General features: G+C 33.2%; 2 protein-coding genes across 3 annotated transcripts; both read right to left on the reverse strand.

Moving 5' to 3' along the window:
- Positions 1-22771: 22771 nt before the first annotated feature.
- LOC140446683 (uncharacterized) lies at positions 22772-40762 on the reverse strand. The gene is made up of 5 exons (XM_072539278.1): positions 40410-40762; positions 35497-40004; positions 32251-32469; positions 24394-24460; positions 22772-23093 (listed from the first exon to the last, which is right to left on the reverse strand). Exons 1-5 carry the CDS (start codon positions 40760-40762, stop codon positions 22772-22774), a joined length of 5469 nt encoding a protein of 1822 aa, XP_072395379.1.
- Positions 40763-57853: 17091 nt separating this feature from the next.
- LOC140446041 (uncharacterized) lies at positions 57854-209459 on the reverse strand. Of its 2 annotated transcripts, XM_072538545.1 has the most exons (4): positions 209245-209459; positions 97602-97836; positions 75420-75465; positions 57854-61890 (listed from the first exon to the last, which is right to left on the reverse strand). In XM_072538545.1, the coding sequence occupies exons 1-3, from the start codon at positions 209251-209253 to the stop codon at positions 75449-75451; spliced, it is 261 nt and encodes an 86-aa protein (XP_072394646.1). In that variant the 5' UTR covers positions 209254-209459; the 3' UTR covers positions 57854-61890; positions 75420-75448. The 2 variants fall into 2 exon arrangements, with proteins under 2 accessions (XP_072394646.1, XP_072394645.1); XM_072538544.1 differs by lacking the exon at positions 75420-75465.
- Positions 209460-245836: the final 36377 nt, after the last annotated feature.

A 245836-nucleotide genomic window follows, 5' to 3' on the forward strand; every position in this document is an offset into this window, starting at 1 on the left:
CAGTGGTTAAGATTTGAATTCGGTTTCGCTAGGCAGAAATCGTTTGATTTCTCTTTTTATCCTACATATCTGTAGGACATTTCCATATTAGCCATTGGACGTGCCGTGTCGGGGTTGAGCACTCCCCGCCCCACCGTCTTCCGAGCAGCACAGAAGAGGCCGTACTTACTCCAGAACTCCTCCTCCGTGCAAGCTGGTACGGCTGGTACGGTTAAATGACTTATTTTTTTACTTTAATTAAATAGGTTTAAAAAAAATTTATAAAAATTACCGGTAAAGTATTTCATTTGCGAATTTGATATGCTGTACTTGTGAGCCGCAGCAACAAATATCCCATGAGACGCCTACGTTAACCCTTTACCTCCTGAATTTTTGTTTTTTGTCAAAAATAAATTCCCAAATAAGGATTTTAGTTCTATTTTCACGTAAGAATATTGAAAAAAATAACTAGCTACGAGGAACACTTTATTGACAAAAAAAATTTCTGGTGCCAAATATGGAACATCATGCAACAATGTAATATTAAAGTCAAACTATTTTGAAGCTGCAGTATACACTATACAGTATGAAACTGCAAGTAACAGTTTCCTTCTTTATCAATACACAACGGTATTGTGCATTTTGTTCACGCTATATATGTTTTCCCTGTACAGCCTGGAAATTTGCATCTTGACCTAGTGTTCTCATCCCAATAGGGAAAATGATCAAGCCCATCTTTACAGATGTCTTCTTGGAGTATTTCTTTAGTAAGTCTCTTTTTTCGTTTGTTCTTGTACATCTGCTGAATGCTACTACTTGACAATCTTCCTACTCTGTTCTGTTTAATTGGTTTTCCGGCCTTGCATAGAGCATCGGCTATTGCTAGTTTGGTATCCAAAGGGGTAAATAAAATTTCTTCGCTCTTTTGGCTAATAACCAACAGTTCACGGCTGTCATGTCAATTAAATTAAAAAATATTCGTAAATAATATTTCTTTGACCTGATTTTTACACGATAAAATCCCAACATCGAATCAGGGAGATCTACACCTCCCATGTAGTTGTTGTAGATTAGGACACTGTTAGGACAAGGTATCATTTTATGTATACTTTCTTGTTTGAAAAATCTTCTTTTTTCTCCCTTTGGTTAACTTCCATCATATTTTGACATTGTAGTAACGATTTTATTATCAAACCAAGACACTACACTGACATCCACATTGTCTATATTGCCTATTTTTTCTACCATATGACCTCTACCGCGCTTCTTCATTTCTTTCTCAGCTGCATCACAACTCCAGGAATACCATTAAGTCTTACTGTTCCCAAAGGTAAAATGCCCTCTTTGGTCAGATATATTATACATAAGAGGTATGCTATTCAGAACCAGTAAATTATGTATCATTTTCTGATCTTCTTAGATTTCCTTTCACCCAATTATGAGATTTCTTCCTTTTATATCGTGGTCTTTCAGACAAGGGGGTATCATTATCTGAGGAATCTGAGGATGTGGCAGAAAAGACAGTTTCCTTGACATTGCTTGGTAAATTCTTCACTATTACTAACTGCACTATTTAGAATTCTAACTGCATTTATTGTACCATAAAAGAGTTTTGGATCCATATTTACAAAAACAATCAATGAGTCCATAACTTCATAGTGTGCCATATATAGCACGAACCCTTTTGGGGTTTTCGAGAGACTTTCAACATTCTTAATTTTTAGTACTTACCTAAGCAGATATTTAATATCACAATACAATAAATTTCAATTTTTTCTCGCCTTTACTATGAAAAATAACCTCTAACTTCGAGCACTGTTTCACGTGGTTCAGAATTTCAACAAGAATGAACTTGAAACTGCGCACAGCTGCCTATCTCGCCGTCACGGCTATGCCGCATATCTCGCGTACACTATTAGTACGTGTCAGATATGGGCTGTCATGCAGCTACGACAAAAATTGAGTTAAAACATTACAAAAATTATTTTTTTTTGGTTTGTGCCATTTATGGCACATGATGCGGTAAAGGGTTAACGGTGCACAAATCGTTGAACGTTGAACGTTACCAATGATACTATAACAACTAGTATACGTGTATTCACTGTGTATGTGTGATATAAACTGTGTACATATCACATATACAAAGCGCTTAATGTGTTAACTTAAATTTGACTAATAATATGATCAAAAATTCTTTATAATAGACTACGTGCTAAATTAACCAATAATTAGCAACAGGCGTGTAGGCGACTGATCTTGACATAATTATTGATTGCCACGAACACTTGTTAGATAAATTCAATAAATGAACGATTACTAATCAAATACCATGAAATCGATTCTATTTGTACAAAAAAATATTCTGCATATTAGGAACAGGTAATTTATTAATAGATAACAGGCGTTTACAATCAAGGTGTCCATTCTCCATGCTCGGTCAAACTCTTGGAATATTAGGATTTATAATGTGGATATTATAAAATCAACAATATTTTCTGTTTTTCTTCGATTTCTAGTGAGTTCATTAATGGTATCACTCAATTTCTCCAAGGGATGTTCAATACTTCTTTATCTTGTTTGGAAATTTTTCTCTTGCTACCTTGATTAACCGGCTACTAACAACATTGCCTTTATGTCGTACATTCTGAGGATGTGCTTATTCTAATTGTTTTGTTTTGTTTTTTTAATATTATTCTAAAGCTATTTTCTTGTGGTACCTTAACGCAATTACTATTTTCGTTGGGAATATGCCACAATATAAGTTTAAAATAAGTTTATTCGACTCTTCAATTTCCACTTCGGAAATCGTTCTGAATGACGATTTCAGAAGTAAACATCGAAATGTTAAAGTAAACTTATTTAAACGTACAATTATAGCCTATTCCCAGTAAAAATAGGAATTTTTTATTGTTTAATACCCATTTATTTATATTTTAAATTCACGTATTCTTCTGTCTTCTACATAGTAATCTCATTTATGTTGAGTCAATTATTGTTGATTAAGATTCTAAAACTATTTTTTTGGAGAGGTTAGGAAATCCCGAAAGGTCTTAATCTCAATAAAAGAAAAATCCAAATCTGCAACCTTCACGTGGTAGAAGATAGGCAACATCTATCTATAGATGGCCAATGCAGATAGGGACCGAGTGATTGCCGGTATAAGCAATCTCTCACCACGGCTACGGGCAGATGAGTTGGTAAGTGATAGGGCACTCTTTTGTCCTGGAGTTGAGAAATCGACTCCAAAGGCGGACGAACCAAAGAAGTGGTCAACGACAGAAGGATGTAGAAGGCAACGAGAAACCACTACATTAAAGATCTTTAAATAGATATCTCTTGTCAATTATCATGGCTATTATAAATGACAATTTCACAACTACTGATCATGGACATCGGATACCAAGATCCGGCAGGGAAATCAATTCTCAGTTAGACCGCGGGGCCTCCCAGATCGCCAACATGCGAAAACCCCGAATCAGGCACAAAAATATAAATGAACTGCAGATCGGTACCTGGAATGTGAAGTTTATATATGAAGCAGGGAAGATCCACAATGTAATACATGAGATGAGGTGACTTAAAGTCAATATAATGGGACTAAGCGAGACCAGATGGCCTAGATCTGGTGAAATCCAAGTCGACGGTGCCAAAATATACTACTCAGGAAATGAAGATATTCACCACTATAATGGCGTCGCGATAGTGGTTGATCGCAGTTTTTGCCAAGCTGTAAATTGTTTTGTTCCTATATCGGATAGAGTGTTAATGATCACAGTCCAAACAGCGCATAGAACTCTTAATATCTTACAGGTGTACGCCCCCACTGCAGATAAAGATGAAAATGAAAGAAAAGAGTTCTACAATGACATTAAAAAAGCACTAGATATCACCAATAATAGAGATATAACAATAACAATGGGAGATTTTAATTCCAAATTTAAAAAAGGTAAATTGCAAGACATTATTGGTGAATTCGGACTAGGAATAAGGAACGAAAGAGGGAAAAAACTGACGGAATTCTGTCAGGAGTTTGAAATGATGGCGACAAATACATTTTTTCAGTTACCACCACGTAGATTATATACATGGAAATCACCTATGGATAGCAAAGAAAAAATTATCAGAAACCAGATAGATTATATCCTTATCAGTAAGAGATACCGTAACTCCATCAAATCGGCAAAGACATATCCAGGAACAGATGTGTCATCAGACCACAATCCAGTAATCGTAAAATTCGAAATCCACTTAAAGAAAATAAAAAATCAACAAAAGACACAACAAATAAGCACTCTGCTAAAACACCCGAATATAAAAGGAGAACTAACGTTGAAAATTAACGAGGAGTTAAACAAAACAATAATCAATGATAATAAAGATTCCAACGAAAAATGGGAAACATTTAAGAACACATTAATGATGCCAATTGAAGATACGCTGAGTAGTCACAAAATCGATGAAGCTAAGACTCCATGGATGACAGATGAGATCTGGCAACTAATGGACAAAACAAGATCATACAAAAATGTAAGCGAATACAAAGCCACATACAAGGAGATCAGGATAAAAATACGGGCAGCTAAAGAGAAGTGGTACAACGACAAATGTTTAGAGATAGAAGAACTCCAGAGTAATCATGACAGTTTTGAATTGCACAAAAAAATTAAAGAATTAGCAGGTATAAGACGGTCCAACAATAGTAACACCCTGGTTGATACGAATGGTAAAATAATATCTGATATCAAAGGCAAACTAAACAGATGGAGAGAATACGTACAAGAATTGTTTGAGGATGACAGGACACAACAAGATAGCATGAACGATTGCGAGGAACATGATATAGGTCCAAATATAACTAAGGAAGAAATAATACATGCAACAAATCTGTCAAAATCTAATAAAACTGCGGGGCCTGACAAAATTCCAACTGAAATAATTAAATTAATATCAGAAGATCAGATCAATGTATTAGTAGACTTACTTATATAACACGGGTATTATTCCGAGAGTTTGGCTCAAATCAACATTTATTACATTACCAAAAAAACCTAATGCAAAGGAATGTAATGACCACTATATAATTAGTCTAATGAGTCACACACTAAAAATATTCTTAAAAATTATCCATTTAAAAATTTTCAGAAAAGTGGAACAAGACATCACTAAAACTCAATTTGGATTTAGGAATGCCATGGGTACATGCAAAATATCCTGGCTAAGAAATTTGAGAGAGTGGTTCGGTTGCAGCTCATTAGAATTATTCAGAAGTACGGTCAATAAAATTAAAATAGCGATGATGATTTGCAACCTCCGATAGGAGAAGGAACCTGAAGAAGAAGAATATAATTTTACATTCTAGTAAATATGCCTGTTGCATTAGCGTAATTTAAGTAATAAAATTCTACCAACACTAAGTCACTAACAAGGTGTTTCCCAATTTTGTATAAACCATTTATTGTCGACAGATTTAAGTTAGATATTAAAATAGTTGCAGGAACTTATATATTTAATGACTGTGGGCGGATAAATTACTGATATTATGACGATAAGTTTCGCTCTAGGAAATATTTATGATCGGTTCAGTATTTCAAGATTAGGATCAATGGCATATTTATAATAAACTGTTTATTCATAAACTCCTATGAAATTACAAAATATGAATAAGTTATTATTAGAAATTGATCTATGTCTACTTGTCTTAAACCATAAGTATTTATGTCACTTCAAATGAAATATGCATATCAGTTATAGATACAAATACAGACCAAAAGTGTACTTCTCAAGGTTGACAATTACAATAATTTAACTAATACAAAATATGACAATATAAAATATTTTGGCTTATAAAACAATAAAAACAATAATTTTTGATGTAATTTGTACTAGTTTTACATTTACTAGACATTATAAATCTGCATCAATTTTCTAATGAGTTATTAGTGTCGTTTGTGGACCATTAACATTCCAGAAGAATGTGTAGGTGTGGCCTATTTGTATTCGTACTTGATTAATAATTATGAATTGCTGATGTTTTGCATCTAGTAGCGGAAATTGAGTTGCATGAAATTTTTGAATTACGCAAAAGAGGAACCAAATTTTGTTTTAATTTTTTTTAAAATAAGTAGACTCTGAAATTCATGTTTATGAGCATTCCATGTATACTTTATACTTCTTTGAGTCATCCATAGCTTTAAGGAATGTTTTCAAGAGTTTGAAATTCTTTTCCTATTAAAAAAAATAAAAAAATGTTTTTTTAAAGCCCTTCTCTCTATTCGGATTGCCGAATATAGACCTCTTCTAATTCTAGTCATTCATCTCTGTTGTTTGTAAGACGTTTCCACATTGATCCTGCAGTTCTTTTAATATCGTCGCTCCAGCGCATTTACGGTCTACCTCGTGGTCTTTTGGCTTCATATGGCAGCCAATTCCCGATTTCTTTATTCCATCAGCCATCCTTAAGACGTTCGTTATGTCCAGCCCATTTCCATTTCAGTTTAGCTGCCGACAGCATCTTTTACTTTTGTTCTATTACGAATATCTTCATTGGTTTTATGCTCTTTGAGTGAGATACCCAGCATATGTCGTTCCATAGCTCTCTGAGTTTTTCTGATCATCTCGATGTTTATTTTAGTGAATGTCCAGGTTTGAGCTCCATATGTAAGTAGAGGTAGGATACAGGACTTAAAAACTTTGGTTCGCAGTCTTTAAGTATAAAGTATATTTCGCAGTCTTAAGGTATATTTTTATTTTTAAATACGTATGAGAGTCTTGCTACACATCCCATTTTTACACGTCTGCTTACTTCGGTAGTCTGATTCTCTTTGTTTACCTTGACATTTTGACCCAGATATGTATATTCCTCTACGTGTTCTATATCTGTCTCTTGGATGTTTATCATAGGTTTGTCATCTTTGTTTGATATTAGTTTAGTTTTGCTGAAATTCATTTTCGGTCCTTTTTTCAGGGATTCTGTGTGTAGCTCCTCAATCATCGTATTCAGTGCATTCCACGTGTCGGCTATTAGTACTACATCATCTGCGTATCTAAGATGGTTCAAGTATCTTTCGTTAATAGAGATTCCCTTATTTTCCCAGTCTATTGACTTAAAGATATCTTCTAGGCCAGCTGTAAATAATTTTGGAGTTATTGTGTCTCCTTGTCTTACGCCTCGGTTAATTTTTACTGGTCTTGTTTCGATTCCATTACCCAACGTTACTATCATTTCAGCTTGTTCGTAAATATTATGTATTATTAATCTGTACCTGGAGTCGATCCGGTTGTTGACTAATGTTTCTTCTATTGCCCACAGTTTTACGCTATAAAAAGCTTTTTCATAATCTATAAAAGCCAGACATAAGGGGAGATTGTATTCGTTAGTCTTTTCTATTAGGATTTTCAAAGTATATAGATGGTCACAGGTGCTGTACCCTTTTCTAAATCCGGCTTGTTCTACTGGTTGATATCCGTCAAATTTAATGGTTAACCTGTTTGTAATAATCTTTGTAAAGGTTTTGTAAATTTGTGAAAGAAGTGAAATTGGTCGATAATTTTTTAGGTCTGTGGTGTCTCCCTTTTTGTGTATTAGTATTGTTTTAGCAGTATTCCATTGTTCGGGTATGTTGCCTTCGAATAGACGTTTATTAAATAATATTTTTAGATATGTGATGGCTTCTTCTCCGCCTTCCTTCAGTATTTCTGCTAGGATTCCATCGCTTCCAGGAGCTTTATTCCTTTTTATTTCTTTTACTGCTCTTTCTATTTCTTCGTGGCTTATTTTGGGCATTACTTAAAGTCCAGTATATCGTCTTTAGAACATGTTAATTTTGCCTCAGCTACAGCCTGACTTCTACGCTATAGTAGGTGTTCGAAAGACTTAAAGGCTGCAATTTGTGTAAACAATGAGGAGGTAGTGACACTATGGTAACATGGTTTGTTCTAGCTAGATCAATGACGTCAATGTTCTGAGAATGTTCATTCAAAATGATTAATTCTGTTCAGTCAGTTCAGTTCAGTCTATGAAATGTTAAAACCATCAATGCTTGATGACGTTTTAAAAAAAGTCATACAAATATTATGTATGAGCATTCTGTATCGGGAGTCTATCATGCAGTTGTTTATAGCTCTCTCTATTGCCCAAAGTTCTATAGAGTCGAATGCCTTTTCATAATCAACGAAACCAATGTATAAGTTCAAGTGATATTAATTGGCTTTCTCTATTAGCGTTCTGACTATAAGAAGATGATCCGCTGTACTGTAACCCTTTCGGAATCCTGCCTGCTCTACAGGTTGATAGCTATCGAGCTTCGACGTTAACCTGTTAGTTATTACTCTCATAAACAGTTTATACATTTGTGACAGCATTGAGATTGGCCTATAGTTCTTTAGATATGCACTGTCTCCCTTTTTGAAGAGAAGCTTCGACATGCTAAAACAAAAAACCAAAAGAATAGGTTATATGCGATGGAAACTGACATATCTACATTAAAATGCGGGGTTTGATTTAAGAGCAAACATGGGGTCCGATTTGAGCAACCATATTATCAGATTTATAATTAAAATAACTTTTTCGATAAACGTCGAAAAACATGCTCCCCAATCCTTCTTATTGTTACGATAAATATTATGGGGCACAAAACTGTAAATATATGATTTCTAATTCTTTTCTATTCTAGTATTTTCTCCGAGCCGCTATAAAAACCAGTCTGGGTTCCCGTTTATTCGAGGCAATTCAGGTCAACACCGCTGTGAGCTACGATGAGACCGGTCTTCCCCCATGTTGGAGCCAATTCATGTCTGCTTCGAGGGAATTCCAAAACTAACGGCATTTTATATTTAAAGAGGGAACTTTGCTGAGAACAGTTAGTCGAAAATAAATTGTTGTATCGAATAAGTTGTAAAATAAATTAATATAAATTATTGTGTTTTTAGTGAATTAGAATAAGTGTAGAAGACTGTAATAAATTAGAATAAGTGGAAATAAAGATTAAATAAACTAAGTGTTAGAACATTTTAATAATAAATAAAGACAATAACTTAGATTAATAAAAAAAATATAATACTATTGAAGAATGTATATAGAGATTATCACTTACCTTCCAGTATCCTGTCACAATCTAACAATAAAAAAGTAGGTTAGTCTTAACTGTTTAGTTCAAAACATTTGTTGTCATCTCATTGTGCGACAGTTTGACAGAGTGACGCAAGCGCTCCAGTATATAGCGGCTAAAGCATAAACTAATATTTAGTGGCATTCCCAACAGAGTGGAGAATTTGAGAATTGGAGACATTGGAGAATAGGGAACGCAGATGTTCCGTTTTGGGGCAAAGGTCCAAATTTAGGTACTTTCCTCCATGTTTATCGATGAAATTCTTATGATCATCTCTGAATATTCTTTTGAACATAAGCATACTCTCACTATATGACTCCGTCAGTTTCTTCATTTTCTTTTATTCCTGGGTATGATGGTACACAAAAGAAATTTATATTTGTTTTCTATAGACAATGTAATTAAAGTGCTAAAAGACTCGGAAATTATTATGAAATTAGATCCTGCATTGAAGATCGCCTTTGAAATGTGGACATATAGAAGAATCATGAGGGTTTCCTGGGTAGATAGAGTTACGAACAATGAAGTACTGAGAAGAATAGGTAAAGAGAAGGAAGTTGAACTTACAATTAAAGAAAGAAAGCTACAGTATCTCGGACATGTGATGTGGGGCGAGAAGTATGGCATTCTGCGACTCATAATGCAAGGAAAGATAGATGGCAGAAGAAGCATCGAAAGAAGACGAATTTCATGGCTCAAGAACCTGAGAGAATGGTTTGGATGCAGCTCAAAACAACTATTTAGAGCTAATACCTCAAATATTAAAATGGTTATGATGATTGCCAACCTCCGTAGCGGAGATGGCACCTGAAGAAGAAGATTGAAGGTCACTTGACAGAATTTGTTTGGGTTTTCCTTCTTCATTCTTGTCTTTGCTGTTATATCATAACATAAATGTAATAATTATTCAATCTCGATTATTCAGCTAGTTAATATTCAATATTTATGTATTTATGTACGTATAATGTACTACAGATTCGGTGCATCGTTGTCCGCGGCTCATGTCAAGCACGATTATAAAAACCGCAAACTTTCTAGCGATATCTGTTAATATTGTTCGTGTCCATTTACTAACTAGGGCATTTTACTTTAAGACAAACGAAAGGTGATAAGCATATACTAAAACTGATTCATTATTCACACCACAAAGTGGTCGTTTAGTAACGATGCAGTGTAAACTCAATCTCAAGCAGCATCTATTCCGGGGTTTCGCAGCACCAGCGATAGCCATTTGTTACGTTAATGCGCACACATTCCCATTGTTGAGACCAAATAAATGATGTTTGAATATCAAGATTCAGATAGACGTATAGGTTTACCAAATAAGCCATTTAGAATTTCTACTTACATGGTAATGATATGCCCGTGTTATACACTATTTCACACATACTTGTTTTAATTACAAGTAAATAAATATATTAATATAAATTCTTTAAATCACGAGGTTGCAGTCATTAATAGGTCAGGATAAGTGAAACTCTTTGTTATTATCTAGCTTTTGTAAAATTTATTTGCTTCTTAAGGATATGCTAAAATATGGTTATAATTATTTTTTCTTCAAACGTCAAATAATGATGACATTACTTATCTAACTTGATCCTGTCAAAGTTTGATGTCTCCGCCGGCAGCACTTTTTTTTCCCATTTCTTTACGACTGAGGGAAAAATGTTGTCATGGCAACAATATGAAACATGTCACAAAGCAACAATACAGATGTCATTAACAACAATTAAACATCATTTTTATTTATAGTAATATTAAAAGTACAATTAGTTAATGAGGCATTTTCAAAATTGAAACCGTGCAAAAATGTTTCCGACTCTTGATACGCATTGGTAATTGTTGATGATACTGATGGTCGAGAACAACTTTCAGCAATCATTCCCGATGTTGGCGAATCATGAGGGTTTAAAATTTTTTGAGCATTATCGTTCTTATTTCTTATTGAATCCTCTATATATCCTTCGGCAACCGTGCTTGATTTCCAGCCCCCATGTCGTTTGAGGCATTCTAGATTTCCGCCTCCATCAATTTAAAGTGTTGCTGAAGCTCGTCGTAAAGAGTGACCCGTGTATGCGCTTGCATCGTTTAAATTTAAATAACCAGCTACTTTTTGGGCTACTGCGCTGATCGAATGTATTCCCATGACGCTTCGGTAACACTTTCCATTTTGGTACTTGATAAAAAATCGGTTTTCTGTGAAATTTTCAGGTCGCAGTGATGCATACTTTTTATACAGTTTAATGTAGTTTTGACCAATTATCGTAAAAGATCTAATTTGTCATGTTTTACTGTCTGGGATTTTGATAATTATTACATTTTCTTTATCCTCAATGCCCACAGTCTTCATTTTTACCATTTCGTCGCATCGACAGGCGCCGGTAACCCCAATTAACAAAACAATCTGAAATATTTTTATAATTTAGTAGAGTATACTACATGCTTTGCAATATAATTTTTTTTACCTTTAATCCTAAATACAACTTATCTGGCGCTTCAAACAGAAATTTATCAAACTCGTCTTTAGTGAAAACTTTAGACTTCTTTGCAGTATATCCTTCGCTTGTTTTTTTTTCAGAAAGGCACGTAACTTTAAAAATTTGCTTATATCCACATTTTTTCTAATAACTAACTCGGATTTTATCATAGAGTATCGTGACCACATTGTAGAAGATTTCCCTTTATTTTCATTTTCCATTATATTAAAATATGCCAGTAAAACGTCTTCGGTAACTTGCCGTACTCCTCGTGTATCGCACCACTTTTGGAAGTGCTTGTACGCTAACCGATACTTTATTCCGGACTTGGAGGGCCCCAAACTTGCTACTGCATCATTAGCCGCGGACTCAATTTGGTTTAGGTTTTCCATTTTTGCACTAAATTTGCGCTTGCGGTTGCAACAACAATAAGCTGTCTTTAATAATGGCAAACAACTGTCAAACAACTGTAACCAGGGAGACGCAAATCCCACCGACGACTTAATTATTTTAATTTCTAACATCTAGACGACTTTGATAGGTGTCACAGTTAATTTCGAGTAAAAATAACGTATGAATTGTACTATTTATGGTTGAAAATTGCTACGTTTGAAGAAAACATAGTATACTTTATTCGGCAAAGAAGCGACTTTTCTTGTCTTGCCCTCTATTACGCGCCTCACTTCGTTCGGCGCGTAATATCGGGCGCGTCAAGAAAAGTCATGCTTCTCCGCCTCATAAAGTAATATACTATTATTAGTAAATACAGAAAATTAAAATGAAAAAACATTATATAAAACAAGCACAAACAATAATTTTCTTCCAATTAAATAAAATTAAAACATTGTAATTGCTAATAGACTAAGAATTTAATTTGGCAAGTAACCTTCGGGAAAGCGTCAGGTGAAAGATTGGCTAAAGATGGTATAAGCCGGTTTGGTGAAGAACTTTATTCTAAATGTGAAATTTTCGGTGATAGGCTGTCACCTTCATCAGCACGTTAACTTATTAGTACAAAAACTTATTTAGTACAAGTGGTGAAAGTTAACATCTAAAACTTACATTGAAAATGTTCAGTTAGTCCTTGTAGTGAACATTGTCATAAAATATGTTAAAAAACATTTAAAATTTTTAAATAAAAACATTACAACATAAAAGGGTATTTTTACAAATACAACACAAAAACATCTAAAAAACATCAAAAAATACCTTCATGTAGAGAACTTCATGTCAAAGGCACTTCAAATGGAAGAAGTAGAATAGAAGAATTCTTCTCTTTTGTTGAAAATCTTGCCATCTTCTGTCAACATCTCAACATACAACAAACATTGAACCACCAGCCGGAACAAAACTTTTAAAGAAATACAATCAGGAGATGAAGTTTGTTATCAAGTGCAGGTACGACATCTGTGGATGTTATGATAAGTTACCTCCATATTCCAGTCTGTTACGTCTTGTCAAGTCGTGTTGAAGCAAAAATGAGTAAATACAACTCAAGTTTTCCACATCTTTCTTACAGTTCATAAAAAAAGCTACAGTTATGGATGTAGCACATTTCTACGAAATTTCTTTTGAATTTGTTGTCCACCTTTTTTATTACTTCCACATTGTCATAGTTGGCAATGTGTCCAGTATTCTTAATATATTGGCTAAAAGCTGTACTTGTAGGTTTCCTCACAACATCACTTTTGTGCAAAGCTATGCTTTTTGATAGTTTCTGACTGGTTTGACCGACATACACTTTCGAATAGGAACCACATGGAATAAAATACACTACATTGAAGTTATCTAGTTTTTTACCTATTTCTGTGAGGTGAGTGAAGTATGTCCCTAATCTTTTGTACCCTGAATTTGCTATCACTATGTTAAACTGTCTGAAAAGGTTTGTGATCTGTGGTGATAGATCCCTGATGTAAGGCAATCTACCATAGAAAAGTTCTACTGATCATCCTTCTAATGTTTGTCTTTGTTGTGTTTAATGTTCTTGCCGTTGGCATATCTTCGAAGAGCAGTTTGTTCAGCAGCATCTTAGGATAGTGATTTTTTCTGAGAATCTCATAAAGTAACTTGATGTTCTTATTGATGATTGTAGTTAGAAAAGGTGACAAATTATTTTTATTCTTTTTTTCAGACCTTTGATGATGTTAATCTCCTGTTCATCCGGATGATAAGAGTGAAAAGGCACATATCTACCTGAGAACGTCTTCTTTCTGGTGGAGAACGTCTGGTTGTCATATTATTTTCCTCTGTTTCGACAGTAAATTGTAGGTGAGTGTTATAGGAGTTAAATATGTTAAGAGTGTGGTTAATTTTGTCAGCTGGAACTGCACATATTGTAACGAATATTTTGCCTACCAGACAGGGTATTATTATAGGGGATTGAAAATTGGGGACAGAAGTTACTGGGGGTGGAGATAGGGCAAGCAAAATAAACGAAACTTATGCGAACGGCACTCAGGGTTTATTTGGTGTAGCTGGGTCGTGGATAAGTTGAATGGCAAAGGGGTTGCAAACTCTCTGGGGTTAAACTCTCTGTCACGCGAACAAAGGGACTGCTTCTATGGTCTGGAACGACGACCAGGGACAAACAAAACGAGGATAGATACAACGATTCTTCCAAACCTCATATAAAACTTTAAACTGTAACTATTAACTTCACACTGCTACACATTTTCCCATGAAAAAGGGACGAAGGACGAAGATATTACAAATTTGAAGAAAAAATTGACTAAACGCTGGAAGCAGTTGTCTCTGACAACGTCTCAGCCCGATTATCTTTCCGGCAAAGCCTTTTCAGCGATCTAAATGGATGTTTGTTTAAAACGCAGTATCGAGCGGCTTAAATCAAAAAAAAAAAATATTAAAGCTAAAAAAAAACCTAAAATGTTTTCATATCAACTCGCGACGCAAAAAGGAATTGAAAATACTTTTTGGTATTTTAACACATACGAGGGGATTTCAATATATTCCAAGGAATTTGCAAATGGTACAATATGAGATCGTCTACATATTGGTAGATGAAGGGGAACTGGAAATCAACTTCTCGAGTACAGTAGTGAAGTAGAGAGTACATGTCAATTTCTGCCAAAGATTATGGCTCCATCCATGGGTACTCCTTTTATTTGGACGTAGAAATCATTTTGGAAAGTGAAATATGTATTGTTGTATAAAAAGTTAATCAGTTTCAGGAGCAGTACTTTGGGAATTGTACAGTTCTGTTCAATCAGATGGTAATTAGTTGTCAGAATAGAAACTACCAATTCAAGAGGAATGTTTATAAACAAGGAGGTACCATCAAAACTAGCTAAGACATATCCTGAAGGTAGTAAAAACTCATTGATCTTATTTGCAAATTTAAAGGAATCTTTAATTTTGTAGGTATTGTAAGAAGAAAAAGAAGTGTCAATAATACCTGCTATATACTTAGCCAAGGGTTGAGTGGTGGCATTCTTACATGCAATTATAGGACGTAATGGGCACCCTTCTTTTTGAATTTTTGGTCCATAGTATGTTTGGATGGTACCAGTATAGTTAGTTAATTCCTTTTTTTTTTTTTTTGGTGTTGATATGTCCCTCGTCATGTAGTTGTTTTATGTTAGTGTTCCTTTCTATTTATGGAGTCAGATCTTTGGGGATTTTTTTATAGGAATGTGGGTCGTTGAGAAACTCAAATGATTTGGTGATATGTCAGGATTGTCTTTCAGAAATTTTCTCGTTTTTGTTTCAATAGTCATGGATGGACTGATGTAATAACGGTTATTTTTGAAGTGGTTTGTAATTATGTTTTTGATTTTTGAACGTTGCACTATTTGTGATTCTGTAGGAAGTTTTTTAATACAATACTCAATGTCTGCTAGGTATGTGTACATATCAATATCTTTCACTGCGATTGATCTGATGCAACAGGTGACTGACGGTGGCATATATATACATATATATATATATATATATATATATATATATATATATATATATATATATATATATATATATATATATATACATATATATATATATATATATATATATATATATATATATATATATATATATATATATATAGCGTAGAAACTTGACACACTACTACAACTTTATTCTCAACTACAGCACATTGACGGATGCTGCGCTCATCTACCCAGTATTAGTACTTTTAGAAATAAAAACTATTGGCCTTATTAGGGCCATGGCCTTATTTGGATCACCTTCCTTATAGTCTTTCAAAAGTTTGAATCATATCCCATCTGTTTTCAAGCATATTTTATTTATACATTCCTTTACAGGTTGTGATATAGTTTCTGACAGCGAACAGGATTAAAGGGAAATTAAATTTTTTAAAACGCGCTCCAATGCTCCAGGCCATCCCTTTCCCCCCTATAGCACTCTGATGCGCGATAGGGGCACAACTATCAGCCAAACGCTTTTCGTGTCGAGCACATTTTAAAGAAGTTGGTCTGTCTATTGAAAAAATAGTTGAGCATGGCTCACAATTACTTTTAGCCATGTATGGTGCTTCACTCAATTTCAGAAAGCTTAATATACCGGATGAATATAGACCATAAATCATAAAATATTCAGTTTACTGAAACATAATATTGGTATAGAATGTATAGAATTGTAAAAATATGTATAATTGCTGTCTTTCAACCTATCATTACGCTACTTAATCTTCTACTATCCTGTTAAGAGGTAGGTGAAAATCAACCTTATAGAAATAAGCAGCATTGTTCATCATCAATAAACAAACACACACCATTTTTAAGGATTATGAGATACAAAGTTAAGGAAAACACTAAAATGTTGAACAATAAGTAAAATGAAAGTATTGAAATTATTTAAAAATCTATTTGCATTTTACTATGTGAAATTCGTGTCTTAATAAATAAATAATTTATTTTTGTATACATATTTAATAAAGATTCAATAAACTAGATGTATGGTTACATTTACTTTGTTCTAGAATCCTAATAAATTAGGATCCATGTAAAGTTGTCGGGTTGTATTCATGTAAACCAACAATGTTGTCTAATGTGCTTATTCTTTATACTTTCCTAATAGTGAGAAGGAAGTTTTCGACATTCCTGTCGTAACACTGTCGCGTCATAGCAATAAAATTTGTTGTTGAGCATTCCTGACAATAATGTTTTCCGTTACTACTCCGCTTTTATGGTATCCTAATGATTGTGAGGATCGTTTTGACTAAACCTTATGACATTTTGTTCCAACTTGCCGAGAAACCGTACAATGTACGGTAACGCTTCTGCGCAATAGATAAAAGGCGCTTCAACTAAAAATTGAGCTTCTAAATATTATGATTATGATTTATCCATACGATTTCGAAATTGTCACTTCAGTACACCCGCAATATCAATTATTTTGGGCACCGTTTTGGGCCAAAAATTCTCATTTTAATTCATGTGGCGTTTATTTTGATTTCCAGATGAGGTTAATTAAGTGTTTCAGAAGTATTTTATATGAAAGGTACAGGGGACAAAGGAGGAATGTCACTTTTGTTTAATTTTTCAGGAGAGCATTTTCAATAATGATATATTTTGTTATATATGGTAATTTTTTTTAAAACCATACGTGCATAGCAGTAGAACATCACATTGTTAAAAATATCTAAGAAATACACTTTCGCTGATTTAATGCATAGTGACTTTAATTTAAGAAAAGCAACAAAAATAAAACGATAATACAATTTTGCTTAGTCCGCATTGCGTATAGTCCTCACTTGTCCTCACTCAACATGTGGTAGTGTGCTTTGAATAATAAAAAATAAAAATAAAAACATTTATTGCCTAATAAAAAGTAACTGAGATTCAATTAGCCTTCTTTTTTCAGCGTCCCGCACTTGCACCGCCAGCTTCTTGGTTATTTGTCCTCTCGGCATCCTGGACCTCTTTGTGTGGTTTTATCCTCGTCTTCTTCTGTAGGTACTAATTTACGGCACCGTACCTACTTCCTCTTCCGCAGTAATGTTTCGCGTTCGCGGTGGTCGGAAACCGTCGAATTTTGCCTACAATTCATTAGGAGAACATGAACCATGGGATACTCCAGAATAAGCTCCGTTTTCAAGTGCAAATGAACATAATTTTGTACATTCATTAATAGTTTTTTTTGTCTTATGGTTATGGTTATGGTTATGATGGTAGATCGGAACAGAGTCCATTTAAAAGTTTTGTCTTACATACACTATTTTAATGGTGACAAAAGCAATTATTTTTAGTGTCCTCGGAAAATACAAAATAGACAATTTTCAAAATACACTATTTTATTTTTTATACACGCAACACCCCATACGCATACATCATAAAAGGTATTCAGGTATATTAAAAATATTCCAATATAAATAGGGATATTGTTATAAGTACATCATCTTACTTAATTTATGTAATGGTAATACGGCAATGTAATGGTTTACAGTTGGTCAGTATTCATATTTATTCCAACGAGCCGGGGACCGTTGGTCGATTACTGTATAGCTCCGCGTACAAGGAACAAGGCTGATTGATATTCAATGGGATTTTGGGCAGTGTCTTAAGAGCATCGTTAGCAACCGCGTGACGTGGGACCATTCAGTTTTTAGCACGATAGCTTCCACCTTAGTTTATGAATTTTTTGCATCTGGTTCTCTCAATATTAAATAGATATTATGATTCTATAAATATTACAATATTACATTGGCATAGCGATTAGTTTCAGTCACCTAAAAGTAGAAAAATAATTAAAAAATTCAAAAAAATTATTTTTGCCTATTACCATTATGGTTTACCAACTTTATGATATCCTCATTTACAAACAATTTGTAACAATCGTATGGAGTAGTATTGTACATAGTTTATATACAATTCCGCTCGAAATCCAGTACCATTTTCGTTTGTCACAAAATCAAATTTCTTCAGGTAATTGCCACTGACTGGCTACCACACATATGTAGCATTAGTAACTTGTTGGTCCACTTCTTCGTCAGTTGATGAGAAAACCTGCAATTTTTATAACCTGCAATAACTTTTCTGTAGATATTACGAAAACCGAATAGAAGTCATCTAAATGCACCCTAGTGCAAAGGGACAAATTCACTTCTTTTTCTAAAACGCACCCCTTTATATGGTAGCACTCCGCGTTTTTTTTTTCGTATTTGGGGGTACATTAAAACCCTTAAAACCCCTTTAACTTTGTAGTTTCTTTCTAAAGTACATAATTAATAGCAATAGCCTACTAGATCTTTCAATTAAATAAACTTAAGTTATATATATCACCACACACACACACACACATTTCAGTAGCTCTGGGATGTTGGCACCTCATTGATCGAATTTCGTAAAAATAATTATACCGTCTGAATGGTCACGTTTTGGTCACAAATGGTCAGTTGGTTTCAGCTTTTGGTCAGTTCTGGTTAATTTTTTATTAAGGGTTGAAAATTTTCAAGGACAAAAAAAGATGTTGGCACCTCATTGAACGAAATCTATAAAACAAATTATTGTATTTGATAGAGATTAAAATGCTGACAAATGGTCAGATATATTGAGCGTTTGGTCAGTTTGCTTTTGGGGTGAAAATAATTAATAAAGTTGCAATAACCTTAGCACGCAAGCGCAGTCCATTAAAAATTTTAAAAATACCAGGATTGCAGTGCCTTGCCGCAATAAACATTTTAAAAATACTAGGAGAACAGTAGGTTCCCGGGTTTTCCTAAATCACTATGTTACAGCTAGTATTTCTGAAATATAATTATACCATTCGAAAGATCACAAATTAATCTCCAATGGTCAGATATTTCCAGAAATTGGTCAGTTCTAGGTAATTTTTTATTAATTATTGAAAATTTTTCAAGGACAGTCTGATATTGGCTTCTTGTTAAAATATTAAAATTTTTACAAGACACCAATTCGTACAGTGTTGCGCGATTTAGAATAAGAGATGAATTGTAAATTTTCACCCAGAAACATTCTTTAGATTCTAATCACAGGAAGCGGTTATAGTACAATTTGTTGATATCTAGACAGTGTAACAGTTGTTAGTGATAATACGAATTCTAATATATTTCTTTGTTTTGGATATTGGACCCAATTAATAGTAATATATTCCAACGGGATTAACTTGGCTGATAGGTTTGGCAAATACGCATCCTAAGACACATGTTCTCAAATATACACCGTTGTCACGTCTAAAAATTAGTTTTTCTCGTCTAATATCATTGTTATATTTTTGTAGAATATCCAATTTGTAATTTTTAAATCTGATCTGATTTTTATACCATCATTTTATTTATTCTTTTATTATAAAAATGTAAAAAAAATATAACTTAGACGCATAAATTCACAACAGTTGTAATTGAGAAAATTGGAAAGAGTTATTAAAGATCCTTGAAATCAAGTGTCCTGCGACATACTGTATTCTGATTCAAGTGTTCTGCTACTGTTTTCTACTTGGATTTTCAATTAAAAATTCACATCAGCTAAGGTCTCCCTAGATTCTCTTACGTTAGGTTGCGCAGTTGTAATTATTTTTATCATAACAGGAGTGTCTTAAGCAGGAATCAGATAGCTCGTGGAATGATACTCTTCGCTTCTGCAAAGAGAAACGATATTAAAACGAGAAACGATATCGATATTAGCGATCCGAAAAGAGATAACAGTTGGCACCCCACGTTATTGTGAAATTAGTAAATATTTGCTTTTTGGTAAATCCATTCGACCCATCCCAAAATGTAGTCGGGCCATTCCAATGGTCAGTATCTAGGGTTAAGTCTGTTGTACGCCATCCATCAGTATTGGTGGTAAAAATTTAATTAAGTTGGGTAATTTATACAATAATAAAAATTCCAACACAAGTTTGTTGTTATAATTGGATATGCAGTGCCTTAGCTTCTGATTTTTTTGAACTGGATCGATTTGCCGACAAACAACAGAATAGCACCCGCCAGCTATAAATAGACAGTTTTGTCCTATCACAGGGATCGTAAACCACAAATGTTGAGAAGAAATACGGTATTCCACGTTGTGTTTGTTCTCGTCTTTATATTATTTCTTTTTCTATTCCATATTTTCTATTTCTCTTCGCCGATGAAGAACGCCACTTCACGTTCTGTGAGACCGCTCCTTTACAGGAGTATGCTTGTAACTTTTAAATTTGTAACACTTCAATAGAGACGGGAATACAAGTAATGTTGTTTTGTATATGTTGTTGTAAATAATGTAAAATTAAAGCTTTATTCTTCATTAACCGTATAAAGTTCTTGATACCTAAGATTAGCTTAAAGTTCAGTCATAGAGGACTGTTTTGTATTTGTGAGACAGATTACTCGCCCATAAACAGCATGATGAAGCAGTGCAATATAATTATAAAAAGTAGTAACATAAATATCTTCATCACCAACACCAAAGCCATTAAATCTAGCTATCTACCGGCTTCGACCTCTATATCATAGTGTGTATGTCTAGCATAGATACATGGAAGTCTTTATGTACGTGTATGTGTATATATTCACATATATGTGTGTATATGTATTTATTTTTTTCTACATGTGTGTATCTGAAATTTCTACTTGTTTTTATTCTGTAAAATGTGTTTGTTGTAAAGTATAAATAAATAATTTACTATTTTTGTTGGCAATAAGCCACAATTTTACTTAAAAATAAGTTTATTTTATGTTTTGATTTTCACTTCGTTCGAAAATTTCGAAAATCGTTCTCAAAATACGGTTTCCGAAGTGGAAATAAACTTATTTTAAAGTAAAATTGTGGCTTATTCCCAAAAAAAATAGTAAATTACATTAAGATGCCACAAGAAAATAGCTTCAGAACAATATTCTTATTCATATTTAATACTAGTATGTATACTAGATACATGAGATCAAGGTCACGTGTTTGATAGCATGTACGTAAATATATTTAACAAACATTAAAATCATTAATAAATGTTAAAGTTGTATGTACAATGAATAAAACAATAATGGAAGCCATCTAGCTATACTATTATATAATATTTACTTAAAAATTAAAGTTTAGTTTTAGTTTAGTCTTTAATCTTTAAGTTTAAAGAAATATTGAAAGACAACCAACACTGTACGCGTCAGCTGTTCTAATTTCATCATTCTCAATCTCAATGCGGAACACTACCCTAATATCATCTGTGTCGTGTTCCGTAATGAAAATTGGTTCATTTTTACTTGTATAGAAGCATGCGCATACTCTTTGATACTAAAATAGGAACAGCTGATTTGTACAGTGTTGTTAGTCTCTCAATATTTCTTTAAACCAATATAAAATTGCTTTACATAAATTACATTTTTAAGTACTTAAATATTTAAATATTATATAATAGCATATCTCGTGGCTTTGATTAATGTTTTATTCATTTTACATACAACTTCAACATTTATTAATGATTTTAATATTCGTTAGATATATTTGCGTAGATAAAAATAAAAATACAAAACGATCTAAGTAACCTTGATCTCAAAAAACTGGATCAAGACTTAAAAAAATACAACTAAAATGAGGAAAGATGAGCTGATCATGTAACTGTGTATCTACTAATATCCAGTTAATGCAATACATTATTTTTGTTGGGAATAATTTGACTTTTGAGAACAATTTTCGAAGTGGAAATCGAAACATTAAATAAACTTATTTTAAAGTGAAATTGTGACTTATTCCCAACAAAAATAGTAAATTATTTATTTATGTTTTAGAACAAACATATTTTAGAGAATAAAAACAAGTAGGAATTATACATACACATAAAACAATATATATACAGACACACACACATACACGTAGGTACATAAAAACATCCATGTATCTATCCTAGACATACACACTATGATATAGAGGTCGAAGCAGGTAGAAAGCTAGATTTAACGGCTTTGGTGTTGGTGTTAAAGATATCTATGTTGCTATCTTTTAGAATTATATTTCATTACCTTATAATGCTGTTTATGGGCGAGCAATCCGTCTCACAAATGTGAATGGAAATTTTTAACTGAAAATTAAAGTAGAAAATTTTAAAACTTGTTAAAACGGTTGAGAAACCAGTTCAGTATAAAGTTAAGACTAAGTTTATTTTGTTCTAAAAGTGAATATAATTACAGTTTACATTGTACTAATCTCAAGTTCCTGTAAATGACAGATGGTGCTAATATTTAAATTTGTTTAGTTGATATCAATATTTTAACAACCCCACTTATGAATTAAACAAAATTTATAGGTTACCTATACCAAACAGTCTCAATAATATATGCAGCTTTTTAGCAACTAAACCTTTAACAGTCAACACATTAGCTGGAATAACATCAGTAGGCATATATTTTACATTAATTATTGTGTCAGATATTAGGTCTTTCAAACAATGACATCTTACATCAATACGCTTACTTCTTTTATGATACATTGGATTTGCTGATAGGTTTAATGCACTTTGATTATTATTAAATAAGGTAATACATTCAGTTTTTTCAATTAAATCACTTAGCAAACCTCTAAGAAAAACAGCCTCTGACAAGGCCGTATATTCTGCCTCGTAGCTAGATAAAGCTAATGATTTTTAAAAAGAAAAAGACAGTTAAGATTTGATTTCACCGCTTATACGTATTTCGGCCTAATAGGCCTCATCAGAACGGCTTTCGCAGACGCTCTTTCGTTAGCGGATGCGCAGGCGCCCTGTACGTGAAATCAAATCTTAACTGTCTTTTTCTTTTTATTCCGATATACTCTGTACGAGTACTAGAAACCAATTCGCTAAGGATTTTGCTTAGTTGAGGAGATATGTTGTGGAATGCAATTTTTAGATTCCCCATGTCTCTAATAACATCTTTATCAACGTCTGTTTTGCCTTGCAATTCTTAGAAGGCACAGATTAAAGCAGAATTCTGAATTTGGTTTCGAAAATTAGTTTAGGGATTCTAATGATTTTTGTTTTGCACTTTGCCAAGATATTGTAAAGCCACAAAGCTTAAATACATATCCAGTAAAGGATCTTACAATCTAATGTATTGCTTGCCCAATGAGAGAATGTCAATCAGAGAATAATTAATAGTATCTTTTAAATACCTCAATACTCTTTTTGTACATTTCGAATAAGACTCAGTATATACATTGTTAAATTGGCTCAAGAAACTGACTGTAAATGATATATCTGTTCTGGCCAAAACAGATAAATACATCAAACTACCAATTACCATCTGATAAGGAAACTTACTATCATCAATTGTTAAAGATAATTTTGTTAAAAATGCGAATTATCAAAAAGAAAGTAAAATAGAGTAAAGTCGCAATGGCACTGGTTTGACAAGTGCTAATGTGTATATTATTTTATCTATCGATGCATGCTTTAAAATCTCACACAACTGACACTTTAAACTAGTAGCGTTGAGCGCTTGCTGTTTTTTATTTCATCTTTGATGCCACGTCTTTTTAACAACTGAAACCCTCATTTGTGAATTCAGTTTTTTTAAAGTATCCGTTGAGAACAGCGGCACTAAACGCATGTTTTTCGGATGTTTTAACCTTCCGACATTTATTTTCATAGTAACCGGTTTGTTTACAACAATAACATCTAATTTTCGACAGATCTCTGTCTCTCTTGTTATTCATCTGTCATCACTTCTGTGATTTTCAAACTGTCTATTGTGATTGGTTCTGTTACTAGTACCACTTGCAAACGGACTTACCAACATCACTTTCCATGTCCAATACTTTTGTTTTGATTGAATCGATAGAAATAACAATCCCAACAACTTTTTTTAAAGCGTCCCAAATTTCTTTAGCGGTTTTTGCTTGTTTAATATATATATATATAACGATGGATCAAGCAAAAGAACTAACTTGGCTTTAGCTTTTTCTTGTTTGTCTACTTCGGTTTCAGTTCCGTCCAAACACGTGGACAATCCTTCTAGAACAAGATAATTTTGCACTGCGAAACCCAATCATTGTAATTTTCGCGGCCTAATAGCTTTGGCACCGTAGACATGTAATTCACTGCTATTGTGAACCTCAAAACTTACTAGTATACAACGTTTATCTTATTTACCGACGGAAAAAATAGTCTGAGTCACTATAATCTGTTAAAACTTATAAATGAAACGAACCAGTTGAGTATACGGTTAAGACTACTTTATTTTGTTCCAAAAGTGAATACAATTGACAGTTTATATTGTATCAATCTTAACTTCCTGTATATTTAATATTTAAGTTTTGTTTACTTCATATCAATATTTTAACAGAAAACAGTCGCAGAATACTTGAGTCAGAACACAGTATGTCTCAGAACACTTCAGAATTTTCAGAATCTTTAATGACTCTTAGCAATTTTCTTAATTTCAACTGCTATGACTTTGTGCGTCTAAGTAATAGTTTTTTACATTTATTCTAATAAAAGAATAAGTAAAATGACTGCATAAAAATCAGATCAGATTTAAAAATTATAAATTGGATATTCTACAAAAATATAGGAATGATATTAGACGAGAAAAACTAATTTTTAGACGCGACAACGGTGTATATTTGAGAGCATGTGTATTAAGATGCATATTTGCCAAACCTATCAACGAGGTTAATCCCGTTGGAATATATTTGTATTAATCGTGTCGCAATATCCAAAACAAAGAAATGTATTACAATTCGTATTATCATTAACAACTGTTACACGGTCTAGATATCAAAAAGTTTTACTATAACCGCTTCCTATGATTAGAATCTAAACAATGTGTCTGGGTGAAAACTTACAATTCATCACATATTCAAAATCGCGCAACACTGTAAGACTTGGTGTCCTGTAAAAATGTTAAGATTTAGTTGAGAAACTAACATCAACTGTCCTTGAAAAATTTTCAATAATTAATAAAAAATTACTTAGAACTGACCAATTTCTGGAAATATCTGACCATTGGAGATTAATTTGTGATCTTTCGAATGGTATAATTATATTTCAAAAATACTAGCTGTAACATAGTGATTTAGGAAAACCCGGGAACCTACTGTTCTCCTAGTATTTTTAAAATGTTTATTGCAGTAAGGCAGTGCAATCCTGGTATTTTTAAAATTTTTAATGGACTGCGCTTGCGTGCTAAGGTTATTGTAACTTTATTAATTATTTTCACCCCAAAAGCAAACTGACCAAACGCTCAATATATCTGACCATTTGTCAGCATTTTAATCTCTATCGAATACAATAATTTGTTTTATAGATTTCGTTCAATGAGGTGCCAACATCTTTTTTTGTCCTTGAAAATTTTCAACCCTTAATAAAAAATTAACCAGAACTGACCAAAAGCTGAAACCAACTGACCATTTGTGACCAAAACGTGACCATTCAGACGGTATAATTATTTTTACGAAATTCGATCAATGAGGTGCCAACATCCCAGAGCTCATTTCAGTTATCTCCTACGTCTTAGGTTTGTTTCGAAATCGGACTTCTTGTATTAGGAAACCAAAATATGTGAGAGCTCTGGAAAGAAAAATCCTCAAACCATTCCGTTAGCGTTCGCAGTGGTCGGGAAAGCTCTGGGATGTTGGCACCTCATTGATCGAATTTCGTAAAAATAATTATACCGTCTGAATGGTCACGTTTTGGTCACAAATGGTCAGCTGGTTTCAGCTTTTGGTCAGGTCTGGTTAATTTTTTATTAAGGGTTGAAAATTTTCAAGGACAAAAAAAGATGTTGGCACCTCATTGAACGAAATCTATAAAACAAATGATTGTATTCGATAGAGATTAAAATGCTGACAAATGGTCAGATATATTGAGCGTTTGGTCAGTTTGCTTTTGGGGTGAAAATAATTAATAAAGTTGCAATAACCTTAGCACGCAAGCGCAGTCCATTAAAAATTTTAAAAATACCAGGATTTCAGTGCCTTGCCGCAATAAACATTTTAAAAATACTAGGAGAACAGTAGGTTCCCGGGTTTTCCTAAATCACTATGTTACAGCTAGTATTTCTGAAATCTAATTATACCATTCGAAAGATCACAAATTAATCTCCAATGGTCAGATATTTCCAGAAATTGGTCAGTTCTAAGTAATTTTTTATTAATTATTGAAAATTTTTCAAGGACAGTCTGATATTGGCTTCTTATTAAAATATTAAAATTTTTACAAGACACCAAGTCGTACAGTGTTGCGCGATTTAGAATAAGAGATGAATTGTAAGTTTTCACCCAGAAACATTCTTTAGATTCTAATCACAGGAAGCGGTTATAATACAATTTGTTGATATCTAGACAGTGTAACAGTTGTTAGTGACAATACGAATTCTAATATATTTCTTTGTTTTGGATATTGGACGCAATTAATAGTAATATATTCCAACGGGATTAACTTGGCCGATAGGTTTGGCAAATACGCATCCTAAGACACATGTTCTCAAATATACACCGTTGTCACGTCTAAAAATTAGTTTTTCTCGTTTAATATCATTGTTATATTGTTGTAGAATATCCAATTTGTAATTCTTAAATCTGATCTGATTTTTATACCATCATTTTATTTATTCTTTTATTATAGAAATGTAAAAAAATATAACTTAGACGCACAAATTCACAACAGCTGTAATTGATAAAATTGGGAAGAGTTGTTAAAGATCCCTGAAATCAAGTGTCCTGCGACATACTGTATTCTGATTCAAGTGTTCTGCTACTGTTTTCTACTTGGATTTTCAGTTAAAAATTCACATTAGCTAAGGTCTCCCTAGATTCTCTTACGTTAGGTTGTGCAGTTGTAATTATTTTTATCATAACAGGAGTGTCTTAAGCAGGAATCAGATAGCTCGTGGAATGATACTCTTCGCTTCTGCAAAGAGAAACGATATTAAAACGAGAAACGATATCGATATTGGCGATCAGAAAAGAGACAACAGTTGGCACCCCACGTTATTGTGAAATTAGTAAATATTTGCTTTTTGGTAAATGCATTCGACCTATCTCAAAATGTAGTCGGACCATTCCAATGGTCAGTATCTAGGGTTAAGTCTGTTGGACGCCATCAGTATTGGTGGTAAAAATTTTATTAAGTTAGGTAATTTATACAATAATAAAAAATCCAACACAAGTTTGTTATAATTGGATATGCAGTGCCTTAGCTTCTGATTTTTTTGAACTGGATCGATTTGCCGACAAACAACGGAATAGCACCCGCCGGCTATAAATAGACAGTTTTATCCTATCACAGGGATCGTAAACCACAAATATTGAGAGAAATACGGTATTCCACGTTGTGTTTGTTCTCATCTTTATATTCTTTCTTTTTCTATTCCGTATTATCTATTTCTCTTCGCCGATGAAGAATGCCACTTCACGTTCTGTGAGACCGCTCCTTTACAGGAGTATGCTTGTAACTTTTAAATTTGTAACACTTTAATAGAGACGGGGAATACAAGTAATGTTGTTTTGTATATATTGTTGTAAATAATGTAAAATTAAAGCTTTATTCTTCATTAACCGTATAAAGTTCTTGATACCTAAGATTAGCTTAAAGTTCAGTCATAGAGGGCTGTTTTGTATTTGTGAGACAGATTGCTCGCCCATAAACAGCATGATGAAGCAGTGCAATATAATTATAAAAAGTAGTAACATAAATATCTTCAACACCAACACCAACTGGTGACCAGAATAGCAGAGTATGGAAAAGAGTATGGTCTAACAATGAATGTCAAGAAGACGAAATTTATGAGAATATCGAAAACTCAAAGAAATAACGAGAATCTTCTAATAAACGAAACCAACGTTGAACAAGTGGACAAATATTCATACCTGGGAACAATGATTAACTCCACAAATGATTACAATCAGGAGATAAAAATAAAAATAGAAAAGGCTAGAGCAAATTTCAACAAAATGAGAAGAGTTCTATGTACCAGGGATTTAAAACTGGAACTAAGAGTTAGGTTGGCGAGGTGCTATGTTTTTTCGACCTTATTTTATGGAATGGAATCTTGGACCTTGAATGCTACATCAATGAAAAAACTGGAATCATTTGAGCTGTGGGTGTACAGAAGAATTCTGAAAATATCAAGGACAGAACACGTCACAAACAAAGAGGTTCTGAGAAGGATGAACAAAGAAATGGAAATTTTAAATTCAATAAAAACAAAAAAATTGGAATATCTCGGACATATTACACGTGGAGAGAAATACACCTTACTCCAACTGATCATGCAGGGAAAGATCCAAGGAAAGAGAAGCATAGGGAGGCGTAGAATGTCATGGCTGCGCAACCTGAGAGAGTGGTACGGATGTACATCAAATGAACTTTTCAGAGCAGCCGTCTCAAAAGTTCGAATAGCTATGATGATTGCCGACCTCCGCCGCGGAGATGGCACTTGAAGAAGAGAAGATCTACCGGCTTCGACCTCTATATCATAGTGTGTATGTCTAGCATAGATACATGGAAGTCTTTATGTACGTGTATGTGTATATATTCACATATATGTGTGTATATGTATTTATTTTTTTCTACATGTGTGTATCTGAAATTTATACTTGTTTTATTCTGTAAAATGTGTTTGTTATAAAGTATAAATAAATAATTTACTATTTTTGTTGGCAATAAGTCACAATTTTACTTAAAAATAAGTTTATTTGATGTTTTGATTTTCACTTCGTTCGAAAATCGTTCTCAAAATACGGTTTCCGAAGTGGAAATAAACTTATTTTAAAGTAAAATTATGGCTTATTCCCAACAAAAATAGTAAATTACATTAAGATACCACAAGAAAATAGCTTCAGAATAATATTCTTATTCATATTTAATACTAGTATGTATACTAGGTACATGAGATCAAGGTCACGTGTTTAATAGCATGTACGTAAATATATTTAACAAACATTAAAATCATTAATAAATGTTAAAGTTGTATGTACAATGAATAAAACAATAATGGAAGCCATCTAGCTATACTATTATATAATATTTACTTAAAAATTAAATTTTAGTTTTAGTTTAGTCTTTAATCTTTAAGTTTAAAGAAATATTGAAAGACACGCAACACTGTACGCGTCAGCTGTTCTAATCTCATCATTCTCAATCTCATTTCGGAACACGACCCTAATATCATCTGTGTAGTGTTCCGTAATGAAAATTGATTCATTTTTACTTGTATAGACGCATGCGTATACTTTTTGATACTAAAATAGGAACAGCTGATGTGTACAGTGTTGTTTGTCTCTCAATATTTCTTTAAACCAATATAAAATTGCTTTATATAAATTACATTTTTAAGTAAATATTTAAATATTATATAATAGCTAATCTAGTGGCTTCGATTAATGTTTTATTCATTTTACATACGACTTCAACATTTATTAATGATTTTAATATTCGTTAGATATATTTACGTAGATAAAAATAAAAATACAAAACGATCTAAGTAACCTTGATCTCAAAAAACTGGACCAAGACTTAAAAAAATACAACTAAAATTATGAAAGATGAGTTGATCATGTAACTGTGTATCTACTAATATCCAGTTAATGCAATATATTATTTTTGTTGGGAATAATTTGACTTTTGAGAACGATTTTCGAAGTGGAAATCGAAACATTAAATAAACTTATTTTAAAGTGAAATTGTGACTTATTCCCAACAAAAATAGTAAATTATTTATTTATATTTTAGAACAAACATATTTTAGAGAATAAAAACAAGTAGGAATTATACATACACATAAAACAATATGTTTTTATGTACCTACGTGTATGTGTGTGTATCTGTATATATATACAGATACACACACATACACGTAGGTACATAAAAACATCCATGTATCTATCCTAGACATACACACTATGATATAGAGGTCGAAGCAGATAGAAAGCTAGATTTAACGGCTTTGGTGTTCGTGTTAAAGATATCTATGTTGTTATCTTTTAGAATTATATTTCATTACCTTATAATGCTGTTTATGGGCGAGCAATCCGTCTTACAAATGTGAATGGAAATTTTTAACTAAAAATTGAATTAGAAAATGTTAAAAACTTGTTAAAACGGTTGAGAAACCAGTTCAGTATAAAGTTAAGACTAAGTTTATTTTGTTCTAAAAGTGAATATAATTACAGTTTACGTTGTACTAATCTCAAGTTCCTATAAATGACATATGGTGCTAATATTTAAATTTGTTTAGTTGATATCAATATTTTAACAACCCCACTTATGAATTAAACAAAATTTATAGGTTACCTATACCAAACAGTCTCAATAATCTATGCAGCTTCTTAGCAACTAGACCTTTAACAGTCAACACATTAGCTGGAATAACATCAGTAGGCATATATTTTACATTAATTATTGTGTCAGATATTAGGTCTTTCAAACAATGACATCTTACATCAATATGCTTACTTCTTTTATGATACATTGGATTTGCTGATAGGTTTAATGCACTTTGATTATTATTAAATAAAGTAATACATTCAGTTTTTTCAATTAAATCACTTACTAACCCTAACCCTAAACCCCTAAGAAAAACAGCCTCTGACAAGGCCGTATATTCTGCCTCGTAGCTAGATAAAGCTAATGATTTTTAAAAAGAAAAAGACAGTTAAGATTTGATTTCACGTACAGGGCGCCTGCGCATCCGCTTATACGTATTTCGGCCAAATAGGTCTCATCAGAACAGCTTTCGCAGTCGCTCTTTCGTTAGCGGATGCGCAGGCGCCCTGTACGTGAAATCAAATCTTAACTGTCTTTTTCTTTTTATTCCGATATACTCTGTGCGAGTACTACAAACCAATTCGCTAAGAATTTTGCTTAGTTGAGGAGATATGTTGTGGAATGCAATTTTTAGATTCCCCATGTCTCTAATAACATCTTTATCAACGTCTGTTTTGCCTTGCAATTCTTAGAAGGCACAGATTAAAGCAGAATTCTGAATTTGGTTTCGAAAATTAGTTTACGGATTCTAATGATTTTTGTTTTGCACTTTGCCAAGATATTGTAGAGCCACAAAGCTTATAAATATATCCAGTAAAGGATCTTACAATCTAATGTATTGCTTGCCCAATGAGAGAATGTGTCAATCAGAGAATAATTAATAGTATCTTTTACATACCTCAATACTCTTTTTGCACATATTAAATAAAACTCAGTATATACATTGTTAAATTGGCTCAAGAAACTAACTGTAAATGATATATCTGTTCTGGCCAAAACAGATAAATACATCAAACTACCAATTACCATCTGATAAGGAAACTTATCTCTAATACAATTTTACTATCATCAATTGTTAAAGATAATTTTGTTAAAAATGCGAATTATCAAAAAGAAAGTAAAATAGAGTAAAGTCGCAATGGCACTGGTTTGACAAGTGATAATGTGTATATTTTTTTATTTATCGATGCATGCTTTAAAATCTCACACAACTGACACTTTAAACTAGTAGCGTTGAGCGCTTGCTGTTTTTTATTTCATCTTTGATGCCACGCGTTTTTAACAACTGAAACCCTCATTTGTCAATTCAGTTTTTTTAAAGTATCCGTTGAGAAGAGCTGCACTAAACGCATGTTTTTCGGATGTTTTAACCTTCCGACATTTATTTTCATAATAACCGGTTTGTTTACAACAATAACATCTAATTTTCGACAGATCTCTGTCTCTCTTGTTATTTATCTGTCATCACTTCTGTGATTTTCAAACTGTCTGTTGTGATTGATTCGGTTACTAGTACCACTTGCAAACGCACTTACCAACATCACTTTCCATGTCCAATCCTTTTGTTTTGATTGAATCGATAGAAATAACAATCCCAACAACTTTTTTTAAAGCGTCCCAAATTTCTTTAGCGGTTTTTGCTTGTTTTATATGTATATATAACGATGGATCAAGCAAAAGAACTAACTTGGCTTTAGCTTTTTCTTGTTTGTCTACTTCGGTTTCAGTTCCGTCCAAACACGTGGACAAACCTTCTAGAACAAGATAATTTTGCACTGCGAAACCTAATCATTGTAATTTTCGCGGCCTAATAGCTTTGGCACCGTAGACATGTAATTCACTGCTATTGTGAACCTTAACACTTACTAGTATACAACGTTTATCTATTTACCGGGGGAAAAAATGGCCTGAGTCACTATAACCTGTTAAAACTTATAAATGAAACGAACCAGTTGAGTATACGGTTAAGACTACTTTATTTTGTTCCAAAAGTGAACTTTTGATACTTCCTGTAAATGACATATGGTGCTAATATTTAAATTTTGTTTACTTTATATCAATATTTTAACAGAAAACAGTCGCAGAATACTTGAGTCAGAACACAGTATGTTTCAGAACACTTCAGAATTTTCAGAATCTTTAATGACTCTTAGCAATTTTCTTAATTTCAACTGCTATGACTTTGTGCGTCTAAGTAATAGTTTTTTTACATTTATTCTAATAAAAGAATAAGTAAAATGACTGCATAAAAATCAGATCAGATTTAAGAATTATAAATTGGATATTCTACAAAAATATAGCAATGATATTAGACGAGAAAAACTAATTTTTAGACGCGACAACGGTGTATATTTGAGAGCATGTGTATTAAGATGCATATTTGCCAAACCTATCAACGAAGTTATTCCCGTTGGAATATATTTGTATTAATCGTGTCGCAATATCCAAAACAAAGAAATGTATTACAATTCGTATTATCATTAACAACTGTTACACTGTCTAGATATCAACAAGTTTTACTATAACCGCTTCCTATGATTAGAATCTAAACAATGTGTCTGGGTGAAAACTTACAATTCCTCACATATTCAAAATCGCGCAACACTGTAAGACTTGGTGTCCTGTAAAAATGTTAAGATTTAGATGAGAAACTAACATCAACTGTCCTTGAAAATTTTTCAATAATTAATAAAAAATTACTTAGAACTGACCAATTTCTGGAAATATCTGACCATTGGAGATTAATTTGTGATCTTTCGAATGGTATAATTATATTTCAGAAATACTAGCTGTAACATAGTGATTTAGGAAAACCCGGGAACCTACTGTTCTCCTAGTATTTTTAAAATGTTTATTGCGGCAAGGCACTGCAATCCTGGTATTTTTAAAATTTTTAATGGACTGCGCTTGCGTGCTAAGGTTATTGCAACTTTATTAATTATTTTCACCCCAAAAGCAAACTGACCAAACGCTCAATATATCTGACCATTTGTCAGCATTTTAATCTCTATCGAATACAATCATTTGTTTTATAGATTTCGTTCAATGAGGTGCCAACATCTTTTTTTGTCCTTGAAAATTTTCAACCCTTAATAAAAAATTAACCAGACCTGACCAAAAGCTGAAACCAGCTGACCATTTGTGACCAAAACGTGACCATTCAGACGGTATAATTATTTTTACGAAATTCGATCAATGAGGTGCCAACATCCCAGAGCTGGTCGGGAATTGTCGACTTTTGCCTACAATTCATTAGGAGAACATAAACGACGAGAGCCTCGTAACAAACTGGTTCTAAAGTGCGAGTGAATAATAGATTTGTTAGTATAATACACTTACTTCATTATTTACTCTATTGGCGATGTCAAACGAAAGAGGCGGCACGGTGCGGTAAAAATTTGAACTAGTGCACGTAGGATAACAAAACATTTTGTATTTATTTATACACACATGACATAGTTATAAACATTTTAAATATTATTAAATAAAGCACAATAAGGTAACAAAATATTAAAAAGAATTGTTCTGCACCGCAATGCAGTAATTATCGATCGGAAAGAATAAGTATGCACTTTTTTTCCTCGTGACAAAAATCTACAAGATCGTACATGACATTCCTTCGTTTTTTTTTTTTCATAAGTACATTCTTTTATTTTATTTTGAAGTGTCACAATTTTAGTTTCTTAATTTGTTGTAATTAATGTAACTAGTCTTAAATGTATTAATATTTGTTTTACCAATGTTCATATTAAAGTTAAGTTCTCCTATTGTACAGAAGTGATCAGTAGTAAAATGTGTAGGGGAAAGGATGAGGTAGCTGGTTCGATGATTTAAAAATAAATATTTGAAAAATTATAGTCCCACCTTCCTACATTTGGTAGATAAAAAATAAATAAATAAAACCTCGAAGGACCAGCGACCATTAGGTCGCAAAATTGCGGATTAGTAATAATATAGTGGATAATAAAGTTAAAAGTAGAATAATTAAAATAAGAATTAAGCTAGAAGTATTTTTATTGTATTATTTACATGCATAAATAGTAGAATCGGGATTGCCAACAAATCACCCTTTTTAATAATAATAAAAACATAAATGTTCATATAAAATGTTCTTAAACCGCACAACTGTTTATATTAATAATTGTTCTTAAAGCTAAATACAATACATGCGATTTATAGAACAAGAAAGTTTATAGTTTGTTGAATATCCGGCAACCCTGTAATTTGTCGGACCGGCATTTATGAAATGTTGGCACATAAACTGTCGATTTTCTTCTTTATGAAAGAATAATTTCAGGTACTTACATATTAGATGCACAGACACTGAATTTACTATAGTTAACTATTTAATAAAATAAGTTACACTTGAAAACTGCTTCTATTTAAGAAGCGTGAGAAGAACTATTACTTGCTTCTATTTGAGAAGCTGAAAAAGTAAGTTTGACTTGCGTGCTTCTATTTGAGAAGGCAAAGACGAAGTGATTTTAAGGGTAGTTGGGTTTGAATATTTTGAATCTTAAGAACTGACAGGCGCAGAAGATACAATGCAGCAGAAAGAAGGCGTGTCATGCTGATTGAATGTATTTAAATTAGTGAGAATAACAATTATTATTAGAATTATTATAGACGGACAAACTATTGTAGAAAATATAATTAATTTTCTACATACTGGGGGGCGGGGAAAATTTAAAATATATACAATGATCGAAACGACCGTTAAGAAAAGGTTTAATCAGAAATTGGAAGAGGTGCTAATTTTATTATGGGGCGAACATATTCACCTTCTGCTGTTTTTACACGTGCAGCGCGAACTTTACCATCCCTTCCAGTCAATAATTCTAATATTCTACCTAGCGGCCAATTTAAAGGAGGGCGATCTTCAGATCGTATGAGAACTAGTTGATTGATCGCCAAGTTTTGTTGGGGTAGTTGCCATTTCGGTCTATGCTGTAGACGGTGCAAATAATCCACAGACCATTTTCTCCAAAACTCTTGTTGGAGTTTGGAACACACTTTCCAATAAGAAAGTCGATTAGTAGGGGTCCTAGAAAGATCCCTTTCTGGGTAAGAAGTAAGGGGAGCTCCAATCAGAAAATGACCAGGAGTAAGAGGCAAGAGATCATTAGGATCGTTAGAAAGGGGATACAAGGGACGGCTATTTAATATGGCTTCAATTTGCACTAATAAAGTTGAAAGTTCTTCAAAAGTTAGGCAAGTATTGCCGAGCAATTTTGTCAAATGAAATTTAGCACTCTTTACAGCTGCTTCCCAGAGTCCGCCCCAATGTGGAGACCTGGGAGGGATTAATTTCCAGGTAATTTCAGTGGAAGAAAGAAAATTCTGAATTTCGTGATTATTTTCTTTGGATTTCAGAAATAAAGATAAGTCTCGTAATTGATTACGAGCTCCAATAAAATTGGTGCCATTATCAGAGTAAATTATTTGAGGATTTCCTCGACGACTAATAAATCGTTTTAATGAAGCAATAAAAGCTTCCGTGGATAAATTGGAAACAAGTTCTATATGGATAGCCTTAGTTACCATACATATAAAAATGGCTATATAAGCCTTAATGGTAGGGGCCTTCCTTAATCTAGAGGAGCGAATCATAATAGGACCTGCAAAATCTATTCCGGTCTTAGAAAATGGACGAGCCTGTTGAACTCGATCCAAAGGCAAAGGGGACATTATCTGTGATGCAAATTGAGCATTAAATCTATGGCAAATAACACACTTTTTAATAATAGTTTTAATTCTTCGTATACCATTTAACGGCCAATATCGAAGACGAAAATTTCCAAGGACATTTTGAGCTCCACTGTGTCCTAAACGCATATGTTCCCGATAAATTAGTAGATCGACAACATGGTCATTTTCAGGGAGTAAAATGGGAAATTTCTGAGAAAAACTTAATTCGGTATATTCAAGTCGACCTCCTACACGGAGTATGCTATTTTCATCAAGGAAGATATTAAGAGGAAGTAATTTGGGAGTTGAAATAGATTTTCCCTCCTGTAATAGTTTGATTTCATTGGAAAAAGAATAAGCTTGAACCTGTTTTATAATAAAATCATGGGCATTCTGAAGCTCTTCTACTGTTAAAGGACTGCCAGAAATGTTTATCTTTTTAAATTTGAGAATCACTTTAAAACTAAAAGCGATTCCTTTTTGCATGCTAGAAAATTTCGAAAATTTTAAAAATATAGATTTCCAGAATTCTTCTGGCGATTCAGTAATGGGAAATGATACTTGCATACATTCAGGTACTTCATTTAGAAGTTCAAAAGAATCAATGGAATCAAAATCATTGGTTTGAGATAAAAAGGGAGGACCATGAAACCAGAATTGACGAACATCAGATGAAAAATTTCCACGCGACAAATGATCAGCGGGATTTAACGGAGATCTGATATGTCGCCATGTGGTATTCCTACTATTATCACGAACAGTAAGGACTCGTTTTTTAACAAAAGGAGATATCTCTAATTCAGACCTTTTAACCCATGTTAAGGCAACTAATGAATCGGACCATAAATTAATGGACTCAATTTTGATAGTATTATGCAAAATTTGTATAATTCGAGAAGATAGGATGGCAAGTAACTCCATGGAGCACAGCTCTAATTTAGGAATTGTAAGTTTGTTTTTTAATGGATTGACTCGGGACTTTGCGGCAATTAATCTTGAAGAGAAAGTATTATCATTATAGCTAACCACAAGGTACACACAGGCTCCATAGGCTAGTTGACTAGCATCACAGGAGCCATGTAAGGAAATGGAACATATGGTTTTGTTGTCAATTAAATATCTAGGTATAGACATATTGGAAATGTCAGATAACAAAGAACGAAACTTTTTCCAACTTTGCAAAATAGAATCATCAAAAATGGGCGTGTCCCAGGATATTTGGGATTGCCATAGTTTTTGCATAATAAGTTTTCCCTGCACGATTAGCGGATTGATCACACCCAGGGGGTCAAACACAGAAGAAATGAAAGATAAAATACTGCGTTTAGTTAAAACAGCAGTTTCTTGTATATTAGTAGTACGAATAAGTAAGAGGTCAGACAGAGGGTTCCATTTTAATCCTAGTATATTACTAGGGGAGCCATTAATATTAAAATCAATTTCGTAGGACGAAGTTTGTGATATTGTAGATAAAAATTCAGAAGAGTTGGATTGCCATTTATGAAGCTTAAATCCGTGTTTACCCAAAATAGTATTAAGCTCCGAATATATTGTTTCTAGAGATGAAAAATCGTTAGTACCTGACAAAATATCGTCCATATAGGTTTGTCTAAGTAGAGCATACCGAGCATTAGGGAAGTTAGGATATCTCTCAGCGATATCCTTTAAGACACGCGTAGCCAAATACGGTGCACAATTTTGCCCAAAACTAAGACTTGAGAGTTGAATACAGGTGAAGGGATCAGAAGAATTTTCTCTCCATAAAAAATTTTGGAAATGACGTTGTGATGGATTTATATCTATAAATCTATACATCATTTGAATATCAGCACAAAGGACAAATTTGAAACAACGGAACCTACATAATATGTCAAAGAGATTGTCCTGTACTTGGTAACCTTTTGAAGTTAGGTCATTTAAGGACACTCCGGTATCAGTACGGGCACTAAAGTCAAAAACTACTCTCACAGGCGTTGAACTGTGTTTCCGTATTACAGCTCTGTGGGGGATAAAATATTTAAATTCATTAGTAGGATGATTGTAAAAAGATAAAGGGATTACTTGAGCGTGATTTAAAGTAAGATATTCATATATAACATTCTTATAGTTTTGAAATAAAACTGAATCACAATTGAATTTTTTCTCAAGAGAGATAAATCTTTGGCGTGCCATGCAAAAAGACTGCCCCAATTTTGTGGGCATATTTTCAAGGAAGGGCATATCGACCTGGTAACGACCTGACGGTAAAATAGTAGTGGTGTTTTTAAATATTTGTTCTGCAAGTTCTTCGCTAGAACAATGATTTTTTGATAATGGAATAGTTTCTAATTCCCAGAAACTTTCCATACGACGGGTCAACTCATCTTCTCTTTCGAATTGAACATCATTAGTTGTAATAAAAGAATGAGAAACATTATTTTGGTTTGAGGAAAAATTTAAGCGGCTCCTAGGTATAGGACCGGCGATAATGTAACCCAGATAAGTTTCAACTAAAGAGGGGGATCTAGGTCCCATATTAATAATATTAGATTTAAGTAAATTAAAATAAATATCAGCACCAAGAAGTAAATTTATAGGCCCAGTTTTAAAGAAAAATGGGTCGGCAAGTTCGGGTATTATATGTTCATGTAATTTTAGAACCTCAGGAGATATAGAAAATTGGGGGAGATTATTTGTTATTTTGTTTATAACAGAACAAGAAACGTTAAAACTAATTGATGGGTTAACAAGAGAACTAAATTGTATATCTAGCACTTCTCTACTTTTAGCACAATTGGTACTACCTAACCCAGAAATATTTACAAATTGTGTTCGAGAGGACAGCTGCAAATTTTTTGCAAAGGAGCTTTCAATGAGACTCATTTGACTAGCAGAATCTAATAGTGCTCTTGCCACCTTTTGTTGACCATTAGAGCATCTGATATTTACAAGAGCTGTAGGTAAAAGAACTATGTTATCAGAAATAGATACAGTATGGAGTGAAGCTTGATGAGATGAGGGATGAGCATATTCAATATATTCATTATTTACAGGGTTCATATTTGGAGACAAAGATTTATTAACAATATGTACATTAGATGGTTCTGTTCCATGATTGTTTCCTCTAAAACGAGAGGTCGTATTTATATTTGGAACGTGATTATGAGTCTGCGTACTAGGGCATGGGTTTGATTGATTATCAAAATGTAAATAAGTGTGGTGAGGTTTCCCACAAGTGGAGCATCTTTTTAAGGATTTACATTGCGGTATTGCATGAGTGTTACTGAGGCAATTTATGCAATATTTCTTAGATTTGACAAATTGATATCTTTCTAGGGGTTTTAAAGTTAAAAATTTCGAACATCCATAAATAAGATGATTAGACTCTTTACAATAAAAACAATTAGCACGGAAGTTGTAAGATTGACGTTGAAGGTTATTTACATTAGAAACTAATGAAACCTTATTTTTTCGGCTGTCAGTCTGTCTGGAATAAGATTTGGAAGAATTGGGTTCAAAAAGATTTAAATTTTCTAAAACGGATTGTCTTTTATTCAAAAATTCAAAAAATTCTTCCGCAGTAGGAATGATTCCTGTATCTCGCTCGCTCTCAAACGCTTTCCTAGAATTGAAGTCAAGTTTTTGTTCTAGCAAAAATATAATTAAACATTCAAATTTTATTTGAGGAGTATGACCTGTATTATTTATTAAATCGAAAGTTTTACGAGAGGTAATATAGAATTCCTTCAAATCGTTTGCTGTGCTTTTTGATAAACTTTTTTGTTCTACCAAAGTTTGGTACAAAGAAATTAATAACTTAAAATTATCGTCATATGTCTTTTTTAAAATATCTAAAGCAACGTTTAAATTCTGATTAGTTAGGCTCAGACTGGAAATCAAATCTAAAGGGGGACCGCGCAGTAAGCTTTTTAGATAATAAAATTTTTCCCCGTCAGTTTTTAATTTAGAGTTATTCAGCACTACCGCTGAAAAAAGATCGAAAAATGAGGGCCATTCTTGAGCCAACCCCGTAAAAGGTTTAATGTTTATTTTTGGCAAAACAACATTAGAGGATTCAATAATATCACTATTGGATAATTTTTTCTGATTTTCAATATTGGATCCAAGTTGAGCAATAGCAATCTCGAAACGATCTGATACTATATTTTCTGCATTTACTTCTACATCGCTAAAATCTTCAAGTGCAATTATATCACTTTGAAGATTTTTGTAACTTTCGTAGGTACTTAAAATATTTTGAAGTTTTACATTTAATATGCAGATTTCCTCCGATCCATCAAGATTTTTAATATAGGATTCGATCCTAGACAATTGAATTTTACAACCTTTACGTTTATTTTTTATAGCGGTTAGATCCATTTTAAAATACGAAAGAATTAAAAGCCACTAATCAGAAAATAAGGAATGCGCTACGCAACAAATATATGTAAATAGAATATAAGCAAACTGGTAAAATTCAAATTAATTATTAATAATCATTAAAAACCTAGAAAATAATAGACAGAAAATAAAATATTACCAGTTAAAATGATAATATCAATAATAATATCACAAAAATCACAATGCAGATATCGATTATAAAAATAAAACAATAACAAACAGTTCAAAATATATAAAACGAAATATAAATACTCAATATATTATGTAGATAAATACTCAAATGCAGGTATGATCGTAAAAATGAATTCTTAAAACTACAATAAATGTTCACGAAAACGTTTTAAAATAAACTTGCAAACATCCAGGTAGTGTTTATTTACCAAACACCCCAAAAGGTTCGTAAGTAGGCAGGTATAATCTTTCGGCAAGACTTATAAAATCAGTCACTAAATGCCGATAAAGCTAATGTTTTTAACACAAACACAACAGATGGTGTAGAGATAAAGGAACTGGACCGTTAGTTCTGTTACTATCGCGTACTTAGGGTTGATGCAGTTTCAACAGGGTTGCCGGTTCGCAAAAATTTCTGGAAACCGAACACTCCCGATAAAGTTTTAAAATTATTTTGTCCGTTATAAAATCACTGTCACTGTTTTGAGTTTTTAATAAAAGATTGTTCAGGTGTACTCGAAGGTGATTAGCGGCGTAAGTTTAGAAATTGATTGAACAATTGTGAGCAAAAAGTAATAGAATAATTATGATAAAAATGTCATTTTGACAAATAACGTGCAAGCTATTGAAAAGTAATAGAATTATTATTAGACGAATGTCATTCTGACAAGAAATCCGGCTCGAAGGACCAAAACAAATGTAGGGGAAAGGATGAGGTAGCTGGTTCGATGATTTAAAAATAAATATTTGAAAATATTATAGTCCCACCTTCCTACATTTGGTAGATAAAAAATAAATAAATAAAACCTCGAAGGACCAGCGACCATTAGGTCGCAAAATTGCGGATTAGTAATAATATAGTGGATAATAAAGTTAAAAGTAGAATAATTAAAATAAGAATTAAGCTAGAAGTATTTTTATTGTATTATTTACATGCATAAATAGTAGAATCGGGATTGCCAACAAATCACCCTTTTTAATAATAATAAAAACATAAATGTTCATATAAAATGTTCTTAAACCGCACAACTGTTTATATTAATAATTGTTCTTAAAGCTAAATACAATACATGCGATTTATAGAACAAGAAAGTTTATAGTTTGTTGAATATCCGGCAACCCTGTAATTTGTCGGACCGGCATTTATGAAATGTTGGCACATAAACTGTCGATTTTCTTCTTTATGAAAGAATAATTTCAGGTACTTACATATTAGATGCACAGACACTGAATTTACTATAGTTAACTATTTAATAAAATAAGTTACACTTGAAAACTGCTTCTATTTAAGAAGCGTGAGAAGAACTATTACTTGCTTCTATTTGAGAAGCTGAAAAAGTAAGTTTGACTTGCGTGCTTCTATTTGAGAAGGCAAAGACGAAGTGATTTTAAGGGTAGTTGGGTTTGAATATTTTGAATCTTAAGAACTGACAGGCGCAGAAGATACAATGCAGCAGAAAGAAGGCGTGTCATGCTGATTGAATGTATTTAAATTAGTGAGAATAACAATTATTATTAGAATTATTATAGACGGACAAACTATTGTAGAAAATATAATTAATTTTCTACAAAATGTAAATATAATATTGTATAATTTAGTTACTATTAGGACATTTACAATATGTAAATATATTAAATGTCATAATAGTAACTAAAGACAAACTGCTAAGTAAGACTTTAGATTAGAAAAAGTTAGTTTAGGTTAGAAATAAATTACTTATTATTCGATCAGTAAACAAATCGTAATATTGCTTGTTTTTTATGCTAATCAAACATAAAAAAATTGTACCATTTTGGAATAATAGTGATATAAAAACAACCAAGTGTTTTATTTATATATATTTAGGAAATAATATATCATATTATATTTGCCACACAACAAAACGTAGCCAGCCTTTAACAAGGCCTCGCCTTTTTTTAAAGGTCTTTTTGTGTCTCCTATATATTTCAAAGTATCGAGCAGACTAACTTCAATTTCTTTATTTGCCATTGCATTAACAAAAAATAATAAATACAGATAATTTTTACACACAACAATGATTCACCTACAAAGATTATGGAAGCTCTGTTTTGTTTTCCTACGTGCGTGATCAGCTGATCATCTGTCAAAGCGCCCCCTATAGTTCGGTGACATCGCCAATATACCTAACGAAACTGCATATACAAATTATACTAATAGATAAAATATAATATAGAAAATGTAATAAGTAAATAATTAAAGTAAATGAGCAATTAGGTAATAAAAGTAAAATGTCGTAACAAGGAGACATGCCATTGTATATTATAGAGAAAAAGGAGACAAACAATTTGTAAAATTATGTTATATATACCTAGTTGTATTTTAGATATACGGTCTTAATTTTATAGTGTTGGTGAAGTGCTAAAATAGAGACTTTGTCAATTTTAGATTTATGTTTGAACTGGGACTTTCTAAATTATGGAAATCAATAGATTTAAGATTAATTTATAAATAATAAGTTGCTAAGTTATTTGGAAATTATATTTTGAATTTATTGCACCAATTGATTTCTACCATTTATTTCCTTTCTACTCCTCTTTTTTCTCAAGCACTATTAAAAGAAAAGGTAATGTCTTTGAACTCAATTAAGAACCCTGAGATGAGAAAAACATACAGTGAGTCCGTAAAGTATGGAATAAATTCGATATGTCCTAAATGAAAAAACACATCGATTTTTAAATTTAATGTTCTACATTCTACAATAAAATTTTATTATACAAGGTGACACACATTACAGTAATGACGTCATCGGCTCTTTTTTAAATGTAACACCCTGTGTTTTAGGACATTTTTAGATCGATAAAAATGAGCTGATTTCAAAAAAGTATAGTACTGGGGGTCTAACGGATATAATTTGAAGCGGAATAATCTTGGTAAATCGAATTTTTTGCGTTTTTACCCCCTGCGAGGGGGTTTTTAGGGGGAAGCCCGGGGGTAAAAGAAGTAAACTTTTTTGGGGTCTCAAAATTAATATTCTCTGCAAAATTCAGCTTGTTCGTATGATTTTTAGAGGTCAACTCTTTGACGACTGGACTAATAGAAAAACGAACAAGGCGACTAACATCTATAGCGACATACGAGATATCAGAGGAGGCTATGGATAAAAAAAGTTTACTTTAAGACAAATTTTTATTTATTGACTTAAAGAAGGCTTCTGGCTGAGTATAAAATAAACAACTGATCGAATCCTAACATGCGACATAGCAAACAAAAGAGGAGGATTTAACGCATATTTTAAGATATGAGTAGCTGAGATGTAAAACTCACTCGTTACTAAAAATGAAAAATTTGAGATAGTTGAGATAGAGGGTAGAGAATAGAGATCAGGTAAAATTCTGAAAAAGTAGATGAGGCACCCAGATCTTATTTAGTGCAGAAAGAAAATGGGGAAGTGGTCAGGCGAAACAGTTATCACTTGAGGCTTTCCCTAGTTAAAGCGGAAATTAAGAAGAATACTGATTTTGCGCATAATGATAGATCATTAAACTCCTCATCTGGGAATCAGAGCTGTGGAGTAGAGGAACCTTCAACTTCCCAGATGAATGCTGAAAATAGAACTAGCGCTAGACTCAAATGGGCTCCAGTGCGTTTTAAGGACTATCAAATGTAAGGGGAAATATGTCATATCAGCAGGTTATAATTACGGTCACGGGGCTCTAGGCACAATGTATGGAGACTCTTTGTCAGTTGTCACTACTTGTCAAGATCATTGTTAGAACCACAGACCACTAATAACTAGACATTTCACGCAGGTAGCTCAAGGTCAAACTAAACTAAATGTCATTTGTAGTACCGATACAAATCTTAAGATGTCGCTATACTCTGTCAATAGTCTATACTCTGCAGTTTAGGTTTAGAGCCAAACTAAAAATTATAATTGTCAATCGCAAATTGTCAGTAATTGATTAGCGTCAATATAATCAGATTTCAGATGGTTATTATTCATCTAAATTGTTTGATTTAATGGTTATTATCGCAAAAAAATCAAACTAAACTTGATTTAATATCTCTGGGTTATTGTTAGCATCAACCTAAAATTAGTTTGTGTTTTAAATGTTCCTGGACTTCAAATAGTATTTTGCAGATTAATAATAATTAGTTAAATATAGTTTTTCACAATAAATGTATCCTACAATGTACCAATTCGTCAACAATTAGACATGCCTTTCCAAATTCTGATAAAGAGATTATACGATTTAGGAAGTGGCAGTGTTTTAAAAAATCCTAATTTTGATATGATGAATTCCACAATTCCACTACAGTTTTTAAAACAAAACGAATATGCCACAGCTACTTTGAAGATAAGTTTGCTTGTTCATGGAGTCATAGCTTCTACCAAAATGCAATTCCCGAGAACAAATAGCTGATTGATTTTAGATTCCTGCTCTAATCTACATCCCAGAAGTATTTCAATGTTGTATGCGGAAGCAAATGTAACAGAAAGTAAGTAACCCTGATATGTAATTAATAAAAATTATTTTATTTAAAGTGAATCATGCTATAAATTATTATATTAACTTTTTGTTTTAGTTAAAAGTTCTTCAACAAGTAGAGATGTACAATCTACACACATGTTTCAATCATTTGAGATACCTCATTGTAGTAACTATTGGGAAGATAACAAATTAATGATTTTCCAATTGGTTACTATTTCATGAAACTTTTTAGTTGCAGAACACAATTATGCACAGTTACCAAACGAAGAGATTTTAATTGTAAAAACTGGTGAGAGTAAGGATTTAAAAGGTAATCGTAGTTAAACAGTACATTTTAAATTTTTTTGTTATTTTTCTGACGTTTTGTAAGCTTTGTCCATAAAATTGTACAATTCTCAGTAGTAATAAAGCATATTTCTATTGTATTCTAAATTTATGTATGTACAAAGTTGTTTTATATGTATTAAATAAATAAATAAATTATATTTTGCCTTATTTTTTCGTAAATGGTATCGTGTATATTTAAATTTAAAAATAATTTGACATTTTAAAATTTCAAATGCAATTTTTTTTTAAATACCAAAATATATTTAAATATTTTAAGCTTTATATAAATTTTCCCACCAAAATTAAATTTTGAAATTCCCTCGTAATTTCCCGCTTGAATTAGTTCCGATACAAATCTCTTGGAGCGCTGGATTTCATATCTAACTAAAGTATTGTCGTGAAGCATCTAGAGGTAGGTGATCTGTGGTTAGAACATGGGTTTTGGGGATGTTGTTGATTCTTGGAGACTTTGTTAAAAAGTATGTTTAAATAAATGTATCAAACTCAATGAAATATTATTACGTCACATTGCGTTGCGGTGGCTTCCAACGCTATCTTGAAAACTATATAGCTATCATTGTACATGGTACAGTTTTCTATGGCGTCATTCGCCGCAATATTGCAATCGCAATTTGCCGATACCGCATTCGACGAAACCAGAGCTACACATCTTCCTGATGACATCAAATGTCCGGCCTATTTGACATGACAGTGCCAAGTAACAGTGAAAGTGATACACATTCTTACCGAATGTCATCAATTCAGTGTAGTAAGACGACAGCTAAATCTTAAACTGCAGCTATAAATGTAAATAAAAAAAAATTGTTTATTTATGACATATTTATCAGTTAGTTAGTTATAATTAAAGAAAATACCAGTTAATGATTGATGATAGAAATGTTAAAATTCAAATTTTTAATCAGGATCATATGAAATGAGGGAGATATAACAATAAATAAAACCTTTATGATTTCATTCACAAATTTAAATAAAACAACGGCATCCTAAAAAAGTAGTAAAAATTTTTAGTAGTTAAATCACAATTTTACAATTCTATCAGGAAAGTATAAGATAAAGAAATTATATAAACATTAAAAATTTTAAAGTTTATCAAAGTGATGTTATTATAATTTATTAAATAAAATATATTATTTGTAGTGATATAATATATACATTAGAATTTCAGAAAACTTTGAAAGCATAATTATAGGTTATTTTTTATTTTTATATTTTTATACATATACTTTATATACTTAAGTGATAAAATTTTTGAATTTGTCCTATACATTTTTATGTTATTTTCTTCGTTGATATTTCTATTACGTAATACTCATTTTACTAATGAACTTTTTCAAATTTCGATCCAATGAAAAACGTAACAATTGGTGCCAGAAGAAACTGGAATTAAGTGAAAGAAGGTATTGTTGAGAATTTATATGGTACAAAAAAAAAAGAAACGAGACCAGATGGAGAAAATTTGAGATATGATTCAAGAAGAAAAAGGTTCGTCAAGAAGAAAAAGAGACTGACGAGAAACGACAATAAGAAAAGGAAAAACGTCATCAGGAAGAAAAAGAAGCTAAAGAGAAATGTCCTCAGAGAAAAAGAAGCTGAAGAGAGACGTCATCAAGAAGAAAAAGAGGCTCAAGAGAAAGAAACGTCGTCAGGAAGACAGAAAGTTGTTCATTAGTCTTTTATCAAAAACAGAGGCCTCAAAAGTGAGTAAAGAAGATATGAAAAGAGAAATCATTGAGACATATGAAGACAAAAAAGAGAAATCGACGTGATAAAAGAAGACATGATTAAGGTAGTTGAAGTAACAATAGGTCCAGTAGAGAAAAGACATGACGAACATCCTTGAAAATATTCGCCTAAAAATTAAAAATACCAAGTAACTGAGAGTTGAAGGTAAAGCAGAAATGATTTGTTCCCCTGTCAACAGAATAATTAACCCTCCTACATTTGAAGGCGTTACCTCCTGGCCAGTATATAAAAGACAATTTGAAGCCACTGCACAAAATAATGGATGGACATATGAACAGAAGGCAACAGATCTCATATTAGCACTTCGAGGTAAGGCTGTCGAAATCCTCCAGATTATCCCAGACGACGCACAAAAGAACTATGAGATCATCTTATCGACTCTAAAACTAAGATAAGGCTGCCAATATTTAAAGCAAGTATACCAGAGTCAATTAAAAGTGCGTATCCAAGGCTCCAATGAATCTGTGCAAGAATACGGAGCGGAAGTAGAAAATATGGCACGACTCGCTTGGCACGAAGCTCCGGAAGAGTATCTACACCAAATAACTATCCAATGTTTCCTTGATGGCCTGCGCGATGTAAATTTCCATCAGATATTACGAATAGGACGAGGACGCTATCAAATATTGAAGGACGCTATTGTTGCAGCATTCGAGTATGAAGCCGTGAAGAATGTGTCCCGCTATCAAGTAAGAGGTGTCGCCGAAGTGAAAGAAGGCGATCTAAATACGCTGCTCTAGGTGTTGGCCACCCAATTCTATATAAATATCTCGGCCCAATAGCTGATTCTTTTAAACAAAATTGCCGAGGGGCCAAAGTGTTACAATTGTGGATTGGTAGGCCACCTTTAATGTGATTGCAAATAAAGTACAAGGAAAGAGAATAGAAAATAGACGGACAGGCTATTCTCACTATAGCAACGCAGTCACAGGTTCTCAATATCCACAATACAGTTTAGATACAATGGACTTCTCAATAGTCATCGAGCAGAAAGAAGTCAAGCACATGTCTACGGACTCTGCAACTATGGACTATGCGAAGACTGCAACTGCCGATTCTGCGAACACCAAGAAGAGCGAGGTGGTCAGATTCGACAGTAGAAAACCATAGAGGGGTAACGAAGAAGCTCTAACCAAGGAAAACCTCCAGGCTGAGCAGAAGAAAGATTCAGATCCAAATCTGGTCCATGAGCAGAAGAAAGATCCAGATGTAAAGCTAGTCCTTAAGCTGACGAAAGATCCAGATCTAACGCTAGACCGTGAGCAGAAAAAAGATTCAGATCTAAAGATAATTCGTAAGTGGCTGGACAGTGGAGCTAGGTTACAGTGGCAGCAGATTGCCAAATAAGGGCAAGCAGTGAATGGATACTGGCTTCAGTGAGACCCCTTGTGTCTATGAGATGACGCCATTACTCGTAAATGGGAGAGTCTAGATGTAACGAAAATAGTACCCCAAATTGTTCTTCCAACGTCATGTGTTAAGGAAGTGCTTGTAAAACTCCATAATAGCCGATCCGGGGGTCATTTTGGGATCAATAGGACCTTGGTCAGAGTCCGTGAGAGGTATTATTGGGTTAATTGTCGGCAATACGGAGGAAAATGGTGCAAACGATGTGTGTAATCAAAAACGGATTTAAAACAAGACTTAGGGGAAAACTATAAAAATACATCTCCAGGGCTTTATGAAAACGAGTTGCTGTTGACATTCTTAGACTATTTTTCCTAACAACATCAGAAAACAAGTATTTGATGGTAGCTATGGACTATTTTTCCAAATGGCCAGAAGTAGTTGCACTACCCAAACAAGAAGTAATCACACTTTGTGGGGCCCTGCTTGAGAATGCCGTTTCCCGACATGCGGTTCGATTTCTACTTCATTCTGACCAGGGGCGGAAATTCGAATCGAAAGCTTAGAGGACCTTGATGGTTTTGCTGGGAATTAAGAAGACCAGAACGACACCGCTTTATCCCTAGTCTCACGGCATGGTAGAAACACATAAGCGGACCATCAATAACTAGCTATCCCTAGTTGTACGTGAAAATCAGAGAGTTTCTGTTAGCCTATCAAAGCTCCCAACATGAAGCAACTGGTTACACTCTAGTAATGTTAATGACTGGTTGAAAGATGCAGCTTTTCATTGATATCCTATACGGCAATCTACCAGACAGAGAAGCGTAGCCAGAGACATTCCCCGAGTATGTCAGCAGCCTAAAATATCGACTGGTTAAGGTCCACAATTTCGCCAGGAATTAGTTACAACTCATCAGTAACCGGATGAGGGTTAGATGGCTCTACCAACCAACCAAGGAAAGGAAAGGTCGAAGTTCTAGGTTTCAGCGGCAATGGGAGGGGCCGTACCTCCAACTAGGGGGACTGCGTTCTTATGAAGGGAAGAACGCACCGATCTGGATCATATAGATACTGTTTGGGGCGAACAGCCTGAAAAAAGGGGCGATATTATGTCTAAGTCCCCGGTTGCAACGGCCCTCCGAGGGACCTTACCTGATTACTAAGAAGATAAATGACCTTGTATATTTTGTGCAACTAACGCCACGAAGTAAGCTGTTGCAACTTGGGACTTCCAACTAGAAAGACTGTGTCCTTATGAAGGGAAGAATGCACCGATCTGGACCATTTAGGTACTGTTTGAGGCGAACAGCCTGAAAGAAGGGAGTGATGTTATGTGACTGTAATTACGGTCCTGTACTAATCTCGAAAATTCTACCTGGCGTTTTATCAATGCTTTATTCAAGATATTTTCCTGGAATTTCGTGTTGAAAGCACTGACTCGGCATTCATGACTTCGCTGGCGATCTCAAGAACATATATTCGTGTATAAAAACAGCTGCTGCGTCACTTTGAAGAGGCAGTTTTATGTGATTAGCAAAGTGTTTATGTTGTAAGGCGATATACGATAATTTAATATTAATGAGATATTTGTTATTTAGTTATTATTAGTAAGTTTTTTGTAGTGACTTAAAATAAAATTAGTTTAACTATATAAGGGTACTTCACTTAATCCCTGAACTCACAGAACAACGTAACGATATATTATTATAAGTTGTAACATTACATTATATTTTATGTCGCAACCTTGTGGTTGTAGTGAACAAATATAAATAAATAAATAAATATACTTCTTTTGTTTATTGTCTCTCTTTTTTTATCTCCTGTATATTAAGAGAGATAATCCTTATTTTTGCTATTATTTCTTTGAATACTCCACTAACCAAGAAAGAAATGAAAATTTTTTGTGACACATTTTTGATTTGCTATTAAAAGCCAATATTTTTGTTTTATGTAAGACATATTAAACAAACTCTATATATTTTTATCTTGTTTCTGTCTCTTTGCTGAATTATGGATATTATTTATTGTAATTTTATACGATATTGATAAACAACATTTATCTCTCTTAAGTAAATATGCAAATCGCAAGTTATTTCAAATCATATTAAATACTCCAAATAGAGATTGGTGTGTGTGTGTGCCCAAGCATGCATGTCACCCTATCTATTAGTTCAGGGCTTGGATAAATAACATTTTTATGGTTCTGCTCTAGAAGTGCAGCAATTCATTGGGACTGATTTACGTATAATTATATAATGGATGCAATTTAATCATGCATATTGACAATAACAAACACGCGAAAGCATTCATTTATTAAGGCATTTATGTTTTGGAAAATACGTGAAATTGTTTTCGTTTTTTATTTAGAACCAGATGTTTAACTTCGGAATACTTTAGGTGGGGCTTATTTAGTCCTTGATGATATCTGGTCTCTATGAATTTGAGCTCTATAACATAATTTTTCTAAAATTCTTGTATCTTGATATTGCTCTTTCCTATATAGTTACACTCTATGTATCGGTCTTTCTGAGGGTTTTTTCAGCATCCCTTATCACCGGTTTCCTACTAGGTACACATATTTTTATTTGATATTTAGTGTTCCAAGCAGTGGTGGCTGCTCTCCCTAAAAAAATTATGTACAAACAATTAATTATATTTCAAATTTTATATTCACTTTTCTGTTAAAATTCATTCACTTTCTTAATAAAATTTGATTTTATTAAACTATGTTTACCTAACCCAACTAAATTTTACAATAATTACATTTGTTTTTTTTTAAGTGTCCTCATTATATTCGGGGTTGATTTCTCGTAAAACTAAAACGGCCTACACACCTAACGATTTATCAAACTGCATGCAGTACTGCATCGGTTAAAACTGCCGCAGTAACGATAAATCGTCACGTGCGTAGGCAAATTGGATGCTGCGCAGTACGTAGTAGTCGTGTTATTTAAGAAATTTCAGGAACTGTTTCCAGAAGGGACAAAAGATGTAATGAAAAAGAAAATAAATAATATAAGAACATATTTTAGGCGTGAACTGAAGAAGGTAAGATCCATTAACAATTATTATTATATCATAAAATTGCGTCTTTTGATTTTTAAAAGCTTTTATTTAACTACAGTCCATCTAATTTACAAACCGTTGCACGTCATTATCTACGTCAGATATCGAAGTTGACATAGTTGCCAAAATATAAAAAAATCCTGAATCCATTTTAAATCAAATAGGTCACATAATTATTATTATACTCTTTACAACGACTATTTAAATTCTTAAGTGACATTTTTGAAATAAAACACACTAATTTTGTTCTAAAAAGAACAGATTTTATTAAATAGGTAAAAATATAAAACAAGAGGTATTCACTTTAAAATTTAAAATAATGAAGTACAAAAATTGTCAACACCGCAACTGTCAAATAAGTGTTACCAATTTATACCAAAATTTCACCTTCGTTCGATTACAGTTACAGTGTGTTCCGAACAAATGTTCTTCATAAAAACGCTTTATAATGCATTTATACAAATTAAATGAAACATATTGTTACCTATTTCTTCAAGTTAACATTAATAGAAATCTTTAAATATTAGTTCTACGCGTATATAATAAAATATGTCTAGTGGCTGTAATGCCAGTGTACTCGGCAAAGTGATTCTAAAAAAGAACACACCTACCGCCTAAATATTTCTTGTTGGTATCATGTGACGTCACGGGCTATGACGCTGATGACGTGCAACGGTTGGTAAATTAGATGGACTGTAGTAGTGTATGTATCTATGCATGTAACATGTAAAGGTGGAAAATTGTTACGCTAATTTGGCGCACTTTCCGTTGAGCTATTGAGTTGAAATTTGGACCACATATGTACTGTCGGCGACAATACATGTTTTTATTTTTAAAAATTAAAAATCCGCCATTTTGGATGCGCCATTTTGAATTTTTTGATTTATGAAGCGACTTGCCTCAAACTCGGGATATATGGGTTTACATTGACGCTGATTAAAATTTTTTTTAGCGTTAGCGACGCTAAGTCTATTAGCAGTTATAAGGGCCGCAACTTTTCTTTTTGAAAATCTTGATGACATAATCCTCACTCTTTTAATAACAACACCACAAAAGCGATAAATGTGAACTACTGTAGTACGATATGTGTTGCATCGTATGTACAGAAAATGACAGTACTGCAAACCTTACGATTTTCTCTACGACCTGCAGTATAAACACGCAGTACAATAAATCATTACGTGTGTAGGGCGTTTAACAGATGGTACATCTGTTACTGCCTCCATTATTGAAAAATATATGTCATCTATTTCATGGTTACCTTGTCCAAATTGCTTTGTTTATATGTACTATATTGTGTCTCATGTTTTTCGTTCATTATGGGTTAAATGGGAAAATAAAACAGTGTTGTCAATAGTTGCTTGATGTAAATAATACTAATCACTTCTGTTATATATATTTTTTTTACAAAAGCACTTTGCTTATTAAATTAAAGTCTTTTAAAAACAAAAGTAGATTATCTATAGTGTTTTCTGAATTTAAAATGTCTTAACGATTGTTTGGTAAATGGTACTTAGCTCTGTGACGATTTAACTTTTCGCACTTTTCCACTAGCACATGTTTTACCGTAAAGGGTGAACCGCACTCATTAAAAATTTCGCGTTCTTCTTTTTTAAACACATGAAAACTATTTTCAGTTTTAGACGCGTCTGTATAGTATACTATGTAATCGGAATATGAGTTGATTAGATCTCTGAAGAGTTGTATGATAGGATTAGGGTTGGTGCTATATTTTTAGAATTGTAATAGACTGCAATAACGGAGACGAACAATAACGAAGAAAGGTTAATAGATATATGCGATCAGAATAAACTCAGAATCATGAATGGATATTTCCAACATAGAAACATTCATAAATTACGTGGACTTAGGAAACCCGAAACCTAAAATCAGTTATAGACTATGTCATCCTCAAACAAAAAAGTCGACTGAAAACAAAAGACGTAAGAGCATGTAGAGGACCCACTTGCGGTAGTGACCACTACCTCCTACGTTCAGATATTTCATTTCCACATAAAAGAGAACAGAAAACGCCGCAAGATAACCATATAAAGGAGCAAGTACAAGAAGTACGATACAAATTGGATAGTTTACACCAAGATAGTATTAGAAACCTATATAAACGTAGACTAGAACAAAAACTAATTGAAACGGAAGATAATATCAGGAATGTTAATCAGTTATACACAACCATCAAAGAATGTATACACGCCACTGCCCTAGAAGCATTAGGGGATTTAAATAGATCGGACAACAAAATCCATATTGGTGGGATCAAGATAGTTCGCAGGAAATAATACAGAAAAGAAAATTATATCAAAAATATCCGAACACAAGATATGTGGAAGACAGAATCGAATACAAAAGAATGCAAGCGATGGTTAGAAGAAAAATATGCCAAAAGAAAAATGAATCCTGAGAAAAAAAGTGCACCATGCTAAATACATACATTAGTGAAAGTCAAAGTTCAGAAAGCTGGAAACTGTCAAAGAGATATTATCCAGTCTATATCACCGCAAACTTGGGAAGAATACTTTGAAGATTTACTAACAGAGACAAAGCCCTTCAAACAGATAGAGAACTATGGTCTACAAGGCGTCAGGCTGATAGGATCACCAATCAAAATAAATGAGAGAGAAGCCGAAACCGTATGCAGACATCTAAAGAATGGCAAATCACCTGGCCCAGGAAATGTAGCTCCGGAACTCATCAAACATGGACCCAAAATACTAATTCAACGGCTACGACAACTTTTCCAGGAATGCATAAATAAACATGAAATACCTGAGGAATGGAAAGAATCGCATATGAGCACCATCCATAAATAGGGAGATAAATCGAAACCTGAAAACTACAGAGGAATTGCAGTTACTAGCAGTATTAGCAGAATATATGGGAAAATAATAAAAAATCAAATAGAAGAAGAATACCAAGATATGGAAGCCGAAGAACAGGCTGGTTTTCGTGCAGGTCGATCTACAATAGAACATGTCTTCTCTATTACTCAGATAATTGAAAAGAAAGTTGCTCGTGGCCAAGAAGTCCACCTGACGTTCGTAGACCTTAGGAAAGCATATGATAGAGTCCCACTTGATAAATTATGGGAGGCACTGGGGAAAACAAATATAAATATAGAATTGATTGAAGCGGTAAAAACGTTGTACTACCAACAAACAACAATAATTAAAACAGGAAATCTGATAACACCGGGATTCAAAGTGACTAAAGGACTAAGACAAGAATGCTGTATATCCCCAAAATTATTCAAAATATACCTCGAAGCAGCACTCAACAAATGGAAGAAAAAATGTACGAATATGGGCATACCACTAATGGACTTAACTTTGTACACTCTGTGCTTTGCGGATGACCAGGTTATCATCGCACAGGACTCTGAAGACCTTAGTTATATGATGCGAAAACTATTAGAAGAGTTTACAGAGTGGGGTTTTAAGTGAAAATGGAAAAAACTGATTATATGAGTATCGGAGGAGATCAACATAACCTTCTCGTAGAGGAAAATCAAGAGATCAAACTATGTGATGACTACAAATACCTAGGAGTAAAGATCACTCAGGACGGAAAATTAGATGCAGCCATTAAGGAACGAAATACACAGGGAAGGAAAGGCATAGCCTTACTGAACAGCGTACTGTGGGTTAAAAACATCTCTAAGGAAAATTAAGAAGAATATACAACACCATAATCAAAAAGTATCACAAAATATGGATGCGAAGTGTGGCCCCTAAAAGACAGAACAGAGAAAATGCTTAGACGGCAGGAATCTCCAGACGCGACAGAGTAACAAACGAGAGTCCGAGAAATCATGTCGGTTACACATAATATTGTTGATGCCATCAAAACGACACACCTCAGATGGTACGGACACGTAAGGAGAATGCCGGAGAATAGAATACCAAGACAAACTATTGAATGGCAACCAAGAGGTAGGCGGAGACCAGGAAGGCCTAGAAGAAGTTGGAGAGAAGGAGTTGATAAAGAAATCAGGGAAAGAGAATTGGAGGACGATCTATGGAACGATAGAATGAGATGGAGATTGGAAATCGGAAGACGTCGAAGAATGTTGTAAACCGATATTATATATATATATATATATATATATATATATATATATATATATATATATATATATATAATAAACTGCAATTGACTGTTCGAATTTTTATAATAGAAGGTGAAGATAAAGATATGTTTTGTATTGATATAAGGGTGGAAATTGCTTTCAGTTAAGTAGGTTTATTGCATGATAGATTCTGCGGGAATATGGGAGATCTTTGAAGAGTCGTTAGCCATGGATATGTCTAAAATGTTATTTATTGGAATTCTTTTATTTAGAGTTATGCTAGAAGTGTAATGAAGGGTTAATAACTGCCTACGAAGCTCTAGGTTCGGTTTATCCTCGATATGTCTTTTTGAAAATATTATACATTTTGTTCTATTAGAGCAAAACCTGCAATCGGTGTACTTAGGGAACAATTTACTAGTTTATTTAAGTGTTTTTGTAATATTGGCACCATACGATTAACATTTTTGCCTTTGATGTAAATAATTAGGTCATTAGCATATAGTCTTGCTCGAACAGGTTTCGCAATGATTTTGATTATATCTTTTATTGCTAATAAAAATAGAGTAGGACTGATAATCGATCCTTGTGAGATTCAGTTTTGTTGTTTTCTAAGATAGTGTATAGATCCATTCGTTTGGACTTGAAATGTTCTTTGAGTTAAAAAATTGTTTATGTAGGCCAAAATATTTCCTTGATATCCCAGTTTCCATACTGTATCAAATGCTTTAGTTAAGTCAAAGTAAATTGCCATACATTTTTAATTATTTTTAAATGCTTCGTGAATAGCGTTTTTTAGATCTATAATGTTGTTTGTAGATCCGTCTGGTCTAAAGTTAGCTTGTTCGATTGTAAGTTGATCCATAAGTTTACATAATGATATAGGACTAAATGATTCTAATTGTAATTTATCTTTGTTTGGGATAATAATAGAATAACAATGGCATTTTTCCAGATTTTTGTAAATGCTTTTTGTACCAAATAATATTAAAAGTTTGGAGTAGAAACTCTTTTGCTTCTATGGGAAGTTTCTTTTTGTGAAATTGTATTGGTATGTCGTCTGGACCTGGTGAAGTATCTTTCATGCTATTAAGTGCTTCTTGAAACTCCCCTAACTAAGAGGTGTATTGATAACGTCAAATTCGTAGGAAATTATAATAGGTACTGCCTGCTCCTGTTGTTTGTAAGTCAAGAACTCGTGTAATTTTGGCTGGATGAGAATTTTTGATAGGTATTAGCTAATTCATTTAGTATATCCTGTGGATCAGTTAGTAACGTCCCTTCTTTTTCTAGACTTACGATTTATTGGTGAGTATGCTGTCCTCTTATTTTTTAAACTTTTTTCTAAATCGATGATATTGCTAGGTATGTATTTCTGTTAGGATTCTTGTTTGCTTTTTTTATGATTCTCCTAAATGTAGGGCTGAAGCTCTACACTTTTGGTGCTCTGGTAATAGGTCAATATTTTTGTACTTTTTGTATCGGTTCCAAATTGTTTTACTTAATTGAATAGTGACCTCACATTATGAATTCCACCAGGGAACTGGTTTGTGTTTCTTTATAAGTTGAGATTTTCCTATGGCTATATTAGCAGCATCCAGTACAGGCTAATTAAAGCTCGTGAGTGTGTGGTCAATCGACTCTGAAATTTTAATCTGATTTATTCTCTTTGATATAATTTTTTCCAATTTAATCTAATGTGCCTTTTTTAGTTTCCATTTTTGACTTGGTATTGTATTTGTATTTAAATTACCTGTTTGGGAAGTGGCCGCTACTACATAAATACAATATTGGTTGTTTTGCAAGTAGAGGTCTCCAATAAAAATCAAGAATTTTTATAACAAAATTTAATAAATAAAAATGCATAGGTTGACAAATGCAATAAATATTAACTATTTTATACTATGGACTATTTTTAAATATTATACTTCACTGCACTGCCTTACAGTAAATCAATATAAATTAACATTTCTACGGTGTTAGTTACTGGGATTATACGTCAATAAAAGTATGAGTCAATAAAATAATTATATCAACATATTTTTTTCCGATCACTTTCAAATGGTATAACTTAATCTTAAAACTCTACATTATGTCACAGCATAATAAAGAATCAGAATGCCCAGTATGCTTCTGAAAATAAGCACGCGCATCTCGTTCGCGCAGACGGAATCAGCCATGTTTTAAACGGAACCAGTGCTGTTCAGTGAACTTTTATCTGTTGTGTATAGAAAAATTAACCCGGTTTAATTTATTTACGGCAACTACAGACATAATATGCACTATTTAATTCGTACTCTTAGTTGCAGAATAGATTAAAAATTATTTTAAATGTACTAAATTATTAATCTCTAAAAATTTAAATTACAGTTCTGTCGTAGCAACAAATTTCTCAATTCGAGTCTATGTTTCCGTTTAAAATATGGCGATCGCGTGCTGAGACACTTTAAAGGCGGCATGTGAGAGTGGGCATTCTGATTGTTTTATTCTTTGATTATGTATTAGTTAAGAGTATAAATCAATTATTTATACTACTACTAGGAGTAGTTAGTTTGCCAAGTTTCCACTTGACTTTACTGTTGGCAACACTAATTTAAATAGGGAAAGTGACAACCTAACCTAACACCTACTTTCGAATAAACGTCAAGTTGTATTCCTATAATTTAGGTACTTAAAATTACATTTTAAATTGATTATTATTGTCCATAAAAATATATTTGGTGTATAAATGACAAACTTTTAATTATTAGTTTCAGAAAGCACTAAAGTGGTGGCAAGTAGCAAACGATAATAAAGTTCGATAATGATCTTATTAAAGAACAAGTGCCTAACAACAAAATCAGTAAAGGTAAATATTCTAGCGTCTTTTAACTCAATGTACATTGTGCACTTTGTTAGTATTACATTGATTGATTTATTTATTGTAGACACTAATTACCACGGAACTTTTTATTTTTAAAATACCGACTCCGGAGTTTTTGACTTAAGTTCACTTAACGTTGGTGATGAATTAGAAATATTGAACATACTGAATTAGAAATATTTTTAAATATAGTATATATAGATATAGATATAAATAATTTACCAGAAACTGATAGAAATACACAACATTTTACTGATAACGTTAATGTTATTCACCAGATTGCTTTAACTTATAGTATTTTAAAAATACTAGGAAAATGAGAAAGGAGAAGTAGGAAAGAAGTAACAGTAAGAAAGGTTAGAAAACCTTGAGTCATTATCTCAGTGTCGAAATCTATGTGCTAAGAAGTTAATTGACTCAGTTAGGCAAAATATATTATATAATAATAATAGTCCACTCAATTGAGAATTTCTTGATATTCTTGATATTGAGAGAATTTTTTTTTAATGGTAATAGAACGAAAATAAAGGTGTGCAGAGAATGTTTTATGTAAACGCTTGATAAAACACAAATGTTTGTGACACTATCAATTCAAAACGGTTTGCGATGGGATTACAGCACATGACCAAAGAGGAAAAGATCTTACTACTATTAGAACTCTAGATAGCATGTTAAGTAAGGTTCGGGAAAATATTATATCTTTTTCTTCGTATAAGGTGCACTACTGCCACAGGACTACGGACAACAATTTTTTTTTTTCGATTTTCAGGTCAGTCAGCCAAAAGCGAGTCCCTCACGGGCTCTCCTAGAGCTTAGTGCTCTAGGGGCTCTGCTCCCTGTTATTTTTCATACTCTCTGGTTAAGAAGAATTTCAATTGCAAATTTGGTGTTATTATTTCGACGAAGAATTGTCATGTAAGAAATATCTTGCCTTTATCAAGGCAAGACACTGAAGAGAAATATTTACAAGTCCATACGTCATACGTCCATACAAGTCCAGTAAATTGACTTGGGTAGAGGAGTACTCGACTGCATTATTCAAAGTCCTCTATAAAGCGTTCGAGGATTTCAGAAGGTAATTAGACCCTTATTTGTCATCCTGAGATGACACTATCTAAGTCGCTGTGTTTTTATGAACGTTTTGAGATCTGGTTCAGTAAAGATCGAGTATAATTAAAAATTATAATTTTTGCGCCACTCCCCTTGGTCGTTTATGGCTCTAAATATTTTGCGGAGTATTTTACGCTCTAATATTCTTAAAATTCTTTTACGCTTTTTGCGGTAGAATCCATGTTTATACCCCATATATGAGGACCAGCCTCAGCAATAGTTTGTATACAATAATTTAAGTTTCTCTTTGGATATTTCCTAAGTAGAATTGTTTTTTGAGTCTGTAGTATGTTTTTTAAGGTTTATTTGTCTTTTAATAATACAGACAATTGTCGACACTCTATATGCTATCCCGACGTGAGAAGAGCAGTGTCATCAGCATACAGTAGAAGGGTCTCCGATCTATGCCGTGGGCGAGGGATGTCACTATTGTAGACTGTGCTTGAGAGCCCTGGGGCACTCCAGCTTGTGGATTGAAGGGTGTGGATAAGGTTTCGCCTACTTTGATCCTGATTGTCCGATGAGAGAGATAGAAATTTATTTTTTTAACGAAAGGTGTGGGCAATCCAGCAAGGTGGAGTTTTTCAACCAGGCCTGTATGTCAGACCTGATCGAATGCCTTCTGAAAGTCAAGGAATATGCCTATGACGTAGTTCCTTTCGTTAAGTGATTGTGAAATGAAAGTTGTTGCTTCAACTAATGAATTTTACGTCGGGTGTTTAGTCCTGAATCAGAATTGGTAGTCTATAATGGCAAGGTGAGGGTCTAGAAATTCTACAAGTCTGTCCTTAAGGATCCTCTCGTAGACTTTACTTAGGGTGCTCAATAATGAAATGGGTCTGTACGATTTAGGGTTGGTGAGGGTTTTTTTCTTGTTTGGGAATCATAACTGTGCTGGCCACTTTCCATGGAATTGGAAAATAGCTCAGCGTAAGAGATGCATTGATTATGTTGGTGAACAACGGGATAATATTCTCTGGAAGATTTTTGAGGCATCTTCCGTGGATGCCATCAGGGACAGAAGCTGTGTTTTTTCCAATATTACACATCTGCCTGAGGGTGTCCTCAGTCACAGGGGCCATCATCGGGTGAAGATGTGGTCCCAAGTGTGCCTGAGGGTAATAGAATATATCTTCCACTCTTCTTTCGGCGTCTATTTTGGATCTTTCGCTGAAGTTTGGGTTATTAGGAGAAACGAGAAACGTATCTTTGAAGGCTTCGTCCTTTTCTTGTGGATTGTTGAGAATAACGTTGTTAATTAAGAGATGTGTTAGTGGCTGACTTTTTTGTTTCGTTAGGACAATTTATTGTTATAAATACAAAAAATATAAAATTTTGTATAAAAACCATTTTGTAAGAAAATTTGAAATGGGATCATATGACAAGTAATACATAATTTCAAAACCGATTTAGTTTTTTCTTCAACAGCACCTACATAATTATTTGACACTATAGAAATATTCACGTATTTCAAAACAAGTATATTGAATATTACATATAATTATATATTTTATTACATACTTAATCCCAAATATTACTGACAGCACATATAGAAATGTTTTTCTAGATCCTATTACTTACAATATATATTTAAGATGTCGCAATAAATAAATAGCAAATGAGGTATTTCTTGGCAGTGCTTACATTAAAATTAGCAGTGCAAGGTTTACCAATTTTAACATAAATGAAGTACTTAAGTCTCTATTTACAAAATATACACTCAAGTATTAACCTAACGAAAATTTGACTTTTTGCACCTTTAATAAATTACTTAACTTTAGTTTGATTTTTCCTGTATAAAATAAGAAAAAATCAGACCAATAGTATTTTGAGAAAACACTTGAGTCCATGTCGTTGCCGCAAATGGTCCATGTTGGCATTATTAGAAGTATGAGAAGAATGAGTGGTAGGGTGACCCTGAAACAAAAAAAAAGTTTTTAATGGAGAATTTTGAAGATAAATTTGTGAAAATAAACTTACGAATAAAAACGAAAAGAAGTCTTGTAAGTTTCTTACATTATTTGTAAACATTACTACTTGACTCGATATTATATCAATAAAAGCATAGTTAATGTTAATCTCAGATAATAATTAGAATAATTACAGAAATTTACTAATATCTAAAACAAATCATCTAAGAGGAACTCTTTCAGTTACTACCATAACACTAATTATTGCAGGGTGGAGTGAGTAGTTCTGCGGTTACCACATCTGGAGTGTAGAGGGTGATGAAAGAAACAATGTGAAACCTTGGAACCGGATTGATAATATGAAGACGACCACGGCAAGAATAAAGGACAAGAGAGAGATATATACAAATGACAGATGAAAACATTAGATCGCTCAACACAGGAGACAAACAAATAACCCAAGTGCTGAATGGGAAACAAATAGATATATGCGCTCTACAGGAAACAAAAAAAGAAAGAAAAGAGACAATCAAAATTAGGTAAATATATACTAATCTACAGTGGAATAGCAATAGAGCTGCACACGGAGATATTGGGAGAACTAAGTAAAGTAATGGCGTTTTGGTCTTTTAAAGAATCCCGATGAAAAACGCAGTTAACGACGAGATTTAGTTAAATATAGAAGACAAACGTACTCGTATCATACTAGTATTGGTTAAAAGCTATTATTAATGGCAGTTGGTTTTATTAGATTATAGATATCCAATTTGATATACCTAGAATAACTAGAAAAGAGATCCACTCAAAGAACTTGCTAATACATATTCTCAAGTATCGTGGAAATCTGTAACAAACTTGTAATAAATTGTCATAAATTCCTATCCATAATTACAGTATACAGTATTGTGAAATACCACATCTTTCCTCATAAAAAATAATTTGTTTATTTATTTTATAAACTTATCTAGAAAATCTGACGCCGTTCAAAGATACAAACTATCCTTTATGAAATGCGACGAGAAAAGTAAGAGGTCCACAAGACACTATACCTCCTTAAAAAAATGCCAAAGGTAAATGGGCAAAAACAGATATAGAAATCTGAGACATTCGCAGAACATCTTTCGAAAGTATTTTGTCCATTTATCAAAGTAGTGATTCTAGAATAAGAAAAACCACTTTATTTTTTTCTTAACTCTCCATATCAAATGGAACTATCGAACTTCCAATTTAACATTAAAGAAGTAAAACAGATAATAAGGAATGAGATATAACCACATGAGGCGCCAGGATACGAACCTACTACGGGTAACGTCCTTCAAGAACTAATCCATGATTGCTACAGAATAATCACTATGATCGTCAATTCTATGTTAAGTCATACTCATTCAAAAACCTGGAAAAGATCGCAAATATCAACTCATACCGACCGATTAGTCTGCTCCCAGTCATTTCTAAGGGTTTTAAAAAACTTTTGTTCAGAAAGATCAAACCTATTGGACAAAAAGGGTCTCATACCTGGCCATAAATTCGGATTTTTTTTTAAACTGTTGGTATATCAAGAATGACGCCTTACACAGAGATATGCAGGTACTAACAGTCTCTGATGTGTGCAAAATAACTTCTAAACAATATCAAAACAGATTGCGCGTGTATTCTAACACTCTGGCATACAATCTCAACAACCAACAAGTAAAGAATAATTGAACTGATATGATCCCTTGGACCTACCAAACCAATCCTGACCTTGCCTACAGTAGGTGAAGCTACGTCTTCAATAACGCCAACCATTGTGATCTATGCCACTCTATGCCGCTTAGTATTCGTGTTCACGTATCTGTATACGTGCACATCCCACCGATAAACAAGACAATATTTGTGTTGTGATGCTTTGGTCACTGGACCTTACATCTCTCTCACATTGTAAAGGAAAACAATTTTACTAATTATTTTTATTGTGACACAAATGTAAAAAATCTTGGATGTTAATAAAAAAATTGTTTTCTTCTCATCCAAAACATTACTTCCAATTAGAAACCAAGCAATTAACCTATTATTTTCTATTAATAAACTTAATTTGTAAAGTTCCATGGATAATGAATTACAATCAAACTCAAAAAATTACTACAGAGGTTTATTATGGAATTTCTATTCAGTGTATGGGTGATAGTGAGGAATAGGAAAAAGATTATTTTTAAGGATATTCTGATTTTTCAGTGGTACCTTTATCGTCTGAATCCCTCAAACTGGACTAAAGTTATTTCTTATATATCATTAACCAAATACAACCGCAAAAATAAATTAGTCTTCGTATTTTATAAAAATCGAATACCTTACATTAAAACATGATTATTATCTGGTAATATAAAATATACATTTTATATTGAATTATGTAATATCTATTGTTAGTTAGTTTTATCGCGTGAACAATACACTTTCTCAAAACGGTACCACTATGGTTTGTTTTTGTTTAGGCTGTTGTTCGCTTGTCGATCTTATTTGGAGGCCGTTCAAACGGAAAGCAAGGTTATGGTCGTACCAAGCGGAGTTGGAGTTGACAGGAAATAGGTGAATAATGTGAGAGCTTTCGGAAAACTTGGTGCATTTACGAAATATTATGTAAAACATTGTAATAATAATCTTTTAATTAATATGTTATAAATAATAAATGAAATATAAGTTCTAAAATAACCAAAAAAGGAGTGTTGATGAACAAAAAATTCTAGCAATAAAAAGAACTCAATAGAAAATACTAATATCTTCTGCTGTAGTGTTTTTATTTCTATATAAATCGCTATAATAGTTTCGCTACGTTTCCAATATTTCGTCAGTATCGGGCTTTAGATTCACAGGCTGACAAGCCTGAGACCCAGAAAACATAGTATAGTTTTCCGAAGGACTTTGTTATGCTGAATACGAATCTGAGCTCCAAATTGCTGAATTGGCTATGGTTTCTGCATAGACATATAATACAAGGTAGACTGACTGCTGCAATACAGTGGCGTTCCACCAATGCCACAGAGAAAACTGACGCAAAGCAGTACCTGCATCTCTGTCTAATGGGCCTAGTGTATCGACCACGAGATCTTCTAATTGGTCATTTACGTCACGTTGGCAAATTAGACAGAGATGCAGGGACTGCTTTGCGTCAGTTTTCTCTGTCGGAGTAAAGGAACGGGCTGGTATTGCAACGATCAGTCTATCTTGTATTATATGTATATGAGGAATTCTACAAAAATTCGCACCTTAAGGTGATATTGCAATTTGCTGCCCGTACCCCGCAGTAACAATTTTTTTCTGTAGGTTGATACCAAAAAACATGTTTTCAGGTGCGAGCCTCAAAAAAAAGGCAAATTCAAGTTTTTTCCAACAAAAAACTGATTTGTTCGCTAAAGCTATTTCATTCTTCTAGCGATCTGCCTCGAAAAACGAGTGAAAGAGACTTCTATACTTGGAGCACACGTACATACCAGGTACCAATCGCTTCGGCTTGGTCTCCAGAATTAACTCTGGAACTCTGGCCACTAAAATCGAAGTTTTTTTTCATTTTTTCGCGATTTTACCCGAAAATAGAATAAAAGATACCTCTATAGTTGGAGCACACATACATATTAGGTACCAATCGCTTCGTCTTGGTCCCCAGAATGAACTCTGGCCCTTTGAAGAACCAAAAAAAAAGCTCAAAGCGTAGCAAACGGTTGTTCAGTCCCTAACATCGACGTTTTTTTTCATTTTTTCGCGATTTTATCCGAAAATAGATTAAAAGATACCTCTATAGTTGGAGCACACGTACATATTAGGTACCAATCGCTTCATCTTGATCCCCAGAATGAATTCGGATCCTTTGAAGAACGAAGAAACACCTGCTCAAAGCGTGGCAAACGGTTATTCAGTCCCTAAAATCGACGTTTTTTTCATTTTTTCGCGATTTTACCGGAAAATCAAGTTAAAAGGTATGTAGCCTGATCCGTCATCAAATTATAGATAGTAAATTGTAATATAGCTGAAAACCTTCACATATTAATTTATCGTGTTTTAAGTAAGAAAATACGATTCAATTTTTTTTCTTCTTTTTTTTATAACAAACTTTTTTTTTGTTAGTATGAGTATTAGAACGAGATAAAAGTTAGTCAAGTAAAAAAAAGAAATACATAGAATACAAACATCAAAAATATTCTAAATTTTTTATTATTGATAGATACTATTTAACAATGGTATAAATTTATAAAACAAAAGTTTGTTATAAAAAAAAAGAAGAAAAAAAATTGAATCGTATTTTCTTACTTAAAACACGATAAATTAATATGTGAAGGTTTTCAGCTATATTACAATTTACTATCTATAATTTGATGACGGATCAGGCTACATACTGAGGATCAAGTCACCAGCTTCCGATAGGTAGATGAACCTCACTTACGGAAGTCATTTTAATTTGATTTTCCGGTAAAATCCCAAAAAAATGAAAAAAAACGTCGATTTTAGGGACTGAATAACCGTTTGCCACGCTTTGAGCTTTTTTTTGGTTCTTCAAAGGGTCAGAGTTCATTCTGGGGACCAAGACGAAGCGATTGGTACCTAATATGTATGTGTGCTCTAACTATAGAGGTATCTTTTAATCTATTTTCGGGCAAAATCGCGAAAAAATGAAAAAAAAAACGTCGATTTTAGTGACTGAATAACCGCTTGCCACCTTGCCTTTTTTTGCCCCTTTTGCCCCCTTTTTTGAGGCTCGCTCCTCAAAACCTGTTTTTTTGTATCAACCTACAGAAAAAAATTGTTACTGCGGAGTACGAGCAGCAAATTGCAATATCACCATATTTGGCTCCAGTTAAGGTGAGAATTTTTGTAGAATTCCTCATATGGGTGTCTGAGATATCTTATCCTAAAAGTGCAACAATAGCGGTTTTTGGCCATTTTTGAGGTTATGTAGAAACATTAATTTTTTCTGTCATAAAATAGTAGGCATAAAACTTAAAAATATTAGACTATTTCTTAAAAATGGGCATGGGTAAATAATAAGAATGGGTATAAATTTAGATTTACTTTTTTTATATAGAATCTCGCTTTAATTCAAACGATCGTTTAAATTTCTTACGTCTATATTCAACTGAAATATCATTTCTCTTGTCCAGCAGTGATCAGCAGTAATCTGCCATCATTGGTACATCCCAACGACTTTGAAAATAATGAGCTTTCTGCTTGAAGTCTTGGTAAAATAGCTCTCTTATCTCTTGTATGTGAATGTACCAGATTTTCTGGGAAATAATTTAAATGAGAAAACCGAAAGTGTAATTTCAACCTCATCAAACAGCCTAGTTCTTGATTTTTTTTGCATTTGAGCTTTATACTCTCTGGTAAGAAATTTGACCTTTTAAAATAAATCTCTTGGTTTATTTAAACACAAGTTAACTGGTGAGACTCATCTTCTGCATACTGATATCAGGATCTTGTATTCCCGTTAAAATGTTTAAAATTTATTGCGCTGTTACAGTAGCTATAAAGAAACACTCATCTACTAAATAAATGGCTAACTAATGTTAATAATTTTTTGCACTTTCTATCTGATTTTATCTTTATTAAATAGTATTTACAAGTCAACGTTGACGGTCGATCTGTTTTAGAGCCTTTTCCTGATAAAATCTATTTCACACAAAAACATTAATTAGAAAAATAAACAAATTAAACCAACAAGCGTGAATCTTTATAGATTAACTTTCTAATGTCAGTAACAAAGAACTACAGTAAGAAATATTGGCAGAATGTAGTTAAAAAATTCTACAGGAATGTATTAGGATAATAAGAAATTGAATGCAACTAATCAGTAAATAAACCGATCGGTAATATTTTAGATGCCTGCCTTCTTATTATGAAAATAATAAAATTTAAAGTACACATATAATATTCCCAATATTACAAATACTCTAAAAAAAATTATGACTAAACATTAGATAATAAAAGAGACAAAAAAAAAAGAGTGAAGAGTGAACCAAAAAACAGAAGGAAACAATATAAAAGAAAAAAGGCAAAGAATACCTATCGCTATTTTTTAAAGCAATCTTGGAAAGAATATTAAATTCTGGAAAAAAGGAAATATAATTTGATAGTATTAGTGCCCAAGTACAGGAATCCTTAAGAAGAAACATTGGAAACTTGAGTGAACCCGCACAAGACGCAGTTGCTAAATGGGAAGAAATAAAAAGAGCTGTTGAAATGACAAACAAGACACTTCTGTTACCTTATATCAGACGACTTGAAGCTCATTGACACATGGAAAGATTACGTAGAACGACTTTTTAACGATAAACGCAGAGCGACAGTGGACCAAGATGACGACATGACTGGACCCGAAATACTAAGGTCTGAAGTGGAAAAAGCCATTTCATCGCTAAAAAACGACAAAACACCAGGTCTCGACAACATACAGAGCGAGATCATAAAACTCCTATGCGAAACGGATGACCACTTCCTCGATTTTCTGACAGGCCTTTTTAACACCTTTTACGACAAAGGGGAGGGGAGGAATGGCTTCGATCGACCTTTGTAGCCATACCTAAAACACCAAGTGCAAAACACTGTGATCAACACCGCTTAATAAGCTTGATAAATCACATTACCAAAGTTTTCACCAAAATCATACACAATAGAATATAATAACAAATGCGAAGCAAATATATCGGAGTCACAGTTCGGATTCCGAAGCGTATTGGGCACAAGAGAGGCGATCTTCAGTCTGCAAGTTTTAATTCAAAGATGCAGAGACATGCACAAGGACGTCCATTTGTGCTTCATCGACTTCTCCAAGGCGTTTGACAAGGTCAAACATGATAAACTCATGGAAATGCTCAGGAAGATGCATATTGATGGCAAGGATCTGCGCATAATAACCAGTCTCTATTGGAACCAAAGTGCTAAGATAAAGATGGGCAACTTACACAGTGGGAAGATAGATATTAAAATGGGTGTACGACAGTGATGCGTCCTCCCGCCGCTCCTGTTCAATATATACTCTGAACAAATCTTCAGAGAAGCACTGGGAGAAGTTTCAGAGGGTATCAAAGTAAACGGAGAGGTAATTAATATTATTAGATATGCTGACGATACAGTTATTATCGCAAATGACTGCAACGAGCTTCAAAGACTCATGCAAAGCATACACACAGCAAGTCAAGAATATGGTTTAGAACTCAATACAACCAAAACTAAATGCATGCTCATCAGCAGAACACAACATGCAATTGACATTAAACAACCGAAAAATAGAACAAGTGGAGACATACACATACCTTGGAACCACAGTCAACACAAAATGGGACCAGCCAACAGAAATAAGATCACGAATTGAAAAAGCGCGAAACGCGTTCAGCAATATGAAAAAGTGGTTCACAAGCAAAATCTCAATGGAACTAAAATTAAGACTGGTCAAGTGTTATGTCTTCCCGGTCTTGTTCTATGGAGCAGAAGCATGGACCACAACGGAAGCCACCCTGAAGAAACTAGAATCATTTGAGCTGTGGATATATCGCCGTATTCTTCGAATATCCTGGACAGACCACATCACTAACGTGGAAGTAATGCAGAGAATAGGCAAAAGCAAAGAAATAATCTTCACCGTAAAGAAACGGAAGCTTGAGTACTTCGGACACGTCATGAGGCATACTAAGTACCGGCTGCTACAGTTAATAGTCCAAGGAAGAATCGACAGTAGGAAGGGACCGGGAAGAAGACGACACTCATGGATGCATAACCTGCGACAATGGTTCGGACTAACATCGACCGAACTGTTCAGAGGTGCCGTAAACAAAGTCAAAATAGCCTTGTTAATAGCCAACGTCCGAAACGGATAGGGCAAAGGAAGAAGTGCCTAAAGGGAAGATCAATGTGTAAAACTGAAAGCGGAAGAGGTAATGGTCATTAATCACGAAAAGTATTTTGGAAATAGGAAAATTAGGAAAGAAAAACAACTTTTTAATAGACTTAAAAACCGACTACAGGATTCCACCGGAAAGGACCAAACTTATTGTTGGCATTTGCAGACGATATCGATTTAATAGAAAACACGAGATTAGGGATGAAAAAGACTTTCCTCAGATTTGAGAAGGAAGCAGAGAAGATGGGGCTCCTAATTAATGAAAACAAAACTAAATATATTTATGCATATGAGCCGCAACAACCGAAACAGTGATGTCTTTAGCTTCGAGCGCGTCAGAGAATTTAAGCATCTTAGAACAACAACGTTTCGAGAGAAAAATTCTAAGGAAAATATAAGGAGGTGTCCAAGAACAGGGTTTGTGGCGTAGGCGCTACAAATTTGAGTTAGACAGAAGTTTTGGGGAACCTGACGTTGTAAAATGTATTAAATTAGCACGCCTTCGATGGGTAGGACATGTAATTAGGCGAGATGAAGATGCAACGATCAGAAAAATTCTCGACCGAAGAGGACCAGTGGGAAGACGAGCCAGAGGAAGACCAAAACTTAGGTATCAAGATAACATAGAGGATGATCTAAAATCCATCGGAGTTAAAGCATGGAGAAGAGTTGCCAGAGACAGGGGCGAATGGAAGATTGTTCTGAAGAAGGCTTTGGCTCACAACGAGCTGTAATGTCACTGATGATGATGTTGAAAACAACAATAACTGAAGACACTAACCGATCACAAAAAATAAACAATGGGATACAAGCCAGCAACAGATGTCTGTATGTCTTTTAAACCTTTATAAAATCGAAACAAATAACAAGATATACAAAGATACAACTATATAAATCAGTCATGCGACCCATACTGGTCGCGATGTATGGTAGCGAAACGTGAACGATAATAACAAAGGCAAACGAGGAGTGATTACGTGTTTGGAAAGGAAAAATCCTAAAGAACATCTTTGGGCATGTACTTGATAAAGCAGCAGGACAATATAGGACAAGAACTAACAAAAAACTATATCCAGACGTTAGGATAATAAAAAAACTAAGGTCCAGAACACTCCAGTGGACATTCTGACGAAAAAATAACAGGTTTGCAGATGACATAGTCCGTATTGCAGACCGGGTAGATCATACTGTCAACGTCTTCAAGACTTTCGGAGCTCTTATATACGAGTTGGCCTTAAAATTACCTTTTCCAAAACACAATACATGACGAACCTTGTACTGGCCAAAAATATTTCAACGAATGGCACGCAAATTTATACCTACCTACCAAAGTATTTGGGCGACGACATTAGATTAGGAAGAGACAATCAAACAACAGAGTTAAACTGGAGAATAGGACTAACATGGGCAGCTTACGGAAAACTGAGGGAAGTCTTTAGCTCAGATATTCTCATGTGCTTGAAAAGAAGGGTCTTTGATCAATGTGTACTTCCAGTTCTAACGTGTATAAAGCAGAAACATTGACGGTTACCAGACAAGTGGCACAGAGAGCAATGCAGAGGTTAATGTTGAATATATTCCTCAGAGACAGAGGTTCTAATCAAATAGTTGAAAAAAAATCTGGTGTTACGGACGCAGTTAAAAGAACTACAACGCTAAAATGAAACTGCGTTATGGAAGATGGACCAAGAAAATTTTAGAATGGAGAGCTAGACACGATGCTTATCGTAATCGAGGACGTCCTCCAACAAGGTGTTCAGTCGATATTAAGTGCAGCCATCATAACTTTATTCATAGTGCTCAGGATGGAATGAAATTATTTACGGGGGGCCAATGTTTAGCGGTGGGAAGCAAAACGGTTAATGATAATGGGAAGAAGCCCCAACTGAAAGACGACAACTTGGACGACCTCGACTCCGTATAAGATGAATGAGATCAAAACGATTTCCGAAATAACGGATAATAACCAGGGTTCAGAACCCTTCTGTGGACTATCGAAAAGCCACATTAGAGAGGAACTCCGGACCTGGGAACTCAATTAACTAAGATTACATTGGTTGGGCACAGCAGGACAAAGACAAACAAAAAAGCTCATAAAAGTGTCGCCTATTGCAACAAACCGCCTTCTTGAAACGAGTAAAAAAGATATCAAAATGATCGCTGGCCTTTTCACTGGTTACTGCTTTCTGAGATATCATCTCAAAAAAATGAGTAAATTGGATAGTGAGAACTTTCGTGACAACGAAAAAGAAACGGCAGAACATATACTATGTAACTGTTCTGTAAACGACTAAAATTTCTAGAAGAGGTTAGACTAGCGCCCTCTGACATAGGAAACAAGTCACATAAAAAGTTAATCAACTTCATTAGAAGTATTGGCATCCTAGAGTTCATCTATATAAAGGTATACACTAAAGATCTCTATAAGGTCGAAGTGCGCTGAGGCTGCATGACATTAACGACCTCACATAATCTAATCCAATCTAGTTACAATACGGGAAGTCTATGTGTGGCATCGATCGACGTTGAAATATAAGAGTTTGTAGCTTAGTATCTAGTAACAAGTATAGAGCCTACGTACTGTGCTAAATATCTGGGCATCCAACTAGACGCAGGTCTAAGATTCACAAAGCACCTGATGAAAGTAGTCCAAAGAGCAGAAGAGAGAACCGCGGCATTAATAAAAATTATGCCAAATATCGGCGGTCCAAGTGCCCTCAAAAGAAGAATGTACCTTCAGATTGTGCATTCTACCCTCTTATACGGCGCTCCCGTATGGTACGAAGCCTTGAGAATGGCTAAGTATAAAGAACTGCTTGCAAAGGCACAAAGGAAGCCTCTACTAAAGGTAGCAAGCGCATACCGGACTACTTCTACGATTGCCCTACAGGTCATAACAGGTACGCTCCCCATTCACCTCCTAGCTAAAGAAAGAGACACTTTATATAACAGAGAAAACGGTCATTTACCGGAAATAAAATCCGAAGTAAGATCACATATGCTCCAAATATGGCAAAATGAATGGGAGGCACAAACGGAGAAGGCACAATGGACCAAAATGTTAATCCCTGATGTGGTAACTTGGTCTAAATGTAGGTTCAGAAGGTTAAATTATTTTTTTACACAATTTCTCACCGGCCATGGCTCCTTTAGGTCGTACACGTATAGAATAAAGAAGACAACAAATGATTTGTGCATAGATTGTGGTGTCATAGACGACGCAGAACACTGCATTTTTGCTTGCACTACTTTCCAAAGAGAACGGAATAATCTAATATCAAGGCTAGGAGCGATAACGCCCAACAATCTGATACAGAAAGCGACGCAAAACAAAGAATCCTACGATGTTACTGTGGACATAATTACGCAAATTATAAAGAAAAAGGAGACGCTAGAAAGAGCGAGACAGGAACAGGGTGGTTGAGGTAACAAATTGCATAATACGCTGTCATGAGTTCTTTACAGCTCGGCTGCTCGACGGAATAGACGGCACCTATACAGCCAGATCTGTAATTATATTACGTACGTAGTTTTCACGACCTCATGCCTCTTTTAATTCACATTCCTTCCTTGTCAGGCTGAACACACCTGCACTTTTATGAACCCATATTTTGTTTCCCCACAATACCGTCTCTGCATATCATTTTAAGTGGTTCTTATCGTTTTTAGGTAAGAACCCTTTTACAATTTTCTCCCAAATTTTCAGACTGCACAAGGCATCTCAATGTTTCGTTCACCGATTGAACTCGTCCGGGGGTGCCTTGTCCGAAGAAGGGGTGGTTTTTAGTTGGTAGGCGACTGGTCAGGGGTGCATGTGGCGCATATAATCCATACTTTGGATGCTATGTCCTAGCATGTGCTCCTTTCCGGATCGAATCCAACAGTACTAGGGACATCTTCCCTAGTCGGTTTAGAACCTTTCCACCTCAGTCAAAAAAAAAAAAAAATTTGTATCTGATAATAGTCAGACAATAACAAAATTGTAATCCTAGGTTTATTGTTGGAGAACGGTCGAATAAATAAATTTGCTTAAATTATCAAAAATAATAAATTACCTGAATCCGCTACATTTTTATTATCATTTTAGCCTAATGTTATAAGATTTAATAAAGACTTTACGTAAATATGTCAATGGAACAATAGCTGACCTATACCTCATTCTACGTAGATATTGCAAAATCTCTAATGTCAATAACAAATTCAAGTTTCGTTTCTTTTACAAAATTATTTAAACTAATTACTGCTTATTGCATTACCATGTGAACAAGTAGAAAAATATCACTTTCAGTATAAAATAAAAGTTAGTCAACAAAGGCCACATATTTCTTAAGTATATCGCACATACATTTACATGAATGATTGTGAACTTGCAGGGTAGTCATCTATTAAATTGGTACCTGCTTGATGTAGTTACCTTGTCGATTTCATGGTAAAATATTTTCATAATCACTGCAATATTATTGCGTGTGCAATTAAACTGATAGAATAATATCTTGGTGTTGAATATTGATAAGGGTAATGGAAAGTTCATTTAAAGCTTGTAATTGTTACTGATAATAATGTATGGCAAATTAATGTAAAAACCACATTTTTATTCACTAGTAACTAGTTATCTAGTTAATATATCTAGAAATTGGCCATAAAAACTAGGGTGGCGAGAAGCCAGGTAAATTAAATCCATGATCGTAATTGTTTTGAAGTAAAAATATTAGAAACATAGTATGCACTGCATATAAGATTAAGTTTGTGTTTAGTAATATTTCAACTGTATGAAGCCACTGGGTTGGTGACCCAGTCGGTTGGTAGTCACCTCCTATGGTGACTACCAACCGACTCATTGTGTGATACGTTCTAAAAAAACAAGAACGACGTCGTGAAATAACATTATTAAAATAAGAGAACCAACGGTATGACCAATGATACTCTGTCTTATGGAGAATATAAGGATTGCAAAAGTCCAACAGTAACTTTCTTCTTCATATGCCATCTCCTCTAAGAAGGTTGGCAACCATCATGGCAATTCGCACTTTACCGCTGCTCTAAAGAGGTCAGCAGAAGTGCAGTTAAACCAAGCTCTCAAATTGTTTAACCAGGACATGCGTCTTCTTCCGCGACTCCTTCTACCCTAAGTGGACTTCCCTACTTCTAAGTGGAAATTGAAACGTCAATAAACGTACTTTAACCTTTAATTGTGGCTTATTCCCATTTAAATAGTAATTACTTTAAAATCTCACAAGAAAATAGCTTCAGAACAATATTAACACATTGGAGACCTTACAAAGGTAGATGACTAAGAGAAAGACCACATATGAGAGAGGTGGACGACATCAAAAGAATAGCCGGAACAAATTTGAAGTATGTTGCTCAGGCTAGAGATGGATGAAAGGAGTTGGGAGAGGCCTATGAGAGAGAACATCTTACAATCAATCATAATCTAAAAATCATAAAGTTTTTAACAGCTGTAGGCATAAAAGGCATGTAAAATAAATCTAATTTATAATACAAATAATATAAGCCTTATGTTAGTATGAAGTTAACATTGTAGCCTTTGTTTATTTGTTCTTCATTGTTCTCGTCTATAACTCCAGTGGTTTGATAGACAATAAAATAAATATAATAGTAGTATAGTATTAAATTAAATGATTTAATTTAGATTGTTTAGGAATACTTACATCTGCTGGCTTCATTTTACAAACTAAATCTATCCGTGTCGAGGTCCTAAAAAAATATCTTACATTTTGAATTTTGTGAATTTGTTTTGATAATTTAGTAGCAGCGCCAATAATGTATTAACGAATTAATCTGAAAAAGCAGCAATAGCATGTATATTTATGATCGTATTATATCAAATGATTGGTATGTTTTCGAAACATTTTGAACAGAAAACGATGTTAAAAAAAGCACGAATAAATGTAGTGATGAACTAACAAGGTTTAATATGGTGTTTTTAAAGACCAGCCCCCCACATAATTTGGAAATGATATTATGATGGGATTTTTTTCACTAATTATTGAATTTTAAAAATATTTTTTAATTTTAACCTTTTTGTATTTTTTTATTCTTAATTACATTTTTACTTTAGACAATATTTAAATTCCAATGTTAAATATAACACAGACTTTAAAATATCTTAAAATAATGTATATATATATATATATATATATATATATATATATATATATATATATATATGGTTCTTGAACTCCTAAGTGGAGCATAGAGCTTCAGTGAAAACGCGCCATCGGGTTCTATTTTGCGCTAAGGCTTTCACCTCATTCCAAGACTTTCCTTGTCCTCTTATCTCGTCCATGATGGATCTTCTCCAAGTTTGTACTGGACGACCTCTTTTTCTTTTCCCTTGGGGATTCCACTCTAGGGCAGTCTTTGCGATACTGGAACTATTTTTTCGGAGTGTGTGACCGATCCAACCCCACTTTCTGGACTTAATTTCGTTTTGTACCCTCTTTTGTTCGGTCAGGTGTAGCAGATCTTCATTTCTGATAGTGTTAGGCCAGAATATACGAACAATTCTACGTAGACATTTGTTAACAAAGACCTGCAGTTTGTCTGTGAGGGTGTTTGTCACTTTCCAGGTTTCACATCCGTAGAATAGAACAGACATGACATTTGATCGGATTAGTCGGATCTTTGTCCTTGTAGTATACTCGCCAGATCTCCAAACAGGGTTGAGCGTGCTGAAAGCTCAAGCTCAACAGCTCATGCTGTTGGGCTTTTCGTATCCTCATACGAATATCGTCTTTTGTACCTTCGTTTTCTGTTATGACACTTCCAAGATACGTAAAGTTTTCCACATTTTAAATCTGCATATTGTCGATAGTAAATAGCGTGTTGTTCCTTGCATTTATTCTCATGGACTTGGTTTTACTAATATTGATTTTCAAACCTAATTTATTGGCTTCAGTGGAAAGTGTTTCCAATTGATAAGCCAGATGTTGGAACCTTTGACCTAATAGGCAGATATCGTCCGCGTATTCTAGATCGCTTAGGCGTGTGGTTAAGGTCCATTATATCCCTCTTGTGTCGGAGTCTAGTTTGGAGAGAACATAGTCTATAGCTATGTTAAAAAGAAACGGAGAAAGCGCGCATCCCTGTCTAACTCCAGTAAGTACGTCGAATTCGTCACTGTTGATCACATTGTGTGTCACCCTGCATTTCACATCAGTATATAGTGACTTTATAATAGAAATTATTTTTTGCGGGATGTTTCTTAGCTCTAAAATTTTCCATACAGCAACGTGAGACAAGCTATCAAAGGCACGTTCAAAATCAACAAAAACCATGTATAGGGGTGTGTTTCATTCAACCGATTGTTTCATTATTACCCTCACAGTATTACCCTCACAGTATTAAAATTATGTAAAGTTGTAAAAATTCTTTTTTTTTCAAGATTTTTCGTAATATCGAAAATGTAGCTCGCTGATAATTAAAATTATATAAAGTTGTTTACGTCAGCGAATTAATTCTAAAGTGTATAAAATAACCAAGTCTGCATTATCTCTTTAGGGAAAATAAAACTAAACGGATATTGTTATTACAATTAAACAGTAACCATTTAGTGTTTTACATAATATAGATAGTAGATTTAGGAATTAAGCGCAAACGTGCTTGTCGATTTTGCATCCGGTATATTATTAAATATTTTAATTAAATTCTATCTCTTAAATGTGTTATGTAAAACACAGAAAATACAGTATAATAAAACATAAATCTCATATGCTTGTTTTATGTAATAATGGCATTCATAGCATTTTTTATACTAAGGTAATTTTTAGTGAATACCATAAGTTATTTTATATTTGATATTTCTAGACTGTATTTTTATTTAACCCTGCATTACTACCCTGCATTTTAACAGGAACTTTACCCTTAAAACCATCAACGCACCCACATCAATCACACAAGACACCCTAAAAAGTTCCTGCTCTTTTCACGGTCACATATCCACCCGGAAGCCAAAAAATAAACACCTTCACCCACCGTCAATTCTAATGCAGGCCTGCATTGACGAACTTCCGGAGGAGTACGCTGACATCCTTGAGGCCACTCCACTAGCCTATCGCTCCCACACCTAGCCCTATCAAATCCTCATTCCCTACCCCGGACAGGGGGAGATTGGTTTTTTGCGGTTTCCCAATCTCATTACTCAACGATACCTGTCCGTCCCTGAGAAAGTAGCCGCAACTATTTTCTCAACCGAATTGACAGCTACCTGAACCGTCTATCGAACTCCGACGAGGCCTACAGGTATACAGCCAGGTATACAGCCTAATTATAGTGCAATACACTAGTTCTGAAATCGATTGCAAACGCAAAAACGGCTACAGGAACAATGGTTACTAGAGACCCGGCCTTGTCGTATCTAGCTCTAAAAACAGAAAACAAACATAAACACAAACACAGTCAAAACTGGAAAGAACACCAATCCAGTCAAACTTCGCCCCTGACTCTCCGGCTCGATAGTGACACACAACCCCCAGGAGGAAGAAGAAAGAAGAACAAAAGCTACACACACCGGTGGTTTTTGGGTCTGTTTGCTATGTGTGCTACAATACAACATTCAACTCAAGCCTGAGGAGGGTCCAACGACCCTAAACGGGTACAAAATGTCTATCTCATCCTCATATAATAAAGCTCCTAACCTATCCCTAGAGAAAGAACATTTACTACTACTACCCTGCAGGCACTCGTGTAATTAATTCTTTTATAGTAAGTTAGTTGTTATGTTGCAGTCGCTGAGTCATTGTGCTGTAAGTGCTGTTGTTTAACACGTGCGTTGTTTTGGGGTACAGTACCCCGAGTAGTATTACTATTATATTTTTACATCGGTCCGAAATCGTATTTCGATAAGTAATTTCTTTTATTGATGTAGTTAGCGTATTAAACGCGCTTTTACTTACAGTTTAAACATGGATAATACGACTCATAGACCATTAACCTAAAAAGAACTGGAGGCAATAATTAAGAATCTCTCAGATTTTGAGCCCGGCGAACCGATGATGATTATAGTCCGGAGCATGACGAAAATTTTAACAATGATTGTAAACCGGAGAATACCAAAGATTCTAATGATGATTATGTACCGGAGAATGACGAAGATTTCAACGATGATTGTAATTTCCAGCAGCAAAGAAGTCAGACTGGCTCCAAAGTTTTAACAAGCGCTGAAATTCCATGCGAATCTCTATCAGCTATAAATAACGAAAACGACATTAAACATGTGCAAATTGAAGAAATGCCTACCCAACTACGTAGAAAAAATAGCTTCAATGTTTAAAAGTGCTCTTGCTGACACAATCTCCCCTACACCGGGAACACTGTTCAATTAGCAAACACCCTAAGTGATCTACAGACCATACTAGACCGCGTGAGAACTGCGAGCATAAAGTACTAGAATCTAGACCACAACATTGGGAAAACCAAATTCATTGTTATCGGCCATACAAATTTAGATCTCGAGGAGCAAATGACAACGAATGAAGAGAACGAGTTAGTCGATAGATCTTCTTTGGCACTATCATTTACTCACAATGAGACCAAGCTGAAGAAATTAAGTCTAGAATCAGTTACCAAGATTAGATCCTTATTGAACTGCAGTGATCTGAGTTTAGAGACCAACAAGTGGATAGTGAGATGTTCATTTCTTCCAGTGCTACTAAAATCAAAGCCTGGACTGACGCAAGCCACTGAAAATAAGATCGAAGCCTTCGAGAAGTGGATCTACAAGAGGATATTAAAGATATGTTTTGTCACTATGTCACTAACTTCGAAGTCCTACAAGAAAAGAACAAGAGGTGTTTAACTTAGTAAAAGAACGTCAGCTTGAGCACTTCGGCCGCGTAATGCACAACAAAGAAAGATATCGAATTCTTCAACTCGTCATTCAGGGAAAAATATTTGAAAAAAGAGAACCGGGACGCCGTCGTATCTCGTGACTAAAAAACCTCCGACAATGATTTGAAATGACCTAGAAGAAGAAGGTAAGTCACATGAGGCTATAGTAAGGTTAAATTAACGTAATAACATACTGAAGTCAGTAATTTTATAACCGAAATGAGAGTTAAACAAAGTTTTGTCCTGTCATCCGGCCATTTTAATCAATATTATATTGAATTTATTTTGAGAAAGTCCCTAAAGGGGTAAACTGGTGAAAGTGGCTGGAAGAGTGCCGAATAATTACCGGGTAAATGAAAACCTACACCATTTTCTTGCCTCTATAGAACCGCAGGATTCCCTTCACAAGTACGACGAAAGACTTCAGAGCGCATCGAAAGGTTCAAACAAGAGTTCGACGATAGACAACTACTATATAAAGCACCACTACATGAATGGACACTAACCGGTGGACAAAGTCGTCCTCCTTTCGAGCAGGAAAGATATGTGTTCCCTTTATTTGAAATCCTATAACATCGACCACGTGTCACTAGTTTATCACATTATAACCTTGTCATTTAATTCAAAGATTTTTACACCTATTTTCGTAGCTAGTTTCAACTACTCTTAAAATGTTTCACTGATGATGACTAGATTTCTGACTAAAATGAAAACGTTTTAAAAAATTGTAATACTTTTGGATAAATTTTAAATATCTTTCTTCTTCTTCTTCCTATGCCGTCCCCATTAACGGAGGTTGGCGACCACATTTTTAAAAGCTTCTCTGTCTTTTGCAACGTGGAATAATTCGTCTACAGTCATGTTTGTCCAGTCTCGAATATTTCGCAGCCATGACTTCCTCTTTCTACCTATTCCCTTTTTGCTATCGACTCTACCCTGCATGATGACCCGCAGAAGACTATATTTATTATTTCTTAGTATGTGTCCAAGGTATGCAGTCTTGCGTACTTTTATCGTTCTCAACAATTTTTTGTCTCGACCCATCCTTCTCAGCACTTCCTCATTGGTGACCCTGGCAGTCCATGGAATTCTTAACATTCTCCGGTATATCCAAAGTTCAAAGGCTTCAATCTTTTTAACTATTTGCGCTTTTAGTGTCCATGTTTCTACCCCGTACAATAGTTGCGACCAGATGTAACATTCAACAAACCTCAGTCTCAGCGCAGTATTCAGATTTTTGTCACAGAACAATTGTTTGAATTTTAAGAACGCTGCCCTTGCCATTTCTATTCGTACCCGGATCTCTTGGTCTGGATCTAATTCTGTGTTGATGTAAGCTCCCAGATATTTATATTTTGTCACTCTCTCTATTTGCTGTCCACCAAGAGTTAGTTGTTCATTATTTATTGGACTCCTTGATACTATCATAAATTTGGTCTTATCTGTGTTGATGTCAAGTCCCATTTGAATGCATTCACTATTTATTGCATCTAGTAAAGTTTGTAGTTCTTCTATACTCTCAGCCATAATTACCGTGTCATCTGCAAATCTCATGGTGTTTATGATTTCTCCACCAATTCTTATTCCCTCTTTTCTTTCCCATAAGGCTTTTCTGAATATGACCTGTTAAATATCTTTAATAAAATATATTATCATTCAGTAGTCTGATACTTCTCTTACTTCTCTTACTTCTCTGTATGTTTTTTTAAACTATATTGTACAATCAACTACTTTAATTGTCCCTTTTTCTTTTTAAAATTATTTTTTTTTAAATTCTTATAGTCTATTCCAGCGGTTCTCAACATTTTTTACTCAGCGACGCACTAACGTACTCCTTACAGATTCGCGACACCCCTATATGTACAATTTTTTTCTAGTGGTAGGTAAGTACAGATGAATATATTAAACATATTATTTTTTATTTCGTAAGAACATAACAAGCAAAAAACAAAACAGAAATAATACATAAAATTAGTGTGAAATTTGACCCTGATGTATATTTTGCAAAGTATATCTATCCGAGGACGAATTGTAGACAGACATACTCTCATCTCGTTGTCCACATCAAGTAGTCGAGACCGGGAGCTAGATTTTATATTTTTCATCACAGAAAATGCAGATTCACATAAGTACGAGGTCGAAAACAGCAGTAAAAGAGATACTGCTTTCTTTGCTAATTCTGGGTATTCATTCTTAACTGAAATATAAAAAACATCCGGAGCTACTTCTCTAAATTTTGATTTTAAAACTGTATCAGAATACACTTCAATAAGTTGTTCCTTTTCAGAACAGGTTAATTCTACCTTGCTTACGTTGTTCTCGTCAAATGCAATCAACCATTCACAGTTAGCACTCAAGACAGAGGGAAAGTTCTTATTTATCCCTTCTTGCAACTTACATAAGTGCTCTTTCATGCTCTCCTTTAGTAGAGTTCTGTTCTTCAGGTTTCAAATTAAAAAAAGTTATAGAGGTTTCGGGAAAAGCAGTCAAATCGTTTTTTCTATAACCGAGTTCCAGAATGTAAGTTTTTTGGAGAACGCACTTATTTTATCAGTTGATTGATAATATTATGGTTTCCTTTCGTCCTTGCATAGTTGGATTCAAAGAATTTAGCTTATTAAAAATGTCAGAAAGGCAAGCCAACTTAGCACACCAAAAAAGGTTTTTAAGATTTTTACAAAAACCACTTTGGCCATCTTCTGTTTTAAAAAATTCTAGTAGTTCGTCTTTAAGTTCTAAAACTCTGTTTAGTATTTTTTCTTCTGAAAGCCAATGAATTTTACTATGAAATAACAAGACTTTATGATCTGCGCCCATGTATTTACAAAGTTTTTCAAACACCCTTGATTTCACCGGACGAGTTTTGATATAGTTGATCATAGAAACAACAGTATGAATAACTTCACCCAGTTGGCTTTCATCCGTAGTTTTTACTACCAGAGCTTCTCGATGTAAAAAGCAATGAGTAATTATTATCAACTGGTTTTTCTTTAGTGCGAAACTTAAAAATCCTTTGACATTTCCCGTCACTGCAGCAGCACCATCTGTACATATCGCAATACAATCCGCCAACGGTCAACAGTAGAAAATATATCAGCTCCAGTAGTTGTTGTTTCCCATTCACGACAGAATAGGAATTGTTCAATAAATTCTGGTCCGTACACAAATCTTACAAAAGATATCAATTGGGCCTTTCCCGAAATGTCCGTGCTTTCGTCCAGTTGTAAAGCAAATTGCGTATTTACCAATACCTCCCTAACGTTACTTTAAATATCGATTGACATATCTAATATACGTCGATGGACTGTGTCATTTGATAAAGGTACCTTTGATTTTTGTTCAACAGCTTCCCGGCCTAACATTGTAGCAACTAATTCTTTACATGCCGGTAAAATAAGCTCTTCACCAATAGTATGGGCTTTCTGTTTTTTGGCAATTAATTCAGAAACTTTATATGATTCTAAAAGTGCCTTATCTGGGAGTTTTATTCGTTTTTCCATTGGTGGTTTTTGCGAAACGCTTTGATGATTTTGTCCCAAATGTCTTTTCATCTTGGGAACCATCGATTCGTTTGAAAGATTCTTACAATATATCAAATATCAAATATCAAATATACACATATCAAACACCGCGGATTAGGTTTATCTTCGTCACCTGTCCAGGTAAATCCATAACTTAAATACTCTTCTTTGTACTGGCGCTTGTGTCCTGTTGCTGATCCTGGTTTTATAATTTTCTTGCTAGATTGCGAAGCAGAGGCAATATATAAACTTTCTTTATCCGTTTTTATTTTTTTTTTTCGGCGCTAGTGCATTCGTCCTTATTTTCTTCTACTTCAGAAGAGCTTTGGCTTTCTGAAGCTGGCTTTTTCCGTATTAAAAATTTGTCCATCGTCTCTGTAATTAAAATAAAATTACTTTATATTCCATTTTTCACATCCACGTTTAATTTGGTCAGTAGCAAGAAACTGCGTACGGGGTATATAGTAATTGAATCGGTCATTTCAAAAACAACATAAGTCCATATTTGGGGTGAAATGACTTTTCGACGCCATGATGAGTTCAATATTGAAATCAACCATTTCGCGTGAAAACAACGCAAGTTACTTGTTTAAAATACTGTATGGTAGGTCAGTATGTTTTTCGATCAGTTCGAAAACAACATATATCCTTATCCATATCAACGTATGTCCTTATCCATACCAACGTTTAGGAGTTTAAAACATATGAAATACTGTTTAGTTTTTTGACAATGTAAAATAGCTACATAATATATCTAAGTTTCTATGTATTTTGACTGTTTCTTGCTGAACATAAAAAGCTATTCATAACGCAAGTTATGTCCGTTAAATTTTAAAAACAGAGAGGAAACAATTACGGATTGGCACTTTATTGATTGGTATAACGTGGTATATACCTAATAGTTAAAGAAAATTGTTGAATGCATGATTGGTATATTATAAAAAGTAAAAAAATATAAATAAAAATAGCGTATTCGTAAATCTCGCGACACACCTGATAGGTTCTTCCGGCACACCAGTGTGTCGCGACACGGTGGTTGAGAACCGCTGGTCTATTCAATCGAAAATACAAAACATACAAATATCCATTTAATTATTTCAAAGTACGTATTGAAATTCTTACTAGCATAACTCTGAAGTTGTGAAGAATTTGTAAGTTTTAAAACCAAAAAACATATCAGAGATCAGCATTTCAAATTCAACCAATTAGTAAGTGATAAAAAAATTTTGCCACTTAATATATTAATACAAGTCGGAAAAAATATTAATCGCGAACGTGAGTAAAAGGTGTTATTTTTTTATACGTCTATACGTCTGCAATTTAAGACAAAAAACGCTTCCTGGTTATGGTCTGGTAAGAAAAAATACCGATGTTTCTCAATAGGAATTTAGGTTTTGTGGCTAACCCTGTTTACTCAAATACCGTGCCAGTCTTTCAAGGTGAATTCATTCTACGAAGCGTGAATTTTCCATTCGTTTTAAGAAAAATTGTGGGCGGTCTTTTAGATTGACCAATATTGTTTATATGTTTTTATTAGTTAATTAAATTTGACATACGTAAATGATTCTTGTCGATAGCTGTCGCCTAAGACATTTTCCATAGTCTAGTTTGATTTGTTTGCTATTTCATTTGTTTTAATGAAGCAATTGTTAAAAGGGTACATATTATATGGCCTTCTTTTAGAAATTACTGAAGTGAAAAGAAATTATATAAAATATATTTGTATATGAAAGATAAAACTCACGCTTTAGTTAAGAGTTATTGTTGTTTAAACGCGTTATCTTCTATCGTTTTAGCGTATTATGAATTGGTTTGAATAATTTTATTGTTTTTGCCTTCACCTTCACCATCTGCTGTGAATAATGCCTTGGCATAACACAGTATCTCCAAAGATTTGTAGTCAATGAGTATTCTGTACTTAGATACATCGATCTACACGTAAATACTAAGATAATAAAACGAGTTCATAATTATAACTATTTAGGGGCAAACATTAATGAAACAAACGATTATACCAAAGAAATTAGAGTTAGAATAGAAACAGCTAGAAGTGCATTCAATAATATGAAACAAACGTTATGTTGTAGAGACCTCAGCCTAAATCTTAGAAAACGAATACTAAAGTGGAATGTATTTTCTGTTATTTTGTATGGTGTAGAGACATGGACTTCTTCTTCTTCTTCTTCCTAATTTATAAATAGGCAAAATGCCTGTTTTACTTCGGTTTTTAGCCTCAATTGACGTTGTCTGACCATCTTTTCCTCGGTCGTCCCAATGATCTTCTTCCATTTGACTATTTGTCTCTTGGTATTCGTACTATTCTATTTTCTGTCATTCTTTCGATGTGTTGATTCCATTCCACTTTTCTTCTTTTGGTCCACGCGTTTATTTCCTCTATACCACATATCGCTCGTATTTCCTTACTTCTTACTCTGTCTCTTAGAGTTTGGTTTGTTATTTTTCGTAAGACTTTCATTTCTGTTGTTTCCAGTAGTCTTTGTGTTTTCGCCGTATCTGCTCTTGTTTCCGCTGTGTACGTCATTATCGGTCTTATTGTTGATTTATATATCCTGGTTTTCGTTTCCGTTGTGAGGTATTTGTTTCTCCAGATTGTGTTGTTGAGACATCCTGCTGCTCTGTTTGCCATGTTTACTTGTTTTTGTACTTCTTTTTCCACTTTTGCGTAGCTTGACAGTTTTATTCCCAAGTATTCATTTTCCATCACTTGTTCTATTATTTTGTTATTTACGACTAGTTTATATCTCGGTTCCGCTGATATCACTATCGCTTTAGTTTTCTCTGTTGAGATCTCCATGTTGTATATGAGCGCCGTATCTTCGAATTCTTTAATTAATCTTTGTAGGTCATCTTCATTTTATGAAGTCGTCGGCGTAGCATATTATCCTTATTTCCTTTTCTCCCATTCTATATCCTCTTCTTTTTTTAACTTTGCGACATGGAGTTTATATAAACAATGTTTCAATAAATTGGAAGCATTTGAAATGTAGACATATCGAAGAATGTTGAGAATCCCCTGGACAGACAGAATAACCAATGAAGAAGTATTAAAAAGAATAGAGAACAGCAGGGAGATACTGGATTCCATCAAAATAAGAACACTACAATATTTGTATGATATAATATGACAGATATGAATTCCTAAAACTAATAATGAAGGAAAAGATTGAAGGAAAGCGCAGCATAAGTAGAAAAACAATGTCTTGACTGAGAAACCTCAGAGAATGGTTTGAATGCAGCTTAACTGAACTCTTTCGGGCTGTAGTGTCAAAAGTTAGAATAGCAGTGATGACTGCCAACCTTCATCGCGGAGATGGCACTTGGTAGTTATCAAAACCTTCAAAATGGCGTTTTTTACAGCTTACAATAAAGTCGTCCCAAGAACGCAACTCAGCCATATTGGTAATATCATTTTAAAGTCGTCTACTTTAAAATGTATAATGTATGTCTGAATTGTCAATATAGATGAGTCAGATAAAATAAAATTATTAGAAGAATTTTTCACCAAGTAACAAAAAACAAAAGTTATTAAAAAATTCCAAGGTATATGGAAATAAATACGTGTTAACGTTGCTGACATCGTCATATTTTAATTTTTTTGTACTTAAACATTTAAATAAACATTACGAATATAAAAAAATCTCCCCAGCCTTTAGATTTCCCTTCAGAATGTGTTTAATATCCGCCGTAATAAATCCCCTTCCTTGTTGTCGCTTGCTCTGTCATTCCAGCTAACGCACAAACAAGATTTCCACTAATACTTCATCCATTGTCCAAGTTGCCAACCCAATTAATCCACTCGACCCTACCAATTATCATCGGCAAAAAATATACAATGCACAGACGCAAATATATATAGACGCAAGACGCCGTGGTCGTCGTATAAGATGTGAAGTACTTTAGGGCTGCATTGTTCGAAGGCGGTCAAATGACAGCAAGATAAGATAAAGATGAAAGTAGAGGTGGATATTCATTGCTTTTAAAAACAACAGTTAGCAGGAGAGAATATTTATCTCTTGTATTCTTTCTTATAATATTACAAAAGAAGTTTTGACTAAGAGTGAGATATGATCCTTGTAGACCAAACTTTTTTTATATCCGAAGATAACACAGTTAACTTTGAGGACAAGTTATAAAATACCAATATAACAATTACCAGTCCAGACATTGTTTTAATTTCGCTCCTTATCCATTATTGTTTTCTGTCTCATAATTATATACCTCCAGCATTTGTTTTTTTTCATGGCTCTTTGAGCTTTACTTGTACAAACACATAATACACTTTTTTTACAGCTGATTTAAATTATTTTTTTGTTGACTGTCCATTTATGATCAATTTTAACACCCTCAAAATCATTGATTAATTACCCCTGATTAATGAACGATTTTCTATTAATGAACGATTTTATTATAGGCAACACAACATACATTGCTTGCATAAATTAATTAAACGCTCTGTGATTGGCAGTGTTCTTGATTATAAGTTCTCTTCTTTGAAATTGTTTGTGTTACATAAGAAAAATTTTTACGAACAAGTGTTTTACTCGTATTTTGCATTAAAATCTCCACATGGTATTGTAAAATGTTCATACGCTTCTGTTAAAGCTGCAGACAAGTGCTCTTCGGAGTGCTCTCAGCTGTATTTAAAATTATTTTAAAAGTATTAAAATAAAAATGATTGAAATTAATAAAATAAAACACAATTTTAATGCTAAGTTATGCTTGAAACTGTTCCATCTCTAGATCTGCATCGTAAGTGTTGCGGTAGCGGTTGCCTCAAAGCGTGATTTAAGTTCCAAGTTGGCAGTTGGCAGGCCTGATTAACCCCGCAAAGGAAACAAATGGTGACAAGGGGACAACTTTGACCGAAATTTCAAGAGGACTTCAATAGAACCAATAATAGGGTAAATTTATGCTTGAGCGCTCCAAGAAGGTACTATGTTACCAACGAAAGTGAAATATTTAACTGGATTCAATATCTCAACAACCCTAATTTAATCGGTTGTGTGAGTGATCACGGACTGTTACGTATATCTGTCAAATCTTTCTTAGCTTTCACTGGAGGCAAGAACACGAGGTCATAATTTTTTAATTTCATTTAACCACGGGAGCTACTGAGGTTATTAGCAGGTTAATCATATTTTAAGTATTGTATTTATTGAGTAAATTCTTTTTACTTTTAAAGATGGCTTCTGTGCTTTTACAAAAAGTAGTTTATTATATCCGAAAGACCGTGGCATCTGGGGCATCTACCGAAGATGATCATTTTTTTAATTACAATTTATACCCCTAACTTTTCATACTAAGTAAGTATACTAAGTCAGTAACGCTCTTGCCATAGCACTACCGAATCATTAATAGTTAATTTATTTAACCAGCTTTATACAACTTACGATAATATCAAAAAGCTTATGGTACATAAATGGATAAAATAATCATTATAATCATCTTTGGCTCGACAATCCTTTATGGATCTTTGCCTGCTCTAAAATTCGTCGCCATTCTGTTCGGTTTCTGGGCACATGTTGCCATCTTCTGATTTTTAATATCCTTAAGTCGGTCTGAACACATCCCCGATAAACTGATAAGACTGGTTAAGGCTACAATGCGTAAAGTTGTTTGCAAAGTCGAAATACAGGGTGAACAATCACAGGCATTTGAAACGCATGTTGGGCTGCGACAGGGAGATGCGCTGGCGTGTCTCCTTTTCAACATAGCTCTGGAAAAGGCGGTCAGGGATGCCCAAATAGACAACAGGGGGAACATTTTTAATAAATCATCCCCAAATTTTGGCATATGCAGATGGTGTTGACCTAGTTGCCCTCACAACACGCAAGCTAGAAGAAATGTATACCATCTTGTCAAATGCCTCAAAAAATATGGGCCTGCAAGTAAATGAGGAGAAAACTACGATAATGGCATCAACACCCAACAATAGAGCCAGAAACATCGGCCACCAATTCACGGTTGATAACTCTACCTTCAAAGTGGTGGGCAAATTTACATACTTAGGTTCCCTGATCACCAACGAGAACGTCATGACGGAAGAAATCAAGCGAAGAATAATCCTAGCACACAAATGCTATTTTGGACTGAGTAGACATATGAGAAAGAAACTTAAGGCAAAAAACAAAAATAACCATATACAAAACCCCTATACAACCAGTGTTGACATATGGGTCGGAGACATGGACCATTTCCAAGGCAGATGAAAATCTCCTGCTTATATTTGAACGAAGGATCTTGAGAAGAATATTCGGTGGCATCTGTGAAAATGGTGTTTTTAGAAGGAGGTACAACTACGAGATATATCACAGATATAAATATATATTTGGTGGTAAAGACGTAGTATCCCTTATAAAAATAGGAAGACTACAACGGGCAGGACATCTGGCAAGATCACAGTAAAACAACCCTCCTAGAAGAATCCTTATGTCACAACCTGTGGGAAGTAGAAGTAGGGGTAGGCCAAAACCCAGATGGAGGGATGGTGGAGGCTTTTTTATAGGGCTGTAGCACCAATGATGATGATGAAGTCGGTCTGAACTCCATCTAACTACCTAATTCGTGGTCGGACTCTGTTTCTTTTTCCTACAGGTGATCCTGTCGTTAGCTTTTTAGCAATCATGTTGTCAGGTATTCATATTATGTGCCCAGTCCATCTAAGTCGCTGAATTTTAATGAACGTTACAAGGCAATGTCTGGTTCATTAAAAAGTTGATATAATTCGAAGTTATAGCTTTTGCTTCACTGTTATAGAGTTCATGTTTCTGCCTTATATGCGAGCACCGGCCTCGACTGTGTTGTATATAATAATTTTACTTCTTATGTCCCATTTGTAAGGTGTATTCGTCTTTTAATTTTTCACTTGTTTTGTTGCTAGTTGTAACTAGCGAGCCAAGGTCTGTGAATGAGTCAACACGTTCCAAGATATGACTATCATAGACTGTTTCCCGTTCTTCATTTACTATAATATCCTTAATAACTAACGTGTACTTGGATTTTCTTCGACTTGATCGACCTGTTTCGCCGCCGTTTCCAATGCTAAGAAATATTGTTCAACATCCCGCTTGTTACGTCCTATTATGTCGAAGTCATCAGCGTATTAATATGAGGCCAATATTAAATAGGAGGCCAGCCAGGGCATCTCCTTGTCTAAGTTCAATGAAAAAATAAAGAAAGTCCAAAAATATAAATATATCGGAACCATAAATAAAGAAATTAATAAGTACATCGAATCAATTTAAGCAAAAATAGGAAAATCAAAAATGCATTCAAGGATACGAAAAAGAAACTTTGTAGCAAATATATCATAATGAGCTTAACGATAAAATGCTAAAATGCTACCTGCTTGATATGTTATTCTAAAAGGTAGAAGCTTGAAGTAGAAAAACCTTTTTAGGACAAAAGACTTTAAAATTTTTTATTAGAATCAGTTGAACTGTAGACTTGCAGAAGAATATTAAAAATAAGCAGGGTGAATCGAGCAACAAATGTGGGGTAGTTGTAAAAATTGAAAAAAAGAGTATTGAATACAGGGACATAGGGTGAAAAAGTATACAAAAAAATCTTATAAGAAGTAATAGTCTTAAGAGGGACATAAGTTTAACACTAAGTTTGGTAGGCCATATTAAAAATGTAAAAATAAAAGTACAACCTCTTCTTCTTTAGGTGCCATATTAGATCTCCTCGATATTGACGAGTTGTTCACGGTCTTGAGCTAATCGAAATAGTTGTTCGAAATGGCATATTCCTGCCCAATGGCAAATATTGTTAAGCCATGACATGTGATCCCTTTTAATTCCTTTGCGGCCCTCAATTTTACTTTTCATGATAAGCTGAAGGATAGTGTATCGGTCTTATCTAAGAACTTGCTTTATTTATGAAATCGTTTTTATTTTAATAATTTTAAGTAAAGAGTACATCAAGGAATTATTTCATGACCAGAGAGACGCTAGTACATCTGTAGATAGCCAAACGGGAGATGTAGGGCCAGAGATAATAAAATCAGAGGTTAGTCAGGCATTAAACTCAATGAAAACCAATAAATCTGCTGGTCCAGATGAATTACCAAACGAGCTATTAAAGTTGGTGAGCAAGAAAAACCTAGACATAACAGTAGAACTGTTCAACGCTATCTATACTACGGGAATAATCCCTAGAGAAATGTTGACATCAGCATTTGTGTGTTTGCCAAAGAAAGTGAATGGCAAAGAGTGCAGTGACTATCGAACCATAAGCTTAATGTCACATACCTTGAAAATTCTGTTGAAAATTATCCACGCCAGAATTCACACTAAACTGGAGCTGGATATTAGTGACGCACAATATGGGTTCCGCAATGATATGGGTACCAGAGAGGCACTATTCTCCTTCAACGTGCTGACGCAGAGATGTTTGGATGTTAACTGTCCTCTTTACGTCTGTTTTATAGACTACAATAAAGCGTTTGATACAGTAAAACATGACCGACTCATGGAAATTCTAAAAAATAAAAACCTAGATGAAAGAGATTTAAGGCTTATAACAAACCTTTATTACAATCAGCGAGCAATAGTACGAATTGAAAAAGAGACATCTGAAGAAATGGAAATAAAGAGAGGAGTCAGGCAAGGCTGCATACTATCACCTCTATTATTTAACGCATATTCTGAAGAGGTAATTCGAGAAACTCTGGAAGATGAAACAGTCGGCATAAAAGTAAATGGAGTCTTAGTTAACAACATCAGATATGCAGATGATACAGTAATAATAGCCGATAGTTTACAAGACCTGGAAAGACTCATAAGTAAAATAGTAATGTGTAATAGGGAGTACGGACTCTCGCTCAATATCAAAAAGACGAAGTTTATGAAAATTTGTAAAAACAACCATAATACTAACGAAATCTTGATAGTAGAAGGCCAGCAGATCAAAAGAGTAAAAAAGTACACTTACCTAGGAACACTTATAACAGAAAATAATGACTACACTGCAGAAATCAAAGTCAGAATCGAAAAAGCACGTTCTAATTTTATGAAAATGAAAAAGGTCCTATGTGGCAAAGAGTTAACATTAGCTCTTAAAGTACGCCTAATAAAATGTTACGTATACAGTGTACTATACTATGGAGTGGAATCATGGACGTTAAATCTAGACTCAATGAGACGACTTAACGCCTTTGAAATGTGGACATATAGAAGAATTATTATGGTTTCCTGGGTAGATAGAGTTACGAACAATGAAGAATAGGTAAAGAGAAGGAAGTTGAACTAACAATTAAAGGAAGAAAGCGACAGTATCTCGGACATGTGATGCGGGGCGAGAAGTATGGCATCCTGCGACTCATAATGCAAGGAAAGATAGATGGCAGAAGAAGCATCGGAAAAAGACGAATTTCATGGCTCAAGAACCTGAGAGAATGGTTTGGATGCAGCTCAAAACAACTTTTTAGAGCTACTGCCTCAAAAATTAAAATAGCGATGATGATTGCCAACCTCCGTAGCGGAGATGGTACCTGAAGAAGAAGAAGTAATGGATGAACGGGATTTGCTATATTTATCAGCGTTTAAACTTAAACGCTCTCTTAAACTAGGAGTTTGGAAAAAATATTCCTTTTAAAAAAATATTCACCTTTAAAACATTTTTTGGGAAGAAAACACCTAAACTTTTCTTTCTAAGCAGCAGAAGGATTTTTTTAAACTGCGTCCTAATTTTTAATAATTTAAAAATCATCTTGCCTAGTGTTACCCAGAACATCTCCGTAAGTATTTCTTGATTTCTTTGTCGTAGTTAGTTTTTCCAGTTTCCTTCAAAAAATGAATCCTTATCCACAACCTTGCTCTCCAACCAAAACACGATTCGTGTTTTGGTTGGCCATCCCCAACTGTTCGCAAATGTGTTAATTTTTTGCTTACTTTATCTCCAAGTCCAGTAATTCTTCAGTCCTCTCTTTTAGCCCCCTATAAGCAAAAAATATTGCTACAACTTCAGTGATTCTATTCATTAACTCCTGCAGCGCTTCATAACTGTCAGCGAATATCACCGTGTCATCCGCGTATCTAATACATTCTCCGTTAATTCGAATTTTGGCTTCATTACCCTCTACTGCTTCTTGAAAGATTTCCTCGGAGTATATATTGAACAGCATGTTTGAGTCCAGTAAAGATCGCTAATAATTCTTAGATCACAGGTGTTTATCGAATATTTGTTAATATCATCAAGTTAGTTGGCATATATAATAAAGTATCAGGTTAGCTGCAGGTAATCTTACAGTAATCTATTTGACCAAAATATATTTTTGTTTAATACCTTCAAGCAGAGTCAAGTCGACTAAATGGTTATATTAATATGAAATACGAGACACGAGAATTAAAAGATGTTCTGAAATGTAAGATGTAAAGCTATGCTATGAAAAAATATTACAAATTTTACTATCTGGATATTAAATTATTATTATTATGAACTTACTGAAACAATGGATATCAGGTCAATGAAAAATATGTAAATAGTGAGCTATAAAGCCATGGTAAACAATTATGGCAGCATTTATTGTAGCTTTGAATATTGTTTAAAAATGTGTGTAAAAATATAAGTATCAACCGTTCGTATATTATTTAAAAGTAACAATACTAAATTAAGAAGGTAATACAAAGAAGATAATGTATTAGAATGTTCGTGTTTACGAAATTCAATTTTATTATTATTTTAATTTTAAAGCATTTCTAAATATGCGTACGTCTATAATAACTCAATCTCTCAAACAACCAGCATGTATTTCGATATAACAAGTCTACCATAACAGCAGTTAATCCATTTTATGGTAAATAGTTGATCTGCTTGATGCAGTGGAGCGCCTTATAGGAATTTTCTGTAATCTCAGTATGGTAGTTGACTGTATTAACCATCCCATATTAAAGGTTTATTAATAGAATATGAAATCTAAGATTCCATTATATCTTGGATCGCTTAATACTTGTTAAATAGAAGCCAGTATATTAATTTGTTAAACAATCATGATATAACTGACAGTTAAGTCAGAATTCCTACTAGTCGAGAACAGGATTCCTCAGGGATCGATATTTGTTCTAGACGATACGTCTATCATTATATCTGATGTTTTAGAGACTTGTCTAATAAAATAAATGTAATAATTTATTAAATAGATTAGATAATTGGTTTGAAAATGTCTTTGTTTTTAAATAGTCCTAAATTGCAATGTTTAATACTCCATAATCGGCAAAAATGTTGTAAAATTGCTACACTTTTAGTTAATAATCCAGCTGATTCAGAAACAAAATTTCTACGTATATTATGTAGATTATTGTTTAGAGAAAATGGTAATTGTTTAGAGAGCTCATTTAATAAACTATCTACTTGAAACACTTGCTCTAAAATCTTAATAAGTTCCTTACTAAGATGTAAAACTAACTACTGTAAAATCTAAATAAGATTTTCCTAATTTTGCTGCCTGTTTCTTTCATGATTATTAATGCATATTTTCATTTGACTTTGCGCTCATTATCCCAGGCATGTTTTAATATCTGATGTCGTCAAAGTCTCTGTTTTTGATCTATGATCAAAATTGTTGCATTCGCAAGGTATTTTATAAATACAGTTCTTTGAACTCTATTTTGTGCTGTTGGGCTTGGTTTTGGAAAGAATAGATCTCTTCTTGTGAGCATTTCTCGATTTTTTTGGTGTTTAGTTTTCTTTCTTTAATTTTGTTGAATTCCTTCTTTAAAAATAATAATGGATAATTATTTTTTGTTAAAATCTTGGTTAGCAATTTCTTTCTGTCTGAAATGAGTTTTCGTTAAGGCTAGTATTTGTGACTCTTTCATATTATAGTGATTTCATATTATCCTTTTTAATATTTATGTTGTGGTTTTAATGATAATTTAACTATCGGTTTATGTGGGTTGGTTTTTTGTAGACTTTAGTTACATATAGACAGAAATGGCAGTGAGTTGTTATTTTTTTCATTTTCCAAGGTAAATTTTATTGATTCTTTTTTAAAGTTGATCTTCTTCTTCTTGTTGTGCCCTGCTCGATTATCGTGCGTTGGCTATAACATTGGCTATACTAATTTTGTTATCATTGTTAAATCATTCACTCATGTTTTTAAACCATGACGTTCATCTTCGACCTGGTCATCTTCTTCCATCTATCTTGCATTAAAATATTAAATAAAGTATGTTATATCTCTCTGGGTGTCGCATAACATGGCCAAAACCAGCTCTATCTACCCAGCTTATTATCAGAATTCTCCGATACACCCAGATTTCAAAGGCTTTAAGTTTTCTTAGAAGTTTGTCTGTTAAAGTCCAACCTTCGGCACCATATAAAATAATAGAGAACACATAAAATCTTACTAATCTCATTTTCAGTCTCAAAGTAATAATGTTTCCACATAAGATTTTCTTCAACTTAAAAAAATGCAGCTCTGGCCTTCTTTACACATATTTTAAATTCTTTGCTCCTGTCCCAGTTCTAATTTAGATTACAACCAAAATAAGTGATACTGTTGGTTCTCTCCAGTTGTTATTCATAGGCTGTTATCACTTCGGGTTGTATTCTCATTTTAATGATAACCATTACCTTTGTCTTTGTGATGTTTAATTTTAGTCCACATTTATGTTGTGGTTATCCTATTAATTCGATGTTAAAGATCTTCGTAACTATTTGCAATTAACACCGTGTCATCAGCGTTATCATGTCAAATTATCAATATTGATGCCATTAACTTTAATACCACATTGAACACTATCCAATGCTTTATTGAAAATAAATTCCAAAAATATGGTAAGTATTAGTGGGAACAAAATGCAGCCCTGTCTTACTCCTCTTCATATTTGAAGCTCTTCATAATCATCCTGGCTATCATTTCAGTATGTTTTACTCGATAAATGGCTTTCTCAAAGTCAATAAAACACATAAACTGGATGGCCGACATATCTGTACTGTAACCTGAATACTAAATGGTGCTTCTCTGTTTTGTTCTAAGTTTATTGCGAAACCTCAACTCGGTGTTACTAAATTGTTCTTTTCTTTTTTGATACATTCTTGAGTGCAAAATTCGAAGAAATATTTTTAAATCATGGCTCATCAAGCTGATGAATCGGTAGTCACTACAACTTTTCGCATTTGTTTTTTTGGTATCGTCTTAAGTTACAATTAATCTTCATCGAATATTTGTTTAGCACCTCTTGTCCATGAGGTCATATGGAAAACACATCATCTATATGGCTAACCCAAAGTCTTGCTTATAAAAGTCTCATAGGTGTTGTCAGTGTTTAATGCTAATAGCTCCATTACAACTGATACATTCAGTTTTGTTTTAGTTGTTAATGTATCGTCCTCCTCTAGTTTAGTTTTTATTATATTTAAGAGTTTTTTCAGAGACCCTTTAGTCTGTTTTTGCAGAAAATGTTGTGTGCTATTAACAAAAGTGTTCATACTGTGTGCCAATGGTCGTTTTATATCTAGAAACAATTTAAACAGTTTGCAGCAAAGAAATCTAATGATGCTGCAAGTTGGCCTGAGGGATACGTTCGCTTTGTGTATTTTTGGGATACCGTTTAGGTGTGGTGTCCTACTATAATGGGGTGTTAATATTCTTTTTTGGTAGTCTATAAGGTACTTAAATTTAGATGTTCTGTATATTTTGTTCTCCAAGGATTTGGTTGAATTATTTGTAGCTTTGTGTTTGGTCCATTTATGACTAGTTCTTGAATTTTCTCCTAGTATTAAATTTTGTCAATGATTACGGTTACATCGCCCTTTTTACTGCTAAGAATATTATCTTCTTTTTAAGATTTAATAGCTTTAAGTTCCTCTTTATTAACATTTGCTTTCGATTTAGCGCTTTTTGCTAGTTCCTTTTTGCACAGTACTCTGTATTTATTTCATTTCGTATTTTTTATGTGTTGGTAATTGCTGTCAATTTTGGTACTGATGGGCAAGTTAAAACAAAGATTAGACACTTTCAGAGAATGATTATTTTATATAATAAGCTCTCTTACGTGTATGTTTATGCGCCAAAAAACTTATTGACTATTTTTTTATGTTATATGCTATATTTTAGTTTATCATACATTCTTGTGTCCAGTCCTATACATGTTATAAGGCCAAAAGAAAAGTAAAGTAAAACAAAATAAACAAACAATGAATAGATACCTAGTGAAACCTTAAATTCTCCAAATGGACATACATAGTAAATTGGGAATATGTTTGCACACTGGACGACACTGCTCTCTGATGTATCACCATGATTTAACTCAACACGTTATAACAATGATCACTAGTTTTTTCGAGAGTAAAAAAGGCGACAAAAATGCTATATGACTGCATGTTATACAAACGCCTTCAGGTGAGACTTTATAGACATCTAACGTATTTTATAGTCTATCGATAACAAAAGATTAATACTTATATTCATACTTGAATAAATAAACATGACAGCTATGTGATATCAGTACTTACTTTGTGGTGGTACAAATCCATACCCTGAAGCACCTACTACTACGCCGCTAGTTTCTCCACTATCTGGTGGGGCTGGAGGGAATACCACGGGCCCTGTATTTTGTCTAGGATCTCTCGTAGCTTGTATGGCACCCAGTCCACCACCGAAACCTCTGAAGGGGTCACCAAATACTCCAAAGTTGTATTGTGCTGCCGTTAAAGAGGCTAAATAAGCTAAGAAAGCTAGTACTGCGGTCTGAAACAAAAGATTAAATGTTTTAAACTATTTGTAGAACCGACGGTTACTTAATGGAAATTCATGGTTAATAATAAAACAAAAAAGAAAAACACAACAACGTATTTTTAAATAAAAAGAATAATATCCATGTTCCGCTAAAAATTTAGCTTCAGCTTCTTTAGAAGAGACAATTTCTAAGCTAAAAATTTATCATCTGGGAAGGTCATATTTCAGTGACATAGTTGACCATACTCTGTTGAAATTAAAAATAGTGTTAAATTTTGAGGTTTTTGACAATATAAGAGGGATTTATATTAGTACAGTCGAATAAATTTGGTTTAAAATATTCCGAAATCTTCGTTTGTTTTATAGTTACTTCACATTTTGCAACGGCTGAATTTCTTAATCACGTAAAATCATAAAATCTACATTATTTGCCTCTTTTTGCCGAGAATACCACTCGATGACATGTTGTATGTGCGATGCAGCTTCTCTACCTTTTTTACGCAAATCTTCATCAATGACAATGTTGGTAATCTTTATCTTATCTGCAGCAGCGTGGAAAAGCTGCACAGATGTTGTAGTGAAACAGATTCTGAGATTCTTTAACCAAGATGTTCTTCTTCTACCTGGACCTCGTTTTCCAAATATTTTTCCTTGTAGGATGACTTGAAGGAGAGCATATCTGGATTCATTTCGCATATGTCCGAAGAATTGTAACTTTCGAGATTTGATGATGGTCAGTACCTCTTGGTTCTTATTTATTCATCTGAGGACCTCCTTAGGTTGTGACTCTTGAAGAAGGCCCCCATCCGTTTGAAGGTCGATCTAGCTTTTTCGATGCGTGCTCTAATCTCCTGGTTGTTGGTCCATTCTTCATTTATTATGGTGCCGAAGTAGTTGTAGTGCGTCACTCTTTCTACAGGAGATTGGTTAATGTAGAGTTGACCTTCTGTTATCCTTTTCTTGCTAATTATCATAAGCTTTGTCTTTTTAACGTTTATATTGAGTACATATTGTTGACTGTAATACGTGATTTTGTTCATAAGAACTTGTAGATCTTCTAAGTTGTCCGCAAATACTATGGTGTCATCTGCATATCTGATTTTGTGTAGCCGGTAACCATTTAGTAGAATACCTTTTTCAGTTTCGTGCAAAGCTTCAATAAATATTCTTTCAGAGTACAGATTGAAGATTAGAGGAGACAAAATACAGCCTTAACTCACTCCACACATGATTTTTAGATAGTCAGTATGTTCACCTTCAACTCTGAGTATCCATGAAAAGTTCATGTATATCGTGACGATTTTTAAACTTTTCCAACCAACCGCTGCTTCCATTGAATAAAGGATTGCCGTTCAGTTTCATCTTCAAAAACAACGCTTTTTCGCAACAATTGGTCAAGACAAAGGAACACCTTCGCTTCTTTTTTGAACTAACTACAAATAGAGAGCCGTGTCGACTTCATTTATTGCTTTTTTCATTGTCTTACGATGTTTCACCCGACCATCCAATGATTCCATTTTCGAAGCAATTTTCAATTCCTTCAGCATTTTTCTTTAAATCATTGATTGTTGTTCTCGGAATGTCATTCTTTTTGCTCAATGCGACAGCAGAAACACCTTTCTTTAGTTCTGTAATAATTTTTATTTTTTTTTCTTAATTGACAAAATAACACGTTTTATGTTTGATGCTTCGGATGTGGAAGGTTCCATTTTTCAAAACTTAATTGATCAAACGACTAAGTGACACAATCAATGCTCGAATTTGAATCAAACTAAATTTTGGTAACACACAGATATTGACTGTAATAATTATTGTGCTGTGCGTTTTTATTTTCGGCTTGCGATTCTAAAAATATGAAGAACTCTAAAAGCACGGTATTATTTGTCATTACCCATTTAAATTGAAATATAATCCAGAGTCCTGAATAAGAACAAAAATTATTACATAAAAAAATTGGTGGTGGCATAACTTCATGTGGACATTTCAACAAATTTCGTTTGGCTTATCGCAATGCTCAAACAAAATGAATGACTAAATTTTTACTTATGTAGTTAACCCTTAACTGGTATGGCAAGAAAAAAATACATATAAGGTATGGCGGGATCATATTTGACCTTTGGATTTTTTTGTGTAAATAAACCAAAAATTAGGCAAATTTTAATGAAAAAGTATTATATTAATGATTATAACACTGCATAAACAAAAAAATTCTATATCACTTACTGCTAGAAAGAAATATATGGGGTTGACTTAAAAAACCACTCCAAGTAAAAAATCTCAAAAAATAACGAAAAAACACACGTGTATTTTCAAAAAGTAATAAATTCTTATTAAATAATATTTAAATAAAGGATCAAAAACCAAATGAGAAATATTTAATTATATACAAAAAATTTAACAAACAAGTATGAACATGATGATAACTACTCAATATTACACCTACTAAAAAATTTGATGTAACACAATGGTTTTTGCATATATGTTTTTCACACTTATGACATCTAAGTGATTGTTTATTATCATTATGTGGGCAAATATAACATCTCCCACGTTTAGGAGTTCTTTGCCTTGCCTGGTTTTGGTCGTCTACCGGGATGTGGCCAACTCGACGAATAAGTTCTCTCAATTCTCTGGGAATATTTACCATAACCGCACGCCGAACTAAGTGATTGTGTATTAGCTGTTAACCTAAATCAATCAAGAACTTTTGCCGTGTCAACCCCTGATTCTGGATTAGCAGCGTTATATAAAACATGTCCATTGACACCAGCAACATCCATGATCCGAAACCAAATAGCTTGTGGTCTATCTATAGCTCTGATCTTCTAGTACGCCGTCCTACTTTGTAGTGGGCACAAGTTTGATCCAGTACATCCACCCCAACTTTGGTAATGTTGTAAAAGTGTATAATATTCGGTAGTTTCTTAGCTGTCTCCAATACTTTTTTGTTATGATGGAGACTGGACGCTAGACAAACGGATCGGTTTTCTTTCGGTACGAAGGACACCAGGGTCACGTCTTTAGTAAATCCAAAAATAGATGTAAATCCAAAACTCCGTTGGCAAATCTCTTTTATTTTTCCGCATAGTACAGTTCCCGTCATATAAAATTGGTATACTTTTTTTCCCAATGTAAACCTGTGTCCAGACTTGGTTCGTGAAACAATTCGTTGTTGCCATCACAGATAACGGAAATGCACTAAATCTAAATAAAAAAAAGGTTCAAAAATGTCAAAAAGTTTTATATAGGTATTATTATTATCATTAACAATAAAAGCCGTATCTAATAAATTTAATAACCAGAGAGAGGGTTGCTTTAATGTCCAAAATATTTAAATGATCTTTAAACTCAGGGTATTGGCACAGGGAACATTGGAATGCATCTACTGTAATTTTATGATGTGTCTATCGCACTAAGATCAACTTACACAACTTTAAAAACACGATTTTCGGTTATAAGAGTTGTACCAGTTTTTTAAGACAGGAACGGTACCAACGTAAGTAAGTTTACAGCGGCGTAGCCCTTCAACAAGCTCTAGTGAAGAAAACCAGTTGTCACCAGTTACATTGCGATTGGAATTTACTATTGGTGCAGTGAGCGAAAGAACATTTAGTGTTGGTATGGATAGCGTTTTTGGATTAGGTATTACATCTTGTTTTCCAGTATAAACAAAGGCATTGATTAGATAATGAGAGACACAGGCACATTATTTTGAGTCCGTATTTTTCAGGCTTACTCTTTATATACATTCTAAATTTACATTTTCCACGGAAACCGACGAGCATTTTATCCACTGTTAAGTATTCTCCACACGAAAAATTAGTTTGACAGTTATTTACAAAATGGTGAAAAATTTCAGAAATTGCTGCCAGCTTGTCTCCATTTACAATCCGCTGGTCTCTAGTTTGCGGATCGTCAAATCTCAAAGATGTCAGTAAAAAACTAAACCTTTTTGCTGTCATTACGGAACGGAATATATCACGACCAGTACCATCAGTTGCAAAGAGAGAATTTATATCTTCATTGTTTAATTTGAACACACCTGCCAAATACAGAAGACCAAAAAATGCTAACATTTCAATTTTGTCATCATGGTTTATTGTACTGCATCCTAAAGCGTTAACTCCATAATTTGTTTGCAAACTGGTTATTTTTTCATTGGTCCTCTCAATAATCTGGTCAATTATTTTATCATCAACTAACAGTTGGAATGCTTCAGCAGGAGTCATAGGTTTGTTTATTCGTGCTGGTCCAGCAAGTCCTGGCACATGTGACACGATATTTGTTGCACGAGTTCGGCTCGACGCAGGAGCTTGCTTTGACCATTTTTTTTTCTATTTCTCCCGTAATAGTAACTTTGCTGTTCGTTATCACTACTGTCATCCTCACTACTCGATTCGGTACCTAAGATTTGATCGTTATTATTCCCAGTGTCACTTTGATCACCAGCTTAAGAGTCAGTATCATGCTCACTAACAATTGTCTCTGCATTAGATATGTCGAAATCGCTGTCACCAATCTGTTCAGCTATGTCTTCTTACTCCTGTTGTGTCAAGGGTCTCGTTCTGACACTTGAATTAGCCATAATTATTTAAAACTAAATCACTGACAATTGGCCTTTTTAAGGTATGGCGGGGTCAATTTTGACCCTATCGATGTCTAACACTCAACAAAGTACAAAGTCAACTGCAGCGACTACGTTCAAGTAATGTACTCAACGCCACAGACGAATAGCTGGACGGCGGCGTTGCCAGGTGTTCTCCTTTTTCTGGAATTTTAATAACCATTTTTTTTTGGGGTCTAAAATGACCCCGCCATACCAGTTAGGGGTTAACCTAACTTATGTATGGACCCTGACTGTTAACAGAGGTGACGGTTAATAGAGAGACGGATAATCGAGGTTCCACTGTACTAGGATGGTTCAGACCATCATAAGTAGATGAAAATATTCAATACCTCTTCCAAACGAGACTAAAAGTGCAGATATTTATTTATATTTGTTTTTATTATGTTAATCTAGATTAATCAAAGGTTCAAATATTAAATTTTTATTTCCCTTACTATCAATTTCAAACCTTAAAAAATCCTTAACAAATCTTAAATCCAACAAACACGGGCACCTAGTTTGAGACTCAATGTTTACCATTATGTATTGTTATGATAAAATGGATCATTAAAAACAAAGTCTGCCTTTATGCGTATCGTTACAATTCGAGAAGCTATGTTTTATTTCACGGTTCTCACTTCCATTAAATGCTTCTTTGTATTTTTAAATATTTTTAAAGTCCAGCAAGACTACGGATCTAATTTGTTAATATATTTACATAAGACTTCGTGCAACTGAACTTTCATATAGCAGGAGTTGTGTCATAATTCTGTTTTATATGCAATTATTGTGATATTGAACTAATTTTTAATTGAAAAGCGGTCATTAATTATCAATTATAGTTATTATTTATTTATCCTTACTTTGTGTTTATGTTATTTAAATTATATAATGTATATACAATGTGTCCAATTAAGTCCACGCCATATGGGAAACATTTTTATTTTTAGTTTTATGAAAAAAAGTTATGGCAGCGCATTCGACTTATTATCCAAATAATTGAACCATTACGTGCATTCTCAAACCATGGTTTTTCCCTTATTTTTGGTTGTATATTTTTAAAAAATTGTCCTTTGTATTCATATTATACCTGCAATTTTCCTTAAGTTCCTTTCGAGAATAAAATCTGATTCTGGTGTTTTTAATCTGAGTATTCTTCCATTTTTCGCACCATTTTTTGCTAAATAATCCACTTCTTCGTTTTTATCTATACTTAAAAGCCTTTTATCCATGATATATAAATTTGTTTTCCTCTACTTGATAATGATACAGTTCCAAAATATCAAGAAAAATGTAATTTAAATTAGGATTCAAACACTGATTTTTAAGTTTCTCTACCGAACTTTAGGTCTGTAAATATGACAAATTTATCCTTTGCATGTTCTAAACACAAATTAGTTGCTACTGCAAGTAAGCAAGGCATTTGAATAAACCCAGCCTGTGAGACATATTCACCCCTAAAAATTACGTTCGGGTGTAACAATTCATTGGAGCAAGGTGTATTAACTAGAGTATAACAAGAGTCACTCCACCGCGCTCCAATGCTCCAGACCATACCTTTCCCCCTTATATTACTCTGATGCGCGATAGGGGCACAACTATCAGCCAAATGCTCTTAATTCGAGGGTCCTGGGTAATAGAACCTCAACATGGTTTGAATTCAAAAATCAAGACAGCGCATTGTCGCTATATTCCTGTTATCTTAATGTGGCTTAATTATATTTGTTAAATATACTATGGCTCTCGCTGGTAAGTATTTTAGAGGCCTGTTCGTTATTTGATCGGGACCAGGTGCCTTTTTCGGCGAGTTGTTTTTAATTAGCTCGTTGTTTAACTTCTCCGGTGATGTAGGAGGGATGATTTCGTTTGGGTTTTAGAATCTTTCTATTTGTCTTTCGACTTCTTCTATGAAATCGATGTACTCGTCTGGGTGGTAATTTAGTGTAGACACTCTCGAGAGAGTACTCCTTATTACCTCTGCTTTTTCGACTGTGGTGTAGACTATTCCGTTTTCTCCATGTAATGGAGGGATTGGCTTTCTGTCATTTCTCAGTATTCCCTGAAGCCTCCAAATATTTTGCGTATTTGGTCCTTGCTCCTTCATGTCTCTTATGTGGTTTTTCCAGCTTTTACTACGGTGTTGTTGTAGTGCTGTTTTGAGCTCTCTGTTTAGTCTATTTGCTCTACTTTTGTCTGCCTGGTTCCTTGTCCTCTTTGCTGTCTGCTTGGCTCTGTTCTTTTGCCTTATCAAGTCTTTTATTTCTTGTGGTATATCCTTAAATCTTCCCGTGTGCATTTCTACTTCCTCTTTTGTAGTGCTATTTCTGTTCTTGTGGGTTGTCTATCACTGGAACTATATTAATTGGAGTGCTCACGAGTCTTTTGAAGTTCGTCCACTTTGTTTTCTTTTTAACTCTTTTGATTGTACTTTCTTCTTCCCACGTTCCTAGTTCTAATAGGATTTGGTTGTGGTCCGTTTTGCCTTCGTTTAATGATTGTATTTCTGTTTATGGTCCTAGGTTTCTTGCTACTACAATGTCCATGTGTGTAGGAAGTCCGTTTCCTGGGTAGCGTTGGGTCTGTAGGGCCCATTGCCATAACGTTGTTGTTTTCGATGTATGTGTTTAGTAGTCTTCCATTTCTGTTCGTAGCTCTGTCATTCCAGTTTGGGGATCTTTCATTTAGGTCTCCTGTTATGATTGAGGGTTCGTTGTTTAGGAACGTATTTAAGTCGTCTTCGATCAGTAGATCTTGTGGTCTTACGTGGCCGGAGGTAATTCTGACTTCTCCTTGCCTCATTTGTACTCTTATTGTTGTTGCTTGCATAGTATTTAGTTGTGGTGTTAGGATTCTGATGTGACCTATGCCTTTTTTCCGGTAACATTGTCTTCAATTGTCCATTTCCATTGCCTTAATTTTTGATTCGTTCTTTTGATTGATTTCCCAAAGTTCGGCACCGTACAGCGTACAACCCAATACTTTCTGTTATTGTTTTATAAATTCTTACTTTATTTTCTTTGTTATTTTATTATTCCACAATAGTCTGTGTACTTGTCTAATGGCTAATCTTGCTTGGCCAATCCTAGAATGTATTTCTTCGTTACTCCCTGCTTTTGATGTTATTGGGACTTTTGATGTTATTTAAAAGTTTCAGGTAATTTTATAGTTTACATTTTCTGGCTTCCATATAGGCTTTCTGATTTTTCTCCTGCAACTTAATACTCGGTTTTTTTTATATTAATTGTAACTCCCCCTCCAGTTTTCTAAGCATATAGTCTATATCGCTCTCGTCTTCAGCTAGAATGGTTTGGTCGTCAGCAAAGTGTATCGTGTACAATCTCTGTCTTCCATTGGAATGCCCATATTGCAGCATTTTCTATAATAGGTTTTGTACTGAAAATTGACAACATATCTGACAATTTGTATATTAGCTTAATATTTTTAGAAGGATAATAAACTGCACAACCAACTCCATGTTGGGATTTAGATCCATCAGTATAAACATTTTCATACTTCTTCCATTTTACTGTACAATTCCGATAATATATTCTTGTTGTATAATATTATTGTTTTGACACAAGTATCGAACATTATTATGGGTCTTAACTTGGAAGAGAAACATTTCATTAGAATAATTCCATAAAGGAATTTCATCGGCTTGATGAAATTCTTCATATCTGTGTACATTGGTAATAAAACTTTCAACTAATACCGGTGTTTTTTTCTTATCCCAATATTTAGATCTTAAAACCAAACCGGCTAAACTGAATATTTTACCTAATACCTTAGATGTCTGACATCTTAATTTAACACGAATTTGTCAGATAAAAATCTTCTCCGCAAATTCAGTGGTGGTTCACCTGTTTTTGTTTCCACAGGTGTACTTCCCAAGTATTTAATACTGAGTCGAAGACATTTGTGTGTTATTTTTTTATTTTTAAAAGATTTGTTTCAGTCGCTGAATGGTAAAATAAAGAACTGTAATATAAAATATGTTTAACGAGTGTTCTATGGAATAGTAACATAATTTTTAAATCTCCTTCCCAGGGGGAATGACCAAAAGTTTTAAGTAAATTAACACTATTTCCTTTTCTTGTGAATATATAATTTATGTGTGCTCTTTCCAATTTAATTTACAATCTAAAATAAGTCCTAAAAATAAAAAAAAAAACAAATATTTTGATAATTTTATTTGATGAGGACAACAAAATCTTTTTCTTCAGTATCTAATACTGATTTTTCTTCAAAAATTGAATTTTAAGTGCATAATTAAGTTGATTATGGCCTATCTCAATGGATTTGTGGCGAGTGTAAATAACAATATCATCAGCATATTGCAAAAACGATATATTATGTGGAATGTCAACAATTAAATCACTTGTGTAAATTATATAAAGTATAGGTGGTATACTTAATTTACCACCTTGTGACAAACCCATAGAAGTTCTGGCTCCTTACATAGAACGAGTGGTTTTCTCTGGAAAATAAATTTCTATTGTTGGATAGAATATATACGTGTTTAGATAGACTTTGGGGAAATCCCATATGACACATTTTTGTATATAATATGTATAATTTTACGTTTTCTTATGCCCCTTTTATAATATCGTCGGTTCCGATACTAACTAAGCAAGGTTCTGAACCTAGCAGCGCAACCTCTGCTTTACTTAAAAAAAAATAAGTGCCTCTGGATAATGAAGAAAACCAAAAAAGGTTTAATTTATTAAAAAATCAAACCGGAAATATTTCTTGAAAATTAACAATGTACTTAGAAGAGCAAAACAAATACTTTACAGATTTTTTAAACCCTATAAGTTCCTCTGTAATGCAAATACATCACTTCCAGCTCAAGGTTGAAAGTATTATTATGCTGCTAAAAAAATAAAACATGAGAAAATGACTGTTCAACGGGATGCGAAACTTGATTAAAGGAGGCACGCGCGTTTTATTTTTAGTAGTACCTATTAATTTGAATTGAAGATACTTCATATACTTGAAGATATATTACAGGATCCAACTTGTAAATACAATACATTTTGGAGACGGCCATCAACGTATTCCCGTTCTCCTCCGCCAGTCCTCCCTGTCCAAGGCATGCTTCTCCTCCAAACCTCTAGGTGTCCAAACCATTTTAAACCTCTTCTTTCTATTCTGTCAATGACCGTTTCTGTAGCATTCATGTTATTTCTTATAGATTCGTTGGTCTTGATTTCCAGCCTTGATGTTCTAGCACTTTTTCTCAAATAATCCATTTCAACTGCCAAAAATCTTCTCTTCAGGTCTGCATTAATTGTCCATACTTCAGAGACATAACAAAGAACTGATTCAAGCATGGTTTGCCCTATTCTTTTTTTGTTCCTTTTGGAAATGTTGCGATCCCACCATAAGGAGTTCAGACATCCTACAATTTTACGTCTCTGATTAATTCGGTGTTTAATTTCGGTTTCTTCCAAGCCGTTCTTATCAATGAGTGCACCTAAAAATTTAAATTTTATCACTTGTTTGATTTCCACGTCCTCGTCTATCAACACTTCAAACCTTGCATCTGAATTGAAAACTAAATATTCTGTTTTCTTCATGCTGACTTTTAACCCCCATTTTACATATTCTCTGTATAGACGCTTTATCATAAATTCTAGATCATAAGAATCTTGAGCTAGGACGACTTGGTCATCCACGTCATTTCCTATGGGGATTCTCATTCCCTGGCAGTGGTTTTTCTAATTGTGGAGGGCTGCCTCAATATATAAATTAAACAGTGACATGCTGCATTCTTGTCTTAGTTCTTTAGTTACTTTTATTGGCTTTGATAGTCTATCGGAAATAGAAAAATTTAAGATACTTCTTGTACATAAATAAATACAACTTTATAGTAGTTTAAGTGTTTAATATCAAATATTTAGCCCGTCCTGGGGAGGGTTTTTAATAATATCAAATTAAAAGTCTTGGAAAATGGTAGTTGTTTAATATTGTTTTGTCTTCTTTTTTCTTTTTTTTTTGTAATAAATACAGATTTCCTGATACTCCAGTGTTTGTATTTTATTGTATACTTTTATTTTAATAACTTTATTAATTTAATTTTTTATAATTCTGTTTATATAAAACATGCTTTAGGAAAAAATTTCTTACTTCAGGTAATGTCCAAGCTACGTTATTTTCACATAGTAAAACACACAATTAATCATCGTCCACGTGCACCAGTATCGGAGGTACGTGTCAGTAAAAGCTTTTAAGAATTGCAAGACTACAATTACTTGATCTGTGACCCAATCATTGACCTTATAATTTTATTTACTTCTTGTACACTCCTTTATAAGTCATTTAACGGGAATGGCTTGTTGAACACTTATAAACTTACTTTATTCATGAGCATTGTGTGATAAATTGCTGTTAAACAATAAATGCGGTTATCATTTAAATTCTCAAAATTACATTGAATAAATGGCTCTATGAAAAATTTATATATGGATGTAAAATAAATAAAAAAATGCGAAGTACTTTTTTTTATTTTCAAACTAGAACACCCATAATACTATTTATTATAATTTTCTTATTTAAAATTTAATTTTTTCTATTGTTTATTTTTTTAATATATATTCTATTTCAATATTCAAGAAAGGGGAATAAACGCAAATGCTCTAATTATAGGGGAATAACTGTTATCAGCTCAGTGGGGAGGTTGTACGGTCGAATAATAAAAGAAAGAATAGAATCAGAATATGAAGACATAGAAGAACAAAATGGATTTCTTGCAGGAAGATCGTGCACTGATGGTATATTCGTTCTGCAGCAGGTAATCGAAAAACGGAAGGCAAGGAACCTATCTACCCACCTATTGTTTGTAGATTTAGAGAAGACATACGATACGATACCTTTGAAAAAACTGTTTCAAACATTGACTAAAGTAGGTCTCAGTAGAGAGTATGTGGATGCTATCGCAAATATATAGAAAAGTGTCGTTAAAGAAGGAAACTTTATATCTGAATCATTTCCAATAACAAAGGGGCTTAAACAAGGATATTGTGTATCGCCGACCTTATTTAAAATATATATTCAATCATCGCTAGAGCAGTGGAGGAAACAAGTATCCGGAATGGGAATAGATATAGGCGATGGTAAATGTCTAACAACTTTATTTTTCGCAGATGATCAGGTTGTCGTAGCGAATGATGAGGAAGACATGGACTACATGTTTAGAAAACTAAAGAAAGAAAATGAAAAATGGGGCCTCAATATGAATATGTCAAAGGCAGAGTATCTTAAAATAGGAGATGATGAAGATCCAGAGTTAGAAATTAGAAACACAAAAACATGTAATGAATAATGTAATGAATATAAATATCTCGGATCTATAATATCTAAAAAAGGCACTACCAAAAGAGATATCAAAAACAGAACGCAGCAGGGAATAAAAAAGCGGTAAACATTCTAAACTCTGTACTATGGTCTAAATATATTAGACAAGAAACGAAATTGACAATCTATCGAAACTTGGTAGAGCCTATTATGACTTATGGCGCAGAAGTTTGACGGATCACGAAAAAAGATAGAAAAAGAATAGAAGTAGTAGAAACGGATTTTCTAAGGAGAGCGTGTGGTGTATCCAAAAAAGATCATATCAGGAATGAAGATATTAGAAAGAGGACAAATACTGTATATTCCAGTGTAGACAGAATTAAAACGAGACTAGTGTGGTATGGTCACGTGAAGCGAATGAATGAAGATAGATGGCCAAAGAAAGCTATAAAGTAAAGAAGAAGAAGGGGAATGCCTTCAGTTGCCTGAAAAGAAAATGTACGGCACATAATGAAAGATGTAGCCATCAAAGAAGACGAATGGATGGACAGAAAACGATGGCGGTCGAAATGCGGCAGAAATTTTTAGAACATTTGGGGAGTTTGAGAGAATTTAATTTTAAATAATTCATACAACACAAAAAGAAGTTTAACTAGTCTAGTTAAATTTAGTATTATAATTAAAGTATTAAACTACCTATTTAAACTCAAAACTTGATAGTATTATCAGTAACTCGTCCTCTTAGACGTAAACACTTGGTGGAAAGCCAAACATAAACCAAAAACCTTAAAAATAACTGATCAACACACAAATCTGCCATTTAATTAACCTTTTTGCTGCTAAAATAAATTGTAGAAAAAGAAGAATCTCCATTTTGCAAAACTTATTATTTATTCGACGTGCAACTTAAGTATCGAGGGTTTGTCCATATCAGCGTAGTCAAGTTTTATTTAAATTCCACGGGATGGCCATCGAGAGACTTAACTTCTGGATAGTGGTAATATACTTATGCCCACTATGTAACATCGACTGCAAACAAACAATGAAATCGGAAAATTGCCAATTTTCATGAATGCACAATTGGGTAAAATGGAAATGAAATTAACGTGCAGTATATCTGTTGTAAGTACTGCACGTTGATTTTATCAAATGATCATGTGTGGAAGTATATTGCCTTCGGATCCAGGTATTTTTCTGGTCGCGGACGATGCATCTTAGCAGTACCACCACCGGCTTTGGACCGAAGTATTTTTTAGCTGATGCTCTTGGGGCATCAGCTAAAAAGTGCATCAGATGTTTTATTGTCGTGTATTTCCCGGTAACCTAGAATCCATACCATTGTGGAATTGTTATGTTCCTGCAGTCTGTCGAGTTTCTCTCGGCATTCCTACAATAGCCTTGAGTTCACCTTAGAGATTATTAAAGCCTCCATGTCTGCTTAACTATCTGTGCATATTCTGAGCCAGTTCAGTTCGAAAGGCCTTATGTCTGAAACACAGGTACCATTCACAGGCTATTCTTTCTATCTGCTGATTCCAAGTAAACCACGAGTGTAATCTGACCCTAAGATACTTCTGTAAGTTTACTTTACTCATAAGACTTAGATATGTATCCTATACCATTTAGACTTAGTGGACCCAATCCTAAATTCTTCCTTCTGATAAATGTTATAATTTTCCGCATAGCCCAGGACTTAAGACAGCTTGTTTCATGTTTTCCTTTTAAATAAAACACCCTTGTAGAAGGCGTTGTCAAAGCTCCCTGTATATCGAGAAATGCACACAACATGACCTCTTGTTTTATTCACCGTAAGTTAATTTTTTTAATTACTCAAGATTTTTACTCAGAATTATATCTTCTTCTTAAAGTGCCTATCCGTTCCGGATGTTGGCGATCATCACGGCTATCTTTACTTTGTTTATTGCAGCGCGGAACAGTTCAGTGGTAGTCGTGTTATACCACTTTCGTAAATTTTGAAGCCAGGAAATGCGTCTTCTTCCCGGTCCTCTCTTACCATTTACCTTCCCTTGGAGAATCAGCTGGAGAAGGCCGTAACGTTCTTGATTTCTCCTTACACGTCTCCTTTTGACGGTCATGAGAATTTCACATTCTTTCCCCATTCTACGCAGGACCTCCACATTAGTAACTCTGTCAACCCAGGATGTCCTGGGATGACAGAATTATATAAACGAGAAAAACTTTCAGATCCTAGTCAAAGTCAAATGGCAAAAGTCCAAAATGTAGGTTCAGAAGGCATCACAGATATCACAACAAAGCAAATAAAAAGAGCTCTCTAGGAGACAAAAAACAACAAATCACCTAGATAAGACGGGATTATCATCGAACATATCAAAGAAGGAGAAGGAAAATCCAAAATACTTTCACTAAATGTCATTTTGAAGAGAAGAGGAAAAATAAAAGTTTTTTACCCTTACCTATATCCTTGTGGAAATAAGTTATGGGGTAAAAAATAAAAATCGATGGTGTTCCTGTTTTTGTTGCTTCGTTTTTTAAATATATTTTTGTCAAAACAGAATATTTTTAAATTTAAAAGATGATATTTTAATAGGAAATTTTATTTTGACAGTGACATTCGCTGGTAAAAAACGTGACACATGCTAGCGGGGAAACTAAAGCAAGCAATAAGTCGCTTTTAGACTGTTGTAAAGATTAGAAATTCATAGATTACTGACTGGTTAAAATACTGTTACCTCGTAAACAGAGAAAGATATTTCACTTTTATTGCTAAAAAAAATTACTTTCGCCTTAAAATGCATGCAAAATATCATTAATCTTTGACAAGTTACTATCCATTATTTATAATTAAGCAATCTGATGAAGCTTCAACAAAGATAGTCAATATTGCGGATATTCTTCATTCCCTACTTCACACGCAAATTACTTCCAATTATAACAGCCAACGTAATCAACTTTGCCAATTCTAAAAATCATTTTCGAATATGATTAACTTTTTTAGTAAAATTGATACATTGCACATTTACTTAAATTGATATATTTAATATATGTTTGAGCAAATAGACCATATCAAAACAATATGCAATAGCTAATAGTGTTAGTAGTTTATCTGCATACTGATTACATTCTTGATATTTTTCTGTTGCGTTTTTATGTGATTTGTACACTTTATGTAACTATTAAGACATCAACTTTGTATCTGCATATGGACTTTTAATTAAAGATATTTCGTTTTACCATAAAAAAGACGAGATCTTTTGTAATCGATTATTTAGCTTGAAAACGAAAAAGAATTTAAATACATATATCGGGGTCAATATCTTGCTAATTTTTTGAATGTTTAAAACTTTTTACTAAACTTATCACAATCAACGACAACAATTAAAATATATATTGTTTTTTTCCGTGTTATTCTCTTTATTATTATATTAAACAAACTTACAAAAAAGTAAACAATTGTTACAATAAAGTAAAACACTTACTATAAACTTCTGGTGTAATTATATAATAATAGTCTCCCGTTTTTTACCGCTGCGCGGCTTTGGGAGTATAGCAGAGTAGTCTGCTATATCTAGGGCCTACGGTATACAAGGAAGGTAACATGGCCAGTGCTACGCTTCAACCGTCTATTATTACCCCTGGTTTTACCCAAGGTACTCATTTTATTCAGGCTGAGTCGACCTGGGGCCTATAGACATTTTTAAAAATGTCTAGTTGTTCTTGCCGGCGGTAGGATTCGAACTCCGGATCACCGGCGTGCGAGGCAAGCATCCTACCGCTTGCGCTACGCAGGCCCTTTGGTGTAATTAACATGTTGATAAAAAATTACTAAAATAATAAAATATTCAACAGGATTACAATTTCTTTGTAATCCTTTCTTTGTAATACAAAAATTTGAGCATTTACAAATAGCCCCTTTAAAAGGTGTAAAAACCTTTGAGATACATTTGATATATTGTAGAAATTAAAACTAAAGCCATATAAAGTCGATTATTTTAGATTTAACCGATTTTTTTGTTTTTCTAATCTCCCATCCTATATCCTCTCATTTGACGAACTTTCTTTATTATTTTCCCCACAATAATGTTAAAGAGAAACGGGCTCAGTGAGTTACCCTGACAAATGTCATTTCCAGCTCGTATTGGATTGGTAAGTTTTGCTTTTATTTTGGCAAGAATTTGATTATCTTTACATTATGTCTTCCACAGTTCTGATTAGATTATGTGGAAATTGTCTATCATAGAGGACATATTATATGATGTCTTTTAGTTGAACACGGTCGAATGCGTTTACTAGATCACTGAAACATATATAAGTAGGCTTGTTGTATTCTATTGATTGTTTTGTTATTAATCTTCGGACAAAGAAGTGTAAGATCTGCCTGATGGGAAACCTTGTTGTTCGTCCTATAGAGATATCTCTCTCTTCAATCCTGACTCCCCTTTAGGGAGTGTAGTGGTCATCCTGACGTCATTTCTTTTAACTTATGCAGATATAAGATAACTTCTTATGCTTATTTTTATGTAGACGTGACTTTATATGTTTTTCAATGTCGTTCCATCGTTTTCGTGGTATTCCTACTGATCGTCTTCCTATTGGGAAACCGTCTCTTGCCGTCTTTTTGTTTTCATTTTACTTACATGATCGTTCCATTCTACTTTGTTATTTCTTACCCAGTCTTTAATGTTCTCCACCGACTTAGATTCATCTAAGTGTATATCTGTACTTCTAGCTCTGTCGCATAGTGTTTTTTCTATGGCATCAATTTTTCTATTTTCATATCTGCTGTTTCTATCATCATTTTTGTCCTCTCTGTGTCAGGTCGTGTTTCTGCCGCGTATGTCATTATTAGTCTGATGATTGTTTTTTAAATTCTGCGTTTCATTTCTTTCCCCATATTTTTATTTCTCCATATCGTTTCATTTACACAACCTGCGCCTCTTTTTGCTCTCTTCACTTAATCTCCACTTTTGTTTTGAGCTTTCCGTAGTTAGATAATGTAATAAATTTGCTGCTATTTGTGTTTTTTTGTAGAAATTAACATGCTAAATTTTCTGGCGATTATGTTAAATTGGTACAGCATGCGATTAGTAATACGTCGTCTGCATAGCAGATTATTTTAAGTTGTTTTTCTTCCATTTGGTATCATTTTCTAGTTCTTACTTTTTTTTTGTTATTTCATAATCAGGTTAAACAATAGAGGACTCAGGAAATCTCTCGGTCTTATCCCATTGCCACCAATAGGGTCAGTTAGTTCTTCTTCTACATTTACTTTTATTGTGTTGTTTTAGTAGATATTTTCGATCGTTTTGATTATTCCTAGAGGTATCTGTCTTGCGTACAATAAGTGGATAACGTCCTTTCATTTGACCCGGTCAAATGCTTTCTTAAAGTTCACGAAACAAAGATGTGCCTGTTTGTTATATTCTAATGGTTTAGGTTATAGCGTCGGTGTATAAATAATTTCATTCAGTTTATTTGTTATCACTTTGGTTGTTAATTTTATTCTTGTGCTTTTCCGGGTCAGATTTGTCTTTCTTTTTGAAGAGAGGTTTTAGGATGTTTGATCTCTATTCTTGAAAATTTCTGTTTTATTTTATTATTTTCTTTGATTAGTTTTAGTAGTTGTTTGGTCAGATCTTGTCCTCCGTACTTTAGTAGTTCGTTCGGTATTCTGTCCTCTCCTGGTAATTTTGTTTTTTTAATTTCCTTAATGCTTCCTCTTCCTCCTCAATATGTATATCTTCATTTGCCGTCACCTCTGGTGGTAGTTTATTATCGTCAGCTTTAGCAAAATAGGGATCGAAAGTAGTGTCCCCATGTTTCGTTCTGAATGTGTTTCGTTTTTATTAGTTTGTTCATTTCTTTTCTTTGTCCTTTGATCATTCTTCACATTTTTTTCTGTGTTCCGTAAACGTCGTGTTCCATTTGTTTTGGGAAGCTCCGCCAGTGTTCCCTTTTTTTTGTCTAACTAAAGTATTCGTTTCATTTCTAATTCGTTTATAGTGGTTATATATCTGTTGTGTTTTGTTGTGTTCTGTATTGGAAAAAGACTCTTCTCTTCTGCACATTTTGTCTTTACTTCCCCTCTAAACCATGGGGTTTTCTTTATTGATATGTTAGTGTTTGTTATTTTCTTCTCTCCAAGTGATTCTGTTGCTGCGTTAATTATGTTAGTTTTGAGTTTTTCCTAACTTTCCTCGATGTTATCGTTTTCTAATATTTAATTCCCAGCAATATTCTCTGATATGCTTTTTCTGTATAAGTATTTCGTGGATTCCGTATTCGGTCCTTTGAATCTGATTTTTGTTTGTGGTGTCGCAACTCTTTTAGATTGGAAGCATTTTGTTATGATTCTTATTGTGGAAATCTATACAGAGTAGTTATACTCTTTATTCTGGATTTACAAATAAGTAATTGTACAGGGACACATTTTACGCTAAGGTGCCTTTTAACTTTAAATTATTAAGTAGAAATAATAAAAAAAATATAGTTAAATAGTATATATTATAAATAATTAAAGTCCTTTCTAAATAATTGGGTGAGTTAATTGACTAGTTATAATTTTAGTGAAGCACAAAAACTTAATCAACAAACTATTTTAAAATCAATTATTAATGAGCTTGCATTTTGCATATGCAGAAAATGTTCATGAATTTAAATACGGCGTCTGTCGTTTTTGTTAACAAATATGTTAAATCCTTGTCATCATTCGCCTAGGAATGTGGAAATTTCTTTGTACGTGACTTCTTTTTTATTTGTTTTTCGTCATGTCTCTCGGTGTTTGTTAACAAGCGGTTGATTGATGGTCGTCGGTGAGAAAAATGAATCTTATAAGGACTTACAAAGGTATATTTTACAGTGAATTTTCTTAACTATTTAAATGTCTTTTGACTTGACCTAAACCAAAAAGAAAAAATGTGAACAACTTCAACTATGATAAAATTTTCATTTTTATTTTTAAATTTTATTCATCGTCCAATCGAATCTGGTAAGCAAATCGATTAAATTTTGTCTACTTGAATTTGTTTGTTTATGAGTGACAAAAAAATTAAATATCCACACGATGTTTATTAGCATTTTGTCGTAGGTGGTGAGTTAAAATGTACACGAGGCAATAAGAGATGTATTAGAAGAGGGCTCAGAAATAAATAAATCTTCTGGGTTCGCAAATAAAAATGTCCTCAGCCTTTACTTATTTTCATTTCTATTGAATCAGATACCATAGAGACTACAGAATAACATTCTTCGATGCTTAATGAATATTAGTAAGATAGTGTTGCTAGAAAATACTTAAATGAAATTAATGCAAATATTGGAATACGAAAGCGGTTTCAAACATTCGAAACATTCGAATTCTAAAAATTCCTTTCCTGTTACGATATAAGGCACTGAATGTTGGACAGTTAAATAGAGAGAAGAATAAGAATGCATTTATTTAAAATAAGATTATTTGGATGGAAGAGCAGAATAACGAAAAACGATGAAATTAAAATTAGATATGTTAGGGGAAATATAGAGGAATTGATGCCAAACTAAGTGTATAAATTAGGATAAATACAGCATATTTAAGTTCGTAATGGTAATTTCTATATGAAAAACTTTCAATGTGAGTAATTGCTGGTCAATCATGATAATATACGTTAATATAGCTTTTAACATGCAATATCTAAAGAATTATTAAATACGAATATCGAGTTCAAAGTATCGAGGTTAAAGTAAATGTAGGGGGAAATGCCACTAGGGACATAGTGGTCTACAGTTAAATTAGACAAGTTAATGAAGAAGATTGTAATACTTGTTATAACCTAATTACTATTTAAATGGGAATAAGCCACAATTAAAGGTTAAAGTACGTTTATTGACGTTTCAATGTCCACTTCGGAAATCGTTCTCAAAATACGTATTTTTAGAACGATTTCCGAAGTGGAAATTGAAACGTCAATAAACGTACTTTAACCTTTAATTGTGGCTTATTCCCATTTAAATAGTAATTACTTTAAAATGCCGCAAGAAAATAGCTTCAGAACAATAGTAATGTTTGTATTTTGAGAACGATTTCCGAAGAGGAAATGGAAACGTCAATAAACGCACTTTAACATTTAATTGTGGTTTATTCCCATTTAAATAGTAATTACTTTAAAATGCCACAAGAAAATAGCTTCAGAACAATATTGTTATAAACTAAGTTAAAAATATATAAATGTGTAAAATATATAAAAGGCAACAAAGCTAAGATTCATGGCAAGGTAATTACAATATATTGTATCACCAAATCTCATAAAAAACCATTATTTTACTAATTTCTTTTAAAATTACTACTATCGACTTACGAACATCCTATATTTTGAAGTTATGAATACGTACCTGAAAAAAAAAGAAAAATTAATAATATATTAATATTTACCTATTACATAGATACAATAAATGGGATATAATCAATATTTAAAAACTGATGTTGACTTGATGACTTGATTTAAAAAATCAAGTTTTTAAATCAAATTTTAGAAAAAAAAATCTAAAACTATCAAAATATAATTCAGATTGTTATTGTTTTATAAATTTTGGAGAATGTTTGCGCCGGTGTACGACAGTCAAAATGACATCTTTATTTGTCAAATAGGTTTATGTGGTAAAGTTTTATCTACGGTATTATTATAATGTAGCCAGTTTAATGTTTCGTAGATGTAGCACCATACTAACAGTGAATAGATAAATCGATAAATTAATGAATGGACAATATGCATATTGAGATCCTGGAAGTCCTGATTAACCCTCCGTTAGTCGCTATCGATGTCACACACCGACGACAAAATTATTCATTCGGGATTTACAAATAACTAATTTTTCCATCGCCACTTTCTGTACCTTTCCCTATCAACCAAACTTATGGTGCTTACGAGAAAAGTCGATATCGTCTAAATAAAGGATCTAAAAATTCTGCTACATAAAAAAGGAGATAAACTGACCTAGAAAATTATCAACTCATTAGTCTGTTAAGCCAGATGTACAAACTCTTTACAACCATAATAACAACGAGATTGGACACAAACTTAAAGCTTTATCAAACCGGAGAGTAGGCGGGAATTCAATCAGTTTGACACCCACGACCAACTGTAAACGATAACACAACTCATTGAAAAAATAATAGAATACAATAGACCTAGAAACTAGTAGTATTTATTGATTGACATGTATTTATGACGTGCGAATTTAAACAAAAAGTGGAAACACTCAACGGAAATTAAGATAAGGAACGACAAGTCAATATCAACATTTATCAAAATAAAAAAAATCTGTAACAGTCACAATATAAAATTGGAAATAAAAGTTCCTTTATTGAATGCTACGTCTTGGTTCTTCTATATGAAGAGGAGTCATATAATTAACTAAAGCGACACGAAAGAGACTTAAAATATTTGAAATGTGGTGTTATAGACGCATACTGAGGATTACCTGGTGTTTGGGAAAATATGTACTATTTCTTTTCATACTTCTACATTTAATATTTTTCTTTTAGTGTACTATAATGTGATCCAATTCAATGCTGTATTCTAAAGACTTTGTTAAAATATATTGCTTCCTGTTATTTCGTAAAATTGTTAAACTGGCTATCTCATTTATTATGTTTTAAGTACGGAGAAGTTGACTTCTTTTGTTATTTTGTGTCGCCAATACACACAAGTGTAAAGTTTCGTATTACCGTGACAATTAACTTAAATTATCGCCACTCAAAATCGCAATACAATAGAGTGATTTATTGGTATACCCTCTTGGTATACAGACCACCACGTAACATCAATATTTCAAAGGGTAAGTCTTTATTCTTTGTACAGACAACAATAATGAGTAAGACCAGTTAAGTTCGTAATTTATTCACAGTTCTATTTGCTATTTTCCACTAATTTATTTACAAACAAAATATTGCATTTTTTCTTCATTATTAGTTCTCTAATATCATTTAACCAGCGACCTCTTAAGTTTTATACAAAACACCTGGGTAAACAAAGTCTTCTGTTGAATTTAAAAGGACTGTACTCTCGTTTTCTTTCGAGTTTTTTTTTGTATAACACCTGTACGTTGTTTTTATACTACTATCTGGTCACAATTATTAGTCATTTTCTATCCTAACTTAATACACAGCAAATACTTAAATCTAAGGGCTCATTCTATGGCTAACTCTTATTTTATCTATCAAGTAATACACTACAACTAACATGCAGTATCATACACAGCACTGTACTCTGCTTTATACACTAAACTGTTACACATCTACACTAACATATTTCCACGAAACCATTCCACATGTAGACTGGAATTATTCCTGAAGCCACTCAGGAAAAACTCAAATGGTTCTGTCCTTATGAGTCTTCTCTTTAGTTCAGTGTAGTCAAGAGGCTGGATTGCCTCGACATTTACATGACTATGCAGCCTCTGCTTCTTGACTTGCTGCTGTTCTCTTGATTACTTCGGTCACAGTTTTCATACCCTCGTACTGGTGGAGGTTGCTGTTACGGATATACCAAGGAGCATCAACAATGTTCCTCAGTACTTTGTTTTGAAATCTCTGGATAATATGTAGATTACTAGCTTTGGTACAGCCCCAGAGTTGGCACCCATATACCCATACTGGCCTCAGTACTTGCTTGTAAATGATGAATGGATAATGTTGGATTTTTTTCAGTCAGCCAATTCAATTTCTTATATCTAATATCAAGCTCCACTCGTTTCTTTTTGACATGGACTTTCCAGACTTATTTTGCTGATGTTGCATAAGGAACTTGGGTATCCAAGTTGGGTCTTGGGTCCAGGTATGTATTATATTTACTGATAGTTGCCACTTATTAGTCCTTTCTTCACTAGTGTCTCCTATTGCTAGTATGGCTGTATCATCCGCGAAGGTGGCAATAATGTTTTGTTCTAGCTCTGGAATGTCATACGTATACACCAGACCTAATACACTCCCTTGTGGCACGCCAGCTTTGATCTCCTTTAAATCGGTGCACACTTATTCTTGTTTTACTCTGAAATATCTATTCGCAATGTATCATTCTAAGATTTCTGAATACTGTTTAGGCATGAATTTCTTAGTTTATAGTTTAAACCCTCATGCCAGACTTTATTAAACTCCTGTGCTACGTCCAAGAAGATTGTAGAGCAGACTTTCTTCTCTTCTAAATTTTTTTCTATTATAATCGTTATTTTGTGAACTTGATCTGTAGTGAAATGTTTATTTCTGAAACCAAATTAATGATTTGGTATAGGATTTTTTCTTTCTATTATTGTTTTTAATCTTTTAAGTAGAAGTTTTTCTTTGAGTTGAATCTTTAATTAGCGCATATCATTTAAATAAAATCTTACAGCAGCTTATTATTATTATTCAATGATGATTATATATTTTTATTACATTGTACAAAATTCATTTCCAGTAAATACACAGATGTAATGGTATATGAACAATGTTCCTAGCTTAAAACTAGCAACGAACAAGTGAAATTAAACTGTCTATCTATACACCACTGAATTTGCCTTTAGGTCAATTCATAATACCTGTCATCTCGAAATGTAATACCATTAACAATCAATTTTGATGTATGAAGTAATAAACTGCTATGCACAATCCTGTTACTACACCTACAACACAAATTTTGTTACGGTTGAGGAAATTTAGTTTGATTTTCGCATAAAAAGGATTACATTAATTTTATATGTATATAATTGTAAATTAATATTTACACAAGATTACGTTATCGAGGCAAACTAAGACTAAGAAAGTCTAAAAACTTTAATTGAAATATTATTTATACAGATAATACCTCAACTTATCGTAAACATTTAAAAGGTCTCTGCAGTGCAGGTTGTTTTAAGCTTTAGTGTGCAGCAATATTCTTTTTCTCTGTTCTAAGCTACAAAATAGGGAGGTTTAGATCTCTGTTAATATATATATATATATATATATATATATATATATATATATATATATATATATATATATATATATATATATATATATATATACCCGGTATTTAGGCGTTCCACGCCCTTCCGGTAGGGATCTATGGAGGAGTATCACCTAGCCGCAAGCCCTTATCTCTTGCCGTACTGCTCCACCATAGGCCGATCAGATACCAGCATATTCTAGACTAAGCCGCAGATTCATTTTAGAATTTTAAACTACTGCGTTAGCCTTTTTGGTTTCTGTTCACCGGGCCGGGGATTTGAACTGACATCTCTCGCATTGAAGCGAAGGAGAAGCCAGCCGCCCAGCCCGCTTGGCTATCCGATCGACAGATCTCTGTTAATCCATGCTTGAATATTTTCAAGCCATCCTTTTCTTTTTTGTAGCAATAATGAGACTTCCCAATTTTTCTGAATTATCTACGATATTGTTAAATGCAAACATACCCGGGAAAGAATCTTTTTGGATGATAATGGTTTTTACCAGTTGTAAATGGTCATGAATTCTTGTTCCCCTTCATTAGTTGCTCTAAGGAACAAGCTTATTCGCAGCATCTTCCTATGAATTAACATTAAAAAATGGGCTAATTTAGATTATCTTTTCCAGATATCCGTAATGTACCACTAGATTTTTTTTTCTCGGATTAGTATATGATAGAAAAGTTCTCGGTTTTCGTTTATTATTTAAATTATCTATACATCTATCTAAAGCTCTTTTTTATATTCAAATTTGCATATAGATCTTCCCCTCTGACTTCCATTTTCACCGTCCATTGCGATTTTCATTCATCCTAGACCAATATGTCTCTTTAAATCATTAGGGGTCTTCCTTTGGGTCGTTTGGATTCCCAGTGTCTTCAGTGCAGTAGTCATTTGTTCCTTGTCTCTTATCTTTCTGTATGGACTGTTATGGACTGTAAATTTCCACTTTCGGTCTGGTACTTTTTCTATGCCCTCTTTCCATGTGTAGCATTTTTGTCTTGCCTTGTATATCATAAAAACCGAAAAATATTCTTACTCTTTTTGAGAGAGAATGAATTTTGTTGTCTGCGTCTACGATGGTGACAACCGTGAGGGTACCATGGAGTACGTGTAGTCTAGCCCAGGCTTGGTCTGTTTGTTTGTTTTGAAAAATAGAAAAAATAGGTTTTAGGTGGACAAAATCATACACCGAGGCTATATTTATAATAAGGCAAGTTCAGGAGAAATCATTAGAATACAACAAATCGGCATATTTATGTTTCGTGGACCTTATGAAGACATTTGACAGGGTCAAAATAAAGGACGCTATCGGCTTATTATACGCAAGAGAGATACGTCCAGGAATAATTAAAACGATCGGAAAAAATCTATCAAAACAACACAATAAAAGTAATAGTGGAAGAAGAAATAACTGACCCAATTAAAGCTGGTAATGGGATAAGACAGGGTAATTTGCTGAGTCCTCTATTTTTTGACCTGATCATGGATGTAATAATAAAAAAAGTAAGAACTAAAAAAGGATACCAAATGGAAGAAAAACACCTTAAAATAATCTGCTATGCAGATGACGCAATACTAATCTCTCAAAGTGAAGATGATTTACAACGTAGGCTGTCCCAATTTAATAATTATTAGGGCGCTCGTATATCGATGTACCACTGTACTTGCATAACTGACCGCAAAAACAAACATAATTATCAAATTATGTGGCAATATGCCGATGTAATTGGATTACTATCTGGAAAGATAAGTAAATACTCGAAATAAATTATTTCTTCATTTAAACTGTCGAACTGGGGTTTGCCGGCTCTTTACCAATGAATGGCAAACTTCAGTTCGATAGTTCGAATGTAGAAATATTTTATTTTAAATAGGAACTTGTGTTCCCGGTTAGTAATCCAATTACATCGGCATATAGTTTTGCAAGTACTCCAAAGTTCACTGAAGTTGGACTGATTAGTCCGAAAACGTTCATTTTAATCCATTTAGATTTTTTGATTTAATTTTTTTATTTTATTAAATACCAACTTCTTACAACAGAAGTTTTTCCAGTTTTTCGACTTCGATATTGGAGTTTTTTAATATAGCTTAGTACTAAGCCCTACTGATAATAAATATGAGTTTATTGCATAAAAAAGCCAGAAAAAGAACTACACTTATTTAAAACAAACATTTTATATTAGTACCTACGTTTCAATAGGTAATACTACAAAAAATAGGTTATAGCTATCTTATATTATAAGCTAAAGAGTTCATATCATAAAAATAAATAAGTTAATTATGACAAGAAAGGTAACCGTAAAAATCCTAAATAATCCATAGAACTCGTAGAAGCGCATAATGTTACGAACTTTATCTATTTAAATAATATATCTATAAAAATCATGGACCGTGAAATGAATGTATGTGAAAACGTGAAAAAATTTAAATAATATGACCCGGATAGAAGTATATGAAACATAAAATTAATTCGAATTTCCTAAGAGAAGAAAAACCTTGCAACAGCATACACCAACATTGTTATTATATATTATGTCAGAATGCGGACATAACTCTTTGTCTTAATCACAAATATTTTACGTGTTCAAATTACTGCAATAAATAATTTCGAACCAATAAAAATAAGTTCAAAGGTCAACAAAATTTATTACATAAAGTTAAAGATACTCATAATTCCAGTAAGTACCACGCCCCCTAACTGAGTACCTTATACGGTCTTTCTCCCTCGAGGGTATAACCACTCGCGTTCAAATTATGATGTTTTATGTCACGAGACTGCTAACAGCTAACCTTGACTTTCAAGGCTCCGTGTGTTTCAAATGTAGTTGCCAGTTGTCGGCAAGTTCAGTTCCGTCAGCGAGATCTCAATAGACATATCACAACGGAAATAATTAATACTATTTATTGATTAGACACGCTAACTACCGAACCAATATTCCCGACAAGATGACTGAGCTTGAATATTACACGAAGAGATATTTGAAGGATAATCTGTTTTAATTAATGGTTACATTACAGGTATTGTAATTTATAGTTAGGAAGTAATGTTGTAGTTAAATCAAGTATCCTATGCACATATTTAAATTAACACGTTTAATAATAAGAATTATATTACATGTTCTATGAGCAAATTGATGGAAAAAATGGGAAATGTAAGATAAATATGGACATTAGAATCATTATATCGCTAATTCTGGAACCAAATGGTTTTGGACAAAATCGTTCGGGCATTGATAATATTCTTGATTTAAAATCTGACATTCACGAAGCACTAGCAACCAAGTAATACTGTATTGAAATATTTTTCGATTTGAAAAGGGCATTTAGTACTTGGAAGTTTAATATTCTGAACAAACTACATTCATGGAACATTCGTGGAAATTATCTAAAATTTATTAAAACTTTTTACAAACCGAGTACATATTATTAACTCAGAGGAGAAAACTGTAGAAAATTGAACTCCTCAAGGATCAGTAATAAGGCCTACATCAGGGGTCACCAATTATATTCCCTGACGGTCCGTTTCGAAAACCTACTACACTTCCGCGGTCCGGTCACTTAACACTAAACCAGGCAGTGGCGTAATCGGCTGGAGGGGTTGCCCAGAAACACTCCAGTAGTTGTAGCCCCTCTCAGATCATACTGGTTACGTAGTTGAAACCAGGCAGCTAGGCCACCTCGTTTAGGAAGGTAGCCTCGAGGCTCGAAGAGAGGATCGAAATAACTTTTTTTAAATCCACACTATCTTTGCCAAAATAGTCTACCACAGCCTTGTGTAAATCTTTTCCTGTAGTAGTTAGCGCCAGTCTAGTTGTAGTCCAGTTAGAGCACGAAAATGACAAGCTGTGCTGTATTTGTAATGTCCCATGACTCATCCAATGCCAAATCAAAATATTTAGTGACTAATTTAGAATCTAATGAAAACCTTGGCAAAATGAAACTGAGATCAGATCAGGAAACTCTGTTAAGTATTCATCAAATATTAATTAGATCTAAATTAGATTAAAAACCTTACTTTACCTTACCAAAACATTACTTAAAAACTTGACAACATACACAACGCTGATATTAGAATTACACTTGGGTACTTCCAACTCCCACCAAAAGCATACTGAGCGAAACCGGCATACCACCTCTACTTTTTCTGAGGAATACAGTTAGCTTTAGCACATGCTACATCTATAACCTTAAATATTAACAAACCTCTCCTCTGTAATAATTTTAACAACTATATTAATTATTACAATAATAACCCTTGTGCCCCACTACGAGAGAATCCAATTATAAAATTCTAGCCTGAACATTCGGTTTCCAACAATATTTGAAACTAATTCCAATCACTATCTGCTCCTGCGTTGGACTATCGAAAAGAAAAAAGTCATTACAGCATTGTCTTTAAAGTTAAACTAAACTCAATCTTAGACCAAAAGACAATGACTGGATTGAAATATATACAGATGCATCCACAGGTAAACTTGGAGTCGATAAAGTCTAACACGAAAGCCTGTTGCATAAAATGAACTAGTATGGCTACAGTAAGGTAATGGCATGTCATCCTGCATCGTACCTAGCTAACACAAGATTAATAGTTTGGATACGGTCAACTCAGAGACCGGCGTTGTCACCTTATCTATACATTATATACACGGCAGATACTCTAACTAAGCCCAGATTATTGATAAGTTTATACGCAGACGACACAGCAATAGCCGCCAGCAACAGAGATTCAGACCTACCTACAAGACACTTGCAAAGATAATTAAACCGACTCCAAGCATGGAAAATCTCTTAACTCTAAGAAAACACAGGCCGTAATGTACCAATAAAGGAAAGGCAGATCGAATAGGGAACTTTCCCTATTTAATATCCTAATTGAATAGACGAACCAAGCCAAAATATCTCGGCATAACGCTAGATAAAAAGCTAACTTTCACGGAGCATGTAAACCAAACTATTCATAAAGCCAAAACACTTAGGAGTCACCTCTCTTCATCAATAGGGTGGAAGAGTAAACTGAGGTTCTACACTAAGATTAGGATGAGAAACTGCATAATTTTGCCAATACTAGCATATGCCTCAGCTGTATGGGGCACACGTGCTGACCAACAGGAAAAAATACAGACCGTTCAAAACTTTATGATCAGAGAGGTTCTGAGAATACCTAGATACGTCCCGTTAAGGTGCGTTTTTAAAGATTCACATCAACAGAGATTCCTGAGAATGATGGACGAGAAAGCACGTGATATTTAACGACTTAAACGTAAGGACGGTACATAGACGGCCTAGGCAGCAGTTACGAGATTATATAGAAAACCCAGAAAATCAATGAAGAATGAGATAGCCAAGCGATAGTCTAACACACAGTAGCAAAAGTTTTAAGATTCATAAAAAGGTAAACATAGGAAAATGTAGGGATATAAGGGAAGGAAAAAAAGAAGGAAATGAAATATTAATCTTAGTAACTAGATACGATCGGATATACGGGCCTTTTCGGATCAGAGCTTGAGGCTGGAGTAGTCTCTGTTTTTCCGAATAGGTATATAGTTTTCGAAGCGTTTTCAAAGCGAAACGTTTTCTGCGACTTCCTTCGCTCAGTTTGTTTTGTCAATGGTTATCATATCTCTATCGATAGATTACAATTGATTTTCTTAACTTTCATCATCATTTTGGCTTTACAACCCTGTGTGGGTCCTAGCCTCCCCAAGAATTTTTCTCCAGTCGTCCCTATCCATCGCCTTCCTCCGCCAGGCACGTATTTCCATATTTCTCATATCTTGGTCTATGTTATCTAGGAATCTTGTTCTGAGTCTTCCTCTTCTTCTTTGACCAATAGGTCTATCAAGGAGCGTTTTTCTAGCTGGGTCGGTTTGCTCCATCCGCATTACATGGCCTACCCACCTCAGACGTCCTATCTTTATGTGTTTTACGATATCTGGTTCCTGGTATATCCTATAGAGTTCGAAGTTGTATCGTCTTCTCCAGACACCATTTTCATTTACCGCTCCATAGATGCGCCTTAGTATTTTTCTTTCGAAACATCCTAACATGTTTTCATTGCTTTTTGTTAAAGTCCAGGTTTCTGAACCATATGTTAGGACTGGGCGTATTATTGTTTTGTAGAGTTTTACTTTTGTATTTCTTGATATAACTGTAGATTTAAAAAGGAGATTAAGCCCAAAATAGCATCTATTAGCCGTGCAAATTCTGCGGTTTATCTCTGCGGTAGTGTCATTTTCAGTATTGACGAGCGTTCCCAGGTATACAAATTCGTTAACTGCTTCGATGACGTCATTTTCTATAACAAGTGGCCGTAGTGTTTGTGGTTGCGTACCTATTTTCATGTATTTTGTTTTGTTGGTGTTTATTATTAAACCCATTTTTGTAGCCGTTTCCTTTAATGCTACGTACGCCTCTCGTGCTGCGTTTTCCGTTCTCCCAACAATATTGATATCATCAGCATATGCTAAGATTTGCACAGATTTGTTATATATTGAACCGGTAGTTGTGATTTGTGACGTACGTATTACTTTTTCCAGAGCTAGATTGAATAGTATACAGGAGAGTGGGTCTCCCTGACGTAGCCCGTTATTTGTTTTAAAAGGTTCAGAGAGTTCCCCCTGGATTCGTACTTTGCATTCAACTTTTTCAAGGGTTAGTTTGGTTAAACTTACCAACTGATTTGGTACTCCTAGGTCTATCATTGCTCTAAACAATTCTCTTTCTTAACTTTATCTCTCTTTTTTCCACTTGCAAAAAGTTTTATGTTTCCTATATTTAGCCTCTATTATGCCTCTTCAAGTCTTCCTTTCCATTGTTTTTTATTGTACCCTACTTGTAGCCAATTTTTCCCGGCAGTCCTTTTCAGATCATCTGTCCATCTCATAGGAGGTCTGTCTCTGGGTCTTTTGTGTTGGTATGGTCTCCAGGTTAAAATTGATCTGTGCCATTTGTTTAGATCGCTCCTAGCTACGTGTCCAGCGTATTCCCATTTCAACTTTAATGATTTTTGCACCACATCGGTGACTTTGGTTTTCTGTCTTATCCATGTGTTTGTTTTCTTGTCCTTAAGTGATATACCTAGCATTGCTCTTTCCATCGCGTGTTGAGTGACTCTAAGTATATTCATATTCTTTTTTGTGATTGTCCATGTTTGTGCCGCATAAGTTAATATCGGAATAATGCATGCATCAAAAACTTTAGATCTAAGATGTAATTGAATTTGTTGATTTCTGAGTATATAGTTCAGTTTACCGAATGCTGCCCAAGCTAACTTTCTTCTTCTTTTTATTTCTTCAGTTTGAATTTCCCTATTTAGTATTATTTTTTGTCCTAAGTATATATATTCTTCAACTTTTTCTATAAATTTATCCTCTTTTTAGTCTCAATTAGTTTATGGCAAATGGATAACTGAGTAAAAATATTTGTCCTATATATCGCATCGAGATAGAAGTTATTAAAAAGATATATTTCATTGCAATTTCTGCATCTCAGCTGTCCTTCTCTCCCCCATCGTACTTAAACAATTATTTACTTACTTAAGTATCATTTGTAGCCCACGTAGCGAGAACCAGAAGGTAATTTTAGACGGCATCTGATATGTTCGTGAAGAACCCTACTGGTTTGTCTTAATTGTGCAATAATTAAAACAGTACACCATAATAGCCAATAAATAAGTGGCCTGAAAACGTTACCAAGCAAAACTAATGTTTAGTTATATAATGATCACGCTTCTGTTAATAATTTTAATTTTTATCAGTTATAGCTAAACAATTCAACAATGGATAGATACATTTTGAATAATTATTTTATTCTCCTATTCATTGCGTGACAATTGAATACAGATTAGTGTAGCATGTTCGAAGGTAATTTGAGAATGTTGAAATGATTTTTAAGATTATTTAAAAGACTTTACATTAGTTTACACAAACAGACTGGAGGAATATTCGATTTCAGTGGATTTTACTTTCAACATGTTTTACTTTCTTGGAAGCTTTTACTTTCTTTGAGCAAACTTAGCGCCTAGTTGTTTAGGTCACGAAAATAGGTAAAGTTTATGTAAGCAATTTCGTTTTGTAGATTAAAAAGCAAAACTATACGAAAAGTGGTGCACAAATAATAGATGGAAAATCAGATTTACTGTTTTTAAAGTATTTGTTTAAGAAATAGTATATTACTTTATGAGGCGGAGAAGCATGACTTTTCTTGACGCGCCCGATATTACGCGCCGAACGAAGTGAGGCGCGTAATAGTGGGCAAGTCAAGAAAAGTCGCTTCTTTGCCAAATAAAGTATACTATTTTTTTTTCAAACGTAGCAATTTTCAACCATAAATAGTACAATTCATACGCTATTTTTACTCGAAATTAACTGTGACAACTATCAAAGTCGTCTAGATGTTAGAAATTAAAATAATTAAGTCGTCGGTGGAATAGAAATTAAAATAATTAAGTCGTCTCCCTGGTTACAGTTGTTTGACAGTTGTTTGCAATTATTAAAGACAGCTTATTGTTGTTGCAACCGCAAGCGCAAATTTAGTGCGAAAATGGAAAACCTAAACGAAATTGAGTCCGCGGCTAATGATGCAGTAGCACGTTTGGGGCCCTCCAAGTCCGGAATAAAGTATCGGTTAGCGTACAAGCACTTCCAAGAGTGGTGCGATACAAGAGGAGTACGGCAAGTTACCGAAGACGTTTTACTGGCATATTTTAATATAATGGAAAATGAAAATAAATGGAAATCTTCTACAATGTGGTCACGATACTGTACGATAAAATCCGAGTTAGTTATTAGAAAAAATGTGGATATAAGCAAATTTTTAAAGTTACGTGCCTTTCTGAAAAAAACAAGCAAAGGATATACTGCAAAGAAGTCTAAAGTTTTCAGTAAAGACGAGTTTGATAAATTTTTGTTTGAAGCGCCAGATAAGTTGTATTTAGGATTAAAGGTAAAAAAAATTATATTGCAAAGCATGTAGTATACTCTACTAAATTATAAAAATATTTCAGATTGTTTTGTTAATTGGGGTTACCGGCGCCTGTCGATGTAATAATTATCAAAATCCCAGACAGTAAAACACGACAAATTAGATCTTTTACGATAATTGGTCAAAACTACATTAAACTGTATAAAAAGTATGCATCACTGCGGCCTGAAAATTTCACAGAAAACCGATTTTTTATCAAGTACCAAAATGGAAAGTGTTACCGAAGCGTCATGGGAATACATTCGATCAGCGCAGTAGCCCAAAAAGTAGCTAGTTATTTAAATTTAAACGATGCAAGCGCATACACGGGTCACTCTTTACGACGAACTTCAGCAACACTTTTAATTGATGGAGGCGGAAATCTAGAATGCCTCAAACGACATGGGGGCTGGAAATCAAGCACGGTTGCCGAAGGATATATAGAGGATTCAATAAGAAATAAGAACGATAATGCTCAAAAAATTTTAAACCCTCATGATTCGCAAACATCGGGAATGATTGCTGAAAGTTGTTCTCGACCATCAGTATCATCAACAATTACCAATGCGTATCAAGAGTCGGGAACATTTTTGCACGGTTTCAATTTTGAAAATGCCTCATTAACTAATTGTACTTTTAATATTACTATAAATAAAAATAATGTTTAATTGTTGTTAATGACATTTGTATTGTTGCTTTGTAACATGTTTCATATTGTTGCCAGGACAACATTTTTCCCTCCGCCGTAAAGACATGGGAAAAAAAAACTGCTGCCGGCGGAGACATCAAACTTTGACAGGATCAAGTTAGATAAGTAATGTCATCATTATTTGACGTTTGAAGAAAAAATAATTTTTTAATTCGTACAAACTAATCGTGGAAGCATTTACACCAGGCTAAAATAGTTTTTTCCTAAAACGTTTACCGTGTACTTTATTTTTGATTCTCAGGTACGCAAAGAAATCACACGATGCCAAGTCTGGGCTGTATTCAGTAACTAAATCCATGTTTTCCGCCTTAAAATATCGAGATATTATACGAGCCCTGTGAGAGTTAGGATTGTTCCGATGAAAGAGAATACGACAGTTGTTTTTGAGGAGTTTATTAATCACTTCTGGCAAATAAACAGACCATTGTTTTGCCAATGCAGCGAGTGCGTATTACTTTTGTTGGTTTTGGCACATCTTGGAACACCCATACCGTTAATTGGTTTTTCGTTTCGGTATCACAGCAATGTATCTTTTTTACAACCAGTCACAATATTCTATATTACATTTGAATTGACTGCTTTGAATTAGTTAAGTGTGGTGCGACACCAATCGACACGTGCTTTAATATGTGTAGCACAGACTGCACATCTTTCTCACTGTCAAATAGTTGACACCTATCATGTCCAATGATACATGAATCTCATGCTAGGTATAGTTTATTTCACGAAAATTGTTTGAGTGCTTAATGATTGCAATAAAACCCGACCGCAAGCACCCCAGCGTAGTCAACATTAGATGAGCAGGTAAGTATTCAGGTAAAATTAAAGCTACTCTGGAGTGTCGTTATCTTGTTTGTATAATAAATTCCTGGTAATATAAAAACGATTTAAAAATGGTATAAAATTATAAAAACGATTAGAATACATTTTATTTCATAAAGTTGTAAACATTTTAACAGTGAGTTTCACTATCAATGGTTGATCTTTTAATGACCACAATAAATTTGTTGATCGTTAAGTATTTCCTGGAATAATTATACAGGTTCACTCTATTCTGTATAATTTGTAAAAGTATATAAAACCGATGAGAAATTTTTAAATATACATTTTGTTTCATTTAGTTCAAAGTGTAACCAGTATCTATTTATACCTATAAAACAGCATTATGTGGCGTCCGTGGAAAAATCTTGATGGTGCTTCTTCCAGTGTTCCAGCAAAGAAAAAGCATTTATCTGTTGACACTAGAGAAATCGTAAAAACAATATATAGTTCTTTACTTACAAGAGGACTTATTGCTAATACTGCTGCCAGTAGTGAAGAGAATTACATCAAATCCCATTAAGTCAAGAAGGAAGCGTAAGGATGCCGGTTCTACCAATTGTATTGACGAAAGTGATAAGGACTTAATAAGACGAAAAATTTACACAATGTACGAAGAGCAACGAATACCTACATTAGATGTTTTAAAACAACGGCTTACTAATGATGATACACAAATAAACTGTAGCCGCATTAGTCTTTGGAGGATTTTGTCTAAAATTGGCTTCAGATATCGTAAAATTGACGAAAGGCAAGTGCTTATGGACTCCTATCGTTTACAAAAGTGGCTTACTGAATATATAACTTCCATAAGAAAGTACCGTACAGAAGATCGACCAATAATTTATCTGGACGAGACATGGTTTGACACTCATGAAACACACAAAGGATGGTCCGATTCTTCCAACAGGTGTCAAACAAAAGCTCCATCAAACAAAGGGAAAAGAATAACAATTTTACATGCAGGATCAGAAAATGGTTGGGTCCCAAATGCCTTATGGCTTTCTGCCATTAAAGACTCCTGCGTGGACTACCATGAGGATACAACGGCAGAGCTTTTTAAGCAATGGTTTAAGAATTGTCTTATACCTAACCTTCCTCAAAATAGTGTGATAGTAATGGACAATGCAAGTTACCACAGTCGTCAATTACATAAGTCTCCAAGTGCAAATAACACGAAAATTGAAATTCAAAACTACCTGTTAGAAAACGATATATATTTTGAAGAAAGTTATTTAAAAAATGAACTGTTAGAAGTGTTAAAATCATTTTCTATTATAAAAGTATATGTTTGTGACGCATTGGCCGAGGACATGGGACATACAGTGTTACGGCTTCCGCCCTACTATTGTTTATTTAATCCCATAGAGCATATGTGGCACCAACCAAAGTCAAATGGTCACAAAATGTTTCTCCGACTTTAAGTGGCAGTGTAGTCAAATTAATAAGGAAATGTGTTGATGATATCTCCCCAGAAAGGTGGAAAAATTCAGTAAGCCATGTAATGAACGTAGAAAATTCATATGTTACTTTGAATCACATAATTAAACCAAGTGTTATTAATCTTGAAGAGGATAGCGACAGCGAAACAGAATTAGGTATTTAGGAATTCATAAATATATTTTGGTTATTTTGGGTACTTTTTTTTTGTAAATATTAACTTGTATATATTTTTCTATTTTTTTTTTTCAATTCATCTATTTTTTGTACATTATGTATTCGTTTGTATGTATATACTGTAAATAGAACTACTATTACTGTACATTTTTAACGATATCCGATTAGGAAGAGCAAAAACTTTTAAACACGCCAGTTTTTTGCTGACAGTCCTAAGCCTGTAAAAAGTGTGAAGGAAAGTACCTTTCTGAATTTAGATCCATATACTACAATTATTCACGTAGAACAAAAAAACTACTTTCTTCATGTTAAAAATTGTTCAATTATCAAGTATATTCACGTAGAACAACCTGAAAATACCATATGAAATAATTTAATAAATTTTTATTATCGTGTATTACACAGCTAGCAATGAAATATATTAAATAACAAACTTTCTGAAGTGCGACCCTATGTACTTCGGTAGTTTATTAAGAGACTCTTGTATACACAATAGGATCGACTCAGGTAACCATTAAGGATTCAACCATTTTTCGTGAAACAAACTTTACTATGTCTATATACTTCTGCTTATAACAGCAATGTTTTCTTGGAAAACACCTGTGGCCGGGCGGCTTTCACGGAATTCGTCCTTTTGGTTGGTACATCCACGCCTGAATTCTTCATATCATCTATGAACAGTTAGTGGGACTTTTACTTTATCATAAAAATCAAGACACAAAGTCGATATACACATTCTTGTTTAGTTGAGCTAACTTTAAAATCAATAGAATACAATAGAAATTAATTAATTGTTCTGAAAATTTGTTGCTACTAAACCAAGCGATGGATTTTTAATCTGTTAATGTTGTTTGTCATATTGTCACGTCAGTTCTGAGAAACTTATTTTATATAGAAAAAGTCCATTGACGAAAAAGAAGAAGTTTGAAATTTTCGAGATGCCACCCGAAATGTCTAGTGTCCGGAATGTCAGAAAATGTATATAAAAGGAGGAAATTGAAAGTTTATTAACAGCAGTATTTTGAAGTTAATAGTGGTTATTGTTTTAAAGTATTGTAATATTGTTGGTGTTCCATCAAGTTATTTTCAAGAAGTGTAACATTGGTGATAGTGGTGAAATATCGATTCCTTGGAGACATATCCCTACGAGTATTTCTAGTAGTACTCTGTGACGGGCTTCTGAATGTAGATCTAGGTTTGTAATAGGCTTAACATCTGGGATAAAATAAGTTGTTAATTATCTGTGGTAGTAACTTCTTCATTTTTTTAAATCATATTTCTTTTAATTTTGGGTGAGATGTGGAAATACTTTTTACCGCTTCATACTCCTGGGTTGAACTTAGTACTCCATTTAGAGTTGGGTGATGCTGTTATCAAAGAGCTTGTTGCATTTCAACATTCCGTAGCCCAGCTATAAATGCTTGTATACCAATTTGTTCCAGAATATCTTTAGGTGCCTAAGGGTATGTTAAATACAATAATCTTTTAATATTTGCTTCATATTCTTGCAAGCTTTCGTTATGGTTTTGATATCCAACTTTCAGCTGACTCTGGAAAACCTGCTTTAGGTACTGCTGGCCATACTTTTCTTCTAAAGCTTGAACGAGAATGGTATAACCGGGTGCAGCCTAAGAAAGAAATTGCAAGTTGATTGCTGCCTGTCCTAGAAGAGACACTACCAAGGAAGCTACAATTTCTTTCTTAGTCCAGCCATTTGAACTGAAAACGATAAGTTTCTCACGCTTTTTGGCCATCAAATGTGAATGGTTTTAAAATTTTGCTGGTTCTAATTGTGCTTCATTCAGTCATGGAAGATAAAGCTGGTTATTCAGATTCGACGTTAGTTACTAAAAACTAAAACAATATTAGATACAGAAGCTTGGGAATTAATTTTTTTTTCTTACTCAACTACTTGTCTTTGTAGATTAGATTTTAAATTGTTTTGTTATTATTTTAAATCGTTGTGATGTTCTATAAATTTATTTTGTTGTTCTACTATTTCACTTTCTAAAGCATTCTCTTGTTCTTCCAATTTATCTATTTTATTAGTAATTTGACTTACCTCTAACTGAAAATTTTCATGAATTTAAGATAATTCATTCATGCGTTCTACCTCTACTTTTCTAAGCCTCTCTTCCTCTTCGTGTCTACTCTCCTCTTTCACTTCCCTAGGCTTCTTATTTCTCCTTTCTCTTATTGTCTATGTTTCTCCTTCACCTCCGTACGCTTCTATTTTTCATCTTTCTCTCTCTCTTTCATTTTTTAAAAACATGCAGTAGGCTCAAACGTATCCATTTCATTGGTAGATCTCGTAATGACCATTTAGAATTGTCTAATATCAACAACAACAATATTACAATATTAATTTTACTTTTATTTTTATTTTATTTTTATTTTATTTTTATTTTATTTTTATTTTATTTTTATTTTATTTTTATTTTATTTTTATTTTATTTTTATTTTATTTTTATTTTATTTTTATTTTATTTTTATTTTATTTTTATTTTATTTTTATTTTATTTTTATTTTATTTTTATTTTATTTTTATTTTATTTTTATTATTAATTTTATTAATATTACAATACTTTTATTATTAATAATAATTTATAATTAATATTAAAATAACAGCTACTAACTTCAAAATACTACTGTTTATTTATATAATTAATCTGTCAACTTCCTCTGTTTATATACATTTTCTGACATTCCGAACAATACCAGGAGTTTCAGGTGACATCACGAAAATTCCAGACTTCTTCATTATTTCTTCTTTTTTGTCAATGGACTTCTTCTCTCTAGAGTAAATCCCACGGAACTGCCGTGACAATATGAAATGTCAGTCGAATAAGTTTAGCTAGATGTTAAATTAATAAATATTTACCAAATATCAATATTATGTTTGATGTATTTTGCACTATTTTCGAATGTATTTACTTTTTTTCCAGGACATTAATAGTAAAGAAGAAACCAATCATATTCACCAACCAAAATCAATATGGAAAAAGAAAACAATAACTAACTACCTTTTCTTGGTGTTATAAAGAAGGATACAGAATATGAATCCCTAAGTCTACAGAAAACCAACCTACACCAACAGATATTTAAATTATTACTCAAACCTTTATTATTAAACCTTATTAAGAAAACCACAACATAAATATCAAAAAGGGAATTATCAAATTATTTAATGATGGAGCACCTGCTCTAATGGAAATGCATTTCAGGAAAAAACCTGCCAACAAAGGTTTTAACAAACAAATTATTATCCATTATTATATATAAACAAGCAATTTCACAAGATTGAAAAAATAAATCAACATAAAGCCATATTTAGTCCTGAAATACTCACAGGAAGGGATATTCTGTCCAAAATCAAACCAAACAGTACTCAGGATAGATAAAAGAAGTGCATCTATAAAATATTTTGTTAAAGTTGACCGATAATTTATCAGATATCGAAGATATAGTGGACGCGATGAACAGGAAAGTCAGATTGAAGAAATTAATTATAAAATAAAGATTGTCATATGTCGAAATAAAATAATAAACTTTTCTGAATTATTAATTAATTATCAAGGTTAACTTTATTTAAAAGAAAACTAAAATATGACAATTAGCTGATCCAATAAACTTATATTTATTTATAAACTTTTTAATTTATCATGACAGCAAATCTTAACGAAAAATGTGTATTTAGAAAAATTTAGCAAAACTATTTTCTTCACTGGCTAAATATTTCCCTTTAAATTATTTAAAAAGTTTCAAGTCTCAGTCCCACACAAACTTCAAACGATCTGGATTCGACCCATGGAAGACACAAAATGAAAGCTGGACCAATCTTGAGGAGGTCAAACATCGGATTGGGCTTCAGGTTATCCTGGATTATAACAATCTTCAAATCTCGGCTGCTCAATTTTCATTTAAAACCATGTGAGTCTCACTTAGTCCTCAGACACGCTGTTCATCAAATCCCCTGACACGAAATATAGAAACAAACCGGTAATTATTTCACTTTATAAAGACTGCCACTGAGTATTTGAGCCTAATCACCTTCCTTTTAAGCAAAACTTATTCGAATTAAGCCAAAATTTGACGGTTTTTGAAACTATCACCGAAAAAAATCCTTTCTTGTTCAGATCCCAATTCGTTCTCTTTGACTGCTCACTAACGAATTTCCGATGACAAAAACAAATAATGAATAACGATAACGAATTTTAAAAAAATCCAGAAACAATGAAACCGACCGATCAGCGGAAAAATTATTTTATTTCCAGCGTAAATCTCTAGGCGGAACAGGTATCAATCGAAAGTGCAATTATAATTATTATAAACAGACTCGAAAATATTTACATTATCAATCTTAGAGACGCGAGAAGATTAAAAATATTTTTCAGTGTTTTATTATATACAGGGTGAAATAAAAATGCTACAAGATGACTACAACAGTGACTCAGAACAATCTGGAATGACAGATTTTAAAAATCCGTATTCTATGGAAACACAGCGAACATGGCAATATATACAAACATTTTGTATGCAAGGGGCATAGCACTAAGACTATCACCTGCCAAAATTGTGTGCTTACTCAAGATGAAGATTTGTAAAAAATATGACTTTTTTTAGGAAAAAGATTTCTAGAATATTATATTTTTGTACTCTTTTGAAATAAGAGTTAATTTTACTATATCAAATTTGCAATTATTTAGAACTTTATATTAACTTTCATTACCTTGTTTATACGTGTTCTGATTGCGGCATAAAATGCCGCCCCGCAGCCTCTCTTGTGGTTTTTAAAATCGCGTCCAACAAAGGGTTAAGATATATTTATACCAGAACTTATAAATACATATTTAAATTTCCCTCATTTTTGTTAATTTATTCAAACATTCGTTCGTTACATTCGTCTCTTCAATGGTTTACGTACTCATATTAAGGATGGTAAAAATATCAGATGTAAATATATATCTGCATTACTCAAAAAAAGCAAACAAGCGAAGTGCAATGTTGAAATTAAAACATCACAATTAGAGAAACTACAACAGATGGTCGAAGAAAGTGGCACTTTGTTTAGATAACTCAGAAGAAGCAACCCGTGATTACCGTAATGGTATATATTCACGGTCAGTCATGGTCTCGCTATTTTTCAACGACGAGTGAGAGAAGAGAAAATTCAAGTGATATAACGCGAACGAGATGTCTATTAAATTTATTATTCTATGCAGCATTCCGGATAGATCGAGGTTATTTAAAATATCTTTAAAGAGATTTTTTATTTATATGTAGCTTAATTATTATTAATTTATGACATGTTTAAAATAATAATAAATTCACTGCACCTACAAAAGTGGACAATGTATTATAAGTATATATGGCCCCACAATATGCTTATACATCCGGCTTTAAATGAGTTATATACTGGAATTTTTGTCTATTAATTTATTTTATGACAAAAAGATATAAGTGAATGCAAGGACTGCAAGGTATTAGTTGGTGAGACAGTAAGTCAACAACGTAACTTGCTCGTACTGGATATCGAAGTAAAAAGCGAAACTAAACCAAAATATTGGAGGACCACAAAAGATTACCTAAGTGATGAATATTAAAAGGTAAAAAAGAAGCTATATTAAGGAAAAATATAGTAGAAAAAATCTGTTCAAAAATGAAAGGAAAGGCTAATACAATTTGGACGAATATGACCAGTATTATTATAGATACTTCTAATGAAATACTTGGAAAAACTTCAGGTAAGAAGTTTGAAAATAAAGAGTCCTGGTGGTGGTTAAACGAAATTCAAAAAATAATAGAGCAAAGGAGAGAGTTATATAAAGAGTGACAAGTAAATAGGTCGGACACAGATCTTCAAAACCATACGGTAGTCAAAAAGGAAGCGAAAGTATCAGTAGCAAATGTTACAGCAGAAGCACGAACGTAAAACAAACATATATAAAATAGCTGAATATAGACCAAAGAAAGCCAAAGATTTTAATCAGATTAGATGTATCCGAGATGAAAATAGCAAAATACTTATTCACAAAGTAAAAGCAGTTGGACCAGAAGATATTCCTGAGGAAGCGCGGACAGCGCTAGGAGAGACACGACCAAGTTGGCTAACAGGTTTTTTTAATTAAATTATGGAAGTAAGACCAATACTAGAAGAATACTAGATGAATGGAGAAGAGAGTAATTTATAGACGGATACATGAAAAAAACGTACACTACTGTTTTAATGCTTGGACTCAATTGGTCTGGACATGTATGATATTAGATTGCCCAAAAATTTTTACTACAATCAGACCGCTTGTATTAATGTAGATCAAGAAGTTTTGGCTAAAGTTTCTATTAAGCGCGGTGTAAGCCAGGGATGTGTTGTCATCGATATTGTTTAATGCCTACACTGAACCAGTTTTTAAGATAACGTTAAATAATCATCGCGAAGGTGTTAAAATATCATCACGTAGCGCTACAACCCTGGGCGTGTCTTGGCTGTCTGTACAACTTTTTTCCAATTTGTTCGGTCTTCAATTAACCTAGGGTCAAATGGAATGTTCATTTTCAGGAGATCTGCTTGGATGTTATCTCTCCATCGCATTCTGGGACGTCTGAGTGGTCTTTGGCCTGCGGGAATCGCCTGGTGTTAAAATAGGTGGTGAAATTATTAAGAACATCAGATACGTAGATGAAACCGCCATTATGGCAGAGAGTCTAGAAGACGTTCAAACCCTGTTAAACTCTAAATGGCTTAAAAATCAACGCAAAGAAAACAAAATGGATGGTGATCGGAAAAATGAATATCAAAGACTCAGTACTAAAATTAGATAACAAAAGCCTGGAAAGGGTGGAACAGTTTAGATATCTGGGTAGTTGGACTGACTGCAGGGTTGAAATTGATGAGGAAATTTCGTCCAGAAGAGAACTTGCCCAAAAAAGCTTTATTAACTGGCGGTCTGTATTGTGCAGTAGAACTCTGTCATTGGCCACACTATCCACATATTCACATCCATTGTCTATGGATATGAAACCTACACAACAAAAATAAAAAATCTTAATAAATTAGAAGCATTCAAGTTGTGATGTTACCGTCGCATGCTTAGAATCCCGTGTATAGCACACATATCTAAGGAACGTATGCTAGAGACCATGCACCAAGAGCGAGAATTGATCAACATCATTAAAATGAGAAAGATCCAATACTTCGGTCATATAATGAGCGGACCTGAATATCGCTTACTCCGGTTGATCAATTAGGGCAAAATCGAAGAAAAACGCTGAGTCGGAAGAAAACAACGATCCTGGCTGCGTAAGATTAGACAATAGACAGGTAGAACGGTTGAGGAATTGTTCCATCTGGCTATATATGGAGCAGATGTTAAGTTTATTAGGGCAATATGTAGTTATGGCAAGTTAAGATTCGTTATTAAAGGTAGCATTGTTAGCATTGGTAGCTTCTACGAATTAATAAAAAAAATTGGAATTTAATTCACAACAGGTATGATTTTTATCCACTGGGTCCACCCGTACCCATAGACAAAGAATGTAGTATTTACTTCAGGAGAGTAGGAAGGTTAGACTTCAATTATTTTAATAAACGTGTGAATACAAAAAAAGTTGAAAGGTATCAACAACTCTTATCAATTCTAGATGTTACTTCTAGAAACATAAATCAAAATATTGTTCACCTAGAGAACAATAATTATAAAAATGAAAAAAATTATTTAATTTTAAAATTTACCTACTTTTATTTATTACTATTATTATTATTATCTTTTATCGTATTTTAAGTGGATAGAAAACACATCATTAAAGGAAAATTAAGTCAAAACCTTATCCTTGCAAAAACCACACTTATAATGTCATCAAGACAATTAGCCAAAATACACACACTTCTTTGCCTCACATAATTTCATAGATATTCACCGCAAGCGTATTGTATTTCCTCATAATTTAATTTCGATTACCGAGATGACCTTCGCATAGTAAAAGTCCAAAAACTATTTCCTCAAGGTGAAGTTTACTTCCTATTATCTGGCTATTGAGAGGTCATTAACAGTTATTAGCATGTATAAAAATAGATCATCCGATTGCAAACGAAGTATCATACAATCAAATACATAGAAAAAAGAAGTAATAATAATTTTTTTTTGTGTTTAAGATAAACTATTCTTAATGTTGTATTAACGAGGAGAAAGAAACACTACTAAGAAACCAAAAAAAAATAATCCGTCCTACTGCCAGTATTATTTTAGAGTTCTTAAAACATTTTCGCCATATATTTTGATCATGATTTATTACCGATATTATTCTTCTTTAAGTACCATCGGAATTTTCGGAAATACGAACTTTCGGAAAAACTACAGAGTTTATATAAAGAGTCCTATAAACGTATGAACTCATTGGTTACTTTTATGATATGGATTGGAAACTGGAAACTGGAGATTGGACAAATAAGTCGATATTGTGTACAGATAGTTACAATAAGGAACGTGAAGATTTACCAAATAATCCTAAAAAAACTGCCATTCCTGCAACATCCTCATAAAAATCTCACAATTGGGTAGAAGTTTATTTGAAAATATGGGAAAATCATACAGAATTTACTGGTTCTGAAAGTTTATCTTCCTCGATTTTACAATTAGAATCTCCACACTAATTTTTAAGTTTCTCTTTCCCATTAGTCTTATAGAGCATATCACAGAACACTTAAACTTATACTCAGTGTATCAACAGTTTGTTTGTTTGTGTAAATGTCAATAATTCATCTTCCATCTCCAAGACACCATTGAAATATCAATATGGTTCACCGAGAAAGTAGCAATGTGGTGAGTTGTTATAGATTTGAAGAAATCAACCGTTTCTTGTCTTTTAATAGCAATGATGACATGGTTGAAAAATATTGGTCTGGATGTGGAAGACTATTCAAAATGAGAGCTGTTCATGGCTCCGGAGGAAGCATTTTTTAGCTGTAAACCTTAAAATGTAGCTGTACCAAGCTAGCTAAAGCCAGCTAATTCAATATAACGCAAAAAAATATAAGTGGGGCTTCAATATCTTCAAACCTGATTTGTTGGATAGTAGAGAAAATAGCCAGTATCGACAATGTGGATATTAGAGTAGTATCCTTTTTTGATAATAAAATCGTTACTGCAATGTCTACATATACGATAAATGAACCAAAGAAAGAAAAAACAAGATTTTTATATACAAGAAAACATATATAATGTTACCTTGCATTAACAGTGTCCTTATCTACAACAACTACATAGGTGGCGTAGATCTTCTTCTTTCGATGTTAGGACTCTGTCGAATAAACACCAGATTAAAAAAAAATTTTGAATATTTTTTCATTTTATTGATTTGACAGCCGTGAACCGTTGGATATTAGCCAAAAAAGCGAAGAACTATGATATGCCTCTTTTGGACAACAAACTGGCAATAACTGATCCCAAAAAAACATCTGAAAAGATCGGATTGACCATTTTCCCTATTGGGATGAGAGAACTAGCTTAAAAGGCTAAGGGTAATCCCCGTTAAGATATGTAAAATGGCCCCACTCTCAGAATTAAATTTTTCATTTTTTTACGTTTAATGTGGCCAAAAAATAAGATTCAGCGCAATTTAAGCCATCACCCCTACTCCGTCAGGGTAGGTTGCAATAAATTTAAAAATTTTTAAAAATTCAAATGCATTGTACAAAACTTGTGTATTTTTCATAGATCCATCGGTTGAGTGTACATAAACTAGAAATGCATTTTTTTTTTTTCAAAAAACGCGTATAACTTTTGATGGCTGCAGGTCTAGTGATTTCTTTCAGATCTTTCTGTCAGGTATGCCATCTTCAAAAATCCAAGAAACTGTTTTATGTGGGTATTTGGGGTATTTTATACAGTTTATAGACTTTAAAATAGATCAAATCAGGATTTTTTATAGGTTATATTTAATTTTAAGCAACTACTTAGGTGCTTTAGAATATTCAAAAATTGAGCAAAACACCTTTAAAACCCCAAAAAATCATGTTTTTTCATGATTTTTAAGGGTTTTTGCAAAATAAATCATATTTTTTGAGATCGGTACAACTTGAATTAATTTTTTCATATTTTTACGTTTCATGTGCCACCCATTATCCACAAAAACGTCAATTTTTTGTTTTTATTTATTTATTTTTTTTTTCGGGGGTTTGCAATCAATTTAAAAATTTCAAAAACTTTACATGCATAATTAAGGCTTTTAAAAAACTTGTCTATTATTAACAGACCCGTAGATCGAGTGTGCATAATCTAAAAATGCATTTTATTTTGAAAAACGCGTATAAATTTTTTTTAGAGATAGCTAAAGGTCTATTTTTTTTATTTTATATACCTATTTTATAAAAAACGCAGATTTGCGACCTTCTGAAACCCGAACAACTTTTTTAGAAGTCCCATTTCATAGACTTCAAAAAAGATCAAATCAAGGTTTTTTTATCGGTCATAAATAATTTGCAGCAGCCGAGTAGTTTAGGACATTCAAAAATCGGACACCTTTAAACACACTAGAGGCCATATTGTTTCATAATTTTTAAGAGTTTTTACGAGGTTAATAATATTTTTTAATATCTATACAACCTGACTCAATGCGTCTCTAATTCATATTAAAAAAATATATGAAATAGATAATTTTTATGCCGTAAAGAAGCAAACACAATAATCGTTTATGCGAAAAACCAGATTTTTTAGGTTTATTTGTGGGTTTTTACTGAATTTACTCAACTTTTCTTACCTTTTTCTATATAACAGTAGACTGGATGTTACAATCCAGTAAAACCCCCCAGAATAACGTTTCAAAACCTGGTTTTTCGTATAAACGATTATATTTGCTTTTTTGAGGCCTGAAAATATTAGTTTTTTTTATTTATCGTATTTTTTTTTGATATGAATTGGAGACAGATTGAATCAGGTTGTATCGATCTCAGATCATGTAATTAACTGTAGAAAAAACCTTAAAAAACATTACAAAATACTTTTTTTTTTGGGTTTAAATTAATTTTGCCAAATGTTTTAATGTCTTAAAAAAGTCAGTTTTTTCAAATTATATAAAAAACTGTAAAAAAAAAACCTTGATTTGATTTATTTGAAAGTCCGTACAATGGGGAAAATTCTCAAAACTCCTTAAAAACCAGTTTTCCAGCTTTTTGAAGGTGGCACACCTTACGGAAAAATTTTAAAAAAATCAAAAATGTTTTTTGATTAAATACACAAAATAAAAAATAGACCTGCCATTTTCAAAACAAAGTTTTTTGGACATGGTTTAAATAAAAACAAAAATTGAAGTTTCTGAGGGTAAACGGCGGCAGTGACATGCCTAAATTGCTTATGTTTTATTTACATGAAACCTTAAAACCGCAAAAACGCTTAAAAACCCTAAAAAACATGTTTTTGGGGGTTCAAAGGTGTACCGCCAATTTTTGAATATCCTAAAAGACTCAGTTACTTTTAGTTATATAATATAATCTATAAAAAATCCTTGATTTGATCTATTTTGAAGTCTATTAAATAAGGAATATTCCCAAAAATACACTAAAAAGCCAGATTTCCAAAACCCGTGAATACAAGGGGCATCAATGCAATTCCGGAGATGGATGCAATAAAAAATATAATAATAAAAAATAAAATGATTTCATACCAAAGTTGAATCTATTATACATGCCCAATATATTATGTAACTTTTTGTTTTTTGTATTATGAATTTATATTTTTTAAAATATTAAAATCTTCAACTGCGTTTGTTTTTTCAATTGAGCCAGTAGATATGATTATTTTTAAATAAATAAGTTAATATAATGTTGTTAATTACTTAAATAAGTAGTCCCCCAAGAAGGTCGCTGATAGGACTGAAATGTCCGGCAATGAGGTGCTTGTGGTCGGTAATAGCAAAAAAATCGGTAGGTGATAAGTGAGTTTTTTTCAAGCCGCTCGGTAATTTTTATTTTTAAAAATTTCGCTAGGCATTTTAATGAAATTGTAAATAATTACTAAAACATTTAAAAAAAGAATTAAACTGTGATAATATTATTTTTTCTATATTACTAGCTGAATCGACTAGATTAAAACTTATCTTTAAAAATTATGCAAAGAAAAATAAAAATGTATTCTTCTTATTATTGAATCTGCTTATAAGGAAAACCTTAAGTGGTCGGTAAAAGGTACAGTTACCTTACATGGAAAGCAAACAATTTACACAAAATTCCCATTATTTGTAATTTCATACTGCATAGTATCATATAGTATATATTGTAGCTTTAAATTATTGAAAAAGTTTTTATTTTAATATTCTCTTGTTGCAGGATGTTACATATTTGACACCAAAAATGTTTTTGGGTGCCAACGAAAATTTTCTTTTTTCTTGTTTTTGATATCTCATTTTTTTACACGCTTTACACATTTTTTATAACATTTTATGTGAAAATAGAATAAAAGTTTTTAACTGAGAATATTTTTTAACAAAAAGCAAAAATTGATATTGTTATTTATGTATTATTATTATTAGATATACAGCAGTAATATCAATATCAAGTTTTTATACTTGGAGTCTTATTTAATTGATTCTATTAATTACAGAGAAAACATATGATTACACAAAAGAGGAGCAGTCGTAAACAATTTTTATTAAAATAATGTATGAAGGTGTTGTAACAGAAGTGATATAAAATTAAAATATCTTAAAGGTGTGACTTACAATTTGTTTCTAGAAGTCTATTTTAATTTATAAACAGTTATTAATACACGTGTAGCAAAACAATAAATATATAAGAGGCTTGTTCAATTAAAACTCATCTTTGGTCAGGTTAGCCTTGGAAACGATTGTAATCACTCAACTGACATTCTGCAATGTTAGTTATGTTTTTAAATGTCACACAGCTCAGTTCCTATCATTTGTATTTGACTGCAATTTTAAGTATAGTGACTTAAAAATGGCGAAAATTCGTCCAAACATAATCCGTTTGCGGTCATTTTTGTATGCTGAAGAAAATTTAAGAGTGGAAGAGAGGAGATGAATGATAAGCCGCGATCAGGTTTATTGAGTACTTCATTAACAGACAGCAATGTACGATGTGTGGAAGGTTTGTATCCATAGTATCGTACACAAACTGGGATACAGCTAAGTTGCACAATGTGTTTCCCGCCTTTTGACAAAAAAGCTTGTAAATGGGTTTATCTTTGCAACATCTCACTGAATACAGGCAAAACGGTACTTTCATCAATAATTTCTGGCGAAGAATCTTGGTGTCATTATTTCGAACCATCCAGTAAGCTGTCATCGATGCAATGGAAACACAAATTTTCCACCACCAAAGAAGTTTAAATCTCATGTTATTATTTTTTTTTCGACCATGAAGAATCCTTGCTTATAAAGTTGACACAACCTAGAGCACATATCAATGCAAATCTGTATGAAATGAAATGCAACTTTGAACAAACTTTATCAAGAAATAAGACGGAAAAGACATAATAAATATAGAGTACTACAGCTGATCGTTCAAGAGAAAATAGACAGCAGAAGGGGTCCAGGGAGGAGAAGACACTCGTGGCTCCAAAACTTACGGCAATGGTTCGGATTGTCATCTGCTGAACTATTCAGATCTGCCGTAAACAAAGTCAGAATAGCCATGTTTATTGCCAACGTTCGGAACGGAACATATGCGAGAGGCTTATGTTTAGCAGTGGACGTTAGAGGCTAGTTGATAATGATGATGATGTTTATATCTTTTAGTCATGAAGTACAACATGTCGTAAAATCATTCTTTGAGCAACAGCCATAATGATTTTTTAAGCAGGGTATACATTGTCTGGTACAACAATGGAATATGTGCGTTTAATTGTAGTGGTAATTTTTATAATAGATGTATTTGCCAATATTTTTTTTCTGTACCAAAGACAGATTTATATTAAACAAGTCTCGTAGTTTACACATTATTTACCGAATTTGTACCGATTATTCATGTATAATTTTTGACTGAAAATACATAAATTTACCATTTTCAGATCTCTATTCGTAATGGATTGTGAATAATTACGGACTACAAAAATTTTGATTTTGTATTCAAATTTTAATATTATTAATGAGAATAATAGCTTTCCCCCTACATATTCTTACAACGCTGTAATCGATTAGCCATAATTCTTGCAACATCTTGCAAATACAATTTTATAACAGTTTGCAAATGTAGACTTAATTTTTAAAAGTGGCTGGTATGAATTTATGTTCAGATAATGTAATTAGAATCAATTATTTATAAAAATAAGAAATTTTTATACTTATAATTATATTGTACTTCAAAATACGAAACATTGTAATGGTATAGTTGCTGATACAAAATGGCCACTATGTTTGATTTTTAGCACAAATATTCTATTCAAATTACATGAAATATAATAGATATACAAAATATAATGTAAAAATTATGTGCACGATGAGGTTGAGAAAACACGGCTGTGTAAAACATTAAAACCGAAACGGTAAGATGCATCGTCAAAAAAGAAACAATGAAAATATCTTGCCAACACATCACAAGTTTTTAAAAGAATTTTCGTCTTCTTTAGATGCAATTTTTCAGTTATTATAAGTTAGCGACCATTGTGGCAAAAAGATCTCTATCTTATATACCTATATTATACTTTATATATTCTATACTTAGGTACATTCTCAAGTCTTTTTCTTTTTCAATTTAAAAAGCTTACTGGTTTTATTTTCTTCAAATAACTAATACCTTGAGTGTTTATTATTATTTTTTTGTCAGGTTTTTACAAATGAATCTAACGATAATGTGCTTCAAATAATGCCTTATCTGGATGTAATTAAACATTTACGGAAACTACGCTTATTAGACAAAAAATAACCACCTTTTTCCTTAAATAATGTGCAGAATCTGTAGCTCCCCTATATATCTCATAAAAAATGCCTCTTTTAATCAGGGTTATCTCCCCTTATTCTGAAAATTGGCTTTGTTTAGAAAAGGAAATAAATAACGATTGCAATAATTATCGTCCAACCAACTTGGTCTTTATTGTCGGAAAGTTCATGGAATCCTGTATTTTAGAAGCTATGTCTGAATTTCTCCGTCGAGAAAATGCCATCCCTCACCAACAGCATGGCTTTATCAAGAATCGTTCAACTATCACAAGATAACTTCATTATGTAAATGATTGGTCGTCATCTTTAAACAATCGGTATCCTGTTGATGCAGTCTACTTAGACTTCTCCAAAGACAATTTCGATTAAGTTACCAAGCGTCGATCTCTAGTTAAGTTGGATTAGTATGGTATCCTCGGAAAGTTAAACCTTTGAATTCAAAATTTTCTATTCGACACGTACCTCCGGGTTTGTGTAAGAAAAGCCTATTCACTAGATAAACAAGTTAAGAGCAGAGTCCTACAAGAATAAGTACTTGCACCATTACTCTTTTGGGTCTACTAGTCTTGATAGTACTATATTTTATTTATACGAAAGTATTTTGTTCTACGATTTTGTTTTGTAAAAGTGGTTCATGCACTTCAAAAAATAAAGAAAGGAAAAGCAATTGGACCAGATGATATTCCTGGGGAAGTGTTGACAGCAATGGGAGAAACAGGACCAAGTTAGCTAACAGGTTTAATTAATCGAATTATGAAAGTGAGACAAATGCCGGACAAATGAAGGAGAAGTATATTATTACCTGTTTACAAAACGAGGGAAATTTACAACAATATACAAACTACAGGGCCATAAAACTACTTTCACATGAAAATATCTAGGAGAGTAATTGATAGACGGGTAAATAAAAAACCGAAATATCCGATAATCAGTTTGACTTTATGCATGGCAGATTAATAACAGATGAAATTTTTGATGGAAAAATACAGGAATAAAGAAACAAACGCTCATAGGGTATTGGTTGATCTTGAGAAATCATATGAGAGAGTTCTTCGAGAGATTCTGTGGTGGGCACTCAATAAGAAAGGAGTGCCCGGTGAATATTTAAAGATTGTTAGAGCCGTGTATAAAGGTTTAACAACTTGTGTTAGGACACATGTGGAGAGACTGATAAATTATGAAGAATACTAAATGTAGCATCTGAAACACTACCAAACAGAAATTATTACCAAGGAAGTTAAAAATGCCTTAGAACAGATGAAAAATGAAAAAGCTCTTGGAGACGACGGAATAACAAAATATATAATTACAGCTGGAGGTGAAATTACTGGCTGGAGGCAGTAAAAATCTTAAAGAACAAGTGCCTCTTTAAGGGTCTATGACAACGTCTTAGCAAAATGCGCAGAAACGTTTACTATACAAGAAAGGAGATAAACACAAACTCGAAAATAACAGACCAATAAGCCTGTTACTACATCCGTACAAACTGCTTACCCAAATAATTACCAAGGGACTAAAAAATAAGTTCGATAATGAACAGTCTGTTGAACAAGCGGGATTTCGCAAAGGTTTTAGTACCATAGAACACCTCCAGACAATACGGACACTTATCGAAAAGTGTAAAGAAAACCTCTTCACTTGGCATTTGTGGATTACAATAAGGCATTCGATTGTATATAACTCTGGGTGGAATTAGAAGGAATTAATAACGCATAGATCCAGCATAGAGATAAAGGCAAAGTAAATGATGATGATGACGTAGAAAATGGTTTTGGATTTTTGTATTAAATACCATTATGCAAATTTAAAGGAACGGCTAATTTGAGTAATGAGATCAGCTGCGATTCCATGAGTTTTTCTTTTTTCCTCGAAATAAGGAAGGCAAAAAAAAATTTTATCGTTAGTTTATATATTTTTGGTTGTTTCTTTTTCATCAAAAAGTTGATGTTTAAGCATAATGAACGGTTTTTAGGTAGTTCAAAATCTATGGTTTCTTCTGTGTAAAGAGTTATTGAAAAAAAGTATTTATTTGTGGGTATATTACTTCCAATTTTGTTTCTGCTCTTACTTAGTCATAATGCCATATTGTTACACAGTGAGTTAGTTTTTTTGCAACTTGAAGATGAGGTTTGTAGCATATAATATTTACGTTAACCCTAATAGGGGGTTTTATAAATTCACAGGAGGTAGTCTCGCCTGTGAATACCTACAAACGGTAGGTTTCTAAAAATGTAGAGTAATTTGTATGAACAGATAGTAAATTACAAAAAAGTCCGTAAATACTTAATTTGATCCATTTCAAATTTTTTTAGTTTTAAAGAGTTTGCAATTTTGATCTTTTTGACACAATCTGCATCGTTTAAATTTTAGTATATGTACCGCCAATGTGAGTAAAAAAAATAAATTAAATTATCAAATCCTCCCGATCACCATTTTTATTGGTTTTTGCGGATTATAGCTGTAACAATATTTAGTACTAAGAAAAAACTGAAATCCTTTGGAAATTTCCTTTATGTAGTAATCTTTATATAACATTAATATTTATACTGATGAAAGTATTACCGTAACCGGCAATTATAACATTTTGGCAATGTCTCTAAAAGACAACATATGACGTTAAATATATGCAGCAGATGCTAAGTGTGTGTGAACAATGTTGCTATCTTAACGGCATCGGAAGAAGTATTATTTTAGATAACACAAGTTGTCTTACACTTTTAATACCCATGTGTTATAGTCAGATACAAAGTATAAGACACGTTTTAAGCAAAAATTTACTATGCAATGTTATATAAATGATTTCCTGTCTCTGTTCTTTAAATTTAATTTACTTTTGGCAAAACTATTAAATAATATATATATATATATATATATATATATATATATATATATATATATATATATATATATATATATATATATATATATATATATATATATATATATATATATATATATATATATATATGTTTGTTTTGAGGTTTCCGCGGGAGCTATATGTGCTGTCACTGTTTTTCCGGGTTTGACTCCGCGTTGTAAAATGCTGGTTTTCTTGAAAACCATTGTTTTGGCGACGTTTCGGCAAGGTCTCACTTGCCATTCTCAAGCCTGGTGGAACTACTTCTCGTCGTTACTCGATTAGTACTAATTGTCTAGTAGTAGTACTAATTGTCTAGCGATTCAACGCGCCTAATTCTCTAGTGCCGCGCGCAGCGGACCGATCATGTTTGAGTGGGAGAGAGACGCAAGGCATTCGCCGGTCCGGCGGGCTTCTCTCTCGTTCGGCGACTCACTGTAACATACGTGAGCGGGCGTTACACTTTTTCTTAAATGACTCCGAGCCACAACCTAATTTAAGACGTTGTCACGTCAAAAGTACTTTGACAGAGTATTAAATGAAGAATTTGACAGACAGTTGAGTTAACAAAGACAGTAACAGCAATGGTGAACAAAATAACAAAACAAGAAGTGTCTCAAGCAATTCAAAAAAATTAAGAAAGGAAAAGCAGTTAAACCAGATAATATTCCTGGGGAAGTGTGGAAAGCATTAGAAGAGACAGGGATAAATTTGTTAACAGGTATATTTAATAGAATTATGGAAATTGGACAAATTCGAGACGAATGAAGAAGCAGTGTATTATTACCTGTCTAAAAAAAAACAAGAGAAATGTACAACGTAGTACAACTACTACATGGCCAACAACTAGAGGGCCATAAAACTACTTAGTCACACCATAAAAATATGGGAGGGAGTAACTGATAGACGGATATGCAAAGAAACCGAAATATTTGATCAGTTTGGCTTTATGAAAGGCAGATCAACAACACACGCAATTTTCATTATAAGACAGTTAATGGAAAAATACAGGAATAAAGAAACAAACGCTCATATGGTATTCATTGATCTTGAGAAAGCATATGATCACAATTCCTCGGGAAATTCTGTGGTGGGCACTCAATAAGAAAGAAGTCTCCGGTGAATATGTAAAGATTGTGAGCAACATGTATTAGGAAGTAACATTTAGTATTAGGACAGGCGTAGGAGAGACTGAAAAATTTCATTTGAAAGTAGGATTGCACCAAAGCTCGGTACTTAGTCCTTATTTATTCCCGTTAGTTCTGGATGAAATAACAACGAAACTACAGGGTAATATTGCGTGGTGCTTAATTTATGCTGATGATGTACTGTTAGTAGGAAATAGTGAAAGCGACTTAGAACAAAAACTAGAACACTGGAGACAATGGAGTATGTGGAATGTTGATTTAAAAATGGAGTTAGTACAAATAGAATGATACATTCGGATGATGAAATCATTGTGAAAAGTAATAGTTTTAAGTACCTAGGATCGGTGTTACAGAGTAATGGGAAAATAGATGAAGATACATGCATTAGAATGTTGGATTGAATGAAGTGTTGTGTGACAGAAAAATTCCAATGAAGCTGAAGAGAAAATTCTATAAAACAGCCTAAAACTAGCTATAATATATGGAGTGGAGAGCTATAATATATGGGCAGTTAAAAAGAAAGAGGAACAACGAATGAATAAGCGAAGTAACAAAAAAAAATTAGGAATAAGTATATAAGGGATGGCACCAATTGTTGCCAAGATGGAGAGAGCATAGGTTAAGATGGTTTGGTCATGTTTAACGTAAGACGTTAATCACCCAATATGAAGAATTGCTGATCTGCAGGTTCCTGGAAGTAGTAGGAGAGAAAGACCAAAAAAGACCTGGGGGGAGATGCTTAGGCAGAATATATCGGTAAAGGGTATTATTATTAGGACCCAAAATAGAAACTTATGGAGAAATGTAATTAGGGAAGCCGACCACGCATAGGGATAAAGGGCAAAGAGAATGATTATAATAATAAAAGTCAGTATAGAAAACAATAATAACTAAACAAAGACTACTTTTTTTATTGTGATCGTCAGAATTTCGTCCTAAGATCGTTTCATAGTACCACACAGAATCATAAATGTACCAATTATTGGAAAATACCACTGAAACTCTAAAAATCATACGAACAAACTGAATTTTGCTAATAATATTAATTTTGGAACCCCAAAAAGGTGCAAAAAGGTTTTAAGTTAAATCCCCTCGTAGAGGAGAAACGCAAAAATTGATTTTGCGTTTTGAACAAAAATTTATAAACCATGAAAAAATGTTTTTAATAAAAAATACAGCTGAGATAATTTTGAACAAAAATGTTAATTAACGCTTTTTGTGTAGAATGAACCGTTCTCTCAGAAACAACGCTTTAAGCGATCGGCGATTTAGAATTTCAGTTACTCGCGCAAAACTATACTGTTCGAAACTACATATCTTTAGCTATAAATTTCACCCAATACCGCCTTTGTGGAGCATTTCCCGTGCCATATGATTGTTTGTACTTCAAAAGGTTAAGTTCTGCGTTTTTAAGACTTATTTCAAATGTCTCATATGTGTTGCCGAAAAAATTAAATTTTCATGTTAAAAGTTTAGCTAGCAGAATAGGCTCTAACAATGGAAATTACACTCCAACCGGTCAATGAAAGTGATAATTTTTATTGATCTTATGAGAATCGTAAAAAATGGCAAAAATCGCGCAAAGTGTATTTACTTAACACCTTTATAAAAAAGTTACTTAATTTTTGGTGAAATAAAAAAATTGCGTAAGAAATCTGAATCTTTTTTGAAAATAACTTTTGGTCAATCAAGTTGTTTATTGAGAAAAACAGTTTATTTGAACAATTAAAAAAAATTACAGAAGTTAAAACACTTCACCATTGTATTTAGGTATATAAAAAACATGTAGCAAAACGTTTTCGATCTAATGAAATCATCTTCAGTGCCTTATGTACTTGAAGCTAACAATGAATTTGTGGCTATGACATCCATATATGGGTTTACATCTTTCCAAAATTAAATTATATGTTGACTCTAGGTCAATGACATTGGATAAATTTAATACTTGAGGAGCTACATGTCTCCCTCCACGGTTTTTAACACGTGGTTCTTGTCAATTAAGACGACACAGACCAACTGACGTCTGACGTGGTTCTTGTCGTCTTAACTGACAAGAACCACGTGTTAAAAACCGAGCAGGGAGACATGTAGCTCTGATTAGATCGAAAACGTTATGCTACTGTATAAATTTTGACGACACTTGTAAAAGTTTTAACTACATGTTTTTATATACCTAAATACAATGGTGAATTGTTTTAACTTCTGTATGTTTTTTTAAACGATGGTATACAGCCAACTACTGGGATTTTCCCATTAATTTTTATTTTTATATTTGAACAATGTTAAATGAACAATTTTAAGTTTTTATATTAAATATTTATAAGATTATTTTACTTTAAACATAAATGTTAATTTAAATTGCTTAAACAAGTCTTTTTAACTGAAACAAGTGCGTGATCAGTAACGAGTGTTCCTCTCTAGCTCTTTGGCACTTTGGCAGGGCGTCTAGGCTTTAAGTTTGCTTCTTTTAATCTTCGTCTAACTGTTTTTAAACTCACATTACCTTGTTTAATATTTAGTAGGTCATTTTTGAGGTGCATCAATGTCAATGAGTGATTTGGTGTGGAATAAAGAACCAAAAACGGTCACAAATTGCGGTTGTATACTTTGGGCATCCTTGTCCAGACCTTCGTACAAAATTTCTTGTCTCGTGGTACCTCTTTATAATACTTATTTGAAACTGTAGATTGACTTCTCCTGGGACGTCGTGCGATATCTTTTAGTGTATATCCTTCCTAGTATAAAATTAAAATCTGTGCTGCTTAGCCTTCAATATTTAACTTAATATGAGCGAGTACGGTGTTACCTGAGATGTCTTAATATCGAATTCCCAATTACCTTTCCAATCAATATTAAAAGCCCCTCTCCTTGGATAATTAATACCCCAAATTTAAATACTTGTCTAACCCAATCCAACAAACATATTAACTGTTACGCAGAGATTAAGAATAATCTAGATCTAATTCTCCGTCAGCATTACGAACATTGCTATAAAATCTTAACAGATGCATCTAAGTGTGATAAAGGAGTAGGTGCTGCATTCGTTACTCCAAGCGATACATATCAATTTCGTCTTCCAACCTTCTTTTCGATTTTCTCTGCTGAGCTCTATGCAATGTTTAAAGCTATCATGCATATAAATTCTAATAACATTTCTAACTCTGTTATCTTAAGTGACTCACTAAGCGCCCTTCAAACCCTTAAACAGATCTATCCTAAAGGTCTCTTTGAGAAACTGATAAAACTAGAACTCATGAAGGCTCAAGAAAATTCTAGGAGTATCAGATTTATATGGATTCCATCCCACATTGGCATTGCTGGCAACGAAAGTGCGGACCAGTGCGCGAGTGAAATTGCTAAATGAGCCGATATAGAAAAAGCCGAGAATCGAAATACCGCGAGTAATATAAAAGCTTTTATAAAAAATCGAGTTTTGTGCACGTGGAAAAACGATTGGCAATCTTCTCAAACATCACTGAAGCAAATTAAAAATGAAGTTACAGCTTGGGAACCCTCAACCAGGAACAGAAGAGAACAATTGGTGATAACGAGATTACGAATTGGACACACGAGACTTACTCATATTTACTGTCCAAAAGTGATCCACCTATTTGTGAAACATGTAATGTACAAGTAACCGTTAACTATTTATTAATTGAATGCCATAGATTTGCCAATTTTCGTCTTACATTTAACATACCTAACAGTTTAAGTAATTTATTAGGCACTAATTTTTCAGTTAGTAATATTGTAAATTTCTTAAAATCTATAGGAATATTTTATAAACTCTAATTTTGTAATTCTGTAGCCGCCGCTAATAACCATTATGGTGCATGCGGCTGTAATTTCTAAATAAAAAAAAATAAACTAAACTAAAAAATAACCTAATTCCTGTGGTTTTTCCTTTACGTGAAATAGGTTTTTTGTGATAAAATGCACGAATGACACTAAACGCTGAATAAACGTCAAAATAAACGACAAAATATTTTATTTCTAACCATTTGAGTACATCAACCTACTATATGAATAACATCAGTCATCTAAAATTATTTTGAAATCATAGTGACTACAAGAAAAAATAGAAAATTTTAAAATATTCGATATTTTTATCCATGAGTTTATATTGCCAATCTAAAAGTTTCGCTTAAAAAAGATCTGCTCCAACATGATAAAAATACAAAAAACAAACAGTGTCTGAAACTCACGTTTATTTCTCTGGGATTTATAAAAAATCAAGCTATTAGGTAAAGTAATGAATTCCCGACCTATATAAGCAATTATAAAACACAGTGATTTAAAAGTTGCCCATAACATTATCCAATTATTGTGTTAACCGGTCATATAATTAGCGCCACAATTAGTCCAACAAAGTGCATAAAGAACAATTAACAAATAATTACAAATTTGGTTACATAATTACGCCCACAGCTTGTCGAGCGCTGCTCGATATACAAATTCTTTTATTCTTTTTAGCGCCCGAAAAAATCGTTCTCGTCACACTAGAGTGAATCCGTGCTTTCGAATTACCCAACACCTTGTGTGTGTTTTGATTATTATTGGGACTAATATATCATTACCCGCTTTAACAAGGTGGACGTAGAAAAAAAAAGTTAATAGAATGTAATTTATAAATGGATATTAGGTATAGTTTAATTTATTGAATTAGGAATTTCTTTAAAACGTATACGGCAAAAATATTGACTTTAACGTTAAATTATTCTAGTAAAAGCAAAATTGAATGGGAAATAAATAAAGGAACAATTTAGAATAACTGTAAATATACGTATAAATGAGAAATGAAGTAAAGAAAAATCGAAACAAGGAACAGACTTAGTATAGAAGATAAATTTAGAAAATGATTTATGGAGTTACGTTTGAGAGGTCCGTTTATCCAATCAGGATAAAAAAAGATCTGTTCCAGGTATTTATTGCGTTCGCAAACAATTAACCAGTAGTTGCAGTCAGTATGTTTGGGCGTCTCCTTTATAACTTTCCTTTGGCCTGAAATGTTTTTTCATTAGGCTACATTAAGTGTCTTTTCTCATTTTCGGACAGCTACTGCGAGGCGACTTTTTGGAAAAGTGCAGAATAATTCCAATCCTGTAAAAGACATACAGCTCTTTCGAGGGAAGTCAACTTCGCCAGTTGCTCTGACAGCTCTTAAGCGCTTTGGCATTACACTTAATATAGAACATAAATGTTGAAAAGAATCTGAATAAAATTTTAATAAACCATTTTTTGAAATAGCCCTAAAGTGGTGATTTCTGTATAATGCGTGGTTTTAATAAAATTAATATTTGTATAAAAGAAGCAAGATCGTAGAATACACTAGCTGATTATTCTTAAAATGTTATAAAAATATATTTAAAACGTTGAAATATATTTTCTGTGGGCTGTAATTCAATTGTGAACAGTTTTAAGTAGCTCTTATATAATTAAGTGCCAATTATTCTCAGTAATATTAGGTATTGTTTTACCTCTACAAGATCTAAATCCTTAATTATATCTTTATTTTCAAGGCAAAGAGGTTGTTACAAATAGCCTGTTATTGTTAAGAAACCGGACATAAAGACAGTTATACAACAAAGACAATGGAAACAGCAGACATGTGTCCAATAATTTTAAAAATCTCTCAATTATTGTAATACGAGTATATATAACGACAATGTTTTAATCAAGGCTAGGAACAGACTGAAAATTTAATGATTGTTGCCGTTTTTTATTTGTTTTTCTAGCATGTTATCATCATTTCATTATTTTTAAGCACGCCATTATTATATCGTTTAAGAACACCTTATATAGTTGTTGTCTAAGTGAATATGTCGGTAGGGAAAGAACTTTTGGAAATTATCGGGGGAGAAGAGGAAGAACAAGACTCCAACGGGGAAAGGATATATACGAGCGTACTAGCCTCGGTCTTATTAGATGAAGAGGACAGATACGAAGACAAAGAAATAAAAAAGAGAAAGAGAGATAGTCCTGAAATTAAAAGACAACAAAAAAAGGAAAGAAAAGAAGACGGTATGAAATATGTAGGGGAAACCCCAAAAGAAGGAATAGAGAGGAAGCTCACAGAGCTACTAAGTATCTTAGGAACAAAGGGGGAAATAGAAACAAAAATTAAAAACTATTTAACTGGGAATAAGCCACAATTAAAGGATAAAATACGTTTATTGACGTTTCAATTTCCACTTCGGAAATCGTTCTCAAAATACAAACATTAGTAAATTAAACAAATTTTGTTTTTGTTACTTAGTGAAAAATTCTTCTAATAATTTAATTTTATCTAACTCATCTATATTAACAATTCAGACATACATTATACATTTTAAAGTAGACGACTTTAAAATGATATTGCCAATATTGTTGAGTTGCGTTCCTGGGACGACTTTACTTATAAGATAGTTCATTCGATTACATGAAATCAACTTTAACTTGAGAATATCCGTCAGAAAAGATCATAACATGTAATTCGTCTTTAAAAAGACAAATACATGCCATGATGACAGTAAAATTCTCCTGTTAGTGATTCCATAGTAAATTATGAGGGAAAAACCAGGAAAAAAACCTCATAATACTATACCGACATGGTAAGTATTTGATCTTGCATTTAGTTTACCTTCAATAAATACCAAATTCCGATTCTATATGTTTGTTATTTAAAAAATATAAATGATGTACTCTCTATATGTTACTGACTTACCAATACTGGTATTTTCTTTTTAATAACTTCCTCTTTCAATATGGGTAACCAGATCCTACTACATTCTGCCGAGGAATTCGCGACACAATTGGTCTCATTTAGCATAATTAGAGCCGCTTCTTTGATTTTTCTCTTTTTACCATCCGTTTCTTTTAGGACTATATTTGAATCATTCCATTGAACCCTATGTTCATTATCCCATGCATGTTTACATATTTGAGATCTATCAAATTCTCTATTTTTAATATAGGATTGATGTTCACTTATTCTAACATTTAATGGCCTTGATGTTTCACCTAAATAAAACTGATCGCATTCACAAGGTATTTTATAAATGCAATTCTTTGTCCTTTCTTGTTCATTGTTAGGTTTGGTTTTGGACAAAATAGATCTCAACGTGTTTGTTGTTTTGAATGTTGTTGAAATGTTGAATTTATTTCCTATCCTTTTAAGCTTTTCCGATAATCCTTTTATATATGGTATTGTTATTTTCCTCGTATTATCCCTTGTATATGCTGTAGGATCTCGTTCTAAGTTGTTTTGTTCTATTCGATCTATTGTTGAAAATTCCTTATTTATAAACGATAAAGGATAATCATTTTTTAATAAAACAGATGTTAACAAATGTTTCTCCTCCAAGAACGAATTTTCGTTAGAACAAGTAATTTTGGCTCTATCGTATAAGGATTTAATGATTCCCTTTTTAATATTAATATTGTGATTTGATTTGAAATTTAAATATCTGTTGGTGTGTGTTGGTTTTCTATACACCTGAGTTTCGTATCCAGTATCGTTCTTAGAGATACTCGATACGAAATATGCAACTCAACAATATTGGCAATATCATTTTAAAGTCGTCTACTTTAAAATGTATAATGTATGTCTGAATTGTCAATATAGATGGGTCAGATAAAATTAAATTATTAGAAGAATTTTTCACTAAGTAACAAAAACAAAATTTGTTTAATTTACTAATGTTTGTATTTTGAGAACGATTTCCGAAGTGGAAATTGAAACGTCAATAAACGTATTTTATCCTTTAATTGTGGCTTATTCCCAGTTAAATAGTAATTAATTTAAAATGCCACAAGAAAATAGCTTCAGAACAATATTAAAAATTAAAAAACTAGTGGGCGAAATCATATCTCTTAACAACAAGACCAGAGATTTAAACAAAACAGAGAAGATTAAATGCGAACAATGCAAAACAGAATAGAGCACGAAAAACAAAAAAAAAAGAAACGCAGAGGATAAAAAACGTAATAAATAAAGGGGGAATTGAGAATACTTTTAAGAGTATATTTAAAGAAAAGTGGGAAGAAGAAGTATACCAAAAAACAAAATGCGAAAGCAGGTCTACAGGAAACTGTTGAAAATACCGATTGTTTAATAATAACAATGAAACAACGCAAGGGTAGTCGAACATATCATAAAAAACGTCAGGGAAGAACTGGCGGAGATAATGGAGGAATGTGAAGAGGAAGAGGTTGAATTTATTAAAAATAGAATAAGAACCTCCAAAATAGAGAAAAAATGGTATACCTTTGTCACCAAATTGGGAAAATATAACGGAGGAGATGGCATGGAAGAATATAATCTGGCAGAAAAGATTATAAAAATAGTCAGACAAGGGGAAAAAATTAAACAAGTGCAAGTGGTCTTAAGCAACAGTGTAGAAAAGGAAAGAATGAGAAATACCCTAGAATTTGTAGGGAGAAGAAGAGAGATCACATGGGAGATTCTTGTTAGGGGAGTGGAAGCGTGTGAAATAAAGGAAACGGAAGAAGCCCTCTTGATACGTACTGTCATACACAATACACAGTCGCCATTAAGAAAATGAATGAAAAGGTGGACGTGACAAAAATTGGGCTGAAAGTAGACCAGTTAAAAAAACTAACGGGGGAGATATACTGGTAAAATTAACAGGGAAAGGGGCGGCTGCGAAAGTCAAGTAGGAACTAAATATCAAAGTTGGCGGCATAATCATGACCGTGAGGAGAAAAGAAAACCTCTTCACGGTCACCAACATTGACCCATCTGAAAATGAAAATATCCTAGAGAGCCAATATCCAAAAATGGACAGGCATCCCCGAAGACGACGTAGATGTTAGAGCCCTCAGAGAAAATAAATGGGGCCAACAGGTGGCAACAATCGCGGTGAGGTCAACCAGAGCCGAACAAATAAGAAGACACCGATCAATAAAAATAGGGTGAGTACGGTGCCCAATAATGGAGCAATACAACCCAACACGTTGCTTTAAATGCTTAGAATTCGGACACAATAGGGCAATAGTAGATAGGGCAACATTATGCTATAATTGTTTAAAAGATGAGCATAGAGTGGAAAGCTGTCCCAACCATGCATACTGTATGGTGTGTAAAGAGGAAGGCCATAGGATGGACAGGATGGCCTGTCCAGCCTACAGAGCTCTGGTACATGGGGGGGGGGGGAGAAGAAAGGGCAAGTGTAGTAAATATAGACATACAAATAGTATTAGATAGATATCCAGGTGTAATTGGTGGGCCCCTCTACAGCTCACTAAGGTGCACAAATCTTTGCCCTTTATCTTCCAACCATCGGTTCGATGCATGTTGCATAGGTTTAAATGTCTCACATGTCTTAATATTTGTTTTTATTTATTCTCCATGTTGTATGTACCAATTTTACTTAGCTGTTTTTATCTTTTCTGTACATATATTTTATCCTTTTAACCTTTCATGTGCCGTCCATATTAATTATACAATCACCTTTTTATTTATACGTTTGTTTATTTATTCATATGTATTTGTTTATTTTAGCTAATTTAGGATCATATAAACAGAAATACCGATGTAAGGTCGAATCTCTAGGGAACTGAACCTAAAATGGACATCAGAAATCACCTGGCAAGGGTATTGCAGGTGAACGTGGGCAGAGCGAAAAGAGCTTACGATCTTGCCACGCAAAAGCCTGCATTTTGGAAACAGACCTGCTCATTGTCCCCAAACCGAACAAAAAAAATTACATCGGACGATGGCTGGGTGCAAGACATAAATAAGAATGTAGCAGTATTGTTCCGAAACAAATATCTTGGAGTGCGTGAAATTGTCAGGGGTAGAAATCACATACTCATAAAAATGAGGAATTTCAGCCTACTGGTATGCTACATATCTCCAAATATTAGGATTAGAGAATATAAGAATATAGTAGACCAAAATAATGAACACCGCCATTAGGGAAAACAAATTATAATCGCCGGGGACATAAATGCTAAATCTCGACAATGGGGCTCTCCCGCAATTGACAAAAACGGGGAGATATGGAACGAATGGATAGCCCAGGCTGATCTCCAGGAACTCAATAATAATAAAACAACTTTTATAAGAGGGGCCAGCCAAATACACATTGACGTAACTTTTGCAAGTGAAGGGCTATCCAGACGAATATAAAACTGGAACGTCCTCGACGATCAATTATTCACCTATCACCGATACATTACATATGAAATTAAGGTAAAGAGGCGGATCATAAGACGGCTGATAGGATATACTGGGAAAACATTTAATAAGCACGTGTACATATCGGAGGTCAGAAAAATAAACGAAGAGGAAATATCTGATCTTGACTAACTCAGAAAGGCACTAGAGAACGCTGTTGAGTTGGTCACCGTAAAGGTGGCAGTACCTAATAAATACTTTAGAAGACGACATATGGGCGACGCATATAAAATAACAATGAAGTTACTAAAGATGATCGCTCCATACAAGTTAGACGAGGACCAGCGTCAAGAATCGGAGGAGCTCCTCTTCCCCACCAAGGAGGAACAAACCTTCTTGAAACTCTCCCCTGCAGTGGCGGAGGAATTCACAGAAGAAGAAATAAAGACCGCTGGTCAAGAAATCAAGATGGGGAAAGCTCCCGGCCTCGATGGACTGCCACCGGAGGAACTGAAGATAGGAACAACAGAGAAACCAGGTTTGATCAAAAAAATATATAACGATCTACTGCGGAAGCAAGTTTCCCAGGAAAGAAAAGGAAGCAAATCTGATTTTGCTCCTAAAGTCTGGGAAACCCCCGATTCAGTATCCTCCAATTTAGGCCAATATGTTAAACTGCAGACTTTCGTTTTCAACCAGTCGTATAAGTTCAATTAACTCTTCTTGACTATTTGCAAAAAGGGCTGCGTCGTCTGCAAAATGTAGGTTGTTTATTTCTCGGTCAGTTATTGAGATGCTTTTCTCCTATCCTTTAAGCGATCTTCACATAATATGTTCGTTATATTTATTAAATAATTGTGGAGACAGTATGCATCCTTGTCTGACACCTAGTTCTGGATGAAATTTATGAGAGTTTGTCAAACACTTTAGCTGTTCCAGTAGGGCGTTCGTATAGTTCAGTAATAAGCGAAATTAAGTGCTGTGATATGCCTACTTCTTTTAGTATCAGCCATAAGTGATGCAATTTGACCCTGTCGAACGCTTTGCGATAAAACAAATGTATAATGGGATTTTGAATTCCCCAGATTTTTTTTATTATTTGTCTTGATCACCCTTTGGCAAATCCAGTTTGCTCTTGGGATATTTCTCGTTTATGTGTCATAAATAACTATGATACTCTAATAGAATTCGGAGTACAGGAGCTAGGCACCGTTGTTATAAAGACCATGTAGAACGGACGGTTCCACATCGAATTGCGAAGTGCGCCACAATACAAAAACCAGAATCAAGACATACAGTTTGTAGGTCCCTAAAAGGTTAGTATGACAGCTGGACAGCAATGTCACAAGAAGGCAGATGGCAGAAATGACAGAATCTCGTTATATTACAACAACAAGAAAAAAAAAACAAGATTCCATGAATTTGAAGATACCGTATTTATATCAAATATAAAAATTTAGTTAAATATTCAATATGTTCATTAAAGTGTTCCGTAAAAGATAACTGTGATCAATGTACACAAGTTGAATATGTGGTAACTTTTTTTACCAATATAATTCGTGGTCATAGATAGGTATATTATGCAAAACCATTAGAATTATAATTCTCTTTGTCATAATGTTATAATGTGCAGGTATATTTCACCATGTAAGTTGAAAATTTAGTTTGAGGCAAATAAGCAGCTAAATCCGATATCACGATGTTAAATTTTTTTGTCTTTGATTGTTTAATGGACCATAATTTTATGTGACCAGCTAATCGATTGATTTGATTAGAATATTGCTTAAATTCAGCTCTACGCCGGTGTGCATGATTTCCTCCTTACAGCGTGTAGCAGGTCCGGATCTCTATTATTAAAATGTTGTAAAGGATTATTTTTTAAAGTCGTTTTCTTAGTTTCAATAAAAATCATCCAACCTACTTTTACTTTCACTTCTTCGTTAACATCGTGACTATTTATATTTTATGTCTTCATATACAGGTTGTTTCGTGGGAAATGCGTATATATTAAAGGTAGAAAAGGGACGGTTAGTACACAAATTGTTATAAATATGTGACGATTTTTTAATTGAGAAAAATTCTCTGGTTTTAACAGTTTAAGGGTGAGTTCTCATTTCTGGCACGGAGCATACTAATGTCTCATAGAGAACACCTTTGGGATATATAGGAACATAGGACAGATGTGATTAACCACGGATCAACTGAGAACATGACAGTGCAGCAGCTTTGTCATTAACTCCAGATTGTTTGATTATATATGACACACACTGTATTTATATGGTGAATATTAAAAGCAACAAAATTTAAAAGATGCTAACGTTAAGATTAATTTAAATATATTATTATGAAATCTCTAAAGCGCAATCACTTTACCAATTTATTTTAAAACTATAACTAGTGACTTACGATACATCCTAGATTTTCAAGTTGCGGATACTTACCTGAAAAAAAAAGGAAAAATTATTAATATATTAATATTTACTTGCATAGATACACTAAATCAGCTGTAGAAGAAAATGAAAAAAAAAATCAAAAAAGTGTTGTACGCTGGAAACATGTCCAGTTGACGGTATTTTGTTGAAATTAAAAAAGCACTGTTGGGTTTTTCCCAACAGTGCTTTTCATGCTTTCTTTATAGTAAAGGCTAAGAGCTTGGGTTCGTTCGGAAAATTCGGAGATTTTTTTGAATAATCACTTTCATGAGATACCCCAAAATAAGGTTCAAGAGGTCGCCCAGTAGTCCAGTCGTCAAAGATTTGACCCCTAAAAATCATGCAAACAAGCTAAATTTTGCCGTTTATATCAATTTTGGGACTTCAAAGAAGATACAAAAAAGTTTACTACTTTACTCCTGGGCTTCCCCCTAAAATCCTCCTCGTAGAGGAGAAAAAAACTAAAAAAAATTGATTTACCAAGAACCTGTACGCCGTACAATAAAATGTAACTGAGATGATTTTAAACAAAAATGTTAATTAACACTTTTTTTGTAGAATGACCTGTTCTCTCAGAAACAACAATTGAAGCGATTGGCGATTTTGAATGTAAAATAAAATGTGCATCAAGTCGACGTTAAAAATTCGATATCTTTTGATCAGAGTGTCATATTGACAATAATCAAAATGCGTTTTAAAGATGAAGAGTGCATTTTTTGTGCAATTGTTGTATTTTGCGGCAAAGGAAGTCAGTTTCTATTAATCTGATCAATATATAAACGTTGCCAGATTTTTGCCATTTTTTACAATTCTCGTGAGATCCACAAAATTTATTACTTTAATTGAAGGGCCTGTAACGAGTCTGTCACTTCAATAAATCTTTAATCACTTTTAAATAGAATTTTTAAATCCACATTCGATTAATATCTTAATTTTAAAATTCCAAGTTGGTATTAAGCAGCGACCCCAAGCGGCAATTTTGGCAGATATGCTTATCTGACTTCGGGTAAATCAACTTGGGTTTGAAAGTAGGTGGCCAAAGATGGCTTAGAAGTTTTTTAGAATATTGAAGTGTTTTTGGGGAAGAAGAAGTTGCAGGAAGTTTTGGTTTGTTTTTTTTTAGTGTTCTTATTACTTTCTTAGGACATTTAATTGAAAGCCGAAGTACATAGTTACATCTCTAGTAGGGAAGTAAATTACCTTTTTAGGTCGAATCATTAAAATTTTTCTTATATTTTATTATTTGTAAATTCAGATCATCAAGAATCAGTTGTGTATAACCAAGGAATTTTTTTTAACATATAAGTAACTAGGTTAACTGTACATAATTGGTGGTGAGTAGCTATAAAGAATTAGACTGTATATATTTGGATAGGTATTACATTTGTGGTGAAGACGAAATATTTCAATTATTACCTGTTTTCTTTTTTATTTCAGCAAACAACTTTACAAGATACCTTGGAAGGTAAATGTTAATACTTTCCTGGCGCCCAACCACATCTTAGAGCAACTTCTATAGTCTATCACTTTCATTTACATTTTTTATATATATATTTTTTATTATCTTGTCCTTCATTTTTTCATTTTATGGTCTCTGCAGGGCATGCAAATTGGCCGAATTCTCTTTTGAGTGTCAAGTAGTCACTCTCCGGCACATTCTGCTAGCCAGCTTTAATTTATTTTTGTTACATTGGCGCTCTTTTGTAATTTGTTACATTATCCCAAATACTTTTATTACATTACACATACACATTTTTGTTACAGGTCGTAGTAAAATTTTGATTATTAAAGACAAATCTTCAAAACCTCTATCATGAAATTTGAATTTTGAGTTGTGGCAACAAACATAAGGTATTTGAAATATGACTAAAAAACGCACGATTTAAACTTGCATTACAAACGATCGCACATTACGGGAAATGCATCCAAGAAGATGGTTTTGAGTGTAATTTGTAGCAGAAATTAGTAGCTTTGAAAAACGTACGAGTCTAATTGAAAAAGAGCAGTTTTAAATGTTTTAGATTGTTTGTAATGTAAAATTTTAAATTTAGTGTTTTTTTAGCGTATTTCAAATGCCCCACATTTGCTGCCAAAACTCAAAACTAAAATTCCATGTTATATTTTTTAAAAATTAGGCTCTAGTTATCGAAAATCCATTTTGGACGGTCAATAAAAGGAATAAATTGTATTGATCTCATGAGAATCATAAAAATTGGCAAAAATCGCGCCACGTTTATTTATTTAACGCTTTTATAAAAACTCAGTTTATTTGTGTTAAAATACAAAAATTGCATACAAAAGCAGCACTCTTTACTTTTAAAACGCATCTTGATTTTTATCGATAGGACACTCGGATCAAAAGATATCGAATTTTTACCGTCGAGCTGATACAAATTTTATTGAACGTTGATTTCGCGCGCGTAACTGACATTAAAAATTGACGATCGTTTCAAGCGTTGTTTCTAAGAGAACGGTTCATTCTACACAAAAAATGCCAAACATTTTTATTCAAAATTATCTCAGCTGTATTTTTTATTTAGAATATTTTTTTCTATAGCGTCCAGACTTTTGGTAAATTGATTTTTTTCCGTTTTAAGAGAAAGCTGGAGGGTAAAAATGATAAACTTTTTCGCATCTTTTTTGGCATCCTAAAATTATCATCCTCGTCAAAATTCAGCTTGTTCGTATGATTTTAAGGGGTTCAGCGGCATTTTCGTCTCTGACGACTGGAGTACAGGCAAAAAAGTTGTTTTTTTTTTGTTGTTACAAATTTTTTTAAACAATTTTTTTTAAACAAATTATAACAACCAACTTTTTCGGCCAGGATAAATTTTTTGTAAATTTTTTGAATCATTCTGAACAAAATAACTCTCTTTTAGTTTTTTTGTAAACTTGATCGTTTTCAAGGTATAAATAATGGCAGGGCGGGCGCTCATTTATACAATGAGAATTTGAACCAGCAAAAATTTGTACCCTAGAACTTGTTTCTCTCCCTTATACACGCCGCAGCCCGAGCTCCCGTCCAGCACTTTATTAACGATTAAAAAACAATAATTTAAAATAAAATAGGCTCCAAATCCTTATCGGGAAATGATAGAACAAGGTTTGAACTTGAATTTAGGTTCTTGGTGAATTCAAAAATAAATAATGTTTTTACTTGTATTTTTGTGCTTTGAAAATCGGAATTTCGCGTTTTTCTCAGATTTATATTATTTATGACCCGAAAACAATCAAGTTTACAGAAAAACTAAGAGAAAACTATTTTGTTCAAAATAATCCAAAAAATTTAAAAAAAAATTGTCTTAGCCGAAAAATGTATTGTTAAAAAAAATAGTTTAAAAAAATTTGAACAACTTTTCGCTTGGGCGACCCCGTGAACATTACTTAGAGGTATCTCATGAAAGTGTTTATGCAAAAAAAAAATCAAGGAAATATTTTTCCGAACGAACCCGAATTTTATAAGTTATGTTTTATAGTGTCAAAAAATTCACGCAAGGTTTGAATTGGTCGCCATTTGTGTAGTAAAATGTTAATAAACAAAATACAAAAACAGTTAAACAGCTGACAGTTTAGGGTTAGTAGAAATGGAGCGTAACACAAGAAAACAACGCGTCTTCACTCTTAAACAATGTTTTAAAAATAACGAAACTTTGGCTACCACCATTTCGTACTTGGTCGGAATATTGATTTAACTTGATCAACTGTAACTAGAGTAAGTGAAAAAATTGGGGAGACTGGATCAATTGGTGAAGTCAAATATGCTGGTTGTCCAATAACAAGTCGCTCAAATGTCAATATCGAAGCAGTGAAATTTTGGTGAAAGTCCAAGAAAAACAATTCGGTGTCGTTGAATAGAATTTCAAATTTCTTTTCCACGACACCGAATTGATGTTCTTGGACTTTCAGCAAAATTTCACTGCTTTGATATTAACATTTGAGCGACTTGTTATTGGACGACCAGAAATTCTCTACAGCGTATACTCACTGAAGATCTAAATCTCCATACTCACAACGTTCATTTCACATAAGAACTGAAGCCTATTGACCGTACACAGCGAAGAGAGATTGTTGAATGGAATATTGAACATCAACAAGTGAATTCTGATATTTAGAGAAAAATTATTGTGAGAGATGAAGCAGATTTTTACCATAATGGTTTTATTAATCACATTTGGAGTTCTGAGAATTTACATATGACTGTCGACAAAAAAATGTATGTCCACAAAGGGTCACCGTTTGGTGCAGATTTTGAAGTGGAGGATCATTGGACCATACCTTTTTGAAAGTGAGGCTGGTCAAGCAGTGAATGTTACTGAAGTTCGATTTTGCAACATAACAACAGAGTTCTTTCTGTCTAAATTTGATAATATTGATGTTGAAGACATGTGGTTTTAACAAGACGGTGTCACATGGAATACAGCCTGTGAAACCATTCAATTACTGCATAAGGGATTTTCTTGTTGTGTACTCTCTACTTTCGTTGATCAAAATTAGCCCCCTAGATCGTGTGATTCAACACCATTGAATTTATTTTTATGTGGTTATCTTACAAGCGTAACAACAAGTCTACAACTATATGTACATTCAAAGAGCAAATTCAACACTGCATTAACACAATTCAGCCACATTTATGCAAAATGGTCATGAAAAATCTCTACAAAAGTTTACGTATGTGCCAGCAGAGCTATGGAGGCCATTTGCCTGATTTGCCATTTCATACATAACCCAATTCTATGTACTTTATGATTCACTAAAAAAATTACAATCTAAGAAAAAACAGTGTTTTCTTAATCTTTTTCAATCTATATCAGTGTTGCTTATTTTGTTTGATGTATCTTACATTTTATCCATCTAATCACTTTTTTATTCAATTCTTTGACGTCTTAATAATAAAAGTTTAATACTAACCTGAATAAATTGTTATTTAGTTATTATTGAGAACTCGTGAGTTAGACGTTAGATTAGAAAATATATTTCTTGTTTTAACGCATTGTCCTTCTAATTACACAGTTCAGAATGATTAAGTAAGTTTAGTGTGGGATTTTATTACTGGACTTGTTTATCCTAATGAAGTTACATGTATATATATTAAGACAAACCTTAATTCGCAGTTATTCCTTTACCAATATTGATTATACTTGATTCTAGGAAATACTTTAATTTTATTTTATCATAATTATTATTTATACCAATAATTGCAAATTAGAATAATAAGTTTATGAAGATATGTCACAATTAAAGTAAAGAAAATTATATTTCATAATGATGTTTCGATTTTTACTTTGGCACATTTTTAAAAATGTGCCAAAAAATAAATATAATGTTCCGAAAGATTTCCGCGGTTAGTACAATTAAACCTAGAGCTAAGAATAATATTACAAAAATAAATATTAAACTCAACAGTCTTTCTGGTCGAACCGCGTTGATTCTCATTGCGTCGAGCTTCCGACATCCTCTCTGATGTCTTCTTCAGGGCTTCCGAGGTCTCAATATCACGAGCCCCCAGATACTACTACACTGATCACCAATTATGTGCGATATTTACTATAATAAAACATCGGAGTACGGTGTATCTTATTTGTATAGTTATAGAAGCAGGCAGTACCAATAATTAAAAAAAATGTATATAAGTTTAAGTGGTTGGAGCCAATAGGGTCTCGCTTTTATTATAAAACACGCTGAAAAGTAACTTCAAAATTATCATTCTAAAATATTTCATCTAAAAAAAGTGAAGAATATATTAGCATATATGAAAACCAGAGGCTCCTTCGGGATATGTAGGATTTCATTAGAAGGTAATTTGAAAAGAAAAAAATAAAAGATGATTTTGTACTTCGAAATTTTAATGGAAAAAAGCGTTTTAATAACTTCATGACTCAAGATGTTCGAATCAGAAAGTTTGCGATGTAAAGTAGATGCTGATAAATACAAAATTATGATTCTACGTTTCTTTCTTGGTGGAATAGCAAAGCAATGGTTTAAATCAAAAATAATAACATTCGTCTTAGATAATAGTTATGAGGTATAAAAAATTAATTTCTTAGATATTTTTTGTGAAACAGGTTGGCCTAAACATATATATATATATATATATATATATATATATATATATATATATATATATATATAGATCGTTTAAAACGTTCTCCTACGTCTTCCGTTGCCACTTCTCTCCATTCATCCATAAGTCTTCTTTTATGTCTCTGTCTTTCATTTCTCTATTGATGCCTTCTTTCCAACTAAGGCGGAGTCTTCCTTTTTTTTTTCTACCGTGAAAGACTTGTTTTGGGAGACGTTCTTCAGACATTCTCTGTACATGACCGTACTATCTGAGTTGTTGGGTACCAATATCGTCTACTATTGTATGTTTTACTTTTATAATTTCTCTTATTTTGTTGTTCGTTACTCTTTCTAGTCTAGATTTTTCAGCTGAACGTCTTCAGAAATACATGTAGTATCCAAGTTTTCTCTTGTATCTTTCCTTTATTTGCCATACTTCACTACTGTAGGTAATTATACTTTTAATGATTGTATTATATATCTTGTGCTTACTATTATTAAAGATTGATTGATTCCAAAGGATACTCTTGAAAAGGAAAATTGCTTTTCTTGCTTGGTTGTTTTTCTCCTCGATTGTGTCGTCTACGTTGCCTTCTTTTGTGATGATCATACCTAAATATTTATACATGTTGCAATGTTTGATAACTTCTCCAGCTTCCAATATAAGGTCCTGTTGTTTCCCGCCGATACACATATACTCGGTTTTTTGGATAGTGATTTCAAGTCCCCATTTTTTTATACTCCTCGATTAATTTTCGAGTCATATACTCAATATCTTCATAATCTTGTGCTATCACTAGTTGATCATCTGCAAATGACAAAGTATATATGCTATTGTTGTTAATCGGCATTCCCATATTTCTACATTTGTGCTTCCACAGTTTTAGAGCTTGTTCTATGAGTTAATATTAGCGTACAGTTCCTTCGTCGCATTTATTAAATTCATGCTTATGTTTGTTTTCTCTAACGCTTCCCATAATTTATAATGTGGTACGCTATCATAAGCCTTTCGTAGGTCTACATACAATAAATGTACTTCTTGATTAACGGCTATTTTCTTTTCAATATTCTGTGTAATGCAAAACAAATGGTCAACAGTAGATCTACCTGCCCTAAATCGTGCCTGTTCCTCAGCCTCTAAGTCTTTATATTCGCTTTTCATTCTGTTTTGAATTACTTTTCCGTATATATATATATATATATATATATATATATATAGATATATATATATATATATATATATATATATATATACGTGGACTATTCACATAGGACATGCTCTACAGTTTGGTCTGCTCGTTCACACTTCCTGCATTGAGGTGTGTTTCCTCCTCCCAGTGTGTGCAAGTGTTTGCTTAGTTGACAATGACCAGTTAAAAAACCATTTGTCAAGTGTAGGTTTTTCCTGGTCATTCCCGACTACTTCTTTGATGCTCACTTTTCAAGGTTACTTAGTGTTACCCTGGCAAGTCTAAATCCTTGCCCTTCTTTTCATCTTTTCACAGTTTGCGTATGGGACTGATATTTCACAAATTCCGCGATTGTTGTAGGTGACCAACCAAAAGATCTCCAGATCCTAAGCGTTTTAGGCCTGCCGCCTTCCTAGCCAATTGGTCAGCAATGCGGTTTCCTTTATTGCTATTGTGTTTTTTAATCCACCTCAAGATGATTGTATTACCATCCAAAGCTTGAGTTAGTGACTCATGACACTCCATTACTAACTCTGATGTGACACGTGGTCTATTCAAGGTTAGTAGCGCTTGTCTGTTGTCTGTGCAGATTATTATAGTTTTCCCGGCTATACCTTTTTGGGTTATCTCTTTGTGGCTATGGAGATACCAGCCAGTACTGTCTGAACTACGCTGGCATTTTTGCCCATACCCCACTTTATTCTTAGGTTCAGTGGTCTGAAGTATATCCCGCATCCTGAGCCTTTTTCCATATTTGAGCCATCGGCGTATATGCAATACGCATTTGCCACATTTGTCTCCCTACACTGTCTTGTTTCGATTTTTTAGGGTTTGTCAAAGACAAACTTTGGTTTAATCGATTCGCAGTCTGCCTATAACAGGGGTAGCCCATCCAGCCCATCCACCAGAAACGAGTTCTCAATTGTCCCATTCCTACAGCAAGCCACCAGCTAAGCGTAGTCGCATCATTGTCTCCAGCGCCACCTCTTTGACATATATGTCTAGAGGCGTGATACCCATGACCAACTCCATTGTAGCAGTTGGTGTTGTTTTCATTGTACCTGTCATATTTATGCAAGCCATCCGGTGAATATGGTTTAGTTTGTTAATCGCTGTTGCCTGTAGCACTAATAATGGATTACTAAAACCACAAATGTTTTGAACATTTTTAAAATCGTTTTAGATATTTTTATTATAAATTAAATATACCAATTGCACAAGAAGTTTTATACCTCCTTATTAGTATATTTATGTGGGCAACCGCTGCATATTAGTTCTTCTGACAGACTCCATTATATTGCCAAAGTTGCGATCAAAATCACTTAATTCCTATATTTTTTATTATTAAATATATTTACATATAATTATTTATGTTAAATAGAAAAATAATTAACATTTTCTGTATATTATTAAATTTTTGAATATGATTAATGGAAATACGCGACGATATTGTTTAATGCAAATATTAATAAATCTTTCATAAATACTTCCTGATGATGTCTAAACAAGATGTTCATTCTTAAGGTCATTTTATAAATTTGAATGAGTTAATTTGTGGCAAAATTCAATTTTAGTAGGAAGTAATATTAAGGTAACATTTGTTTTAAAAATTTCCACGAATGTTAACTTATGTCATCGGTTAAAATTAACATAAAAATTATTTAAGGAAGGTAAATTTCATTATTTATATGGGGATCTGCATACAAATCTACATTAGTTGGAGAAAAAATATAAAACATAAATTTTATTATTATTAATTATTGTGTCGTCTTTCGATTTAATATCTTAACAATATTTACCCTGTCTAGTACTATTCTTAACCATCTGACAAGAACTAAAATCAAACCACAATCAAATCCATTTTCAGGATATATAAACTTTTGTATAGAGAATTATGTTTATAGGAGGGAAGTATCTTAAGACGTTAATTTTCACATGATTTTAAAAAATTTTTGTTTACATTTTTACTTTAATTTATCACTATATCAATTTTTACATAATTCGGGTCCAAGTTTCATATAATCCAATATTAATGAAAATATTATTTAAAGAATAGTGAACAAGATGATATAAAAACTGAGTTTTCAAAAACGAATCTAATTGGAATCTGCACATTGGAAAAATGAAGCGATAAAAGAAGATAAGAATGACGTTCTGTAAGTTTAAAATAAAAAATTTTTAAATATTTTAAAATTTTTTTTTTTTGGTTTTTTTTATATGCTGAAAGCACGCACTCAAAAACTATTTCAAATGAATACTCAAAATAAATAGGAGCGAGATTTAACTAACACTACCTTCTTCTTCTTTATGTGCCATCTCCTCTAAGAGGGTTGGCCACCATCATGGCAATTCGCACTTTCGATACCGCTGCTCTAAAGAGGTCAGCAGAAGTGCAGTTAAACCAAGCTCTAAAATTGTTTAACCAGGAGATGCGTCTTCTTCCGCGACTCTTTCTACCCTGTATTCTTCCTTGTATTATTAATTGCAGCAAGTTATAACGCTCGCCCCTCGTGACATGTCCCAGATATTGCAGTTTTCTGACTTTAATTGTATTTAAAACCTCTTTATCTTTTCCCATTCTTCTTAACACCTCGACATTCGTGACTCCATCCATCCAACTTATTCTTAATATCCTTCAGTAGGCCCATAACTTCTAATCTGTTCTAAACATCTTTCTTTAATGTCCAAGTATCCAACCCATAAAATAACACGGAGAACACGTAGCATCTCAAAAGTCTTATCTTTAAAGAAATTTAATGTCCCTGCTGCAGAGTATTTTTTTCAGTTTGTTGAAAGAATTTCTTGCCTGTCTTATTCTTGCCCTAATCTCTTCTGTGTACTCATTATTTTCGTTAATTATTGTACCCAGATATTTATATTTTTCAACTTTTTTAATTTGTTCTCCATGTATTGTTATGTTTTCTTGGCGCTGTTGTGCTTTTGTAATTACCATAAATTATGTCTTTTTGTATTTGGGGACAGTCCGTTTTTACACTACCACAGAGTCTTTATTGTCGCAAGACTCCTATAATTTGGATAGCATGACCAAGCATGATGGCTTAGCTTCTCAATCTGCTTCCTCTATTTTTTTTTGCCAATAGCGACATATATTGCATAGCCTCGTATAGAAAATATGTTTAACGCTGAATACTTCAACGTCAGTATTATGTTTGATAGTGAACGTTGTGTCCATAATAATATGCAGACACTTGATAATGTTATACTTGAAGAGGTTTACTCACTCAATATTGAAAATTACAGTCAACCATTATTTGACGCGAACACCGAAAATGCGGTTAATCTTATAAAACCAATTACATGTAGCATTAACCAAAATGATACCTTATTAATATTGAATAGTGATTTAATCATTGATATGCAAAAAAAGAGCTAACGGCTCCTGCACCTATACCTAAAATCCCAACTGCCTATCCTGAATTAATGAAAAAACTAGTTCATTACAGTGAATCTGATTCTGAATGTAATGAATTTGTTATTAAAAGAAAGAAACGGTGCCACGTAAAGAAATACCAACGGGTTAGTCAAAGGAATACAAAGAATAGGGAAACGGGTAAAGAATAATGCGGAAAATAAAAAATTGATGGAAAATGGAGAAAAGATATAAAGAAACCAAAAGAATTATGAAGCCTCGATGGAATTATAAAGAAAAAAAGAATAGTGTTATCCAGCGCAATGTCTGAAAATGATCGAAAAACATTATTAGATTATTTCTGGACTTTAACTTGGAACGAAAAACGACTTTACACCGATAATTTAGTAAAAGTTATTCATACAAATAGACAAAGAAATAGGAAAGATCCAGAAAAATTTAAGAGAGTTAATACTTTTATTTACCATCTATAAAGAAGATGTGATCCGAGTCTGTAAAACGTTATTCCTTAACATTTTTTCCATCGGTAGATCATGTATTTGGGATTGGAAGGTTCAAACCATAGGAAAGAATACCAGTGACAATTAAAAACAAATATTACAAGATATCTATTTGATAAAGAATTTAAACCTTTCCAAGACTTTTTAGATGGTTTGCCCATAAATATTTAGAGGCTTTGCATGGAGATTGTGTTATTACCAAACAGAGATAAAGGATAATTTTTTTTCTATCATTTGAAACAAAATAATGGTATGATCCAATATAAAATTGGAGTTCTCGTCAACAGAAATTTATCCGTTCAACTCAGAATATATCTCAGAGATAAAGAGAATGTGGCATTGCCATACGAGAAAAGATTACCCTCGTCATTCAGCTAAAAAAGCCTATGTGTACACTGATAGTAGCAGCTCTGAGTGTCACACTTTAGTTTGCATAACTCCAGCAGCGATGAAATTATTGATTTAGAAGACGATCAGAGTAATTCATCAAAAATCCACAATATTTCATTTTTAAATATGCTCCAAACGCCTGAAAATTCAGCAAATAAAAAGATTACAAAATGCCTAAAAAACTAGCCATCAATAGTCGAGCTTAAGTTGCTACTAAAGATTTATTTGGTATCTATATTAGACCCAACGAGTCAGAAAATGTTGAAGCCAATATAGATAATACTCATGGTAAAAAATTCTCAATCAATGCTACGAAAATTAAACAAAATTAAAAAACTGCAGGAACAAAAATTAAATCAACAAGAGAAATCATAAGATTTCCTACCTGGCGAAACTGAATACAAATTTTTAACTCTGTACTTTCTACAACTTGCAAAGCAAACAGCTTGATGAATTACTCGGCAAGGTAATCTAAAATATGCATTCCACCTGCCGTTCATCATGGTCAAAATTCGTAGTGAATTCAGTTTCTGGTGCTCCAAACAGAGTAAAGAAATAAAACATAATGACGGTATTAGATTTTTGTTTCGATGCAGGCAGCGGCGGCAAGCCGCTTATACGTATTTCGACTTCATTAGGTCTCATCAGAGCGTATGCCACTGCTCTGATGGGTAGATGGCACAGTGGTAAAAATTTGAATTCAGTTTCGACAGGTAGGAAATCGTATGATTTCTCTTGTTGTTATTAGATGGCGTTGTTATGTCTGTAAATAGTTATTTCGATAATTATTGGCCTACGACGGGATAGATTTTGTTTCTATTCAGAGCAGTGGCATATACCGCTCTGATGAGATCTTAAGAGGTCGATATACGTATAAGCAGCTCGCCGCTGCCCTGTATCGAAACAAAAATCTAATACCATCATTATGTTAAAAATTAAATCATTGTCTGTAAGAAGGGAAGAAAAAACAAAAATCTTGGTTCTGGAAAATATACAAGGAAGACATAATAGCAGATATGAGACTATGTAGCGCATGCAGCACTTACTTAGAATGTATCTAAATATTTCTGACCGGTTCGTATTAGATGTATCTATAGACGGCTATTTATCGATTCCCATAAACTTATCACTATTGTGTGACATTCCAGTGAGCCACGTCGTCTTATTTTCTGTTTGACATAAGACGTCTATTGGTGTCACGCCGGCCTAAGTTTATTGAACAGTAAGACATTACGTTGATGTCTTTACCATGCTTAACGTGTTAAAAAACTTGAATTTGGCCCCAAATGCAGACGAAAGATAATCATGTTACAAGCACATACCTTAGTACTTATTTACTAACATTTTACCAACTAATTAGCATTATTTCTATAGTTAAGATTCTTGCTTCGAATTCAGAATAACTCTATGATCCAATTAATTGACTACACGATTAGTTTTACATTTTAATTTTATCTAAATTACAAAAAATATTTACGTTAATTTTAATTGCAAATTATGTTAATGCCCTTAAGCGATAAAAAGTAAACACCTTAAAGCATGTAATAAATTTTAGTGCATAATAATTTAACAAATAAATTCCTTTCACAGACAATACAACTGGTTAATTCGTTTCCCGTCATTCATGTTACACTTGACAAATTTCCTTCAAAAACAGTATCCTCATTAAAGATCATGGCCGGTTACGACTATCTAGTATCCATAAGACGCGATCGCTTTCTCTGTAAATAATACTATTTATAGAATTTTTAGAGTAGAAAACTGTTATCCTGTTTAAAATAGTTTTAATTTTGATATGTTGAGGAAATCAAAATAATTACTTTGTTTAAGCATTTCTGATAATCTTCACTTTCTTTTTTTACTTTCGCAATGTATTTAGGTATATCTAACTGTCACTTACAATACTAGTAATACTACTTTTGTTTAATGGTTCAAGAGTACTAAACTAGTGACTATACTAAACCGGTTTAAAATAATTAAGCTCATTACGGAATATTTGCATGTACATTTTTTTAAACAGTGTAAGTGATATATTTTTATAGACATTACTCATTTATGTAATATTTAGTTATTACAGTTTTAATTAACTTGTACTTCTTTTGCCTGTAGTGTCATAACCAGTATCGATCGGTGGACATGATGTTATATTCCATATTTATTAACATAGACACCAGCCGTTGACAGCAGCTTGAAATTTCCACAAGACCTGTTTTTTACATTATCATCTCTAGTAAAATACTTCTTATTTTTCGGGATGTCTCGTAATATCATCATCATCATTTTGGCTTTACAACCCTGTGTGGATCCTAGATTCCCCAAGAATTTTTTTCCAGTCGTCCCTATCCATCGCCTTCCTCTGCCAAGCACGTATTACCATATTTCTCATGTCTTGATGTATGTTATCTAGGAATCTTGTTCTGGGTCTTTCTCTTCTTCTTTGACCAATAGGTCTATCAAGGAGCGTTTTTCTAGCTGGGTCGGTTTGCTTCATCCGCACTAGATAGCCTACCCACCTCAGACGTCCTATCTTAATGTGTTTTACGATATCTGGTTCCTGGTATATTCTATAGAGTTCGAAGTTGTATTGTCTTCTCCAGATACCATTTTCATTTACCGCTCCATAGATTCGCCTTAATATTTGTCTTTTAAAACATCCTAACATGTTTTTATTGCTTTTTGTTAAAGTCCAGATTTCTGAACCATATGTTAGGACTGGGCGTATTATTGTTTTGTAGAGTTTTACTTTTGTATTTCTTGATTTAATTGTAGATTTAAAAAGGAGATTAAGCCCAAAATAGCAGTTATTATCCGTGCAAATTCTGCGGTTTATCTCTGCGGTAGTGTCATTTTCAGTATTGACGAACGTTCCCAGGTATACAAATTCGTTAACTGCTTCGATTACGTCGTTTTTTATAACAAGTGGCCATAGTATTTGTGCCTACGTACGCCTCTCGTGCTGTGTTTTCCGTTTTCCCAACAATATTGATATCATCAGCATATGCTAGGATTTGCACAGATTTGATATATATATTGAACCGGTAGTTGTGATTTGTGACGTACGTATTACTTTTTCCAGAGCTAGATTGAATAGTATACAGGAGAGTCTGTCTCTCTAACGTAGCCCGTTATTTGTTTTAAAAGGTTCAGAGAGTTCCCCCTGAATTCGTACTCTGCATTCAACTTTTTCAAGGGTTAGTTTGGTTAAACTTACCAACTGATTTGGTACTCCTAATTCTATCATTGCTCTAAACAATTCTTTTCTATTTACCGAGTCGTAGGCTGCCTTGTAATCTATAAATATGTAGTTCGTGTCTACACCGTATTCCAGTGTTTTCTCTAGAATTTGTCTCAGTGTTGAAATCTGATAAATTGTTGATCTACCACCTCTGAAACCAGCCTGGTATTGTCCTATTATTCGCTCTGCATATGGTGCCATACGATGGCATAGTATATTGGAGAATATTTTATACGCTGCATTTAGGAGCGTAATTCCTCGATGGTTATATGATTCAAATATATCTCCCTTTTTGTGTATGGTGCAAAGTATTCCAATATTCCAATCATTGGGAAGGTACTTCTGTATCCATATTTCTTTTATAAGCTGCTGTAGCGCTATTATGATATTGTGGCCACCTTCTTTATATAATTCCGCTGGGAGATTATCTATTCCGGGTGATTTGTTTCTGGGTAGTTTTTTTACAGCGTCTTTAACTTCCAGGATCGTTGGTGGTTCCTCCTCCCTCTCGTCTGCTCCGCTTACCTCACAGATTTCGTCTTCCGGGTTTTCTTCATCTTCCTCTATATTAAGTATCTGGGTAAAATATTCCGTACATCGGTTTAGTACGTCTGTTCTTGTTCTTAATAGATCGCCATTCAAACTTCTACATTGATTTGTGTTTGCCTTGAATTATTTTCTGTTGATATTAACTTTCTTATGGAATGTTCTGAATTCTTTCTCTCTGTTGAGGTTTTCGATATATTGAAGTTTCTTTTTTAAGTGGTTTCGTTTCTTCATTCTGTGTATGTTTTTTTCTTCTCTTCTCTTTGTCTGGTAATTCTCTATACTTGTTCTAGTTCGGCGGGTAAGCATTTTTGCATAGGCTTAATTTTTTTCTCTGTTGGATGTCTCGTAATATGTCCCAAATATTCCGTTAAAAAAAGTAGCTTGTCTAAACTATTTCTGGTACTTTCTCTATTTACACTCAAACATCCTCATTCCTAACTTTATCTCTCTCTCTCCCTCTCTCTCTCCCTCTCTCTCTCTCTCCCTCTCTCTCTCTCTCTCTCTCTCTATCTTCAGTCCTGACCGCTGAAGGGAGAGTAGTGGCCATCGTGGTGTCATGTATTGTCCGTTCGAAAGATGCCTGTCTCTGGTCATATCTTTTAACCCATACATAGGTATTTTGCATATTCCTGTAATTTGATCGATCCATCTTGTTGGAGAACTTCCTTGTGATTTTCGGCCTTCTACCTTTCCTTGGACAATAATTCTTTCCATATTTTCTGTGTCTGCTCTCATAACATGTCCAAATTATTTTAATTGTTGGAGATGGGTTTTGCTGGAGAGCAGTAAAGCTTTAGGCAGGATTTGCTTTGTTTTTTTTTATTGATGATAAAATTAAATTTTTTTGAATGTGCAATAAATAATTAGTTAATGTCTTGATTTATATGTCCCATATCGGTCTGACAAAGCTAATCCAACCACTTCTAATGCACACCTAGAAACTTCCCAAAACATTCTAACTACAGTAAATGCATCTACTAACCAAACAGAACAAGAATGATCTGGCAAAGCTAATTCAACCAGTTCTAATGCACACCCAGAAACTTCTCAAAACATATATTAACTAGAAATGTATCTAAAAACCAAACAGAACAAACTATGGAAACTGATGATAACATGACAGAATCTATACATAATATAAGTGAAATATCCTCCTTAAAAACTCCAACATCGTCAACTCCAAACAACGAAAGCAATCTTTTTCCGGTAGAAATAACCCCATCTTCATTTATTACAAACGTCTCCAATAAACTAAAAAGACTCATCTCATCTTCTCCAGACATTTACAAAAATTCCTTACAGACCGATTCACCGATATTCACTCCGTCTGTAGTAAGCAAACCAAAGAAAAAGTCAAAAAAGTTAAGCAGAAACTCTCAAGAAGAACTTTTTTGCTTTATCTAGAGTCAATTAAAGACAAAATAGAAAACAGATCACCACCATTTATCCTAAGCCCTAATGAAATATCTGACTTTATGGAAAACACTCTAGCCAAACATCTTGAAATAATTTTAGAAGATTACTCGAATCAAACTACCGAGCTAATTGAGCTCCTTAATTTTTTTTACTGTTATACCCACAATTCAAAATTAAAAAATAATCTCACTAGGTTAAAATGGACACTAAACCCCAACAATTTCTCATCCACAGAAGAGACATGTGAACCACTATCTTAGGCAAAATTTTAACATGACTGATTCCTTTATTTTACAGTGGAATCTTAATGGATTGTATACCCATTTAGAACAGTTTTTTATACCCATTTAAGCAGAACTTTTATTTGGGTACCTTTACATACAGGTACCTTTAACATCTATGGTGAATGGATAATGCGGAAAGCTACTGAGGACTGGAACGGTTGCATCACCATTGGCGGGAAGAAGATTTGCAACTTGAGATATGCAGATGATACTACTATCCTCGCTAGTTCTGAAGCTGAATTGATTCAGCTGCTACAACGGATAGAAGACGTAAGATTAACGATGGGCCTTAAAATAAACAGAGATAAAACGAGAATCATGATAATTGTCAGAGCTAACAACAATCAAAATCATCTGGTCATGATAAACAATATCGCTGTTGTAGATAAATTTGTGTACCTGGGCTCATTAATAACCAACAAAGGAGGCTGTACTAAAGAAATAAAGCGGCGGTCAGCAATCGCAAAAAGCGCTATGGCAAAATTAACAAAAATTTGGAAAAGCCATGAAATAACTACCGATACAAAAATGAGACTAGTAAGAAGTCTAGTTTTTCCAGTTTTTACTTATGCATCGGAATGCTGGACCCTTACTGAGAAAGACAAAAAGAACATAGATGTATTTGAGATGTACTGCTGGAGACGAATGCTGAGAATACCATGGGTAGCCCGAAGAACAAATGAATCCATACTGGACCAGCTAAACATAAAGAAAAGACTAAGAACACAAATATCAGAACAAATAATAAGCTATTTTGGACATGTGCTTCGAAGAAATGGTCTTGAAAAACTTACCAAACAGGAAAAAGTAGAAGGCAAAAGAAATAGAGGTAGATCTCCCACACGATACACGGACCATATTGTTGCTACCATTGGCGCTCCATTGTCAGAATGTGCTAGAATGGCAGAAGATAGAAAAACGTGGAGGAACATTGGGAAATTTGGCTAATAGCTTCATGATATCACAATACCTGCATCAGGTTAACGACTAAGAAGAAGACATACAGGTATCCACGGAGATTGAAAAGCAGGTCAACTGGCAAACAAAAGTCGAATGAGGAACCAGACTCCAAAGTTAAAAACACATCATTAGATCGATCTAAAGAACCTGGTTAAAATCCAGTTTAAATTAAATGTAATCTGCCCAAAAATAATTTCTGTCCTGGATAATTCATTCTTAAAACAGAAGAAACCAAGGTATTATTAACCGTCCAAGAATTGACTATACTGCTTTAACACACAAATACTTAATAACAAAAGAACCACTACCAATCTGCTTCAGCTGATCTGATCTACTAACCGTTAAGCATATCCTGCTTATCGCATCCTGATTGTTTGCAATTCATGGAAGAAAGAAGATCCCATGGGATCACAAATGCTGATCTCAAAACATTTCTCACCAAAAAATCTCAACAGTGTTAATTTATTTAAAAGACATCTAGTTATACAATTTATTATATTTAATGCAATATGTCTTATGTTTGTTTCATTCGCTAATAACTGTTGTTCTCCCTGTTCTGTTTAAATTAAGAAAAGGACTAAAAAGGACTAAAAAGGACTAAAAAGATAAAACCTAATTTAGTTTTTTTATTTAATGTAAAAAAAATTTATTTTGTGTATAATTTTTATTGCAATGCAATACTTTTATATTGCTATAATTATTTGTAAATGTGTGAGTATAATATCATATTAAGCAAAAATAATGAAATTTTGAAATTAATTCTTTACAATTATGCGAACAAAAACCATTTCATAAGATTTGTTATACTGTAAATTGCCTTCTAATTGGCATAATTTTTTATTTTCATAATTTGATAAACATCGTTAAAGATTATAGTGCTAATTGTTATTAATTTTCTCAACATTTAGAAATCTCTAAATGTTACAGGTTTTTCATAACTGTAAAAATGACTTTATTTTAGAAATTTCGTTAAAACTAGAGGTTTGTATAGTGAAATCGTCTTCAAAATATAGATCTATTGGTGCACCTATTAAATATTAGTCAATATTTTACTCGCCTTACATAGCTTCTTTAGGAAAAATATTATATTTATATAAGTATTTGAAAACATCACAGTGAAGGTATGCATTTTAATGGCTTAATTTAAAATGATCAGAGAAAGCGTCATAAGTTGAGTTCTGAATATTTATCTCTTCTCATCAGTTCTAATACTTAAAGGATATTACATCTAATATTGGAACAATGGAGATTAACTCTTAAAGAATATATATTTATGTACAATTGAAAATATTTTAACTGCATGTTCCTGGGCTTCTTCTTCTTCTTTTGGCATCATAACCCTGGATGGGTCTTTGCCTGTCTGGCTATGTCCTTCCATTCAGATCTCTCTTGTGCCCTTCTTCTCCATTGTCTTATGTTCATTGTTTTCAGGTCGTCTTCCACGTCATCCAACCATCTCGTTCTGGGCCTTCCTTTTTTTCGCCTTCCTATGGGCTTCCATTGTAACATTTTCTTTGTTGTTTTTGCATCGTTTTGTCTCTGCACATGTCCCAGCCATGACAGTCTTTGACTTTTCACAAATCTTTGTGGCCATATACTTTCCTCAGTATTTTTCTCTCGAATGTCCTGAGTTGGGCTTCATCTTTTTTCGTCATTACCCAAGTTTCACATCCATAGGTTACTACGGGTCAAATCAGTGTTCTGTAGATAGTCATTTTGGTTCTTTTGTCTAATAATTTCGATGTCATCAATCTTTTATTAGCATAGTATGTACGATTCCCGCTGGAAATACGTGCATTAATTTCGCTACTTACGGAGTTCTTCTGATTAATTTCTGTACCGAGATATGTAAAGGCATCCACTCGTTCGATAGTATAGTTGTCTATTGTGATATTATTTTCATTGTCAGTTATTCTTTTGACTGTCATATACTTCGTTTTTGCTTCGTTTATTTTGAGACCTCTTTTTCTTGCTTCAGGATCAATTTGTTTGAACACTTCCATTAGTCGTGGCTTATTCCTACTAATGATGGCTACATCGTCTGCATATGCAGTAATTTGTACTAATTTGTTGTTTATATGGCCGGTTATATTGGTTTTTCTGATGACTGCCTCAAGAACTACGTTGAATAGCATGGTTGATAGGGCATCTCCCTGTCTTACTCCCATGTTGATGTTAAACAGGTGAGACAGTTCTCCATCTACTCTGACTGCGGCTTTTGAACCCTGCAACGTCATTTTTATGAGGCTGATGTATTTCTTAGGTATACCTAGATTACAAAGGTCTTCCAGCATTCTGTCTCTTTTCACACTATCAAAAGCTTGTTTAAAGTCTATATACATATTATATAGGTCTATGTCGTATTCATAAGCTTTTTCTTGTATCGTTCTTAGTATGAATATGTTATCTGTAGTGGCTCTATTTGGTCTGAATCCATTTTGACATGTTCCTGGGCTTACAATATATAAAAAATCGAGTTTTGTGCAAGTGGAAAAACGAATGGCAATCTTCTCAAACATCACTGAAGCAAATTAAAAATGACGTTACAGCTTGGCAACCCTCAACCAAGAACAGAAGAGAACAATTGGTGATAACTAGATTACGAATTGGACACACGAGACTTACTCACTCATATTTACTATCCAAAAGTGATCCACCTATTTGTGAAACATGTAATGTACAAATAACCGTTAACCATTTATTAATTGAATGCCATAGATTTGCCAATTTTCGTCTTACATTTAACATACCTAACAGTTTAAGTAATTTATTAGGCACTAATTTTTCAGTTAGTAATATCGTAAATTTCTTAAAATCTATAGGAATATTTTATAAACTCTAATTTTGTAATTCTGTAGCCGCCGCTAATAACCATTATGGTGGATGCGGCTGTAATTTCTAAATAAAAAAAATATTCAAGTTTAACCCAAATCACTCAATTAATATGTGGCTTTTACTGATTAACAGGGTGTTCTTTTTAAAAATTTAAAAGTTATCTGTACCCAGTACTTTAAAACTATTTGACATACCCTTGTCATACTTGGCAATGCTTGTGATCGTACAAGTGAAGTTACTGTACATCCTACTAAATTATGGTAAATAATTATACGGCTGGGGGAAGTGAATGGTTGACCCCTCCCAATTTTTACGCCATTTGTGGAATTGTTATTTTAGCACAATTTTTAAATTTTCCAATACTTTCTATGTAAAGAATATATTTTTTATTTGGAACGATAAAGTCATTCTTTTTCGAGATATTTGAAGTTAAATGAAGTGATGCTCCACTGTTATTTTGAGTAATGTATTAATTATGTCGGTGTTTTTGAATCGTAGGATTGCAATTATTATGCAAATGAGATTATAGAAAATATAGAAAATTAAGAAGATCTATACTCGACCTTTATTGTCCCAAAGGCGACTTTAATTCGACTGACAGGAAAAAATATGGAAATGCCTGGAAGAACTAGAAGTACCTAAAACATATCTGAACTATAGAAACTACATACAAGACTTTCAGATGAAAAGTATAAGCGGTATGCCAAAGATCCGATTATTTTAAAATAAACAAAGGAATAAAACAGGGAGATAGTTTAATCCCATTGTTGTTCGTTATAATATTGGATAGAATTATATAAAACCTTATGCGAAAAGCGAAAGTAGAAAACTTAATGATAATAATTGGATACAAGAACTCTAGTTCTAGGAATTTACTCTACGCAGATCATATTAAATTGATAGCGAACAATAAAAAGAAAATTTAAGTGAATTTAAGGACTGAAGCAATACAAAAAATAAAAATGGAGGTGAATATAAATAAAACAAAAACGATGATAGTTAATGAAAAAGAAGACCACAACAGTAATGAGATTAAATGTAATGATAAAATAACATCATCAACAACACGGTACCATAACTGCAATTAATTAGCAATAAAACATGGCGCCACGCCACGATGGGCCCTGTACCCCTTTTCCTTGTCGAGACAAAGGTATGGCTATGCAAGCTTTACCTTAAAGCTAGAGTACCCACTTTTTCTCGGAAACGTCTACAGCAATAATTTTTTTTCTTTCCGCAATAACTTATGATGTTGGTCTAAATTTGGCCTTACAAAATGGATATGCCGGATATAACTTTACAGACATTACTTTAACTCTTAGAAAGCCTCGACCTTCTCAAGCTTTCTGCGCCATTCTGCTCTGTCGCTTGCTTAGATTTTCCAGTAGGCAACACCGATCTTCTCAGCATTCTGTATTACCCTGTCTATCCACCTTCTCTTTGATCTGCCCCGTCTCCTTAGTCTATATAATAACAATCTACGAATGTCTGGGCAGCATTTTAATAGATGATGGTAAAATAGACGCAAAAAAACAAATAGAGGAAATAGGTCTACATCACTATACTAAAAATGGAAGCTGTAAAAATGGAAGTCAAGAGAAAAATTCACAATATGATAACAGTGCCAATAATATCATATGCAAACAAATACTGGACAATTTAGAAAAAACATAAATCAAAAATCAAGGCAATCGAATTGAAATCTTTAAGAAAAATGATCCCAAAAACAAAATAAGGCTGGATAAGACATGAAAATATCAAACAAATGACAAAGCAGAAACCTATTACTAAGTACATTAACTAATAATAGAATGAAACCCGAAAAAATTACAAGGCAATATTAAAATTGGGAAGTAGGGGGAAACTGATAATGGAAAGAACCAGAAGGAAATGGATACACCAGATCAAATAAATAGAAAAGAATAAAGGGAAAGGGCCGTTGAATACTTTTCCTTCTTCTTCTTCTTCTTCCTTTTTATAAGCAATTTTGCTTATTCCGATGAAATGTTCCGATTGTTCCGGTTCCTTGAATCGATGCTTGACCGTTGAATTACTTCAACGCAAAAGGAAGAAAACAAAGTCATAGGACAAATAAGTCTAATATCCAAAAAGAAAAATTTTTAGTAGATTTTGAAGTGGCTTATTATGGGTATAATCAGTTATTAAAGTTGTCTCTGTTTTATATCTGACCTACGTAGCCAGGAGACATCTTTAAACTCTCAATAAGAAAGTTGACGGCTGTATCTAATTTAGAGCACAGGACTTCTCGGTGAACTTTAATGAAATGATAGGGTTTAAAACAAACATTTTACAACCAAAATCCAGAGAAAATATTTTCCTATCAAAAATAAAAAGAATAAGTAGAATAAAACGAGATGAACCTATACATATAAAAAAGTTAATTAGAGATCTGAACAAGCATTAACATTATTACGAGGATATATTGATATTAAACTAGCCTTTGATAGATGGCGCTACTTGATATCGAATTGGTTTCGGTGTTGACATTTGCCATTTATGACATGACGTCTGTCAAAATTTTAAGTTTTAAAAACAATTAGTTTGGTTTTTACAGCCGTCAAAAGGAAGCAAATTTTGTGTTTTCTGAGAAATGGAAAAAGTCGAGTATCGTTCGGTGATTAAGTTCCTCCACGAAAAGGGTTAAACGAATGTGCAAATCAAAGCCGACCTGGACAAAGTTTATGGTGAGGTTGCACCTTCGTTAGCAACAGTAAAATTTTGGAAAGCTGAATTTTTTCGTGCTCGTACGAGTGTTTTTGATGATGAGCATCCCAGGAGGCGAAATGAAGTCACCACGCCGGAAATGATTAACAAAGTCCATTGCATGATTATGGCAGATCGTCGAATTAAGCTCCGCAAGTTAATAGAGGTCCTAAACATTTTCTACGAACGCGTACACAACATCGTTCACCATCATTTGTACATGAAATAGATATGCGCGCGATGGGTGCCGCGTTTGCTGACAATCGATCAAATGCAAAAACGTGTGACCACTTCGGAGACGCTTTTGGCGATGATACAGCGCGATCCGAAGGATTTTTTTCGCCGATGAATCACCGTTAATGAAACCTGGATCCATTATTACACACAGGAAACCAAAGAACAGTCGAAACAGTAGCGCAAACGCGGCGAAGGGCCGCCGAATAAGGCAAAGAGTGCACATTCGGCCGGCTAAGTTATGGCGACTGTTTTCTGGGTTGCAAAGGGCATCATCCACATCGACTACTTGGAAAAAGGAAAAACAATCAATGGTGAGTACTACGCAGCATCATTGGACCGATTCGATGCCGAATTTCGTCGAAAACGCCCCGGTTTGGAACGCAAAAAAGTGCTCTTTAACCAAGACAATGCACCGGCTCACCGATCGGCCATCACCACGGCAAAATTACACGAATTGGGCTATGAATTGGTTGAACACCCACCGTATTCCCCAGATCTTGCCGCCAGCGATTTTTTCCTGTTTCCAAACCTAAAAAAATGGCTCGGAGGACGCCGTAAGAAAATATTTTGACAAATTTCTTCAAATTGATAGATTTGTCATTAATAATTTTGAAAACTTAATGAACCAAATACTAATAAAATTATAATAACATTTTTTATTATTTTTTTTATTAGCAACCTGTCGGTAATAACCTCGTTGATAATTCAAACAATATTTTTTTAGTTACATTTAATTTTGTATTTTTTAGTTATATAAGTTATTTTGTATAAATTATACTTTGAGTATAAAGTTACTTTGTACATTAAAGAGCCTACGTTATTTTCAACACGTCGTCTATTAAAACTTGCATAATGTGCAAGGTTAAGGTCAAGAATTTATACATTAGAAATTACCGCTATTGGAGATTAAAAGATTCATTTATGCAGTTATGTCTTATAAAAGTTTTATATAACTCGTAATTATTGAAATTTTATTCTGTTAGTTACGCATTTTATGGATTTTCAAATATTATATTACTTCAAATATTCTTCTCTCTGATTTTTGAAATTTTAAACAATACAATGTCTAATGTTCATAGAACACCCTCAAAACAAGATGGAAACTATGCAAGTGATTTAAGCGACTAAAAGGACAACGACATGGAAAAGAAAAAAGATACTATGAGACTACCAATATGAAATATTATATATGTATATATATATATATATATTATTGTGATATTTAAAGTCTTGGTGCGCCAAGCAATAATTAGCTAATTAATTTTTTTGATTAATTAAAATTATTTAAATGATATGATTATGACTCTATCACAATTTTTAATTCTTTTATCTCAGGGTTAAATTCGTGCTTCAATATCTATGCTATTACATGTGAAAGGTAAGGTCCAGAGAATACCGGAATAATAAAAAACACATATGATCTAACACTATATATTGAAATAAAAATAATGAAATAATTCACACTCAAAAGTTTTCAATAAACCAATCTCATATAAGGATTCTCAAAATTTTGTTCTCCGTACGTGAACAATCAAAATTAATGGTACAAACAATATTAATTGAAAACTCAAAATCCCAAACTATTCTAACTCTCCTAATCAAAATATTTATATCCTTTCTAAATTACGTGTAAAAATTGTGTTATCAATAAAAGAAAAAAACTGCAGAAAACAAAAATATCTCTCTCTGATGATGAGTGGTCCAAATCCTTGTTCCTTGTAGACTGTATTATCTCCTCTCAACCGCTCCCTATGTAATCAGCAATCTTACAACAGATTGTTGCAAGTATATCGTCCTTAATGATCTCCTTCAAAAGCAACAATCATTCAAATTATGATAGCCTTTCTCCTCTCGATAAACTGAATCTCTCGTTGGCCCGAGTGAAAAATTGACTCTTGGAATATCTTCTCTTTACGATAAACTGAATCTCTCGTTGGCCTGAACAGTGACTCTTGGAATATAAGTAGGAAAATATGACTTACAATATTTTGCTGCTTCAGCTTCTGTCAGATACACTAACTCCACAAAAACTCACTAACATTCAACACTACTGCTTGCTACATCTCGGGAACAGCCAGAGAACAATCACTGTTCGTCTTACAGACTTGGAAACCAACTGATTATCTTTTCTCTCTCCTAAATCTAGCTAAACTTTCATTTTTACATACCTAACCCACCTTTTTCAATCTCCGCCAATCAAAACTCGTCACAATTCCCCCATTTTTTCATTTCGATAACAAACAAATTTTTACCTATAATTATAAATTTCCTAAAACTTATTTACAAATAACATTTTTCTATAATTCTTAAAAACTAACAAAAACCTCTTTCTATAATCCCTTCTATTGTCTTTAATCACTGCATTAATGTATTTTGAAAAACCCTGTTCAATTGTCTTTGGCTTTCACTTAAACTTATGCGGGTCACTCAAGTATAACAAAGAAATAATTCATGTATAGCTTACATTTTGTTTAGTACAGGTAATCCAAGAATTTAATAACTTTCCTTCTTCGAAATGTTTGTTGGTTATTATCCTACTTATCTGAATTATTTTAATGTTTTTGAACTTTGAAATATTTTAATCAACCCAATATTTTTCTCGATTTTACATATCATAACAATATATATATATATATATATATATATATATATATATATATATATATATATATATATATATATATTAATGCATTCATCATTATGGCACCTACACTCATAGAGGAGTGATTGCCATCATCTTTAGACTATTCCGATTTATTTTTCTTGGTAATCAGTCTACTACAATATTTCTTCATTCTTTTCTGTTTTTGCTTATGGTTTTCCAATTCCCATCTTCTTAAGGTTCGCAATTATCTGGTTCTCCCATCTCGTTTTCGGTCTTCCTCGTGGTCTGTCTCATAGTTAGACTTAGGCAAATATGCAAATTGCATATTTTGCATATAATGCATGAAAAATGCCAAAATATCAAATTTTCCATATTTTTATGAAAGTGAGCATAAAGTGCATATAATTTGAAAATTTGGTGATAACTATATATTTTTATATTCAAACTTACAGATAGCAAGAAAATGCCACTATTTAATTTTGTTTTATAATCACTTGGTATTCAAATTCTTGGTATAGTAACTAATAAAAGACATCGGCTTATAGTTTTGTCACGTTTTGTCCTGGAATTAAGGGTTTGTGTTTGCCAGTTTATCTCTCTAGGTAAAAATTTTTATTTTGACGGTCAGTTTCACTTGGTTTCACTTTTGTTGTAAAATTGGAGGCGTAAACATGTATTTCTAATTGTGAATAATTATTGTGCTTTAAAAATGCCGAAAATAAGCAATGTTTCAACTTGGATAAAACCTTACAAAGAGCTATCCATGGATATGGATAAAGTTTATTGCTCATGTTGTGGCAAAACCGTAAGTACATACGTATTATTTTTTATTTTATTTTAAAAATTTACACGGTGGTACAGACGAAGATTTCAAAATTGGAGATTATGTTTAAGAAAAGTATCGACACAAGGCTAGTTCGCAATAAATCGATGTATTTTTTCTTTTTTCAAGCATGTTTTAAACTCCTTGCGATAAAAAATAGAATACCTATTTAAAATTCAAATCATTCAATGACCTACTGAAAGGTCGCTAACATTTTTTTTTAACAATAGCATAGTTTGCTTTAATTTTGCTAAAAACAAAAACGTATCATATATTGGACTTAATTAATTAAGTGCTTTTAATTTATGCTCACAGTATTTTTTCTTTAAATGTAAACAGAAAAGACCAAGAGCCTCTTGGAAATATTTGGGGGTTGTTCCTTCTTGACCTTTTCAAGATTACTACACCGATTTTTATTTGATTTCATTTAAATATTTTAATTGTTATGTAAAAACGGTTCATTTTTAGTTTATTTCTACAATCTTAGATTTTAAAAATGGGTACAACTATAGAATATTTATATTCTTCTTTAGATTTCATCTGAAAAAAATTTCAAATAGTTCAGCATGTCAGAACCGCGAAACATATAGCTAAAAAAGTAAAAACCAGATCCAGTGAAAAATATCAACCTTCAGTGTCCAAGTGCTTTCAGTCAAGTTCCAAAAAACAAACCGAACAAGAAACTTTTAACGAAAACTTGTGTCGTGCATTAGAATCTTCTAATATACCGCTTTCAAAATTATCTAATGAAAACTGTAGTTCTTTTTTTTTAAATATTGCAAACAAACTATTCCCACTGAACGAATTCAAAGAGAAATAATGTCAATTTGTTATACTCCTCAGTTATCCACAACATAAAAGCCGAAATAGGTAATAATTACTTTTACATATGTGTGGACGAGACCACTGACTCGTCAGGAAGATATGTACATTGTGCACTTATTGATTGATGTACTTAGCGATGAAACCTTTCCAAAGTCCTATTTAATTTCCTGCAAGCAAGTGGAAAAAATCAACGCTCTAACAATATCACGGTTTCTACAAGAAGCATAAGCAAACTTTTTTCTTTCTGCTGCTGTGCCTAATGATAAATTATTGCTTATTTTATCTGATGCCACACCATATATGGTAAAAGCAGGATAAAATTTAAAAATATTTTATCCAAGCTTAATATATGTCACTTGTTTAGCACATGGAATAAACAGAGTTGCGGAGGAAGTAAGAAAAAATTTTCACTAGTTAACAGTTTAATAGGGAGCGTCAAAAAGGTAATCCTGAAATTACCTGTAAGGATACAATGTTACAGAGATATGATTTCTGCTGTTACACTGCCACCGCAATCAATTTTAACACGTTGGGACACATGGTTGGAAGCAGCTAATTTCTATGCTGATCATTTTGTTAATAAAAAAAAAATAATTAACCTTTTAACGGATGATAGTTGCCAATCTTTATTGGAAGCTAAGGAAGTCCTCCAAAATAATATCCTTCAACAGCAACTGTCATTCATAAAATCAAATTATAGTTTTGTCCAGAAAACTAAAACTCAATTAGAATCCTCCAAATTATCATTGTTAGAGAGTACAGTTTTAATAAAAGAATTTGAGTCATTGTGTCAAAACGTTTTAGAAAGGAAATTTTTCAAAAATTTAAAGTAACCATGGAAAAAAATAGTACTTCAGATTTAGAATTTGAAATATGTATTTCTGACATTATTGACAATTGACACAAGCAATCGTGGCCAATTTAAATTCGTTGCCGGAGAAATTTTCTGACTTTTCGTTCTTTAATCCTTCGTGTTTAGTCAACTTTTCCATTTAGGAAAAACCGCCAATAAAACAATAAAACCATGTATAAACCAAGAACGAATTCCAATAGTGATTTTATGTAAATAGATAGATTTGGGAAATTTTATTAACATTAAAAAATCCAAATCAAAACACAAATTAAATAAAAATAACGGTTATACTATTTTTATATACGGTGTGGTTTTTAATGGTAAAACTCCTCAGGATTCACTTAATTTTTTAATTAACATAAAATCTGTAAAAAGTCACCAGAACGTCAAAAGAAGATATATAAACCAAATTGTTTTTAAACTGTTGTTTTTCTGGTAAAAATAGTATAGTGTAATAGAATATTAAAATTTTGTACCATTTTTGGTACACATCAAACAAATTATTTATAGCCTCAAATAAATTAAATATTGTTATTTTCTTCTCATATTCGTAAAGAAAATAAAAAACATTGTTTCACAAAGAAATTAAATTCCTGTAGATGGCTGTATACCATGTATCACAAAAAATTTATTTAAAAAATTCCTTTATAAAAGGTGTAATAATAAAAACCCGATCGGACTACATCACAGCACGTTTTCGGAATAACTATTCCTTCATTAGTGCTATCTGGATGTACATGTTTAAAGCGACTAAATATATGGGTAAAAACCATTTAAATGTTGTTTGGTTAACTTTGAGTTACATTTTTGATAATTAAAGACTATGTTAAGTTTGTTCGTACGAACACAGTTAACAAAGTAATGGATATTGATGTATGTCATGCCATACCGCAGTAAAAAAACAATTTAAAAAACAAAAAAAAATGTTCACTATTTAACCTATACATATAACATATACGGTACGCCGACGATACTGTGATTCTAGCTGAAAACATCGACGATCTGCAGGAGCTAATCAATAGAGTTGACATGGAATGCACAAATTGGGGACTGTCGATAAATATCGATAAAACTAAATACATGGTGACCAGTAAAGTGGATATCGGCGCAACCCAACTGATATTAAACCAACAACCGCTGCAGAGAGTTCAGAGATTCAAATACCTTGGATGTTGGATTACCCAAAATCTAGATCCATCCTTCGAAATTCGATGTAGAATTGAACAGGCAAGAAACTCATTTCAAAAATTCAAGCCTCTATTATCCAATAACTCATTAAATTTGGAAATCCGTGAAAAGTTTACAAGATGTTACGTGTGGTCTGTACTTTTGTATGGATGTGAAACTTGGACTTTAAACGCCGATATCATGAATAAAATCGAGGCGTTTGAGATGTGGTTGTATCGAAGGATACTAAAAATTCCATGGACTAGCAGAACTAGAAACAAAGAAGTTCTTCGAAGAATGGGACATCAACGAACTCTATTAAATATTATTAAGAGGCGTAAACTAGAATATCTTGGACATATAATCAGAGGACCAAGATATGAGTTCCTTCGGCTAATTCTCAACGGTAAAATCGAAGGAAAGAAATGGATAGGACGGAAGAAACTCTCTTGGTTGAGGAATTTGCGGCAGTGGACAGGTTTGACAGCGGACCAATTGCTACACGTAGCGCAAGACCGAGATCAGTATAAAAATATTATAAGCATGGTAGTCGCCGACGTTACGTAGGGATATGGCACTCTAAGAAGAAGAAGATTTAACCTAATAGAAACACAACTGAACCGATCGCAGTATACCATCCAAGTGTTGTTCTAACGCTGCAGACATATCAATCAATCGAAAAAGGCATTTGACAGCCTTATACGTAAAAAATAAAAGAAATTCTTAGAAGAGTAGTCGTCCTAGTTGGAATCATTATAAATCTGTATTTAAATCAGTCAGTGGAACACAGGTCATAAACAAGAATTATGGAAACATATGAAAAAGAAATGGATTCCTGAGAAGTACGTAAGGCTGGTGAAGAATATGTATGAGGGAGTGTTTACCAAAGTAAAGACTTGTTTAGAATTGAAGGAAGTTTTCCGGTGATGGTTGATTTGCATCAAGGCTCTTCACTGAGTCCCTACCTGTTTGCTGTTATAGATGTACTGACAGAGAGGGTAAGGGAAGAGGCCCCTTGGTCAATATTATTTGCTGATGATATCGTGTTAGTAGAGAGCAAAAAAATGTTAGATGAGAAGCTAAAGGGTTTTAGAAGATCGAGAACTTAAAGTTAGCAGGTCGAAAACTTGAAACTTGCAGTTCAATATAGTCACTAAGTTCTCTGACTCATTCCGTACTAGTGTAAGATTTGTTTCTCAATAATTATTAATAAAATACGTTAAAGTGACGACAGTTTTCGCATTTTGTGGATAGTTTTAATAGATTTTAAAACACATTCCATCAGTTAAAATGATCGAGAACCAAGAAGAAGTCATTCAAGCCTTGAATTTGCTAATTTCACATTAATATTAAAAAATAAAAATAATTTTCACGGAAATAAAAGGGAAACAACCTAATCTACATGATTTTACAAAGAATAAAAATAGCCAGAAAGTTATTTACCTTCACTAATTGAATTAAAAAACAAACAAATTATTCTGCATTGTATATTAATTATTATATTTATGATTAACAAAGGATATTTTTGACTAATTTACAAATTTATAGATTAATTTAAAACGGTGAATGCACTTGTTTACATTTTTAAAAATAACAACATTTTAAAACAAAATTAATAATAGTATTTTCATTTTTACTTCAATGTGACTAAACTTAAAGTGTGTACTAATATTAAATTATTATGTTTTTTTTCTTCCACAAAAATATTCTTTTTTCGTATTGGATATTTAATATATTGAACATTTTCCTAACTTCATTAACATATTGCCGTAGTAAGTAAAATTGGTAATTGTTGAAGTTCTTTTTTCAAAATACAACACACAGCAAAACATGCATATTGGAGATGATTCACTTAAAGAAAGATCAATATTCTATCAATATTAAGACTGATATCAAAGATCTTTTAAATATAAATCATAATTTAATAAATTGAGTTTTTTTCTAAATTCACCATTGGCAGATATTTAAGATACAACTCTAAATCATTCGTATTTTGAAGTAACTGCCATATGTACGCATTGAAAATTTGTATCATTGTATAAGTAGTTATTGAAAATGGCAAATAGGCGAAACGTTGTAGGACGTTTCGAATAGACTAATAGCAATAGTGTTCACATCAAAAGATGTCATGAAATAAACTAAGTTTTACTATCATCACCAAAAAAATTTTAGAAAATTTTTAGAATGTAAGTCCATTATTATATTTTATATTTGTGTTGTTAATGTTGAGTGTCAAAGTTTATTTTAAATAATCTCAACGACTATGTCTTGAAAAAGGAATAAAATAATTCCGACAGCTTGACAAAAAGTCAAAAAAGTGTTTCTCTAACATCTCGACCGACCTTCTGACTGCAGCCCTAATTAACTGGTGGTTTTGTATCCCATCCAATGGCACTACAGCCCAAATCGGGCCTTGGCCTCCTTCAACAGGCTTCTCCAATCATTTCGATTTACCGCTGTTTTTTTTCATGAACGCGTTCACAGGCAGTTCCTGGCATCCTCATCGACTTCGTCTTCCCATCTCGTTTTTGGTCTTTCAACAGGTCTTTTTCCCTGCATTCTTGCATTTAGTAATTTTCTGGAGATTCTATTCTCATGCATGCGGACCACGTGTCCTGCCCACCGTAATATCTGCAGTTTAGTGTATTGTGCTAGAGTTGGTTCGCTATATTGCTCGTACATTTCTCTATTATACCTAATTCGCCAGTTGTTGTTTTCACTTATTAGGCCCAATATCCTACGTAATATTTTTCTTTCAAACACATCTAATTCATTGGCAGATTTCTGTGTCACCACCCATGTTTCACAACCATAACTTACTATTGTGGTGGTTTAGGAAAATACAATACTTGGGTTATGTATTGAGAGGTGAAAGATGTGAGTTACTCCAACTTATATTGAAACATAAAGTACAGGCCAAAAGATCAATATGAAGACGTCAGAACTCGTGGCTGAAAGACCTGAGGAGATGGTTTAACCGCTCATCCGCAGCAATCTTTTATGCAGCAGTTTCCAAAGCTACAATTACCATTTGGATCGTCAAGCTTCAAAAGGAGACAACGCAATAAGAAGAAGAGCTAGAGTAGCGGTTCCAATACACTAACTTGCGGTAATGATAGTATTGTTTTGGTAGTAGTCTTTTGACTTTGGGAATGGAGCCATTATGCCATAATTTATCAAAAGCTTGTGCAGCATCCAGAAAAACGCCTACACAAACTTTTTTACTTTCCGGTGATCTTTCTATTAAATTAGTCGTTCTATGTATTTGATCTAAGGTCGAATGACTTTCCTTGAAACCAAACTGGTGAGTTGGTTTTAATCTTTTTAGCAATAGTTTTGATAGTATAGGCAACAGAGTCCTATACCTGACTATGCTATCATTATGACCTCTGCTGGTTTGCAGTCAAGCGGCACATGCTTAAGTCTGAATTATGCATTTATTAATTGTATAATTTTCACTATTGCTTTTTTGGAAGCTGTTTTAATATTTCTCCTGTTATCAGATCGAGTCCAGGCGCTTTTTTAGGATTAATCTTTTTATTTATCTCCTTTTGGACTTCTTAACAGTAACAAATTTAATTTCCATTTCGTCTTGGTAAATATCAGTTAGTTTCTTAAGGTCATCTATCTGGTTTAGTCGGAATATGTTTTATAAATATTCTTCAAAATGTTTAGCTCGTTATTCATTGTTGTGGGTTGTGCATGATGGGTCTTTTCAGTTTTTTAGTAGCCTTCCATAGTAAATAGTCAGTGCTTTTGTCATATTTCAATTCGCTTAGGTAAACATCATCATCATGGGCTCCACAACCCATGGTGGGTCTTGGCCTGCTCAAGGATAAGTCTCCATTCTCTCCTATTCTTCGCCTTGGCTTTCCAGTTTCGTACTCCCAACATTCTCAAGTCTTCCTCCACCTGATCCTTAAATCGTACTCTGAGTCTGCCTCCCCTTCTCACTCGATCTATTCTTTGGTTATAAATAAGTTTTGGCGGCTCCATCTCATTCATTCTTTCTATGTGACCTAACCACTGCAGCCGGTTTATTTTGATGGACCTAATAACATCAGGTTTGTCATACAGGCAGTAAAGTTCGAAATTATAGCGACTACGCCATAATTCGCCCTCCTGTACTCCTCCATAGATATGCCGGAGGATTTAACGTTCAAAGCATCTTAAACGTTCTTCATCGCTCTTTGTCATCGTCCATGTTTCCGACTCGTAAGTGAGGATGGGCTTGATAAAAATTTGTTTAATCACTAATAGGCTCTATTTGCCAGATATATCCATCTGTTCATTTCTTCACTTACTACATTATTCTGACTAATTTGTGAGCTTAGGCGAGTCGTTTAGGTAAACACCAATTGATTAATTTGTATTTTTTTGGTATTCTCGTTTTTACGTTGCATTTTTTAGTTATAGTTTATGGAATGGATATCTGCTTTATTGCCACCTTTGTCTATTTCCTGAGATTATGTCTCTTATTTCTTTTGGATAATTTGTTTCTTCTATTCGAGTTAGGATGGTTGGTGTATTGTTCCGTGCAGTTTCTTGGATCTGTTAATGGTCTGTGAAAAGTTGTTCAAGTCATGTTGTTCGATTATTTTTAACGTCACAAAAAGGATAATCATTATTTATAGTTCTTGTTTGAGGTTTTTCCAATCAGTTCTTCGGTTTACTAACTTAGGAGATAGTTTTTTGTATTGTTTCTTTACTGATTGTTAGAAAGATAAAGGAATAATCTGAATTCATTGCCTAAGCGTCTTTTAATAAGTTATGGTGATAAATTTTTTATACACGTATGTAATTTCATATTTAAAAGTGAAAATTATTCCGATAAAGCAATGTCTTTGTTTTTTTGTACATCCAAACCACTGTCCGGAATTTTTAAAAAGCTAAAATGATCAAGTCAAAATATTAAACGTCAGAGGAGAAAAAAATATATCTTTTGCAATTAATTGTCGTAGTATTGATTGGAACAATTAAAAAATATTATTCTGCTTAAATACATAATCCTACTGATACATTTAATTGAAAGAGATACAATTGCAAGCTGTAGTTTTATAATATAAAGTATCCTCGCCAGATACAATGCTTTCTTTCGATGTAATTATTTGTACTTTCTAACACCCATTACACATAAAGTAGAACAAACATCAAATACTATGATTTAAAACAAAATTGGTTTGGAGAGTTAAAATTTATGATAAATTAATTTTATATTGGTACTATCAAATAAATCATTTAGAAAGAGTGTATGCAGTAAAGTATTATGTCGTTGTAAAATAGCAAAAGTTATTAAAGTACAACCAACAACATAAAATCAGTAGGTAATATTGTTCTGATTTTTCAATTTTCTTGTGACATATAATATTGCTTTCAATCTCAAAAATTAAACAATGAATGATTTTGATACTAAGTTCTTATTCAATATAATAAATTATACGATATTATTCAAGACAAATTGCACGCTGTCATTATTTGCATGGCAGAGATTTTTAAGTTAAAGTTGATTTTATGTAATCAAATAAATTATTCACCAATAAGGTTGTGTCATGAATGCAAGTCAAACATAATAGCAATTTAAAAGAAGCAATTAATGGAGATAGGTAGGTGTCTAGTACAATTATTTAGCATAAGCCTCAATAGTAAAGAAACCCTTTAAAAATCGAAACCATTACATATCTCCACCATTCATAAAAAAAAGTAATAAAAATGAGTGCTATAATTATCGTGGAATTTCAGTTACGAGTATTATTAGCAGATTTTATGAAAAAGTCGAGGCAAAAGAACAGGCAGGTTTTCAGGAGCTAAGCTAATCTATCGATCACGTTGATTGCGTAACTGACACAAATAATTAAAAAATATGTCATACTTATAATCAAGAACTACATATGGTTTCTTCTTCTTCCTTTGCCCTATCCGTTTTGGACGTTGGCTATTAACAAGGCTATTTTGACTTTGTTTACGGCACCTCTGAACAGTTCGGTCGATGTTAGTCCGAACCATTGTCGCAGGTTATGCATCCATGAGTGTCGTCTTCTTCCCGGTCCCCTCCTACTGTCGATTCTTCCTTGGACTATTAACTGTAGCAGCCGGTACTTAGTATGCCTCATGACATGTCCGAAGTACTCAAGCTTCCGTTTCTTTACGGTGAAGATTATTTCTTTGCTTTTGCCTATTCTCTGCATTACTTCCACGTTAGTGATGTGGTCTGTCCAGGATATCCGAAGAATACGGCGATATATCCACAGCTCAAAGGGTGGCTTCTTCAGGGTGGCTTCCGTTGTGGTCCATGCCTCTGCTCCATAGAAAAAGACCGGGAAGACATAACACTTGACCAGTCTTAATTTTAGTTCCATTGAGATTTTGCTTGTGAACCACTTTTTCATATTGTTTCATAACATGTGGTTTAGTCAGCACTTATTTATTTGTAGTTCAATTGTCATATAAATAATAAACATAATAAAATTTTACCAAGGAGCAAAGAGCAGCAAGGAGATTTATAGTGGAACATATGAGAAAGCAAGAAGTAAAAGAAACGATAAAACAACATCTAGAAAAGCAACAATTAATAAGGTATAGAAATGTAAGACAAGAGGAACGGCTCTCAAAAAAGATATTGGAATGGACCTTGACGGTAAAGAAAAAACGAGGCAAACCACCTACAACTTGGCTACACATAATCACCAAAGCAATGTCAGAAATAAATTTAAGTGAAAACGACTGACTGGATAGACAGACTTTGAGATAAAGAACCCAAACGGATATTACGTTATAAAAGGGATTATAAAGTGGTCAAAATTTATGTAAGCAATTGAGCGCTAAGTAATAATCGAATAAAATACGTGACCTAGCATGATAAACCTAGCAAATTTACAGTTTTTGATGGAAAACATAAACACTCATACCAAAAAGTATGGTCTAAAACTGAACATCAAAAAGACTAAATTCATGATTGTAACAAAGAAGCTATACACCAACGTGAATTTAACCATAAATAATTAGCCAGTTGAAAGAGTTACGTCCTACAATTATTTAGGGGTTTGCTTCACTGATACTAATGACCAGACAAGAGAAATCAAGAGGCGAATAGAGATAGCGAGACAATCGTTTGTCAAAATGAAGAAGTTCCTATGCAGCCGGGACATAAATATAAACTTAAGAACGAGAATGTTAAGGTGCTATGTTTTCTCCGTTCTGCTGTACGGCACGGAAGCCTGGACACTGAAAAAGATAAACATCAAAAATATTGAGGCATTCGAGATGTGGTGTTACAGGGGAATGTGGAAAATACCATGGACAGAAAGAGTAACAAATCAAGATGTTCTGCTGAAGATGGGGAAGGAATGCGAAGACATAAAAGCCATACAAACGAAAAAACTGGAATATCTGGGCCACACAATAAGAGGATAAAAGTACTCTCTGCTTAGACTCATAATCCAAGGAAAAATCTCGGGAAAGAGAAATGTGGGACGTAGGAGGATTTCCTGGTTGCGAAATTTAAGGGAGTGGTATGGGTGCAGTTCAATACAGTTGTTCAGAGCTGCAGCCAACAAAGTGAAGATTGCTGTGATGGTAGCCAACCTCCGATAGGAGACGGTACTGCAAGAAGAAGAAAATACGTGACATTACGGATATTATCAATGGCATTTTTTGTTAACGATCCTTGTATAATTTTGACTTAATGTCATAAGAATTTGTGTAGGCGTTTAACAAACAAAACAAAAATATAGAAAAGAGAGCTAAGATTTGATTTCACGTATAGCGCTTTTACAATTATTTCGTTCTTTTTAGGAGTCATCAGAGCGCCTCAGTAGCAAGTGGTAAGAGTGAAATCAAATCTTTTTCGTCAATTGAAGTAATAATGAAATATCGTTTCTAATGACGTATACAGCGATATCTAAAATTAAAGCAAGAAGTAAAAAACCAAAGATTTCTACTACTTGTTCGAAACCAAAATTCAGATTCTCACCCAAATCTGTGCTTTCCACGATTTTAAAAGCAAACAAAGAATAAAGCGACATGGGGACTCTAAAATTGAATTTTACGTCATATCGATCCATTTAAGTAAAAACATCTCATGAACGTAAATCTCAAAGTACGATTTAAAAAACTTACAATGTAGTAAAAACTTCTTTTTGTAAAATGGTATAAAATTTTATTATTAAAATTTTTAAAAATTATCCAAAATGGATTTATAAGTTTTCAGAACGTTTTGGATCCTATCAGATCATCATCAGTGAAAAACATTTATAAAGTAGTTGGAACTAGGCACATAATGAGGTCAGATGACTCTTAAATTACTTAATTTGAGTAACGAAAATTATAAGGCATTATGAACATTAGAAATACAAAGGCATTGCGTGGGGAACTGTCATAATATTCTATTTTTTTAACTAAAAAAAAAAGAAAAATTGTAATACAGTTTTTATTCAATTTATAAGAAATCATTTAGAAGAGGCGAAAAGCTTGGATAGTTTTCGGAAAACTATTTCCATGAGTTTTTTTTTAGCATAATCACGCTCATGAGATACTCCAAAATAAGGCTCAAAAGGTCGCCCAGACAAAAAGTTGTTTAAATAAAAAAAATGGCAACCTCTTGAACCTTATTTTGGGGTATCTCATAAAACTGATTATGCAAAAAAATCTCATGGAAATATTTTTCCGAATAAACCCAGGTTTTTCGCCTTGTCTAATTTAAAACATATCGCAATGACGTAAAGAAAGGACTTATTTTTATTTTTAAAAAAGCCGTAGCGACTTTTACTCGAAAACTTGGAGAAACGCAAATGAAGAAAATAAAAATTAAAAATGGATAGCAAATTAGAAACTAACACAGCAGTCACCAAACAATTATCAACATCTTCAACATCAACCTCATCTACATCTCCAACATTAACTTTCTCGAATGCGGTAAACAATTTTAATTTACCATCTAAACAGCAATCAATTGTTTTATCATCAGTAGACTTCGGCAAATATGCATATTGCATATTTTGCATATTGTGCATATTTTATGCAAATATTTCATATTTTGGCATATTTGTATAAAAGTTTGCATAAAGTGCATAAAAGTTCAGATTTTTATACTGTATTTGAAAATTTTTAAACATACCAATTTATTTCAATTCTTGTATAAAATTTTGTAGTCATTTTAATCAAGAAATGATCTAAGTACGTAATCTCTACAGGTACAAAACATTTACAATTTCAAAGAAGATCAATTTAAGTAGCCCTCAACATTCTTAGAAAGTCTCGGTCACTGAGGCATTCAGTTATTGGATAATCGCTAAGGGTTCGCTCATTTGCATTTTATGATCTAATCCCCAAATCTATCTACAATTTATTGTATCTTAACAGCAGGTAAACGGCTAATAGTTTTGTTCCTAATTTAGGGATTTTCCAAAATCTCCCAGTTTATTGAATTAGGTACCTAAACATTTCTAATTTGATGCTCAGATTTGTAAATCATTTTTGTTTTGATATTCAAAGCGTAAACACTCGTTGTGCGTAACAAAAAGGAAGATTGTGATTTTATAATGCCTAAAACAACCAGTGCTTCAACTTGGATTAAACCTTATAAAGAGCTGTCTATGGATATGGGAAAAATCTACTGTTCAGTCTGTGGCAAAATTGTAAGTATCTAATATTTTCTATTAAATATCTAATATTTCATACATACAGGGTGTTTCCAAATGACACTTACAACGTTTGACTGTAGATACTTCTCGAAAACTTGAACAAAACGATATAGTTAATGAGGGGTCAAACTTATTTACTTTTCGAGATACAGGGTGTTAAAATTAAAAAAAATTAAATTCTTTTAGTTAATAACAACAATAACTTTAAAACCAATAAACGTATTTACTTGAAATTTAGTACTCGTAGGTTGTTTTTAAATGAAAAATAGCTTCCTTTAGTGAGAAAAAATTGTCCAAAATTGGTACAATACAATGGTGTGTATTTAGAAAAATTTTTCACCTTTACTTTTTTTTATGAAGTCAGCTATTCTAAAACACAATTATTATTTTTATTGTAATTGAATTAACAAAAAAAAAACTTTTGTTGAATTTTAAAATAAGTTATATGATGTACTAATGGTTAGTAACAAAAACTAATTTGTGGATTAATACTGCATTTAAAACACTTAGCGAGTGTTTTTTTTCCAAACCAGTTATTTGATTAACCAAAAACACCTTGTATATTTTTATATTTTAAAGGTTGGGTTAAAATAAAGGTTTTTATTTTTATTTATAGATAGCATGTGAGAAGAAATTTCAGATAGACCAACATGTGAGAACTGCTTCACACATTGCAAAAAAAGGAAAAATAGGAGGAAAACATCAAACTTCAATGGCTAAATGTTTCCAATCTACTTCAAAAAAATTAGATGAGCAAGAAACTTTTAATGAAGACTTGTGTCGCGCATTAGTGTCTGCAAACATACCGCTTTCAAAATTAGCAAATGTAAATTTTAGTTCGTTTCTAAAAAAATATTGCAAACTTAATGTTCCAAGTGATCGGTCTCTAAGAAGAAATAATGTGAACGGGCTATACTCGTCGGTGTTAATTAATATTAAGGAAGAAATTGCAGATAATTATTTTTACATATCTGTAGACGAAACCACTGATTCCTCAGGAAAGTATATTGCTCATTTATTGATTGGTGTTCTTAAAGAAGATACCTTACCAAAATCTCATCTTATTTCATGCCAGCAACTTGAGAAAACAAATGCTTTAACAATTTCGCGTTTTATACAAGAAACATTAGCAACTTTTTTTCTTCCGACAACTATTCCTTCTAATAAATTACTGCTTATTTTATCGGATGCTGCTCCTTATAATTCGGATGATTTAATACATGTTACTTGTGTAGCGCATGGATTAAACAGAGTTGCAAAGGAAATACGAAAAAAGTTTCCTCTTGTAAATACCATGATATCCAGTGTCAAAAAAAGTATTTCTTAAATCTCCTATAAGAATTCAACTTTATAAAGAAATGCTACCTAACATTCCTCTTCCACCACAACCTATTTTAACGCGATGGGGAACATGGTTAGAAGCAGCTAATTTTTATGCAGATCATTTTGTTAAAATAAAGAACATAATTGATACGTTAACAGATGAAAGTTCCCAATCTCTTTTGGATTCTAAACAAACTTTTCAGAGTAACTTGCTTCAACAAGAACTTTCATTTATAAAATCAAATTTTAGTTTTGTTCAAAAAACAATTACTCAGTTAGAATCACCAAAACTGTCATTGTTCGAAAGTACAGCATTAATAAAAGAATTTGCGTCATGTTGTCGGAACGTTAGAGGTAATATTGGAAAAGATATTTTAAAAAAATTTGAAGCTACTATGGAAAAAAATAAAGGTTACCATATTCTTTCTGAAGTAGTCAGTGTTCTAGCTGGAAATATTTCGGAAACAATTAATTTATAACCAAATGTTTTGGTTAGTTTGAAAAATGCTCTCGTTACATCAGTTGATGTTGAACGAAGTTTTTCCATATATAAATATATGTACTCAGACAGAAGCCACAAGTTTTTGTTAGAAAATTTTGAACACCACTTGGTCATTTATTGTTACCATAATTCTAAATAAGTTTATTCATACTTAAAAATGATGTAGTTACTTAAAATAAATGTAAATCCTAATGAATAGTAGGAAATATTTAGTTATGTACACTTTTTTTTTAAATAAAATTGTTACTAATTTACGATTTTTTTATTTATTTGTATGCATATTTTGGAAAATATTTGCATATTTTCGTCTAAACACGTGCATATTTATGCGCATATTTTCTACATTTTTATTTGCATATTTGCCGAAGTCTAATCATCAGTATTAGATATAAAAATACACGAATATATAACAACAATAGGAATTTTAGTACAACTAAAAAATATCATCTTCGCGTAAAGAATCTCCATCAGTTGGATATGCATTTATCTTAGTAGCACTACAATCGTAGAAAATTTACTACAGAATCACAAATCAGTTTCAATACAAGCAAATGATATAGAGATTAGAAGATTAATTACTCCTGCTAGTCGACTAGTGATATCAAATGTGTGCCCCCGCCCCCCAGCATTTCAAATCATAAAGTCGTATATTAAGCTTTAGGCGTCAAGTATTTGTGGCTCCAAAAATGAATATTCCTATCCCAAATTCAATTTTTATTTCTCACGATAGTACCCCCTATAGAATTTCTCCTTAGATGGTCTAAATTATTCTAAATGTAGTACCACAGGACATAAAGATAAAAATTGTACTACCGAATCAACCAATCTCAAAAAAATCCTAATTAACGATCTCTATCTACGAACCTTAATGTATCTGAAAGAGAAAATATTAAAGTAATTCAAAAATCCATTACAACAAAAACCCCAACTGCTAATCAAGTACTTCTTTTACTTTTTCAGCTAGTTTGCCTCAAATATCTTTTTTAAATCACAAAGCCTGCCAGAATCACAAATAATAATACCAACACAAAAGTGATACACATCTATAAAAAGCACATTTTAATATCTCCTGAAATAACAGCGTAAAAAAAACAACAAATAAGAAAACACCCCAAGCATCCCTAAAAACTGATACTGCAATTATCAAATGAAACTTTTAAGATACAAATACATTCCCCTAAGAAGGAAGACACCAAAACAAAGAAACCAAAAACCTGTAATAAGGTAAAAAAATATTATAACCAGCAAAAACGAAGAAGTAATACTAAACTTAAAGTTTGAACAGATTGTCAATTTTTTTGAAAACGCATATGAACATAAAGACCTTATTATCTGTATAAAAAGTATGCAGAAGATGTTAATGACTTCTTAAAATTATCAAAAATGCATCAATACTATATCGATAGTCGCATAAAACAATAAGTAGCAGAATATGCAAAAAATTCATGAAAGATCTTAGTCTAAATATAGCTGAATTAATATTATGATTAGAAGACCATGACACTTCTTGAGAATCCTCATAAGAATAAGTACCATTAATAGAAATGGATTGCCTACTTCAGTGAAAAATTAACAGGTTTTATGCTCACTCTGAAATGTTTAAATATTTCTGTTCCGAAATCTCACCATCTATCCTGTTTTTACAAGAGACGAATAGTCAATACCTGACAATATATCATAAGTTCAAGGACCTAATTGTAATTTTAAAAATTTAAGTATCTATATAAACGATATCAATATCCTTAAAAACTTATAAAATAGTTTTATTTAACTTTAATTTTTTAGCATCAACCAACTGAAATTATAATTTACTTTGTAATTTTATATTTTAATTATTGTATTTTATCCTCTCACTAAAAACCCACAGTGGTTAATGCGGTTAAAAAAAGGCACTGCTTGAAGAAATAGAAAAAAGTAAAAATATAACTTTTTCAGTCATACTGGAATAATATTTATTCAGTTTGGAAAATATTAGAAAATAATCCTGCACTGACTAAAAATATAAAATGTTTAATAAAATATAACAGAAGGACTCAAGAAGAAGAAGAAGAAGATAAAACGTTAGGTAAAACTTTACGAACTCGTATAAATAATAAATTAACAAAAATAAAGCATTAAGCTAATGACAGCTTGCGATAAAAAAATTGTTAATGTTAACTAAAAAGGTTAAACTAAAATCAGGGAATTTATTGATAACTAAAACGAATTTAAGATTTAATATACAACCTATAAAAGAAAAAAGTTTACAAACGCGATAAAATATGGATATGAAAATTATCTACATCGCAAAAATTTAGGACTATACTGACCATGAAAAATATAAAGGATCAGAATAAAAAAAAATATGTATAATAAAGAGAACAACCTACTAAAAATCTATTATCACTATTATGTATTATCAAAAATATTAACAGTAAAACTGAAATAAATTAAACCAAAAATTTAAGGACGAAACAGAAAATAAAATACTCAAAATCCAAAATTCACTTCACTTCCACTTATTTTTAAAAAATAAATTTTCATCCCTCCACCGAGCACTAATCACTTACAAATCTCATTGTAGTTATCCAAGAAGTAATTAATCCAATAGGTCAAGGGGTGCACTGGAACCCAACACTTAGAACCACACAGTCAATCGGCTTTGGTACTAAAAGAAAGATGCGGAGCAATTGGCCCGTACTTAGTTTTATATAGCTATAATGCTGTTCAACCTCGATGCACGAGGCCAATTCGCGGAAGAACGCACTGCTCGCATTGACCGGCGAAGGTTCTCAACGTACAAGCTCACGTTATGAGTACCTACACCATGACACATGATAAAGCACCGGAGGATGAGCACGTGGGTACAAGGAAGCATCCCGATTTCTCTCCTAACGGACAAAAGGAAAACAGTAGTTAATTTTCTATTGTTGTATTTGTACGATGATTATTTATTGTCTGCTAATAAAAATTAATTTTTCCCATCAAGGTATTTCCAAATTCTAACAAAAAGTTTATTAAAAGATTTATGGTTAATTAACTATTTTTTAATTGATTTTGCAATGCTACAAAAAATTATGCAAGGTCAGGTCACATAAAATTGGACACTGTTTTAAAATAAACCTATTTTTTATTAGTTTTGTTAATTAAAATGATATATCTTATGCACTATTATCGATGAGATCGAAAAGTTTTATTCAGAATTGCACAATACAATCAAGTTAACAAAATCTAGAGACATTACTTACATTATATATATATATATATATATATATATATATATATATATATATATATATATATATATATATATATATATATTAAACTTAAAGCTAAGATTAATATTATTATAAAAATTAATATTAAACTCACCAGGCTTCCGGGTTGAACCGCGTCGATATCCATTTTTCCGGGCTTTCGACATCCTCTCTGATGTCTTCTTCAGGGCTTCCGAGGTCTCAGTCTCCCGAGCCCCCAGACACTACTACACTCACTAGTCACTTCTAGTTCACTCACTAGTTCACTACTACTACTAGTAGTAGAAGTGACTAGTGAGTGTAGTAGTGTTTGGGGGCTCGGGAGACTGAGACCTCGAAAGCCCTGAAGAAGACATCAGAGAGGATGTCGAAAGCTCGGCAAAATGGATATCGACGCGGTTCAACCCGGAAGCCTGGTGAGTTTAATATTAATTTTCATAATAATATTAATCTTAGAAATCTTAGAATCTTAGAATCTTCGGAAATCTTTCCGAACATTATATATATATATATATATATATATATATATATATATATATATATATATATATATATATATATATATATATATATATATATATATATATATATATATATATATATATATAGATAATGGCTATACACCCCAGTGTGGGGTTAAACCGCGAATGCTTTTTAGATCCTATTTCTGATAAGTGGATCAGTCTTTTTTTGTTTATCTCATCTTCTTGACAATATCTCTCCATTTTTTCCTGTCTCTAGTTCTTCCTCTCCATTCTCTGACTTCTGCCCGTTGGAGGTCTTCTTCAACTTCTTGCAGCCACTTTGATCTCGGTCTTCCCCTTGTCTTTCTTCCTCCTGAATTCCATTCTATCATTGCGTATGTCACTGCCTCATCGCCTGCTCGCCAAATGTGACCTAACCATCTAGCTCTGCATTGTTTTATTTTAGTTACGATGACTTCCTTAAGTTCTTCCTTAATTTCTGCATTTGTTCTGCTTCTATATTCATTTTGCTCTGTTCTGAATGGTCCTAGTATGGTTCTCATAATCTTTCTCTCTGCTATTCTTACGTCTCCTTCATCTTTTTTAACCATCGTCATTGTTTCTCCTGTGCATATAATAATATTGGCCTAATTATGGTGTTATAAATGATCATCTTACTTTTTTTAGTCAGTATTTTGCTTTTAAGTAATCTTTTGTTTGCAAAATAAGCTTTATTCGCTGCTAATATTTTTTACTCAGAACTTCTTATTTTGATTTTTTCTTTCATTGTTTTTTTCCTAATCTTAATATTTTTGTCTTTTCTTGATTTAATCTTAGTCTCTTATTTCTTCCAGCATTTCTTTCATTATTTTTCTGTTCTTTGCAATAATAGCAATATCGTCTGCATATGCAATTATTTGACCACCTCTTGTTCTGAGATTTCCTTTATTTATTTATTTATTTACTTACATTTTAGGAGACTAATGCAAAAATTGGACTAGGTACAGTTGAAAGTATAGTTGGACCATTCGGATTAGGAACTAGAAACGAGAGAGGAGAAAGGCTCATAGAATTCTGCCAAAAAAGAATATGGTAATTGCCAATACTTGGTTTCAGCTTCTTAAGAGAATACTTTATACATGGACGTCTCCTTCACATACAGAAAACCACATTGTCAGAAACCAGATAGACTTTATAATCGTAAATAGCAGATATAAAAACTTCATAAACTCAGTTAAAACATATCCTGGAGCAGATGTTAACTCAGACCACAATTCGTTAGTTGCTGACGTGAAAATAAAATTAAAAAGAATTGAACTTAGAAAACAACAACCAAAAATTAATTTAAGAATGCTAAAAAATGGAGAAATAAAAAACGAATTAAAAAATAATGTCAATGTTAATATGCAAAAAACACTAACTGACAACAAACAAATTATAGATGTAAATAAAAAGTGGTATAATATAAAAAACACATTACTAAAACCAGCTTAAGAAAGTTTGATACAACATTGGTCAGAGGCTAAAAAACAGTGGATGGCAGAAGAAATACTATTACAGATGGAAGAAAGAAGGAAATATAACGGAAAAGATCTACAGAAGTATAAAGAAATACAACAAATAATTAAGGAAAAAATCAAAACAGCTAAGGAAATCTATTTGATGAAACAATGTAAAGAGATAAGAGATAAGAAAAGTGACTGGAATGGGTCGAAATACACAGCAAGGACACATAAAAGACAAAAAAGGAGTACTACTAATAGATTTACCAGAGAAATTAAGACGATGGGAGGAGTATGTTAGAGAACTTTTCCAAGATGAAAGATGTGAAATGCAGAAAATACAAGTATTAAATTCTTTAGAGAGACAGAAGATCAAGATAGATGAAATCAAATATGATATCAAAAACTCTAAAGACAATAAGGCAGCTGGATTAGATGAAATACCAGTAGAACTGTTAAAACTAGTGGAAGAGGATAACTTGGAAGTATTGGCAGATTTATTCAACACGATGTACGATACGGGAATAATGCCACAAGAGTGGCTGAAGTCAGCATTTATAACCATACCTAAAAAACAAGCAGCAAAAGAGTGCTCTGATTATCGAACACGAGCCTCATGAGTCATACTTTAAAAGTACTGCTGAAAGTAATACATAAGAGAATATACGAGAGGCTAGAGGAGGATATTAGCGAGACGCAGTTCGGGTTCCGAAATGGAATGGGTACTCGAGAAGAACTATTTTCCATCAACATATTGATTCAGTGAAATCGGTATGTAAACGTTGATCTACACTTGTGCTTTGTTGACTACGAAAAAGCTTTCGATAAAGTAAGACATGAAAAACTAATATCAATACTTATGAACAAGCGCATTGACAGTAAAATCATAAATATAGTGCAAATATTATATTGAAACCAAATTGCCATTGTTCAAATTGATGGGCAACACTCAGAAGAAATGAAGATCTGTAGAGGAGTTAGACAGGGATGTGTCTTATCGCCACTTTTGTTTAACTTATATTTTGAAGAAATTTTCCAAAACACGCTCAATAATATCAAAGCGGGAGTTAACGTTACCGAAAGCTTAAGTATGAATAGTGCTGAGATGGGAATTACTGTAAACGCTAAAAAAACGAAGTATATGCTAATTACAAAAACACCACAAAGTATACATCACCTATTGACATTCAATGGTAACGTGATAGAACAAGTAGAAAGATATCAGTACTTGGGAACTTTGATTAATGAAACCAATGATCATACTGCAGAAATAAACAGGTGAATAGAGATTGCCAGATCAGCATTTATACGAATAAAGCCACTCCTAACATGCAAAAATCTAAATTTGGAGATCAGACTACGTACCATTCGCTGTTATATATTTTTAATATTATTATATGGAGCTGAGACTTGGACATTAAAAAAATACAATTTAAAAGAATCGAAGCTCTCGAAATCTGGTCATACCGCAGAGTATTAAAAATATGGACTGATAGAATTACAAATAAAGAAGTATTGGAGAGGGCTGGTAAAGAAACAGAACTAATCACCACTATACAAACCAGAAAACCATTGTAATAGGTCCTTCTGTGTTGTAAACCTTGTAATTGACGAAGTTCTTCACACCAGTCACCATCTTGAATGCTCTGATTACGATTACTGTCGTCGAGATCAATTAGCTTAATTTATTACCAAAATATATGTAAAGTTAACTGAAATTAATTTTCCATTAAAAAAATCACAAACTCATAGTAAAGCTCAAATTTCTTGGTTTGATGATGAACTAATAGAAATGCGAGAAAATCTTTCCACAGTCAAGATAATTGCTGATGTTACAAAGGAATATAGTGAGTATAAAATATTTAAGAAGCACTATAAATCAACAATATCATTAAACAAAAAACTGGCTTATGAGAATTTCTTTTCCAATTCAGAAAATATATCTCGTGATAGATGGAAAGTTATAAATTATCACAGAAATAAATTTCTAAACAAAAAAGTCTGTCCAAGCGTGTTAATCCAAGCGCGATTATATCAAACGATTTCAATAATTACTTTACTTCAGTGGCTAAACATATTAGAAGTTCTTTTAATTCTGCAAATGAAAATGTAGCCATAGATTTTTTGAAAGATGTACACTCTCCTTGGGACTCTTTATTTTTATTACCTATTAGTGATACTGACATCAGGAATATTTTGCATAGATTGTAAAGTTCACACTGTACGGATTTTTATTTCTTAAACAAAAAAATAATTGTGAAAACAATCGATATAATTATTGACAAATTAATTATACTTTATAATAATTGTCTTACTGAAGGGATTTTCCCAGATGTTTAAAAAATAACAAAAGTGCTACCAGTGTTCAAAAAGGGAGCTTTAGATGAAATTGGAAATTATCGTCCCATCTCAATCATTTCCATTTTTGGCAAAATTTCGGCATATTTTGAATGCTCGTTTGGTAAATATCTATAAAAACACAAAATATTTGACTACAATCAATATGGCTTTAGAAAAAAGTGTAGCACTACACTAGCTATACAGAAAATTGTGAGAGATATAGTTGATGACTTGGAGGAAGGTCATTTTGTGTCTTTGACATTGTGTGACTTATCCAAAGCTTTTGACTGTGTTTTGCATGAATTACTGTTGGAAAAAATGCATAAATACGGTATTAGGGGAAACACTCTTAATCTATTTAGATCATACCTAACAAATAGAAAACAGGCAGTTTTTCTTAATAACAGCTATTCTGAGTTTAACACTGTCGAATATGGTGTACCTCAAGGTTCGATATTAGGACCCACTTTGTTTCTTATTTATCTGAACGATTTATTTCACTACACTTTTCCTATAAAATGTGTTTGCTTCGCAGATGATACAACTCTCATAAATACTGATATTAATCAGAATAATTTAAAAATTAAAATAGATAGTGATACCCAGAAAGCAAAAAACTGGTTTGTACATAATGGGCTAAAGCTAAATGAAGAGAAAAATCAGAATTTGATTTTTAGTTCCGATTAGAAGTATATCTCAAAAAATAGTGTTAAACTATTAGGAATCTTTTTAGATGATAATTTGGATTCGAGTGCTCATATAGATTACTTAAGTTCTAGACTTGCTACAAGTATATTTTTAATTCGCAACTTAGTCTATATTATTCCTAAAAATACTCTTAGAATGTGCTACTTTGCACTATTTCCTAGCCATTTACAGTACGGAATAACTGTTTGGGGTAATTCTTCTCACGCAGATCGAATTTTTAAACTACAAAAAAGAGTAGTGAGGATACTTGCAGGAGCAGAGTATAGGGAACACTGTAAACCTTTATTTCTGGATTTAGGTATTATACCACTACCTTCACTCTATATATATGAGACGCTGATTAAAATTTATGCCAACAAAGGTAAGTTTAACATAAACTCCAACGTCCATGATCACGATACAAGATCTAGAGATGCTATTAGAGCACAACGTTTTAGGTTGACAAAGAGCATACAAAATTTGACTGATGTTAGTTTGTATAACTTTTTGCCAGATGAAGTAAAAAGTCTCCACTTGCTATCGTTTAAGCTTAAAATCAAATCACACTTTTTGAAACACTGTTTGTATTCAAAAACGGAGTACCTAAGTACAGCTTTTACACAATAGTACTAGTTTGATCAGAGTATTTGCCTATTATAGTTATATTTCATGTTTTTTATAATTCTATTAAGTGTGTTTGTCGTTTTTTTTTAATTGTTAATATGTATTAAATATATACATGTTTGTAATGTTTAAATTCGCCAAAAATTTTATATGTATTGTCACAATTCTTATTCTATATATATATTCTGTCAATATTCTTATATATTATTTTTGTATATTTGTTTAAATAAATTCTATTCTATTCTATTCTAGACCGCTACAACCCTTCTCCTTTATCCAGGCTTGGGACAGGCAGTGATGACTGTGAAGCTACTTAATCCACCTCACAACTGCCCTAGGCGGAGTTGTTGATATTATTATATTATATGATATAATATTCATAAAATAATGTAAAAACAAAGATGTGAAAATACCGTAAATAATTATAAATTACTATTCAATGTTTCCAATTAATTAATTGCTATTTGATGTGATTGTGTGCAGGCGTCTATTAAAGAATTTATAGTTGGTCTAAATATAGTTAAAGTATTCAAAAATGTTACTTAATGTGACACTGAAATTACTCATGAAACTGTAAAAAGTGCCCCAGTTAAGACGAGGAAGCATTTTTATAGCCACTCTTTCCTTCAATAATATTTGTGTAAAACGAGCACCATAATTACTCCAAATATACTCGTATTTGCAATAATTTGAACGTAATTTCCTACATATTAAATAATATTATCTGTTACAAATGTTTTCAAATTTTTATTCTAATTTTTAAGTGGTATTATCGTTACTCAAAAGTATAATTTAAAATAAAATAAATAAAAATATCCATTTAAAAGTGATGAGGTATATATAGGAGAAAATTCTTCATATCAAGAAAAATTTATGTATTTAGAGAACTAGAATCTTCTTCTATGTCTTGTGCTTTGATGTTACACCAGTCCCTTATGTTCCTGTTCTTGCAAAATGTGTTTGGAAATTTATTATTTGCTTCTTATTATTGCTTATTCTCGCTTATTATTTGCTTCTCCAGTAGTGTAGATATGGCCAAGGTAGAAAATTTTTCTTTTCTTAACGATGTTTAGTACCTAGTTCTCGCTCACAGACTGAAATTCTTAAAATTCATTCATTTGTGGCACTTGCCGTCCATGGAATTCTTAAGTCTCCGTATAGTTCACATTTTAAATGCTTTAATGCGGTCAGTGTTCTAATATTAAGATAACACGTATCTGCTATAATATACGCTAAAGTAAAATTAGCCATATGCAGCACTTCACAACATGTAGTTAAGTGCAAGTATGAAAATGCGAGCTAATATTTTTAAGTTGATCAAATGTTTTTCTTGCGAATTCGGAGAAAGGTTACCCCTTTCGCATTCGCGGGTGATATTATGGACTGTTACCTTTAAATAAAGAAAAATACGACGATATATAGCATTTGAAAAAGTTTTGCTCTATAAAATCTCAAGCATATTTTGACGCACTGCCACATGCATAAAGCTTTTTATTGTATCCATTACTAACAATCTTCTACTATATTAAATTTGTAGCTTTGTGTAATCCGCAGGAACAGATCTGTATGACATTACTTTTGAAAATATAGATTACCTTATCTGTATTTTTAGTGTCATTTTAAGACACGTTAGTGTCTTACAAATCACATCAAAAGATACATAAAATTTATATTTGTAGTAATTTGTACATTGATAACTCTCTCCGTGCGTGACTGACGCGACACCTACCGCCTTCATCTGACAGTTTTGGACCTACTAATTTTCAGGTTAAACATATGACATGTTTGACATTGTTAAATACATGCGAAATTGACAATTATTAATAAATAACTTTTTAATTATATTTTCTTAGTTTATGTACAAAATAAATGTAGTATTAAAAACTGGGTTTCTCAAAATTCATCATAATATATTTTTTCAACCACAAACGGAAAAGAAAGGGAAAAATCTAGTACTGGTAAATCAAGTTTGTCAAGTGAAAGAGCATATATTTAAAAACAGTAATAGTAAAAGTTATAATATAAAAGCTAAAGTCATCAGGCACTCTGCAGTTATTTTGAAGCCTTATAAAATAACATTTAAGGTAAATTATTTAAATTTTTCCTATTTCATTTGCATAAAAATGAAGTTATGTGATATTTACTTTTTCATATTAATAGCACGCATGGGCGCCCATAGGGGGGGGGCAAGAGGGGGCAGTTGCCCCCCCCTATCATTAGTAATAGTATTTAAAAAATCAGTTTGTATGTAAATATATTTTAAAAAAAAATACATTATTTACGCTTATTGTGGCGAGAAACTTGCAACAATACCTCAAAACAGCAAACAACCGGAAACTAATCTAGCGAAATACCGAGAAATGCGGTAGGTACTTCCTTAACAATGCCTCGAATGTAGCTACCTACCATAATAATATTGTACAATGCAAAGAGGGATTTTGAGATGTCGTAGGTATCAAGCCTTAATTGGTAGAAAGTGTACCTGTACCAACAATTTTAAACTTTATTTCGTCCCATGTCAAATGCAAAATTTACTCTCACAAAAAAATATCCGCTTAATAAATGCTACACGTTTTTACTTGTTTGACTTAAATATTTGGTATAGTGGCCTAGTAAATTTTATTGAAATCAAAAATGTTTTAGAAACAATAATAGCAGATAACAAATTTAATTGCTCAACAAGATCAAGAGCACAGCAGCTTTCATGTGCCACATCTGATTCCACTTTTATAATTTCCCTAAATTTGATTTCCAAATATTCTTCTTTCTTAGAACCCATAGTAAACATTTTACAAACTAAATCAATAGATATGCTGGCAGTTAAAAATCATATACAGTTATTTCTTGATATGATAACAAAGCACAGACAAGAAGCGGAAACAACTTTTAAAACAATTTTTGAAAAGAGTACAAATGATGCCGAATCTCTAAGTATTACCCTTGAAAAACCACGAATCGCTCCTAGAAAGCAAACACAACGGTCAAACCATGCGGTTAATTCCGCTGAACACTTTTTTAGAGTGTCAATATTTATTCCGTACCTAGATTCTTTAATTAGTTCTCTTGGTGTCAGATTTTCAGAAGACAATAATCCTGGTATGTTATTGTATAACTTGCATCCCAAAAACATAATAAAATTAACTGAAGAAGACCTCGCCAAAATAATAGAAATCATAAATAATTTATACAAAATTACTAATCTAAAAGAACAGGCATCATTGTGGCTCTATTATTGGAAAAATCAAACCAATTTAGATGTAGAAGATATTTCAATCTTAGAGCTACTAGACCATTGCTTATTTTACCCAGCTATAGCCCAAGCTATAGAAATTTCTCTGTGCCTTCCTCCCACTACATGCACGATTGAAAGATCATTTTCAACTCTTCGAAGGGTTAAAACCTGGATTAGATCCACTATAAGTGAACAAAAATTAGATGGACTATGTATGATGAGCATAGAAATAAAATAGAAAACAATCGAAATAATTTTATTAAAAAAGTAATAGATGAGTTTGGACAAAAGCCCAGAAACCTTCAGTTTTTATTTTCACAAGATACAGAGCAGTAGCCTTCAATATCAAGTTTACTTTTTACGTTTTGTTGGGTTTAACATTTTACCATTTTAGATTCTATTGGGAAATTATTCGTTTTAATAAATTATAATACATACAATACTAACTGAAAAAAAAATGTTAATTTTTTTATAATAAATTATAACAAATAAATTTTTAATTAAATTTCTTCAATTGTTTACAACATAGTACAAATTTTTAATGTCAAATATAAATAAGTTGGCACCCAGCGAAGTATTTGAAGATTGCACACATTTGACTATTTATGCAATTTCGGCTAAGCATGGTAGTAGAAGGGTGTACACGCTACCCTAACCCTTTCAACGTAGTACAGTTTTGAATATTTGTTTTAATTTCCTAGTAAAATAAATTTTTCAATTCAGATATTATGTTACTTACATATTATTTAAACTACACTATTGCTTGTGTTGCATTTCGTATCTCAGAGTACCTGCTTTTTTTATTACTATTTTTTAACATCCTTGCTTAAAATTGATTTTTTTATTCATACATAAAAAATTTTGTATAATAAAATTTGTATGTATAAAGTCATACCATAAAATATGTTGTTAATAATTTTTTGTTTAAGATTACTTTTACTTTTCTGGTATTTCTTTACTGTTTGTAAATAATGTTTATATTTTTGCATTTTTGCAATCGGCTATTTTAGTTTTTATTAAGTTGTATGGATCAAAATAAAAATTTGAGTTGACTTGCCCCCCCCCCCCTAGATTTTGATATATGGTCGCCCATGATAGCACGGATCCATATTTTTCTTTTCTCTAATTTATATGTAATCTTTGGGAACCTATAAAAACTACACTTTCTATTTTTGCTATTATTAGCACAATTAAATACGCAATATGTATTTGCACACATTTTTGATAAAATTTATGCGTAAAAAGGTAGGTCCAATTTTGTCATATTTCGCCGCTACGCACGCTGTCATCGTTTCAAAGTACCCCTACCATGGTCACGCACGGAGCGAATATGTTCCCTGTAAGTTACTGCAGGAATTAGTAACCAAAATGAAGTGCCATTTCTGTTAATTATTTTTATATTCTAGTTTTATAATATTGTTCTGAAGCTATTTTCTTGTGGCATTTTAAATTAATTTATATTTAAATGGGAATAAGCCACAATTAAAGGTTAAAATACGTTTATTGACGTTTCAATTTCCACTTCGGAAATCGTTCTCAAAATACAAACATTAGTAAATTAAACAAATTTTGTTTTTTGTTACTTAGTGAAAAATTCTTCTAATAATTTAATTTTATCTGACTATCTTAAAGTAGACGACTTTAAAATGATATTGCCAATATTGTTGAGTTGCGTTCCTGGGACGACTTTACTTATAAGATAGTTCATTCGATTACATGAAATCAACTTTAACTTGAGAATATCCGTCAGAAAAGATCATAACATGTAATTCGTCTTTAAAAAGACAAATACATGTCATGATGACAGTAAAATTCTCCTGTTAGTGATTCCATAGTAAATTATGAGGGAAAAACCAGGAAAAAAACCTCATAATACTATCCCGACATGGTAAGTATTTGATCGTGCATTTAGTTTACCTTCAATAAACACCAAATTCCGATTTTATATGTTTGTTATTTAAAAAACATATATGATGTATTCTCTATACGTTACTGACTTACGAATACTGGTATTTTCCTTTTAATAACTTCCTCTTTTAATATGGGTAACCAGATCCTACTACATTCTGCCGAGGAATTCGCGACACAATTGTTCTCATTTAGCATAATTAGAGCCGCTTCTTTGATTTTTCCATTTTTACCATCCGTTTCTTTTAGGACTATATTTGAATTATTCCATTGAACCCTATGTTCATTATCCCATGCGTGTTTACAGATTTGAGATCTATCAAATTCTCTATTTTTAATATAGGATTGATGTTCACTTATTCTAACATTTAATGGTCTTGATGTTTCACCTAAATAAAACTGATCGCATTCACAAGGTATTTTATATATGCAATTCTTTGTCCTTTCTTGTTCATTGTTAGGTTTGGTTTTGGACAAAATAGATCTCAACGTGTTTGTTGTTTTGAATGTTGTTGAAATGTTGAATTTATTTCCTATCCTTTTAAGCTTTTCCGATAATACTTTTATGTATGGTATTGTTATGTTTCTCGTATTATTCCTTGCATATGCTGTAGAATCTCGTTCTAAGTTGTTTTGTTCTATTCGATCTATTGTTGAAAATTCAAAGTTAGAAAGAATACAAAGAAATTTGGGGGTCAAAGTAAAATAATCAAAAATACTGACAAAATATGTCCCCCTTTAATCAAAAATCGACGTATCACTGGGTTTTCCAAAAAGGTTGTCGCAGTTTCTGATAATGCATCTGTTTCGTTTTCGTCCGATTTTCCTGTAGATTAAAAGATAAATTAGTGATCTAGAAATTTATATGATTATTATGTTTAAAGTTTTGTTCATTTACTTTTTATTGCATTTCATTAATACGCCCCAGAATAAAATGCATATAATATATTTATTGATTTATTGCAGGTACCTCATACTGCATCTATAATTGATACATATTATATTTTTTCTATATTTATAGATATTTTTACTCGTTTAAATAAATGTCAAGTATAATATATATGAGAACAGAGGCTTAGTGAGCTATTTATGTAATAATTATAAAATATTTATTGCTATTTAACGAATGATAAGTGTCACTGTCCAGATACTAATAATATAAAATATGCTTTTACTTTAATACGGGCGCAAGGTGAAAAGATCTCGGTCTGGTGCAAAGAAAGCAGTATTATAAATAAAATTACTGTTTTATTATAGTTGTAAACTTGGTGCATTAACTAGCAAATTTGATAAATCTCTATGCAGTACATTTGAGTTTGCAGTATATTTGAAACATAATGTGTGCGTATTTTAGTCAACACTCAAACCTGTAATTGGGTAAAGTGATGAAGTAACCTTTTTGTTCATGGAGTAGGGGAGAGGTAGGTACAGTGAGACGGTCGGAACACTGAGACAAACGCGGTAGAGCTTACCACGTTCGGTATTATAAGGCAGAACTAAACGAACATGCCTATTACCACCTTAAAGTGAAGCAAACAAGAAACCATTAAGATTCAACAAGAAATGTTTTAGTTATCGCTGGTCATTTGAAGTGAGTGCATCGTAGTAAATATACCGTATCCACGTGGCCGCTGTTTTCACGAAAATTGAAGTTTCTTAGACAAGGTAGGTTATTCTAACTACAAAGTAAACCATTTTACGAAACAATTAAATTAAAACAAACGATTTTTGTACATATTTTATTAGTTTTTTTCATATATTTTTATTAGCGATTTTTTAAGGAACAGTGAGACAACACAGCAGATGGAACAGTGAGACGCGTCTCACTATTCCTTTACTGTCTCACTGTTCCGTTATAGTTGTATAAGCCAGGTCATTTGCAAAATAATTTCTCTTACAGAACGAAGATGCCAAGAAAAAATAAAACAGATCGGAAAATAGGAAGATTCTCTGAAGATATGATGAGACAGGCTGTTGAATTAGTACAAGGTGGCACTTCTATACGGCAAGTAGCACGAATAAAAGGAGTATCTTTCCAAACAGCCCACAGATATGTTAAAAAATATCAACAAGATGAGAACGTCCGTTTATGTCCTAATTACAAAGTAAAACAAATTTTTACTATCGAACAGGAGAACGACTTGTGCGAATATATAATTAAATGTTCTAAAATGTTTTATGGCCTATCAAGAGAAGATACCCGAAAACTGTCATATGAAGCCGCAGTCTACAATAACATAGTGGTTCCAGCAAACTGGCATACTTCAAAAATCGCTTCACTTGCCTGGATGAAAGGATTTCAGATACGTCATTCCAATAATTTATCCCTCCGGGCCCCAGAAGGTTGTAGTCTTGCAAGGGCAACCGGTTTCAATAAATTTAATGTTGAAATGTTTTTCAGTAAACTTGAAACCGTTTTACAGCGTTTCCCTGTGTTTGGAGATGGTAGTCGCATCTTTAATTTAGATGAGACAGGAACCGTTACCGTTCAAAAGTCCCAAAAAGTGTTTGCAGAAAGAGGTATACGACAGGTTAGTAAAGCCACAAGTGGCGAACGTGGAACACTCGTTACAACATGCTGTATTGTTGGAGCATCTGGAGTAGCCATTCCTTCTGCTATGGTATTCCCAAGAGTACACTTTAAAGATTTTATGATAAATGGGTCGCCTCCTGGAACTTTAGGACTAGCTTCAAAAACAGGTTGGATGAATACAGAGTGCTTTGTGCAAGTTGTTAGGCATTTTATTAAGCACACTGGTAGTACTAGAGAAAACCCTTCTTTATTGCTAATGGATAATCATCAAAGTCATTTATCGATTGAGGTAATCGATTTATGTAAAAATAATGGCGTTACAATCCTGACTATACCGCCACACTGCACGAACAGATTACAGCCGTTGGACGTAGGTTTATTTAAGCCATTTCAGACTTTCTACAATGCTGCAGTAGATGCATGGATGATGAACCATCCCGGTCAGACATTTACAATTTACACAGCATATCCACGAGCAATGACGCCAGTTAACATCGCAAGCGCTTTTCGAAAATCTGGAATATTTCCATTCGATCGGCATGTCTTCGCTGAAGAAGATTTTTTGTCAAGTTTTGTGACAGATAGGCCGCTTGTTGCAGTTGAAGCTGCTGCTGAAAAGATAAGTGAATCTCCAGATGTAGAAAATCCAGGTCCAAGTCATACTGCTACTACTACTAAAACCTTTGTTAGTCCAACAGTTTTTAAGGGTTATCCTAAAGCTCCGACAAGAAAATCTGTAAAAGACGCAAAGGAAGGACGATGATAGCTACGGATACCCCGGAAAAATTGGAGCTGATTAAATCTAAAGAAAAAACACCAAAACAGAAAAAAGTAGCACGGCGCGTATTAGATAGTGATTCTGACGAGCAAGACGAAAATGAGATGGAACTACAAGATTTCAGCGGAGGGGAGGATTTTATTGGTGAAGATCCAGAACCAATTATTTTCTAAGATCTTGATCGCTGTCCCAATGATGGGAATTATGTGCTCGTTGAATTCAACTCTAAGCAAAAGACATATTATGTGGGCAAAGTCTTGTCTCAAATAAAAGAAAATGATTTTAAAATATCGTTTTTGCGAAAAAGCGCTAAATGTGAAAATAGGTTCTTCTTTCCAGTTGTCCCAGATGTCTCACATGTATTAAAAAGAGACATTGAAATGATTTTGCCGCCCCTTTTAATGCAAGGGTTAACCAAGCGCCAAAGTTCGCTTTTAAAATTTAAATTAAACTTTGATAGTCTTAACGTCAAATAATGTTAATTGTTACGTCTCAGTGTTCCCACATTGAAAGGAACAGTGAGACATTTACTAATTTTTAATTTTTATATTTTTGAGGTTTTAACATTAATTTTTATGAGAAAACGACATGATTTTTCAGTTCTTATTTATATACCAAATATCATTGTACAATATAAGTTTAAAGTAGCATTTAATAAAAAAGTTATTGGCATTGAAATTTTTTCGTCTCAGTGTTCCTACCACTCCCCTAATACTCATGAAGTAATTCATTATATTCACAGGCAAGTATTAAGTGCTGGTCGAATAAAAGTCCTTAAATAATTCGCCAAACTTATACTGAATTTCCACAAAACATTTATTGTGGGTAGGAATGTCAAATGAACATATCATAAATATGTCCATTATTTGTTCACGTAAATCTCAATGTTTCGCTGCATTAAGAATTTTTGGGGGTATTCATTAACACAGATATTCATGGATTTAATATATTCAGTATTTTTATCTTAAAATTTAAATATATTTCCTTTCATATTGCTATTTAAAATATTCAATGCAATAACTACCCTGTGTCGTAGTTCGTAGCTACAGAGGTCCGACAAAAACATGGGAGGTGAGAAACTGGAGAATTACAGGACTCATCTCTTGAAGGGTCTGTGGACTAGTACGCATTTCGATGCGCATCGCCCCGCCTCGAATTTTCCCATTGGCTCTTGACCTGGAAATCCCTATTTATCGCTCAAACAGCGCATATAAATATTGGCGATTTTCAGGTCGGCCAGGGCAGTCCCTCACGGGCTCTCCGAGAGGTTAGTGCTCTCGGGGCTCTGCTTCCTGCATTTATTTTCCATACTCTGAGGCTGAGAATTATTTCAACTTAACTTGGTGTTTTATTTCGACGAAGAAATCGTCATGTAAGAAATATCTTGCCTTTTTCAAGGCAAGACACTGAAGATAAATATTTTCCAAGTCCATAACCCGAAAATGGACTTAAGTAGAGGAGCTCTCGACAGTATATTCGAAGCCCTCTACAGAGCACCCGGGGATATCAGAAGGTGGTTAGACCCTTAATTGTTCCCCCGAGGTGACAGCAAGTGGCGCAAAGATACCATCAGAAGATCAATGAGCTAATAATTACCTTAGTTACTTAACCCAAACCCAAAATAAGTGGTGAATGGAACGAATGTAAAGAAATCAGAAAATTTACACCAAATCAGATACTAAGAAGTAAAGAGCGCCAAAGAAAGGGGGCTGGTTTAATGCTGTGTGCGAGGAAGCTAGTAGAGTAGAAAAAAAATCATAAAAAAAATTAAGGTTTTATAAAAAGATAAACTGCACAAGAAAAGAATTCAAAACTCACTTTAATATAACCACCAGAAAATTTAACATGGTAATTTCTCCAAAAAAAACCAAATGCATGGATATAAGAGCAAATTTACAAAGACGTAAATGGGAGCTGGAAGGTCAGATAATAGAACAAGTGATAGAGTTCAAATATCTAGGCATCAAATTATGTAGCTATGGAAAGCTCGAAACAGATGTGAAAGATCAAGTGAATAGAGCAAACAGAGCCGCAGGTTGCCTGACTGAAACAATATGGAAAAATACAAATATCGGAAAAGAAATGAAAGGCAGAATTTACAAAAGAGTCATCAGACCAATAATGACATACGCGGCAGAAAAACAACCTAACACAGAGAGGGCAAAAAGGATGTTAAAAACAGTAGAGATGAACACAACTAGAAAAATTGATAGTAAAACACCATAGGACAGAGCTAGAAGTACAGATAAACGGTGTAAATACAAGGTGGAGAACATCAGCCACTTCCCAATAGAAAGACGATCAGTAGGAACTTACTAGAGGCACATTGAAAAACAGACAGTCATGTCTACATACAAAAAAGAAGAAAAAGAAACTAAAACTCATTAAGTGTACTCTTTCATCTTATCGCACTCTTTCCCGCTACATTTGAATCTGCATTTATTAGTTCATGCTGCCTGTACGTTTTTTAATGATATAACCATTTTTTGATTTTGAATGTAACATATATTCCTTACCCATATTACGCAACATCTTAGTTTTTGATTTGATCCACTCTGTTTCTTTACGAATCCTTTTACTTGCCTTTTTTCCTTCAACGTCTTTCGATTGTTCGATGTTAAATTCTGACTCAGTTACTGAAGTAGACGATTCTTCTGCTGAGTTTAATCCAAGTTTTTAAGGTGAATTAGCTACAGAGTCTGTACATCGTAGTGAACGTGCTGACCTAAAGTTTATTCGTTTACCAAATTCCCATCAGTAAACATGAGCACGTGTTGATATTCGCCGTCTCATTCGTCAAGAGCCTATTAAATTTAATTTATTACCGTTAGCGAGACAGATTCTCATGTTACAGATCCCAACTTGCGAGCATTTTAAATTCAAATTGTATCGTTCAAATTGATTTTTAAGTTAATATATTGTGTTATATTTATGTTATAGTTATTGTTAAGTTATTTACTGGTCGTGTTATTTTTTAGAGTTAGTTAAATTGTGATGTAATAATTAAATTTCAAGAAATTCTTACACTAACAGTTTCAAAAGTAAATATTTTTAAAAATCATATAATACATAGGTCGTACATCAGTACGACCCTGTTTGGCTTACACGTGGTTCTATTGACGATTGGGAATCTGTAGAATGAATAGGGTTTAGTGGAAGATGATGAGCCCGATAAAGATGAAGAACTATTTGATAAAGACGAAGAACTATTCGTTTGATGAAAATGCATCAAAATCATAATTTGGATCTTTAATACTATCATCACTATTCTTCTTCTTCTAGTGCCGTCTCCACTAATGAAGGTTGGCTATAACCATTGCAAATTCGTCTCTATATTCTGCTTTTCGTAAGAGCGTGTTGTTATGTGTCCCAAATATGCTGTCTTTCGCCTTTTAATGGTGATCAAAAGTTCTCTGTCTCTTCCCATTCTGTGCAACATCATTTCGTTCGTATTATGTTCGGTTCATATCGGTATCTTCAAAATTCTCCTAAAAAGCCACATCTCAAAAGCTTCCAGTTTTTTTATTAAGTCAACATTAACAGTCCAAGCTTCGACACCATAAAGCAGAATATAGTGTATATAACATTTTACCATCGATATCAGATTGGCAGATTAAGTCTTTGGTTACTCAGAAATTTCCCCATCTTCAAAAAGGCTGCTCTTGATTGCTCTATTCTTGAGCAAATTTCTGATTTCGGATTCAGATCTTCCGTAATCCAGACACCTAAGTATTTCATTTTGTCCACTTGCTCAATATCTTCATTTTTCATCTAGATCCTTGTAAAGACTTTGCCCCTCTTACTGATAACCATGGTTTTTGTTTTCTTTATGTTTATTGTTAAACCAAACTGTTCCCCAGTATCACAAATTGTGTTTAGTAACGTCTGCAGGTCTGTCTCACTTTCAGCGATAATGACTGTATCGTCAGCGTAACGGATGTTATTAATATTTTCACCATTTATCTTGATCCCTTCTGTACAGTTTTCAAGTACTTGCGTAAATAACGCTTCGGAATATATATTAAATAGTAATGGTGAAAGTACACAGCCCTGTCTCACTCCTCTACTTATCTGTTGCGCATCCGTGCTATTTCCTTCTAATATTGTAATGGAACCACAGTCTGTTGGTTCCCATAGAGATATCTCACTATGTTATTGTCATTTTTGTTGAGTCCTTTTCTCTTTAGACATTCCATGAGAATGTTATGTTTAACTTTGTCGAAAGCTTTCTCATAGTTTATAAACGGAACGAAAAGATCTTTTTGTTAATCTCGACATTTTTGGGCAAGAGTTATGAAACTATACAGAGCTTTCACTGTTCCGTTACGAAATGGATACCCTTCTGGTTGCTTTTTAAAATGAATTTCTTCCAAGCAATTATTTTCTACTTCATTTATTTACTCATTTCGATCACTGCATAGAGCAGCCTGCATTATACGACTTGTCCATTAACTCCTGTTATCTGTAAAAACAAAATACACTAACAAAGAAAAGTACTTTCTGGGGAATTATACAAAAAAGCTTGCTTGCATACTTATATAATATTCCGAAATTTCCCGATTGCGTCGCGAACGAGACTATTATTACATTACAAGTACATACATAAATAGAATTGAGATGCCTTTGAAAAAGGTATAAGATATGCATAAATAAACAACCGAGGTACAAGTTTTAATAAATCTACCGAAATGCTTCTTACACAGATTATGGACAGTGTAGCACGTACGACTTTCAGAAAGACGTGTGCTGCTCTAGACGAAGAGAATGGTTGAGATGGAGGGATATCAACTGGCATTAAGCAGCACAGAATAGGACCGGATGAAGGAATCAGCTTAGGAAGGTCGAGGCTCCACTCGGGCCGTAGCACCAATTATAATGTGATGCTTATATTGAAATTATCAACGACAGCTAAGATTTGAAGTGAATTTGTGGAGTAATAAGGGAGTAAGAAATCTCTTTTAAATCCTGGAAGTATTTTCGTGATACATTCATATTTGAGCCGCGCATTTCTGTTTAGATATAATAAATTATGGTAATTAATAAACCACCGTGATGATATGTACATTATTTTAAAATTCAATAAATAAACTCAGTGTAGCAGAAAACCTTCGGATGTAATGGACCAATACATATTTATATTAAAAAAGTCAGACTTGATTACTCAACATTGACTTCTTTATTTACTTAACCATTAAGGATTTTTTGACATTGGCATATTTGTCAATCGTACCATCACACAATGCATACCCGAAGTAATACTTGAAATTACTAAAATTAAAATTTTTAAATGTTGAAAGACATGTAACAACGTTAGGTGCAGATGCAAAACTTCACACAAATAATAAACGACAATATTTTGCTTTTCTAAGTACCAGGTTCAAAACTAAAATCTCTAACTGACTGAATTTGTAAATTAACTGCTCTGAATATGGATGTCGATCATTTCCTCGATCTAGATAACAATTTTAGTTAAAATAAGAGACTAACGACTAAAATTCTCCTACTTCGTTAGCCAAAAATTTACAGGTTTATTAATGATTCACATAATTTATTACTTGTAAAGACGTAAGTAAATTGAGTAGTCATATTTATACCAAATATAAGATACTTGGCAACTTTTTTCAACTATGTTCTACCGACTTGAAAATCACTTCGCTGCTCTATATTCTCTAGTAATTTTTTGTTTCTTTTTTTGATTATGCCTATAACCTCGCCAAGTAACTTCTTCTTCTTTATGTACCGTCTTCTACCGAACGTTGGCGACCATCAAACGATAGGTTTCTCTGTTTTGTGCCGCATGTATTATGTTCGCAGCTTCTGGTATTTAAAACCATTCTCTCAAGTTTTCAGCCAGGATTTCTTCCTTCTGCCCAAACCTCTTCTACCTTCAATATTGCCTTTCACGATAAGCTGTAGCAGACTGTACTTATCCTTAAAGAACACATGGCCCAGATATGACGCTTTCCTCCTTTTAACAGTTGTTAACAATTCCACCTCTTTACCCATTCGTCTTAATACCTCTGTGTTGGTCACTCTGTCTGTCCAAAGTATTTTCAGTATGCGTCGATACAACCACATTTCTAGAGCCGCTAACTTCTTTATAGTTGCTGCTGTTAACGTCCACCCTTCAACTCCGTAAAGTAGCGTAGAGAGTACGTAGCATTTCGTGGCGCGCCATCGGAGGTTAACGCTTAGGTGGCGGTTGCTTAAGAGCTTTCTCATTTTGATGAATTTGGATCTTGCTATTTCAATTCGGATCTTAATCTCTACGTCTGGGTCCCACTTATCATTTACTGTATATCCCAGATATTTAAATCGGTGTACTCTTTCAATACGTTCGGCTTCAATATTCAGGTCGATATGTTGAATGTTCTTTTTACTAATCACCATAAATTTAGTTTTCTTTCTATTGATCTTTAGTCCAAATTGGTTGCCAGTTGTATTTACTCTATTTAGCATCATCTGTAAATCTTCGATGTTATTGGCCAGTATAACAGTATCATCTGCATATCGAAAATTACTTATCGGTACGCCATTAATCTTGATGCCCTCGTTGTACTCTTCCAGTGCCTCTAGAAATATTTGTTCCGTGTACAGGTTGAAAAGCAGTGGCGAAATAATACAGCCCTATCTAACCCCTCTCGAAATGGTTACGTTTTCACTCACCATATGCCCATTCTTCATGTGGGCTGTTTGATTCCAATATAGATTTTTTATAATCTGGATGTCCTTAGTGTCAAGTCCTATGAGTTTGTCATGTTTGATAGTATCGAATGCTTTCTCATAGTCGATAAAACAGGCGTAAACATCTTTCTGTTGATCCAGACATTTTTTAATCAAGACTTGTATTGCAAAGAGCGGCTCTCGAGTTCCAAAACCGCATCTAAAACCGAACTGTGTTTTACTTATGCTGTGTTCTAATTTTGCTCGTATGCTGGAATGAATAATACGCAAGAATACTTTAAGAGGGTGTGACTCATTAAACGTATAAGGCGATATTCACTACACGTCTTAGAATTTGATATCTTGGGAAGAGGCACAAATGTAGATTTCAACCAGTCCGATGGATTTTGACCAGTATCGTATATCTTATTAAACAGTTCCAATACTACATTCAGTAGCTAAGTAACTAATAACAGAAATATCTTAGTGGTTTGTACAAACTTGTACCAACAAGTAAAAAGTAGCTTATAGAGATCCGCTTTGTATTCACAGATCTTGAAAGATTTACGATTATGTCCCACTAAAACGTATTTTTTGAGATATTCAGACAATCAAATATAGAACCTACTTATGTAAGAGCAATATACTATAACTTTTACAAGAAAACGAAAGGTGTGTAAAGCAAGCATGCAATTTAGTTGAACCCAGCCTTTAAAAGTTCAGTTTACACCCAGAAAAACAAGAAGTAACATTGAAAATGCTGTACAAGATGTTTTACCTATGATGAGACGGAAGATGAGGTAACATTAAGTCCAATGATGGAAACGATCATTTCCAGCTAGGAAATCAAAGTGAAATGAGCCAACAAAGCGAAACTTTAATTACTTCATCCTCCTCCAATGACACGACTAAAAGGAATCGACAATCAGAAACTGCCAATAATCTATTCTCCTCCAACGATAAGAAGAGGTCAGCAATAAATTAGGAAAAATCAAACGCAGTTAATCCTCCACAAAAAAAAATCAAAAATTGTAAAAAGACGGCGCTATTCAAGAACTTCATTAGTTCCAAATATGTCCAAAAGTTTGGAATACGTACAAATAATATATCTACGCCTATGGTGGTTTTAAAATTGTTATTAATATTCATTCTAGAGCGTTTTTAAATGAAAATTATAAAAAATTTGAATCGTTTTTGTATGATTTTAATCACATTCTAATACACATACGCTGATTAGCGTATTTACACATTTTTCAGTTTTTGTTTAAATTTGAATTGAGCCGTTTAAAAATGCCTAGAAACGTGATATCTCATTTTGACATACCTAGAGTAATTTCTTTGTTACAACAGGGCTTTAGTCAAAGTTATAACGCGAATATTGTTGATGCTACTCAGAGTGCTGCATCGAAAATTAAAAAAAAATTCCAAGATACAAATGACGTTAAGGATTGTCCCGGAAGTGGTAGAAGTCCATGTACAACAGCAGCACAAGACCGGCAAATACCATTGATAGCTCGTAGAAATCGTCTGGAATCTACAAGTGGTATATCCAGAGAAATTTTTAGGAGTCAAGGACTGAATATTTCACGGCAAACAATAACACGCAGACTAAATGCAGTAAATTTATATCGTAGAAGACCGCTACGTGTTCCTAAACTAACCTACCAACACAAAATAGTAAGGTTGCAATGGACTAGAGAAATGGTGCATCATGGTCCTAATTGGAATAACGTGATGTTCTCTGATGAGTCAAAAATTGGCTTGGTATCTGATTCGCGAACAACACTGGTTTGGAGGGCACCAGGACGACAAACCCGACTAGAAACAGCCCAATCGCGTGTCCCATTTGAAGGTGGCAGTATTATGGTTTGGGTTGGTATTATGAGTGGTACACGGACGCCACTGCTGGTTCTATAGAGAAGAGTCACTAATGCTGTGTACATCGAGGAAGTATTAAATCCTATCGTACGTCTATTGCGAGGGGCAGTAGGTGATGAATTTGTGTTTATACTTGACAACGCACCTCCTCATCGAACAGCAGCAGTACAAAATTTTCTGGAAGAAGAAGAAATATCTACATTACAGTGGCCCTCGAACTCCCTCGACATGAAGGTTATTGAACATGCTTGGGACATTCTCAAAACACGCATCAAGAAGCGAAACAATCCCCCTATTACACTTCGAGAACTAAAAGATGCTGCCTGTGAAGAATGGGAGAGAATTCCGCAAGCCCAGCTCGACCAGTTAATCGTCAGCATGCCAAATCGCCTACAGGCCAATTGAGGAATTACTAATTATTAGTTTTATTAAAAATTATTTTTTTCTATACTAATTTACTTTTAAATGTAATTTGTACATTGTAAGTTTTTCACTCCAAGAGAATAAATAATTTATCTGGTTTTGAGATTTATTTAGTATTGTTGAAAATTGAAACAAAATGATGTTTAATTATTCAGAAGAGTCTATATATAAAAATCAATAAAAAGATGAAATATTCCAATATTCCAAACTTTTGGACATATGTGTATATATATATATATATATATATATATATATATATATATATATATATATATATATATATATTATATATATATATATACAGTAAAATCATTATTATTTAAATAAGTCAATAACAATTATCCCATTTTTAATTTTGAAATATACATAGGTACATTGTATTACACGAGACAAACAGGGGCGTATTTTAATAGGTACTATTTGGCCATGAGAGAAATAAAAATAATCTCACATAGTCAGGACGCATATCCTATTCAATATTACTAATATGCACGGAAATATGAATGTTGGCTGTTATAAACAACACACCTAGTCCGATTTACTGAAAATTATTTCTGCTATAATTTCGATTTCAGTACCATCTGTTTTACGTTAATAAATGAAAGTATAAAGTACTCAATGGTCTACTTCAAATGTCACGACTGAAAAGAAAAATGAATTAGTTAATTTATGACGGTAATAAAAAAATACAATTACTTTCTCACCTGATATTTTTTAAATATACATGATAGCATGTCATTTTGCATAAAATAGCTGAAGGTCTATTAACATAGATACATAAATTTTTATTGTTTAATATTGCCTGATGGCTCAAGTAATAAAAAAATAATACTGAATGACATCTGGTACAATATTCTGGGAATGAAGCACACACTCCGTTCGGCCAACAGAAGAAGAGATCATCAAATTGTGTGCTTCAAATGTGAAGTGAAGGTCGTAAAGCAAAATAACTATAATATATGCTTACTAGCGGACAGTAAACTTACCTCAAGAACAAGTTGACGATTTGATTAGAAGCATTCCCCGTCGGATTGAAGCTTGTATTAGAGCTAGAGGTGGCAACACTGACTATTAAAATGGACAACAACATTGTATCTTTCTTTAGTCAACCATTGCAATGTTTTCATTTGTTCGTGATTTTTTGCGTTTTTGTTAATTTCAAGTTTTTGTAACATATTTTGATTGTTTTTTTTGATAGTAATTAAACTAGTTTAGTATAAAATGTAGTTCATTTTCCATTAAAAAAAAACTTAGTAATACTTTACAAAATCGGAAATACTGGGTGATTCCATATAAGTTTGGTTGTGCGTATACACTGTATAGTGTATAATAGGGATGGCGGTTTTTGACAAAACACCGGTTTTCGGTTATACCGGTTTTTTTTTTTACGGTTTAACCTGGCGGTTATAACCGGCCAAAAAAACCGGTTATTCTAAAAAAGGCGGATACCGAGCACAGTTTTATTAATTAAATCTTGCCCAAGTACTTTCGCCTCCTAGAGCATCATCAGGGGCGTTTCGTCAAATTTGGGCTATCCAACAATCGCAGAATGTCGTCAACATAAAATTAAACATAAAATTGTACATAACACTACACTAAACAAGGACAAACAGTTTAAAATTATTTAAAAAATAGTCGAAGCTACATTCTAGTCGGCAACAGGAGAAAGATTCTCTCCTGTTTCCCTGTTTCGTGTTACCCCAACCATTTCAACTTATATAAAAAATTTCCCAGATTTTTTCAAATGGGATTTAAAAAAAATAATATCAACATAAATATTTTACTTAAAAATAAATTGGATAATGCAATTCATCTTTTATTTTTAATATAATCAAAAAAAATTTAGTCATGTATTACTTTTAACACGTTTGTATATTTGTATAATAGGTACATTTTAACTCATTTAATAGTTCCTGTATGGGTGTATCCTCCCAGTCTTGACGTACGGAGCAGAAACACTTACCTTAACAAAAGCAGCAGCTACCAAACTGAGAGTCGCGCAGAGAAGAATGGAGCGGTCCATGTTAGGAATAACTCTGCGAGACAGAATAACCAACGAAGACATCAGGAGAAGAACCGGAGTGACTGACATCATCGAAAAGATAGCCAGACTAAAATGGAGATGGGCAGGACACATAGCCAGAATGACAGATGGGAGATGGACAAAGAGGTTATTGGAATGGAGGCCAAGGGAAGACAAGAGAAGCGTCGGTCGACCACCTACAAGATGGACTGACGATTTAAGAAGACTCAATAAAAACTGGATAAGAGCGGCGAAAGATAGACGGGGTTGGAAACATGAGGAAGAGGCCTATGTTCAGCAGTGAACTCTTGAGGCTGGATGATGTGGGTGTATCGTTTTGAAAACGTAGGGAAATCCTTGGAGATTCGTATTGGTAATGGGTACCTTATTCGATATTCATAGTCAGAACATTACTTTTGGTAATCAGAAAAAGCCATTCACCCACTTTCAATGTCAAGAGTCAAGTGTGAAAAATAGATGATGTACCAGATCACTTCTTATGTAAATATTATGATTACAAATACCTTTTCAACGAAATATTATAAAAAAAATGTTTCTGGCTGATGTGAATTTGCACTTTCAGTTTGCTTCTGTATTTATAAAATAAAATAAAGTTTGAATTATGGTTTTGTTTGGAATATTTACTTGAGAATAATAATTATGATTGGGATCCAAAATAATACCTAACCCAATCCTAACCACCGTAAAAACCTAATAACCGGTTTTTACTTTAAAAATAAAAAACCGGTTATAACCGGGACAAAAAAACACCCGATAAAACCGGTTATGGCGATTGCGGTAGGATTTTCCCATCCCTAGTGTATAACAACTTATATGTGACTAATTTATCTATTTTAAGCGCTGTCTTTAACTTTTGCTTCTTATTTTGTGGCTTTAATTGGCTTCATTGCATTTTCAATAATTAAATCAAACGGTATTGAAACGTTTCGGATAAAAAAAGCAACCTCCGGTTTTAGTTACTCGGTCAGGACATAAATTATTTAAAATGTGTTGAATATTCATAACAAATAAATATGCACGTATTAAAATAATGCCAGGTTGTACAACTAATATGAGGATATCAATTCAAAGTTTAATGATTATCATATCATAGAGGTTTTTGTTTTACTTAGCTAATTATCTAGTAAGTACGTGACCAAGAACTTGAGTAAATATTTAATAACGATGACTGAAAACCAACCTTTTAAGATTTTTATTTATAAAAACTTTCAATCTCTAGATTTTCCTTACCGTTTATAATCGAATTAAATTGTTAGACTGCAATTTTAGTTCAGTACCTCCGCCAAAAATATCGGATTGTGACATTAACCTGATCTTATTTTATTTGATTAACCTTCATCGGTATGAGATCGATCTACCTTAGTTGTCAAGGTCGACCAAAAATTAAAAGTAATGACTTTGCTCTTACCAGCTCACGTCAGTTACTGAAAAGTGAAATGCATTTTTGCATAAATTTTATTTTATGCTTCAATCAAACGAGGAAATAAAAGTGAACGTAAGGTCTTACATTTTTAAATGATATAAGAATTGTTACCAACTTTTTGTAGAGCATTTTCTTTTTTGTTTTTTGTTCTTTCGTGCTGTAAAAAAATTATCCGGATCATTTTTTGTCATGATTACAACTTCATACACACATTAAGTCACGCCATACCTATTGTGTGTTGTGTGTTAAAACAAATAAATTTTGGTACCGATTTAATACTTTTAAATGTTGTGATGTATCAAAAAAGTATTTTAATACATGTAGCGCCATCTTTGGATTAATGTTTGTAAACACTCGGTGTATGGCGTGTTGCCAATATTGATTATTACAATAAAGTAGAAGTCGTTGCTATCGAACGAAACATGGCGTTTGTTGTTTCAATGTACCCCAGAAAATCCTCACTTCCACTATAATTTTCAAGAGGTTATGGCCCCAGCATTCAGTTTTAAAGTTCTATAACCTGAAAGTATAAGTTGTGAGTTTTTTTGGTAACGTAGTCACGTAGGGTCGAGTGAAATTCGCAGTTTGTTTTGTGGACTGAAAATGGCGGCTACGAATTATTTAGCCAGTGTGCCAAAATTAATGGGTCGCGAGAACTATGATGATTGGTCTTTTGCGATTGAAAACGTTTTTGTGCTCGATGGTTTATCGAAATGCCTGGAAGAAAATGGTGAAACAAATGCAGACACGCAGAATAAAGCGAGGGCAAAGCTATGTTTATCCATTGATCCATCCATTTATGTGCATATTCGAGAGGCGGCAACGGCATTGGATGTGTGGATAACATTAAAAAAACTGTATGGCGAGAAAAGTTTTACACGAAAAATTGATTTACTTAGGACTCTCATAAGTTTGCGGTTGGATAATTGTGACAGTATGGAGAATTATATAGGGCAGATGATTGAAACAGCCCAGAAATTAACTCGGAGTGGATTCGAAATTACTAGTGAGTGGATTGGTTCATTGTTGCTTGCAGGATTGCCAAACAGATTCACCCCAATGATAATGGCTCTGGAACATTCTGGAATTCAAATTACAGGGGATGCAATAAAGTCCAAGTTAATTGATATGCAGAAAGATGGAACTAGTAGGAACGCGGGCAGTGAGAAATCTACTGGTAGTGCTTTTGCCAGTCAAGGCAAGTTCCGAAAACATCCCAAAGATGGCGGTGGCAGTGTTAAAAATGACAATAAAGAACATGTGATTTGTTTTGGATGTAAACAAATAGGTCATTACAAAAACAAGTGCCCAGTTTTGAAAAGGGATTTTGAGAGTTTTCGAAAACAGCAGAGAAAACCGGAGGATAAGAGTGCTTTCAGTGCGGTCTTTTTAAATGGTGAATTTAACAATTCACATTGGTATATTGACTCTGGAGCAAGTGTGCATTTAACGTCAAGAAATGACTGGATAAAAAATGCAACCCAGGATATACAGCTCAAAGAAATTTTAGTAGCCAACAATGAAAAAATGCCAGTGTTGTGTGCTGGAGAAGTAGAGTTAACTACAGTAAGTAGCAATAAAAACTTTGACATTGTAGTTAAAAATGTTCATTATGTACCCAATATTACAACCAATTTACTGTCAGTTAGCCAGTTGATTTTAAATGGTAACAAGGTTGTTTTTAACCAGAAGGGTTGTGAGATTTTTAATAGTAAAGGTACAAGTGTGGCTACAGCTGATTTGATTAATCAAGTGTATAGACTTAATTTTGTCAAGTCTCAGCCAGTGGCGTTCTCTATGTATGCTCAGGACTGTTGTGATTTGTGGCATAGACGTTTTGGTCACATCAACTTTAGAGATTTGGGTATAATGAGGGACGGAGCAGTTGAGGGCTTGAACTATAAAGGGCGGGCAAGTTTGCATAATATGTGTCAAGTGTGCTGTGAGGGAAAGCAGACTCGGTTGCCATTCAAGAGTAGTGGAAATAGTGCTGCAGAATTGCTCGAGGTTGTGCATGGTGATTTATGTGGTCCCATGGAGATGATGTCCATCGGAGGATCTAGATATTTTTTGGTTCTTGAAGATGACTTGAGTAAGATGGTTTTTGTTTATTTTTTAAAATACAAAAGTGAAGCTCTAGATAAGTTTAAGGAATTTAAATTGCTAGTTGAGAACCAAAAAGGGCACAAAATCAAATGTTTTAGGTCTGACAACGGAGGAGAATTTTGTAGTGCTGACTTTGAATCTTTTTTAAGTAGTAATGGTATAACACATCAAAAAACAAATCCTTACACCCCAGAGCAGAATGGTACTTCGGAGAGAATGAACCGTACCCTGGTGGAGAAGGCGAGGTGCTTACTATTCGATGCAGATTTTCCTAAGCAGTTTTGGGCTGAAGCCATCAATACTGCTGCATACTTAAGGAACAGATCTGTGGTCAGAGGTCTTGAAGGTAGAACACCATATGAACTCTTCTACAGTAAAAAGCCAGATGTGAGTCATGTTCGAATCTTTGGTAGTGAGGCAATGGTTCATATACCCAAAGAAAAAAGGCAGAAGTTTGACAAAAAGGCAGAGAAGATGTTCTTGGTTGGTTATGGTCAAAATGTGAAGGGCTATAGGCTCTATGATCCCATTAAGAAGAGTGTAATTACCAGTAGAGATGTAGTCATTAATGAAAAACCAAAGCTGCTGAAAAACTTTGATTTCTTAGGATCACCAAGCAATGATATTGCAGTGACAGAGGTATTACCTCAAGTGGGGGATCCAGACCAAGGTAAATTCCCAGATAGAGTGTCAGATGAGGAAGAATACCATGATGTTTTGGATGATGACCTCGGAGATGATTCAAATGACTCAGAGTATGTTCCAGACATAGTGATCACACCAGAAATACCAAGTACATCAAGACGATCCGACAGAACCAAGAAGCCTAAGGTCTTCAAAGACTATGTGACATTTCAATGTCATAAGCAGCAGGAAGTAGATCTGGAAGATATCCCATCCAGTGTGTCAGAAGCTCTATCCAGACCAGACTCGGCCAGATGGAAGAGGGCCATGGATGAAGAGATGCTATCTTTTGCAGAAAATGAGGCATGGGAGTTGGTCGATACTCCAAAAAGTGGAACTTTGGTTGAGTGCAAGTGGGTTTTCAAAACCAAAGTTGATTGTGATGATCAGGTGTGTTATCGGGCTCGTTTAGTGGCTAAGGGGTACACTCAACGTGAAGGTGTGGACTATGAGGAGACGTTTTCTCCTGTAATAAGGTATTCAAGTTTACGATTGTTATTAGCCTTATCTGTAAAGTTAGATTTAGATGTTATTCACTTGGACGTGAAGACAGCTTTTTTAAATGGTGACTTGCAAGAAACAGTGTTCATGCGTCAACCAGAATGTTATGTTCTTAAAGGTAATGAAAATAAAGTTTGTCATTTAAAAAAGGCCATTTATGGATTAAAGCAGTCTTCTCGAGCCTGGTATCAAAAAGTGAATGAAATTTTGATTAGCCTAGCATTTAATAAATCAGATTATGAGTCATGTGTCTATATTAAAAAAATTGATAAGAGTTTAATTGTAGTGGCTCTATATGTTGATGATTTTATAGTTTTCAGTAATGATAAGGTCCAAACTGATTTATTAAAGGCAGAATTATGTTCAAAATTTAAAATTAAAGACTTAGGTCAGTTAAAATTGTGTCTTGGTATGAAGATTCATAGGGATAAAGATACTATTAGATTAGACCAGAGTGCATATATTGATCAGTTATTAAGAAAGTTTAATATGGAGGAGTGCAATGTTGTCAGCTCACCAATAGATAATTTTGATTTTACAGAAAGTAATTGCTTAGAAAAAGTTGAAAATCCTTTATATCAGAAATTAATTGGTAGTCTAATGTTTTTAGCAGTTTTGACAAGACCAGATATTGCATATAGTGTAAGTTTTTTGAGTCAATTTAATAAAAGTCATAATGAGTATCACTGGAAATGTGCTAAAAAGATATTGAGGTATTTGAAGGGGACTAAAGACATTTGTTTGACTTATAAAAGGGATGATTTGGATTTAACAGGGTTTGTTGATGCTGATTGGGCCTCAAATAAGTTAGATAGAATATCTTACACAGGTTTTGTTTTTAAACTTTCGGGTGGTGCGATTTCTTGGAAGAGTGTTAAACAGAAATCAGTGGCTCTTTCTAGCACTGAAGCGGAGTATGTAGCTTTAGGGGAGGCTACTAAGGAAGCCATTTACTTAAGGAATTTGTTGTCAGAAATTCAAGGAAGACTGGATTCAGTTGTTTTGTATAATGACAATCAAGGGGCTCAGAAGTTGTGCATAAATCCAGTATTCCATGAAAAGACAAAACATATTGACATTCGCCACCATTTCATCAGAGAGGCTATCCAAAATAATGTTATTGAGTTGAAGTATTTGAGTACTGATGAAATGTTGGCTGACATCCTTACTAAAGGGTTGAAAAATGTTAAAAATTCTAAATTTAGGCTAGGTTTGGGTTTGAAAGTTTAGATATTTTTTGATAAGTGGGGGTGTTGTGATGTATCAAAAAAGTATTTTAATACATGTAGCGCCATCTTTGGATTAATGTTTGTAAACACTCGGTGTATGGCGTGTTGCCAATATTGATTATTACAATAAAGTAGAAGTCGTTGCTATCGAACGAAACATGGCGTTTGTTGTTTCAATGTACCCCAGAAAATCCTCACTTCCACTATAATTTTCAAGATTAAAGTGATCATCAAATTATACAGGGTGTTTCAAAAGGGTATGTCATAAATTAAATCACGCATTCCGGGGACAAAATTAAATTGATTGAATCCAACTTACCTTAGTACAAAAGTGTACACAAAAAAAGTTACAGCCCTTTGAAGTTACAAAATAAAAATTGTTTTTTTGCATTATCTCCTAAACTACTTGACATTTTGTAATAAAAATGGACACGCTACGTTCTTGTTCTGAAAGCTATTCTAGTTCTTGTTCTTGTATTTTTCATACAAAAGAAACAACAAAATCTAAGTGCACAGAAAAATTTTAAGGGGGGTGTGCAGCCCTAAATCCCCCCAAACTTTTGAGTACGTTCAAATCAAATAAATTTTGTGGCATCATTAGTTTAACACATTATTTTTAAAACTTTTTTGCCTCATCGCTTTTTTCAAAAAACAGTTTTTATTGAGTTACGGCTCTTTTCATTAACTTTAAAAAATTACGTGCAACTAAATAAATGGCTTAAATTAATTAACAAGTACAAAAAATGTCTATAACCTCTATAAATATGATGTTACAATAAATGTTCAAAATTACCCCCATTTTCTTCAATACACATTCGGTATCGTTTTAATAAGGAAAACCGAATGCGCTGAAAAATCATATTTTTCTGACGAAATTGATTTGCAGCTTCAATTATTCTAACCCTTAATTGTTGTTGGTCCTCTATTGTTACAGAATATACTTTCTCTTTTATAAACCCCCAAAAGCAAAAGTCCATGGGGTTAAGACCTGGATTTCTGGGTGGCCAAGAAATAAGTGCGTCATGACCCCTTCCAATCCACCGACCAGGATACAGCCTGCAAAGGTATTCCCGGCCTTCATTACTGTAATGCGATGGAGCGCCATCTTGTAGAAACCACATACTTTGCCTTATTGCAATCTTCACTTCTTCCAAATACTCTTGTAAATCGTTTGCCAAGAACTGCAAATAATTATCACCATTTAAATTGTTGGGAAGAAATACTGGGCCTATTAGATTGTTATCCACAATTAATATCCAAACATTAACTTTGAAAGTCCTTTGGCAATGAGTCGTTTTTTTGGCGTGAGGAGTTTCATCGGTCCAAATGTGCTCATTATGATGGTTTGTTATTCCATTTCTACTGAAGGTAGCCTCGTCGGTAAACAAAATATTTCTAATAAAATTAACATTTCGAGTGTTTTCCATTAACAATCAATCGCAGAATCTAATCCTTTTAGGATAATTTTCAACCAATAACTATTGAACCGTTGTTAAGAGATAAGGTTTAAGCAGCTGATCCTTCAAACGCCTCCAAACCCTTACGTAAGGAACATTTAATTGAGCAGCTATTACCCTTATACTTGTTTCAGGGACTTCTTCAATGATTTCTAAAATGTCTTCATCAGTTACATCCATTATTGGACGACCACTATTGCCAGCAACTTGCGGTTGGAATGTACCCGTTTCCCGTAAACTACGATCAATGGTCAGAAATAATCGTCTATCGGGTGTATTTCGATTGGGGTATTTTACTGCATAACGCCTTGCGGCTGCTGCACTGTTTCCTTGACATTCGCCTACGATATTCCCGATAGATGCCGATAGTTTATTGAAATTATAATTTAATCTGATCCAACTTACCCAAAGTAAATGCATATCTGCCATTTCCTAAAATGTGTAGGCTATTGTAATATCAAAATTTTTATTAATCTTATTCACACAATAAATGATATCTTCAAATTATTGACTATTATTGATGGAACTGTTTGTAATTATTGTATCCGTAGAAACTAATTGTAATTTTATGGCCAACTAAGAAAAAACTAGTTTGTCGAAAAAGTGATAAGAGGCAAAAAAGTTTTACAAATAATGTGTTAAACTAATGATGCCACAAAATTCATTTGATTTGAACGTACTCAAAAGTTTGGGGGGATTTAGGGCTGCACACCACTATTAAAATTTTTCTGTGCGCTTAGATTTTGTTGTTTCTTTTGTATGAAAAATGCTTCTAGAACAATAAAGTAACGTGTCCATTTTTATTACAAAATGTCAAGCAGTTTAGGAGATAATGCAAAAAAACAATTTTTATTTTGTAACTTCAAAGGGCTGTAACTTTTTTTGTGCACACTTTTGTACTAAGGTAAGTTGGATTCAATCAATTTATTTTCGTCCCCGGAATGCGTCATTTAATTTATGACATACCTTTTTGAAACACCCTGTATATAATAGCAAAATTGCTTTAGAATCTAATCATGTAAAAATGCAGTTTGATGGTAATTTACGTATGGTCGAGGGGAAAACATATTTGTGGGTAAGGGAATACTGTGACTATTATCGCTTACTTTTTTTATTTGTTAATTCATGTAAAACTAAAGTTTAAAGGTAATTTGCGTATGTTCAATGGAAATATGGAAAAACATATATTTATGTGGTAAAGGAAAACTATGATGGTTATCTCTTACTCTTTTATTTGTTTTTTTTATTTACAAAAAAAACCCGCTTTAACTTAATAAGGGTATTAGCGGAATGGTTACAGTTAATTACACTTTACTTAGTCAATCAATGTCTTTTAAAAATAAAAGTATGTTATCTATAGTGTTTTTTGAGTTTAAAATGTCTTTAAGATTTTTTTGTAAATAGTATTTAATTCTGTGACGATTGAAATATTCGCACTTTTCCACTATTTTCCACAAATTGGGCATTCTTCTTTTTTAAACAAATGTTCATGAGAAAACTGGGTATGCCCAGTATTCTTCCTCTTCATGTGCCATCTCTTGGCAACCATCATGACAATTCGCACTTTCGATACCGCTGCTCTAAAGAGGTCAGCAGAAGTGCAGTTAAACCAAGCTCTCAAATTGTTTAACCAGGAGATGCGTCTTCTTCCGCGACTCCTTCTGCCCTGTATTCTTCCTTGCATTATTAATTGCAACAAGTTGTAATGCTCGCCCCTCATGACATGTCCCAGATATTGTAGTTTTCTGACTTTAATTGTATTTAAAACCTCTTTATCTTTTCCCATTCTTCTCAACACCTCGACATTCGTGACTCTATCCACCCAACTTATTCTTAATATCCTTCTGTAGGCCCATAACTCGAAGGCTTCTAATATGTCCGAAACAGCTTTCTTTAATGTCCTAATCTCAAACCCATAAAATAATACGGAGAACACGTAGCATTTCAGAAGTCTTATCTTTAAAGAAATTGAAATGTCCCTGCTGCAGAGTACTTTTTTCAGTTTGTTGTAAGAATTTCTTGCCTGTCCTATTCTTGCCTTAATCTCTTCTGTGTAGTCATTATTTTCGTTAATTATTGTAGCCAGATATTTATATTTTTAAACTTTTTTAATTTGTTATGCATGTATTGTTATATTTTCTTGGCGCTGTTGGGCTTTTGTAATTACCATAAATTGTGTCTTTTTTGTGTTTAGGGACAGTCCGTTTTCTTCACTGACTTCTACCACTCTGTCAACCATTTGTTGTAAATCCTCAAGACATTCCGCTAATAAAATAGTGTCGTCAGCAGATCGTATATTATTGATTAGTCGGCCATTTACTTTTATTCCCATAGTTAGTTCTTCTAGTGCTTCCTGGATTATTTCCTCTGAATACAAAGTGAACAAAGTAGAAGACAGGACACCGCTCTGCCTGACGCCCCTCTCAATCTGTATTTCATTTGAAAAGACGTTGTTCTCTTTTACCACAGCGATCTGATGATAATAGATAGCGCTAATGATCCTGATGTCTCTCATATCTAAGTTTTTCTTTTCAAGTAATTTGGTAAGACGGTTATGTCTGACCTTATCGAAGGCTTTGTTGTAATCCAAGAAACACAAACACATATATACTGACTGATTAACATCCATGCACCATTGCACAAATACATTCACAGCGAACAGGGTTTCCCTCGTTCCCCAAGTTTGTTGTGTATTCTCCGGTGTATAATTTTTAAAAATATTTTGAGTGTATGACTCATTAAACTTATTATCCGGTGGTTTTGGCATTCTATGTCTAAGTAGTAAACGGGAAATACTTATTTGCTTTCATCTACATACCTCGGGTGGTTGCCATAGTCCAATCTTATTTTTTTGTTTCCTGAAGCTATGATGGTTTGAACTTTGAGTCCATTTTCAGTTTTAGACGCGTCTGTATAGTATACTGTGTAATCGAAATGGAAGTTAATTAGATCTCTGAAAAGTTGTATAATAAGATTAAGGTTGGTGCTATTTTTTTTGGGAATTGTAATAGACTGCATTTGACTGTTTTTTTTATAATTTTTATAATCCAAGGTGAAGATGAAGATATATTTTTGTATCGATATAAGGGTGGAAATTGCTTCCCGTTAAGTAGGTTCATTGCATAATAAATTCTGCGGGAATATGGTAGGTTGAATTTTGAAGAATCATTAGCCATGGATATGTCTAAAATAGTATGCTAGAAGTCCTTTTATTTGTTTGGTTGTCTGAAAATACAATTTGTATATACTCCAAACTCCATACTCCAATACAGACAACAAATAGAGTAGTAAAAATGGCAAGTGACGGCTTCCCCAATAGGAAGACCATCAGTAGGAGGACCACGGAAACGATGGAACGACAACTTACTGGAGGCAAATTGAAAAACAGACAGAGTCATGTCTACATAAAATGAAAAACAAGAAGAAAAA

This window comes from Diabrotica undecimpunctata, chromosome 7, assembly GCF_040954645.1.
Source record: "Diabrotica undecimpunctata isolate CICGRU chromosome 7, icDiaUnde3, whole genome shotgun sequence".
In the NCBI taxonomy this organism is placed as follows: domain Eukaryota; kingdom Metazoa; phylum Arthropoda; class Insecta; order Coleoptera; family Chrysomelidae; genus Diabrotica; species Diabrotica undecimpunctata.

Coding starts and splice junctions, on each gene's coding strand:
- LOC140446683 (XM_072539278.1), bottom strand. CDS start 40,762: ATGGATCTAACCGCTATAAAAAATAAACGTAAAGGTTGTAAAATTCAA. Junction 40,005..40,409: donor AACATTAAACCTTTTACGGG/GTTGGCTCAAGA, acceptor CTTCAATTCTAG/GAAAGCGTTTGAGAGCGAGC. Junction 23,094..24,393: donor CAAGAAAAAGCTAAAGCCAA/GTTAGTTCTTTT, acceptor AGCTTTATCTAG/CTACGAGGCAGAATATACGG.
- LOC140446041 (XM_072538544.1), bottom strand. Junction 61,891..97,601: donor TGGATTTGTACCACCACAAA/GTAAGTACTGAT, acceptor TTTTTGTTTCAG/GGTCACCCTACCACTCATTC.